Genomic DNA, 288,358 nt, shown 5'->3' with positions numbered 1-288,358 from the left:
TCACTGTTAGGTAAAATATGCCAGAAATAGTTCTAACTCAAGAGGTAGAAGGAAAAGACGAGCTTGGTGAAATTACAATCATTAGGAAAGTGGTACGAAGCAAAGCATAGGAGCCATAGGCTGACGGATCCTCAGGTTCCAATGGACTTCATTGTAGACTCTTAAAAGATGTGGCTAATGAGATAGGAATTGTGTTGTTGTTAGTTTTCTGAAGTTCTCTTGATTCTCATCAAGGGAAATAGTCAGGCCTAAAGGGCCAGCACAAACATTCAGGGGAATCATGTATTGTTAATTGGGGAGCTGCAAAGATAGTGGCCAGAAGGCTGGTCTATCATGTCACAGGCAGTTTGTTGAAATCAGTCAGAATGTGGATGACCACATTCCTGCCAGTATGTGGTCGAGTAAGGGGTGTGCTGCAATGGTAAAGGGAACTTATTGAACAAGGGGCTGGGAGTGGAAGAAATCAGAGGCATCTGCCAGGTTGTAGGCAATGATGGGGACAGGGGTAATGGTAAAACTATAAATGAGATATGCAGTACAGCATCAGAGGGTACGGAAGACTACAGGAGGGGGGGTTTATTGGCAGTGACCACCACTGCTAACAGGTTTGTACAGGATGGACATTGGTAAGGTGTAATATTAGGATTTGGGCGGCAATTAATTCATTCAATTTTGTTTGCAGTTTGCAATACATGCAGAATAAACATTTTTAGGCTCCAATATTGGTCAAAGGTGATTTGCAACAAGCCATCAATCCTTGCATACTAAACATTAGCTTCTCAACAATGCAGACATTAGCAGCAATGACTTAAAACGAGATGAATACTGATCAAAGAATAGCTATAGCACATGACATTTGCCAGGGTGCTGTGGGTGGTAAAGATGATCGCATCATCATCTGTCATATTAATATGATAATAGACTCTACTGAATGCAATGAGAAGTTTCATGGTTGATGTGGGTCTGAGACAAGTAGGGATTGGAGCACAGCAGGCACAGCCTTTTTGATTTAATGTATTGGTCACTTAGTTGATGCAGCATCTTCATCAAGTTGCTGCATATGAGCCAGAAAATGAATGAAAAGGTGGAGATATAGCCCTTGAGGTGTTGTATGTCTACATGTATGGAGATGTGTGTGCAACTCCCATCTGCAGGGTAAACCATGACTTACTAATTTCTCAGGATGAAGGACCCATTTTGCTCCTTATGTCCCATTGCCGGCAAGACTCATGCAACCAACCATGGGTGGGAGTTTGGTGACTACCTTCTCAAGAAGGAGTCGAAGGTAGACGCAGGAGGACCAGGGCTGACTGCAACCCAATACGGGACAAGAAGCTGCCACAGAGACTGAAGAGCACCCAACTCAGGCAGAAATCACACCCTGAGGAAATGTGCAATGTACAAGAGGCCCAGAGGTTTTTTGGCATTGGCTCCATTTCCTGGGGAAGTGAGAGGCACAATGTTGAAGCAAGGTCTGTACATCTGAGGGCACTGTGGCACAACTATACTGGCTGCTGGAAGGGGGACCTCAGGGCTGCAGGAGTAGGAAGTCATCTTCTGCTGGTGGCAGTGGAGGGGGCTAACTGTTATGTACTTCTGTATGACTAACTCCTTCTAGGGAGTAACTCAGTCTTCCACCCTCAAATGCATCAGCATAGTGGCTGATGCCATCTGCTCAAGGTCATAAAGTTCCATTTCATTCCCTCATGGCATGCTGAGTGCTGTAGCCTGGACAGTAAGATTCAGAAACAGCTGGCTTTTTCCCAGGTGAAGAGAGCCATCAGTTACACACTCATGAGACTGAGAAGGCTGTATCACAACACTGCAGAATTTATCAACAGGAAGTGGTTTCATTCCATTAATGTCTAGGTGACCTGTGGTTACTGGAGACCAAGGGATACCCAATGTAACCTTGGCTGATTACACCCAACTGATGTGGACCACAAACATATTGCTATCCATGCATTAACCAGGGCCATGCTTGAGCAGTTGATCAGACTGAGGATACAGATCTGCTGCTTGGACCAGTCAGGGAGTCACTCCAGAATAGTCTGTATAAAGTGTGCTGCATCATCCTGAGCTCTACAACTAATGGAATAGGCAATGTGTGAGGGACTCGTAAGTGATTCACTAACTAACAAGTGATACCTAAACTCTGCAGTCCTACCACAACAGCAGTTTTTAATAGTTGTGAAAGAATAAACAAATAAATAGTAAATAATAAATAAAGGCAGGGTTCACAAAAATTCCCACCCCAACAATGGCTGAGCCCAGCCTATCAGTGTGAAAGACATTGTAGTTGTGTTCAGCCAAATGTGCCAAGCGCATGATCCATCTCAGTTTCTCCCTGACGTCCCCAGTATCACAGACATGGATCTTCAGCCAATTCAGTTCATTCCAGTTCACATCAAGAAATAGCTGTAGGCCCTGACAATGTTGCTGCAGTGGTATTGAAGACTGGTGTTCCAGAAATAACCTAGTCAAGATGTTTCAATGCAAGTACAATACTGGTATCTTCCTGGTGAAGTGAAAAATTAACCAGTTATGTCCTTAAAAAATGGAGGACAAAACCAACTCAACTAATTATCGTCCATCAGTCCACTCATTTCTGGTAGAGCCACTCAGCTCCTGATATCAATACCACCTTTTCCAAAACTTGACAACTCACCTCAAGAAACAAAGTCAGAGTGAATTTCCTTGACATCAGGGTACCATCAGACAGAGTGGACATCAAAGTGACTGGGCAAAACAGGAATCACTGGGAATCGCGGGGAGCTGTCTCCTCTGTTTGGAGTCATACTCAGTGTAGGGGAATATGGTTGGAGCTGTTGAAGGTTATTCATCTCAACTACAGGACATTTCTGCAGGAGTTCCTAGTGACCCAGGCCCAACTATCCTCAGTTGTTTCATCAATGATCACCTCTCCATCAAAATGTCAGAATTGTGCATACACAGTAATACCTAGACAGATTCCAGACTTAAGCTGATAAGTGGCAAGTAGTATTTCAAGCTACACAAGTGTTAGGCAGTGACCATCCCCAACAAGCATATCTAACCCTTGATACTCAATGCCATTATCAGTCCCCACAGTGAACATACAGGGAATACCACTGACCAAAAACTGCACTGTATTCACCACTACAGCTACAACAGCAAGTCAGGGGCTAGAAATTCCACAGAAAGTAATTCTCCTTTTGTGTCCCCAATGTCAGTTGATCATCCATAAGGCAAAAGTCAGAAGTCTGATAGAATACTCAGCACATGTTTGGAAGAGTGCAGTTCCAACAACTTTCATAACCCATCACCATCTTTAAAGTACGTCAGGTGTGGTATACCTTCCATTTGCCTCAAATAAGTACAGCTCCAAAAACGGTTGAGAAGCTTGGTACCATGTAAAACAAAGCAGCGTACAAATTTAGCACCCTATCCATCACCTTCAACATTATCTTTCTTCATCACCGGCAATGCCATCTATAAGATTCACTATAGTAACTCACCAAGGCTCATTCCATCATGTCTTCCAAACTCAGGAAAGTACCAAAAGGACAAAGACAGCAGATGCCTAGGAAACTCACTATCCGCAAGTACCCCTCCAAGCCATATACCTTCCTGACTTGGAGATATGTACCATCCTTCATTGTCACTGCATCAAAATCCTGAAACTTCTTTCCTAACAACATTTTATGTGTTTCTACGCTGCAAGGACGGCAGTAGTTCAAGAAACAGCTCAATACCACCTTCTCATGGTTAATTAGGGACAGGCAATAAACCAGGCCCTATCCAGCAAAGCTGTTATGCTAAAGAATAAAAATAACCATTTCAAAGGACATTAATGTACTGGAGGAACATGGTATGAGTGATTAGTATCAATTTTGGTCTAACTTCATATTCATAGTCAAATACAGAAAATTACTGAAATATTTCGTCTTGCTCATAAGTTTTTATTGTTAGTATCCCCAAGCTGTCTATGAATGTGTTTGATGAATGCATGCCACACGTTCTGAAGCTGTGCAGTCTCCAGATTGTTTATATCCGAATTTTACAACAAGCAGTGCGTTACTGGTTAAAAGTGAAAACACGACACAATTCATGTGTGAAATACAAAAATTCCTTTCTGGCTACTTACCAAAATCATTAACCATTTTAAAAATATGAAGTGTAGTCTATTAAAACAACATCAAATAATTTTGAGCAAATCATCTTTTATTTAGACACTACAATTACCAAGGTTAAAATGATTACATCTTAATGTATAAGAGACATCTGCATCACTTCCAGTGCTCAAAAAAAAATTGATGGCCTTTATTTTGAATCTTCCAGACCTAATTGATCAATCCCCTATTGTTGTCTCCATTGAAAGTTTATGCAGCTTTGCAAGCCCACTTTTACCTGGCCTGAAATCTTTCTTATATTTTTCTCCAATGTTTTCTGTCAGAACTTCCTGTATAAACTGATTTTCTTTGAGTTAGGATCTTCTAAACCTTACAGCACCCGTTTTCTATAATCCAGAACTAGCTTCTTCACTGTTCTGAAGAAGGGTCGCTGGACTGAAAACATTAATGCTGCTTTTTCTCCACAGATTCTCCCAGGCCTGAGATTTTTCCAGCAATTTCTGTTTTTGTTTCTGATATTCAGCAAAGCCACAGTAACTTTCCTGCTCAGGCCATCAGTTGAAAATCGTACAATTTGGTGTTGATGATATCACAATCCAATACTAAAAATGTAAAGTAGGGTCTCACTTTTTAGATATTGGTTACCTGTTCAAATCTGTAATGGTGGATAAGATTAAAATTGTCACACTATATTCATTGTCAGTCAATAAATTACACAACATTATGACATTAAGAACGTAAGAACTTGATAAAATTGTAGCTCATTAGTCCCTCAAGCTTATTCCAATATTCATTAAGATCATTGTTGATCTGATTTTGATCTTAACTCCACTTTTCTGTCTGCCCCTTAACCTTTGGCTTCCTTGCAGAATTAAATATGCCTAAATCAACCTTGAATATATTCAATGATATAATGCTGGCAAACCGTTGGGAAATAATTGATATGCTTCTTCATCGATCGGGCATTTGTTGCACAGACCAAGAGAAAGTTAATGTGGTCAGTTTTGCTTTTGAATGCATTTTTTACCAGTGGATGTAAATTGTCTCGATAGTTCTCTCATCCACCATTTGAAGTCTCATTGAATTGTTGATCACAATAAGATGGAGTATAACATTCCTCGATAACAAGTTCCTGAGTTTAGCTAAAAGCTTGTTGCAGTAAAGGGTACTGTGATAGGCTTCCATCTTGTTTACTGTCAGTGCGGCCTTGTTAATCAGAAACACCTGTAAAATTGGACACGAGGGTTTTGATCGAAAGCAGTTCAATGACCCTGCATGAGTCATCCTTCACTCGTATAATATATATATATAGATAAGATAGCTGCCATTTATATCAATTTGGCCCCAGTTTGAGAATCAGCAGGAGACCTGGATATAAGAAGAGAGAGTTCAATTCCTTCATATTGCAAGGAAATCTATCAGTAATCTTAAGGTTTCAAAGCATGGGCAGTGATGCTTTGACCACTGTAATTTCATTTTTTTTAAATCTCTTAGCTGCTGTTCCTTAATCTAAATTTTTGTGCTGACAGTAGACTCATTTTTTGTTCTTCATACACTGATACTATTTTAAAGTTTAAAGTGGTAAGGTGACTGGGGAACTTTAGTTGGTTAACGTTAGGTAAATCTATATTTTCTCAAGATGTGGTATAAATTGGTCATAATTTGACATGCAAGATAACTCGACAATGTGCAAGGAGAGTTTATTAGAAGTAAATGTCTTTATTCCAACTAAGTGAACATGATCCATAAAAAAAGACTGTTATCGATTCTCAATGGCAGTGACAGTGAACAGCTTCTCAAAGCCATAAAATACTCATTAGTTTTACAAGTCTGTTGCCTTGGTAATAAAACCAGTAGTTGAAGAAACATGGTATTTCCACCAGCTGAGCTTTATATTCAATACACTACATATTAAACCATAATCGCCAACTTTCTCCATAAATTAGAAAAAATGTTACATTAAAATCCCTGTTAATCAGCTAAGAATTGCAACCAATATAAGAAAATTAAATAACTATATTACGCTGCAAGATACCGAAATTTAAGTAAATGCTTACAGAGCATCTCCAATGTGCAACATTGCTCAGTAATAGTTTATGTGTAGAGAAATAGGATCTCTACTGTCAACACTAATTTTGGTGTTTTTGCATTTGACATGACCATCAATATCTGGGCATTCTTCTTTTAAAGAAGCTGCCCAAGCTGTTGAACCAAATAATAACCCTAAATACAGCATGAATATTACAATTCAGAAACTGCTGGAACCTACTTTTCTTTGATTACATTACTATGACCTGGAGTGGTGCCTTCAGAGCACATTAATTGTGTCATTCTTCAATCCATTGTGTGTGACACAATATTCTAAAAACTTTGCCTAATGCCAAGCAGTACACAAATAGTTTTTCTCTATGTTATAGGGCCTCTTTCGATTGTTCAAAAGCTGACAGAATCGTCAGAGGAAAATGGATTTGTGGCAGGGATTAGAATCAAATTTGACATAATTTAAACCGTATCTGATTTCTTCGCAGTTTGGCTGATATTTTTAGACATTACTAATGTGAAGTGTGCTCAGCTAGCATATTTTGGCTTTGAACAAGACAAAGTAATAAAATGATGCATTTCTGGCAGCTGTGGGACAGGTAGGAATATGTGATTCATGTCATGATAATATCATGGCTGTTCAGTTTTACCATAGTTCAGTATTTTTGGATGATTGACTAAAATATCAATCATTAATTTCATAGACTTAAAGAAAAATGTGTCAAATAATAATAATTATTACTATGGCACGTACTAACAAAACATCTAGCAGAATGTTATATATTGAAGAATTACCAGATAATTCATGACGATTTAAGGGCATCTGTAGGGCTTGAGCATCTCATTCTCTTAAAAATGCAGCAAGATGATATTTATCTTTGTATAAGCCATTTTTTAAAAAAGCCATGAAGAATAAGCTTGCTTTAAATATACTTGTTAAGTTTCTGGATGCCGCAGCTGCATGTTACTTGTCAGATTAAGACATTTTCTCATTTGAGACTTCATGCCAATTTTGAACCTATTAAAATCACTTTTCCATATGGATGTGAAGAATAAAACATCAAGGGTAGAGTATGATAAAAAATACACATGCAGAATGAGATTTGTTTCTTTGCACATATGTGTCACCAGGTTTTGAAGATATTAAAACGAAGCTCACCACAATTCTGAATCTATATTGATTTTCCCCTGTCTTTAGTCAACACAATGCATTATATATTATCTTACACTCTCAACCTAATTCACATTATACAGGACTAAAAGAAATTGGCTGTAGATAAACTATCAGAGCTAGCTTTGAATAATGGATTGCTGTGCTTATCAGCATTTTATATTTCGCAGAAGAATTGTACCACTGTAGCATTTCTAAGCAATAATATAATGTTTACAGGACATTTAAAACCAAGAACTTTGGAGAGGTGATGGTCTGGTGGTATTATCACTGGACTGTTAGCGCAGAGACCCCCAGATAATGTTCTGGGGTCCTGTGCCCAAATCCCGCTACGGCAGATGATAGAATTTGAATTCAATAAAATATCTGGAATTAAGAATCTAATGATGACCACAATTCATTGCCGATTGTCAGGAAAAACCTGTCTGGTTCACTAATGTCTTTTCGGGAAGGAAACTGCTTTCCTTACCTTGTCCTGCCTGCATGTGACTCCAGACCCACAGCAAAGTACTTAATCTTAAACAAAAATCTTAACTGCCTTCTGGGCAATTAGCGATGGGCAATAAATGCTGTCTAGCCAGCAATGTCCTCACCACACGAATGAAGGGAAAAAAATGCCAAGGATCTGAAACAGGAAAAGTAATTGCTAGAGAAATTCAGCGGGTCTGGCAGCATCAATGGAGAGAAAAACAGTTAACATTTTTGAGTCCAAGGCATGAAATATTAACTCTGCTATCTCTTCAAGATGCTGCTGGACCTGCTGAGTTCCTACAGCAATTTGTTTCTATTCTCTGGTGCTTCTGCTTTATCGGCCTCATAGTAACATTCACTCCCTTCAGCACTGATGCAAAGTAGCAGAAGTGTGCAACATCTATAAAATGTACTGCAAAAATTCACTGTGGCTCCTAAAAAAAACACCTTCCAAAGTAACAATCTCTGCCCCCAGGAAGGACAAGGACGGCAGATACACCGAAGCACCATTACCTGCAAATTTCCTTCCAAGTCACTCACCATCCTGAATGGAAGGTATCGTTCCCTCACTGGTTCTGAGTCAAAATGCTAGAATTCCCTCCTTAACAGCATTGTGGATCTATCTGCACAAAATGGACTAGAATGGCTCAAGAAAACAGCTCACCATCATCTTCCCAAGGGCAACTAGGGATGTGCATTGAATGCTGGTCTAGCCAGCGACACTGATATCTCTTGAATGTATAAAACAATCCTCATGACAATGCCTTGACTAATCTGAGTCACCTTGCCCAATTTGAATTTAAATAAAGCTTAATAATTCATTGTGCTCCCTGGCAACACTTATTAATCAGAGACAACATCCCAACCAATCAACATTCCAAACAATCAGTATCTGAACTTTGATATTCTTGCAATTCAGTCCTGATGAAATGAACAAAAAGCTTTGACCACTTGTATCTTTTCTCAGCAATGCTCAAATTCTGTACTATCAAGTAACTAATTATCAGTACATTAACTTCAACTGAGTAATATGACCTCAAAATTTCCACTTATTCTTTAATAACTACAAAATAAAGGTACATAAAATGCTTACTGGTAGCCTAGTCATCAGATTTGTCAATTAACAACTTGGAAGTTTAAGCTCTGACATCTTTGGTTCTTCTAAAATGATAATACGTTGGCAAGCATCAAAAATTAACCATGAATCCTGCTGGGTTGTTGCAAATATCTAACTGGTTTTCCATCTGGAATATGCATGAATCCAGTTTCACACTGTTGAGTTGAATCTTAATCCCTTCAAGTTACATGGTGTTCAGCAATCAATATTAGTTTAGTGTGCACATCCCAGGAATATACATTTTCAAATATTTTTCATTGGAGATTAATTCTGAACACTCAGGCCAGGCTTGAATTCTATTCTTTAATATTTTCTACAGTATTTTTCGATATAGCATGACATAAACTTAGTTTTATGAATATTCAGACTTCTGGTCAAAACAATCATTTTTATAAACAATGGTAATCCCTAACCCACATAACAACAAATAACAAAACAGATTGGAGCAAATTAGCTTTCTTTGGAAGAAAAAGAAAAACATTTCTGAGAGTGAAAATTTGAAGTCTTCAGGTCTGCTCCCAGTCACATTTTAGTTCAGGTCACAGAAAGAAACAAAGAACGATCTTCTGGGCATGCAAAGATCATCTGTTCTTTTCCTGTGATTTTAGTGGGGATAGGATGCCACCAGAGCTAGAAACTTACCCTGTTGAGAGTTCACATTCTCTGAACTTCAGTGGAAGTCAGTTTAATCTAAGTGCAAGACTGTCTGGTTTCTGCATCAAGCTTTTACATGCTTCCTTCCTGCAAAATATTCAGCAATTGAAACTTGGGTTCCACAAAGAGGAATATTTTTCAGAGTGCATTTTTTAAAAATTCAGCTTTCTTACTAAGAGAGCCTTTAGTGTTAACGAAATAAATAGTATTAGTGGTCATTATCGAGGCCTTTGCTGAAGATAGGTTTCCTCACTCTTTTCCAAATGTTGGTCCTATGTCACACAGCCCAAATGTGTTGCTAGTAACATAGATGCTTGCTAATGGTAAGGAATGGGAGAGTTTCCCTTAAATTCCATATAGAGGAGGATGTCAGGACTTATGTATCAGCACTTACTTAAAGATGCTATGCTCATTTATTTTTGAGCTAACTTTAGAAGGAATTCTGAAGACAAAATGCTGTGAGGCTTCCACCAATCACAGGCCATGCCCCTCAGTGAGAAACACATGTCAGGAACTGTAAAGATTTACTGATTTTGGAACCATGCTGTGTGGGGGATTTCCTCTGGAAAATTTACTAAGTCCATCCTTTATAGGAAAGGGTAGTCTGGAGAGAATTGCAGCCAACAGAATGTCATTGTTCATGTTTAAATGTCACAAACACAAATATTTATCTATATTCATGATTTACACCCCATTTGGAATTAGGAGGACTGGGGAAAATCTAGCCATTATTTTGCCAGATTTCTTGCCCCAGTCCTTCAGTGGTGAATTTAGTCACTGGAGACTGCTGATGCATTTGTATAAAAATGTTTTTGCTACACTTAAGATTGTGAGGATTGTTTATTTTTCCTGCGCGTCCGCCCAATTAGAGGTCTCCTCAGGTGGCAATTCAGTTGCTCAGTGAGCTTAGCGACATAGCCATAATTCAGCGACCATGACTGAAACTTAAGATTGCAGGTAAATATTTTTCAACTGTTGTATTTTAACAACAACTTCTCTACTGGTTCCTAAATTGGTCACGATGTAGATGCAGTGCAATCTCCTTAGAGGCTGTCATTGCTGTCTCTTTTCCTATATGGAAGTTGACACATTTTCAATGCAAAAATGGCCCAAGTTTGTAGCCAGGATTTTTATTTGACACAGTTGGTCACTGCATGCTATTACCGCAGGATTCTGCAATGTCAATATCCTTTACCTGTACTTTATGAATGTCTGACATGGAATTGCGTCTTAAAGAGACTTCTATGACTCAGATGTACAGCCCATTTTCTCATAGATTAATTAGCTTGTGAGCAATGTTTGGAGCAAGGAGGGATATAGCTGACAGGGAGCATTAGGATGAAAAGCGATTTGGGACTCCACTCGTCTGTGTCTTGTGTAGCATAAGCTTCTGTATGTAATGCTGTTCCCTTTAAAAATCACAATGCTGCCCTCTCCCTCACAGGCTGTGTCATGTATCCTGTCTGTTCCAAAATTGTTCACAATCATTTTCTTTCTTGTTGGGTACTTTCAATTTACAGCATAATGGAAGGCAGCAGAGTGAGCTTTACAGACAGCGGATTCTAGTCTTTGCCTCTGTGACACAGAGACTCTAAACAGCCTTTTCTGTGACCCATATAGATTTTACGTCTCCCAGGTCCCACTCACATGAGTGTTCACCTGCTCACTTTGCCCTCAAGGCGCTGGCATATGAGGTGACCTTGCCTGTCATGGTCACATACTGCCACCACTTCAAGCCAGGGTTCTTCTGTCCATGGATGAAACCTCTTCTTCTATGATTCAGTACTTTAATGTATTCCCCTTTGCAGATACTCTTGCCCCCTTCACAATTTTCACCTTTCCAATTCCTCTGGCCTGCTGTTCTCAACGTCAAAGAATAGATTGCTGAATTCCTGCAACAGTGGTTTCCTCTTCCATCTCTATTGCTCCCTTCATTTTTGTGTTCAGACCCAATGGTACAATCTGTAAACTGCGTACTTCTCCCTGCTGCAGTCTTGCAACGTTAATTGCTAGTGTGCTCTGAATTGTAATACTGTGCTTCCAGAGCAGCCTGGAAATGGATTGGAGAGGTTCCAGGATGTTCATGAAGGCTTGGCAAATGCCAATGCCCATAGACAAGGGTTACATGAGGCTGGCGTCTGTGGATCGAGAGCTGAGGTCCCCAGGTACACACTTCGACTTCCATGTTGACATTTCTTGATGTCTAGGCTTGTTCAGAGCATTTGATAAGATAGGAGGTGAGATATTACATGAGCTGCAATATTAATAAGGCAATAATCCCAATTAATCAATGACTCAGCAATGCCTTGTGAGAACAAATATTCTGCTGCTTGGCAAAACCATAAATAATGTTTTGGGGCAGCATGGTAGCACAGTGGCTAGCACTGCTACCTCACAGCCCCAGGGGTGGGGTTTGATTCCATCCTTGGGTAACAGTCTGTATGGTGTTTACATGTTCTCCCTGTGTTTCCATGAGTTTGTGTGACTCTGATTTCCTTCCACAGTCCGAAGATGTGCAGGTTAAATGGATTGGTCAGGGTAAATTGCCCCAAAGCATCCAGCGATGTGCAAGTTGGGTGGAATAGCTATGGTTAATGCAGGATTATGGGGATTAAGGTCAGTACAGGCTCAATGGGTTGTATAGCCTCTACCTGTGCTGTAGGCATTCAATGACTTGATCATGATGTCGAGATGGGCCTCCTCATCTGATAATACCACAAATCTCACCATCATCCACGTTACTCAGGTTTCTATAAGGTTCTGTCCTACTTTAATTTTGTCATGGATTCTTCTCCGGCATTTGTCTAATGTTTTCTGTCCATCGGCCTATAATGTGTCAAATACATTACAGATTAAATGAACTCTTCTTCACTCTACAGTGAATACCTGTGGAATTCTATCGATATCCCAGCATAACTTCACTGGCAGAGCAGGAAAACTCTAGGTCAGAGATAAGTAATGGGTATGCCATTTCTCCAGAGTTTCGGTTTGTCTTGCGGTGAAATTATATCAAAGCAAATCCAGTGCCTATTTGTACCCAAAATCACTGTAGATATGACCAAATGCAAAGCTGAAACAACCAGAAATAACTTTCTGTTTAGATTTCAAATTAGAACGATCTTTAAGCTAGATTTAGGTTTCTGCAATGCACAAGTAGCATGTGTATCAAGACTAGCCTGAGAGCAGATAGAAAATCTACAAGCCTGATCAGAAGATTGTCTCAATGCTGTTAGTCACTTCAGAGTAAATGTTGATAAAGTTGCCCACATAGTTTTTCTTTTGTGCAAAGTTTTGAAAGCTGCTGAGGGTTAAATTCAATTTTGTTCTAAAACAGGGGTGGTGATCTCATTTAGATAAGGATGGAAAGCTCTGGAGAAACTCAACAGATCTGGCAGCAAGTGAAACAGAAGGAGATGGCCCCAGAGCAACAAGCAAGAAGAGTAGTAACGGTCACAGGGAGGGAATTAGATGAAGATCAGGCTTACTGGTAGGTGTGATTGGTAGAAAAAAGAATGGGACTATAGAGAACAAATTCACAAAACAAAAACAGTTGGGAAAAGTGGTATAATTAAGAGATTGGGTTATTGGGTTCAATGATGAGTTCTAAAGGCTGTAAAGTGCCTGCATGGAAAATGAGGTGCTGTACATTTGTATCATGTTGGGCTTTGCTGGAGCATTGCAGCAGAAAAGTTGGCATGGGTGGTGGAGTCAGAGAGTCATAGAGTCACACAAAGGATGCTTCAGCACATCATATCTGCCCTGGTTACCATGATAGCAAGATTGTATATTGAAATAGAAGGTCAGTTTCATTTTTATGGACACAGCAGACAAGCTCCACAAAGTACTCACTCAGCCTGGTCTTGCCAATTTAAAAAAGATTGCATTGTGAGCAGTGAATAGGGTAGATTCATTTGATAGAAGTATAATACCCTCCTGGATGGAATGTTCCCTCGATTTTAAAAACTGTAGGTTTGTAAGGTACGTTTTAGTGAGCTCTTGTAACACATCTTTTAGATGGTGGTACTGAAATCATGATGTGCCAACGGTGAAGGGAATGATTATTTAAAGGTGGAGACAGCAACATTCAAGAAAGCTGGTTTGTCCTGGCTGATATTGAGTTTCTTTAGTGTTTTAAGAATTGAATTCATCCAAAAACATAGACAGGATTCCTGTTATCTTTAGAAATCCAGGAAATTCTCTCAGAGCAAATTGCAGTGATGGTCAGTCCCCAGTGCAGTTACTGGCAGAACAAGCAAGCAACGTGGAAGAAGTAATAAACATTAAGGAAAGCCACATTTAACTTTACAGTTCTTAATTGTTTACTGTGCATTCCCATTCTCCATGAATAAACTATAATTACAAATGAAATTTTTGAACACAACTATCTTAAAAAAGCTCCACATAACTAATCTTTGGAAATACTTGCTGTCTGATTGCCCTGTTAAATTTTGAAAATGATTTGGTGTCGGAGTATGTGTGTCAGTTGATTACTCACTGTATGGCTATTGAGAGATGGGTGTTCTCACTTAAAGACAGAGACTGAACTGAGGCTAGTTGTTGTAACTTGGAAGCACACATTTTAAGACATTGAAAATAATACTCCTGAATCTGATATGTTATCTCTGCATACCTCTGAGCAATAAACAACATCGATACATGGTGCTACATAGGAAGACTAATTTTGTTTGGATATTTTATGTACTCCTTAAACCTCCAACTTTACAAGCCTACTTCTCTGCTTGCAGATGAAAATGGTACTTGAAAGTTGAAATCTAAAACTAACTTAAATACCAAGAAATAAGTTTCTCGGAGGAGCTTTTCAGGATATTGTAAGATTTGCGGAAAGAGAAATTATAGACTTTCCACAGTTAACTGTTAGTTCCACTCTGCCCCTGTAATTACTTTAAAATTTTCTATTCACCCACCCAAACAACCAACATCTCTTCCTCAGTTTTATCTTTAGGATAAGATATTGTGAGTTCAGAGGCTTGCTGGTGAGACCAGAATACTACTGCAGCAGCTATAGAATTGCAATTTGCCATTGCTGTTACAAAAACATATTTTAATTTGTTTTGGATAAAATTCTGCAAATATTAGAACAGACTGCACAGAAGCAAGGATGAAGGAAGAGTTCACCCTTGTTAAACAGAGTCCTGGGATTGTTTTTAAGCAAGGGAGTGAGGCTGTTACCTTTGATCGGCATCTCTCTCTTTGAAGCAGATATGTAGGTGTGTAGGATAAGTAGCGCATCATGTTAGAACAATTTTAATGGTTAGGGCACAAGACAATTAATGAAGTTCAAAAGAATGGTATCCATTTGAATTTATCTCTCTCCGTTAGGCCTCTGTTGCATGGCAACAGCATACACTTTTAACTCAATTGACTTTGCTTCACATAGGACCCAATTGCATCATTAGTGAGCTTTTAAAACATTTTGAAACCACCTCAGTGAAACTGTTAGCATTGTAACAATCTTGTATATTTGTAGAAAAAGGAAACTATAACCAAAGATGAAGACTACCAACTGGTGGCGGCACAAATCACAAGCATCTTGTGCACTTTAAGAGTATAATTTTGGAGATTGTGCATTGAGTGTAGAAATTAGGGTGTGATGCTGCAACTGTTCAGGACATTGGTTAGGCCACTTTTGGAATACTGCATTCAATTCTGCATACTGCATTCAATTTGCATACAGCTCATTTAAGAAGCTCATCAATTTTGCTTCCAAATTCCACCCTACTCTCCCCTTCACCTGGTCCATATCCAGCTTCTCCCTTCTCTTTCTCAACTTCTGTTTCCACTTCTGACCACCAGTATCTATTACAAACCAACTGACTCCCACAGTTACCTTCATGATATATCCTTACGCTCTGCTTCCTGTAATGACTCCATTCCATTCTCCAACGTTCTCCTTTTCTCTTTGCTTCTGTTCTGATGATGCCACTTTCCAGAGAGTGCCTCAGAAATGTCCATCTTTTTCCTCAACTGGGGATTCCTTGCTACTGCGGTGGACAGGGATGTGTCTGACCAATCTGCCCTCACCACTTCTCTGCCCTCCCACAACAATGATGCAGACCCCTGCTCTTCACCTACCACTCCACTGGCATCAACATCCAATGGATTGTAAGGTGCCTCTTCAGTAACTATCAGTGGGATGCCACCACCAGATGTATATTTCCCTCCCCTCCCTTGTCAAGCTTTGGTGGGGAGCCTTTCATCTGGGACACTGTGGTCCACTCCTCCACCATTCCCAACAGCTCCCCATAACCTTGCAGCACCTTCCAGGTGAATCAGCAATTTACCTGTATTTCATCCAATCTAATCTACTGCATTCACTGCTCTCAATGTGGTTTCCTCTGCACTGTGGAGATGAAATGCCAGCTGGGTCACTGTTTTACAGAACACCTATGTTCTGCCCATAACAATGACCCCAGTTGCCTGCCACTTCAACACACCACTGTATTCCCACACCAATATGTCTATTGCTGGCTGCTGCTGTGTTCCAGATAGACTCAGCGCAAACTTGAAGAACAGCATCTTATTTTCCACTTGGAGACCCTGCAGTCTCTAGGACTCAACATTAAGTTCAATAACTTTGGAGCCTGATTCCATGTTTTTTTTTAAATCTACCCCCACACCCAGTCCTGTTATGACATGGTAAGTTTTCAGCACAGTCACTCATTTTCCATCAACTTTCAAGCCAATAATCAAATCGCAGTCTGTGCTGAAAGCAAAATATTACCTAGTAAGCTTCTCTTTTGTCCTGGTCTGCCATCAATAATCCTCTCATTTACCTATCCCTTTAATATCTCTGAGTTCCATCTCTACCTATCCCATCATCTCTCCCTGTTCCTACTGCTCGCCACCCCACCAACTCCGGGTCAAACCTCATCTTCAGCATAAATCAGTTTTTAACCAAACTGCTAACAATTCTGATAAAGAGTCTCTAAACTTGAAATGTTAACTCTACTTTCTTCCCATAGATACTGCCACACCTGCTGAGTTTCACAAGCAAATTCAAGGTTTGGTTTGTTTAGCTGCCAACCAGGTCCTTTTTCTTTCCCCTGAATTTGTCATATATTCAAGCATTTTGTCAATAGGAAAATTGGCAGGCGTCTGAACACCATAGGATGTTCAGGATTGGCAAGTGGAAAATGTTACAAAAAATGTGTTGATGCTAGCAATAAATTATTTCTTCTGTTGAACTTATCATGATATTGCTGAAAAGCACTAACTTACAGGGCCAGAATGCAAAGAAGATTTCACTTTATAGCACTTAGGAACATTTTTCTTATTTTCAGAAAACATGAGGCCAGGAATATCAACAGAATATCAACAGGCATTGCACTGTTTTTCAGACCTGTGTTTTCATCACAGTGATACAGCCATAGAGATGTATAGCACAGAAACAGACCCTTCAGTCCAACTTGTCCATGCTGACCAGGTACCCTAACTTAATATGCTACCATTTGGCCCATACCCCCCCCTACATTTTTTTTTATTCACAAACCCATCCAGATGCCTTTTAAAAGTTGTACTTGTACCAGCTTCGACTACCTCCTCCTGGCAGCTCATTCCATACATGTACCACACTGTTTGAAGAATTTACCCCTCAGGTCCCTTTTAAATCCTTCCCCTCTCACCATAAACCTACACCCTTTAGTTTTGGACTCTCTACCCTGGGAAAAAGACCTTGGCTATTCACCCTATCCATACCCCACATGATATTGTAAGCTTTTATAAGATCACCCCTCAGCCTCCGATGATCCATGGTAAACAGCTCCAGCCTATTCAGCCTCTCCTTATAGCTCAAACCCTCCAACCCTGGCAACATCTTTGTAAATCTTTTCTGAACCCTTTCAAGCTTGACAAAATCTTCACTATAACAGGAAACCAGAATTGAATGCAGTATTCCAAAAGTGGCCTAACCAATGTCCTGAACAGTTGCAACATCACACCCTAATTTCTACACTCAATGTACTGACTAATAAAGGCAAGCATAGCAAACACCTTCTTGATTACCCTATCAAATTACATCTCCACTTTCAAGTAACTATGAACTATACCCCAAGGTCTTTTTGTTCAACAACAATCCCCAGGAACTTACCATTATAAAAGCTACAAAAGCTACAGTTGAGGATGAGACACCTATGTAGATATTGAGAAGACACTGAGCACTGGACCTGTGTATCCATGGCAGGATAACCTGTCCATGATGACAAACATGAATACCAGAGACAGATGGTATAGATGCTCTTGGATTCTTCCAATCTTCAATCCAGTTTACCAAGTGACTCTGATACAGCTGTCTATTGCTCTCCTGTTAGCTTATGCATTTTGATGAAATTATTTATTGCCAGGTCCTCTCCTGCCTGGGGATGAGGAGTCTCTGGCACTCCTTTAAGTGCCAATAACCTGAACTGTTTCTTCCTTGACCAGTTGCAGATATGTGGTAGTGATGTGCTCACCAGCAGGGGCCCTTGATTAGAATTTAGTAAATACCCACTGAGGTATCAGTACCTGAAACTAGTACAGGGTGCAAGGGACAGCTTTCTCAGTGCCATTCTTTAATGTTGTGCATCTTCTTTCCCAGTGGTGTGTTATAATCCCAGTTGATGCCATTACTGGACAAGTCAGATCTTGCATTGAAGTCTGGCTTAAAAGACCATTGTCAGAGTTTTTGGTTTTAGTACGGTAACTATTCACTGAACATAGCTAAGCAATGGTGCAAATTTGCTTTTAACAAATTAAAGCTTATTATGTAAATGAAAGTGATTAATTAGATAAAACCAAACTATTTATGTATAACACACATTTAAAGATTTAAAGATTCAAATCCCAATCATGAGGATCTGATTGTGTCTTGTTGGATTTGTCATATAACTGAACTTAACATTCCTCTGTTGCAACTTACCCCTCCAGGGTTTTAACTAAACACCTCTGTTCTGGAGTAATTGCTAAAGTCCTAACACTGAGGTAATCTATTTTTAGCAATTCTAAACTCTTTCAGGAGCAAATGCTGTATACATCCAACTTCAACCAAATATCCTGCAGAACTGCCCAAACCTGAAGCTTAAAAAAAATTTGAAGCATGTCCCCTAAATTTAAAAAAAAGGCATAAAATCTTCCAATATAACTAAAATACCATTAGTCTCCAGAAAGTTTCTCTCCTACGCTTGTTTTAAATAAATCACCATAGCCACAGATGTATATAATAACAAAGAACAAAGAAAATTACAGCACAGGAACAGGCCCTACGGCCCTCCAAGACTGCACCGATCGAGATCCTCTGTCTAAGCCTATCATCTATTTTCTAAGGGTCTGTATCCCTTTGCTCCCTGCCCATCCATGTACCTGTCCAGATACATCTTAAAAGACGTTAACGTGTCTGTGTCTACCACCTCCACTGACAACGTGTTCCAGGCACCCACCACCCTCTGCATAAAGAACTTTCCACGCATATCTCCCTTAAACTTTCTTCCTCTCACTTTGAACTCATGACCCCTAGTAATTGAGTCCCCCACTCTGGGGAAAAAGCTTTTTGCTATCCACCCTGTCCATGCCCCTTATAATTTTGTCGACCTCAATCAGGTCCCCCCTCAATCTCTGTCTTTCTAATGAAAATAATCCTAATCTACTCAACCTTTCTTCATAGCTAGCACCCTCCATACCAGACTACATGCTGGTGAACCGCCTCTGCACCCTCTCCAAAGCATCCACATCCTTTTTGGTAATGTGGCGACCAGAACTGTACACAGTACTCTAAATGTGGCCAAACCAACGTCTTATACAACAGTAACATGACCTGCCAACTCTTGTACTCAATACCCCATCCCATGTAGGAAAGCATGCCATATGCCTTCTTGACCACCCTATTGACCTGCGTTGCCACCTTCAGGGAACAATGGACCTGAACATCCAGATCTCTCTGAACATCAATTTTCCCCAGGACTTTGCCATTTACTGTATAGTTCGCCCTTGAATTAGATCTTCTAAGTTAATCAGTAAATCCCTTTTCAGACACAAATTCCAAATGGTAATAGTTCAAATTCAAAAATCCAAACTCATAAATAAATGATATTAAAATACAAAAATCATACATTATATCATATGTGGAAGAGGGTATGTTGACTGGACAGGATAGCCTGTTCAGAGAAAAGACCATATGGATGCTTCTACTGCCAAGTGGAAGACAAGAAAGACAATGAGTTATGAAATAGGGGAGAATATTGGGCATGTTAAGAATATCATCAGTGCTGGGATTGGAAATGCAGCACAGCAATTGGTAGTAGAGTTTACATGGTTACTTGGATACAGAGTCTTACAATCACCTTGTGAGTGACCGCTACCCTCTTGCATGAGCTCAAGGATTTTCTTTGTATGGAGAGCATTGAGCAGACCACCATCTGCCTTGTCCCTCTCTGCCTTATGATCAGCTGTTATCTCTTGGAATGAGTCAGTAAGGACTGCTGATACTGGAAGCTACAGCCAATAAATGTGGAGCTGGAAAATCACAGCAGGCCAGACAGCTTCCGAGGAGCAGGAAGGTCAATGTTTTAGCCTGAAACATTTTCTTGGGTTGAGCCAAGGACAGAAATTGTTAAAGAAGAGAGAGTTTGGCACAGATCTTAGAGTTGGTGCACACAGGGGAAGATTGCTGAGGTGCCGCATATGAGTGATTAAAAAATACAGAGAGAAGGAAGGAAGTGTAATTTGGGGAGAGATGAAGTTCATGAGAGCCATTGAGAGAAGCTACAGCATGCAACAGTGGATGTGGTAGATGCTGAGCTTTGATGGGAAGCGAGTGCATTAGCAGAACTTGTGTAAGTGTGATGTGTGAGAGAGAAGATAGCAGTACGTACTCTTGTAGATTGCATTAATATCCATGTTGCATTGCCATGGATACCACACTAGCTGGCAACTTTGGATCAATTGGTGATCCTGAGGAAAAAGGATGGTCACCCATCTTGTCACCTCCACGTCCATGCCAGCAAATCAGGGTTTCAACTTGCTTCTAACGGCTACCTCAGTGGCAATTTTTCCCAAGCTGGAACTATGAAAAGTCAGTTCCTGGCCTTAGCATTTTACCTCGGGCTGGGCTTTCAATATGGGGGTGGGAAATCAACAGCTCCCAGCAGCAGTGAGCACTTTAGCCACTGGTGAGTGCAAACTAGTGTGAGTGGCACCAAGGACGAATAGGTAATTGGGTGAACAGCTTAAAATTGCTTGGGAAAACTCACTGGGACTCACCGAGAGAAACCAAAGACCACAAGAAATTGGAAATAACAAAGTGTGAAGCTGGATGAACACAGCAGGCCAAGCAGCATCTTAGGAGCCCAAAAGCTGACGTTTCAGGCCTAGACAATTCATCAGAGAGCCTTATAAAGGATCTCTCTGATGAAGGGTCTAGGCCTGAAACGTCGGCTTGTGTGCTCCTAAGATGCTGCCTGGCCTGCTGTGTTCATTCAGCTTCACACTTTGTTTCTTGGATTCTCCAGCACCTGCAGTTCCCATTATCTCTGACCACAAGAAATTGGAACAGGAACAAGCCACAGCCCATCGAGGCTGCACCACCATTCAATAGGATCATGGCTGACCTGATATTCCTCATGGCTACTTTCTACTATTTAACTTGTAACCCTTGATCCCCTGACTGATCAAGAATCTATTTATCTCAGCCTTAAACATATAAAAGGGCTCTGCTCCTTCTGCTCTCTGTGGCAAGGAGTTCCAAAGACCATAACTCAGAACGAGTTTGTCCTTATCTCAATCTTAAATTGGCACCCCATTATTCTAAGACTATGCCCTCTAGTCCTAGGCCCTCCCATGTGGAGAAACATCCCTTCAACATTTACCCTGTCAAGCCCCTTAAGAATTGTACATGTTTCAATGAGATCAGCTATCATTCTTCTGAACTCCAGAAAGTAGTCTCAACCTGTTTAATGTTTACTCATAAGACAGTAAACCATCTCTGAACTGCCTCCAATGAAATGATATCTTTCCTAAACTAAAACTACTTGCAGTATTCTAGATGTGATCCTACCTGCACTTTATACAATTGCAGGTAGGACTTTCCTACACTTCTACTCCGACTACTTGCTAAATCAATGTTTCATGTACAAGCAGCCCCCAGTCCCTTTGTGGCCATTTCTTGCAAGGTTTTTCTTCCCATTTAAATATTGTTCTTTTGTTCACCCTTGCAAATTGAACATTTTCACATTTTTCTACATTATATTCCATTTACTAACTTCTTGCTCACTGAATCTCTCTTTAACTCTCCTTGAAATTGACAGCTAACATTTGAGAAAATTCAGCCCATCGTTTTTGATGGTCGCATACAATTTATCTGTAAATAAAGCTTCCCTGATCAACAAGAAGCCACCATTGACAGACCACCAAAAGTGAAATCAGTCATCTACATTTCTTTGAATGATTCACATTACAACTTTCCTTTTTTGCTTCCACTCACTTCTCACAAAAGCAGCTTGCCTAATTAGTCAGTGTACGCTGACAAGTCAAACTGAATAATTGGTATCATGTTAGTAAGAATAGCACAAACATATACTTGATTACAAAGCATTCCCCTCTCTAAAGAAAAGTATCTCTTTCACAGCTTGTTGCAGCCCAGATGACTGCTTAATTCTATAAGCTGTTAAAGCTGCTATTCAGAATTCAGGTCACAAATCTACAACATCAATCTGGTAGATCAGAATACTCTAAAGCATTTGTAGGTGCCACAGCTTTATGACAGTTTTCCTTCTATTCGTTTGCTTTTCAAAAAAAATGGTTTATTTACATTTATCTGCTTTCTTTTTAAGCAGTAAAATAATAAAAAAAGTCTTCAATCTTACTGTATTTTTCATGAAATTCATGAGGGAAAAAGTTGGAACACAAGACATTTCACATTTCAATGCTATTTATCCTCAACTCTATAAATGTTTATCCATCTTGACATGATGGTGGTAAAATATGACTATCAATTTTCAATATCAATCATCTAATTTTAATACCTGACACCTTCATGGACTAAAATGGATTTTAATAAGAAAGAAAACTGGCGAAAAAAAATTGCTGCAGATATCACCTGGCAAGAGATTAAGGAATGTTCCAGATAGCAATGCGAAATAAAATTCTCTGAACTACAATTACAAATTTATGTAAAGACATTGAAACCACTCAATTTAGTCAAACATCACGAAATTTTACATTACATTTTATATAAGGATTTGCAAATATTGGACATGAAAATATTGCTTAAAACTAACTTGAAAAAAAACAATAGAGCCAGACTCAGGTGATTTGTCAGTGAAATAGCTTCTTTGTAGAGATGCAAACAGAGAATGAAAATAGATTGGCAACATCAAAGACTGGAAGACTCCTGTTCCTTGCTTTGAAAGTCAGCATATTGATACAGCAAAGCAGAGGACTAACAGTTCACCAAGAACTCTAGATATTACAAATTTCACTGTGTTGAGAAAGCAAGGCATCAACTAAACAGCCATGGTTTCCCGTTCAACTAAAATTTCTTATGGGCTAATAACATTTTATAAAACATCCTTCCTTTTTAAAACTTTGTAGCTGTGTTTCTGTGAACCATTGATGTCATGTTTCATTATATTTTCGGGAATTGCAAGTTGTAACATTACTCTTTCTTCTATTGGGGAAACTTTGTAATTAGCTTCTTCATTTTAACTTTAATTTGAATGGAAGTATGATATTACTGCATGCCAAAAAGAAATTTAATCTTAGTTGCTGCCAAACAAGAGTTAAATAGCAAGAAGAGAACCATTTTTTTACCTCTCCTCACCTAGTCATAACAAATGTATGAATTAGATTGGTAAATTTCCACAGGTTAATAAAAGAAATTGTAATTAGAGAAATAAATTACCACCTTTAAAGCTTTTTATTTAAGCAAAACAAAAATGTTTTCACGGGGTCTGTAAGCTGAAGTACTAAACTGTCCATATAACATGTTACTACTTTATAGAGCAGCATGGAATGTTTTTGAAAAATTAAATGCTTATACTTACAAAATTAAAATGAGTAGCTAGGTATGCAGAGATGGCATTCTGCTTGAAAGCCAAAAACAAAAGATATTGCAAAACATGTAGCAAAATATCTAGTTCTGGAAGCAGATGTTAGTGAAATAAAGAAATTTCTATTGGAACAATTAAGAGCAGAAGTGGAATCCTGACCAAAAGCAAAAGGAAAGGGAATTGCAACAGTGAGAATGAGAAAGAGATAAGAATTGAAAGAAGATAAAGAATTTCAGGGAAGGGAGAAGAGAAAGGGAGACAGTTGAGAAAGGAGAATTCCAATGAAGACAGATCCAGTCAGGGAATGATAACCAACTCAGAATAAATGACTGATGTATTCAAGTTCATCCATTTAATGCTACATTTGAAAAGGCTTTGAAAGGCTCGCACAGCTGTTCCTATGATAACAAAGTGTGAGGCTGGATGAACACAGCAGGCCAAGCAGCATCTTAGGAGCACAAAAGCTGATGTTTCGGGCCTAGACCCTTCATCAGAAGTGGGGGAGGTGGAGAGGGTTGCTGAAATAAATAGGGAGAGACGGGGAGGCGGACCGAAGATGGAGAGAGGAGAAGATAGGTGGAGAGGAGACAGACAAGTTAAAGAGGTGGGGATGGAGCCAGTAGAGGTGAGTGTAGGTGGGGAGGTAGGGAGGGGATAGGTCAGTCCGGGGAGGATGGACAGTTCGAGGGGGCGGGATGAAGTCAGTAGGTAGGAAATGGAGGTGCGGCTTGAGGTGGGAGGAGGCGATAGGTGAGAGGAAGAACAGGTTAGGGAGGTGGGGACGAACTGGGCTGGTTATGGGATGCGGTGGGGGAAGGGGAGATTTTGAAGCTGGTGAAGTCCACATTGATACCATTGGGCTGCAGGGTTCCCAAGCGGAATATGAGTTGCTGTTCCTGCAACCTTCGGGTGGCATCGTAGGGGCACTGCAGGATGCCCAGGATGGACCTGTCCTCTAAGGAATGGGAGGGGGAGTTGATACGGTTTGCAACTGGGAGGTGCAGTCGTTTATTGCAAACCAAGAGTAGGTGTTCTGCAAAGTGGTCCCCAAGCCTCCGCTTGGTTTCCCCAATGTAGAGGAGGGCACAACAGGTACAGCAGATGCAGTGTACCACATTGGCGGATGTGCAGGTGAACATCTGCTTGATGTGGAAAGTCTTCTTGGGGCCTGGGATGGGGATGATGGAGGAGGTGTGAGGGCAGGTGTAGCACTTCCTACGGTTGCAGGGGAAAGTGCCGGATGTGGTGGGGTTGTAGTGGAGTGTGGAGCGGACAAGGGAGTCACAGAGATAGTGGTCCATCCAGAAAGTAGACAAGGGTGGGGAGGAAAAAATATCTTTGGAGGTGGGGTCGGATTGCAGATGGCAGAAGTGTCAGAGGATGCTACGTTGGATCCGAAGGTTGGTGGGGCGGTACATGAGGATCATTCCAACAATAGGCCTTTCCATTATTGAACACATTGACAGGGAAAGCTCATGAAGTTTATTCACACTTACCCAAGGAGAATGTCGCTGACAATGAGGCAGTAAAAAGGCTAATTTAAGTGCATTTCAGTTTGTGACAGGTGTATAGGATTAAATTCCATGCCCTCAAGAAAAGGCAGAATCAGATCTACCTGGAGTTTGTGTCGTTCATTTTTGACTGATGGATGAGAACACTTCAAACTGAGGAACCTATGAAAACATCCATGAGGTAATTCTTGTTGAAGAGCTCAAAACTGTTTCCAGTTTGGGCATATGTAGAGGAACAGAGGGAAGCAGTGTCCAGCTGGCCTATCATTGTAGCTGACTATTAAACATGTGGCCCATAATCTCAATGGGCTTAGATCTGAAACTGTCACAGAACAACTAGAATTAAGGGAGAGGTATGCATTATTTCCATAGGGCATAAGGAAAAGAGAAGCCAGACAGCAAAAATAGAACCAATCCCAAATATTAAATGGAAAGATATGAATGGGAGATCATAGAAGTCCTTCCACTACAGGTAGACAATACATGAAAATGAAATTTGTTTGCTTTAGCATTCTAAAATTTAAAGAATTTAAAGAAGCTGCCAAGCCAGTGTCTGTAGCACGGCAGGTGGTTGGTGTCCACTCAGGCATGACAGTTAAACACAATAGCCATCACAGTTTGTATCACAAGGAACTATGATAACTGAGTGTTTAAAACAACCAGAAAGCAAAAGATCAACATTCTCCAAGTCATCAAGTGTCATCTGTCTTCGTTGTTGGAAAATTTAAAGACGTTCTACCATGAAATAAATATTATGTCACCAAGTCACCATATTTTCTTTCAAGCTCATTCTATTTTAGCACCACCTCATTCAGAGCCAGGCACCAGAAACTCAGGCCAACCCCCTCTTTATTTGTTAGCCAGAGCTCCCTGATTGAACCACATTATCAGTCTCAGTTAGGGAACTCATATTCTCTGAAATCCACCCGGCTGACCTCATTACAAACATTACATACTTTGAAAAAAGGTTAAATTCCAGTAAAAAGAGCTCATTGGGAAACATATAGAGATATCTTAAAGTTTGCTTAGATACTGAATTTATTGCAGTTTGGAAACAGTGGATGTTATCCCACATTTATAAATGGCAGGGATAGATATTTTACTGACAGAAAATTTGTCACCTGTTGTGTGCAAGCTAGAGGGTTTAGCCATGGGAAATGCAGGGGATTTCAATGGGCTGAATGGCCTGCTTCCACACTGTAGGGATTTTAAGACAAGATAGACAGTGAAGGATTAAAACTCAGAAAGGCAACACCCCTAAGCAAATAAGTCCATTTTGAATCCAGGCTAAAATAAATAGATTAAATGCAGGTTGTGTGTTTTTGCATTAAATTTTGATATTGCCTGTTTGTATTGCTCCGATCATGGAAACTGTAAACGCAAAGGAACAAAATTAGGAGTTTGACATTATCTGATCCCAACAGATGTATTGTTGGCAGGGAGTGACTTTTCCCCCACTTTTGCATCCATCCCAAGTACAAATGCACAACAAGAAGGATTGGTAACCTTCAAAATTGGCAGATTGTCCACCATTTGCATATAACTCATCAATGCTATTCCAATCTTACCCTGCCCATGACAGAATAAAGTTCAGATACACAGACAGGAGTGGGTAGCTTGTTTTTGTTCTGCAGTTTTTACAAAGGGCTGAAGTAAAATGGGCATATCTTTGGAGACTACTATCATTTGACCATTGGGGACACCCCCTGATTAGAAAAGTCTCCAACTTTTCTCCTCCACCCCCTCCCCCTCCAACACACTATAAATTTCCACATAGTTTTTGCATCTGTTTCTCCTGTTTGGAAGTTGATAAAGTCTGATAAAATATTGAAAATAAATTTTCAAATTCCATCATTCGATTTTAAAACCTAAGACCTTAGTGGTCTAAAATTGGATTTAGAAAACAAGAATTATTAACCAGAAATGGCAGCAACGATCATCTAACTGCTGATAAAGGTAAGTTCAGGAAAACAATATAGGATAATCAAAACTGACTAGATTAAAATCACAATTTTATCAAATGACATTGAAACTTGCATTGCTATTTTGTTCATACTTGTACAAGAGGTTGCACATATATTGGATGTGAAATGGTCTTCAGCAATTATCCAGCTTTGTACAACAATGGAGCCAAACTCAGGAATAAACAAATGACCAATGTTTCATGACAGGAGAAAGAAAATGAATTAGTAACACAAAGGATGTGGAGTATTTTCTCTCTCTCTCTCTTTCTTCCCTCATTCCCTTCTCATCATTTGAAATGCCATCATCGATGATAAAACAAATCAGAGAAACATCATTCACAAAGAACTCAAGGATTCTAAAAATTATGCTGTCATTTGAGATACAAGACATGAATTAAATAGTCATTGTCTCAGGTTCAAGAAACACAATGTAAGGACACAGAGAAATTCTTAAACTGCACAGTTTGTATCTTCCTTTGGTACCAGATCACAGATTCCCAAAATTGGGGGGGAGTATCCAAATGGGGTCATGAGCTGAAATTTTGGGCTAAGCACTTTGAGGCAGGAAAAGTCAATGTGGATCTTTGTGTCTCCCTCACCCTGCACTTTCACGTATTGTAGCTTCCACTGTTCTCTCATTTATTCCAAAGGGGTTATGGAAATTTTCAAGAATTGGAATAAGGTTACGATAGCTAAAAGCTTGGGAAGAATTATATGGGAAGTTGTCCCTTTCTTAAACATTATAAGAAATATTTATACACATTTATGTTTAAGTAAGTTTGATTATGCTATAGTTCTCAGGATTAATAAGTTTAAAAAGAAATCTTTCACTCAAGGGAGCCTTGTAATTGACTCCCTTATTTTAATTCAGCTAATTACATTTGAATTGAAGTGCATTACAGCTGCATACTAAAAAGAATTGAAGTATTTAGTGGCCAACCAAGAGTTTTAAAAAGGGGGGAACTAATTTACCCCTCCTCACCTATTCTTCGAAATCTCTTTCCATAAACCGTGTAATAATATTTCCTACTCTAATATGTATGGTTTTATGAGAAACTGTCTATCCACTTCCAGTAATCCCATCTTGCCTTTCCACAAAATTAATTATTTATAAGCATCATCTAATGAAGGCACCCTGTCATCAATTTCTTAATGCAGCAGAATAGTTTTTAGAGATGTCCTAAACAGGATCAGCAAAGAGATCTATATTGTATATTCACTGTTTTGATTTTCTTATCAGACAGAAAGTTGACATAAACGAGATTAGGAAAATATCTTAGTGACCTCTGTCAATGCCAATCCATGATTGGATAAGAGCTGATGGGTTGCTAGTGAGAAGATCAATTTATGTTAGGAAAAAAAAGAAAATGAGCGTCCTTGTTAGTACCGGACCCCTTTTTGTTTTCTAAACACCAAAACTTTTAAATTAGGAGCCCAATTAAGATTTGGCGAAAGCTGTTCACTAGTGGATACGCACACGATAAATGACGAAATTTAATCCAACTATCAGCAGAATGGTTAATAGATTCATTAGCTTATGTCTTGCCACCTCACTAGTGGCCATTCATCCCCCATCTCTGTTTTAACTTTGTTAACAAACATTCAAACCAGGCTCTTATATTACAGTAATCCTTTCATTTTATTCATTCATAGATCTTGGGCATCACTGGTTAGTCCAGTATTTATTGCCTGTCCCTGGTTGCCCTTTTAAAGGTGGTGGTGAGCTGCCTTCCTGAAATATACATTGTCCCATAATGGTCCCAGCAAGGGAATTCTAGTATTTTGACCGAGTGACAGAAGGAACAGTGATATATTTCTAAGTCAGGATGGTAAGTGGCTTGCAGGAGAAATTGGAGCTGGTGTTATTCCCATGTATCTGCTGCCCTTGTCCTTCTAGATGGAAGTGGTTATGGGTTTGGAATGTGCTGCCTGAGGATCTTTGGTGAATTTCTGCAGTGCATCTTCTAGATAATACACACTGCTGCTGCAGAGTGTTGGTACTGGAGGGAGTGGATGCTTGCGGGCTGGATGGTATCAAGCTTCTTGAGTGTTATTGGAGCTACACTTATCAAGGCAAGTGGGGAGTATTCCATCACAATCCTGACTTGCATCTTGTAGATAGTGCACAGGCTTTGGGGAGTCAGAAAGTGAGTTATTTTCCCAAGTATTCCTAACCTCTGACCTGCTCTCGGAGCTACTGTGTTTATGTGGCAGGTCTAGATGAGTTTCTAGTTAACAGTAACACTAAGGATGTTGAGAGTCGTGGAATTTAGTATGGTAATTCTTGAATTTCAAGATGTAGAGGTCAGATTGTCTCTCATTGGAAATAATTGTTTCCTGGCAGTTGTGTAGCACAGATGTTGCCTGCCACCCGTCAGCCCAAACCTGGATACTGACCAGATCATGTTGCATTTGGGCATGGATTGCTTCAGTAAATGAGGAGTCAGGAATTCTGCTGAACATTGTGCAATCATCAGTGAACATCCCCACTTCTGACCTAATGATGGAAAGAAGGTCATTGGTGAAGCAGCTGAAGGTGGTTAGGCTAAAGAATTCCTACTGGGTTATCCTGGAGCTGAGATGACTGACCTCCAGCAATGATAGCCGTCTTCCTTTGTGCCAGGTACAACTTCAACCAGTGGAGAGTTTGCCCCCTGATATCCACTGATTCCATTTCTTCTAGGGTCCCACACTCAGTCAAATGCAGTCTTTATGTCAAGAGCTGTCACTCTCACTTCACCTCCGGAATTCAGCTCTTTTGTCCATATTGAACTGAGGCTATAATGGGGTCAGGAGCTGAGTGGCTCTGATGATAACTAAACTGGTGTCACTGAGCAGGTTATTGCTGAGCTGGTGCTGTTTGTTAGCACTGTTGAAAACACCTTCCATCACTTACTGATGATTGAGAGTAGACTCATGGTGGGTAATTGGCCAATTTGCATTTGCCCTGTTTTTTTATGTATTGGAGGTAGCTAGGCAATTTTCCACATTGTCAGGTAGATGCCAGGGTTGTAACTCTACTGGAACATCTTGGCTAGGGGAGTGGGAATTTCTGAAATGCAAGTCTTTAGTACTATTGTCAGATTGTTGTCAGAGCCCATAGTCTTTGCCTCCAACTGCTTGTTGATATGATGTGGAGTGAATCAAACTGGCTGAAGCTTGGGACCACTGGAGCAGGCCAAGGTGTATCATCCACTCAATACTCCAGCTGAAGATTGCTGCAAATGTTTCATCCTTATCTTTTACCCAATGTGTGGGCTCTTTCATCACTGACGACGGGGATATTTGTAGAGCCGCCTCTTCCAATGAGTTTTTTAATTGATCACTACCATCCATGACTGATTGCTGCAGGACTGCAGAGCTTCGATCTGATCTGTTGGTTGTGGGATGCTTATCCCTGTCTATCTCTTGCTGCTCTATGCTGTTTACCCTGTTTGGGATGCAAATAGTCCTGTTGGATCACTTCAGCAGATTGTTAACATTTCCAATATGCTTGGTGGTGCTCTTGGCATGTCCTTCTGTACTATCCATTGAATGGGGTTGATTCCCTGGCTTGATGGTAATGGTTCAGTGGGGGATATGCCTGGCCATAAGGTTACAGGTTGTGCTGCAGTGCAATTCTGCTGCTGTTGATGGCCCACAGCGCCTCATGGCTGTCCAGTCCTGAGTTGCTAGATCAGTTCAAAGTCTATCCCATTTACCATGTGCTACACAACACTATGTAGCAATCTCTTTTGTAGTACAATATGAATTTCTTATGAAATTTTATATAGCCAATATGTAGTCATTCTTCCTCATCTTCTTTATTAGTTTCATCCTCAGTAAGTTCTAATATGCTTGTCAAACATGATTTCCCTTTCACAGAGATGTGTCAACAAGGAGCAGGAGGAAGCCATTCAGCCCTTCAATTCCTCTCCATCATTCAATATGATCATGTCTAATATTCTGTCTCAATGCCATTTTCCCGTTTTATCCCCACGCCCTTGAACACCTTTAACCTGTAGTAATTTATCTCGGTCTTTCTCATAAAATCATTTTGATTCTGCTTTCTAAACATCATTATACCAATGTACCCAGAAATCCAGATGTTTATATTCACCCCATGTTACACATCATTTAACTAATCGCAGGAAAGATAGCAGAAGGCTAGCTTCACTTGAGGCTGAGAAACACTTCCCCTCTTAGGTATGTGTAATGGTGCTGCTGGAATTTATTCAGCCAATAATGGTTAAGCTTACTGGCAACATGCGTTGTTAAGGTTACCGCTTGTGAATTGGTTTCTATATTTGTTTAGAACGAAATGAGAAGAATTCCACTATTTGTGATAGGCTTTAGGTAGATAACTTCTGCGTTGCTTCGTGCAGGAAATTAAGAAACAAGAACAGGAGTAAGCCATTCAGCCCCTCAAGGCTGGCCTGCCATTCAGGACATGTTATTGAACACCTCTGGGGCAGATGAAACTTGCACCCAGGTCCAGAGATAGGTGCACTGCCACTGTTCCACATGAGCTGTAAATTGAGCTGACATTCAATAAGATCATGGGCTGATTTGCCCAGGGCCTCAACCCGTATTTCATGCCTGCATAATATAGCTTTCAATCCTCTATATTTCATAAAGCTATCTACCTCCTCCTCAAATACTTGCAATGATCAAGCCTCCACAACTCTCTGGGGGAACAGGATTCCAGACATTCACTACTCTCTGGGAGAAGACATTCCCTCACATTTTAAATAACAGTTATAAAATAAGGGGATAGTCTCCAAGTTCAAGACACTCCACTAATGGAAGCGTCTTCACAATATCTACACTGTCATGGCACATCAGAAACATACATGTTTCAATAAGATCATACCTCATTCTGCCAAACTTGAATGAATAAATGCCTAAGCTACCTGGCTGTTCTTGATAAGTCAACCCTTTCATCCCAGGAATTGGCCTAATGAATCTCTTTTGATCTCCAATGCCAGTGCATCCTCTCTTAAACACATGAATTAAAACTGCACACAACACTCCAGATACCACTTCACCAACACTCCATACAGTTGTAACAAAACTTCTCTACTGTTAAGCTCTACACCCTTAGCAATAAGGGCCAGCACTCAATTTACCTTCTTAATTACTCGCCAATTTAATTAAATTGCTAAATTACCTGCATGCTAACTTTTTGTTGTTCATGTAGAAGAATACTCAGATCCCTCTGCGTTGTACTTTTTGGAGTTCCTCTCCATTTCACTAATAGGCTACCTTTTGATTCTTCCTACTGAATTCATGACCTCACACTTCCCACTTGAAACTCTATCTGCCAATTTTTTTGCCCATTCACGCAATCTTGTTGGTTATATCCTTTGCCAGATTTCTTATGTTCTTATCACAACATAACTGCCCACCTCTTTCAGTATTGTCAGCAAATGTAGATACTCTGCACCCTCCTTAGAGTTATTAATGAAGACAGTAAACAATTGCTGATCAGTCTGTTACCAGAGTAATGTGTGCATATTGTTGGTGGATGATTAACAATAGCAACAATGTGAGGCTCTTTTGATTCTAATTCTGTAATGCTTGATTCCAAAAATATGGGAGTGTGTCCCCACCTCACTGTTCTGACTCGGATGGAAAAGGAAAACCTGGAACACAGTGGCCAGTATGTGGGTCACTGCATAGGAGATGTTGAGAAATTAAAGGAAACGACTGAGTGGGTGACCTAAGAATGGGTACAAGACAGCCTCTGCTGAATGTAAGCATTAATGCTCATGTGGAGTCCTCTGATGACATGGAATTCTTCACTAGGTGTAATTTGAAAGATGTGACAGAATGAACATTCTGGTACAGATCGGACTTTGGAGAAGGCAGCTTCAGAGACAGCTGAAGGAAAGTCGCCCACCTTTAAAGAAGAGGTAGGAGAGCCAGAACATGCAGGGACACATAATGCCCTATACCAGCACAAGTCATCTCACATTGGTGAACATTCACTCACAATCATATTCTGATGAGTGCCGTAAGGTTTTGGTCTGGCAGGCACAGATTACCCAAAACGGGATCAAAGCCAAAAGTGCTTTTCAAGATGCTTAGATTGATGCATTAGCCTTGTAACAGATGGGAATTATTTATTGGTCCGAGATTTGTGATTCTCTGTAACTGAGTGCCAGTCTCCTCAGAAACATTTGTGAACCTGACAAACAAACAAATGAAGTTAATCCATAAGGAGCTGTGCCTTTTGTATGTTTTGTTCTTGGTGAGCTAGCCAAAGCATTTGGCCAAAATTGGCAAGAATCGTTTGAATCGTTCTTTTCTGTCTATCTTGAGTTGTCCAAGGAATTTAGTCAGAGCCAACTTTAGCCCAATTTAAGAATTTTTTTTGTTTAATATCGATTTCTCCTCTTGGGAACATATTGAAATACTTTGTTTCAGGGTATTTTCTCCCAATAGCTTCTTCAATTATCCATTAGCAAGGGACAGATTTTCAAAGTAATCACTTCTATTTCTTAGATTTCCATCAGAACCTTGTAGTTCATTGCTTGCCAGGGCATTCTGCTTAATGTTTACAAAGGACAAGGGTGGCAGATTCATGGGAACGTCACCATCGGAAAGTTTCCTCCCAAGTTTCCCATCGTGGAACATGGAATCAGAACTGAGAAAGGGTCACTTGACCTGAAATGTAATTCTGATTTCTCTCCACAGATGCCGCAGGGCCTGCTGAGATTCTCCAGGAATTTCCGTTTTGTATTGGAACTATACGTGCATTCCCACATTTCCATTGGGTCAAAGGTCTTTGACCTTTCTTCTGAACAGTACTATGGCTTTACTTATGTGGTATAGCTGCAACAGTTCAAAAGGTAGCCGACTGCTACCTTCTCAAAAGCAGTGAATGTTGTGCAATAAATTATGGCCTTACCAGTAACATCCACATTTTGAGAATGCATAAATAAAAGAAAAAATGACCATCAAAGAAAGCTCTTTCGAGCAAACCACCTAGTGGGTACCAGAGATCCACACAGAAGGCTGAGAGAGAGATGAATAGAGCATCCATATTCAATGCTAGATCCTGTCATTCCTCAGGTTAACAAGGAAAGGAAGAAGTGGCTTCCTGATTCGCCTGTGGGTTTCTTGCCAAGCATTCCTGGTGGGGGAAATGTTTCCTTAGCCCTCCCTCAGCAATGACAATCAGTTAGATGAGATGACAGTAGAGACTTCTGTAATTTTGCAAATGACTTAGAAGAGGTATCAATATCATGAAGGAATAAGGTAAGAGCGGATAGAAACAGATTGCAATGATTGAGAAGTCTATAACTGGGGAACATGAATGGTGAAATGTTAGATATTTAGGGTAATGAGCAGACAAAACCTTTTTATGTAGAGTTATGAGAATTGGAATGCTTTGATAATTAGCTATTGAGGTACAGACTAACCTTTAATGAGTGAGCTAGATAGATACATACTGTGATAGTGTGGGCACGTGAGTCCCAGACTGGGGGTCAGTGTGGGGAGGCGAGTCCCAGACCGGAGGTAGGTGCAGGAAGGCATGTCCCAGACCGGAGATGGGTGCAGGAAGGCATGTCCCAGACCGGAGACTAGCGTGGGGAGGTGAGTACCGCCTGAGGTCGGTGTGGGGAGGCGAGTCCCAGACTAGAGGTTGGTGGGAGGAGGCGAGTCCCAGGCCCAAGGCCCAGACTGGAGGCTGTGGCAAGATGAGGCCTTTGTGGACTGGAGAAAAGGCATTGAGTTTTGAAGCTTACTGTGGTCTGGAGACTTAGCCCAGTGTGATCTGGAGGCTAGCTGCTGGCACGGACTTGATGATAAGGACTGTAATTCAAGTATATTTTTAACTCTTTATTCTTATGATGGACTTTCATTTATTAGTGGAATCAAGGGTTATGCGGATAAGGCAGGAACAGGATACTGATTGTGGATGATCAGCCATGATCATAATGAATGGTGGTGCTGGCTCGAAGGGCCGAATGGTCCACTCCAGCACCTATTGTCTATTATTCCTTCAATTCTGTACCAAATATTTAAGTATCTGTACCTAGGTATCTTGTACTCAAGATGACATCCCAAGTGGTAACATTGCAAACTTTTCACTGCAGTCATTCGAGGGGCACATGACAATACAGCTCACTCAATTCAATTCAATTCAATCATGGGGAAAGGGCTGGAACATGGAATTTGGACAATTGCTTGCGTGGAGGATTAGACTGGTTGATCCAAAAGGCCTGTAAATCATGTTGCAATTTTGACATTTTCCCATGTCATCTTTAAAATAAAGGGAAGATGTTTTCTGCTATACTGACTGAAACTATGGTATTTATAAATACTCTCACAATTCCATAACATTTAGCACATAGCAAGAGATTGATTTCTAGTCTTTTAGAATCCATTTCGCAGGTTGTATGCCTCTGCCGTCCTTGAACATGAACTAACAATTTTGCACTGATTAGCAGCAAATGAATAAAATGTCAGTTAGTTTCAAATCACTTAAATCCATTAAAGTTGCTAGAGTCAGCTTTAATTGGGTGTAAATGAGATCCCAAAAGCAAACAACAATAGTCCGATACACTGCATCATCTCACAACCATAATTTTTCCTTCATATAAATCAAATTAGTAGTTCTATAGATCCAGAAAAGCTACTCACTGCCTGCAGCTGTTATTAACAGAACAGGTCCTTTTTGGCCCTCGCACACAGACGAAAAGAAAATCTTTAACATTTTCAAAATTTAAATCACGAGTACGAGTCAGCTTCCGTAGAGGCTGTCTGTGTTATTGGGTTCAAGAGACTCGGTCCATGTATAGCAGAAATAATTTTATTCTGAAGATTTTGCAGCTTCATTCTTATTTGGGAGAGGTAAGAAAGCTGTGCAGAGTCTTTTTTTCAAGATAACAATTGAAGTGTGCTAAATACCCAGGGAAATCCAAAAAAAGCGGAATATTGTCTGTGAAATAATTTCCAAATTGCCTTGAATGGGCAATCTGTCACAGTTCTGAAAGGGCTTAATGCAAATCACATTAAACTTTTAAAAATTTAAATGAGTTGCAGCTGTAAGCTGTTAACACTAAGCTCTTCAAAACACCCTTACAGAAATTTCCAGAATCACATGTGAGCACAATAATTTGGTAACAAAGTGTGAAGCTGGATGAACACAGCAGGCCAAGCAGCGTCTCAGGAGAACAAAAGCTGATGTTTCGGGCCCAGACCATTCGTCAGAGAGGGGAATGGGGAGAGGGTTCTGAAATAAATAGGGAGAGAGGGGTAGGCAGACTGAAGATGGAGAGAAAAGAAGATAGGTGGAGAGGAGAGTATAGGTGGGGAGTTAGGGAGGGGATAGGCCAGTCCAGGGAAGACGGACAGGTCAAGGAGGTGGGATGAGGTTAGTAGGTAGGAAATGGAGGTGCGGCTTGAGGTGGGAGGAGGGGATAGGTGAGAGGAAGAACAGGTTAAGGAGGCGGGGACAAGATGGGCTGGTTATGGGATGCAGTGAGGGGAAGGGGTGAGCTGGGCTGGTTTTGGGATGCAGTGGGGGAAGGGGAGATTTTGAAGCTTCTGAAGTCAACATTCATGCCATTGGGCTGCAGGGTTCCCAAGCGGAATATGAGTTGCTATTCCTGCAACCTTCAGGTGGCATCATTGTGGCACTGCAGGAGGCCCATGATGGACATGTGGTCTAAGGAATGGGAGGGGGAGTTAAAATGGTTTGCGACTGAGAGGTGCAGTTGTTTATTGCAAACTGAGTGGAGGTGTTCTGCAAAGCAGTCCCCAAGCCTCCGCTTTGTTTCCCCAATGCAGAGGAAGCCACACTGGGTGCAGTGGATACAGTATATCACATTGGCAGATATGCAGGTGAAGATCTGCTTAATATGGAAAGTCAACTTGGGGCCTGGGATGGGGTGAGGGAAGAAGTGTGGGGGCAAGTGTAGCACTTCCTGCGGTTGCAGGGGAAGGTGCCGGGTGTGGTAGGGTTGGAGGGGAGTGTGAAGCGGACAAGGGAGTCATGGAGAGAGTGGTCTGTCCGGAAGGCAGACAAGGGTGGGGGTGCAAAAATGCCTTGGGTGGTTGGGTCGGATTGTAGGTGGCGGAAGTGTTGGATGATGATGCGTTGTATCTGGAGATTGGTGGGGTGGTATGTGAGGACGAGGGGGATTCTTGCGGGAAATGCGGGCGACGCGGCCAAGGGCATTCTCAACCACCATGGGGGGAAGTTGCAGTCCTTGAAGAACGTGGACATCTGGGACGTGCGGGAGTGGAATGCCTCATCCTGGGAGCAGATGCGGCGGAGGTGAAGGAATTGGGAATAGGGGATGGAATTTTTGCAGGACGTTGGGTGGGAGCAGGTGTATCCTAGGTAGCTGTGGGAGTCGGTGGGTTTGAAATGGACATTAGTTTCTAGCTGGTTACCTGAGATGGAGGCTGAGAGGTCCAGGAAGGTGAGGGATGAGTTGGAGATGGCTCAGGTGAATTTGAGGTTGGGGTGGAAGGTGTTGGTGAAGTGGATGAACTGTTCGAGCTCCTCTTGGGAGCAAGAGGTGGCGCCGATGCAGTCATCAATGTAATGGAGGAAGAGGTGGGGTTTGGGGCCTGTGTAGGTGCGAAAGAGGGACTGTTCCACATAACATACAAAGAGGCAGGCATAGCTTGGGCCCATGCGGGTACCCATGGCCACCCCCTTTGTCTGTAGGAAGTGGGAGGAAGCAAAAGAGAAGTTGTTGAGGGTGAGGACGAGTTTGGCTAGGCAGTTGAGGGTGTCAGTGGAGGGGAACTGGGCGGGACTGCGGGATAGGAAGAAGTGGAGGGCCTTAAGGCCATCTGCATGAGGAATACAGGTGTATAGGGACTGGACGTCCATGGTGAAAATGACGTGTTGCGGGCCAGGGAATTGGATGTTTTGGACGAGGTGGAGGGTGTGGGTGATGTCACGGATGTAGGTGGGGAGTTCCTGGACCAAAAGGGAGGAAATGGAGTCCAGATAGGCGGAGATGAGTTTGGTGGGGCAGGAGCAGGTGGAGACATTAGGTCGGCCAAGGGGGTCAAGCGGATTTGTGGAATTTGGGAAGGAGATAGAAACAGGCTGTGCGGGGTTATGTGGAACCTCTTCCGCACCTACACAGGCCCCAAACCCCACCTCTTCCTCCATTACATTGATGACTGCATTGGCGCCACCTCTTGCTCCCAAGAGGAGCTCGAACAGTTCATCCCCTTCACCAACACCTTCCACCCCAAACTCAAATTCACTGAGCCATGTCCAACTCATCCCTCACTGTCCTGGACCTCTCAGTCTCCATCTCAGGCAACCAGCTTGTAACTGATGTCCATTTCAAGCCCACCGACTCTCACAGCTACCTAGAATACACCCCCTCCCACCCACCCTCCTGCAAAAATTCCACCCCCTATTCCCAATTCCTTCGCCTCCGCCGCATCTGCTCCCAGGATGAGGCATTCCACTCCCGCACGTCCCAGATGTCCAAGTTCTTCAAGGGCCGCGACTTTCCCCCCACAGTGGTCGAGAACGCCCTTGACCACGTCATCCGCATTTCCTGCAGCACATCCCTCACACCCCGCCCCCGCAACAACCACCCTAAGAGGATCCCCCTCGTCCTCACATACCACCCCACCAGGGATACAACGCATCATCCTCCAACACTTCCGCCACCTACAATCCGACTCCACCACCCAAGATATTTTTCCATCCACACCCTTGTCTGCCTTCCAGAGAGACCACTCTCTCTGTGACTCCCTTGTCCGCTCCACACTCCCCTCCAACCCCACCACACCTGGCACCTTCCCCTGCAACCGCAGGAAGTGCTACACTTGCCCCCACACCTCTTCCCTCACCCCCATCCCAGGCCCCGAGATGACTTTCCATATTAAGCAGATGTTCACCTGCACATTCTTATCTGGAAGAGGTGTTCACCTGCACATCTGCCAATGTGGTATACTGTATCCACTCTAACCGGTGTGGCTTCCTCTACATTGGGGAAACAAAGCAGGTGGATTGGGGACTGCTTTGCAGAACACCTCCACTCAGTTTGCAATAAACAACTGCACCTCCCAGTCATGAACCATTTTAACTCCCCCTCCCATTCCTTAGACCACATGCCCATCATGGGCCTCCTGCAGTGCCACAATGATGCCACCTAAAGGTTGCAGGAATAGCAACTCATATTCCGCTTGGGAACCCTGCATCCCAATGGCATCAATGTTGACTTCACAAGCTTCAAAATCTCCCCTTCCCCCACTGCATCCCAAAACCAGCCCAGCTTGTCCCCTCCCCCCACTGCATCCCAAAACCAGCCCATCTTGTCCCCGCCTCCTTAACCTGTTCTTCCTCTCACCTATCCCCTCCTCCCACCTCAAGCCGCACCTCCATTTCCTACCTACTAATCTTATCCCACCTCCTTGACCTGCCTGTCTTCCCTGGACTGGCCTATCCCCTCTCTCCCTCCCCACCTATACTCTCCTCTCCACCTATCTTCTTTTCTCTCCATCTTCGGTCCGCCTCCCCCTCTCTCCCTATTTATTTCAAAATCCTCTCGCCATCCCCCTCTCTGATGAAGGGTCTAAGGCCGAAACGTCAGCTTTTGTGCTCCTGAGATGCTGCTTGGCCTGCTGTGTTCATCCAGCTTCGCACTTTGTTATCTTGGATTCTCCAGCACCTGCAGTTCCCATTATCTCTGACCACAATAATTTGGTACTTTATTTTTAATTCTTAAGGGTACTTTCTGATTTGTCAAAATGTATTTGCGGTTTGAAGGGGTTAGTTTTGGCAAACGTTTTGTTTTTTTTCCCTGCAAGTGTTTAAGACAAAACAAAGTATCACGTATTTTTCTATAAGTTGCTCTGTGGAGGGTCAGCTCAAGACACAATGGTTTAAATGGTCTCCTTCCATGCTGTTAGCATTCAGTTATATTACTGGTACATGTGTATCTATTGGCTGGTGTATTAGTGATATTTGTACAAACCTTTACATAAAACCAATGATATCTTTCCCTACTCCAGTTCAATTTTTTTTTACAAGTCAAATAATCTTCTGACACATCAAGTGCAGAGATCAATACATTATTGATTTACAGTTATAGTGTTTTATTAGCGCTAAAATATTTCAATCCAGGCCCACCAATGGTGTCAATTTTTGGTCTTTCCTTTCAAGAAAATAATGACAATCCATAATGCAAGACTTCAGAAGCGCTTAACGTGCAACAAATAAATAATGGAATAAAAGCATAATGTATTGTTATTATAGAGTAAAAAACAATACTTCTAATAGTTCAAAGCAGAGAAAGAATATGTTGCAATCTAATTGGTCTGATGGGACTAAATCATGAGCAATGACTTGATGCAAACGCTGATCCTGCTGCTTTAGCTGTGAGTGGGAGGCAAGTGACTGATGATGTTGTGGGGCAGTGGGGAATTACTCTCCAGTTTTCAAGCTTTGATTTTGGTTATTACAACCCGGAAATTTCAGTCATTATAGAAATATAATGCTTTGTTACATAAAAGAAAAAGTCAAGCAATGTTATTGAATTATGGGTACACATAATGGTTAGAATTGAAGTAGAAGCATTCATAACTGTACCCTCTTCACTAACTGCAGTTTTTCCCATGTGAGCACTGACTTACACCATAGATATAAGAGTATTTCTGAGCATGGATAAAGCTGCACACGTATGTCCAAAAGGGGAAAGAGATCGTGAGCAAGGAAATCTTTACAATTTGTACTTCCGTTGCTATAGTAACGACTAGGTTGATCCTGTTATGAAACTTGCATGAAGCTGTAATTATTCTTTGGTTTGTCTTAGTGTTTGTTTTGTGCATTACACTATATTAATTATAAAGCTATATTAATTATAAAGCAACTTGCTTTTGTGTCTAATGTGTGGCGTCAGGAGCTCTCACTGCCGAAAGAGCAGGTACACAGGCAATGTGCAGGAACAAAGGATTGCGACATCAGACCCTATGTTAAAGTCCTAAAATGTTGCAGTTCAGTGCTGTTACTGCATTTCAGAGTTGCAGCACCTTAGCATAATTGCATTTCAAACTTTGACTCAAAACTACCTACAATTCTATTGGATTTGAACCAAATTTGCACTTCTCTGTCTTGTACAATTGATTATTTGCAGTCGGAGAAGGAAATGATTTAACAGGGGAAGAAGGTGTTGCCTGTTCATGGGTGATGTTTTAGTCTTGACCATATTTAAGGTTGATTTTTATGCTGTTTCTTAACTAAAAGTGTAATGAGAATTTTCAGAATCTTTTTAAACAGTAGTTACTTACAGAAAAAGACTTGGTTATCAATTACAGATATAATAGGAACTGCAGATGCTGGAGAATCCGAGATAACAAGGTGTGGAGCTGGATGAATACAGCAGGCCAAGCAGCGTTTTAGGAGCAGGAAAGCTGACGTTTCGGGCCTAGAGAAGGGTCTAGGCTCGATACGTCAGCTTTCTTGCTCTTAAGATGCTGCTTGTCCTGCTGTGTTCATCCAGCTCCAAACCTTGTTTTCTTGGGTATCAGTTATACTCCTTAAGGTAATTTTATTGTCAACGTTCCAAAATAAAATATTTAATTGTTGAAATAAAATGATTAAAAAATGGTGAAGCAGCATGGTCAGCAGACATTAAATTAGATCTTCAGTAATTAATGTATGTGTCGGCCAATGACTAATGACAACTGGCTTAGTTTGCTTTGACCAGCAGAGCATAATTTTGCCATCTATAGCCAACTTGGTAAGTATAAATCGCAATGTCAGTCGTTGGAAGATTCACCATTTTCATCATCTATTACGCTTATGACTTATTCCTAGCCAGTGTCTGAAATTCAACTAATCTGTTGCCCATATTGATGCATATTTCAACCCAGGCAGTCCTTACATTCCAAATCCTGCTGAAATGCATGGCATCTCTGTACAATGTCATTGCAGTACTATATTTCACTGACGAATGCCACATACCCAAAATTGAAGCCCATAATGTGTGTTAGTTTGTTGCCTTCGGGTTTAAGTGCTTTAATGTGTAAAACAGAATGGATGTAGGACCTTACTTTGTGTTCTTTGTGCCCTGTGAAGTATGACTCTAAGAAGACTCTGTAACAAATAATAAAGATTGGCTAAAATAAATGCATTAAAAAAGAGTAAATGTGAAACTAAGTAACAGATATTGCATTGAGGCATTAAATTTTGTTCTCGTTATATGATGCATAATAGTTTAATATGTATCTTACCAGGTTCCTATATACACTCATTTTCATTTGTTTCCTGGTACTTTAAACATAGCAGACAACAGTGTCATCTCTTACAGGACATGGTGAACTTTTGTTCTCTTTGAAGGCTGTTGTGAAATTCCAAAGTAGAAAACTTCCCACACACTCACTTTATGCAGGAACATATTCACCTAACTCGCCCTCTTACGGGTGAATTGTAGGGATAAAAACCTGATGCTATTTACCCATAGGTTTTGTTTCCTGCCTCCATATAGACATTTTCATTCTTGATTCTCTCTGCCCCTTCAAGGCACTTACCTTTAACTGGCTGCACTTAATTCTGAATTACAGCGCTCTACACACTTAAAGTATTCAAATGCTTCAAAGAAGGCTCACCATTCTGCCAGCACAAAATTTCAGACTTGTGTAATGACCTTGTTGCTAGAGCTCAATTACTTATCCAACTCTTCACATTTTGATCATCTGATTTCACTTACTCACAACTCAAAGATACAAGGTAAAAGTGACAATCACTATTTTGAAAAGTTAGATTAAATTTTGACTTTATAGGTATGCAGATTAAGAGATCTTAAAACTTACTTTCTATTATTCTAAACGTAATAGAAGCAATGTTGACATAATCATGTGAGACTACAGATAGATTTGAGATACCCTAAAGTTAATCACCTTAGAAACGCAATGCCAATCTGTGCCCTTTTTTTTCACTCAGGCTGCTGGTGAGGCTGCTATGTAAGCAGCTAAGGATCAAGGTCCTCATTGGGCTGCAAGTGATATTTCAATGCATACCTTAGATTGAAAATCATAATGGTGTTCCTAACAAGCTGGGAGGATAAGTACTAAAGGAACATAGAGAGGCCACAATAAATAACTTCTCCAGTTTTGTTTGTGGAACTCAGGAGAACATGTGTCCTTTATTGGATCATGCAAGGAATTATAGGGCCTTCATTTTTCCAGATCCCACCTCACCTGCCTCAGATTAACACATGGTGACAGTACCCAGAACTAGGGTTCTAATGCATCTGTCATAAACTCCCAAAAATTGAACCTCTGATATTACATAGATAGCTCATCATTGAATTGTCTCAATGATTCTCTGGAACAAGATGCTTCTTCCTCAATGACCTTTTTCACTCATCTAGCTGGAGAACCTCAACACCATTTTCCATTCAGTCACCTTTGTGATGATTAAAAGACGATGCAATTGACCAGGTAGCCACCTCTCACTACTGTCTGATCTATTTTTGGGCAGTTTAATCTTATTGCCCCCATCCTAGATATTTGCTGTTCTGGTAAATTAAATCTGGAAAGATGGATTTAGATTAGATTAGATTACCTACAGTGTGGAAACAGGCCCTTTGGCCCAACAAGTCCACACCGCCATTTGAAGCATCCGATCCAGACCCATCCCCCTAAACGCTATGGGCAATTTAGCATGGCCAATCCACCTAGCCTGCACATCTTTGGACTGTGGGAGGAAACCGGAGCACCCAGAGGAAACCCACACAGACACGGGGAGAATGTGCAAACTCCGCACAGACAGTTGCCTGAGGCTGGAATCGAACCTGGGCCCCTGGTGCTGTGAGGCTGCAGTGCTAACCACTGAGCCACCGTGCCACCCTAGCTTATACTTCTTCTACCCCTAGAAGGACAAGAACAGCAGGCACATAACAGCACTCGCACCCACAAGTTCCCTTCCCAAATTACATCACAATTTGACTTCGAAGAAACCCAATTTTTGCAGAAATGGGGATTGCATTAAAAAGGATCGAAGTCACTTGAAATTGGAAGTCGTGCTTCTATATATAGCAGATCAATTTTTGCCAATGGGAGAAAGGATTCAGATCATGAAGCCCACTGATATGAATTGTGAATGAGCTGAGTTGTTTAAATTAAGTCACAGGACTTGTGGAGCCAACTTTCACCTTAGGAATAGCTTCAACCCACAGTTTGTGGTCAATTGCTCAATTGCAAAATGGTGAAATGTTGCCTCATACAAAAAAAAACATTTTTCTATGGAACTGGAAAATTGGATATTGGTCTAAAATGATCTGCACTGCTGTTTGTCATTTGAGACTAGGGTATGCTGATTTGGTAAAGTAAGTCGAAAAATATGAACTTGAACCATCAAATGGCAAAGGTTCTTGAAGGGCAAATAATGTATATATCAAACTGCCAAGTTATTTAAATCCCTGCCTTTAACGATGTAAAGAACGTGTTTGGAACTCATCAGCTCGCAGCTTCAACAATTTACTTTGTATCACTTCATCACCGATTGTAATTTCACCAAGTTCCTGTCTTCCTTCAACCTCCAAACTTACAGCTGTTACCGGAGTTCTTTCTATATCATCCTTTCTTTAGTGAAAACAGGAGCAAAACATTTGTCCAATTCATCCACTATTCCCATTGGTCTCAAATTAACTCCCTATTCTCCCTCTAAGGAGGACTGGCACAGTACTTACTCTTTCCCTTTTTAAACACCTGTAGAAAGCCATTTCCATTTTTATATTTTTATGGTATTATTTCTTTCTCTCTAGCTCCTCATATTATCAATGAAGACCATCTTTCCTTGTTCTTTTATCTTATGTTATCATGGTGAACCCAGCTCCATCCTGCATGCCATACTGGACCCCTGGTTCATTCATTGCACACTTACCCAAGGTGACTATGATAATCCAGGATGCATACCAACCTGAGCTACTGACTTTGACTTTGACCCTTTATCAAATACCGGAACTCCTTCCCAAACATTGTCGGTGTACCTTCACATGCAGTTCAAATAGGTAGCTTATCATCACCCACTCAATTTGAGTCAGAAATTCTTACAATATTTAAGCTGTTTTTAGATGTTCAGTTTCATTGCCATAGCCTCCGGGCATATAGGCCAAAAGCTAGAAAATGGGATTAGGGCAGTCAGATTATTTTTGACCAGCATGACCTGAAAGGCCAAATGGCCTCTTTCTTTAGTGTAAATATCCATGTATCAAGGGAAATTGGAGATAGGAAATTAATACTGTCCTTACAAAGGACATCAAAATTCAGTGAATAAACTATTAACAAAGGTAAAGGTGACATTTTAACGTAAACAACTGCCTTTTAAGGGTAAAGGATCTGAACGTTAGAAAGCTAAAAATGGCCTAAATATAGATATGGGTAATTTACTGACACTTGGTAACGTTGGCATTCTTCTTTTCAACATACTCAACATCAACTATAAAACAAGCATTTGGAATATTTTCCAAACCAATTCTCACTAGGAACTTTAGATGGCTAATTCCTTTGTTTTTGTTGCTTTCTTCTTAGTTTACCAGTATTCTAGAAATACATTGCACTTGATCAGCAATGAAACTTTGTCTTTTAAAAATAATGCCATGAGATGAACAGATTTCATTGTCGGAAACACACCTATTAATAACAAAATTTAAAATGCTGAAAAGATGCTAATGCAAGCTTCACCGTCACAATAAATTGAAAATATCATTTTGTATTTTACACTACATTGTAGAGCCTCCTACTTTTCAGAATTCAATATGATTTGGTCAAATGCATATTATTTTCTGTCCTTTCCAGTATTGGCTTGTAATTATGTATCTGCCATATTCGGCACAATGTTCTGTGCGAGGAAAACTAATTTTATTCTGCAAATATTGCAACAATGAAACAATAAAAGTTTGAAGAGATTCATTGCAAGATCCATCTTTTACGCACATTGAAAATTGACTGTTGATCAAAGTCTAAATCTTGTCTTTGTATGGTAGCGGAAAATGGATGATATTGAATCAGCAGCCTGCTTCTTATGTCCTCCAATTTTTATTCCACTTGCTTTCAATAAAAAGATATTCATAAGGGGGGATGTAAAACAGACTGTCGATTCAGTTAGAGATAATAGGAACCGCAGATGTTGGAGAATTCAAGACAACAAGGTGCAGAGCTGGATGAACGCAACAGGCCAAGCAGCATCTTAGGAGCAGGAAAACTGACCCTAGGGTCTAGGTCCAAAATGTCAGCTTTCCTGCTCCTAAAATGCTGCTTGGCCTGCTGCGTTCATCCAGCTCTGCACCTTGTTGTCGATTCACTGTCACCCATTTTACATTTTTACACTGCCAAAATCTAATTCAAAATCTCGCCTAAAACGTGAAAGTAAAAATATTGAAATTTTATTTTGAATGACAATTCCACAGGTAGCCTAACACATGTGGCCAGTTGGAAAATCAGATGAAATTTGTAAGAGTACAAACCTACTTTATGTGCGACCAATGTGACCCACCTGCGTGTATCTTTGCAATGGACAGTTATAAGGGGAGATTGTGGTGTGGCTGTAGTGTTACGAGGCTAGTAATCAAGAGGCCTATGTTAATGTCCTGGGGGCATGAGTTGAAATATCCCCCATGACAGATGATGGAGTTTGAATTAAATTATTAAATCTGGAACTTCTTCTCCCACCAGGACTCTGTCAGTGTCATGGTTCAAGCAGGCCACTTGCCAAAATCTTCTGAAGGGCAATTGGGGATCAGTAATAAGTTGCAGTCTAGCTAGTAACACCCATCTCTTTGAAACAATAATAAGAAGCAGTTGTATCAATATACCTTCTTTCAAGGATTTTATGATTCTGTTCTGCACATTTAATAATTTATGCTTTCTCTCATGACCATCCTTCATAAACATGACCTAGTGTCAACTACATCAGTCTTAAATTAGATTCAAATAGATTTTGAAATATTACTGAGATGTTTGCTTTTTGTACTAAATTAACATGGACAACCTGAAAAGTTAACTTAAAAAGATAGGAGTCTGCAGCAAGTCAGAATCACTATGAAGTGGGTAAAGAAAGCAGATCGGAGTGGGACTTGGGAAATAAAAAAAGGGTCAGATTTTTCCAGTCTATGGTTGACTTGGACTCAAAGAGGAGGACGACAGAGCAGCAGCAGAACGGAGTGGACCAGGAAATGAACTGTAGCAGCAGAACTTGCTGATAAAAACCTGAAACCGTTAACCCGGATTGAGCTCAATGTAAGCAGCAGCTAAACCCCAGCCAGAACCCTGCCAGACTTTCAAAAGATTTTTGGAGATGACATTAACATGAAGCAGTGATATGTTTAGTAAGTAGTGGGTAAGTTTTTCTCCAAGGTAAGAGTTCAAGTTTCTTTGTTTTAAGCTAAAATTAAATTTCTACTTGGCTTTAAACTTTGGGTAAAAGTTTTCAAACTAAAGTTAAGGCAGGGGAACTCAGTCCTGTGTGTTACATGGCCTGATTTATGTGGGAAATCTTAGATATTCCTGGCAGTCTGGCCACATCTGAAGGAAGTGTCATTGGTTGAACATTGGTTTGAATGCCAGGCTTTGGAGCTAATGTCAGCTGGAGACACACCAGTGAATCTTGGAGGCTGAGAGTTATGTGGATAACATATTTTTAGACATGGTCACACTGCAGCTTGTGGAAACGCAATCAGGGAAAAGATGGGTGAAAGTCAGAGGAAGGGAATCAGGTAGTGAATCAAGAAAACACAAGAGTGCAGCTCACTCAAGAATGGCTTTTCTGTGTTGGAAAATGGTGAGAGCTTAATTTTTGGCAAAGATCTGTAGGTCGGGTTGTGGCTGAAGTTGTTAACTTGCTCACCAAGCTGGCTTGTTCTCATTCAGACGTTTCGTCACCATGCTAGGTGACATCATCAGTGGATCCTCCAATGAAGCCATGTTATTCTACTCAACATAGTCTGGCCGTTAAGGTGAGTACTGGCATTTCCAGTTCTGATCTGTATGGGTTTGTATATGGGGTCCAATTCTGTATGTTTATTGATTGCATTACAGGTGGAGAGCCATGTCTCCAGGAATTCCAGTGTGTGTCGATGTTTGGCTTGGGCTACTAGAGTATGTTGGGAGTATGGAGTGCTTTGGGAAGTGCTGTCAGAGCCCAGCTGCAGAGGGAGGCGAGTAGAAAGAAAAGGCATAGTTGTAGGAGGCTTAATAGTGAGGAGTATAGGCAGGCATTTCTGTGACCACAGACGTGTCTCCAAGCTGATATGTTGCCTCTCTGAGTCCAGGATCACAGCTGGCATTGAAGGTTTGCAAAGCTTTCTGAAAGGGGCAGGTCAACACTGAGCTCATGGTTAGCATTATGACCAACAACATGGGCAGAAAAAGGGATGAGGTCATGCAACAAGAATTTAGAGAGTAGGTTGCAGATTGAATAGCAGGACAGCAAAGATTTTTATTTATTTATAGGATGTAGGCTTTGCTGGCTGGCCAGAATTTATTGCCTGTCCTTGGCTGCCCTTGAGCTGGGTGGTTCATTAGGCCATTGCAGAGGCAGTTCAGCGTCAACCACATTGCTGTGGGTCTGGAGTCACATGTAGGTCAGATCAGGTAAGGATGATGGCTGTAATCTCTGAATTGGTCCCAGTGTACTAATGAGTACAGAAATAGATAAAGAAACAGAAACTGAATGTATGACTGAAGGACTGATGTAGGAGAAAGGACATTAGACTATCTCAGCTCCAGAACATTTCTAAGGCATTTCTCAGAGTAGCGTCTGAGGCCCAAGCATCTTCAGATGATTCAGCAATGACGTTTCCTTCGGTTATAAGGTCAGAGGTGAGGAAATTTGATGATGATTGCACAATATTCAGGACCGTTCATGACTCCTTGTAGGGTGGCATGGTGGCTCAGTGTTTTCACTGCCTCCTCACAGCACCAAGGACCCAGGTTCGATTGTACCCTCAGGCGACCCTAGGACAGACATTCTACCCCCAGTGGTGTCAATGTGGATTTCACAAGCTTCAAAACCTCCCTTCCCTCCAACTGCATCCCAAAAACAGCCCAGCTCATCCCCACCTCCCTAACCTGTTCTTCCTCTCACCTATCCACTCAAGCTGCACCTCCATTTCCTACCTACTAACCTCATCCCACCCCCTTGACCTGTCCGTCCTCCCCGGACTCACCTATCCCTTCCCTACCTCCCCATCTATCCTCACGTCTACTGGCTCCATCCACCCCACCTTTAACTTGTCTGTCTCCCCTCCACCTATCTTCTCCTCTCTCCACCTTCGATCCGCCTCCCCCTCTCTCCCTATTTATTTCAGAACCCTCTCCCCCTCCCCCATTTCTGATGAAGGGTCTCGCCGGAAACGTCAGCTTTTGTGCTCCTAAGATGCTGCTTGGCCTGCTGTGTTCATCCAGCTCCACACTTTTTTATCTCCCTGTGTCTGCATGGGTTTCCTCTGGATGCTCTGGTTTCCTCCCACAGTCCAAAGATGTGCAGGTTAGTGTGGATTGGCCATGCAAAAATGCCCATCGTGTTCAGGGATGTGTATATTATGTAGGTTATAGGAGGATGGGTCAGGATGGGATGCTCTGAGGGTTGGTGTGGACTTGTGGCCTGTTTCCACACTGTGTTCAATTGCAACAAGAACTGGACAACATTCAGGCTTGGGCTGTCAACTGGCAAGTAACATTCATGCTACACAAATGCCAAGAAATGACTATCCCCAATGTGACAATCTAATCATTGCCCCTTGACATTCAGTCATATTACCTTCACTGAAATTCCCACTTTCAACATGCTTGGAGTCACCATTGGTCAGAAACTCAACTGGACTCATCACAAACACAGTGGCTAGGAATACTGCAGCAAGTAACTCATCTCCTAACTTCCCAAATCCTGTTCATCATCTACAAAGCACAAGTCAGGAGTGTGATAGAATACTTCTCTTGTTTGGATGAGTGCAATCCCAACAGCACGCAAAATGCTTGACACCATCTAGGACAAAGCAGCCTACTTGATTGACACCGAATCCCCAAGCATCCACTCTCGCCTCCACCAATGCTCATTTGCAGCATTGCGTTCTATCTATAAGAGGCACAGCAGAAATTCACTAAAGATCCTTAGACAGCATCTCCCAAACCCATGACCACTTCCATCTGGATGAACAAGGGCAGCAGACACAAAACAGAAACTGCAAGTTCCCCTCCAAGCCACTCACCATCTGATTTGGAAATATATCGTCATTTCTTCATTGCTGCTGGGCCAAAATCTTGGATTCCCTCCCTAAGGACATTGTGGATCAACCTACAACCAGCATGAAGGCTGCAGTGGTTCAAGAAGGCAGCTCACCACCCCTTCTCAAGGGCAACTCAGGATAGCCAATAAATGACCCAGCCAGTGATGCCCACATCCCACAAATGAATAAAATGAAAGGAGAAGATTCTGGGGAATGTGAGACCTGTACAGGTCCTACAGGTTGCAATTGATCTGCGGTAAAACCAACATCCTCACAAGAGATATTTTGCAAGGGCATTTTGTGAGGTTTTAATCTAATTTGGCTGGCAGAATGGCATACAGAGTGTGGGTACAATGGGGCATGATGCATAGAAAAATGTAGAAGAAAAGCCAAGTCAGTCTAACAGTGTATATAGTCAAGTTAAGACACGGAAGTGTAAAATCAATAGGTTAATAACAGTTGGGGATTTCAATTGCCCGAATATTAACTGGAATAAATAAAGTATCAAGGGCTTTGGGGGTGGAATTCTTAAAATGTATTTAGGACAGCGTTTTAATCCAACATGCAGAAAATCCTACAAGTGATTTGTAGTACAGTACTGGACTTAATTTTAGGAAACATAGTGAGGCAAGTCATAGAGGTTGTCAGTGAGTAAGCATTTCAGACAACCATAATTTGATAAGAGCCCATAACTCAGTAAGATTTATGTAGTCATGGATAAGAACAAACGGACTAGAAATAATGATGTTGAATTGAGAGAAAGTTGATTTTAATACGATTAGACAGGATCTGTTCCCTAATATACTTATTAATTCCCTTTGGACTTTCCTTTATTTCATCTCCATGTATTTCTTCATGCTCCCTTTTACGTCTTATTTTTAAGTAACCCTCTGCACTTTCACACACATCAAGGACTTCTGAGAGTCTAAGTCCATAATATTTACCATAAGCTTCCTTTGTTTTCCTTTTCAAACACCAGACTGTTGTGGGAGGCAAGGGAAGAATTTGCAGGGGACCTGACATTAATTTTTAAATCCTTTGTGAACACAGTAGAGGGAATGGAAGACTGAAGGACAGCTAATGTGATACTATTATTCATGAAGGGTGCGAGGAATGAATGAGTTTAACATCAGTAGTCAGTAAACTATTAGAAAAAATTCTAGGAGGCAGAATCAATCTCCATTTAGCAAGACAAGACAGGACAGTCAGCCTTGGCTTTGTAAGAGGAATATAGTATCTTACAGATTCTGATCAGGTTTTTAAGGAGGTGACGAGATGTGTGGATGGAGGTAGTGTGATGAATATAGTCTATATGGACTTTGGTTTGCATGGGAGACTGATTGAGAAGGTCAGGCTCCAATGGACCCAGTATGGTTTGGCAAATTGAATCCAAAATTGGTTTAGTGGCAAGAAGCAGATGGTGATGTTCAAAGATCATTTTTGTGGCTGTACAGTTCATGAAGCATGAGTATCATAGAAACATAGAATATAGGAGTAGGCCATTCAGCCTTTCAGCCTGCTTTGCCATTCAATATGACCGTGACTAAACCTCCAAATCAGTACTCTGTTCCAGCTTTATCCCCATATTCTTTAATCTCTTTAACCCTAAGGGCTACACCTGCATCTTTCCGGAAAATCTTCAAAGCATTGGCCTCAACAGTTTCTTGTGGTGGAAAATTCCTCAAGCTTACTATTCCCTGGATGAAGAAAGTTCTTCTCATCTCAGTTCTAAACAGACAACCTTAGACTATGATTCACCCCCCCACCCCACCCCTGGTTCTGGACATCAAGAACATCCTTCCTGCATCTACCCTGTCTAACGCTGTTAGAATTTTATAAGGTTTCTAAGAGATCCCCTCTCATTCTTCTAAATATAGTCCTAACCAGTCCATGTTTCCCCAACAAACATCAGTCCTGCCATCCCGGGAATCAGTCTAGTAAACCTTCTTTGAACTGCCTCAATAGACAGAACAACCGTCCCCAGATAAGGACACCAAAAATGCACATAATACTCCAGGGGTGGCCTTACCAATTCTGAAGTAATTGCAGCAAGCCATCCCTGCTCCTGTACTTGAATCCTATTGCTATGAAGACCAACATACCATTTTCACTGTCTGCTGCACCTGCATGTTTACTTTCAGAGATTTGCACTTTAAGTACAAGGATACCCAGTTACACCTCTCCCTTTCCCAATTGATTACATTTCAAATAATAATTTGCCTGCCTTTTATTTCTACCAATGTCGGTAGCCTCACATTTATTCACAACAAACCTGTCATACATTTGCCCACTTACTCAACTTGTCCAAATACCACTGAAGCTTCTCTGCATCCTCTTCGCAGTTCACTCTCCAATCCAGCTTTGTGTACCTACAGATTTGGAAATATCATAGAAAGCTTCATCATCTAAATCAACACATGTTGTGAATAACTTGTGCCCAAGCACTGATCCCTGCTGTACCTCATTAGTTAGACCTGCCACTTGAAAAAAGACCTATTTAATCTTACTTTTTGTTCCTGCCTGCCAACCAGCTCTCAGTTAATTTCAGCACATGGCCTCCAACCCCATACACTTTAATTTACATGCTGTTCTATTATGTGGGACTTTATTGAACACCTTCTAAAAATTTGAGTCAACAACATCCATTGACTCCCCCTTACCACTCCACTCCATCCTCATTGCATTAATAGGACACAGAGTATAAAAGCAAGAAAGTTTTGCTAGATTTGTACAGGGGACTGATTTGCCTTCAACTAGAACATTGTGTCCTGTTCTGAGTGTCTCATTTTAGGAGAGATTTGAAGACATTGGAGACAGTGCACTAAAGATTCATGAGCTGATCCCATATGAAGAATGGCAGTTATATAGATTGATTAGAAAGATTGGGACTGTTTTTGTTAAAGAGAAAGTTGAGACAGGGTTTGATAGAGGTACACAAAGTCAGGAGGGTTTTGGACAGATTAGATCAGGGAATAATATTCTCTCTGGCAGCCCAAACAAGAGCAAGTTGGCACAGATTTGAAGTAAATTATATAAAAAGCCATTGCAACACGAAGAGAAATCTTTTCACACAGCTAGCGATTAGGGTCTGGAATGCTCTCTCTGAGTGTGTTGGAGGCAGGTTCAGACTCATTGAAGGGGAAATTGCATTGTTTTCTGAAATGGAAGAATAGGCAGAGCCACAGAAAGAATACAGAGGGGTAGTATCAGACTAATTGCTCCCACACACAACTGACAGAAAGATTATAGGTTGAATCTCCTGCTCTATGTAACAATTCTGTGGGGCAAATTTTACATATGTGGGGAGGAGGACAGGGTTGTGTATAGATCACCACTCTCCCAGAACAAAACCAGGACTGACTGTGAAAAGGCTGCCCAGCAGGGTTATGGAAGCCTTGCTTTCAAGAGCTGTTGACCAACCTAATTGGCCAGCAACTGAGTCATGCCACACTGCAACAACTCAGTTGTAGTCATTGTTAGGACCACATACAAAACCAAGCAGAGAGCAGTCAATCTTCAAGCTAAGACCAGGATTCCTGGATGAAAAGGAATTGGATAGCATAAAGAGAGAGAAAGGAGAGACCAGGAGGGAGTTGCAATGGATTAGATAAATTATCTGCAGGGAGCGACCCCCATTGAGCAGAAGGCACCCGTCAAATGAGATACTCTTTCATCCCTTCTGACTTTTTGCTTGCGATCCCAATGGGAAGAAGCAGTAAGAGGAATAAGAGCAATATTTGGAAATGAAGTATGAAGAAAAATGACATACTGGAGCTCCAATTAGGTAGCATATAAGGCAAGTTGGATCAGCTTGTGTCATTCATCAGTGTTAGTGGAATTAACTTCCGAGGTGATGAAATATTGCATTGATCACCTTCATTTATTTTTCCTCAGCCTCACAGATTATTGCAGTGAGAGTGGAAACAGCCTCTTAAGCTGGGTGACAAATGTGGAAAGCCATGGGCTAGCCTTTTGCCCGGTTTAACGTGGCGCTCTCTTGCAAATGCATTGGCTTTGTTGGGGGCAGGGTTTCATCAATTCCTTCACAGAGGGTCTATGAAATCTCTGTGCACATTACAGTGCTGCCAGAGTTTTCTAATCCAATGCCTTTCTTGCTAGCTTTCCATTTCTCTCCCAGTTAAAACTGTGGCAGATCTGAACCTTTCTCAAGTAAACCATTCATATACAATCCTGTTCTCCCTGACCTTCATCTTGAATGTGATGATCAATTCATCCTCACCTACGAATATCTCCATGTTTCATTACATCTATACCTTTGGAATCTAAACATTTTCACTAAATGTTCCATTACTCTGCTACTATTCTTCCGTATCTTGTTGTTTGCTCATTAATGTTTTCAGAGTTGAAGATTTTCTTTACTGGAAGTGAGGAGAGTTGATACCAGATGTGACTCTTCAACTTGTTATACGTTGTAGATCAATATACCCTCTCATTGGTTTCAGTAGGTTAGAGATAGCCACAATTATCTACATTGACCTATTAAGTGGAATATGTTAAAGGGACATGCCAAAATGTTTTTTTTTAAATGGCAACAAACAGCAGAATATTAGTGAGCAATGACACAGGGGCACTTCTAGTATACATGTGCCTAAAAACTTTGCATCAAGAATGCACTGATCCCACTCCTGTGCCACACTTCAAAGCATAACATTGTTACAGATACAAAGCAATCTTAAAATCTGGTAAATTAATGTTATCCATAGACTTTCAGCCTGACATTGGCCCAGTTACTTTGTTCTCTGGTTAATCCTACCATCTTACAAGGAACTTTGATTACTGACATGTGCCAGTTTAAAATAGTGATAGTTTGAATTTCCAAGGGTGGATAATGATATCTGCCAATCGTCATGGAATTACCTCTGAACCCATCATAATATCCAGAATCCGTCTGTAACTGGATTATGTGGATCAGGTTGATGGAGTAGGGGGCTGAGGTGAGTGAAGAGACAGTGGCAACTTGGTCTCAAGTGGGCTGACCTGACAGATCAGCATCACCCAGAGTGGTTCATGAGCCCCATTCTTGTAAGGCAGCCTCTGCCACATTTACTATAGAGGAAGGCAGTGTGCTGAGAAGGTGCAGTCTTTGCTAGCATCTTTTTTGTTTCTGGGCCCGCTTCTTAAAATCTGTGTGTTTCATTTCTGCTCTCCTCTTCCCCTGCCCTTCCGAACAGCCTCCAGAGGTCATGACTTCAATGACTGGCACACAATTGGAAGACTATGTACACCATCTTAAAATGTCATTTGCAGGTGCCCTTGAAGTTAAAAAACGGACACCCAGCAGCTCATGACCCTGCGACCAATTTACCACGCAGAAGCTTTTTGCACCTTTGGCCATTGTCAATCCAATGAATGTTGCTGAGCTTAGTTTTCACTGGCTTTGCACTGTGTCTACTGATGGAATTAGCTCCAAGACACATATGCTAAGAAATGCCTATGCTACACCTGAGACAGTGAAGGTAAAATTTGTACAGTCATTCCTCCTGCCTGCCACATGTTGTCCAGGCCTCACTACTTTGAAGCAGTTAGCCTGGTAGAATTGCAGTGCAGAGTTCTCAGGTTGCTGTTATTTTGCACTGTTTTATTCAGCTGTAAATTTTGCAATGCTTGCATTGATTTCAGCCACAAATGAAAGATTGCAAGTGTTCATAGATACTAAATATCTGGAGTTTAAATTTTAATCATGTTCGGTACCTAAAAAAATACTGCATGTAGGGTGCAGATGAATCCTCTGCGTCGTGTTGCTAAGGGCATAGGTGCAGAAATTACATTGGTAGTCATAATTTCCATTGTGTGAATGGTAAATGAATTGCAGTGCTGTTGGAGAGTTTGAATATCTGTGAACAATTTCAAGGGGTATCTGATATCTTCAAAAATTGCAGTGACCTTTCAGATCTTAGTTAAAACATGTTTTTAGTATAACCCAAAATTCACGGAATTTTATTTTGTAATTTTATATTGATCTGATTTTCTAATTTAAGTTGATTAAAAAGTAAAATATTTGAAATGGAGGTGTGCTTTGGCTGGACTGATAACACAGTTCACCACATCTCATTTTAATTAATAATTAAAATATGGATATTGCCTATCTTACTGACTCATGTAGGCTACTTCTGAGAATGTTTTGAATAGTCGGGCTGCCTTGGAAAATGATGAACAGGCTAACTTGATTGCTGGAAAATTGCTTTCTGTTTCCATTCTGTCTAATTGCAAAGCATTGGTTACATTTTTATTCATATCCAACAGTGAACTTAATGGTACAAAGTTAAGTGCATCATGGATCTTAGTTTTAAGTGTTGAAATCTGACTTCCTTCTCAATTGTCCACAGTCAAAATTTTATTTTGTGAGGGAGCTTCATTAAAATTGGCAGATATAAATGATCTGCTTAATCATCACTATGTATCATGTAAACAGAGGAAATAGCGAGCCATAGCCCCAAGCAGAGCTTCCGGGAAATAAAAACCGAAAAAAAAACTGCAGCTGCCGTAAATCAGAAACAAAAACAGAAGTTGCTCAGAGTTAACATTAAGGTTGCAGTGACCCTTTCTCACAAGGGCCTGAAACATTAACTCTGATTTTTCTTCCTCGGTGTTGCCAGACCTGCTAAGCCTACCAGCAACTTCTGTTTTTGTTCCAGGAAATAAACTTTCTTCGGCACAATGTTCTTCATAGCCGTCTTTTATTCACAGTGCACCCCATTTGCTTTCTTCTCTTGTTTATGTGTTCCCTTTTTCCTTCTTTCTTCCCTATTTCCCTTGTTCTGTTGTTTCTCACAATTTGTTCATCTACATGGTTTCCCTTGATATACAATATCAACTTTTTGTCTCTCCTCAAAGTCCCTGCGTGTTTTCAGAAATCTCCGATTTGATGTTTTGCTATTTGCAACATTTTGTTTCTTTTTTCGGCAAATGGCTGATCCTAATGTAGACTTTTTTTTCTGCCCATTCCTTGTTACTTTGAACACACTTACTATATTAGGTAGGTCCAGAATCATGTACAGGCAAAAATGCAGGATCGTTTCTCCAACAGCTAGGCAGAGTAGATTCAAAATAATTATCTCAGCAAATGGTTGTGCAATTTGGATTCCACTTTTTGGGTGATTGATCCACTCAATTGGTTTATAACTTGAATAAGCTCTGTTTTCCTTTGAAAACTACTACTGTATTTGCAACTTTGTCTCTCCCTTCCTTGAAAGTGATATTGCCTCCAAATTTTGAGGATCCTCCAGGAGCCAAGTTAGGCTCTTAACCAGGTGAATATTTCTTATTTATCTCATTGTCACTGGGATTCGAGGATATTTCAAAATACTTAGAATAAATATTTTCCTGTCATAAAGAGAATTTCTAAAGGGAGGACCCACAATCTGTTTAACTAAGGAAGTTAGGGAATGCACAAAAGTCATGAAAAAAAAACCTATCTCTGAAATAATGAATTCAAGTGAATGGTCATTGTATTAAAAAATACCAGGAAATGAAAAAAAAATCAGCAGGAAGAAGTTAGAGAATGAGAAGAAGCTAGTTAGAAATGGGAAAATGGATAGCAAGAGTTTCTATAGGTATGTAAAAAGGGAAAGAGTAAGTAAAATGAGTGTTAATCATCTAGAGAGACTGGGAAGTTGATCAGAGATAGTAAGTGAATGGCAGATGAAATAGGCAAATATTTTCTTCATTCTTCACAACAAAGGATACAAAAAATCTTTTCAGACATTACTGTAAATCAGGAAGTCAAAGGAAGAGAAGGACAGAGCAAAACTAAAAGGATGAGGGAAATCTTGATGGAGCTACGAGCTGACTAGTCCAAATGTCCAGATGGATTTCATCCTAAAGTGTTAAAATAGGTTGCTATCGAGATAATAGGTGCTCTGATGTTAATATTCAAAAATTCCATTTTCTGGGAAGGTTCCATTGGATTTGAAATTGGCAAATGTAACCCCTCTGTTCAAGAAAGGAGGCAGAAAGCAGGAAACTATAGTCCAGTTAGCTTGATATATGACAAGGGGAATATTTAAAATTGATCATTAAAGAAATTGTGGCTGTGTGCTTAGCAAAAATCAAGGTAATTGGGAAGAGCCAGCATGGTTTGTGAAGGAGAAATAAGGTTTAACCCATTTATTAGAGTTATTTGAAGGAGGGGCATGTGCTTGGAATAAAAGGGACATTCAGATTTCCTGAAGGATTTTTTTTTATTAGTTGCCACGTCAAAGGTTATTGCAGAAAATAAAAACTGGTGAAAAAGAGAGATGATATGTTGGCCTTCATACCCAGGGGTTTCAAATGCAGGAGCAGGGATGTCTTGCTGCAGTTGTGCAGGCCTTGGTGAAGACCACCCTTGTAGTATTGTGCGTTGTTGTGATCTCCCTATCTGAAGAATGCTGCTATAGAAAGAGTGCAGCAAAGGTTTGTCAGACTGATTCCGGTGATGATGATGATCAGGAGGACTGACGCTTGAAAAGATACTGGACTGGTTCGGACCGTATTCACTAGAGTTTAGGAGAATAAAAGGGGAATCATTTCCACATCTATAAAATTCCAGCTCAACAGGATAGATGCAGAAAGATTGCAGCGCAGCATAGTGGCTCAGTGGTTAGCATTGCTGCTTCACAGCACCATGAATCTGGGCTTAATTCCAGCCTTGGGTACCTGTCCACATGGAGTTAGTAATTTCTCCCATGTTTGTGTAATTTTCCACGAGGTGTTCAGGTTTCCTCCCACTGTCCAAAGGTGTACAGGTGAAGTTGATTGGCCATGCTAAAATTCTCCATAGTCTCCAGGCATGACAAGGTGGATATGGAAATGTTGTTTCTTCTTGTGGGTGAATCCAGAATGTGGTGCTCTCCCTTTCTGGGCAAAGATGAAGAGGTTTTGTTTTCCTGAAGACTATATGGCAGAGTTCTTAATTTTTTTTAAAGTCAGAAGTGGGTAGATTCATGTTAGGTACAGGAATCAAGTGTTACTCATTACCCAAGAATATTGTGGAAGCCAGAACACTGAGAAGGAGATAGATAGACAGATCCTTAATTAGTAATGGGTTAACGGGGTGTGGGGAGCAGGCAGGAAAGTAGATTTAAAGCTGAGGTGAATTTAGCCATGATAGAATTAAATGATGGCACAGGCTTGAGTGGGCTGAATTACCTATTCCTGCTCCTGGCTTTTTAATGTTCTTACATTATTGGGGGTAGATAGTAATTTGAATACATAGTGACAGCAGGGCAGCCACCATTCTGCACCCTTTTCTCTCCAACATTATAGCTGAGGAGTAGCAACGTGCAGAATCCAATTTCATGCTTTTATTTATCCAATTAGATTTCTGATCTTTCGCTGGACTAAAACAGCTCTTAGCAAATTCATGAATGCCATTCTACCTTACTGTAACAAAGGCAAACTTTCCTTCCTCCTACCTCTTGACTTGCATGCAGCCTTTAACATGAGTGGCCACACTATCTTCCTCCAATGTCACTCCAGTCTCATCCTGTTGGGTTACTGCTTTCATCTCGTTCCAGTCAAACCTACTTAATCGGAGCCAAACAATTACTTACAATAGAAATGTTTGGCTTTCTTACTCAAATACCTCTGGTGTTCCTGAGGATCTATCCTTGGCCTCCTCTTATTTCTGTACTGCATGTTACCCCTCACCATCATCTGGAGAAGGTTTAATTATACACATGCATGCTGATGCTACCCACTTCTACTGTATCACCATCACTCTGGACACATTACCAAATCATGAGGCTGCTTATCTGACAACCAGAACTGGTAAGCAGAAATTCCCCAGATTAAGTACTATGAACAATTTAACAATTCCCTTCTGGCCCTGCTCAAACTCTATTCCCTAGCTGTTGATTTCATCTTTCTCCCTGGCAACAGTGTATGCCAAAGCCAGTCTTTTCACAAGCTTGATGTCATATTTGACCTGAAGATAAGCCTCTGGCCCTATATTTGTGTCATAACAATGTTCATCAATTTCCACATCATCAAACTTCACCCCGTGTTGGGTCATCTGCTACTGAAACCTTCATCCATTCCTAAGTTATCTCTAATTTTCAACTATGCAACTATTTCAGTATACATATAGCTGATCTCCCCCATTTTGCCTGCTCTGATCATAAGGTCTTTCATAACTCTGCTGCTCATATCTTAACTTGCACTAGACCCCTTTCACTGTTGTGTTTGCTGTCCTACACGCTCCCTCAGCCAAACAAAATCATGCTTTTAACCTTCTCAAAAAGTTTGCAAATCCCCCCATGACCTTGCTTCTCCCCATCTTCGTACCCTGCTCCAATCCTATAACTCTCTGAGATTCCGGTTCTTATCTCATTCTGCCGATGTGTACATTCCAAAGTTTAATTGCTCCAAAGTTGACGGCCTGTCCTTCAGTTGTGCAGATCCCAAACTCTGGAATTTCCTTTCTAGATCTTTTCACCTCTCCACTTCAGTTTCCTCCATATTTCCTTATATGGTTCAGTATCAGATTTAATTTTATAATGCTCCTGTGAATTGCTACGGGAGTTTTTTTATAAAGCACTAGAGAAATTCTCTGTGTCTTTCAAACACAAAACTGAGTTTTAAAAAAACGCCTGAGGCATTTTGAGCATTTTCTTAACCAATCTTACAAGTACTATTATGCAGGCGTTCATGAACACCATGCTTTGAATGTAATTCAGGCCTTGAGAATACTGTGTTTGGTTTTTTTAGCTATGCAAAGTGATAAAAGATAATAGTCAGAGTTCCACAAATGATTAACTTGAGTGCAGCTGCTGGTTAAAAGTTTCTTGGTATTGCCATGTGTAATATTTAATGTGAGCACAGCTTGTTCTAATGCTTCTAAAATTATAATTGCAATATCTTGAGGAAAAATAAGGCCACACATTAAACATAAACAACGGACAAGATCTCTAGGCAGGCAATCATTAATAATTACCTAATTGTTTAAAGCTAAGCACCAGATGAAAATATTTGCTGCAAACACCATATAACTGCCCATCAAATAATCCACAACCAAACTTAAATTAGCTACATTCAAAGACTGTGTCAAAATGACTCAGGTAAGTAACATTTTTCTAATCAGTGTTTAAAGTCAAACAATACTTGGACAATAATACACATACTTCCCACCTTGGAAAAAAACTGCAATATATGTCAAGAAAGTTAGCAAATAGAGCAGTATTTGAGCAGTGCGGAAAGAATTGTTATTGACTGTGAAAAACTAACAAACTCTTTGCATGCGCTAAAAAATGGCTAATTTCTGTTTTCTCAGCATCTGCATTGTCCTTTCTATTTAAAAATCCACATATAGCTTTTGATTTCTTTACCTATGTTCATAAAAGTGCAAGAACAAATTACAAGAAAGAAAATAACAAAAGCAAATCTTTCTTCAATATGTTAATATTAATAATTAAAGTAAAAGCCATTGCCTGACCAGAATATTTTAATATTTATGATTGCATTTCTCCTTGCTTCCATTTGATTTATATGCATGTGACAAAGTTAATCACACATATATATTAAGGAGGCAAAACCCACAAGAGAACTGCTGAACATAAATGCATTCAAAGATGCTGGATGGATATTCAAGGATACTAGAGAAAACAGTTTCTCAAGTATCTGCATGAACGTGCTTTTGCCATGGTCATACATGTCAAGAATTCGGACATGCTTTCTTATATTTGAATTAAAGAGCAGAGCATCCTATGATTTTTCCAATAATGTATTGCTTACAATGATTTTTTTACTTGTCACTGATTCTCCCTCAATACTGCCAACCATGCATCAGGCAACATGTAAAATTAACAATAACCCTTAAGGAGGTAAGGATGTAATCCCTATTCAACTCTTTCTCCCTTCCCCCGATTCCTACAGCAGTTATCATATCCTTAAAGTCAGTGTGGAAAATGTTGGTGGAAAAAGAGGCATGCTGTTGAATATTGACATCTTACACTCTGAAAGACACACGTATAATGGAGCAACAATTTATACTGCATAAGAAAACTGAGAGGCAGCTTCGGGCCAGTGATGCATTACCAATGATACAACTCAATCATCCAGGGTTGACTGGGCCTTTTTAAAATTTCAACAAATGTTTTGGGGGAGCTATTTCTTGGTTCCTTCTCCATAGCAATGCTTCGATTAATTGGGATCCACTCGTCAAAAATCACATTCTGGTTCAATGGGACAGTGCAGGCTAGAACTTAATTCAGACTTGGACATTTGCCATCTTACCCCTAGTAGCAGTATAAAATTTCCTCACTTTTTATTATTCCCTTCATCTTAATGAGTTACATCTACCCATACTTGGCTAGTTTAACAGCAAAATATCATAGATGTTCAGAATCTAAAATAAATGTAGAATATATTCAGCTGATCTGCACAGAGAAACTGAGTTATCATTCCTGATTGATGTCTTTTTGTCCTGTTGAATTAAACTGCCTAAATCATTTAACTTTGCTTCTCCCTGTGCTGCCTGATAACTTTCTTAAAAGTTTGTCGTAGTTGGTAGTGGAAGCTTACATGAGGAGGATGAACAAATAGGGAGGAATTTTTTTTCCTGAGAGTCTTTGATGTTTACAATTAAAATATGGCTGAATAGGAGCAGACCATGGAAGGACAATGGTTAGAAAGGGCCCTTCTTAGAAATGAAATTGCATGGATGGAAACATATTAAATTTTGGAAATTAGCATATGGCAACTTGGATTTAAAGTTTAGCCTGTACATTTTGTGAGCTCTCCCTGATAACAAGATGCCTAGACTTCATTGAGCACAGAATAGAAAATTATAGGCATGTTGTTGCCTTCTGTGTGCATGTTTCAGATCTCCAGCAACTGCAGTATTTTATTATTTTACACTGATAGGAAAACAATTTCTCCTCTCCAACAGTACAATTTTTCAAGCAATTGATTTTTTTTTCTCAGAAACTTGTATATTATTCTAATTGTGTTACAATCACGGTGCTGCCTACAGCAAGACTGATAACAAGGACTGAAATTTAGGATATCTCAACATGATACAGTATAACTAACATCATGTAATGCAATTAAGAAATAGAAGAGGCCATTGCCCCAAACAACGTCCATTCACCCCTGTTGCAGAAGGAGGGAAATTCTTTTGCATCAAGGTCAACTTTATCTTTCAAAATCAAAAATATGCTTGATAGTTCAGATTTTACAGTCAGTAGCAGAGGAAGAATGTTTACTCTTCATCTCATTGTTGCCTTTACAGTGGAAACTTCTCCCAATTTAACGTCTGATTCAGTTCAATGTCATCCAGCTTCTGTTAACAGGCTCAGTAATGGTATATTTTTTCAACCAGCACATATCTTCAGGGAGAGGCATACAAAAATTTCACATAAAAAAACACATGAGATTTCATTCAAATAGGGAGGCTGAAATCAGAACAATTCTGTACGTCAAAAAGCCAATTCCAACCCATTGATTTTCATATTTGACTGCAGTACATTGCACTGTGTGCATTCATTCCCATTAGGAAAGTTAATTGAGATCTCTTAATCACTCACTATTAATGTAGGCTTTGTAATTTAACCTTTGGAGCTTCCCTGAGGTTTCCTGGAACTCACCAGTAAATGAAAGGTGAGAAAACATTGACAATTGAATAATTTGCATCAATGACAGGGAAATATACCAGTAGGTATCAAGTATTCACAACTGCTTTCCTACCTACTTGCGATAAGAGGTTTCTTTACAGTATGGATGCTGGTCGTTTACTCAACTTTGAAAGTATCATCTAGATTGGGTGGTTGAGAGAATCTGACCTAGAGTTTTCAACTATCAAGCCACAACTGATGTCTCTTCTGATATTTTACCTTTCGATGTCAAATGGAAAAAAAGTGCCCTGAAGCAACATTCTGCTGATTATAGGAAAGAGGCTTCAGCAGAGAGTTGCAGTTCACAGCAGCCATCCCACAATACCAGATCTAAAACATATATGAAGCTTCTTCAACATGTTGGAAGACCAGTGTTTCAAAAGGCTCAGGGTGTCACATTAAACAATGACCATCAATTGTAACCATCTTAGAACAAGATCTGCTGCAAACTGCATCCTGTGGCCACATCTGACCAGTGTTTACCGGATATAGAAAATATTCCCTGATAAACACCATGTCCAGGTCCCAATCTCAATGGTACTTGATGGCTGCAGTGTGGCATCATCCCAAAAATGGAGGCCATGTCTACATTACAGTTAAGAATGCAGATGGGATGTGGCAGGTTGGGTTAGAGAGCTTACAGCGCGAAATGGCTGCCCTACTGGGAGGGTCAGGTGTGGATGCACATTAAATGGGGGTGCTTTCGAATTGCTGTGGAACAGTTCTGTTGGGGAGTAAGGAAGGGAAAGCCCCTCCACACAGGAATGATTGTGACCCTGGTTGTGACTATTTCAGCTTTGCAGCTTTTTCTTTGGTACTTTCAGGGGAGGCTCCAATGACCCTCTGATCTCCAGGGAGGAGGTCACCTCTGAGTAGTTGCTGCCCTCATGTCTCAGTTGTAGTGTCTGTCCAAGGTGGGAAAATTCCTTTAGTATGAGGTAATGATGCTTGATTGGGGTCTTATTTGAAGCAAGCGGCAGATGACTTTTGTGAAGGACTACCATGGCAACCACATACCCTCCCCAACACCAAGACTCTTTTCTGGAAGCACAACAGCATCAATGAGCTGTCCCAAAGCAAATTTTTGGTACATTCCTATTCCCTGACCCAACCTGAAGACTGCTTCAAACCAGTTGGGAGGACTCCGCCAATGTACCCACATCCCTACTTTTGCAAGATAATAAAATGTGAGGCTGGATGAACACAGCAGGCCAAGCAGCATCTCAGGAGCACATTGCTGCTTGGCCTGCTGTGTTCATCCAGCCTCACATTTTATTATCTTGGAATCTCCAGCATCTGCAGTTCCCATTATCTCTCTCTCTCTCCCTACTTTTGCATCTAGTTCGTCCTGGGCTCTGTTGGAAATATTTACAAGATTTCCTACTCAGATAACTGACTGACTGGCTCCTTTGTCAAGGATGGCAATTATTTTAACTTTACTATTGATGATGCAAGTCAAAATGACAAAGACCTCTAATTTGAGGCCCCGGTTGATTTCTCATAAGTGTTGAGCATTGCTAACCGGGACAATGAGGGTAACCTTTAGATCACCTGGAAATATTTGTGCACTGGGTTTCCACTACATCCTTGGGCAAAAGATGCTTACCTGAATGTGTGCATCATATTCCCAAGCAACTGACATGACATTTTTGACCTGCAGTAATCCATCCTTCCTGACGTCTTCCTCATTGAAACATTCTTAAGTTACACGTTGGCTGCACAGAGAGAGGGGAAGCTCACTTAAAAAGTGACTGATGATAATTGTCAGTGTTCTGATGAATATAATGTAGCAGTGACATGATGAATATTGCATGACTACCAGATATATGATGGAACAGACCAACATACGCAAAGGATGGTCCTTGGGTGCCCAGCTCGAAAAAGTCACAACAAATCATGTGGAGGGATTTTCCCTTTCTTACTCCTCAACTGCTAAATCTAGAATCGCCCTTCTGTACTCACCAGTCAGGGTCACTTCAGTGGCAGAATGTAATGCTCACAATGTAGCCCTAGTGACAAATGCAACTGCATGGGATGCACTTGCTATTCTATTGTCCACTAAAGGTCTACCACTGCAATTAACTAATAGCCATTCACAAAAGCCAGGTTCATTCCCAGCCAACAATGGGTCAAACAAAACGCAGTTCTGCAAACCCCTGTGGACAAAGCCTTCAGAACTTGGTCCGAGCCCTGTGTCCACACCTGAGATCAAACTAAAAATTGGCCACGACCTGCAGTTTTTCATGTGAACATTCAGGATGTGAGTATTCCCAGCTGAAGCAGTCAGGGTGAATTCACAGTTGATCTTCAAGGTGGCTGTGGAGAGGATTAGCACTGACTGATTTCCTTTTTAGCACTGTGGGTCATATTCTGTGTTTCAGAAGTCCTTAAACTACTTTACCAATTACTGAGAAATAGTAATATATCAGTTAAGTGAGCAGAGGGGATTTGCTGACTGGCAAATTGGTAGGATGGTGGGATGACAGAGGGGAGAGGGTGTAGGATGCTAAATGGGTTAGAGGAGAGAATGTCAGAGATGTGAGGAGTACAGTTGCCAGGTATGTGGTGGGGATGGGATAGTCTTCAAGTGGGTAATGTGAATGGTGCCAACATAGTGTGAGGTAGGAATTTAATAAGAGTAAAATTGCCACATGCCGGCTACATCAAGAACTAAGATGCCAGGTGAGTGATGGATATACATGTTAGCTGTTTGAGGAAGGAAGGTGCCAGGTGAGTGAGCTTAGGGTAAGTCGGAGATTGCATCAATGGGGGAGAGTTGGGGGCTTTCAGTGAGGGTACTTTGGTGGCTTAGTGGATATGGTCTATGTAAATGGAGGTCGATCGGTGGGGCGGGGTGCATCGAGACATCATATCTCAAGGAGTATTTCTCAAATTGACGTTTACAGTATCACCCAGGGATTGAGACTTGCGGAGTCCTAGGCCAGCAACTGTGAGGATGTAGGGTCAGAAGGGATTGATGTTCAGGTGATGGGGGGGTCTCTGTTGGAGGGAGAGTCCTAGTGGAATGGAAGATGGATGTCAATGTGGAAGCGTGACTAGTGAAGGGTGTGAAAGCCCTACGTTTGGAGATGTTGGTGTCTGGTCTAGGGTTGGAACAGGGGAGTGCTGTGTCAGGTCCATATTGCTTTGATGGGGTGGGGGACTGTGGTGTCAGATTGGGTTTATAGGTTGGGAGATGGGAAGGGGCTTTGTCAGTCAAGGGATGAGATGTCAAACCCCCTGTAGGGTCAGAATTGTAGGCAGGACATCGAGTGTCTATGGGGGATCAGGGACAGTGTTTATTGATGGGTGGAAGGGGTCAGTTTTACAATTAGAGAATTTATTTCCTCAAACATTTTTGGCTAGCTATTCAAGTGTGTCAGCCACAACTATGTGAAGTATGTGACTCTAATTCAGAGTAGAAGACTTTTTAAAAGGGTTTCAGACACTGCATTTTTCTGATAATAAGCTGAAGAACACATTGTTACTGGGTAAGCCTGGTTCTGGGGTCTCATTGAACCTTTTCAATGGAATATTTATTATGTGCAGATGACCGGAGATCATTCACATGGCCTCATCAAATTCCTACATTTGTTGTTCCAGGCAAACGGCCACTTGTCTGCAATAGCAAAGATAGCAGGAACTGCAGATGCTGGAGAAATTGAGATAACAAGGTGTAGAGCTGGATGAACGCAGCAGGCCAAGCAGCATCAGAGGACCAGGAAGGCTGATCTTTCGAGTCTAGACCCTTATTCAGAAATAGAAATTTTGAAGAAGGGTCTAGGCCTGAAATGTCAGCCTTCCTGCTCCTCTGATGCTGCTTGGCCTGCTGTGTACATCCAGCTCTCCACCTTGTTATCTCAGTCTGCCATACCACATCATTCATGTGTGAGATCCGAGTTCTCCTAACATCCCTGCAAACATCCAATGTACTGGCTGGAATATCTGCTGGTGTATCATACATTTTCTGCTGCTGTTCAAGATGGCCTTTTGTTGATGGGCCTAAATTTTGGCATCTGCATGCAACCGGGGAGAACTTGTCATCCAAGTCTCTGCACATGCTAACTTAGGAAGTCATAGTCATAGGTTTAGCCACTGAAATGTGAGTAGCTATTGTGATTGCAATGATGTCAGCGAACTGGACCTCATAGAATATGAGTTCCCTCACTGGGGCTGTTAAACTCACTCAATCAGGGGCTGACAGATATAAACAGGAATGTCAGAGGTCCTGTTCACTCTGAAGAGACAATACTAGAGTCAAGGACTTTTCACGTGGAAATACAGGATGAATTGGTGATGAGATACAGTCCCAGTGGAGTTGCTTCAGTGGTGACAAGTGTAACGCACATTCATGAAGAAACTCACCTATAATAGTTGCCTTTGAGTGGGGGTAAGCATTTCATGCACCATGGCTTTCTTTGAGATGCTTGATTCGTTTGATCCTGCCGTTGAAGACTGGGCCCAGTATATAGAAAGAATGTGTTACATTTCTGAACATATGACATTGCGGCAGACAAAAAGCAATGAGTAATTCTAACAAGGTATTTTACTTCGTTTTTTAGTTTCTGTTATTCAGTGCCTAGCTTTCGCTGAAGTACCGGACACTGAAATCTTTAAAGAATCAACATAGTTAAGGAATATTATGACCCCGTGCCTCCTTTAATTCTGAGATGTTATCTTCTTTACCTGGCGATTTGAGAACCGGGAAAATCAATATCAGGCTTTATGATGAGGTTGAGATGGCTAGCAGAAACTCATGACTTTGGTTTCAACCTTAATGAGATGCTCAGATCGTCTGGTATGTGGGATTAATGATGTAGCCATGCAAAAGCACCTGCTAGCTGAAGCTTCACACAGGCACTACAATTGGCTCCATCATTGGAAAATGTGGCAGATGGAACATATGAATTGCAGGGTATGCTGATGAAAGTGGACCCTCTCGCCAGTCGTTAGGGAATACGGCTTGAGTGAAGGCACTTACATAAACTCACTCATGGCATATCCTGATCAGAGAGACTCTAGGTTGTCCCCAGCAAAACCCCAAAACAAAGCTAAGCCTTGGCCAAATGATTACTTTTTTTTCAGGGTCCAGCGAGCCATTATAGTTACTGCTAGTATGTGGACTCAAGACAGTTAAGGAGTCCCACTAGATCTAAACTGAGTAAGCTGACTCACAGGTTGGTATCCAGGAGAGTTCATATCCTGGCAAGTTTCAACTACAGCTGGTTTGGAACAGTTAAATTGCTTAGCAACATCCAAAGCAGTACCAATCAAAACAAACATATGGAGAAATGGCTGATGCTGGTGTAGTGTATCAGTGATCACAGAACTGGTTTTTAACAAAATTTTCTGTAGACTTCAGCCCTTAAGTTTACACAAGGCTGAGAACCCATCCCAGGAAACCCTTAGGGATTAGGGGTACAACTTCAATTCCAGTCCCTAACAAAAATCAGTCGGTACTGCAGTGATTGTAGTAAAAAGCTCGAGTCCAAGATTGATGCAGCAAAATTGGTTGTGAGAGATTCACTAGATTGGCTCAACATTTGTCAATTATAAAATGGCTGTGTGATTGATATCCTAATTAAATACCCAGAAGTCTTCCAGGAGGGCCTAAGGATTATCAGAGGAGTCAAGAGCACCTGGCATGTCGATCAGGAAGCAATTCCACAATCCCACATGGCCTGCCCAGGGCCATTTGCCTTACGGGCAAAAGTAGAGGCAGAAATCAGAAGGTTTGGGAGGGAAGGAATAATCAAACTCGTCCAGTTTGAGGGTTGGGCAGCACTGGTCGTACAGATTGTGAAGCCCGATTGGTCGGTTCTTTTTTGTGGGGACCTTTAAAAAACTGCTTTTTGTGTCTGGATAAATACCCAATTCGTCACACAGAGGATTTATATGTCAAGCTATCCTTCATGAAGCTGGACATGAGCCATGCTCACATGCAATTGAGTTTTGATTGGGATTCCCAGAAGTATGCTACAATTAATACCCAGAGGGTTTGTGCCATTATAGGAGACTGCAATTTGGGGTATCATCAGCCTGAGCAATTTTTCAGTGGTCAATGGAAAAAAGTTTGCAAGGTCTACCTCAGGTCGTCATTTATCTAGACGACATTCTAATTACATGGAAAGAAAAATAAGAAACACTTGGAGAAATTTGGACATGGTCCTAAGGGATTTTTCAAAGATAGGTATATGCCTAAAAAAGGAAAACAGTGTGTTCCAGGCCCCTGCAAGTGACCTACTTGGGCTACAGAATTGACAAGACCAGGTTACACCCATTGAAAGATAAAATGTGGGTGGTCAAAGTTGCCCTGGCTCCCATATCAGTCCAACAGCTAAGGTCATTTCTCGGGCAATAAATTGTTACATAAAGTTCACATATAACTTGGCCTCCATCCTGGCACCATTGAATTAACTCTAAAAAAAGGGTTAGCTTTGGAAATGGTCACATTGACAAGCCCTAGCTTTCGGGGAAGTGAAGAAACAGCTAGCATCCTCCAAGTTGTTGGCACACTTTAATCCAAGGAAAGAGGTGGCACGGTGGCTCAGTGGTTAGCACTCCAGCTTTACAGCGCTAGGGAGCCGGGTTTGATTCCAGCCTCAGGCAACTGTCTGTGTGGAGTTTGCACATTCTCCCCGTGTCTGCGTGGGTTTTCTCCGGGTGCGCTGGTTTCCTCCCACAGTCCAAAGATGTGCAGGCTAGGTGGACTGGCCATGATAAATTGCCCGTAGCATTCAGGGGTGTGTGGTTTATAAGGAGATGGGGGCTGGGTGGGATGGTCCAAGAGACGGTGTGGACTTGTTGGGCCGAAGGGCCTATTTCCACACTGTAGGTTATCTAATCTAATCTAATCTAAAGATCTGGCATTGATATGCAATACTTCCTCATATGGCATTGGAGTGGTTTTAACTCATAAGTGGCCCAATGGAGAGGAACATGCGTCAAGGACTTTACTAATGCAAAGCGCAAACATGCTCAGATAGAGAAAGAAGATTTGGCAGTCATGTTTGGAATCAGGAAGTCCCACCAATGGCTTTATCAATGTAAAATTGTGATAAACCTCTACTTGATCAACTTAAAAAAGGACAAGGCAGTGTTGCCATTACATTCCGCCATAATTGGCAGTTAGCTTATAATTACAAGTTGGAACACCAGCCAGGAGGCTGACTAGTGAATGTGGGTACATTGAGTGGCCTCCTTTTGGCTTGTACACCACTGGCAGTGCCACCACAGGAAGAGTTTGCAGCATAGAAAACACTCTATCTAGGTGCCTGACACGGCAACTGCTCTGCCCAGGACTGTAACAAAATACAGAAAGTTGGCTACACAGCCCAGACCATCATGGAAGCCAACTTCCCATCCATGGACTCACTGCCCTGGAAAGGCTACAAACATCATCAAAGACCTCCCACCCTGGTAATTCTCTCTTCCACCTCTTTCGTCAAGCAGAAGATACGGAAGTGTGAACACACTCACCACAAGGTTCAAGAACAGCTTCTTTCCTGCAGTTATTAGACTTCTGAATGGACCTCTCTAATTTCAGATAGTGTTGATCTTGCTTGTGTTGCTCTTATTTTGTGCACCTCCTGTGCAGCCATAATCTGTACGCCTCACTCAGTGTAAGCACCATATGATCTATATATCTTCTTTGCTATGATCTGCCTATATTACTCACAAACAAAGCATTTCACTGTACTTGGGTACACGTGACCACAATAAATCAAAACAAATCAAATTGAGTCTTCCAAAATTTGCTGTCTTCCAATAACTGATTTCTCCCAGATTCTTATTTAACATTTCTCCAGGTCATCAAATCTTCACTATCTATGCAAGTGGTTTATTTTCCTTTTTGTTATTGTTGGAGAAATGTTGGTACAGTTTATGTCTTCAATGCATTGCAAGTCAACATCAGTGTGAAACCAATATATCTGTGCATTTCTGTTCGCATCGCAGAATTAGACAACAGCAAAAAAGTCTTGTCAAAGCAAAATCAAGCTGAGAAAAATGTGGAGCAGAGAAATGAGAAAAGCAAAGTAACAAAAAGATTGAAGGCAATAAGTAAGCGCAAAATATTGATACTGAATTACTTAGACCAATGTTAGATGATAGGGAAAGTTTCTTGAGTAGATTTGTGGCTCAGATTGTGGATGCTGTGGTTGGTTGGCTTACCGAGCTGGTTTGTTAGTTCACAGACGTTTCATTACCCTGCTGGGTAACATCATCAGTGCAGCCTCTGATGAAGCACCGTTGTGTTTTCCTGCTTTTAATATTTAAACTCTGGGGTCCATTGGATTTGATCACCTTATTTCTGGTTCCTTCTCAGTGGTGTATATATAGGGTCTAGCCCCATGTGTTTGCTGATGGCCTTCATAGTGGAGAACCAGGGCTCTAGGAATATGCCTACTTGTCTCTGCGTGTCCTGTCCTGGTGTTGTCCCAATTGAACTGGTGGTTTTCCTTATTCATGTGAACAGAGATGAGTGAGTATTGGTCATTTCTTGCTGTTGCTAGTTGGTCCCCATGTATTGTTGTGGCTAAATTTCTTCCTGTGTGCCCAATATAATGTTTGTCGCAGTCCTTGTCGTAGTCCAGGCTAATAGCAGAAGCTGTAATGCAGAAACTTGAAAGCATGGCCCTCCCGCAAATCCAACTCAAAACTATGGATCTGATATGTGGACGACCATTCCACCATCATCAAACGGACCAAAGTAGAGGAGACATACCAACTAAGAAACAAAAATCTCACTGGAAGAGGAAAAGAACGAACAGCTCCCATTCCTGGATGTCATGGTAGAACGCAGGGCCAGCAGTGAATTCCTGATGAAGATACACAGAAAAGCCACACACTGACCAAATACCAGATTTCAGCACTAACCACCCCAACATTCACAAACAAAGTTGCATGAAAATAATATTTAAACAAGCAACAGCACACTGTAGCAACACGAAACTACGCCAAAAAGAAGAAGAATATCTCCACCAAGTATTTAAGGACAACTGATACCCGAACAACTGCTTCAGAAGATGCCTATCACATGGACAACAACATGAAGATACTGCACGTCCAACACATTCATCATGCTACCTTACATCAAGAATGTATCTGAACTGACCACAAGACTCCTGGGACCACTGGGCATCAGGGTAGCATACAAACCCACGTCAACCCTGCGCCAACTGCTAACTCAAACCAAAGACACCCTGCCCACTATGGACAGATCCAACGTAACATACAAAATAGCCAAATCTATGAACAGATCAACAGGACTCCCATAGGATCACCTATCTCCAGATTAATAGCAGAAGCGGCGATGCAGAGAGTTGATGATGTTACCCAGGAAGGTAATGAAACATCTGCAAACTAACGAACCAGCTCGGTGAACCAACCAATCACAACATGATAGAAAAAGTAAAGACATGAGGTCAAAACATTTTCATGTAATAATTCAGGATTAAGATTCAAGAAAGGTAGCAAAAAGGAAAGAGAGGTAAGAGGAACAAAAATATAACAGGACTTTTAGGAGCTTTAACATACAGAGTGATCTTGGGGGTATAAGTCCATAGCTGCCTGAAAGTAGCTACACATGTGGATGAGGTGGTAAAGGAGGCATATAGCATGCTTACCTGCATTGGTAAGGGCATTGAATTAAAAAAGGTAGTAAGTCATGTTGTATCTGTGTAAGTGTCTGGTTACGCCACAACTGGAGTATTGTGTGCAGTTCTGCACGCTGCACGTTAGGAAGGATGTGGAGGAAAATGAAGATGTGCAAAAGAGGCTTACCATGATGTTGCCTGGATTGAATTGCATAGGAGTGAGAGGAAAAATTATTGCACTGAGGATGGTAGGTGCTTGGAATGCACTGCAAGGCGAGATGGTAGAAACGGAGATGATAGTAATGTTTAAAAGGCATTTAAACAGGCAGAGAATAGAGGGACTCAAATCTTGTGCAGGCAGATGATATTATTTTAGAACAGCATCATTGTCAGCACAAACATGATGCGTTGAAGGGTCTTTTCCTCTGTTGTACTTGAAATAATTGCACACAGGCCGGTATCCCATCACCAAGTCACCCATTATCGAAATGTGCACAGTACACTGGTTATGGCTAGCCAGCTTGGAGTCAGCCCTTGAACTGAGGAGATTCTGAATCCCCTGTTTCTATCAGTCAGCAAGGGCTCCCTGAGTGACCCAAGTTAACAACCCCAGTCAAATATGTCATTGTCAATTAGATTGATCTGGGTCCAATCGCTGTGGTGCTGCTTTCTATGTAGCTGAGTGAGTCTGAAGAAGGGCCCCGACCTGAAACATCAGCTTTCCTGCTCCTCTAATACTGCCTGGTCTGCTGTGTTTCCCCAGCTGCACACCGTGTTATCTGTGAATCCAGCATCGGCAGTTCTTATTGTCTCTGAATAAAAATGATCTGAATCTGGACGTTCTTGTCTTGATGTTGGGCTGTAGTGCTTTCAGGTAGGCTTGAGGCATGATGGGATTTACATTACAATGCGTGAATCCAATGTCTAATCAGGTACAGCAAGAGAAATAAAGATGAAAATGAATCAAATTTTAAAAATTCTTTAACGGTGAAAATCTGCAACCTGAATCAGGGCTACCTCACCCCTTCTCAATGTGGTGGTAATTTCTACCAGAACAGAAATGGCTCAGTAGACCACAGACACCTGGACTGAAGTTATTGGCAACATTGAAGAAGTGAGCATTTTAGAGCTTGCACAATTTTGACGGTGTCAGGACCATTTTAGAAATAAGTATAAATCATCTGAGCAGAGAGGTATTGTAACTCATGGAGAAACGATGGTTTGATGGCAAGAGCTTTTCAAAGTTATGTACAAAAATGTGTTGCCTATATCTCCCATCATGCCTCAAGCCTACCTGAAAGCACTTCAGCCCAACATCAAGACAAGAACATCCAGATTCAGATCATTTTTATTCAGAGACAATAAGAACTGCCGATGCTGGAGTCACAGATAACACGGTGTGCAGCTGGAGAAACACAGCAGACCAGGCAGCATTAGAGGAGCAGGAAAGCTGATGTTTCGGGTCGGGACCCTTCTTCAAACTCACTCAGTTACATAGAACATAGAGCAGCACCACAGCGATTAGAACCAGATCAATCTAATTGAAAATGACATACTTGACTGATGTTGTTAATTCTATGGAATAAAGTTTAAGTCTTTTCAGAACAGTGAATAACCATAGTGCTTTATGAAAATGTAAATGCAAATTAAATATTGCGGTCGCCAAGTTGATACTCCTGACGCTGGTAAGCTTTTAACAGAAAGCAGCATTGCAAAACAGGAAAAAAATCACAAGTATTATAGCACATTATCTGGGTAAAGAACTATGCTGAATTATGATTAAACTATTTCTTACACATGAAAAGTCTCAATTACCTTGATTGATTTTTCCCTTGAAGTTCATCCCATCCATCTATTTGGCTGTTTCAAATGTTGCTATATTTATGTTCATAGGTTTTAACAGATTTGGGATAACAGGGCTTGTTGACATATTTGTTCCGTGGAATCTCATTAAGAATGCTTAATTCACTTCTAACCCATTAATTCTTTCTGCTCAAGAGGTGTTTATGCAGATGTTCATGGGAATGGATTCTGCATGGAAGGTTTTATTGATGATTTGTCGTAGGAAAAATGGACTTGTTTATGCTGACAAATTTATGAACTTTCCAACTTTTTAACTGTCTATCTATGTCATGTTAATTTATTTTAGCAGTTACATAATCTTTTCAAAAACTTCAAAATTTGCTGTAGAGCTGTGAGAACTCTTTACAGTGGATATTAGATAAGAGGTCTAGGATTTGGGATGGTACAGAGTGGTACAGGGTCAAGGGATGGTGCAGAAATGAGTGTTTTAAGGTATGAGTAGATATGGGGAACTCAGGCACTGAAAGGGTTGAGGAGACTCAGGGTGCATGTATTAACTGGGGTCACTCCCATCACCAGAACAGGGCCAATGTCTCAGCGAATGCATATGAACTTGTCTGCCTTGTCACCAGCCAGCTTCTAGCTCTACATCAGACCTTCTGCCAAAGAAGACCCAATTTCAGGCCATTCATTTCAGCCCACATTTAAAATCACACTGTCAGTGCCAGGTAGGAGGGGGAGTCACTTGTTCAGAAAATTTCCCAACTCCTGATTCCCATCTCAAAGCTGTAGTGTGAATGTTTTCAAAATTAATTCCTTTGATTTTCTTGTGCTAACAGTTTAATATTCATGGATATAAAAACTCAAGTATAGTCTATATAGCTGAGACCAGCTTTCTAGCAGAGCTCGGTCACTTCTAGTGACATTTAGAAACAACTGCTTCATCCGTCACTTAATAGTTGTGCCCTAATTGCTGCGGCATACTATCTATGATAACTGCCATTTGTTCAGCTTTTCCTTGGATATTTTATATTGTTACAGTGTTTGTGTGGCCATTGCAGAAAGTGTGAGCTGATAGTGGCATTGACAGTAAAGCAGGGCATCTGGAACCTGGATGAGCAGGATAAGCAGGTATCAAAATCCTTAAACAATCAAATTGACGAGTTGAAAAATTTACAGCATGATTACTGAATTTGGGAACAAGTAAATTAAGTTGGGTGAATTTAATGCCAACTCAAGTACAGTAAGAAAAAGTAAAACCAACTAAGTTTCCAAATATTTTTAACGTAGAGCATTTTCACCTGAAGGAATGGAAGTCCAGTTTACAACAATTAGTTTTCAGTGCTAGGGAGAGTCACCGCTACTTACATTCACTTATCACATGATTAACATTAATCATTAAATGGCAATTAATGTGGGTTATTCTTAACGTTCTATGGCAAATATACTTGACATAGCATAGTACGTACTCATATCTCACACACAAATGTACCAACTTCAAGTCATTTTGTGCATTTCAATGATGAATTAGTTTTGCGAAAGCTAAGCAATAAAGTGACAATTCAAACAGTTACTTCTGGGTCTTTCAATTCAACCAAATCTGTCCTTCACCTGAATTTGTTATGTATCTTGCACTAAATAGCAGTGTTATTTTCACAGGATAATCTGGACTGTTGTTATAGGGAAAGACTATTCTTACATGTTATAATTATTGTAATGCCTCAATTAAAATTAATTTTATACACAATTGTGTTCATCTAATTTGATTAGAGGTTTTTACTATGCCAGTAATTCAATAGTTTCACCAAAGAAGCTCAGAGACAATCTAATGATAAATGAATAAAGGCTTGCTTGTGTATGACCACCACATGACCACAGGATTTCTCAAAGTGCTTTTCAACTAACAACATACTTTCCAAATTAAGTTTGCACTGTAATGCAGGAGACATGATAACCTTTTTTTTTAAACAGCAACCTCCCTCAGATAATTAATGCTCATGCTGTTCTTTAAAATAATTCCAGGGAATTTTTACATTCACCTAAAGTAGCACTTTCCCATCTCTCTGATTCCCAGACTGCCACTGATAGAAGCAAGTCTCTCTTGCTTTCTCCTTACCTCAATAGAGCTCACAAGAGACCCAAGCACTGAAATATAGCATTGCAATCTCCTCTGAGAAAACCTCCTTCACAAGACAGAAATGTTCCCGTGAAGACTGGATCTTCTTATTTTCTTTGTATATTTATTTGTGAATTGAAACGAGAAAAGAACAGTTTTAAAAACCACAGATTGCTGGAGTATTGTTGCATGTTTTGAAAGTGAATAACCTGACACTCATTGTAAACACAGTTTATATGGCTGCTGCTGGTTCCATCAGTAGTTAAAGTGTGATTACAAATGAGTTGGAGTTGGGAGTTGTATACAAGTGGGGCTTTAGTAGCTGATTAGTCTCTGGCCAATGACCAGTTATTGATAACAAAGGCCCTCTGCCTGCCAACAGCCATGTGATTGGTTCTCAGGAGCTGAACAACATGGCACAGTCAATAAAGTAGAGAGAGGCCTTCAAACGTCCACCCACTTAGGAGATCGCCCTGTTCTCTGAAGTAAACTCAATTTTAAACATGTAGGAAACCAGTTATTTTTGCTCTTTAGCAGTTGTTGTAGCTGTGACTTTTAACTTATAATTCAGAGACCTTTAAAAGCAGGAACTGGTCCCTTGTTCCTCCAACATATCAGTGAAAGCCTCTAGAGAAAGTAGACGAAGAATCAACAACCTGACTAGCACAAATAATCACAAGAATCATCTCAGCAACTCAAGGAACAGAAACCGTGGAGCTCTCTAGTCCAATTCATCTGTGATCACACTTTAACTATTAATGGAACCAGCAGCAGCTATATAAACTACCTTTCATCCTTTACACCCTCACCCCAACTTTAATAATCATTTTTTGCCCCTGTCTGTGTCTTCCTGTACATGAGGAGGATAGATTTTCCATTGACAGAGTTTACATGCAGATAGTTCATAACTCTGTCCCTATAGGGTCTATCTACTTTCAATCAGTAAGAATTTTTGTTAACTACAGAAACATGGTCTGTGATTTCTGTAAATCTCATCTGAAAGTCAGCTCAGTAGGGAATTTTTCTGTACTTTCTGTAATCTGTAGCTTTTGTGATGACTCCAGGAAAAATTGGGTCTTGATTTCTAACACACTATCCAAATGAGGCGCGGCAAAGTTAGGGGCTTCATTTAGAATATAGGTGTATGGTATTAGTAAATAAAAGAGGTAAAGGAAAACAACACAGAAAATGCTGGAGAAACTCAGCAGGTTTGGCTGCATCTGCGGAGAAGGAAACAGTTAACATTTTGACTCTGGTGTGACTCTTCCTTACTTATTAATCCACCCACATTATTTCTTGTCTGAAGAAGTCATTTGGACTTAAAATATTCTGGTTCGCTCGCCTCTGATGCTGGCATATGGTAGAGTTGCCCCGAGCAAACTTAAGGGAAATTTATTGATTGAATCGATGGGTAAACTGAAGGCATCATTGCCTAGCGGAGCTAGGGAAGCAGAGATAATTAAGGTAGTGGAGCTTAGAGGAAATATAGTGGGACTACTACAGCAGTCTGGGAAGTGAGACATAGAATCAAGTGATATTGAGTTAAAGTTAAAGCTTCTTCAGCATAAGGTGAAAAGGAAGCAACTGAAGATGGAAATGACGAGCAGGAAATGGAAACATGAAAACAGGAATTAGAATTGCAAAGACAAGTTAAAATGAAGGAACATGAATGCCAGCTTGAAATGATGCATGTGAAGCAGGAGATGTCAGATATTGATGCAGTATGGTGAAGGGAATCAGAGACAGAATAACGAAATGTTAAAGTTTGCACACATCCTAGCAACATTTGAGGAAGAGACATGGAGACAGCCTTCATATCATTTGGAAAAATAGCTAGACAAATGAATTGGGCAATAGAGGACTGGACATTGCTCATGTAGATTCAGTTGACAGGTAAAGAACAGAACATTTATGTTTCACTGTCAGAGGAGGTTTCTCAGGATTATGCTGTAAGGAAAACTAAATTAGCTGCATACTAGCTAGTACCTGACACTTATAGGCAAATGTTCTCGAAGTTAAGAAAACAGCTCGGGCAGGTCTACACTGAATTTGAAAGAGTTAAGAAAAATCATTTTGGATACAAGCGTGAGAAGCTGAAACCACAAATAAGAATTTGTGTTGAGAACCAGATAGTTAGACAGACAGCTGTATTCGCTGATTATTTTGATCTAATCCATAGAACAACCTATTTTCAATCACCCTCATAAATTCAAAAGGAGTTGAAAATGGAGAGCAAAAGTAAGGTGAGTTGTCAAGATAGTGAATGGATAGCTGGAAGTGCCCCAAAGTTGTCTCCTCAGATCAGAAAAAATACTCTTGGAGATGGAAATGCCATTTGTTTAGAATGTGCGACTTGAGAGGACAACCCATGGAACTTATTAGAGTTATAGAACATAGAACAGTACAGCACAGAACAGGCCCTTCAGCCCACAATGTTGTGCCGACCATTGATCCTCATGGATGCACCCTCAAATTTCTGTGACCATATGCATGTCCAGCAGTCTCTTAAATGACCCCAATGACCTTGCTTCCACAACTGCTGCTGGCAACGCATTCCATGCTCTCACAACTCTCTGCGTAAAGAACCTGCCTCTGACATCCCCTCTATACTTTCCACCAACCAGCTTAAAACTATGACCCCTCGTGCTAGCCATTTCTGCCCTGGGAAATAGTCTCTGGCTATCGACTCTATCTATGCCTCTCATTATCTTGTATACCTCAATTAGGTCCCCTCTCCTCCTCCTTTTCTCCAATGAAAAGAGACCGAGCTCAGTCAACCTCTCTTCATAAGATAAGCCCTCCAGTCCAGGCAGCATCCTGGTAAACCTCCTCTGAACCCTCTCCAAAGCATCCACATCTTTCCTATAATAGGGCGCCCAGAACTGGACGCAGTATTCCAAGTGCGGTCTAACCAAAGTTTTATAGAGCTGCAACAAGATCTCACGACTCTTAAACTCAATCCCCCTGTTAATGAAAGCCAAAACACCATATGCTTTCTTAACAACCCTGTCCACTTGGGTGGCCATTTTAAGGGATCTATGTATCTGCACACCAAGATCCCTCTGTTCCTCCACGCTGCCAAGAATCCTATCCTTAATCCTGTACTCAGTTTTCAAATTCGACCTTCCAAAATGCATCACCTCGCATTTATCCAGGTTGAACTCCATCTGCCACCTCTCAGCCCATCTCTGCATCCTGTCAATGTCCCGCTGCAGCCTACAACAGCCCTCTACACTGTCAACGACACCTCCGACCTTTGTGTCGTCTGCAAACTTGCTGACCCATCCTTCAATTCCCTCGTCCAAGTCATTAATAAAAATTACAAACAGTAGAGGCCCAAGGACAGAGCCCTGTGGAACCCCACTCACCACTGAATTCCAGGCAGAATATTTTCCTTCTACTACCACTCGCTGTCTTCTGTTGGCCAGCCAATTCTGTATCCAAGCAGCTAAGTTCCCCTGTATCCCATTCCTCCTGACCTTCTGAATGAGCCTTCCATGGGGAACCTTATCAAATGCCTTACTGAAGTCCATATACACCACATCCACAGCTTGACCCTCATCAACCTTACTAGTCACATCCTCAAAAAACTCGATAAGGTTTGTAAGGCATGACCTACCCCTCACAAAGCCGTGTTGACTGTATTTGATCAAGCCATGCTCTTCCAGATGGTCATAAATCTTATCCCTCAGAATCCTTTCTAACACCTTGCAGACGACAGACGTGAGACTTACCGGTCTATAATTGCCGGGGATTTCCCTATTTCCTTTCTTGAAGAGAGGAATTACATTTGCCTCTCTCCAGTCCTCAGGTACGACTCCAGTGGAGAGCGAGGATGCAAAGATCTTCGCAAGTGGCGAAGCAATTGCATTTCTCGCTTCCCAAAGCAGCCGAGGACAAATCTGATCCGGGCCTGGCGACTTGTCAATCTTAATGTTTGACAAAATTTTCAGTACATCAGCTTCCTCTATCTCTATCCATTCCAGCATGCACACCTGCTCTTCAAAGGTTTCATTCACTACACAGGTCGTTTCTTTCGTAAAGACAGAAGCAAAAAACTCATTTAGGGCTTCCCCTACCTCCTCAGGCTCCACACACAAGTTCCCTATGCTATCCCTGATCGGCCCTACTCTTTCTTTGACCATTCTCTTATTCCTCACGTAAGTGTAAAATGCCTTTGTGTTTTCCCGGATTCCTTCTGCCAAGCCTTTCTCGTGCCCCCTCCTGGCTCTCCTCAGACCATTTTTGAGCTCCTTCCTTGCCTGCATGTAATCCTCTCTAGCTGAACTTGACCCTAGCTTCCTCCACCTTATGTAAGCTACCTTCTTCCTTTTCACTAGAAGCTCCACCGCTCTCGTCATCCAAGGTTCCTTTATCTTACCCCGTCTTGCCTGTCTCAGAGGGACATATTTACTCATCACTCCCAACAACTGTTCCTTAAACCATCTCCACATGTCTATAGTTCCCTTACCATGGAACAACTGCTCCCAGTCCATGCTTCCTAACTCGTGTCTAATCGCATCATGAAACAATGAGTCTAAAAAGGGAACTGAGAACAAAAAGGCCACAGAGCAGATTGTAGGCTTAACTGCAACTAAGAGGCCAGAAGTTTGGTGGCTCAGTGGTTAGCACAGCAGACCCACAGCACCAGGGACCTGGGTTCAATTCTATAGTCAGGTGACTGTCACTGTCTGTGTGGAGTTTGTGCATTCCCCCATTTCTGCTTGGCTTTTGTCCCTCTGTCCAAAGACATGCAGGTTAGGTGGATTGACCATAGAAATTCAGGATTACAGGAGTAGGATGGGTCTGAGTAAGATGCTCTTTGGAGGATCTGTGTGGACATGATGGGCTGGACGGCCTGTCTCCACACTGTAAGGATTCTAATAGACATAGCAATGAGTGTACAGAATGTTACAGTTAAGGAAAGATAATCTCATCATCTTCAAGGAAGCTTCCAAGCCAAACTGGTAGCACTTGTATAAATCAGTATTACAATCTATCTACATCTGGCACATGCTCCAAGCCTTGCTGCTATTAACAATCCAAATCTCATTCTTCTACAAAACATTAGCCATAGCATAAAACTATAGGCATTATATGGACTATGTTGTATGACCAAAATTCAAATTTGGAAAGCTAAAGATCTGTTGGTTCCTTTTGCTTGAGACAGTTTCTCTAATGAGAAGATACATCTCTCCCATATTAATCATACAATATTTCTGGTAAATGGACATTTTCAAATGCAACTCAATATTGATTAATTTTGTCTAAACCTGAGTGACAAGAATAAACATAGTAAACAGAAAACATTGCTCACATTTCAAATCTTTTCTGTTTGTCCCATTTACTTGGGAATGATCAGAATTAAAATTGCATTGACAACAACTGCCTGAATATTGTTCGTCTAAAACGTTCTACAAATAGAATTGTTACTCTATTAAATAGTTTTGAGTCTTGGTTACTCAATTAAATTAAATGTAATTGTACCACTGAAAAGTCACCATTGGTTCAAGGTGAAAAACTCAGAAGAGCCAAACTAATAGATAAAAATTTTAGCATTAAAGTTAAAGCAAAGTGTAAATAGACATTGCTGAACAATGACTTCAAGTCTCCAGCAGCCCAAGCTATATTAGTATATAACTAATACTGAATCAACAATGCAGATACTAATGGTGTGAAATAGTTATGATGTTTGATCTGAGTACATGCTAGCATGCTGCTGAACATCATGAGATTTAAGACAATGCTTTTGAAATTTTAGAACAAATTGTTTAAATGGCTACTGCAAATTCTGTGACCTTTTGCAGAATCAAATATTTTGCAAATTTTCCTGTGCCGCAGGTAAATGCCTATTTAAATATGGACACTCATAGACGCCTGGGAAATTCACACATCCCCTTGTTTGAAGATGGATCATCAACAAAAAACTGCTGTAAAATTCCTATGAATCAAGTCTCGGGGGATCTGCACACAAAATCATGTTAAGCAGAGCTTCACAAGAGCTGAGGAGGCTAATTTCCACATGGATGCAGCTTGATGTGAAACAATATGTCTGCAAATACAGTCAACGTGAAAGAAAAGTTTCAAAAACCATATGAACACATAGTAAAAGAGTAACTGTGTGAGAACCTCTTTATTCAATTTGTTCCGGGTGCTAAATGATGGATTTCCCAACATTCTGTAATTTCATGCTGTTGTGTGGTTTAAGTCCACCTTGATAGAATAGCATGATCTGATGACAAACTTAGAAAGGCTTGGCCAATCCAGAGTTGCCAGTGTGTAATTTTGGTTTATCGTGGATAGCATTCCATGTAATTTGCAGCTTTTTTCAGCAGAAATGGCTGATGACTTTGACACAAACAGAATGTTGTATAATCCAATTTTAATTAATCATGATTTCACTGTATAACACACCAGCAACTTGTGTTTCTCTTCACTATGGACAAATGAGACCCAAAACTCAACAAGAATTAAGCAAATGTGAAATGGATCCCACCAAACTCCCAATGTTGTATGTTGCCCCTCATCTGAAGAGAAAGGCCTTGACTATTTCAAATTCTCAGGGAGTAAAAAGGCACCACATAGAATGGTTATTCATTCAACACACAGGGCTATTAGAAAAGTACTCAAATTGTTAACAAGATCACATAGACAAAACAGCAATGTTTGGCACCTCCTTTTACAACAGAAAGAAACAGCTCTGCAGACAGAGAAATTATCAAGATCATCAAAATTAAGTCAGTAGGCAAGGTAATAAATTACTATACTCTGTCAGTGAAAGAAGGACTTTCTCCAAACTGTACCCACTTCAAGTTCAGCTGTGAATTAGCTTTCTGGAAATTCAACTAAACAAAGCCTTACAGCTTACAAAGAAACCTTAACTTACAGAACCTTCATTTGAACTAAAAGCACTTGCTAATGAAGATGCTGTAAGTCTGTCACAAAGGAGAGATGCAATTATCTATGGTAATTAACAATTTCTTCATCAACATCTAACCTTTGTTAAGTTACATTGTGTGTGAATCATGTGAGTGAGATGTCACATTTTTAAACTCCATGGACAATGTGAGCTAATAAATAACTGTCTTCGTTTTAAAACTTACACAAAAACTTGCTAATGAAATTACTTAAATAGGGATCATCATTCTGAGGTTAAGGAAATACAAGGACGTCACACAAAAAAAACACTTCGATGACAGGGAGTGAGAAAAGATATAAAAATTCTGCCCATGACAACAGTTATACAGGAATAGTCCTCCAGGATAAGCAGGGATGGGCAATAAGAGCAGGCCCAGCTAATAATATCCAAATCCATGAACAGATATAAAAACAAGTTAAGAAATATTTGAGAAAATAACTACAATGAAGAAGCAGACAGTTTTTAAGAGAGTTTTAAGAAGTAATTATTATATACAGCTGTCAATCATTCAGGAAAATCGAGTAAAAATTGCAAATGAAAGATATATCTTGTGTACTGCATAATGGAAGTTCAGTAAAACCAGAACATTTTTAACCAGGTATCACTGTTTTTTTCCCACTATTTCTCTGTTTTTCTACTCACTTCCTTCTGTGTATTATGTTTAATATTTGAATTATGGTAGGTACCACAGAAAAACTCCAGTGTTATCCCTATATGGTATTCACTTCCTCAGTGGCATCACCGATGAATGATTAGATGCAACGACTGCAGATAATTTGAATGTTTCTAGCCTTTTTTACTGACATAGAACGATACATCACTCCTATAATCCTGTCTGAACCTGACAAATTCAACTGAGGCCTGAAGTTTACCTTTTAATATAATGCAATGTACTATCCATTCCAACTGAAACATTCCAACTGAAAAAGCTTTCTTTAACAGCTGTACTCCCCATGCTGTTACTGATCTATTTTAATGTATTTTATGATATTGTTGTGATATTAAGTAATAGTAATATGCAAATAATTTTACAATATTGTTGCATTTGTTTGTAATTTGGCATTGACAATGTTATTTAACCTCTTCTAGTCATTTCTTGGTCTTGCTGTGAAGAAAGATCAAATCAGACTCAAAATATTAACTTTGCTTCTCTCCACAAATGTTACCAGACCTGTTGAGTCTCTCCAGCATTCTCAATGCTTGTTTCAGATTTCCAACATCCATCATATTTTGTGTTTATTTCTTGGTTTAGCTTTGTATGCCTGAAGATATCTCAACATGTCAAATAGCGACATAAAATGATAAAACATTCAGTGGGTCTGATCAACTTCCTGAGACACTTTGTGTTGCTAATATTTTATCTTTTTATTTCACAATGCCAGTACATGGCCTTATTTTAACATTTTGCTTCCATTTAGTTAGTCCCAACTCATGCTATCACAAGGTATTTGTACAGCAATGACCTCTTAGTGAATTGCTCAGTTTGGGTTCAGTCAGGGCCACGCTGATTGGCCCCATTATAACTTTATCCAAACAAAGAGAAGAGTTGAACTGTAGAGGTGACATGATAATAACTGTCTTTGAAATAATGGGAGCACTTGACCCAGTAAAACCGAAATCAATGCAGATTGCCAGCATACTGCCTATTGGTTGGAGTCATTCTTAACACAAAGGAAGATGGTTGTTGTTGGAGGACCTGTTGGAGGCCGGCTCTGCATGGGTTCCTCAGGGCAGTTTCCTAGGCCCAACTATCTTAGCTATTTAATCAACAACCTTCCTTCCATTTTAAGGTCAGGGATGTTGATGTTTGCTGATGTCCATGCAACGTCCTGCACAGTTTGCAACTCTTCATGTCCAAATGCTGCAAGACATGAACAATATTCAGGTTCATGCTGATAGGTGACAGAGAATATTTCTGCCACATAATTACCTTTCAATGACCAACCTCAGCAGGAGAGAATCTAGTAATCTCCCCTTGCCATTTAATTACATTACTATTAGCATCTCTGAATATCCCACTATGAACAACCTAGGAGTCATCATTGACCATAAACTTAACTGTACCTGCCAAATAAATGCTGTGGTTACAAGTGCAGATCAGATGTTAGAAATTCTTCAGTGAGTAACATCAACTACAGTCAACTTTAGCCATCACTGTCCCCATGGAAGCTACAACACTTTTGGTGCCTGGTGAAGAGGAATGTTTCCCACATTTGCATCAAGACTTCTGAATGAGAAGACAAAGAATAAAAGGCAATCCAATGAATCAATTCCAATTGGTTTTATACCAGTTAATTCATATGGCCCAGCTGACCACACCAAAAAGCTTTTCTATGATATTGTCTGAGCAGACCTCTGCATCCTCCTTTCACCCTCTTTAGAATAAAGTGAAAGAACTACCATGGGAAATTGATTCCCCTTTAGAAATGGCTGCTGGAGCAAAATATTTATGCGGACAGTCCTTCAGGTAATTCTTCATTAGAGGTTTCAAATCTCATAACAGACAGGTTTCATTGAAAATATATGATAGAAAATGAATAAAACTTTACTACTATTTGTGATCAACCAATCTCCAAAGACATTTTCTAAGCAATGCTTTCTTTGAAGAGGTACTGTGGAAGTAATTTTGGGGAATAGGCTATTTCACAGCCTATCAAACAGAGGTTGTAATTGATTCTGATGGCTGCACACATCAAGGCGGGGAAGACAAGAAATTTAATTTTGTTTCATGCTTAGTTTCTCTGTCCAAACATCTACTCAGAATCTGTCACAAATAAGCATTGTAAATAAGAAGAAAACCTAGGACTATGACAGCTTTTTTTTTCAAGTAACCACTCTAATCAAATTAAAAATTGTTGCATAAGGTAATTACTCTGAAAGGGTAACAAGCATGTTGCTTTGATTCTCCCTATTCAACTGATGTCGCACACAAACTGTGCATGAATAATACCCACTTTCCATTATACTCCACCTTTCAGTGGGAACAGATGTACCAACTCCCTGAAGTCCTCGTGATCATGCCCATCCAAATAGCATTATTCTTATTGCTATCATGCAATAAACCTTTGGGCTATCTAAGAACAGTGCCCATTCTATAGATGCTGCTGTGGCATATTCTCTATCATCAATCATCATATAGGTCCAAAACAATGGTAAGACAAAGGAGGATTAGTAGCAATGAACTACCTGAAACCACCCTTGTTCAACACCACATACTGGTAGAGATGACAAATGACACAAAGTACCAACTGTGGTCATCAAGGAAGAGAGCACAATATGATTGCAATTACTGAACCAAATAACTAGGACATTTTAGTCTTTCATTTTGGTTTGTTCTTAAATCCAAACTGGCCTTTCTAACCACTTCAGAATGGTTGTGAAATCACTAAATATTATTCAAAATAATGAAGGAAAGAATCAAATTAAGATTTCTTAGTGAAACATTTAATGAGAGTTTTCATCATTTGGGTATGCACTAATCACTTGTGTTAGTACCCTAGTTAAAGATAACAAGAGTATGATTGGAAACAATAATATTCAAGTTAGCATTAAAAATTGAAATTGGTTCATATATCCCTTTACCATCCAAAATACAAATCCCATTTAATATGAATATTCTCACTTCTAAAGAATTTCCACTTGAAATAGTTTTCTGCAATAATATGAAGAATAAAATTTACAAACAAATGAGGAACTAATAAAAATGGAAATGAAGAGAACTCTGAAAGATTGCTTTCTTATTGCGTCTTTAGAAGTGGCAAAATAGAAAATCAAAGTCTGTATGATATAACTTGCATCGCATTGGATCATTGAAGGATTTATTAGACTCCCTACCTATCTTTACTGTTATGTCATGAACTGCTTCTCAATCAATATATTAAGACTGTTATGCTGCATAATCTGGAGACTTGACATAAATGAAATGTCACAGTAGACGACATAGGACCAGCACCACATTTTAATTAGAGTATGTCTGAGGGATAAATGGACAGCTTCACATTAGGCATACAGAACTTTCCACTTTGTACATACTGAGTTAGGATGTCTCATTTTATGAGCTTGTGGGTAAGTATTATGTGTAGAGAGGTCTGCTTTAGCTTCGCTGAAAATATTACTGGAATGAATCAAAGAGCAGTACGTCAACTTTCAACAAAGGTCCTTAGAGACAAGTCTGGTAGCTTTAGAGTGCACTGTTACCAGGGAAACCAAACTTGTCTTTTGACCAGTGTCATGAAGCTGGCCTTTAAGTATTCACCATGTGTAGTCACCGTGTCTCCATCTTCACTCAGAACATAAGATGAAATTTCCCTAGGGATAAATTCTCTCCTTTTTCACCTCCTTAATTTTTATTTATCTGTTGAGTGCACCTTCACAAAGAATACATTAAATTGAACAGATTTGTGCAATGCATCTAATGCCAGATTGATCAAAATGAGGGCACACACAATTTAGCAACAGCATTAAGCCTCTATTTATTACATCTGCCATGATGATTTTCCCCTTATCTGTTTGTCTGTCAGTAACATATCTCAAATATTAGTGGACAGATTTTAATGAAACTTGATACACAGATAGGGTATGATCCAAGGGAGAACTGATTAGTTGTCAAATAAATGAATCCGAACCCTGATACTATTTTTTTATAAAATATGTTAAGATTGGTAGATAGCATAAATTGACCTTTTTTTAGAATACTTTTGATTGTTTTAGAGTGTTGTAGCTTATCTCAGCTGTGTGGTGCAGCTATCACAATGTGAGCAGAATTTTCAGGGCAGGTTGTTGGACATAGATTGACCTGAAACTTTCATAAAAGTGGCTTTTCTTCCATCTTTGTAGTTATACAGCATTAAATGGGCAGACACAACCTTTGAGAAAGTGTAGCACAATTATAATAATGTTGAATTAAGGCAGCATAGTGAGGGCATGTAATGCACTGAGTGGCCTCTTTATCTGGCATTTTTCCATGCTTGTTATAGATTCTTATTAATATCAATTGGCTTTAAAACTAGGTAATTTGTATATAGCTTTTATCTAGAATGTTTTAAGTCTCTGCATATGTGTTGTGCTTTTTTCTCTGTGAGATTTAATCATTGGAAATTTTTCTGTCATAATTTGACCTCAGTGTGTGGGCTTTATTTGTTCTAGATTTATGATATGAGTCTGAACATAGAAGATCATTTTAGAGGTTATTAGTGCAGGTTTTGCATGATGTGGTGCCAAGATGATAAAAAAAATTGCCATGTTTGAAACTAATGAAATAAATCATTGCAAAGCAAAGTGAACAGGACACAAATGATTTTGAGTTAATTTAAGTTCACAGTAACAACTCACAATGAGAATGTCATTTAAGTCTATGGCCAGATGCATCTGGCACTGTTGACTTTTTTGGACTGCAGATAAAGAATATGATGAAGGCTCATGATACATTATTGTTTGGACATTTGAACTGTAAAGTAGACAAAATTATGTATAGCCCTTAAGTTTGATTTGTATTTCTATATTGTGTGTGATAAGGAGCACTTCAGTTTCATTTTTGAACTCTGAGAGTGGTCATGGCTTATCTGGAAAGTTGTTTCCAACTGAAAGTTTTGTTTTTAAATCTTGAGGTCAATAGTTAACTGTTTTGAAAAACATATAGTAGAAGAGTGAAGAACAGAAAGAAAAAAAAAATGTTTTAGAAAGACAGAACTATCCAGAAGGTCTGTAAGTGGACTTCATTCAGAGAGAAGAAGGTCTTTCAGATAGAAAAGGTTTGCAACTTCAGCAATGCAGCTTAGTGGTCTCCAAAAAAGATACAAGGTCCTGAGTGGCTCAGGAGTTAGTAAGATAAAGAAAGCTTCCAAAACAAAAGGCCTTAAAATGTCATACAGTCACCTATAACACTATTGAATGCAGGAATGAAAGAACCACATGCTAAGCAATAAGTGAGCCATGTTAGCAGCTTGTCAAAGGGTTTCATGAAGCGATATTAACTACAGGAGATAGCAGCAAGTTACTACAGAGGTGTAGGAGAAACAAACCAAATGAAGGCATGCTAATTGAGCAAAGAGCTTTAAAGTGGAAACTAATCAACCTTTCATACTGCAGTTTGAGTATCTGTAGGTTATTGAGGATAAACAGTTTGAATGTTTATTGCTGATATTTGTGATCAGATCATTTTTAAGTAGTTCTTACATTGTAACATAGTTAATCTTTTATTCCTTTTGCATGTAATAAACAAAATTTAACAAAAGTGCAATGGCAATCTTTTGTGAATGTGTCCATTGATTGACCACCACAGTAACCAAATCGCAAAGGTAAACTTAAGTTCCTGCTTTTATGATGCTGCTTGGCCTGCTGTGTTCATCCAGCTCTACAAATTCTTAAGATTTACCAAGTTTCGTTTCACTGTAGAATGACTACTAACTGGGATTGTAATATGGCTCATTAAACCTGCCTCAGAGTAGCTGAACGTCACCTTACCAGGGATTGAGGTTGCCAAAATAATTGGAATTCTAAACGGTAGTTGGTTTACTTGCTGTGAGGCAATTCTGTACAATTCTGGAATAGTTGTGTACAGTTCTAGAATCCACATTATAGGAGGGGTATGATTACACTGGAGAGATTGCAGAGGGATTTACCATAATGTTACCTGAACTTCAGAAATTTAGTATGAAGAGATATTGGACAGACTGGAGTTATTTTCCTCAGAGAAGTGGAGATTTAGAGGGGACACGATTAAGATGTATAAAATTATAAGGCACGTTGATAAGGTAATCAGGAAGAAACATTTCCCCCTCAGTGAAGGGATCACTGACCGAGGGACATAAGATAAGCAGCTGAAGGTTTAGAGGAGATGTGAGGAAAAACATTTTCACCAGGAAGAACCTTGAACTCACTGACGGTGATAGAGACAGAAATGATCTTAATATTAAAGTGGATATAGGTGTGTACTTGTGATGCCAAAACGGATATGGGCCAAGTGCTGGAGAATGAGATTAAAATATTCAGGTGGTTGTTTTCACCACCTCGGGTACAATGAGCTAATGGGCGTTTTTCTAAGCTGTAGATCTTAATGACTCTATGATTCAATATCTTCATTGAGGGTTCTTAACCATGTTGCAATCTTTGGACAAGGTTCCAATTAAGCACACAACACTTTGCTGAAGAGTAGGGAGAAGGTGATGTCCAAACAAGATACAAAAATTGATACCTATAATAATCAAATAGGCCAATGGCGCAAAGTTTTGAATCTTGGCAGATGATATTGTGTGCTGTGGTGGGGGAGAAATGTTCAATGCAAGGTGAAACTGGATGAGTCTCTCACTTCTGAACCTAACTTTGTGGTCTTTATGTCTACGTTTGCCATGAATTGACAATGATAGAAGAAAGACCAGAAATAGAAAAGCAATGGTGAATCAGACGGAGGAAAATCTTTGACTGCATAGCAGGAAAATTAGTAAAACATAGAGGTAATGGAAGAAAAGTTAAATGAGAAAAAATGGTAAGATGAAACAAAAAGCAGATATGCTCTGAAGGTTAGTCTCTGATCTTATTACAGGAGAAACTAATTGAAAAAAGACAGAGGAGAAAAGGACAAAGTGTGTTTTTTTATTCAGTTGACTTCATACAAGCCTCAGAATGAATATTAATGGCATCGCAACTTTGCTTGTGAAAAGCTGCTTTAAGCAATGTAATGTAGATTCCAAGACTTCACAGACCTGGCCCTACACTCATTCCTGGAACACTTGAATAGCGAGAACATCTTCATCAGACTCATATAAACTGACTTTAGCTCCACCTTCAACACCATAATTCCAACCAAACTCATCTCCAAATTCCAAGACCAAGGACTCTGCTCCCACTTTGCAACTGGATTCTTGACTTCCTGACCTGCAGATTACCATCAGTAAGGATAGGGAACAACACTTCCTCCACGATAATCCTCAACAACAGTGCTCCACAAGGGTGCGTGAATGGGCCCTTACTCTGCTCCTTATAGAGTCACGACTGTGTGATCCATTTCAGCTCTAACTCCGTTTACAAACTTGCTGATGATACCACCTTAGTCAGTCAGATCTCAAACTATGGTGAAACAGAGCACAGGAAAGACTTAGACAGTTTAGTGCAGGGCATAAAGACAACAATCTCTCCATCAATGTCAGCAAAATGAAAGGGATGGTCATTGCCTTCAGGAAGTGAAGTGGAGGGCATGCTCTATCTGGGTTGAAGTGGAAGTGCTCAAGAACTTCAAGCTCCTGGGAGTAAGTATCACCAACAATCTGTCCTGGTACAACTACAGTGACGCTGTAGTCGAGAAACAACACCAATGCTTTTACTTCCTCAGAAGGCTAAGGAAATTCAGCATGCCCACAATGACTCTTACCAATTTTTATAGGTGCACCATAGAAAGCATTCTATCTGGATGCATCATAGCATGGTATGGCAACAACTTTGTCCAAGACGACAAGAAATTACAGACAGTTGTAAGCACAGCCCAATCCTTCTCAAAAAATGGCCTTCCTTCCATTGAGTCCATCTATACTTGCCATTGCCTTAGGAAGGCATCCAAAATAATTAAAGACCCCTCCCACCCCAGTTATTCTCTCTTCCACCATATTCCATCAGGCAGAAAATCAAAAATTTGAAAACACATACAAACAGATTTAGAAACTGTTTGTTCCTCACTGTTATCAGACTTATGAATAGGCCTCTCATAGATTAGACTTGATCATATTCCTAATCATAAAGTTTCTTCTCTATTCTGAGAGACCTGCTTCAATATCAAGAACTTCAGAACCTTTTCTTTTATATTATTATTAAGAGTTTTATGTTAGAGTATAAGGGCAAAGAGATGAGGCTACCTTGTATAAGACACTAGTCAGGCCTCAGTATGAGCATTGTGTACAGTTTTGGGCTACATATTACAGGAGGGATGTGAACACATTGGAAAGAATGCAGAGTGATTTACAAGAATGGTTCCAGAAATGCAAACCTTCAGTTATGAAGATAGAATGCAGTAGCTGGGACTACTCTCAGTATCTGAGTACTCTGAGTATCTTGCCTGTCACAAGCCTTGACACAGGCACCTAGGACACCAGAAGCTGCTTGCCAATCAGAAACTGGCAACTCCTGGATCCTAAATTTCACTGTACAGGACATACTCCTCAGGGATCCTAGCAATGATCCCAAGATTGGTGGGTGTCAATTGTCTCAATTGCAGTTCATTGCTGCAGGAGTTCCTCAGGGCAATGGTCTGGTACAAACGTGTTGAACTGCTTCATCAATGACCTTCCTCCATTATAAGGTCAGAAATTGAGATATTCACTGATTATTGCATTCATGTCTCTTCAGATACGGAATCAGTCCGTGACCATATACAGTGAGACCTATGTAATATTCAGATTTGAACTAATAAGTGGCCAGTAATATTCATATTACTCAAGTGCCACAAATGACCAGGTCCAACAAGAGAGAATCTAGCCATTACACTTTGAGCTTTATTGACATAATGATGGCTGAACTTCCACTATCAATAATTTGGATTCTAACATTGACCAGTACCTGAACTGGACCAGCCATATAAATACATTGACTACAAAAGCAGATCAGAGATTGGGAATCTGAGGTGAGCAACTCGCCTACTGACTTCCCAAAGCCCGTCCACCATCTTTAAGGAACAAGTCAGGAGTGAAATGAAATACTCGCCTCTTGTCTGGGTGATTGTATCTCTAATAAATGTCAAGATGTTTGACACCATCCAGGCTGGACTTGTATCACACCACTACCTTCAAAATGCATCCCCTTCACCACTAATGCAGTGTGTACTGTTTACAAGATGAATCAAAGTAACTCAACATGCCTCCTCCAATAGCACCTTTCACACTTGCAAATTCTAGCTTGTTTGTCTAGCTTCCATTTAACACATACATACTGTTTACTTCAATCAAAATTTGAAATCCTAGGTATAAATGAATAGAATAAAGTCACAAGATGCTTCATGTTTTAAAAAAAAAGAAACAAAATGTACTTCACAAAACAAAATTAGTCAACCATATGGAATTAGCATCCAATAAATATACATTAACAAACTGGTTGAACACTCTGCAAAGCACACCAAACAGCAAATGCAGTTGAGACAAATGCTATAGATTTTTCAACAGTCTACCTTAACATTAGTGACAATTTGGATCACCAAGTTTATTCTTGAGGATTTAAATTCTTCACTATCAAATAGCTAGCCTTGCAAGCCTCTCTAACCAATTCCAAATTGAACTGCCTCAGCTCATATCTTCAAATGTCCATCTTATCTTCCGAGATGAAGTTGCTCAGGAGTCCTGTGACTGTTTCAAATTACTGATACAATTTCTCCGAATTTCTCTTTTCTCCGAACTTTCTTGACAGTATAGAACAAATATTGCTTGCTGGCTTCTTTGCCTCCACTCTCACCTACAGCTGAACTATCAATTATTCCCAGATCTTATTTTTATGCTGAATATTTTCCACAACATGTAGATAATTTTTCAGATTACCTACAACCAGAAACTAACTGATTGGCCCTGAACTGTAGTTCACAGATCCTTGAACTATTTGAGTTACCCATTAAAACACCCACAGAGAGTCTTGCACTTATTATTTGGTAGAATCCAATGCAACTAATAGTGGTGCATCAGCCTGTGCTTAAACAAGACAATATCTACAGGCTGATAGTTTTGACAGCACACATGGATAGAAATAAAATGGATTTTATCACAGACCTTGAAATTTAGTGAAGTTTCACCCCAGGTATTCTCTTCTTATTGTATTCTGCTCAGCAGATGCTCAACAGGAGCAGCTGAGTGGATTGCTGCTGTGGTTCCATAGCAACCAGAAGATTTAAGTAATTTACAGCCCTGACCTTAGTCAAACTCTGGGATTTTAACTAAGCCCAGAGTTCTAATTTACAAACAGAAAGTTAAAAGATGGGGAGGCAGCTGTTAAATTTAACTCATTGACTATGCAAAATGCCACCAAAGTCCAAGTTACATATTATCATTTTTAACTTCATTCTTATTATATTTCTACTAAATATGTCATTTCCACTCTAGTCTCTTCTTAAAAATAATTCTCTTTTTTTTCTTGTTTCTGTCTGAGCTTCCTTTGCCTATTTGGTCAATTTGAAGATGGCAGCAACATTGAAAAAGGTTATGTTCAGATTGGATGAAACTATAGCCAATAACATTATTCTTTTTCAAATTTACTTAGTTGTATGGTAATAAAAATCTGATCAATTGGACAGTTTTGAAATGTCAGGTCTAAAGCTCTTCTGTAGGTTGAGTTATCTGACCTTTTCATGCCAAGCATAGAAACAGGGTTGAAGGTTGGAAAGAATTGTATAACTCAAATTCTTCGGTTGTTTCCTTGTGACTAACCTATTGTGATAAGCAGATTTGATTCCATTTTTGTAAACAGGTAGCTTAACTGCATGCAGTTATCAATGGCTGAGTTGGATTGGAATAAAGTATAATTTGGTGCATACAAAATCCTTAAAACATATCTGCTGTCAGTGACACTTAAAAGTCTAAATTCAGTTAGGAAAACAGTGCCACTGAATACTTGGGAGACACATCGCTGGTTCAACTCAGCCACAGCTGAACAGCAGGGAATAGAAGCCCCCAGATGAAACTTAAAATATTTCAGCACAGCTTCCTCATTACAGGCTAAAGATTGATGAAAACTAGCAGCATTAAATTGAAGGGTAACCTCAAGAATATCATTTTAACAATCAATTTAATGCTATAATTAGATATATTAATACAAAAGATATCAGACAATGCTGTGCTTAGTTAAAGTCTTGGATAATACTATTTTCCAGAGGATTTACAGCCATTCTTTAATTCAATATACCAATAATGTCAAAGGCACAATATATTTCAAATGAACTGGGCACAAGCAATGAGGACAATTCAGTATTGGGACCAAAGGGATGTTGCAAATTAGAATAATAGCAAGGATGGTTTCTTTTAACTCCCAAAACTCATTTAAGTACTTCACAGTCATGTCTAATCTGAGCCTGTCAGAGTAACATTAAGAGCACATTTTGAACTGGGAGCCAAATGCAGCCAAGTCACAATCTTAAAATAAATGGCCATGGAGTTTTATTCCCAAATTTGTGCAAGTTTGAGAAGGGAAAGGGAAGGTCAAGGGAATTAAACAAACTGTTGTTGATTTAAATGATCCAGATTATGCAGTTAACAGTTAAGAGGAGGCAGTTTGCTATCAATGCATTAAGATCAAAGGACTTGGCCTTTCTAATGCCTGCAATGGGAATGTGTTCTCCTGTCTGCAGTATGGATCCATTGGTGAGGAAGTAAGATACAGTCATACTTCCTTTAACATCATGAGCTAGAAACACAGTGAAGACTGCCTTCAGTTCAATGCCGTGTAAGTATTTTTAATGATAGGTTAATAGAAAATTGGTAAGAGAGAGAGAGAGATAATAGGAACTGCAGATGCTGGAGAATCCGAGATAAGAAAGTGTGGAGCGGGATGAACACAACAGGCAAGCAGCATCTTAGGAGCACAAAAGCTGATGTTTCAGGCCTAGACCCTTCATCAGAAAATTGGTAAGTTTTAAATTGCAGCTTTCCCCCTGTTTCATAGAGTATTCACTTCTGAAAGGGTTACTGCCAAGGAGCGCCTTAAGCGTTACCCAAATACTATGATGTCATAAAGATTTGAAGGAAAACAGCTCTGGACCATAAAAGAGATAAACCTATCAACTGGATCTCCCTCACCATCTTAGTAACAACATTCAGCACACTAACATAACTTATATCTGATTTACTACTGTCATCTTGTTGAAGAAAAGAGATTTTTCTCTTTAAATAAGTTTATAGATGTTCTTTCTACACTAGACCAATTAGATCCTTGACATTTGAACCTAAAAGTGGGATGGAAGCACCAAATCTGCCAATAATATAGATAACTCACACAATATGATGAATTGCAGCGAGAATTCATCTTATATGCATTATGCACCAATTCCACTCCACGCAGCCCTCCAATACATTCCCACCAAATTCCCACACCACTCTGTGACCCCAAACAGACTCTACTCCACACTCACAAACTTAAATACATCAAGGCAAGTACTTTTTTTTTGTTCATGGGTTTTGGGTGCTGATGACTAGACCAGCTTTTCCTAATTGACATTGCAAGGGTGCCAGGAAGGGACATTCTTGATCCTGTAAGGATGCCCTCATAGGTGTTAGGAAGGAAGTTCCTGAATTTTGGTTCAGTGACAATGAAGGAATGTTGATTTTGTTCAAGGCTGGAATGGGGAAACTTGCAGATTACATATTTCTACGCATCTGCTGCCATTGTTCTCTAGGTGGTAGAGGTTGCAGGTTTGGATTGTGCTGTCAAAGGAGACTTGTTGAGACAGTTCAGTTCCCTTTGTAGATGGTACACACTGCTGTTACTGGTGGTAAAGGGATTGAATGTGGAACATAGTGGATGGGATACCAATCAAGCATCTTCGATGGTGCCAAGCTTCTTGATTTTCTTGAAGTTGCACCTATTTAGTAGATGACTTCCATCACATTTACAAATTGAACCTTGTAGTTAGTACAGAAGCAATAGGCAGCAACAAGGCAATTTACTTGTCACAGAATTCCCAACCTCTGAGTTTCTCTTGTAGTCATGGTATTTATATGGGTGATCCTGTTCAATCCAGTAAATGATAACCCCTAAATTGTTGATAGTGAGGAATTCAGTGATAGCAGAATTGTTTAACATCAAGGAGAGATAGCTAGATTCTCTCATTTTGAGTTTGGCACTTGTGTTGTGCAAATGTTACTTGTTACTTAACATCTCAAGCTTGGATGTTGTCCAGATCCTACTATATAAGGACATGAATGGTACTAAAGGAGATATGAATAATGCTGAATATTGTGTAATCACCTGATGATGGACACTTCTGAACTTTTGATGGCGAATACATCATTGATAGAACAGCTGAAGAATACCTCAGACTCTACCCTGAAGAAGTCCTGTAGAGATGCCCTGGAGCTGAGCTCATTAACCTCCAACAATTACAATCATCCTCCTATGAGCCAGATAAGACTCCAACCAGCAGAGAGATCACCCAAACCCTCCACCCTGCATTCCCATTGACTCTAATTTTTCTTGGGCACCTTGCTGTTATATTTGATTTAATGTCACCCTCACCTCACCTCACCTCTGGAATTCAACGTTTTTGAGCATTTTTTTTAAGCAAGGCTGCGATGATTTTAAGTGCTGAGTAGCTTTGGCAGAAACCAAACCAAGTCACATGGAGCAAGTTGTTGCCAATCAAATGCTGCTTGATAGCAATGCTCGTGACACCTTCTGTCACTTTACTTATGGGCAGGTTGAATTTATTCCACTTCTTGTATACGGGACGTACCTGGACAGTTTTCCACATTATCAGGTGGATGCCAATGTTGTAACTGTACTGGACATGTTTGGCTAGAGGTGTAGCTAGTTCTGGACAACATGTCAATCCTTTCTGTCATATTTTCAAAAAGCTCCAACAAGTAGTTAAATACCACTTTCTCTGAGGCCCATCTGACTCTTCTGAAGTAACCTACATTTTCCCCATGTGACTATTAATTCTAACCTGCCAGAAGACAGCTTAACCTAGTTTGCCCACAGCCCATGCAGTATTCCCTCTCATCTTTGTTCCAGCTACATAGACCTCTGAGTCCCATGTGTGACAGCAATTTCCAGAACAGGAAGGCTTTTGCACAACTGGCATACTGACACTGATCGCATTGCGTGGAAGCCTGGACTGGCTGTGTGCCCATGTAGCCCACACAGCTTACAGGGAACATTGGTGCCGTGGTTATTCTATTTTAGAAAGTGAATCTGAGGTTTGCAGCAATATGAATGTGAAAGTACAAGCATTAGCTATGATTACAAAGTGTGGGGCTGGATGAATACAGCAGGCAAAGCAGCATCTTAGGAGCACAAAAGCTGACATTTCATGCCTATGAAGAGTCTAGGTCCGAAACGTCAGCTTTTGTGCTCCTGAGATGCTCCTTGGCCTGCTGTGTTCATCCAGCTCCACACTTTGTTATCTTGGATTCTCCAGCATCTGCAGTTTCCATTATCTCTGATCAGCATCAGCTATGAGTTGTGATTGACAGGGATTTCTAATGGGTAAGTAATAAGTGGCATTGTGAATAAACAGTGAGTATGAGAAGCGGTTTAGAATTAAGAGTATGGCAGTTGAAGATGCATTCACATACGTTGGCCAGTTAGGTGAGATAATTAAATTACCTTAAACACAATATTCAGGTCCTTGGGACTAGACAGTTGGTATCACAGCAGTGACAATCTGAACTCATTTTTATTTCTGCGTTTACCTCCACACTTTGTAGTGTGCCCCATCTTCACCTCTGTCATAGGGTTATAGCATCATAGAGTCATACAGCATGGAAACAGAACCTTCAGTCCAACCAGTCCATGTCAACTATGTTACCAAACTAAACTAGTCCAACTTGCCTGCACTTGACCCATAACCGTCCAAACCTTTCATATTCATGAACTTATCCAAATATCTTTTAAATTTTGTAACTGTACCCGTATCCACCACTCCCTCTAATATTTCATTCCATGCATGAAGCACTCTTTGTGTAAAAAAGCTGCCCCCAAGTCCTTCCTAAATCTTTTACATCTCACCTAAAAAATATGCCCCCTAGTTTTGGACTCCCCCACCCTAAGGAAAATAAATCCCTCGTCATTCACCTTAACTAATCCCCTTACAATTTTATAAACCTCAATAAGGTCACACATCAACCTCTCATGCTCCAGTTGAAAAAGTCCCAATCTTTCCAGTCTATTTTCACATTGCAAACCCTCCATTCCTGGCAACATCCTGGTAAGTGTTTTCCGAACCTTCTCCAGTTTAATAATATCCTTCTTATGACAGGTTGACCAGAACTGCTTACAGTACTTCAGAAGAGGTCTCATCAATATCCTTTACAACCTCAACACGACGTCCCAACTCCTATACTTGAAGGTAAATTGGATTGTTACTCAGGCGTTAGACAATGTATTTAATAGTCTTACTATTTCCGTGTAACTATTTTGCTTCATTTCACCGGTACCATCCCAAAGCCTTTTGTGCTTGCTCAGAGAATGCCTTAGCATGCTCTCTGTCTTGTCATGCTATTAGTCTGTTCTTCCTTCTCAAGGTATTTTCCAGAATTGCAGCCAGAATGTACCTATTCTTTAAGCTTTAAGTAGCATACTTTAGCTTTAAATGGTGCTAGCCTTGCATGAAATGCATTGATTACATAAAGCCTCTTGTGCTCGTCTAAATGTAACTACCTCATAAATCAGCAGAAAGCACAAAACTTTAGAGGCAATGTATTTGGGTTAATTGTGAGTCACATTCCCCCAAACACACCCACCCTCTTGCTTCTGGTCAGGGGGTATCCGGTTTTACCTGGCCTGCTGTGTTCATCCAGCTGTACACCTTGTTACCTCTATTTTGATGTCTGAAGTTGTGCAGGCTGCAGTATGGAGTAGCTCAGAGCCAATTTTAAGCACTAGAGGGCACTGCAGCTAGATACTAATTCACCTTGAAGTGAGATTGTTTGCAATAATTGAGAACTCAGTGGCAGTGACAAAGCCCGAGCAATTCGAAATTTTCCTTCACTGATAGCTTGCTGCTGAGGGAGGTAAGCTGTATAGGTGGCAGGAGAATTTCTACCTAAGTTTATTAATGTTTGCTTTCCTTCACGATATCCACAGAGGTCCCAGCTCTCCATGAATTGCTGGCATCAGACCACTAAAGGTCAAATTTCAGCAAATTGTCTGGATTTTGGCCCAGGTTGAATTCAACTGCTGAAGAAACAAAAATATTTCGCTCAACAACTCATTTTGAATCTTGCCAGTGATGCGCACTGGAAAATATTCCACACACACATGTAATCTAAGTCTGAGTTGTGAGAAGTCTTTGTGTGTTGTAGCAGTTGAGTGATGTGTACTAGACCATGTAGAAATAAGAGCTGGAGTTGTCCATTACCCTCCCAACCAACGTCAACTTTGAAAGTTAATCCCCTCCTCAAACTTTGTTATTTTCCATTCCTAATGGTAAACAGCGAGCAAACTTCCAGTTTTCACATTTAATCATAATAGAGTCCTAGAGTCATAGAGTTGTACAGCATGGAAACAGAACCTTCAGTCCAACTCACCCATGCTGACCAGATATCCTAAATCAATCTAGTCCCATTGCTAGCATTTGGCCCATTTCCCTCTAAACCATTACCCATCCAGATGACTTTTAAATGTAATATTGCCAACTTCCACCACTTCCTCTGGCAGCTCATTCCATTCACGCACCACCCTCTGCATGAAAAAGTTGCCCCTTAGGTCCCTTTTAAATCTTCCCTCTCACATCTTGAACCTATGCCCTAGAGTTTTGGGCTCCCCTCCACTGTGGAAAAGACCCTGACTATTCACCCTATCCATGCTTTTCATGACTTTATAAACTTCTATAAGGTCACCCCTCATCCTCCAATGCTCCAGGTAAAACAGCTCCAGCCTATTCAGCCTCTCCCTGTAGCTCAACCCTCCAACCCTGGCAAAATCCTTGTAAATCTTTTCTGAACCCTTTCAAGTTTTGCAACATCTTTTCTATAGCAGAGAGATGAAGATTGAATGCAGTATTCCAAAAGTGGCCTAACCGGTGACCTGTGCAGCTGCAAATGACCTCGCAACTCCTATACACAATACACTGACTAATAAAGGCAAGCATACAAATGCCTTCTTCACTAGCCTGTACATGTGACTCCACTTTCAAGGAACTATGAACCTACGATCCAAAGTCTCTTTGTTCAACATCTCTCCCCAGGACCTTACCATTACGTGGATACATCCCCGCCCTGAATTACCTTTCCAAAATACAGCACCTCACATTTGTAATCAACACATTTTGTGTGAGAAGTTTGGCTAAGTAGCCATTTTTTGGGCACTAAGAATATTGTTGGCATTCCAAAATGGTACACACACACACACACACACACACACACACACACACATCTGATGAAAATCTGGGCATCATCTTGGTGAAAATATGCAGAACAGGTGAAACATTTTCTCCATCAGTCTGCACCATCCACTTGAGCTAGGCATGACCATTTATCAAGTCTATAATGCATCAAATGATATCTTTTAAACATACATGGCAGAACACGTTATATAGAAGGAAGGATCGCACCCTCTCCCAATGCTTTTAAAGAGGATCATCAACGTCTTCTGGGTTAGTTGCTGGTTGATTTATTCTGGTCATTGTTACAATTCTTCAAGTTTTTGTTTCAAGTTTCAATGTTCTGTAGAGAATTGTGGGCGAAGTGCCAAAGTACTCCTTGCTGACTTCAAAGTTACTGCACAAAACAGTAGCTCCCAGACAAGGGTGAACTAGTAGGTATTTCCCTACAGCAATATATGGCAATGCCTGGAACAGACAGCACACAGAGTGAGACAAGCTGTTAAGAGGAAGGAGGAGTAGAGAATATATTCAGCAAGAAGCTATATTTACCCAGGGATTGTAGGGATCAATTCTTCTACCTAAATCTCAGCACAAAAAAAGTGAAAATCCTGTGCTTAGTTAAGGATGTCTTCACTGAAATCTGACAGCTCTGCAATCATGCCTGCAAACTTAGAACAGGATACCAATCACACCACCAGTAGCTATGGAAATGCTAGCAGCAATAAACTTTTATACAACATTGCCTTCTTGGCTGGAGATACTTACAATACCTTACTGTTTGCTATCTCCTTTTGCATAGGAGAGGTCTCTATTGCTGTAAGCGCAGAGGACTAACTATTTCACTTCTTTTTAACAGCAACAACGAGGTAGAATAGTCACAACAGTATTCTCGGATTGCGTGGAGCAGGGTGCCATTGATGCCCAGCTGACCATACATCAAGAATCTTGTAGGATATTCTCCAGCATCCTGGCAGTAGTCATGATGCCTACACTCTGTGCCACCCACCTTTGAGACAGCATGACAAATCAAGAGGGCAGCTTGGGTGACAAGGTCGATGTACTGGTGACAAGGCTCATGAAACTGGTTTTCAATCCACGTGCATAGCTTATGTACAATTGGAGTCATCCTTCCTCATAAATGTGATACAATCAGCCAATAGAGTGCTGAAGCTTGAATACTATTAACGGGAGAACTGTACAAGAGATGCCAGAGATTGGTTGAGGCAGAAGGTGAGGCAACAATCTCGACAGCCTCATTCTGTCAAAGCTATGCATAATGGGCTTATTTGAGTGTGAATAGTTGTTTGGGCCTAACGCCTTATGCAATAACAATTGAACCACATAACCACCCATTCACTCAGATACTGTAGAAATGTGGACCTTCTCTGAAGCTGAAGCTGAGGTGACCTTCAGCAAGAGGATCTGCATTATGTGTGGTCTGTCTATACTCTAGGACTCACAGGGAGCCCCAACAAGCCCCCAGGACCAATGGACTCAACAGTCAAGCAGGCTTGTTCCAGCCCAGCTATGGAACAAGGGGATACACTGAGTAATACTTATGGGGGTGGTGGGGGAGGTGGGGTTTGGCGGACAGAATGAAGAAAATGTATTGAGGGAACTATGGTAGTGTAGGTGAGAAAGCTTGTGTGTGACTATCACTTCCTGTATTACTCTTCCTCATATTACCTGTCAGGTATTTGTTAGTTTCTCTGAGTAGGTGCTAACATCATCCAGCACCACTTTATGGTCATAGACAAGGCTCCATGGATAGAGGTGATGTGCTGAGAATCCACTACACCATTCAGACAAGGAGAGACACTGTGTACACATGGGTCACAGTGACACTTTTGTCCTTCTTCATCCAACATCTCTAAGACATGGCTCCCTCTATGCGTAGATATCAAAGAGTTACTCAGCTGTTACTCTGCAAGGGAGGCACAATATACAGAGAGGTATGGGCAGGGAGCAGGCAGCCTGGTGTTGTGAATTGCATAGATCCATAACAAATGTTGTTTCCCTTTAAATTCCCACATAAGTGTAGGTGCTGCAGCCCCACCCTCACAGGTCAAGTCGCTTAGCCTGCCCACTCTAAACATACCCATTGCTATTTCCTTCCCCATTGCATACTTTCTATTCCCAACATGATGGAAGGTGACAGTGAGCAGTTCTCAACATGTAGCTTCCAGACTCAGCCTGAACGTGCCAGCCATTGATAGATGAGGTGACCAATGCTTGGTGTGGGCATTCATTGCCCTTCTTCCCCCACTGAAACCAGGGCGCTCCTGATCACCTCCCACATGACAACTTTCCTGGACAAGTTTTACTGTATCTCCTTCTTGCTAATTCTGCTGTACCCCACTTTCACATCTGTACCAAACCCCTGCCCACACACACACACCACTCCACCGTAGTATCTGTAGATAGACCATTCATTTGCTTCTCATGACTGGGCAGCCTGAACAAGATGCATCCAGACCCCAAACTGACACCTATACAACTCCTCAATCGCACTAGTCCTCCCCACTGGGCTGGCAGCTACAGAACCAACAGACTGATCATGACTCACTCTCTGGCCCGCAATGGTACAGACCTTCTAACCAAGAACACTCCCACCAAACATTGGACCATGGCCAATTCTCTTGACTGGTACAACAGGGTGTCCTTGACTTACTGTAGCGAGACCCCCTGACTTGATGGTTGCCCCAGGAACTTCATCGAGAACAACTCCCCTGAGTGTTGGAAACATAGCTCCCATGTGGCCACTCCATGCTTGCACATGGTTAAAGTGTAGGATTAATGTAATGCATTGCCATAGATTAACTCGTGCACCTCCCAGACTGAGGATTGCTTAACAACAAAGCAAGCTCACTGGCATTGCAACTATACTAATTGGAACAGCAAGACCAAGGAATATTATGAGTAAGTATGCAGAAACTAAGTGAGTAAGCACTGTAAAAGCAAGCAATCATCCCAAAAGCCGAGCCCAGTCTGCAAGCTGTGCCTATGCATAAAATGGCCTTTCAAAGCTATTTATCGGTGCAACCGGCAGTGCAAGTCTGCGCTTCCAGAGCACTCTGTCACTGAATAATAAACATGTCAGGATGGTATTTGATGGGTTGGCAGATTTTAAATTCCAACATCAGTGAAGGAGGAGCCACATGCCTGTTACCTATTCATCATGCCCCAGGCTACATTTTGGTCGCAGATAATATTGAGACTTTCATGTTGATTCCACCATGCACATATCCTAGTTTCCTTGTCAAGTTTACCTGATGTCTAGCTTGGTTGGTGAGTTTATTAAAATGGGAGATTTAATTCAGCGAATTTGTTGATGACAGGGTGTTTATCAAACAATAGCCTACATCGATTGGTAGCTTACCACTTCCTAGTAAGAATCTCACTACTTGGCTGACAAAAGGCATAAAAGGTGGAGCAAGATGTTGGCAACATTGAGGTGGGCCTCAGCAGACTCCTCATCTGATTCTGCCACACATCCCACCATAACCCCCTTCGCTCAGAGCCCTATAAGATTGCACCTATGGTATCTTCAGTGACTTTAATTGGAAGGCAATTCCCACCCAATTTCAGGCAACATTCCTTGTATTGTTTCTAATTTAAACTCTGATTAGAGTTGGTCACACTGCGGTGAGCACAGAATATGTAAATTGGTGAATTTGCATATTTTCAAAGGTGACGCAAAATTATTGGACATTTAATTTTGCAGTGATAAAATATCAGGGGATTTTATCAGACCAACATTTGGCTCTTGCTCAGTGCAAATATAACAATTAGACCATTCATACATACCTTTCCATTCCTTATTGTCTAAATCACTCATCATTTCAGAAACGAAAGGGAATGAGACAGTTTCTTGCTTGGAAACTTAATGGGTTATGATGTGGATAGGGTGAAAATGCTATGAGTAGACTCTGTTGTGGTAATACGTGCCTGTGAATAAGTCTGGATTTAGTACACTTTTTGTGCGTGTGTGGTTAATTGATTAACATGATTTAATCACGCCCAGAGGTTCTACATTTAGACTTGGAGAAATGGCAACATGGCTTTGAAGATTTAATTAGGGTGAAAAAGAAACAGCTATCAAGCCTTACCTTGTGGAAGTAATGTTGGAGATTTGTGGAGATTCTAGCTACTGTAATGTTGTTCTGGGATCACACCTCATTCCTGCCAGCAGATGTTGGGCCCCAGTAAGATTATTTGCGTTTGAGAGGGCTCAGTTAATGAAAATCTGACTGCTGCATGGTTTAAGCAGGAATAGACATTAAACAGCAGTCTCCAGATCTGATCCCTTTGTAGAGCTGTACAGGCAGGACCAAATCCATTACTAAAACAAAGAAAAAACAAAAAAACTACAGTTTTGAGGAATGGTCACCGGACCCAAAACGTCAACTCTGTTTTTTACCTTCCCAGGTGCTGCCAGACCTGCTGACCTTTTCCAGCAACTTTGCTTCTGTTCCTGATCCACAGCATCCACAGTTCTTTTGGGTTTTAATTTAAAAACAGATGCTGGAAATCAGAAACAAAATTTTTCCGGCAAGTTCTATTTTTGTTGTAAATACGTTGCAGTTGCTGTCCTGTCTGAAGGTCAGAAGAAGGTTAAAATACAATAAACTGGGCTGGAAAGAATCCATCCTCTAAGAGAAAGGAGAAACACATAAAATCATGGCTCTTCTCACTATTTGCCTTCCCTTTGAAAGTTCTGCAGCCATTTTACCACCTAAAGTAACAGCATCACGGGCAGTATTTAGAACTGAAATGAAAGAGGAGAAAAAGATCACCACAATTGAAATCAAACAATGAGAGTAAACATTAAAGATACTGCAACTCAGTTCCAAGTTAACTGTCGAAGAGTTGGATGACAGACCCATTAAAAGCTGCAAACAATAAAATTGCAAAATGACTAAAAAATTTCCAGCACTCAGCTGTAAAGGAACCCATCACTCAATTGAATTTGCTTTGTTCCAATAATATCAGGTTGTTGTTTTCTGAACCCTAAATAATTCCAAATATGCACTGGAACATCTTGGCTAGGGATTCCGTAAGTTTTGGAGCACAAAACTTTTACCGGAATGTTGTCAGGGCCCATAGCCTTTGCAGCATCCGCTGCCTTCAGCAGTTTCTTGATTCCACATTGTTATTGACCAGACCAAACCCCTTCAAAGTGTATTATGAAGATAGACTAGACCCCTAACCCTTTCTTATTTTAAAAGTAATTGTAAGTCATTGCATTCCAGAAGCATTTCAATAGATCAAACTACTACTTTAAGAAAAATGTCCTTTATTTTCACACAACAGTTAACAGACGGGCAAAATAAAATTAATGAATTGGCTTAACTAACTCTATCAAAATGCTTAACAAAATAATATATACTAACTACTAATAATTAACTGTTTCAGTATAGTAACATCCCATAAACACACCCTTGGCAAAGGCTAATTCAATAAAACAGATCATCTCACAGACAATTCCTGTAGCAGGTAGAGAACCCCAGATTTTAGCTGCAACAGAGAGGAATAAAAGCTTCCACTCCCATTTCATGTCCTGAGCAACGGCAGAAAACTAAAATTAAAAATCTGTTTTCTGTTGGAGCTTGACCTCACCCATTTGGGCTGCTTCTATTGCTCCAACTTAAAAAGAAATGCCAAGGACTCACAAGTTGTTTAAATTTTTGGCTTTGAGCAGATGCTCACCACCTCTGAATCAACCTTTTTTCCTCAAAAAAGGACAAAATACACCTCTTAAAGCCATCATATCATCACACTTCGTCCCTTTTAAAAAAGAAAAACCATCAATACACAAAGATGGCTTCATTTTTAAAAGCCTTTAGCCTTACTGTATTTGTCCAATACAGTACATATACGTTACATTGACTCTAAGCATGCAAACATTCAGTACTACAGCCTATCTCAATCCATTTTCTGCTGTCAACGAATACCTCTCTCTTCGTTCATAAAAATTATGACGACACGTCAGTAGCTACGTTCTGTCATTCTGCAACGTGTATAATTTTCAAATTGAATGGTTGTAATTATAAGCTTTATCTAAAGAATCTGAAACATTTATCTTTAAATTTTCTCAAAAACCTGAAGGGGTTATTATCGGTGTATACAATTATCTCTGACATGTCACTGGCAATATATAAACATTGAAATGTTTCCATGCCAACACTAAACTCAAGGTCTCCTCAATTGTGGAATATTTCTGTTGATGATTATTCAATTTTCTGGAAAAATACCCAGTAGGTATTTCTATCTTTTCATCATCTTCTAGTAAAAGTACAACACTGACACCCACATCATTTGCATCAATATCCATTTTCAATAGTTTTGGGTAATTAGGTGTGGCTAACACTGGGACAATGGTTAATGCAGCTTTCAGGATGTCAAATGCCTTCTGACATTCCTCTGTCCACTGAAAGTTTTGTACGACTTCACCAAATCAGTCAGTAGAGCAACCACACTGCTAATATTTGGTATGAACCTTTTACCGGAATGTTGTCAGGGCCCATAGCCTTTGCAACATCCACTGCCTTCAGCAGTTTCTTGATGCCACATTGTTATTGGCCAGACCAAACCCCTTCAAAGTGTATTATGAAGATAGACTAGACCCCTAACCAATAAAAAACATTCAGCCCCAGGAATTGTAATGCTCCTCTCTTCATCCATGGTATGGGAAACTCCCCAGCTGCCTTTGTTTTCATATCCCATGGAGCCATTTGTCCATGACAAATGACATGACCCAGGGATCTGGCATGGGCTTTCGTGAGCCCATTGTTAACTACGTTTATCACCATGCCCGCATTCTGAAGTTGATTAAACAATTCCAATGGATACTCCAATTGTTCCTTCTGCTACTGACTAAAAATCACCAGATTGTCACGGTACACCTTTCGGTAATCCAGAAATGACTTTATTGATTCGTCTTTGAAATGTGGCTAGCACATTTTTCATACCAAATGACGACTTTAAACTGGCACTGTTCATTGAGCATGACAAAAGCTAAAATTTCCTTCACTCTTTTGGATAAAAGCATCTGTCTGTATCCTCTTAGCAAGTCCAACTTTGAAATATAAGTTGTGTGTCCCAGTTTTCAATACAATCTTCCAAACATGGAATAAGACGTGAATCAGATTTTGTAACTGCATTGAATTTGCTGTAGTCCACATATAATTGTTGGGTACCATCTGGTTTTGGCATTATTAATATAGGTGAGCTCCATTTGCTTCAACTCACTTTGATCATAGTGTCTTTGAGCATGTGTTCAGTTGTTTTATGAACCTGTGCCAATGTTAGAGGGTTAAGTCTATAAGAATGTTGCTTAATTGGAGCAGTATTTCTTTTATCTCCATCATGTGTAATTAGATTAGTACTTCACAGTTAATTCCCACAGATCTCCCTGTGTGATTGTAATAACGCTTTCAGGACATTTCAGTTTTTGTCTGGAAGGTAACTCAATAATTGATCCCAGTTTTTGAGAATTTTCTCATTGTCCAATTTGATGGCAGGAATGTCCAGCTCAGAATCATCTGAACTTTGCTCTTCACTCTGTGTTGTTACATTCTTATTTTGCTTCCCTTCCCTATCAAAATACTTCTTGAGCATATTTACGTGACAAATTCTGAGGCTTTTTTCTGGAATTCTCATTAAATAATTCACCTCACACAGTTCCCTTTCAATTTGATAAGGCCTATTAAATCTTGCCTTTAAAGATTCACCTACCACTTGGAGTAACACTAACACTGTATCTCCACTGGTAAAATTATGAATATATCTGCTTCCTGTTTCATCACGTGTTATGCTACTTTCAAATGCTGTATCGCTAACTCACCCACTCTATTTAATCTTTCCCTAAAATTTGACACATAGTCCAAATATGTCGTCTGTGAACTCTTACTTTCCAATTTCTCCTTAAATAATTTCAATGATCCTCTCACCTCATGTCCAAAAAGTAATTCAAATGTACTGAATTTAGTTGATTCATTAGATGCATCCCTAATTGGAATAAGTAAAAATAGAATTCCTTTATCCCAGATAATAAAATGTGAGGCTGGATGAACACAGCAGGCCCAGCAGCATCATCCAGCCTCATATTTTATTATCTTGGATTCTCCAGCATCTGCAGTTCCCATTATCACTGATACAATTCCTTTATCTCAATTGTCTGGATGGCCTTCACAGTAAGCCCTCAACATGATCTTTAAAGTTTGATAACACCATTCTAATAGACTCTGCGATTCTGGATGGTATGCAGTGGATTTGAATTGTTTTACTCCTAAGCTATCCACAACTTCCTAGTATAACCTTGATGTAAAATTTGATCTTTGATCCAATTGTATTTCTGTGAGTAGCCTGAATTTTGTAAAAAGATTGAATATAGTACTTTTAGCCATAATATTGCACAATGTGAAAGACTCTGGAAATCTAGTAGACACACTCTTTGTAGTCAACAAATACAGATTTCCACTTTTATTTTAGGCAGGGTTCCTACACAATCAATTAACACCCCTGTAAAATGTTCCTCAAATGTGGAGATGGGTATTAAGGGTACTGGTTTTGTCACTACCTGAGGTTTGCCAATTACCTGACACATGTGACATGACCTGCAAAAGTCCTCATGCAGTCCAGGCCAATGAAAATATTTTGTTTTTTTCGCCTGAGTTTTCCTTACTCCCAAATGACCTCCTACTGGTAATTCATGTGCTACCCACAACACCTCCTTTCTATAACTTGCCGGTATTTCAACTTGATGAACTTCTGCCCACTTCTCATTTGCCTGAATATGTGATGGTCTCCATTTTCTCATCAAGAGTTCATTTTTAAGATAGTAACATTCTTGGGTACATTCAGGTTCTTCTTTTGTGTATGTTTGATAAAAACTGCTCTAGTTTTTCATCTTTCTTTTGTAATTCAGCTAATTTCTCTGAACTAAAAGCATCCGCTTTGCCTTCCACCTGTTCTTGTTTTTTTTTCTCAACCATTTGATCAAACATTGTCTCTTATAATCGAACTTCAGTTTCTTTCGTCTTTACTCTTTGATTTCACCTCCTGCCTTGTGACTTTGTTACCACACAGTCAGGAAAAAGGTTCCCAGGATGTACTTCCTGTAACACCTCGGTTGCTTGATTTCCCACTGGTTTTTCAACCACAGTAGGCATTACTCCCACCTGTGGTCCAGCTATATAGTTACCAAGTATAAACAGTATTCCTGGAACTGAGGTTTTCCTTATTACTGGTATCACCATTTTATTGTCCAACCTCACTTTAAAGAATGAAACTCTGCTCTTCTCACCATGAGTCCCACATGTTACACCTTTATCCTGGCAATACTCCTTCTCAATTACATATCTCCTCATTTCTCACCATGAAAAATTGACTTGCTCCCATAACTCTTAAAACGTTAATTTCTTTACTATCTCCTCCTTGTATACATGAATAATCCTTACCCTCATAAATAAATTTTTTAAAGAGATCTGACACCTCATTCTCACCCAACGCCTAACCATGTTATACATTCTTTTGTAGTCTTTTAGCTTCCACTGTGCTTTCCTTTATCACTTCAACAAAATTCAATGGCTTCGAGAACGCCCTCGACCATGTCTCCCGCATTTCCTGCGCCTCATCCCTCACACCCCGCCCCCACAATAACCGTCAAAAGAGAATCCCCCAAGCCCTCACGTACCACCCCACCAACCTCCAGATACAATGCATCATCCTCCGACACTTCCGCCATCTACAATCCAATTCCACCACTAAAGACATTTTTCCAAACCCACCCTAGTCTGCCTTCCAGACAGACCACTCTCTCCGCGACTCCCTTGTCCGCTCCACACTCCTCTCCAATCCCACCACACCCAGGACCTTCCCCTGCAACCGCAGGAAGTGCTACACCTGTCCCCACACCTCCTCTCTCACCCCCATCCCAGGCCCCAAGATGACTTTCCGCATCAAGCACATGTTCACCTGCACATCTGCCAATGTGATATACTGCATCCGCGGTACCCGGTGTGGCTTCCTCTGCATTGGAGAAACCAAGCAGAGGCTCGAGGACCGCTTGCAGAACACCTGCGCTCGGTTTGCAATAAACAACTGCACGTCCCAGTCGTGAACCATTTCAACTCCCCCTCTCATTCCTTAGACGTCAGGTCCATCCTGGGCCTCCTGCAGTGCCATAATGATGCCATCCGTGGGTTGCAGGAACAGCAACTCATATTCCGCTTGGGAACCCTGCAGCCCAATGGTATCAATGTGGATTTCACCAGCTTCAAAATCTCCCCTTCCCCAACTGCATCCCACAACCAGCCCAGCTCGACCCGCCTGCCTAACCTGTTCTTCCTCTCACCTATCCCCTCCTCCCACTTCAAGCCGCACCTCCATTTCCTACCTACTAACCTCTTCCCACCTCCTTGAACTGTCTATCCTCCCTGGACTGACCTATCCCTTCCCTACCTCCCCACCTATACTCTCCTCTCCAACTATCTTCTCCTCTATCCATCTTCAGTCCGCCTCCCCCCTCTCCCTATTTATTTCAGAATCCTCTCCCCATCCTCCTTCCTGCTGTGTTCATCCAGCTCCACACTTTGTTATTTCGGGTTCTCCAGCATCTGCAGTTCCCATTATCAATGGCTTATCCTATTTTCCCACATCAGTCTTCTCAGTGCTTTTTCTGAATCACCAACACTGCGACTTCATGTGGCCTACTTTTTTACAGTGAAAACACCTTTTTATGCCTCTTTCCCCCTCATTTGTTTCCTTTTTATTCTGTGGTAAACGGTCTTTCCAATCTCTAACGAAATCTCCCTTTCCCTTTACCACCTGAGGATTTCCCTTTTCCCCAATTTCTACTCCTCACAGATTGAAATTGATGTTGGAAGCCAAACTTTGATTAATGAACCAATTCATAATCATCTGCTGTTAATCTTGCAGTCTCCAAAATAATCATTCCTCTAAGAGTGCCATATGTTTGATCTATTTTCAATGACCTTATCCACCTTTCAAAATTACTTTTTTTGATCCTTTCAAACTCTAACACCAAGCTCCCTCCTTAAATTCCTAAACTTTTGTCTGTAGGCTTCTCGTACTAGCTCATTTGCATTTAAGATGGCTTTTTTTACCCCCTCACACTCCCCAGGTACCTCTTCTGATAGAGATGAAATACTTCACTAGCTCCACCTTCCAACTTTTTTTAGATCAACAAAACCTACACAGTCACCATCCATTTCATTTGTTTGGCCCTTTTCTCAAATGAAATGAAGAAGGCTTCTACATCCTTCTCATTAAATTTAGGCAATGCTTGGGCATATTTAAACAGATTCCCAACAGGCCTTTGGCTATAAGACATTCCAGTCCATCACTGCCCTCACTCCTACCTTTCATTTCTACCTCCACCATTTAAAAGCGACTTTGAGTTCTCAGTTCCAACCTTCAAAGTTCAGAAATTCTCTCATTCTCCCTTTCTTCTGCTAGGGCCTTCCTTTTCCTTTCAGTTCTGTCAGGATATTCTTTTATTTCTTTTTCCTCTGATAGAGCTATTCTCTCTTTCTGCTTTTCTTCTGCTTTCAATCATAATTCAAACTGTTTCATTTTCTTTTCATGTTCAAGCTGTTTCATTTGCAATTAAATTTTAGCCATTTCCCCTGCAATGATTCTGATGGCATGTCTAGTAGTGAGTTATTGCTGCAGTTACCAGTGCTTTTCGCAGAGACAAAAGTAATCCCACCTCCAGCTTGTCTGCCAGTTCCTAGAGCTTTGCTTCGCTCACTTTCCGTAAAACTCCCAAAGCAACTTCCTCTACCCCTAGGAAACTCTTGTTAACTGTAAGAGCAATTACTACATCAGGCAGACCCAATTTAAACCAAATTCAATACCTGAAAAGAGAACCTCATCACTCACCACTCACCACTCACCACTCACCACCTTTAAGTCCAATAACCCTAAGCCTAAGCTGGAATTTGAGATTCCAATCCCAACAAGAATCCCCAATTTGTTATGGACCAGACCAAACCCATTTAAATATATTAAGAAGATAGCTTAGATCCTAACCTTTTCTTATTTTAAAGTTAAGTGGAAGGGATTGCATTTCAGATGCAATTCAATTGGTCAAATCACTCAACGTTAAGTAAAACACACTATTTTAGCATCATAGTTAAATTACAGACAAAATGAAAATAAAGGAAAATAATTGGCTTAACTGTAACTCTATCAAAATGCTTCAGAAAATTATACATTATATGTATAAACTACTACTAATTATTATGCTCCAATATAATAACATCCCATAAATACTTCTTTGGCAAAGGCAAATTCAGTAAAATGGATTGTCTCACATGCAATTCTAGCAACAGGAAGAGAACCCCATCTTTAGCTGTAACAGAGAGAGAAATAAGAGCCCCCACATTCAGCTACAAGGTCCAAGCAATTACTACTGAAGGCTAAAACCAGAAACAAAGCCTGGCTCTGTTGGAACTTGAAGTAACTCATCCAGGCTGCCTGTATTGTTCAAACTTAAAAAAAACCAAGGCCTTACAAGTTGTTTACTTCATTGCCTTTGAGCAGACTGCTTTGCCGCTCTGTCTCAACCTTTCTTCATTAGAAAGAGGACAAAATACACTTTTTAAAGCCATGGTATTGTCACAACATGGAATGAATCAGTTTGGCTAAAATTGCTTGGACCTTGTAGCTGAATGTGGGGGCTCTTATTTCTCTCTCTGTTACAGCTAAAGATGGGGTTCTCTTCCTGTTGCTAGAATTGCATGTGAGACAATCCATTTTACTGAATTTGCCTTTGCCAAAGAAGTATTTATGGGATGTTATTATATTGGAGCATAATAATTAGTAGTAGTTTATACATATAATGTATAATTTTCTGAAGCATTTTGATAGAGTTACAGTTAAGCATCGCAATGTTAGGGATCAAAGGAGAAGGCTCAGATAGATACTTAACTTCACATTTCTAGCTGAAAGTGGACGCAAATGCTTAAGCCTTGTCTTTTGCACTGATATGCCAGGCTCCACCATCATTGTGTATGTTATTTTAATTGTCCACAACATTCACCATTGGATGTGGTAGAACAACGGAGCTTGGACCTGATCTATTGGTTATAGGATCACATTGCCCTGTTTATTGCATGCGGCCTAAGCAGTTGGGCGCATTGTAGTCCTGTGTTATTACTTTATCAGGTTAACACTTTTTTGTTGGTATGTCTGGCATTGATGTTGGCCTGACGACCCAGCGTGGAGCCCAGTCGGTGCAGGAAACAAGTCGGAGACCATGCTAGGGAGGTGAGCCGCTGAGGTGAGTAGTGGGCTGCAACCAGAGCGGGAGCCAGTCCGAGCCCAGGCCTGGGAGACAAGTCCCAAAGGCGAGGCAAGGTGTGGCTCGGGGCATGGAGCAAGAGGCAGTCTGAGTCCTGGAAGTGAGACACGGGCTGGAGCCCAGTACATGGAGGCTGCAAGACCTTGTGTTCTGAAGCCTTACAAGCATGAACTGAGTGAAAAAGATTCAAATTTGAATACTTTTTAAAGATAAATTTTATTCTTCTTCTGGATTTGGAGTAATCTGAGTCCTTATTAAAACATTCTAGTCCTGTACTAGATTATTTTTTCACTCTTTCAATTCTGTAACAATCACTTAAGGTATGTGTACCCATGTACCTTTACCTAAGATGGTGCCAAAGCATCAGCATTACAAACTTTTCACTGCACTCATGTGAGAGCACATGACAATAAAGGCAATTCTTTAAAGGCTATTCTATTCGTACAATGTTCATTGAACCAGAATTGATCTTGCAGTTTGTTGGTAATGTTAGAGTGAAGGATATGCCAGGCCAGGAAGTTACAGGTTGTGTTGGAGTGCTGATGTGGATGGCCCTCAGCACCATATGGATGCCCTCTTTTTAAAGTCTATCTCGTTAAGCATGGTGGCAGTGACATACAACTCAATGGGAATATCCTCAATGTGAGACAGGAATTTGTCTCCCCAAGTTCTGTGCGATGTTCATATCCATGTTGGGCCAATTAGTGAGGATAAGGTCAAGTATATTTTTCCTTCTTGTTGCTTCCCTCACCACTTGCCACTGATTCAGGCTAGTAGTTATGTCTTACTTTTGCCAGTAGTTCTGCTGCTGACGCATTCTTAATGTAGACATCGAAATCTCCCACCCAGAGTACATGAGGTGGCCTGGCCACTTTCAGTGCTTCCTACAATGTGGTTTTCAACAGGGATGGGTACTGATTGATCATCCAAGGCCCAGGGAAGGGGTGTGGGGTTAGTGAATGAGTGATTGTTGGTAATATTGTCCTTATCCACATCTAACCTAATGCCATGAAATTTCAGTGATTCTGGAGTCAATTTTGAGGACTCTGAGGGCAACACCGTTCTGATAGTATATCTGTATTCTACTACTTCTGCTGGGTTTGTCTTGCTGCAGGAACAGGACATACCAGGGATGGTGATGGTGATGTCTGGGACATTATAAAGTATGATTTCATCAGTATGACTGCGTCGTGCTATGGTTTTGGCCATGAGACAGCTCTCCCAATTTCGGCACCAGCCCCAGATGTTGGTAAGGAGGATTTGGCAGAGTTGACAGGGCTGTATTCCATTGTCATTTCTGATGTCGAGATCAATGCTATCTGAGTTCATTCCTCACTTTAAATTGTAAAATTTGATGTAACCAAGTTGTTGTAGGGTTGTTTCAGAAGGAGGTGAAGAGTCAACTTAACTACCAGCAAGGGCTGCAGCAAGGAGAATATATCTTTCTAAGGTTTCAAACTCATTCCTTTTCATGGCATCAGTCATATGGGGTGTCATCGCTGCCAAAATGAAATCATCAAAAGCATTTCTCATTGCTGGGGAAATCTATATATAAACACAAACAGTCTCCACAACAGTCCAGTAGATTACAGATGATGAATGTACAGCAAGAAGAAAAAAAAGGAGCAGTTTTTTTTCCTGCAGTAGTAGCAAACAAATCAAATGTCAGCTGCCTCCGTTCTGCAATAACTTTATTTATAGAAATGCTTAATGGGCTCTGCACTACAGCTGTCATTGAACATTTCAAATCAAAGGCCCTACCTCTCAGTGTAGCTTTTTCTCAGTCCTGTAACCCCTTGGAACTCTGTTTTCCTTTGGCCCCTGCTTCCTTCCAGCAACAATTGGTAATCTTCCCCACAGGACCTACACTATGGAATTCCTTCCCTAAACCTCTCCACCTCCTCCCACCCTTTAAAATAAAGACTAATGTTTTAATGATATTTTGATTATCTGTTCTAATATCTCCTTATGTGGCTATGTCAACACTAATGGAAATTCTTGTTAAGGCGCTTTATTACATCAGAAGTTCTGTGCAAATGAAAGTTGTTGTGTTTGTGTACCAGTGTAGAACTGATTATGAAAATTGGAGCTCAGCGAGCGTATAATCATTTCTTCATTCTTGCAGCTAAATCTTTTCTGATAATCTTGGTGATGGCTTAAATCAAATCTCCAAATTTAAAACGTATTCTCCTAATTTGTCATGGTGCAGTCAGACAATGGTGCCTGCATTATTACTACGATAACTATAAAATGCAACTTCGAACAGCTTGAGTGCTTGGGACCAAGTCATTTCTGAAATCCCAAACTTTCTGATTCATAGAATGTCGTCTCATTACAAACAATTACTTTTGGACTTCTATGACTATATGGCATTAGAATAGTTAGGTGCTTGTTTTTGGCCAGCGTAGACCTGATAGGCCAAAGGGTCTTTTCTGTACAGTCAGACTAAAAGTCAGAACCAAAGCTCCTAACTATCATCAGTAATCGGAAGTTGCTCACCATCAATTGCCCCTTGATTTAAGAAGATGTCTAATCAGGATATCAAATTTCTACTACCTCCCCGCCAATGAATCTTCATGTAGGCATGGTGCCCCATGAGGTGGCTGAACCCAGAGTGCAGGGCTTGCTCTGCTACTACATTAATGCAACTTCAAGGCTTTTGCATTCAAAGCACAGTGCAGCTTGACGGAAAAGTTGATTAGTCTTACATGATTAGTAGTAAGGTACCCCCATAATTAGTATTAATGCTGCCGCACTTTAACAAGAGTGTTTTAACAGTGTTTTCTTTATCCTTCCCAGAGTGCTGGCCACATGGTATATGAACTGTTTCAGTGAAATGACCATCAAGAAAGAAATTATTACAACATAATATAAATTAGTTTCATAAGTCCACTGTTTCAAATGATTACCTAAATAACAAGAAATACACCCATTCATTTTTAAACACATGTTGCGGTCTTCTTAATAGCTCAAGTTGAAATAGGAATGTGACATCAAGCTAACTGAGCCACCAAGGATATCAGCCCAAGGCCCCCATATTGATCTTTCAGCCTGATAATGATCAGTGTACAACTCACATCACTTTTCAAACAACATGCTTCTACCTATTTCTTTTGCCAGAAAATCTAATGTATGCTCTTTGGAACAAAACAGTGTGGAGCTGGAAGAGCACAGCAGGCCAGGCAGCATCAGAGGAGCAGGAATGTTGATGTTTCGGGTTGGGATCCTTCTTCAGAAATGGGGAAGGGGAAGGGAGGTCAGAAATAAATAGAAAGAGGAGGGGTGGGCCTGGGGGAAGGTAGGTAGGATGGTAATAAGTGAGTGCAGTAGGGAGTGGTGGGGATTGGTCAGTGAGGTGGGAGGGGCAAATAGATGGAGAAGAAGGTGGACAGTTGTGTGAGGTCAAGGAGGCAGGGATGAGAGCGAGTGGTGGGCGTGGGGCGATATTAAAACTGGTGAATTCCATGTTTAGGCCATCGGGCTATAGGCTGCCAAGGCAGAATATGAGGTGCTGCTCCTCCAGTTTGCGGGTGGCGGCATTGTGACACTGGAGGAGGTCCAGGATGGACAAGTCACTCAGGGAGTGGGAGGGGGAGTTAAAATGATTCGCGACTGGAGGTGTTGTCGTTTGTCATGAACAGAGCGCAGATGCTCTACAAAGTGGTCTCCAAGCATCCGCTTGGTCTCACCAAAGTAGAGGAGGCCACATCAGGAGTAGCAGACCAAGTTGACAGAGTGAAGCTCTGGCTTATATGGAGGGTTTGTTTTGGGCCTTTAGTGGAGATGGTTGGTCTTGACCTGCTACGGGTGACTTCAAGGGAGAGCTGATTGGTGAGTATTAGGTGAGATTGGTAAGTCGTCATAATTTCTATTGCTTGTAATACTCTTTTGGCTTCTAATCTGTAAGGTAGCACATGAGCCAGGAAAGAAGGTCACAGATAACTGGGTTTGATTTAATCCAATGTAAAATAGTCTCCAAGGTTTAATTTAAAGAGGTAAACTATGGCAGGAGAGCTCAAAGCCTTGGTTTGTTCTTTTGCTCTATTTGGCAGGCCAGGGACAGTTCCAGCCCCACTCCTATCCAACCCCTCCGGCCAGGTCAGCATATGCACAGGAAGTAATCTGGCTACAGCTCCTGGAAGCTCGAGTTCCAGAGCTGAAGCGGAAGCTAGGGATAGTGTGGGGGATCCACAAGGCAGAGTGCATAAAGAGGTGGACACACTGCAGGCTCAGACTCTGCAGGCAGGAAGGGAATGCGTGACCACCAGGCACAGCAAGAGAGACAGGCAAGTTGTGAAGGAATTTCCTGTGGCCATTCCCCTCCATAACAGCATATCAGTTGAGGAGAATGACCTCTCAGGGGAAAGCAGCAGCAGCCAAACTCCTTACACCACGATTGGTTCTGCTTCAGAGGGGAGGGGTAAAAAGCAACAGTTGTAAGGGGAATACACAAGCGTTTCTGTGGCTGCAAACGAGACTCCAGGATAGTATGCTGTCTTCCTGGTGCTCAGGTCAAGGATGTCTCAGAGCAGTTGCAGGACATTCTGGAATTGGGAGGTTGAACAGCCTGTGGTCGGGGTACACTTCAGTATAAGCGACACAGGTTAGAGAAAAGGGATGAGTTCCTAATGGCAGAATACGGGGAGCTAGGAACAAAGTTATGAAATCAGACCTTGAGGGCATTGATGTAAAGATTACTACTGGTGTCACATGCTAGTCAGAGTAGAAATGGCAGGATATAATGGATGAATGTGTGGTTGAAAAGATGGTGTCAGGGGGAGAGTTACAGATTCCTGGGGAGTTTTGACCAGTTCTGGGGGAGGTGGGACCTGTTACACATTGGATGTGTTACACCTGGGCAGGACTAGGACTGATGCCCTGGGGGAGTGTTTGCTAGAGTGGTTGGAGAGGGTTTAAACTAATATGCTAGCAGGATGGGAACCAATGTAAGGAGTCAGAAAGAGGGCGCAAGGACAAAAGCAAAAGTTAGAAAAGGAATTAAGAAAAGTGATAGGCAGAGAAACCGAGGACAAAATTAAGACAGGGCTATTGAGAAAAATAAGAGAGAGACAAACAATGTTAAAAAGACAAGCTTAAATAATTTGTGCCTTAATGCATGGAGCATTTGCAATAAAGTGGATGAACCAATCGTGCAGATAGATGTAAATGGGTATGATATAAATGGGATTACAAAGACATGGCTAGAGGAATGGGAACTGAATGTCCCAGGGTATTGAGTATTTAGGAAGGACCAGCAAAAAGGAAATGATGGTGGAGCAGCATTGCTAGTTAAAGAGTAAATTGACACAATATAGAGAAAGGATAGTAGCTCTGACAATGTGGTGTCTGTATGGGTAAAGTTGAGAAATACGAAGGGGCAAAAAAAATTAGTGGGTATCATACATAGATGCCCAAACTGCAGTGGTGAATTTGGGAATGGCATTCAGCAGGCAATTAGAGATGCATGTGACAGGAGAATATTGGCGATCATGGGTGATTAAGTCTCCTTGACGAATATATGGAGGAACCAACTACAGAGCAGGCCATCTTATTTGGGGTACTGTCTAATGAGAAGGGAATCATTGACAATCTAGATGTGCGAGATCCCTTGGGGATGAGCGACCATAACTTGGTAGATTTTTTTTATCAGGATGGAGAGTGAAGTAGTTAATCTGGAGACTAGATTATTTGTTCTTAATAAAGGACACTATGAAGCTATGGGGTGTGAGTTGGCCCTGATAGACTGGGAAGTGTTACTTAAAGGGATGACAGTGGATAGGCAATGGCAGACTATCAAGAAATGCATGGGGGAACTGCAACAACTGTTTATCCCTGTCTGGTGCAAAAGCAAAATGAGTAAGTGGGCTGATCCATGGCTTACAAAGGAAACTAGAGATTGTATCTGATCCAAGGAAGAAACATACAGATAGACCAAGAAAAACGATATGTCTGAGAATTGGGAGCAGTTTAGAATTCAGCAAAGAAGGACCAAGGGATTGATTAAGAAGGGGGAAATACAGTCCTAAAGTAAGCTTGCAGGGAACATAAAAACTAACTTTAAAAGTTCCTGTAGGCACTTGAAGAGAAGAAGATTGGTGAAGACAAATGTAGGTTCCCTACAGACAGAAACAGGGGAATATACAGGGGACAAAAAAATGGCTGAGAAATTGAATACATGCTTTGGTTCTGTCCTCGCGAAAGAGGGCTCAAATCAGATACCAGAAATGTTGGAGAATGGAAAATTTAGCAAGTGGGAAGAATTGAGGGAGATCAATATTAGTAGAGAAGTTGGGTGGGATATCAAAAAATAACAAGGTGTAGAGCTCGATGAACACAGCAGGCCAAGCAGGATCAGAGGAGCAGGAAGGCTGACATTTCAGGCCTAGACTCTTCTTCAGAAATGGGGGAGGGGAAGGGGATTCTGAAACAAATAGGGAGAAAGGGGGAGGTGGATAGAAGATGGATAAAGGAGAAGATAGGTGGAGAGGAGACAGACAGGTAAAGGAGGTGGGATTGGAGCCAGTAAAGGTGAGTGTAGGTGGGGCATTAGGGAGGGGATAGGTCAGTCCAGGAATGACAGACAGGTCAAGGAGGGGGGATGAGGCTAGTAGGTAGGAGATTGGGGTGGGGCTTGAGGTGGGAGGAGTGGGTAGGTGGGGGGATAGGTTCGGGTGGCAGGTACGAGCTGGGCTGGTTTTCGGATGCGGGCGGGAGAGGGGAGATTTTGAAGCTTGTGAAGCCCACATTGTTACCATTGGGCTGCAGGGTTCCCAAGCGAAATATGAGGTGCTGTTCCTGCAACCTTTGGGTGGCACCATTTTGGTGCTGCAGGAGGCCCAGGATGGACATGTTGAACAAGAAGTGGGAAGGGGAGTTGAAATGGTTCGCAATTGGGAGGTGCAGTTGTTTGATGTGAACCGAGCGTGTGTAGCAAAGCAGTCCCCAAGCCTCCATTTGGCTTCCCCGATGTAGAGGAAGCCACAACAGGAACACCAAATGCAGTATATCACATTGGCAGATGTGCAGGTGAACATCTGCTTGATGTAGAAGGTCTTCTTAGGGCCTGGGATGGGGGTGAGGGGGGAGATATAGGGGCAGGTGTAGCACTTCCTGCAGTTGCAGGGAAAAGTGTCGGGGGTGGTGGGGCTGGTAGGGAATGTGAAGCGGACAAAGGAATCACGGAGAGAGTGGTCCCTCCAGAAAGCAAACAAGGATTGGGAGGGAATAACGTCTTTGGTGGTGGGGTCGGATTGCAGATGGCGAAAGTGTTGGAGGATGATGCGTTGGATCCGGAGGTTGGGTGGTGGTACATGAGGACTTGGGAGATTCTGTGTTGGTTGTTATTGCGGGGAGGGGGTGTGAGGGATGAGTTGCGGGAAATGCGGGAGATATGGTTGAGGGCGTTCTCGACCACTATGGGGGGAATGTTGCGGTCCTTGAAAAACAAGGACATCTGAGATGTACGGGAGTGGAATGTTTAATCTCGGGAGCAGATGCGACAGAGGCGAAGGAATTGGAAATAGAGGATGGCCTATTTGCAGGAAGGTGGGTGACAGATATCAAGTTGGGTGGGAGGTGAACTCTATTGAGGATGCACAGATCCTTCTGCATGATCTGGACAGATTGGGTGAGAGGGCTAATCAATGGCAGATGCAGTATAATTTGGATAAATGTGAGGTTATATACTTTGGAAGCAAAAACAAGAAGGCAGATTACTGTCTGAATGGCTGTAAATTGGGAGAGGGGAGTGTGCTGTCGGATCTGGGTGTCCTTGTGCACAAGTTGCTGAAGGTAAGCATTCAGACACAGCAGGTGGTAAAGAAGGCAAATAGTATGTTGGCCTTCATTATGTGAAGTTTCAAGTACAGGAACAGGAATGTGTTGCTGCAATTATACAAGGCCATGGTGAGGCCACACCTAGAATACTGTGTGCAGTTTTGCACACTTAGGAGGGATGTGCTTGCTCTCAAGGGAGTGCAACAAAGGTTTACCAGGTTGATTCCGGAGATGGTAGGTCTGATGTATGAGGAGAGATTGACTAGGTTGGGATTGCTTTCACTGAAATTCAGACAAATGAGGGGAAATCTCATAGAGACGTATGAAATTCTAACAGGACTAGACGGAGTAGATGCAGAGAGAATGTACCTGGCAGTGGGTGTGTCCAGGAGCAAGGGCCACAGACTGAGGATTCTGGGTAGACCATTTTGGATGGAGATGAGGATACATTTCTTCACCCAAAGAGTGGTGAGCCTGCAGAATTCATTACCACAGGAAGTAGTTGATGCCAAATTGTTGAATGTATTCAAGAGGTAGCTAGATATAGCACTTGGGGAAAATGGGATCAAAGGTTATGAGGAGAAAGCAGGATTAGGAAATGGGTTGGATGACCAACTATGATCGTGATGAATGGCAAAGCAGACTCAAAGGGCTGAATGACCTCCTCCTGCTCTTATCTTCTATGTTTCTGAATTGAAAAAAGAAAGAATGGGGTCTGGAGAAAGTGAAGGGGTGGTTTGAGGTTTGTACAGTCAAGTTTGGGCAGAGAATAGCAAGCCCTCTGGAGGGGACCAGGCAAAATTGGTTCAGTAAGTAAGTGATTTGCCATTTGTCTAAGTTGCTTCCAGTGCGGATAAGAGATATCAAACTATATCTTGTCTCTGAGTACAGCTTATGACAAAATACAAAGTTGGATGTCTGGTAAAAACAAGAGATTGGGCGAAGAAAGGTAGGAGGTGCTTTTTCTCATTGTCAGCCTCCAGGAGTACAGGAGTTGAACAGCTGCACGAGGGGGAAGGAAGAGACAGCTAGAGTTGGCACCAAGAAATTTGCAATGGCATTGTGAATAAACTATGAATTTCCATCACAGGAATGGGTAAATGGTTGTTTGGTGGGTATTTGGTAAGTTTTGGCAGGCCAGAATATGAATTAACTGTTCAGAGATTTTCTTAGTACTAGCAAAACAGTGTAGTAGGGATAAAGTTTGCTAGGAGTAGCAGAACTACTAAGTTGAAATTAATTAAAAATAAGTTAATTAAGATACAATAAAAATGGCAAGGCAGGTGATGCATTGTAACTTGCAGGATGTGGAAGCTCATAGAAGCCAGCGTGATCCAGATCAAACACATTTTCAGAAAGCGTCTGTAGCACAAGGAATCTCAGACCAGAATTTATGAGCTGGAGCCAAACTTCAAATACAGAATTGCATCACAGAGGGGAAACATTATCTGGACCTGAGATAATGGGAACTACAGATGCTGGAGAACCCGAGATAACAAGGTGTGGACCCGGATGAACACAGCAGGCCAAGCAGCATCTTAGGAGCCCAAAATCTGACGTTTTGGGCCTAGACACCTGAAGGTTGAAATGTCAGCTTTTGTGCCCTTAAGATGCTGCTTGGCCTGCTGTGTTCATCCAGTTCCACACTTTGTTATCTCACATTATCTGGACCCTTTATTCCAGAATGATCATAGGGATTAGCATAATCAATAGATAGATACAGTTCTCTGTAGCCAAGGGTAAAAGGCTAGATATCTGTATTGTTTGCCTTCTACCTTGGATCATCTGCTCTGGATTGGCGAGGGACTTGCAGTAGGAGGACAAGGATTCAGTGGTCCATTTACGTATCAATGACCTGTGTAGAATTACAAAAGAGGCTTCGCTTATGGTATGAGCAGCGAGGTTCAAATTAAAAAGTACAACCTAAAAGGTGAGATGAGTGCATGGCTGAATAATTAATGGAGGAGAAGTAGGTTTAGATGCCTGGGGCAATGTCACCAGTAATGGGGAAAGTGGGAGCTGTAACGTTCTGACTGTGCTCAGATTCACGAGTGAATCATACAAGTCAGGTGGTAAAAAGGGCTTTAAGCTCAGTAGAGACTAGAAGGGATCAAATGGGAGGAGATATCGTAAAGGGAAACAACACAGCAATAGAAACATAAGAGTGCTTCAGCAAATAAAGCTAGAGATTGTAAAAGCAGTTAAAAAAATCAGAGCTTAAGGTGCTATATTTGAATGACTGTTGTAAAAGGAATGACTTGCTTTTCACAGGTACAAATAGAGATGTATGGCCCATCAGACATTACAGAGACATGGGTGAAAGCTTTCAAGGTGTGGTTGGAAAGTCTGCAAAGAGATACAGACAGATTAAGTAGGGGAACAAGAATTTGGCAGATTGAGTAGAACATGGGTAAATGTGAATGTGCTCACTTTGACAGGTAGAATAGCAAAGCAGTATACCATTTAAAAGGAGACAGATGCAGAAATCAGTAGGCTAAAGTGATCTGACTGTCTTGACATATCATGTTAGTGTGCAGGTATGACATGTGATTGGAAAGAGACAAATAGAATATTGTTGGTTATCGCAAGAGAAATGGAATATAAAGTTGTGAAGTTTTACTACATAGATAACAAAGTGTGGAGCTAGATGAACACAGTAGGCCAAGCAGCATCTTAGGAGCACAAAAGCTGACGTTTCAGTCCTAGACCCTTCATTAGAGAGATATTTTTACTACAGTTGTACAGAGCTTTGGTGAGACCACACCTGGAATACTGGTTTGAGTTTTGGTCTCCATATTTGAAAACAAAAGTAATAGCATTAGATGCAGGTAAGAGAAGGTTTACTCAACTCATTTCAGGGATGAAGGGCAGATCTCATGAAGAAAGGTTAAATGCCAGTTAAGCTGATATCATTGGCTATATAGGTTGGAATCTTATAGGAGTCTGAAAAGCATGAACTATGGTGAGATGTGCAGCAGAAACAGCGACAAGTGCAGCAAGGCCTATTTCTGTGTCGGGAGCAATCCATGCCATAGTTTATGCTTTTCACAAGTGAATTGATGAGATTCTCATTAGGCAGCAGCAAATTGATGATGATTATTGCTCGATAAAAGCTTCATTAACAGTCCAAATCATCTCAGTAATATTCAGTTTTCCATCTTAGCAAACTGTCCAATCAAGCCAGATGTCAGCAAAATACAACATGGTAACTAGAATAGGTATCTGACATACTCAACTCACTGCTTGCTCCAAATCACCTCTATGTTGAAAATCAGCTACAGACAACCACGAGCACTCTCCAAAGGCAGCAGCCACATGTACCCAACATACATATTGACATTCGACATGTGCCAGATTCTAAGAAACCTTATGGTTTGTCTCTAATCCATTTACAAGATACTGTGGGCTGGAATAAGTGATAAAGAGGTATTCAGGGAGATGAAAAGTCTACATTTTAATAACCTTCCGAGAGAGAAAGCAAAACTCCTCATCTCTGTCTTAAAAAAGGTATCTCTTATCCTCAAACTTTTCTCCTAGTTTTAGATGCTTCCACAGGATGAATATTTATTGGCTATCCATCCTTTCCAGTACCTCAAGATATTACAGGCTGAATTTTATATGTTTTTTTTGGATAATTCTGAGTTCTGTTGAGTATCTTGGAGGGTTTCCTGCCATGAGGCCCAAAGTGTTTTCTCACTGTGTCTAGCCAAATTCTCCTCATTAATTACCTACCCCAACACTCTATGTAGAAGGAAAGAACAAAGAACAAAGAAAATTATAGCACAGGAACAGCCCCTTCGGCCCTCCAAGTCTGCGCTGATCCAGATCCTCTATCAAAGCCTGTCACCTATTTCCTAAGGACCTGTATCTTTCTGCTCCCTGCCCATCCATGTACCTGTCCAGATACATCTTAAATTATACCATCATGCCCGCCTCCACCACCTCCACTGGCAACACGTTCCAGGAACCCACCACCATCTGCGCGAAGAACTTTCCACGTATATCTCCCTTAAACGCTTCCACTCTCACCTTGAAATCCTGACCCCCTAATAATTGAATCCCCCACTCTGGGAAAATGTTTCTTGCTATCCACCCTGCCTATACATCTCATGATGTTGTAGATCTCATCAGGTTCCCCCTCAACCTTCGTCTTTCTAATGAAAATAATCCTCATCTACTCAACCTCCCTTCATAGCTAGCACCCTCCATACCAGGCAACATCCTGGTAAACCCCCTCTGCACCCTCTCCAAAGCATCCACATCCTTTTGGTAATGTGGCAACCAGAACTGTACGCGGCGTACCCATGCAGGGCAGCTCTAGATAGCATGCAGTGAGGGCTTTTAAATATGGTGTGCATGCAAGGCCTGCTGTACAATTCCCAGATATCTGGATAGTATGTTATTCTGGGAATGGCATGTGCTAAAACAATCCAACATGAGCAATTCCATAGAGGTGATGTAGGTAATTAAAGAGATAGGTTTGGTAAGATACAGTGAGAAAACGTTCTAGGTCTCATGGCAGGAAACCCTCCTAAACACTGAAAGCAACTCAAAATTATCCAGAAACATGTAAGATTCAACTATCTTGAGGTCCTGGAAAGGATGGGCACCCAGAAGATATTCCTCATCTAGAGGCAGGTAAAACTAGAGGACATAGTTTGATGATAAGCCATATCTGTTTTACGACAAAGATGAACAGTGTTTTCTCTGTCAGAGGATTATTATAATGTGGACTTTTCTTCCACAGAAGGTACAGGCTTTTGGGTATTTAGATTGATTCAAGGCTTGGTTTGATGGCTCTTTGATAGACAAAGAAGTCAAAGATGATGGAATGCAGACAGAAAAATGGAGCTGAGAAGACAAACAGATCAGCCTTGATCTTATTTATTACTGAATGTGGAGCAAGCTCAAACAACCAAATGACCTACTATTTCTCCTAAGTGCAACATTGCTGTTTCTCTTTGAATTGTTTGTATGATACAGGCACAGCAAGGTCCAAATTCTCTCTCTTGTTATTATACATAAGAGCAGGTGTAGCGCACAATGTTGTGATTAATTGTGCTTTTCTTGTTTCTGAAATCTTTCTTTGATCAGAAGGAAAGAAGATTGATGGAGAAAGGATGGACAAATTGGCCTCTTTAGGTACTGAAACTTTCTATGGGGATGTTATTCCAAGACAGTGCTAGGCTTGTGGCTGACTCAGGACTAATCACGCCAAAGACAATGGATTTTCTTTGATGTTCTTCAGCTAGTCCTCTGAAATGTCGAAGGAAGAGCAGCAGAAAATATAGAAAGGTAACACATAGGTTATAAACTCCAGCTGTTTGAAGTTTCCATCTGTCTTTCACAATGATTCTGGCAGGTAATCTGATGTCTCTCTTTTACCAAATGTGATAAAATTCCATTTTTTTGTATCCTTCTGCGTTGGGAAATCTGACAATGTAGACATTATTGCACTCTGGTACAGAATTTGTTACTTATGATTACATTTGATTCAATCCAATAAAATTGGCAGGCTGCTCCAAGAGTGTTTCAGAAGGTCACTCAAATCATTTCAATGGTCATTGAACAGCAGTTCAGGAGTTAGTTTTCATTGTGTCTTAGTCAGTCAGAGGCAGTCAGAGAAGATGGTTTTATGCAGCTTAAGAGATGCCATTAGCTGACTTTTCAACCCCAGGAGTCAACTGTTGGATCTATCTCATGGAAAGGTGAGTACAAAGCAGATGCCCTGGGAGCCATTGATAGGCCAATACAACTGGAAAGAAAAACAAGAAAGCTTTCAAGTAGCTTCTGCGCAGTGCAGCAGAAACATGCTGCTACTTAGAGAGATTCGGGGCAAAGGCCTAGCTGTCTGACTAAAAGTTGAAATTGTGCTGGTAATTGGATACTTGCAAGCAGTCTCTGGAATTCTCAGGTATGCCGAATCAAGGGACGAGATTGACTCTGGGTCTTTTTCCAGTACTATCAAGATAGGTATATTTAGCAGGGTTGTGAAGAACCAGGAGATAATATCAGAGAGGCGTACCACATTGCAAAATTACTGGAAAAGCTAGATAGTACTTACATAGATAATAGTAAGTTAATAGGTGTAGCTCGACTAAATTTGAAAAGAATAAAATCTAGTTCTGAGGAACAGTTGCTCGACTTGAAAATGTTAACTCTGATTTCTCTCCACAGATTCTGCCAGACCTGCTGAGCTTTCCCAGCAGCTTCTATTTTTGATTCAAAATCTAAAGCAGGGTCTTTTGCATGTATATGAATTTATAGGTTTGGTAAGTAAGATTGGTGAGTTACAGACACAATTTATCACATGGAAACTATGTATTGTGGCTATAAAAGAGATATGGCTTAAGTAGAGGAGGTAAAACGAAGTAGAAGACTGGTACCAGGAATGAGGAATTTCAGTTATAAAACTTGATTTGAGATTTTGAGACATTTTTCCTTGGGGAATAGAAGGCCAAGAGGAGATCTGATTGAAGTATTCAAAATTATGAGAGGTCTGAGCAAATTTATGTTACAATCCTGTTAAAAGTTAATAATTTCCTTTTCTTTAGCTTAAAGTAGTCCAAGTTTAAAGTCCCAAGTACTTATTAAGGCAATAAAACAAGATGCAATTCAAAAACCGGCTCAATGAAAAATTCCTACGCAAGTTTAGAATAAAGTAAAAATTGACGAAATAGAGCAAAAATATTGCCACTCATGAGAAAATCAAAAAGAACAGGGCACAGACACATAGTAATGACTAAAAGAAGCAGAAGTATTATGAGGCAATTTTTTAGCACAGGTAATTAGGGTTTGAAATGCACTGCCTGAGAACATGATGGAGGCGTAGATTCAAATGAGGCATTCCAAAGGAAATGAGACAGTTATTTGAAAAGTGACAATACACAGAATTAAGGGGAGAAGGCAGATGAATCACGTTGAAGAATATACTCATTTATTTAGAGAGCCAGCATACGCATGATGGGCCAAATTGCTTAATTCAATGCTATAACAATTTTGCGATTCTGTGAGCAACCATTGTGTGAGCAGTTAGTGAAGCAGTCCATGATGAAAAGACATTGAGGGACTTCTGAGGGTACATTCTTGAAAGTGAAAGATTGTAATCCATTTTTAAAATGTAGTTCAGTGATTCACAGTGTCACTAACATGCAGATTGCTGAGAAATCAATAGGATCTGCCATGACCATTTTGCTATTTCATATCTTCTGCAGAATATCCATCCAAAATTCAATTATTGATTGAATTACATAAATATGGCTGTTGCATACAGAATCATACAAAGAGACCTCACTGTCCCAAACTGGCAAAGGGAGGTGCACGTACACCTATGTTGAGACCCCTAGCAGGCTGGATGTATCCAGCCCTCGAAGTACCAGAGTCTGGCAGCCAAGATCATCATATTCAACAGGCCGTAGCAGTCAGCAAGCTGCCTCCATCTCAGCTGTGGATATTGGTGCTACACCTTGAAAGGAAAGAAACATTTTATAAGTTCTAAAGGCACAAAGGCAGTATTTTACCTCTGTATGTTTGAAACTTAGGTAATTTAGGCATAATTTCACATTAAACGCCTTGTTGCATTTTTGATTTGTTACGAGTGGCTGTAATGGTTATGTGCATTCAAAGGCAGTTCCGGATGATATGGACCAATGCTTAGAGTAGTTATGGCAAAAAGTCACCAGCAGTGGTGTACCTCATTCTCATGACAGGTACAGATGTACGGGCAGATACGGAATGGAATGGGTTACTGCAAGGAAGTGTACCAACTGCTGAACAACCAGAAACACTACAGACAACTACCTGCCAATCCAACCAAAGAACAAACCCATTAACTGAACAGACTGATCAAGACTTCTGATCCAGTCCTTCAGAGCACATTATGCACTATCGTCCCCTATACGTCCTGCATAGGGGGCTTCTATGGCCTTACAAAGATACACAAAGCTAACACACTTGGGCATCCCATTGTATCAGGCAATGGGACCCTGTGTGAAAACCTCTCTCTGGCTATGTCAAGGGCATCTTAAAACCCATTGTGTAGGGAACCTCCAGCTTCTGTCACGATACGACAGATTTCTTACAGAAACTCAGCACCCACGGACCAGTCAAACCAGGAACATTCCTCGTCATAATGGATATGTCGGTACTCTATGCCAGCATTCCCCATGATGATGGTATCGGCTCAACAGCCTCAGTACTCAATACCAACAACAGCCAATTTCCAAATGCCATCCTATGACTCATCAGCTTCTTCCTCAACTGCAACCTCTTCACCTTCGACAACCAGTTCTTCACCTAGATGGAACAGCCATGGGGATCAGATTTGCACCTCAATCTGCAATATTTTCATACACAGGTTCGAACAAGACTTCTTTGCTTCACAGAACCTCCAATCAAGGCTATAAACCAGGTACATTGATGATATTTTCTTCCTTCGGATTCATGGCAAGGAACCACTGAAACAACTACATGATGATATCAGCAAGTTTTATCTCACCATCAGACCTACCATGGACTAGTCTTCAGAATCAGCCTCATTCTTGGACACACGCATTATTATCTGGGATGGACACCTCTGTACCTCAATCTACTCCAAGCCTACAGATGACTTCATGTTGCTGCACTCCTCTAGCTTCCACCCTAAACGTAATAAGACAGCTATTCCCTATGGGCCAGCGTTACATATACGCAGGATCTGATTGGATCAGAGGAATGAGACGGACTCCTGAAGGTGTTGAAGGATGCCCTCATTGGAACAAGATACGATGCTCACCTCATTGATTGCCGGTTTCAATGTGCCTCAACGAAAAACTGGAATGACCTCCTCAGAAGACAGATATGGGATGCGTTCGATAGTACTTCCTGGGAGCGGCAAAACAACACAGCCTTCAACACATTATCGATGAGGATGAACACCTCACCAAGACCTTCCCCACATCTCTGCTTCATATCTTCAAACAACCACGAATACTTAAACAAACCGTTGTTCGCAGCAAACTACCCAGCCTTCAGGACAACATAGACCACAACATCACTCAACCCTGCCATGGCAACCTCTGCAACACGCCAGATCATCAACATGGACACTACCGTCACACATGGAAACATCACCCACCATTGACACGGCAGATACTCATATGACTCAGCCAGCGTTATCTATCTCATACACTGCAAGCAGGGATGCCCAGAGGCATGATACATTGGTGAGACCATGCAGACTCTGTGACAGAGAATGAATGGTCACCACACAACAATCACCTGGCAGCAATGTTCCCTCCCAGTCAGGGAACACTTCAGCGGTCAAGGACATTTGGCCTTGGATTTTCGGGTAAACGCTCCTTCAAGGCAGACTTTGGCATACACAACGATGCAGAGTCACCGAGCCCAGGCTGATACCACCCTCCACACACGCACACGCATGTGCACACGCACACGCACTCACGTGCAAACACACAGACACTCTCTTCTCCCACATGCACATACGTGCTCCGTCTCTCCCACTCATGCACATTCACTCTTTCTCTTACACACACAGTCTCCCTCTCTCTCCCCCGCTGACCGACCCCACAACACCCCCCCCCAACGCCACACACACATACACACGCACACGCACACACACACACACATATACACATGAATGCGTGGGGTGAATTTGCATCTGTAGATACATACCATTTTGTTCAAAAAATACAATTTATGGACAGTCAGTCAATTTGGCATTTTATAAATTCCTACTTTAGAAATAAAACCAGTCTGACTCCGAACCAAAACACAAATAGATTCTAAACAAGGCCTCACACCTAACATGCATTGTCTGACCAAAACGTCATGGCTTCTATGCACTGTTAAACCCTTTAGTCCTCTCAGGACAGTGACTTGAAAGGAATTCAGGGATTTGCGTTTAAATATTAATCAATTAAAACCTTCTAACTAATTAAAGATTTAACAGCATCTTACGTTTGTTTAATACACTCTCATCAATGGTGTGACCATTTGATCTTTCACTTATAAGTTCTGTGTCTGATACCACCTCTGTCACTAACACTCGAAGAAGGAGTGAGCTTCCAAGAGCTTGAGTTTTCAAATATACCTGTTGGACTCTAATCTGGTGTTGTGTGATTTATGACCTACAGCTGAATAGCTCAGAGTTTGTAACCCACCTGGCAATGCAATAGATAGTGTTCACCCAATTATCAGACCTTTGAGGCTGCTGTTTGTCTACATTGCTGAAATGACTCAGCCCTTCATCAGGGAAAGCTCCCATTTGGTGAATATGTCAGGGTGACATGAGTGGATCCTGCTAAATTACAAGGGCATGTGGCACCTAGCAAGGGCCTCCAGCAGCTCCTGATCTTGTTGGCACAGATGCAATGTTGTCTGTGCAACACATTTAGTACAAGTGGGGTGTCATTATTTCAGATGGACCCACACACAGGATAAGAAGAACAACAATAATAAAGTGAAAATGAAAAAATTCAATGCAGTCACCAGAGAAAGAGAGCAATACAATCAGACAAAGGTATCTCCACTCCTGGGGGCAACCCGGCCTCTCAGCTAACAGTGGATGATAACAGGTGAGAAATGTAGCAGATCATGACTTGGCCTGGAATTTGGTGACAATAAGGGTCTACCTTCTGTGAAGCACCATCACCAGGCATTATCTAGGCATCCAGGCTATGTACCTTTCCCTCCCACATCAGCGACATCACTTTCTCCTTCCTTCAGGTCAGAGGAGACATCTGGGTCCACCACCTGCCTCTCTCCACTGACTGAGATGGGTTGTGCAGAAGACAACAATAATCCTGGATACCTATTTTGGGAAATAATGAAGAGTTCCGCCTAGAAAGTCCAAGCAGTGAAACATCGCCGCCACTAGTCAACAGTCAGCTCTGTTGTTGACCTCCTTTTGGCCTAAGCAGTAATTCCCCTTTATTGCAGCTTTCAGGTTCTGCACTGGTGTCATCAGCCACGTCTCATGTGATATTCCCAGTCACGATAAAGCCAAGCTCGTTGGTTACTGACGATGGACAAGCTTTGAGAGCTCTCTTGGTGGTGCATGTGAACACGTGAAGAATTTGTTCCCATTGATTTTCTGTTTTTGTTACACTTTTGGAGCTATTTCATTATCAGGACCAGCTGCAAGAAATGGTAAGAGTCACTTTTGAAACTCCCTTTGCCATCTTCTAACTTAACACTGCCCCCCCATCCCCTGCAAAATTACCTCCCATCATTTTTCTAAAAATCACTGATGAGATGTGGGGATTTCTGGCTGGCCTGTATTTATTGCCCATCACTTGTTGCCCTTGAGGAGGCAGTAGTGAGCTGCCATCTTTGATCGCTGCAGTCCGTTTGAGGTAGGTTGACCCGCAATGCTATAAGACAGTGAGCTCCAGGATTGTGGCCCAGCGACAGTGAAGGAACGGTGACACATTTCGAAGTCTGGATGATGAGTCACTTGGAGAGGAGCTTTCAAATGGTGTGCTCCTACACATCTGTTGCTGTTGTCCTTCTCAATGATCGTGGTTACTGCTTTGGAAGGTGCTGCCTAAGGACATCCTACCATTACCTTTAAGCCTATAACCATCTCTCTCCACAGGCCTGCTTCCTTCCCATGCTCCACCCAGTGCCTACAGTTACTGCCATCACCATCCACACCCTTTCCTGATCCTTTTTTGTTATCCGTACTACCTATTCAATTCATGGGATCATCTAATACCTGCCCATAATCTTGGAACTCTCATCCCATCATTTTGCCCACTCACTCATATTGACTGCTCCTCCTGCTGCCCACTATTGTTAGTTAAACTTCCAGGACTCTACCCTGAACAGTACCATTCCTTAGTTCCATCTCCACCCAACACTTCCTGCCCTCCTTCACCCAATAAGATAATCACCACATCAAATGAAGAGAAACCCGTCCAGCCTTCAAAAGTCCCTGCATCCTTACATTTCCTGTCTGCCTGGGATATTCTCCTGCACTCCCTGCAACAGGCAGCCAATCTTTCACCTTCCTGTGATGTTTTTCGCTTGCCCCTAACCAATTTCAATCATGTTCTGTCCCAAATCTCCCAAGAGGGAAAAGCAGCATTTGTTCACTTCAGCTCTAACAAGTATATGAACCTCACATGTTGCACACGACTTACACACTGTTGGGAATTAATTACTTGTGTGTACTTAATTCTGGCATACAAAATGGTGTCCAGAAGCACAACACAGTTTTAAATGTCCAACAACTTAAAACTGCAGTTTTGTCCCACCATCGGTAATCTCCCACTTAAATAAGTTCCTTTCCATTCCCAGGAGCAGCACATTGGCTCGGTCCCAAAACCATCTACAGACCCTGCTTATCCTGTTGGTTACTACTGAATTTTCTGTTTATTTTTGTATTCCATATGTCTTTCTTCCATCCTTGTCTTCGAGGTTTTGGGCCATTGACTGCTATTAGGTTTGGTCCATGCTTATGGACAAAGAACTCCAGGGATTTATCTCTACTTTATGAAAGATGGTTGACCAGAGACTGCCCCACTCTTACTGCCTCCAATCAGTATTGTTGGAAGGGTTTACAGCCTGGTCACCAATCTCTTTATTTGCATTATGAATGGACCTTCCATGGCCAACAACTCCCAGTGTAAGACTTACATACAGGCATGGAGTCATAGAGGCATACAACACTGAAACAGACCCTTCGGTCCAACCACTCTATGTTGAACAAAGTCCTAAACTAAACTAGTCCCACCCGCCTGCCCCTGGCCAATATCCCGCCAAAGCTTTCCTATTCATATACTTATCCAAATGTCTTTTAACTATTGTAATTGTACCCACATCCACCACTTTCTCAGGGAATTTATTCCACACCATGTGTAAAAAATTGCCTCTCATGTCTTTTCTAAATTTCTCTTTCTTCTCTTTTAAAATTGTACCTCCTAGTCTTAAAATACCCCATCTTAGGGAAAAGACAACAACCATTAACTCTATCAATACCTCTCATTATTTTATAAACTTCTATAACGTCCACTCTCAACCTCCAACATCTGAAGCTTCTTGCTCAGATGTAAGGGCACTACTACTGCAGCACACAACCTTTACATTTTTGTAACCTAATAATGACAATTCAATCATTGTTGGGATTTACTAGCTTGTGACAAAAGTATTGAGAAACATAGAAAGATAAAAGATAGGAGCAGGAGGAGGCCATTCGGCCCTTCAAGCCTGCTCTGCCATTCATCCCAATCATAGCTGATCATCCAACTCAATAGCCTAACCCTGCTTTCTCCTCATAACCTTTGATCCCATTCGCCCTAAATGCTATATTTAGTCGCCTCTTGAATACATTCAATGTTTTGGCGTCAACTACTTCCTGTAGTAATGAATTCCACAGGCTCACCACTCTTTGGTTGATGAAATATATCATCTCCATCCGAAATGGCCTACCCCGAATCCTCACACAGTGACCCCTGGTTCTGGACACACCCACCATTGGGGCCATCTTTCCTAAATCTATCCTGCCCTGTCCTGTTAGAATTTTGTACGTCTCTATGAGATCGCCCCTCATTCATCTGAACCCTGAAGAAAGCAATACCAACCTAGTCAATCTCTCCTGATACGTCAGTCCGGCCATCCCCGAAATCAGCCTCGTAAACCACTACTGCACTCCCTTGACAGCAAAAGCATCCTTCCTCAGGAATGGAGACCAAAATTGCACACAACAAAAATGTGAAGTCATGCAAAATAAGATTTAGCTGCCTGGAACATCATTTTCAAATTGGCCAGCTGTTTCTCAAGAATAATTCAGTGAATTAACACCTCCTGAAGAAGGAAGGCAACATTCTTATTTGCAAATATTACTTCATTAATATTTCAGCAGTAGGGAAGTACTGACTGTCAAACTCAATACAGCATTTATTACCTCGAGCTTACGAGATGGCAGATTTAATTCATCTGTGTTAATTGAATTGATAAATATTAGAACATCAAAAATGTTGAGAAAGTTTTCAGCTCAGAAAATCTTAATATTTGAACATTGCTAAAATGATTTTAAAGTAAATTGAATTCTTCAAAGATTCCTACTCTGATGATAAAAAGATATTTTGTAACCTAATTGTCCCACCTTACATTATTGTGTTATTGGATCCAAAATGCTGGTTGAGGTCTGAGGGAACAAATAAAGTTTTAATCCTTCAATTGAACAAAGTAACTCTAATTTTTTAAAAACTCTTTCATTGATTTTTATTCAATTATTTATTCTTGTAAATGAACAGTACCTGAATTAGAAACTGAATCAGATAAGAAATTCATTACATACTTAAAAAAGGAAACATTTGGCTAAGACAAATGTGAGCCGTTAAAAGCAGAGTCAGGAGAGATGGTAAATGATTACTTTGCATCTGTGTTTACTGAGGAAGATGCAAGCGGTCTCCCAGAATTAGTAATCTCAGTGACTGAAGAGATGCGAAGTTGAAAGAAATTAATAACAGTAAGAAGGTTGTATTGAAGAAATTAATGAGGTTGAAAATTGATAAGTCCCACAGAAATGATCATTTACACCTCTGAGGGTTGAACGAGTGACTACAGAGGTAGTCTGCACATTGGCAATCATCTTCCAAAGTTCTATGGATTATTGAATTATTGCAAATTGGAAACTCACAAATGTCACCCCATTATTTAGGAAAGGAGCAAGGGAAAACAAAAGGACAGATAGTTCTAAAGAAGAGTCACTGGATTCGAAATGTTAACTCTGCTATCTCTCCACAGGTGCTGCCAGACCTGCTGAGGTTCTCCAGAAATTTCTGTTTTTGTTTCAGAATTTTGGCACTGCAGGCCTTTATTTTGTTTTAGAACTGCAGAATTGTCCACCTTATGTCAGAATTAGTGAAAATGCCGTACCATAAAGGATGGTATAAATGTACAGTTGGCTAAAAATGATATCATTAAGCATATTCAGTATGGATTTGCCATTAAAAAATCATGTTTGATAAACTTGTTAGAGTTTTTAAATGAGTAACTGATGGAAATGAGAAAGTGGAGTCTATGGATATAAGATATTTAGATTTTCAGAGGGCTTTTGATGTGCAAAATTAAAATGTTATAGAAGGCTTTGTATTGGCATAGATTAAGGATTTGGCTGACAGAAGAAAACAGAGAGTAGCAACAAATTCTCAGTTTGACAGTCTGTGACTAATGGTGTAACACAAGGGCCAGTCCCCATTTGCTCACAGTCACAGAATCACAGGATTATTGTGGTGCAGAGGGAGATAATTCCGGCTCTATTCACCAGTGCCAATCTCCTGATTTTTCTGCATATCCCTGCACACCATGACTATCCAAAAATATTCCAATGACCTCTTGAATGCCTCAATTGAACCTACCTCCATCACGTTTCCAGGCAGTGTATTCCACTCCCTAGCTATTGACTGTGTGAAAAAGATATTTTCGCTCACACTTGCTTCATTTGCACATCAGATTAAATCTACGCACTGTCATTCTTTGACAAGTGGAAACAGCTTCACCTTACTGACCCCGTCCAACCTGCTTATGACTTTGAATATGTCAGTAAGATCTCCTCTCTGCCTTCTTCTCTCTAAGGAGAACAGTCCCAACTGCTTCAATCTATCTTCATAGCTGAAGTTTCTCATCCCTGGAACCTTCTTGTGAACTGCTTCAGCAATCTCTCCAATACATTTGTATCTTTCACAATATGCATCAATATTTTGGCCATGGGAACCACATGTAATCTTTCAAATTTGCAGATGACACCAAGCTAAATAGGAATGTCTATTGTGAAGAAGATATAAAACATTATCTGCAGGATTTGTGCACACATAGTGCTTCGGTAAGAAATGGCAGATAGCTTATACTGTGGGAAAGTATGAGGTTACCTACAGAGCAAATGTGCAGAGTATTTCTTAAATGGTGAGAGTTTGAAAAGTTTATATTTACAAAGAAGATAAATGTCCTTGAAAATAAGTTATTCAAGGCTAAAATTCACGTGCAGCATGCTATTATGGAGGCTAATGGAATGTTAGCTTCTATTACAAGAGGAGTACAGGAGTCTTGCTTTAATAGTATAGAAGCTTTGTTAGATTGTGCCTGGAGTACTGTGTGCAGTTTGCTCTCCTGATCTCAAGAAATATATTTTGTCGCAGAGGGACTGCAAATAGTAAGTGCAGGTAAGATATTTCCCCTGCTTTGGGAGTCTAGAACCAAAGGATACACTTTAAAACTAGGAGGGATGCCATTTAGGATTGAGATGTGGAGCAATTTTTTTACTTAGTTGATGGTAAATCTTTGGAATTCTCTCCTCTTTGGAATTCTCTCCTCTTGATGTATGTGAAGGTCAGATTTGGGTATATTTAAAGCAGTGATTGATAGATTTTTTAAAAATTATCAATGATATATAGGGTAAATGGGGATAGTGTGGACAAAAGTCTCTGAAGTGTTTGATTAGCTGTGCAGGTATTAAATGAGAGCGTAGCCTTGATGGGCTGAACATTCAGCTCCTATTTCTATGTTCCTTGTAGGTTAAGAAGAATTAAGAATTAAAATGTGTTTCACCTGAGACTACAAAATGGAATAAAGAGATTACCAAACCATTTCTTAATCTCACAACAATATCATTCAGTACAAGCTGACAACAGTGAGTCATGTACTGACCCACTCACACTCACTGACCTATGAAAAGGGAAAGAAAGCTCTGTTCAGTATGTGTGAAAACAAAATCTGCTCACTGGGCTCCAAATGCTGAGTGATAATGTGAACTGCAGATGCTGGAGAATCCAAGATAATAAAATGTGAGGCTGGATGAACACAGCAGCCCCAGCAGCATCTCAGGAGCTGATGAAGGTTCTAGGCCCGAAACGTCAGCTTTTGTGCTCCTGAGATGCTGCTGGGCCTGCTGTGTTCATGCAGCCTCACATTTTATTATCTTGGCCTCCAAATGCTCATGAGTTTTCAGCTATTGTTCTACCGACAGACAGAAAGGTTTTCTCTCTCCTCCAACTGTTAAAAGTTTAAAATGAATTCAGCACTCTTGGTTATTGGTTAGATGTTTTTGGTGGAATGCAGTTATCTACAAAGATGTTAATTCGACCAGAACAGCCTTTATGTCACAAGCAGTGGGATGAGCGCAGCGAAAAGTTTGTAATGTTGCTGCTTCGGCACCATCTTAGGTACTGGGTACCTCGATACAGAATACTTTAAGTGTTTGTCATGAATTGAAAGAGTAAAAAAAAATGCTCAGCATAGGAATACAATTATTTTTAAATGTACTTGACTTTCTCAAATCTAACAATCAGAATAAAGCATCTTTAAAACACATTTAAATTATAGTTCTTTTTACTGAGTCCAAGCCTTCGAGGCTTCAGAACACAAGGCCTCTCTGCCCCCATGAGCTGACCTCTCGCCCAGACTTGCCTCTCAGACTGGACTCCAGGACTCACCTCCAGGACTTGCCTTCCAGGCCAGCCTGGGCTTGGACAGCTTCCACCATGCTGCAGCCTACAACTTACCTTTGGGACTGGCCTCCAGGACTCATCTATCAGGCCGGCCTGGGCTTGAACTGCCTCCCGCTCCAGGGTCTAGACCTCAACTTGCCTCCGGGTCCTGCACCCGCACAACATGGTCTCCGACTCATCTCCTGCGCTGGCCTGGACTCAAACAAGCCCTCATGCCCCATTCCCTCTGTGAAAGTTTATGAAGTTAAAAAGTTGGGAGGAAAAAAAACTGCAGAGAAGAAAAAAAAGAAAGTAAAAGGAAAAGGAACTGGTGAAGCTGAGGGGCACCAGCTGGAGTGTCCTACTGTGCTGCCATCTTGAGCTGATATTGTGTGTCCTTGACAGTTGTGCTTTAGATGGGGGTGGGTGGGTGGTGTATGTACTTCAGGGAAGGTGACTAGTCCTCTACCTTCTCACTCAGCCCTAACCTAATCCTCATTATTTAAGGACTGCCCACCTCTCCAGACCACCCACCTCCTCAAAATCCACTCTGATACAACCCCTAGAATTTTCTTTGGCTAGATTTCATGGCAGTCGTCGTGAATCTGCTCACAGAATCAATCAAATTGGCCAGCAGCTCCTAGGGGTGGGGTTTCATCTCCAGTAAGAGGAATGGAGGCCACCCCTGGTACCTCACAGTTGTGGGGTAGGCTTCAGTTGGGTGATTCAGCGTTTGGAGAAATGTCCCTTTTGGGAATGAGGTGAGCAGAATGTCCACTGTCCAAGAAATTTTCCAGCTTTTAGCTTAGCAGCAGCATTCAAGACATTGAGAATGGGTCAGACATAATAGATTACTTGTGCTTTCTGTGGCTCTGGTAAATTGGCATGTGCACATCCAGGCACTGGGGATGAATTGAGAGCAGATGGACTAAAATCTTCCAGTCTATCAACAGCTCAGTCAGATCCTGGCAGATGCCTGGCAGGATCCCTCAGCAATCCCAAAGCACTGACTGCTAGGTAATTCCTGGGAATTTTACACTTCTGTGAAATTGGCTGGTGTCTAGAATCTTCCTAAACTGTTTCCAACTCTGCAACAGAGTTGGAGACTTCAGAGGCTCCTCTGACTGTTTGACTTGAAACATTTGACATCCACCATAGCTTGATACGGCCTTGAAATTATTGCTTTTACCATTTCCTTCAATAACTTTGCTGAAAGTGCGATCAAGTGGAGAAGTGAGATGCAAATACATTCTGGTTGATGTTTGATGAAGAAGTCTTTAACATAAATAACAGAATAATAAATGACAAGAAGTTGAAGAGAACCTAAATTGGGAAAGCATATGTGTTAAAAGTGACCGGGAGGTGGCAGGAGTTTACAGGCAGACGAGGAAACTAGCTTACCTATATAAGGGATTTTTGTTTTCATCAGTTCTCCCCTACTGGTTAGTCTTCATGTAAGTTGACAAGCAACCTGCATGCAGTTGACTGATGTTAACTGACTCACTGCAATTAGGAAGTTTACTTCTGAGGAACTATTTTTATGATGCTGCTTGCTGTGCATGTGCATATTGCTTTCTGTGAGACCGCAGTCTTTCCTGCAAGTCTGTGTGAGTAGGTGTATGTAATTTTCAGAGAGGAGTCTAGCCTTGACAACTGAAGGCTTTTCCAGTTTCTCACAGAATATGCTAACTGTTCTAAACCAATCTTTCAAAGCCATGGAGGTATGAGCTATGGAAGTATATTTCACAATTATTTACAAAGTTTTACCATTTGTTTTCAAAAGGATATTGATATTACCTTACTTTAGCATGTTACTGTGTTTTTTCACCTTAACAGATTATTGATTTATTATTACCTTAAACATGTATTTTTACTCCTTGTCAGTAAATAAGTTTTCTGCTCGTAGGAGATGAAAAATTCTGAAAGAAAGCAAAAGATTGGTCTACGGATTGTGAACGAGATGGCCAACATAGCAGTTTCTCTTTCTCATTTTTATCTTCTTAATTCTGTAACAAAATTCCATCTTGAACCCAGAAGACAATTCAAAACTGTTAGTTTCCTTTCTTTTTTCTGGATTATTAAGAGCAAAAGCTCCCCAAAAACTATCTCTAAAAAGGAACCACACAATTATATGGTATTCCTCATCCCATCAGGATATCCCAAAGTGCTTTCAAGCAGACTAATTTTTTTTTGAAATGTGGTCACTATTCAAGAAAATGCTGCAGCCAATTTCTAAACAACAAGGCCCCAAAACAACAAGGAGATGAATAACTTTGGAAGTGTTGGTTGAGGGAGGAATGCCAGTCAGGAATCCAAGAGCTCAGTGAGCTTTCCAGCTGAAGCTAAACATGACAATTTCTGGCTATTCAGTTCTGTAATGCAGTCTTCTTCAAAAAGCTGCCATGAGCTCTGTTCTTTTCACTTGGTTTGGCAGATAGAATATCAGCTTATTGGCATTTTCCAAAGAAGAACATAAACAAGATTCGACCCAGACACAGTTTGTTTAAGTTTACAAAGATTGAATCTCTGGGCAGAAAATGCAATTTCTTTGGGCAACTGCACCGGTAAAGGTAAGCTTGTAGGTTTAAGCTTTTCTCTTGAGTCAAGAACCAAGCTAATATTTTTATTAATCATTCCGGGGTGTGACATAGCTGTTCATTCCCGAATTTCATAAGAGAAAGTGGTGGTGAGCTGCCTTCATGTTGGTGTAAATCTGTGAGGAATGCTGCCAGGAAGGGAGTTCCAGAATTTCCACCCAGTGACAGCGAAGGAACACTGATATATTTCCAAGTCAGCTTGGAGTGTGCTTTGGAGGGGCTTTAGAGCTCATAGTGTTCTCATGCATCTGCTGGCTTTGTCCTTTTAGGCAGTAAATAAGTGTGTTTGGAAGGTGATATGGAAGAAAGCATGGTGATTTACAGTCTATGCTCCTGGTGCTCCACAAAGTTGATGTTACAAATAGTGACCCAAAGAAAACACAATCAAATATAAATAATGATTTCTACCACTTTTTGTACTTAAGGAAAAATAAATACCAACATTCTGTCTCTACTTAATAATACATATCACAAGTTTTCTTCTTGGTCCTGATGACCCAAAGGCTATTCATTCAAAGCTCCTTTTTGTTAGAAACCTTTCGTCAATTAGACCTGCGTTAGTACAACTTAGAATAGGTTTTCTGAATTTAATGAAAATTAATTTTCTCTTATGGAACGAACAACAGCACAAAAACAGTACACCCGGCTTAAACCTCCACCTCAGAACTAGGAAGAGGAGCAGAGAAGACAGTGTGAACTGAGACCAGGAGGAAGTAAATTTATTTTAATGGCACAACAGACCAGGCTGGGTAGGACAAAAAATGAATTGAAGCACTTACTTCTTCTCATGGGCATTGCCACTATATCAAACATACTTCACATGGCATGAATTTGCTAACAGAGTCTAGTGCCATTAAATAAGTATATTACTGAGGTCACAAAGTCAGGGGTGTTGCATAATAGTTTAATAGAGAAATGGGCAAAAGATTTACAAGACACAGTCCGACAGAAGAAGGTAGAAGAAGTTGAAGTCTTTGATAAGATTTGTAGGTACATAAATTAAACTGCAGATTTGGTGGGAAGATTTATTAAGGCCACAGTAGCTTATTTGACAAATTGCGGAATGAGATGTGCATTGTGTTTAATGATATAAAAGGCAGGAAAATATTCACTTGGTTTGTGAAGAAGCAGAAAAGCTCCATTTAGGTTGTAGAAGATGTGGAGAGTTTCATTTTGCCTGCAGATGGTGGTAAACCACCATTTTGAAGATCAAAATGGCAGGAACCCACCTTGCAACCAGTACAAGGATGCAATAGTGCCATTTCGCAGCATTTAAAGCTTAGAAGAAAAATCTAACATCAAAGTGTTGCCCCAGTGTAGAATTAAAAACCTTTACAGAAGAAAATATACAGCATTGCTGTTAAGGTAAAGTCGTCATAGCCCAAGAGGACAGTTTGCTCATTAGAGAGAGATGCCTGGTGGTGGGTTTAACCTGAGGGGCACAAGATCGCTGGTGAGGAGCAAAGTTAAGAAAGCAGACGTTCATGGTGACCTCGCCACTACATGAGTGTTGAAATTAGAATTCGTAAGAGACAGATTGTTGTCTGAATCATGGACAAACCCTGAAGTGGACAAGATGGGGAGGCAAAGGCTTACTGGTATTACCACTGGACCGTTAATCCAGAGGCCCGGACAATGTTCTGGGGACTTACATTCGAATCCCGCCATGGCATATGATAGAATTTGAATTCAATAAATATTTGGAATTAAGAATATAATGATGGCCATAAATCCATTGCCGGGGAAAAAATTCATCTGCTTCTCTAATGCCTTTTAGGGAAGGAAACTGCCATCCTTACCTGGTCTTGCCTTTATGTAACTCCCACAGCACTGTGGTTGAATCTTAACTGCCCTCTGGGCAATTAGGGATGGGCAATCAATGTCGGCCTGGCCAGCGATGCCCTGACCATGTCAATGAATAGAAGAAATAAAAGAAGCCACACAACACCAGGTTATAGTCCAAAAGGCTTATTTGAAATCACAAAGTTTCCAAAATCCAAATCCTGAGAAGCGAGGGATAACCATACCAAAGGGGAGCATCAGAACTTTTCCACTTTAATAAGATAAAAACACTCTACGACCACATACGAAACATCAACACAAAGAGGAGAAGCAAATGTTCATTATCACTATCAATGCTATGAATCAAAAAGGCCTCAGAAGTGAAAGCACTGCCCTGATATAACAAAAGGATGTTGAATCTGTAAAGCTACAGATTACTAGCCGCAGATGTGCAGAAGTACAACAGAGCATCAATGCAGCAGAAAGCCAAATGCTTACTCATTCAAAAATTTCGGTGGAACCTCCACCACTGGAAAACATTGCGGAAACATTCTTATTAAATACTGGCAATCCAAATGAACTGAGTTTGACACAACTTGCTGTTTCAATGAACATCTCCTTAACTTTAAGCCTGATACAACAATGACTGTCACTACCTTATCAATTTGTACAGCAACATATCAGCTTATCTTATCTTTAGAATACCTGAACTTGTCAAGTCCAAATTTTAGGTGAAGATAAGGGCAGTGGTTAATGTAAAACTATTGATATATATGAATGTAGAAATGTTATTTGTGGGGATAAAAGTCTGGGAGGACATATTGTTTAAGGTAATGATCTTAAAAGAGTTCGTTTTGGAGACTATATTAGACTCCACCCAATTTGGTAAAGTCACACAGGCTGGGCTGGAGAATCCAATGAGTCCAGCTCAAGATTCCAAAGAGGTCAGATATGTCATCTTCAGCCTCTGTTAGTCTTAATGATTATACATAACTAGGCAACACCACCTGAAGCTGTAGCTATCACGGAATAAATCATAGCTTGGTGTTTAGACAAGTGTCTCTTTTTGATGGGATCCTGGTGATTTATCCTGTACCACTGCAAACAAAATAGGTCTTTAGATATAGTATAGAAAGGAGGATTGGGGGAGTTGGTTGGCTCAATTGGTTAGCCATCGAGTTTGCAATGCGGAGTAATACCAACAGCATGGGTTGCATTCTTACACTGCCCGAGGTCATCATGAGGGTGTTCTCAACCTCACATGATGTGTGATGATCCGTGGGTTGCATACACCACCAGCTGTCTCTCTGTCTAATGAGAGAGCAATACCTGGGACTATGATATTTAAAAGTATAGAATGCAGGATTGGTGGCAGCACTCTAGCCTAGTGTTGCAACAGATGACACTGTCACTAAATTGGTAAACTGCTTATCTGGCATCCAATATTAAATACGCAGCAATTTCCTCCAATTTGGAACTTTGGAAGTGAAGCCATTATCTTTGGCTGCTAATATACATAACAGGGGTGGTGGGGATCTGACTGAAACTTATAGGATACCGAGAGACCTAGATAACGTGGACCTGGAGATGTTTCCACTTGCATAAGAGACTCAGATCCAGGAGCACAGCCTCAGAGTGAAGGGATGACACCTTCGCATTGAGATGAGGATGAAGTTCTTCAGCCAGAGAGTGGTGAATCTGTGGAGCTTATTACTGCAGAAGGCTGTGGAGGTCAAGTCATTGAGTGTATTTAGGACAGTGGTAGATCAGTCTTGATAAGTCAAGAGTTATGGGAAGAAGTCTGAAGAGTGGGGTTAAGAAATATATCAGACATGAGCGAATGGTGAAGCAGACTTAATGGTCGGAATGGCCTAATTCTGCAGCTTAATATTTTGGTCTTAGGCCTAAGTCCTCCAAAGTCTTGAGCATTTCCAATTTTTATCATTGCATCACTGTTGATCATGCCTTCAGTTACCTAGGCTCCAAGCACTGGATTTCCTTGAGATTACCTCCCTGTCTCTCTGCTTACTTCTTTCCCCTATTGGAGAATCTGTAAAACCTTTCTTTTTGATAATATCTGACCTAAGTTCTCTATTTGTGGCTTGAGGTTAAATTTTGTTTTATACTGTTCCAGCGAAGTGTTCTAGACTGTTTAAAATGTTCATACTAGTTTCTGAATAGAAGTTGCTGTTGTAGATCACTGCTCTTTTTTAATTGGTGGTACAAGCCCATTTGCAGCAGGAGAAGGACTAAAGATTTAACTCAAGGTACCGAATATCCTAAGGTATCACAGTTAAGAAAATCCATCCAATGATTATTGTTGTGGTGACTGCTTTCATATGATTTTTCATTGTAGGAATTTTTAGCTTGAGGTCACATTGACACAATCAACGTCTGGGTCTCCTGAACGAAAACTTACTTGACAAATATCAGGCTCCAGAAAGAATGTTTTCTTCCAGCAATATCCCAAGAACATTTAGCAGGTCCAGGCAGAAAAGAAAAAAAAAATTTTGCACCCTTATAATGCTTAAGAACATTATTGTACTTTTAAGTATCTATCAATCCATCCAAGTCCTGAAATAACATTTCAATGCAAAATTTACCTATTAATTCAAAGCTAGTGCATGGCTCAAGCAATGAGGCCTAGTTTACTGCTGTTATTCTAGGGACATCACAGATTCTCTTGAAAGTACATGGCAGATTTCAAAGATGAAAATTTAATGTAATCTATTGTGTACCTTGTGACAACTATGTTGCTAATGAGGTTTGACTGACTAATGGTCCGGGCAGCTCATGAAGTAATCATGAAGATCATTATTGACAGTCTCTTCACTTAGCACTTTGCACACACCACCATCCGTATAATGTCATGTATTCATGAAATAGACGGCAACACTATTCATTTCCTAATTAATACTAAACTCAAATTGGTCTCTGTACTTTCTCTTCTGATATGGCTCTTTGTAAGTACCATAAAACAATGGACATCCATGCCAGCTTTTGAACATGTTAAATATGGGTTTAGCTTTCCATTCATTCTTCCTGGGCATAATATTTATCAAGTGTTTTCCCTCTAATTGCTGCTTCTCCCCATGCCAACCAGCTTTGTTCATCTTCCAAATGGCTCTGATTTTGTTTATTAAGAGGTTATATTTAAAACTAACTTGTGGGTCTTCTGATGATGGTTTGTGATATGAATTAGAACGGCATTCTTTGAGAAAAGGGGAGAAAGAAAAGCACAGAAGAGTATAAATGGAAGACAAGCAAATCAAAACTAATAGGAGCTTTTAGAAGCTTTCAGTTTTTAGAAATTAAACAGATGTCAGAAGAGAAATGGTAAAGAGATCACTAAAGAATTCACAGAGGCCACCAGATTGGACCATGTAGAGCATGGACACTGGTACTACAAGGTCTGTGAATAAAAAGGAAACAACAAGAAATGTGGATACTGGAAATCAAAAACAAAAACAGAAATTGCTGGAAAAACTCAGCAGGTCTAGCAGCATCTGCGGAGGGAACTTTCAGCTCTGAAGAAGGGTCACTGGTTAACTCTGATATATCTCCACAGATTTGGCCAGACTTGTTGAGCTTTTCCAACACAGATGATGATGATGATGATGTTGATGACGCTCAGCCTCTGCATTAACGACAGAGCAAACTCAAAATCTCCTCCTCCATCAAGTTGTCTTGACATTTTTTTCAAGGCCAGGTGTTAAATTTACTCTTATTTCATTATTAGATATGAATTAAACATTTATTCAAACTGTAGTATACTTAGGCTTTTGAGTGATTTTTGAACAATTTTGCATGATATTTTTTGGTGACCTGCTCCTAACCCTGCTTTTCTCTTAGGCCCTGTTGTTTGTATAGCGTGATTTTCTATAACACTATGTTGTGCAGGAATGCATCTATCATGTTATAGCAGAACCAATTGTAGAGGCCTAGCCAATGTCCTGTGCAGCCATAGCATGGCATCCTGACTCCTGTGCTCACTGCACTGGCCAGTGGGGGCAAGTGTACCAAACAAGTCTACCTGCGACTCCACTTTCGGGAGACTGTGGACTTACGCTCTGGGGTGTCTTTGTTACGTGGCGCATTATGTGTGACCAACCCTTCCTGGAGTCGGTGTATTGCAAACGACTGCCATCATCTCCGTGTTTGATAAATGAACTCTATGCAAGTCCAGCCACTTTGAGTCAAGTCTACAATGACTAAGAACATTGAACCTGTGAAAGGACCTGCGTAGTCAACATGTAACTGAGTACAGGATTTTCCTGGCCATTCCCATGAATGTGGGGAGCTGCTGGTGGCAATGTTTGTCCTTGTTGGCCCTCTGGGCACTGCTCCACCAATGCAGCTATGTGTGTATCCAGTCCTGGCCACGTGACATAACCTCTCACCAACCGCTTCATTTTGGAAACCCCTGGATAACCCTGGTGAAGTCCAGCCACTATCTACCAGCAACAGTTGCTTCGAACAATTATTCTTGTTCCCCATAATAATACGTCCCCTCCTACTGTGGTCTGGTCTCTCTGGGTCCAAAAGGTTTCAATTCTGGTTGTGCCGGCTCCTTGGTTTCCCCTTTCACCGCCAGCTCTTCCTGTTTTGCCAGAACCAGAACCCTTCTGCGTCCAAAGTTGGATATTGTCAGCTGAGACTGAAAGGGTGTCCAGAAAATGTAAAACCATTACAGACTTTTCCAATGGCAGTACCACCAGTGGTGTATCTGTCAGCGGGAGGCTGCTTGCATCTGCATTTGCTACTTGGCCTCCTGGACAGTGTTGCCATTTGTAATTATATGCACTTAGTATATGGGCAGCACTGCCTTCGCTTTACATAGGCCTAGCAGGGGGTCTGTCCTCCATTATTATTACAAATTTACATCCATAAAGGCATCAGTCAAACTTCCTCAATGCAGGTATGACAGCCTAACCTTCCTTCTTTATCCTGGTGTATTTACACTCTGTGTTAGTCAAAGTCCTGGATGCATATGTCATTCGGCATTCCTCTCCATTGGACCACGTATGAGCTAATACTACCTGGATGCCATATGGAAAGGCATCTCATTTCAATGCCAAACCTTGGGATCATAGTGTGCCAATGACTTAGAGGGTGAAAGCTGATTCTTCATCCCCCTGAAAGCTATGACTTGGCTGCACACCCATTTCCGAGGCTAACCCTTTTTAAAGAGTCGGTGCAAAGGTTGGAGGACAGTTTATGTATAACTCACCAGCCCAAGGAAAGAAATAAGCTTTGGGAACCAGAGTACCTTTGAGTGTCCTTACTTTATCTTTCAATGGGTGTAAGCTGGTCTTGTCAATTTTGTAGCCCAAGTATAGGTACTAATTGTAGCATTCTTTTGGGAACCCTTACCTAGTCACTATTGCAATTATACATGGCTCATGCCCAACTTCGAGAAGGACAAGCCCTCCTGCCAGCTTTGCATGTAAATGCTCAATGTGAGGGATTGTGTATTTAGCCAACTGCAAAAAGCAGTTAACCATTGTTTAAAAGCTCACAAAGGTGAACCGACATGTTGGGTTTCACAATTGGCAAGACCAATGGTGCCCATTCCTCAAACTGGAGTGTTTTGATGATTCCTTTATGTTCTGGCCTCCTAATTTCTGCCCCTTCTTTTGCTTGTAAGGCAAATAACACTGGGCAGGCCGTGGAGAATCATGGAATTGCTTCCTGGTCAGCATACAAGGTGGTCTTGTCTCCTTGGATACTCCCTCGGCCTTCCTGATAAATATCCAGGTGTTTAATTAGAACTTCAGTCAGGCAGTCATTTTCTAATCAAAAAATGTTGAACCAGTCTGGGTAGATCTTTCTCAACCAACTTTGCGCTAACAAGTTGGCCCTGAGCCTTTTACTAAAAACAACGGTAATTGAACCAGCTGCTTCCTGTAAGAGACTAGAATCAAAGTTGTACCCATAATCTGTAATGGTTCCTCAGGATAGGTTCTCAGCCTGGGCAAGGTCTTACACAAGCTTAAGGCTTGGCGCCCAGAGTGAATTTTGTTAAAGACTGGTTCTACAGCCAATAAAACGGCTACATCAATATCAACCTCCACTGGAACTGGGTGACCATTTCTACAGACGTTTATTATGATTGGTTCTGAGTTGGACGTTGCTAAGAAATTTAACTGTTACAAACCAGATACAGATGGACTTCCCAGAGTGTGCACTGTATTGGATACTAGCCTATGATTTCTTGTACTCAATTCAGACCTCGAGTCTGTATCTAGGCAACAACATCAATGGCTTGCTGACCCAGATCCTGAAGAAAATTTTAACCATTTGGCAGAGGGCTAGCTTTGTTTTGGGGTTTTGTTGTGGGCTGACCTAGAATCTGTTTATTCAGGATATGTCCTGAATGAGGCAATGCAATTCTCTTCACTCAGGTGGCATTCCCCAAGTTCTGTTGGATTGTTGAGGGTGTCCACTTCCATTGAAATACTCTGCAATTCATATGCTCCACTTGCCACATTTTCTAGTGATAAAGCCCTTTGAAGTGCCTGTTTGAAGTCTACTTGGGTTTCAGCTAGTAAGTGCTTTTGCGTGGTAGCAAAATCCCACATAGCAAACGTTTTTCAGCATTTCATTATGGGTTAAACTAAAGTCACATGCCTTGGTCATTTTGCTTAACCAGTCAAAAATACCGATATGGATTCCCATGTTTCTCAAATTGCTGGGCAAAACCAATAGCATCTCAGAATTTGAGGAGGCCTAGGGATCATAATATTCCTTGACTAAATCAGTTAACTCTTGAAAGGTTTTAACATCTGGTGTCTCAAGTTAAGCTCCTAATAACTAAAAAAGTGGCAGATCCACAAACTGTCAGGAGAATTAGTTGTGAATTTTCATCTGCCCCAATGTCATTTGCCTATTAAAAAAGATGCATTCTTTTTAGGTACTGAGCCCAGCCATCGATGGCAGGATCAAGTGGGTCAAGTTTCCCAAATAACGGCATGATGGCAGAAATGCTTACCGCAACTCAAAGACAATGTTGAGAGTGAATTTCTTCAGGAGTGTGTTTTTCTCTCATCGCCACTGAAATAACTCCACAGAAGCCAGTATTCCATCACTGAGTCACCCATTATTGAAATATGGAGAGTCCTAGACACTGATTCAGCTCCCTCAGAGCCAGCGCTCAGGATGTCTGGCATTCTTGTCCCTATCTGCTAGCCAGGGCTCCCTGATTGGATCAGATTAACAGCCCGAATCAAGGAACACATATTCTGTGAGGTCTACCTGGCCGACTTTGTAGCAATCTCTACACTATGACAAAGACTATGGAAGTATAGAAGATAATCCTTGGGGCTCTCAATCACTTACTTCGTCCACAGGGTACAGATTTGATCACCTATACATGCACATCAAGTCTGCAAGAAGCACGGGAGCTATACCTTGTCTATTTCTGCATATGCCATATGACAGATAAAAACTTTAATAGATATTACTTTCTGGAATGAGTATAGAATTCTTACAAAATTTGTATTCATAGCAAAAGATCATAGAATCCCTACAGAGTGGAAACAGGCCCTTTGGCCCAACATGTCCACACCAACCCTCAGAGCATCCCACCCGGAACCATCCCCCTTTAACCCACCTAATCTACACATCTCTGAACACTGTGGGCAATTTAGCATGGCCAGTCCACCTAGCCTTCGGACAGTGGGAGAAACACAAATAGACAAGGGGAAAATATGTAAAATTTACACAGACAGTCACCTGAGGGTGGAATTGAACCTGGGATCCTGGCACTGTGAGGTAGCAATTCTAGCTACTGAGCTGCCACCTAGTAAAACCACCTCAGCAGTGAACTACTTTCCTTCTCTCTCTGAAAATAAAACACATAATCAGTCTCTAGAAATGTGGAGGCCTCTTGATTCATGCTTACATGCCTTAAACGTGCTGCCTGTAAGTGTCTGGTGGGACATTAGCAAGAAGCCTTCAGAATGAGATAAACTAAAATGTGACCTTGAATAAAAGGGATTGATGACCATCTGATATTTGGGGATTTGCAAGAAATGCAGAGTTTAGGCCAGCAAAAATCCTGACTGATGCAAATTGAGTTTTGTGCATACCACACAGCTAACCATCAGAATTTTGTGAGCTGGCTGCAATATTTCCCCAAGTTATCTTGGTGGCACCACTATCTGGTGGATCACCATTTACTTCTCATGTGCAGTTCAGTGAAGAGGAGCCTCTGTTTCCTTATCAGGACCTCATTTTTAATATAGAAGTCACAGTGAGAGCAGTCTGAGAGATAATGGGAACTGCAGATGCTGGAGATTCCAAGATAATAAAATGTGAGGCTGGATGAACACAGCAGGCCAAGCAGCATCTCAGGAGCACAAAAGCTGATGTTTCGGGCCTAGACCCTTCATCAGAGAGGGGGATGGGGGGAGGGAACTGGAATAAATAGGGAGAGGCGGACCGAAGATGGAGAGTAAAGAAGATAGGTGGAGAAGGTGTGGGTGGGGAGGTAGGGAGGGGATAGGTCAGTCCAGGGAAGACGGACAGGTCAAGGAGGTGGGATGAGGTTAGTAGGTAGCTGGGGGTGCGGCTTGGGGTGGGAGGAAGGGATGGGTGAGAGGAAGAACCGGTTAGGGAGGCAGAGACGGGTTGGACTGGTTGTGGACTTCACCAGTTTCAAAATCTCCCCTTCCCCCACTGCATCCCTAAACCAGCCCAGTTCATCCCCTCCCCCCACTGCACCACACAACCAGCCCAGCTCTTCCCCCCCACCCACTGCATCCCAAAACCAGTCCAACCCGTCTCTGCCTCCCTAACCGGTTCTTCCTCTCACCCATCCCTTCCTCCCACCCCAAGCCGCACCCCCAGCTACCTACTAACCTCATCCCACCTCCTTGACCTGTCCGTCTTCCCTGGACTGACCTATCCCCTCCCTACCTCCCCACCCACACCTTCTCCACCTATCTTCTTTACTCTCCATCTTCGGTCCGCCTCTCCCTATTTATTCCAGTTCCCTCCCCCCATCCCCCTCTCTGATGAAGGGTCTAGGCCCGAAACGTCAGCTTTTGTGCTCCTGAGATGCTGCTTGGCCTGCTGTGTTCATCCAGCCTCACATTTTATTATCGTGAGAGCAGTCTGAGCCAGTTTTGTTTTAACAATGGGACTGTTTGTTGCCTGCTATTAAGGAAGTTCTGTTGATTTAGTTTGACTTATTCTTGTCACATCTACTGGGAAACAGTGAAAAATATGCACCTCCATCAATATTCATGAAACGTGATACCATACGGTCTGAAGCGGGAATGTTTGCTGATGATTGCATGGTGTAATGTGCATGTCTCCTCAGTTCTTGAAGGTGTTTGTGTCTATATGTAGCAAGATCTGAACAGCATTCAGGTTTGGACTGAAGAGTGGAAAGTAACATTCACGCTAAATAAGTGTTAGACAAGGACCGTCTTAACTCACCTCCTGAGTCCCCAAAGACTGTTCATCATCTGCAAGGCACAAATCAGGAGTGTGCTGTAATTCACCCACTTGATGGGATTGGTGCAGATCCGGCAAAACAATCAACGCAGTTGAAAAAATCCAAGACAAAGCAGCCTGCTTGGTTCGCATCACAACCACAGCCATTAAATCCCTCCACTACCAATGCTCTGGAGTAGCAGTGTGTATTAGCGACAAGATGCACTGCAGAAATTCACCATGTCTCCGTTTACACACATTCCAAACCCATGAAAAGGCAATTGCTGGAGATACACAGAATGCCCCCACCTGCAAGTTCCCCTCCAAGATATTTACTATCCTGACTTGGAAAAATGTTGCCATTCCTTCAGTGTTATTAGGTCAAAATCCTGGAACTCTCCTGGCTTTGTGGTATTGTTAGTCCACATACAGCACATACACTGCAATAGTTCAAAAAAGCAGCTCACTGCGACTTTCTCAAGAGCAATGAGGGACAAGCAATAAACGTTGGCCTAGCCAACAATGCCCATAACCCATGAATAAATAAAAACATCCTCAACAAGAGAGAGAATCTATTACCTGTTCACATTTAATTGCCTCACCATCATTAAATCCCTCCCAATCACCATTCACTATGGGCCTGAAATGATGCTAGACCAGCTACATAATTACTATGGTTACAATAGTAGATGGCCTAGATCAGAGGCTGGAAATTCTGCAGCAAGTAACTCACCCTCTGACTCACAAAGTTCTGTCAATCATGAACACAGCACAAGATGGGAAGGTAATGGAGTGCACTCCATTTGTCTGAATAGATCCACTTAAGAAGCAATGTGCCTGACTGATTTCCAATCCACCATCATAAACATTCATTTCTTTTACCACTAGTGAATGTATTGTGGCATCAGTGGCAACTATCTGCAAGATACTCTTCCGTTACTCATTAAGGCTCCTTCAACAAGGATCCAAACCCATGATCTTTACCACCTTGATGGACAAGAGTAGCAGACACATAAGAAAACCACCACCAGTCACAGAATGTCCACCTTCTAAATTGCTGTCGCAGCCAAGGTTTTTATATAATTGATCCACATTACTTTCTGGTCAATGACAATCCATCAGGCCTTTGATAGCTGCAGTTTCAAGGATGGTAATGCAATCAAAAGGTGATTTTGCATTTCAATTTTAAGTAGAATACTACATTAATTGAACTAAGAACCTTGGTATTCTTTCAATTTTTAGTAAAACTGGAAGATGTTTGCGACTGCATGGTAATTATGAACAGTGATGAGCATAAATGGCTTCTAATTGAACAAGGAGGCTCAAAATTAATTTATAAATTGAAGTCAGTAGAGTTGTAAATAGTACCATAAAGTGAAAAAAGAAAAGGGAACATTACAAGATTTTTTCTGAAGAAGGATCTCGGCCCAAAACATCAACCCTCCTCCTCGTCTGATGCAGCTTGGCCTGCTGTGTTCACCCAGCTCTACATCTTGTTATCGAAGGTAAGATAAAAGCATGATTGAATAAAAACAATCTCTGAAAACTGTACAAGCCCATACTGGGTGAATAAAAGAAAGGTGGTCTTTAACTCATAATTCAAACAACAAAAAAAAACTTGATGCTTCATTGTATATTTCACACAATGAAAAAAAATTATTGTACAGTGTGTTTCTATCTGTATGATATCCTGCTTAATAGCAAGCAATAATATGAAAGAGTGGTTATTAAAGGAACCTCACTATGGCAACCAGAGGGAAGAGTAACAGAGTGAGTCATTTAAGACACTACAGTCAACATAAGGTGACCAATACCTACAATTGTACTTGTAATTTTTATGTTACATTTCAGTGCCAAGTAGGTCATTGTAGAGAAGAAGATTGTTGTGATTTTGAGATTTGGAATCTGCTAACTTAATAAATCTTAATATCTAACACAGATATTTGAGCATGTTCCTGTTTTTTTTAATTCTCAGGTTTCAGAAAATGTGAATAAATTCAAGCCTTACAATTAATCACTTAACATGAATAAAGGATGAAAGTGTATTCAGTCAACAGCAGAACACACATTGCTTCTCTGGGTTAGCAGATACTTCTGTATTTTGTGTGCTAACTCAAACCTGTTGCCTGTGAGTAGATAACCAAGTACACTTATAAAGTAATGGAATCTCTGTTTCATGTTAGGTGGGATATAATGAGTTGAAGTACTCTTCATACCTAAGTGTCTGTTTCATTTTGCTCCTCCACTGATTTTGAATAACTCACTCTCCAAAGATGAGACATGTGACCTGAGCAAAGTTGCATTAGATTGAATGAATACATTTACTCCAATTATTTAGAGCATTAGTCAAATTAATCATGCTAATTTTACATTTTCAAAGCAGCATAAATTCAGTGATGCCACCACCCACTCAACCCTTCCACTTGTGTATGACTTCTCTCATGTTAAATTGGCAAATAGAACATTAAATACCCCTTCTCTCACATTGAATATGCTACAGTATATTCTGAGATGAAAACACTTATCTTGGGATTCAATTGTTTTTAACATTGATTAAATAGGTTTCAGGACTACCGATGAGGAAGATTTTAACTTGGAGGACTGGCATGTGGAATGATGATTTTTTAATATTAATAAGAGTGACATGGTGGCTCAATAGTTAGCAATGCTGCCTCACAGCACTTGGGATCCAAGTTCAACTCCACCCTCAGGCGACTGTCTGTGTGGAGTTTGCATATTCTTACTGTGTCAGTGCAGGTTTCCTCTGGGTCTCTGGTTCCCTCCCACAGTCAAAGATGTGTGGGTTAGGTGGATTGGCCATGCTGAATTGTCCACAATATCCAGGAATGTGCAGGCTAGGTGGGTTAGTCATGGGAATGGGATGAAAGTGTGGGTGAGTCTGGGTGGAATGCTCTTTGTAGGGTTGGTGAGGATGCAATAGATTGAATGGCCCGTGGGGATTCTATAATTCAAGGGATGAAGGCATCACTGGCTATGGCAGCATTTATTGCCCATCCCTAATTGAAATAATTGCGATCAGTCAAGAGTTACATATAGGCCAGACCAGGCAAGGACATTAGTGACCTAGATGGGTTTTTCTAACAACCAATTCATTATCACAATTAGGCTGTTAATTCCAGATTTTTATTGAATTCAAATTCCACCATCTGCCGTGGTGAGAATCAAACCCAGGTGCCCAGAAAGTTACCTGGGTCTCTGATGAGCAGTCTAGTGGTAATACCACTTGGTCACTGCCTCCCAGTGAGACGTTGACTCCAAATTGGGGGCAGATCTTAACACAGCACGCTCTGAATGAAATTGTAACAGGGAAGCATGATCATGAAAGGAAGAAGCCCGATATGACAGCACCCTATGAATTAGAATATCCTTTATTGTCATCTGTATTCAATACAAAATACCATGAAAAGTGTGCACCATCATTGTACGTAGGCGCCATTTTCATTAATAAAATTTCATTAAAAATTTAAAGAGACTCCAACTTTTCCCTCTCCACTGCTACAGCATGCCACCACAGAGTGTTTCCGATTCCAAACTTCCTAGCTCACGACGACATGCTGCTGAAAGTGCCCCACTGATTACAGAGTCAGCTCACTGGACTATTATCATTGGGCTGTTCATCAGAGAGCCAGGCAATGCTCTGGGCACCTGGATTTGATTCACACTATGGCAGATGGTGGAACTTGAATTCAATAATCATAACATGCTAGTTCTTGAACAGCATGTTATGATTTTCTAAGCAATCGGAATATCCAACAGCAAATCCAAGTTTGCCTGAAAATAGTGATTTTTTTTAAAGCATCAAAGGAACTTCTGAATAGATATAAGTAAAAAACCATTCTTTCAGCTTCCGATTCGGCACATTTTCATGGAAATGGGTACGTACAAAACAACAAAGTCTCATGCATAGCTTTATAATGAAGAAACGTGAACACATTTTTGGGGACTTTTGAATTATTGGAAAGTATTATTATTAACGGTAGAAATATCCAGGACTTTTTCACAAGATTTATACTAGATATGTGGAAATTGTATACACGATAGCTGTTTGTAAGATTTGTAAACTGATAACATGGAGCTATTTGTGGCACCTGGTCAATTGTTGTTAGAAAATCACGAGTTGAATGTATTTCCAAATCATCTGAATCACAGTTTGCCAAAGTTACTTTTGAAATAATCAAGGTAATGAGCTCATCACTTTCTTGTCACGTAACTTTCAATGTCCCAGCATGAACTGAAAGAGATATTCCTTTTAACAACATAAATGCTCCTCCATCTACATGATTTCCTTTCCATTGCAGATTTTCTGAGTCAAGCCTTCTAGCACTCAAACAATTCTTTAGCATGTCTCATTGTTGTCTTCTTTCTGTAGAAAGTTGTTTGCAATATACAACTGATATTGCACCCAAATATAGCAGTGCAGCTTGCTCATGCACACAAATAATCTACATTGCAAGTAAGTTTGGATTTTCCTCATTTGTGCATACAAAAACTAGAGCAATGTGGCGGGCCTCAGCAATCATAGCACAAGTTCAGGGAAGGCACTTTTCAGAACCTGACTCTTTAAGGTCTGCTCTTTTTTTTATTAATTGTGCTTCTTTTGTGGCTGGTCCTGCGGTATTATCACTTGGAAGATCAATTCTGTTCACGCTGTTGAAGTAACACTCAAAGAAATGAGGCACTTTGGGAACTTTTCTCAAAAGCAATTACCATTCTTTCTTGGCAACTGTTTATTGTGGCTGTTCCCGATTATAAATGGTACGGGGTAGTTATCAGGACAATGGTCAGGATTCCCCCTTTCATCATTTAGCCAGACTGGGCAATGCCCCACTGAATCCAGTCACATCTGTTTATCTAGCTTCTGTATTGTTCGATTCAACTAACCCTTACGCTAACAAATTCCATATTTGACTAATTTGTAAAGAAGCTTCCAATGGATTAATTGGACTTATTACCAATTTTATGTTTACATGACACTACAGTTTCTGCAGAGGTGGAAATATAACTGCGTTCCAGTCCAAACCACTTTGTAATTTTAAAGGTTTCTGTCAGGTCACCTCTCAGTATTTTGAGAATCTCAGTCTGCTCATACTTCCTTGGCAGTCAGAATCTCTCAGTCATATCGGGCAAGATACTTGTAAATCTTGTTTGCACCTTTTTAAGTGCCTCTACAATCATTTTATAATATGTAGGTTGGCACTGTGCACAGCACGTTATCTATTGTCAACAAATACTGAAGGTACAAAGAGATCATTATGAATCAGCAGTCCTTTAGGTTAGAAACAGCTCTAAGGGCTCCTCAAGGACTTTTTCTGATACAAATAGACATTGAAGATTTCAATCTCAGCAGTGATAATTTTCAGGTTCTATGCAATGTGAAGATAGAATTTACCCTGTAGATTAGTTTTTCAACACAGCTCGTCAGCAATAAGTTAAAAATGAGAATGGAATTAATGTGGAGCTGTGGTCTTGAAGTGATTTCAAAACCTGAAGCTAGTCATTCATGTCAGATGGACCATTTTTAGATTTTCTTTAGATCTTTCAAGAGTATTACTCTGAAGGTCAAAGAATTAGCAAATCCTTTCTGTAAAGACACAATGTGAAAACCTAAGAACAGATTGACCACCTTTAATAAAGTCAAGCATATGGAAATGAATGGATTTATTAGGGATAATCATCATGGCTTTGTGTCGGTGAGGTCTTGTTTACTAAATTTCATTCATTTTTTTTGAGGAAATGACAAAAATAATCGATGAGGGTCAAGCAGTGGATATTGTTACATGGGCTTTACTGAGGCATTTGCCAAGGTCCCTCATGGTAGGCTGATCCAGAAGATTAGGTCACATGGGATCCATGGTGAGTTGATAAGTTGGATTCAAAATTGACTTGGTCTTAGAAGACAGTATATTTTCGGAGAGGATTTTTTTTCTGACTGAAGGTATATGATGAGTGGTATTCTGTGAGAAACAGTACTGTGATCTCCATTGTTTGTAATATGTACAAATGATTTGGATAAAAATGTTTGTGGTTTGGTTCATAAGTTTGCAGATTGCATGAAAGTTGGTGGATTTGTGGATAGTGAAGAAGGTTGTCAAGGGATATAGCACAATATAGATCAGTTGGAAAGTTTGGTAGAGAAATGGAGTTCCATTTGGACAAGTGTAAGTTGATGCATTTTTGGAGGTGAAATGCAAAAGGAAAGTATACACTAAATGGTAGGACCCTAAGGAGTGTTGATATAGAGAGGTATCTTGGGGTGCAAGATAGTAGTACCCTGAAAGTGAGAACACATAAGGTGGTAAAGAAAGCAAACGGCATGTTTGCCTTAGTCGGTTGGGACATTGAGTATAAAGGTCGGCAAGTCAAGTTGCAGCTGTATGAGACTTTATTTAGGCCTCATTTGGGATACTGTGTGCAGGTTCAAGACTATAGGAAGGATGTGGAGGCTTTGGAAGTGGTTAAACAGAAGAGGTTTACAGGATGATGCCTGGTTTGGCGCATATTAGCTATAAGGAGAGGTTGAACAAACTTGAATTGTTATTGTTAGATTATTGGAGGCTGAGGGTGACCTGATAGAAGTACATAAAATAATGAGAGACATGGATAGGGTGGATAGTCAGAACCTTTTTCACAGCTGGAAATCTCAAATACTAGGGGCATAAGTTTAAGGTCAGAGGGCGAAAGTTTAAAGATGTGCAAGGAAAGTTTTTAATACAAAGAATGTGCCCGGAACATACTGCCAGAAGGGGTATTCAAAGCAGATATGAAAGCAAAATTTAAGAGGCATTTAAGCAGAAACATGAACAGCCAGGGAATAGAGGATATGGACATTTAGAGGCAAATGGGATTAGTTTGGAATGAAATAATGGGCAGAATAGACACTAAGGGTCTGTTCCTGTGCTGTACTGCTCTATGTTCTAATATATGTAAACAATTATCACAGATGACTTGTATGTTGATGGACTTGAATTCATTTATATCAATGAAATCTGCTACATTATGATACAGCCCCCTCAATATTATGTGTGAGGGATGTCAAGGGTTTAGGGGAAGCCAGTTTTGTTGTCAAAGGCTACAGTCAGGGCTGCAGCACTGACCCTAGGAAATGAGGTGAAGTGCTGTGATCAGGTACAAATTGCATCAGTAACAACCTTGATACATGCATGAGATGAGCATTGAAATTTCCCATACAGATTCCCAGTGGATCCTTGGAAGTAGCTAGTTACATGAAAATGTAATCACTGGTATTGGATGGCTTCCCACTTTTTTGTGGCAGAAGTCCTGCTCCAGTTCCGTGATGGTGACCCGGGGCACCAGCAGTCTGCAGCAGCAATGCCCCTCACCTTACTCATTTGGAGGACATGGTATTGAGGAGAATAGAGTCTGGGCCTCCTGTAACAGCTCCATAGCTTGAGATGACCTTCTGCAGTGACTCAAACAAAGAGAGTGCTGAAGTAACTCATCCGGCAGTGTCTATGGAGAGAGGAACCAGTTAATATTTTGACCCTGGCCTGACTTCTTCAGAAGTGAAGCATTGCCCATTTCTCCAGAAATACAACTTAAGAACACAGCCACACAACTTACCCACTCGTATCCTCATCCCATCTTAGAACCCTGTTTAAGGGAGTGTTATTCTTTTCTCAATGCCTGGTCTGGACTTACATTGTCCCATTGTTTAATGTGGGACCATCACATGCTGCAAAGTCTGAAGCAACTCAAAACACTCACATTTAGTCAGCAACAGCAAAAGAGAACTAAACACAAACACTCAGAATAACACAGCAGGCCAAGCAGCATCTTAGGAGCACAAAAGCTGACGTTTCGGGCCTAGACCCTTCATCAGAGAGGCTCTCTGAAGAAGGGTCTAGGCCCGAAACATCAGCTTTTGTGCTCCTGAGATGCTGCTTGGCCTGTTGTGTTCATCCAGCTTCACACTTTGTTATCTTGGATTCTCCAGCATCTGCAGTTCGTATCATCTCTGACTACAAACACTCAGAAGCATTATTTACCTCTCAGAACAGTGTTTCAACTAACAGCGAATTTGCAGTCAATAACTGATCACTCTCCCCAGTTCTCATTTACTGGAACCAATAAGTCCTGTCTGGCTTGTTGTATTTGACCGGGCAATGCTTCATCATGCAGAAGGTGATATTCAGTCCTCTCAATGATCCCATGTTCTCCTCAGAAGACTGCAGCCCTTCTCCCAACTCTTCAGCATCCATCACATCCCCTTTTAACCTACTCCTGTGTGTGCTAAGTTGATGCTGCAGTCTATCTGAACATGCACATTTGTGCGAACACACACACACACACACACACACACACACAAAGTTGTATTGTATCTATGCTTGACCTCAGTAGGGGCTTGCATAATGGTGATGCTGGCCAGGATTGCAGAGGGTAACCCCTGTCCCCAGTAGCCATCTTTATAAGATTTGGGACTTTCAAAATGAAGCAGGGGAATTGAGTTTAAGAGCCGTGAGGTTATGCTGCAGCTCTATAAAACTCTGGTTAGACCACACTTGGAATATTGTGCTCAGTTCTGGTCACCTCATTATAGGAAGGATGTAGAAGCTTTAAAGAGGGTGCAGAGGAGATTTACCAGGATGCTGCCTGGACTGGAGGGCAGGTCTTATGAGAAAAGTTTGAGAGGGCTAGGACTTTTTTCATTGGAGCAAAGAAGGATGAGAGGTGACTTGAGAGAGGTGTACAAGATGATGAGAGGCATAGATAGAGTGGATAGCCAGAGACATTTTCCCAGGGCAGAAATGGCTAACACGAGGGGGCATAATTTTAAGGTGATTGGAGGAAGATATAGGGGAGATGTCAGCAGTAGGTTCTTCACACAGAGAGTGGTGGATGTGTGGAATGTATTGCTGGCAGTGGTAGTGGAGTCAGATACTTTGGGGACTTTTAAGCGATGCTTTGATAGGTACATAGAGGACAGTAGAATGTAGTGTATGCAGGATATATTGATCTTTGCAGGATAATAGGTCTGCACAACATCATGGGCCAAAGGGCCTGTACTGTTCTATGTTCTATGTTCTATAAAGAGTTTGCAAGAATATGGGCTTCACAGCAGCTCCCCAAGTACCTGGTGAAGACTCCAATGATGTGATACCAATAATTACAGAAGATTGACCAGGTTTCCAGCCACAAATTTAATGTTGCCATGTGTTGATTGGTTATCACAGATGACTTATTACATTGATGGAATGGAATCCCTTTCATTTCTATGGATGAAGCTAATTGCAGACTGAAATGGCCTTCTCAATGTGGTATGTGTACAAAGTATCACATTTTACAGCTGGGGCAACTCAGCTTTGTTGGCAAAGTCTGCAGGCCAGGGCTGCAGCACCAACCTCATCACAGGAAATGAGATGAAGTGCTGTGTTTGTGCTCAGATAACAATCTTTATGCACTCCATTGCTGTAACCATAGGGGTATAGCATCAAAAGAAAGATGAAGGCAGACATGCCCACAATGCCCAAAAACCTTTCCTAAGACATCCTAGGCTCCTCCTTCACTTCCAGCTGTGATCACTTCAAGTTAAGAGGCTCCATCTGTATCTGATAAGAAGACTCTCAGCAGGTCTGGGCCATCTAAACCTGAAGACACCCAGGGACAAATGTCCAATGTCAATTAGGCCAATCACAGAGCAGGTTCTCTCCAGCCCAACTGCAGATGTCAGTACTGCACTTACACACAGTGGGTGGCAGAGGAAGAAGAAAACTTACTGAGGGAACAGAGGTGGCATGGATGAAACATCCTTGTAAATGACTGTTCATTCACTCACAATATAAGCATTTTGGAGAAGGTTCACTGGTAAGATCCCTGGTATGGATTGCCTTATGAGCAAAAGTTAAATAGGTTGGGACTCTACTCACTAGAATTTACAAGAATGAGAGGTGATCTCATTGAAATATATAGAATTCTTAAGGGACTTGAAAGGGTAAATGCTGAGAGAATGTTTCCTGTTGTGGGAGAGTCTGGGATCAGAACGCATTAACTCAAAATAAAAGGACGTCAATTTAAGACTGAGATAAAGAGGAATTTCTTCTCTCGGATGGCTGTGAGTCTTTGGAACTCCTTGCCACAGAGAGCTGTGGAGGCAGTGTCCTTGTGTATATTTATGGCTGAAATAGATTCTTGATCAGTAGGAAATCAAAGGCTATGGAGAAAAGGCATAAAGCTGGATATGATAAATGTCAGATCACTCATGATCCTATTCCAGTTCCTACTTCTACTAGTCCAATAGCATTATGGTAACATGTCTAGTGTAGTATAAATATCATTCACTGGTTAAGTCATACCCCATGAGAGGTGAGAAGGCTGTTCAGACATCACGAGGATGAAATATGTTGCAATTGCCAAGAATTGCTCATTCCTCCCTAGCAACTGTGTCATAGACTGCAGATAGCCTCATTGAAACGACTTCAATCACAGATTGATCGAAGAGGTAGAAGTATCAGAATGGTAAATGACCAGTACAATTGAACAATATAACTGCAAAGAAAAATATATTACATTAATACATTACATAATTACATCAACATGTTTGTAAAATATCCAGATCATTGGAGTTTATGGGTAAAATTTCCTTTCTATGATCAGAGGTTAAATCTCATACGCAAGAATGGGTGGATAGGGGATAAATGGGAAAACAATGAATGTTAAATTTGAAATGAGTCCATTTTCATTTTTAACAGAGATGCATCAGGATTAGGTCCTAATTCACTCATCTTTGGTGGGTCAGTCTTTGAAATTTTTTCTGCTCCTATTTTCACATGATTTCCTTTATAAGCTAATGCTGATAGGTTTTCCTTGGGTGCAAGAAACTCTCTGCGGCAGTGAAAAGAGATGAAACAGATTGAATGCACAAAGTATATACGTTTACAGCAATGTTTGTGGGTCAGGAGGAATAGGAGTAATTCTTCCAGAATGGACCAGTAAATGTTTTCACAGAACTCAAAATCTGTTAACTATCCAACATTCGTTCTCCACTTTCATACTTACAATGCAACTTATGGAATTTCCCCTCCAACAACACCTATTCCTTCCTGATGTCTACAGTCCACATCCAATTTGCAGAATAATCTTTTAAATTATTAATCCACAGGATGTGAGTGTTGTTAGCACAGTCAGTATTTATTGCCCATGTTGTTATTTATTGGAATGGAAAGCAAGTAGGAAGCTTGTTTCGTGTGTAAATAAGGAGAAAATCTGCTGGGTCTGACCGGCAATGGCACCTTTTTACAGTTGACCATTCTAGAGGGACTGAGTAAAAAGGAATAAGATAGTGATATCACACAACACAGTCAGGAGGACAGACACTGTTCTCTGCAGCCTTGTTCAGGAGTTGTCCATCCTGCCCCAGGATTCAGGCCATTTCATGGTTGGAGGTAGGATGAGGAGGATTTGATTGTCCTGGTCTATGTGGGACTAATGTCATTGAGAAATCTACATAAAAGCCCTAGTTTAGAGAATACCATGGACAAGGAACTAAATTAAAGAATATGGCCTCAAAGGATATAATCGCTGGATTATTAACCAAAACAAAGTGATGCAGAAATACACAGATTAGAAAACTTAAGGCTAAGGGCATTGTGTGGGTTCCTCACAAAATATTGGGAAAGGAAAGAGCTGTACTGTTGGAACAAGTTTCTCTTGAACCAAGAGGAAATGATAAATAAATAAGACACAAGGACTTTAACCAAGTGTATTGAGGAAGGACTCACGTGAAAAGAGTGGTGTTTTTTTTTAATATAATGAGAAAGGAAAGAGAGTCGAGTAGTAGATAGATATTGCACTTGAAGTACTTTTGGTAACTACAATATCATAAAAAATGTGTTAATGAACTAATGCTGAGAAGGATGTGTTAGATTTATTTATATAGATGCTTAGAGCATAAGGAAATTCTTCAATGATTTGAATATGCAAATTTAACTTAGAGATTTTGTAGCTGTTATTAAGACTTGGCTAAAAAATGGTGAGAACTGAGTATACTGGAAGATAAGTTCTATAGAAAAATAAAGAAAGAAAATGATAGAAGGGGATGACAAACCTTAGAGATTAAAGGATGAAAGAATTTTGTTGATTAGACATGTAATTAAAAGTAAAATGCAATGTAGACTATAAATAAAATTGGTAAATAGAAAAATCATTCAAAACTGCCTTGGGGCCAATGTTGCATTACAGACGTGAAAGTGCAGATTTTGTAAATGCGGAGATTAAACGAAAATTTAGCACTGGCAAAATGCTGATCTTTTTTGTACGAATTGAGGCAAAGTGGCTAGTGCATGTCAAAAAATGAATTTATCGTGTGTTTCTGTTGTTTCTTGTTGCAGCACACCTCAGAAACAATAAGGAGTCACGCAAAATTGGAGCTGAGATTTGATGGTGCCTGATGGATCAGGATTGGAATTCAATGAGGGAACTGAAAAGTCATGTGGGCGAGGCTGGCGTGTCTATTGCCTTTTTGCTGTCAGGTAATTTTCCAGTGGTGGAAGATGGTGAAGTGCCTTACCAACCAGAGTTCAATGGAGTCACTAGTGTGGCTAATGAAAGGCTTCTTCTCACCACCTCTGGTACTATACCAGTGAGAGGACTGAGAGGTCAATCTAGCCATGTGGGCATTGTGGCCTTCCATATGTCATATGTGTGTTTGATTAGGAGGGCCCTCCAGCTCCTATGACAACCTCCTGTCCTTACCAACCATTTACAGTCCTCAACAACATTTGACCTTGGTGACCCTATATTGTAAGAGCAGTGTCTTCGCTGCTTCTCCCATTAGGTAAATTACAGCAGTGGCTGTCCCTCCAGTGGTGCAAGGGCAGGGCCTGACACAACAGAAATGAATGGTATTAGGTGAGAACATTACAATGTTTTCATTACGATGCTTTAATTAGAATCTTCGCAATCTCCCTTGACTCAGAGCCATTCTTTTATGTTGAAAAATTGTGTTGATGACATATAATTGTGTCAAAAGATAAGCTGTGGAGAGTACACCAGGAGGTTGCAAAGAGACATAGCTGGGTGATGGAGTGGACAAGGCGGCAGTTGAATACGATGTGAAATTCCAATATTTTAGCCTGCTCTCCTCTCGATAAAAAATGTTTCTTTAAAAAGATAAATTGTTTTCTGATTCAAAATTATACAAGGCCAAATTGAAAATCAAATAAATAATGTAATAAATATGTACACTTGTAATGATCCCAACTGTTTCCATTTTTAAACTGCATTGAGTTGAGAACAAATGAGATTTGCTATCTATTTTAGAAGTTAAAAGCTTAGCCGTTTCAGCAACAGCCTAATGACTGATACTCAGTTTAGGCTAAGCCAAGTTTATTTACCCCATTACAGCTTTGGTTCAAACATGAGGTGAAGCGATAGATGTTCATTAAGAAAGCATTTGACTGAGTCTCACACTGAGAAACTCCAGTAAAACTGAAGCAGGGGAAATCCCTCTGCCGTTTGGAGTCATATCTAGCAAAAAAGATGATGGTTGTGATTGTTGGGAGAGTAATTATGTCAGCTCCAGGACATCTCTGCAGTAGTTCCTCAGGGTAACAACCTAGGCTCAACCATCTTAGCTCTTTCATCTATGACCTTCCCTCCAATATAATATGAAAAGCAGGAATGTTCACTGTTCACTGCACTGCATCAATCTGGCCCCCTCAGATACTGCAACAATCTGTGTCTAAATGCAGCAAAACCTGTTTAACATTTAGGCTAGGCTTCTATATTACAGGTTACATTCATGCCATATTAAGTGCTAGGCAATGACCATGTCCTAAATTCCAACCATCACTCTTTGACATTCAATTGAACTATTACTGAAGGTTCCAGTGTCAATATCCTAAGGGGTTATCATTGATCAGGAAATGAACTGGAGCAGGCAAATGAAACTGAAGCCACAACAGCAGATCTGCGGCTGGGAATTCTGTGACAAGTAATTCCTTTCCTCACTTAGCTAACCTGTGCACCCATCCACAAGCACAAGTCAGGAGTGTGGAGATACTCTTCACTTGCCTCAGTGAGTTCCGCTCCAAAAAGTCTTAGGAAATCTAACATTACTCAGGACAAAGCAGTGGGTTGATTGACATCCAATCTATGACTGTCAATGTTCACTTCCTCTGCCACAACAACAGTTTGTACCACCTACAAAATGCATTTACCAAAAGCTCCTTTGAAACTATATTTTAAATTCACAAACTCTACCAACCTGAAGGACAAGATCAGAAAATGCAAGTGAAGAACACCAATTGCAAATTTGTCTTGAGCTACACACCATTTTGACTTGCATCTAGATGACTGTTCTTCCCCTATCACTGTTTCAAAATCCTAGAACATCCTCCAAACAAGACTATGGTGGACTTACAGCACATCAACTAAAATGGTTCGAGAAAGTGGTTCAAAACACTTTATCAAGGACAATTATAGATGGATAATAAATGTTGGCTTAGCCAATGATTCTGCCATTCTGTGATCAGATAAAAAAAAACGTTTCCGAAGCTTTCCTAATTTATTTACACCGTTCGGTGAACTGTCTAGTCTTGCATTATTTGGTTTCAGTTCAAGACTGAAGGAATATTAGGTTTCTTTTTTCCACAAACCTGCTGCATTCTCCTCAATTTATACATTTGTATTTTTTGCTGTTCACAATATCACCACAATTAATAACAAAAAAAAGATAAAGATGCTTATCAGATTACCGGCATATCAAGCTGCATCTGTGGAAATGGAACCATTACTTGGCCACTTAAGGGCATCATATAAGCCCAAAGGCAGGCATTCATCCATTTAATTGCAGTCAGGAGAGGGGTAGGTAGGCAAATGCTGGCACAGCACCCACTGGATTTTATATACTTCCCAGATTTTGGAATGGTCCTTCTCAAACAGCAATTGATGTTATATCAATACTCACTTTTAAATGTATGTATTTATGTTATCTAAAGATGTTTGGGGATATGGAACAAAGACATGAATCAACCACAATCCTAATAAAGGAGAACTCAGGCTTGTAGGTTCTAGCGAGTTTTGAGAAGATTTGTAGCTCAGGTAGAGGTTCTGGATGTGAGTTTGCTCACTGAGCTGGAAGGTTCGTTTTCAGACGTTTTGTCACCATTCTAGTATCATCATCAGTGAGCCTCCAGTGAAGCCTTTTTTCATTTTCTGTGTTTGCCATTGTCTAATGTCTATGGCTCGTTGTACTGTGTCTGTCCATTCATGGTATTCGCGTTAGTGAGTAAAGATTTTTGGCGCAAAATTTCCCGGTTGTATTTACGGAGTCTGTTGTGGGCATCGTTGATCATTTCTCTAAGCATTCTGCAGCCATTTTGTTCTGCTATTCTTTTGGCTAGTGGGGTGTTAAGGGGAGATTTGCACTGGAGACATTTAGGTAGTACCTGTTTTCTTAGGCATTCATGTAGGAAGTACAGCTGTTCGCGGATGGCCCTCTGTCGGATGGCATTGGTTTCCCATCTTCGGGTCAGTTTTAGCGTACTGCGCCCATAGGTGCTAGCGAGTTTTGAGAAGATTTGTAGCTCAGGTTGAAGTTCTGGATGTGAGTTTGCTCGCTGAGCTGGAAGGTTCATTTTCAGACATTTCGTCACCATTCTAGGTAATATCATCAGTGAGCCTCCGGTGGTTCTATGATAGAGTTATAGAGTCATAAAGTCATACAGCACAGAAACACATCCCTCAATTCAACCATAATCCCAAACTAAACGAGACTCACCTGCCTGTGCTTGGCACATATCCCTCCAAACATGTCTTATTCATGTACTTATCCAAATGTTTTGTAAACAATGTAACTGCACCTGTATCCAACACTTCCTCTGGAAGTGCATTCCACGCATGAACCTCTCTCTGCGTGGAAAAAAGATGTCCTTCATGTCTTTTTTAAATCTTACCCCTCCCACCTTAAAAATATGCCCTCTAGTTTTGAAATCCCCCATCCAAGGGAAAAGGTACCTGCCGTTCACCTTATCTACACTCCTCGTGACTTCATAAATCTATATAAGGTCATGGTTTGAAATGCTACGCTCCAGTGATGAAAGTCTCAGCCTATCCAGTGTCTCCCCATAACTCAAACCCTCCATTCCTGGCAATATCCTGGTAAATTTCTTCCGTACCCTCTCCGGCTTAACAATATGCTTCCTCTTAAATGGAGACTGGAACGGGATACAGTACCTCAGAAGAGGCCGCACCAACATCCTGTGCAGCCTTGAGGTAACATCCCAACTCCTATATTCAAGTGTCTGAGCAATGAAAGAAAGCGTGCTAAGCGCCTTATTAGCCACCTTGTCTATGTGATGCAAACATTGAAGAAGTATGTACCTGAATCCTTACATCTCTATTCATTTTTACAAATTCCTAACCGAAATTGAGCATCACAAAGCAGGTTATTTGTCATTACTACTCGATAACACTGGAAATGGCACCTTTTCATCGTTTATTGATGATTGGAGATAAATTGATGAGGTGCAGTTAGCCAGATTGGATTAATTTTTTTTTAAAGGACATACTACTGAAATTATTTATTTTGTCAGCTGATGCCTGTATTGTAGTTGTTACTGGAATATTGAGTCCCAACTGGGTCTGAACCGCAACTCTACAGCACTACAACTGGAATTTTGCTGACACTCATAATCCTTTCTGTCTCTTCCTCAGCTGTTCCTTAATGTCAGGTGGATTGAATTCAATTGGTTTGGACACAGTTTTTCAGCTGCTCTGGGAGGTCAGTATCAGATTCCTCTCTCTGTAGGGTATGTGATCCCAAATGTTGGGAACTCTGTAACCCATGACTTTTTCTGCCCTACTGTGAACTGTTATTTCCTGAACTGAGAGAAAAGGAAGGAATGTTCTTAGGTACAGGGAGAAAAGTGATGAGGTATCCCAAGTAAATGAGTAAGTGGCACAGCAGCCATACACAGCTCATTGTGTGGGAGGATTGGGTAGATATGAGTAGATGGAGGAAGATGCTGCATATAATAGTGAGAGTGGCAGACAATGTGCCTTGATGAAGAATGGATGTAGTAGCAAACCTAGTGTGAGATAGCAAACTTTAAAAAGAACACTTAGAATTAGAATTAGAGTCTCTACAGTATGGAAACGGGCCCTTCAGCCCACCAAGTTCACACCGAACCTCAGAGCATCCCACCAAGACCCATCCCCCTAATCTACACCTCCCTGAACACTATGGGCAATTTAGCATGGCCAATCCACTTACCCTGCTCATCTTTGGGCTGTGGGAGGAAGCTGGAGCACCCGGAGGAAACTCACGCAGACACGGAGAGAATGTGCAACGTCCGCACAGACAGTCGCCTGAGGCTGGAATTGAACCCAGGTCCCTGCGCTGAGAGGCAACTGTGCTAACCACTGTGCCACCATACCATCCCAATTCATGGGATGTGGGAATTTCTGGCTGGGCTAGCATTTGTTGTCCATCCCTAGGTGGTGGGAAGTATTTTCTTAAACGACCATAGGTCATGTGCTGAATCTAGACCCACAATGCCATTAGGGAGACTGTCAGGATTTTGACACAGACAACAGAAGAAATATACATATAAGCATGTACCCTGGCAGAGTGGAGGAGGTCATTGGCCTTCTTCCTACACTGTTAGGCATTCTTCTAGGTAATTGAGACCATGCTGATCTCAGGGCGGCAACTTCAGTCCAAATTGGCAGGGTCTGGTGATGTGACATCCTCCCATGATCCCAGAGAAAGAGGATATTCTTAATCTGCACGATTCCAGCAATCAGGATGTTCAGCTCCCTGTCCACAGCCCTGCATCCATTTCCTCTGGTCTGTCATGTCAGGGTAAATGTCGTAAACTGTGCAGGGTATCTTCCAACTGTCAGTGCTTAATTGGGCACATAAAGGCCTTTTCAAGATTGCAGCAGTGCCAGGGATCCTGGAGTATCCCAAGACTTGCTGATTAAAGCAAGTGGAGAATCAGACAAGGATCAAACGGGTCTGGTGCTCTCGAATTATGGTAGCTAATTAAGGGGGAATGTTCATGCTAGTAGCATGAGGAAACCTGTTAGGATTTGAGGAGAGAAGTACTCCATGAAATGAAAAAATCTCATAACGTTTAAATTGGTGTTACGTTTGGGGACATTGAGTCGAGGCAAAATGGCACTTCCCGTGTGTGCTCAGGACAATTTTGTCCAAAGGCAGTCTTTTGATTGACTTTTTAATTACCACCAGCTGTTGTAGGTTCAGGAGAGCTCAGCATAGCAACAAGCCTTGATTTGTCAGATTTTAGTTTCACATGGATTCTCTGAAGGGAGCAACAGAAGGAAGCAAGGAGATTTCCTTGAGTTAACTGCATATTTTGTCTCTCCCCCTTCTCTAAAGCTGCTATCTCCAATTTTCTGTTGAGAGATCCAGAAAGAATACACTCAGAGGCACTGGGAGAAATAACTCTAAAACCCAAAGACAACCCAAAAGACTCTGGGTCCAACCAAGCAACCAGTGAGCTACAGACTGATCATTGCTGTATGGATAATCTTGAGTCATCACCATGGAATTGAGAATTGTATAACCAACCAATCTAGTAATTTTAGTTTTGGACCAGTTCTACAGCACTATGTTCCTCTGACTATTTCTTTCCCCTTCAGTCATAATATTTTTGTTTGCTTCTTTTTTGTGTGCACACAGGCATATTTGCATGTGTGTGTGTGTGTGTGTGTGTGTGTGTGTGTGTGTGTGTGTGTATAGAGAAATTTTAAAATGGGTACATTTAAAGTTACATAAATTATGTTATGGTTATTCTTTTGTTAAAATTAAGGGTCTTAAGTAAAGTTTTTTTTTCATTGTTACTGAGGAAAACCTGGCATTTTTTTAAATTCTATAGAGCAATGAATTAGAGGCTAAATGGCACTTGTGGTACTTTCATTAAATCCTCAGATTTGCCACAATTCAGGGGATAGTGGGGCTAGATTTCCAGCGCACTACCCCAATGGAATGTGACACATTGGAATGCTAGAAGAGGAGGGATGTGAAGGTGTATTTCATGGTGACATTATGCTGGTTGTGGTGAAAATGGTAAAGGAAGGGATGAAAACAGAAATGTAAGAAATGGGATAGATATAGTCGAGAGACCTATCAACCAGGGTGATAGGAAACCCTCTTGTCAAATTCTCTTTTAAATGCATTGGTATTGAATGTGGAAAGTTGCACTAGAAATAGAGAAATTGACAAGACCCCCACAGGAACCAGGATGGAAGAACGTGCAATCAAGATACCGATATGAGTTAGTAGGAATAGTCAATATTAGTTGATAGTCTTTCCTCAGAAATGCAGACAGGAAAGTCAAGGAAGAGAAGATGAAGAGATAGACCAAATAAAGATAGAGAAAAGGTAGAAATTGAAAGCAAGAGTGATGAAATTATTCAGTTAATGTGGAAATAGATAGTGTCACTGATACAATCATAATGTTTGAGAAAAAGAAGTGAGACTGCACCAAAGTCAAACTCAAGCACAAGTTGATCTATATATCCCATGAAAAGTCAGGCATGGCTAGTACCTATATGGTTTCTATAGCAACACCTTTTATGTTTGTATTTATTAAGGCATTGCACTTAAAAGTTATCTGTTGCCACGTGCGAAGAATCTCTAACCTATGAAATCTGTCAGCCTCCATTAGCAAGACAATTAACAAAACTGAATGGTCAATTTTTAACTGCACTGGAGCACTGCAGGCCAGCCAAGGACTTTATTCTGATCCTGCATCATTAGATGTCACCTTCAACTTCTCCTGATTCCAGCATGTTTCTGTTTAATTTAGCCAAGAATTAACTCAAGAATGGCTGAAGTAAATTTAACTTTGCATAGATCCAATTCACTTCGGCATTGAGGCAAGATGGATATGAAATGTTTTATCAGGAAATGTATTGAAAACTGGTTCTGATTGAAAGCAACAGCTGCTACATACATTGATGCAGTTATTAGCAATTTAAATCAATGAAGCAAATTGATCGAGATTCAAAAGATGCCATCTGTCTTCGGCCTAATTCCAAACATATGTTAGCATTGGAACCTCATCAGTTGCCACAGGTAGTGTCCCAGGAAAAAAGAAGTTCTACCAGAATGGCATCAGCTAGCAGGGCACCAAAAGGAAAGTGTTTGTAAAAGTTGTGGATTACCAGGGAGGCCGTGCTGATTATTAAAGTGAATAAAATGTTGAATAAACATGTGGAATTTACCGGCAGTGGCATTGAGGTTCACCCCAATCCCTCAACTGTTTTTGAACAGGATCTTTTCAGATGCCTATATATAGCCTGCCATTTTCCAATGCAATGATCCTTTAATTCACAGAATGTCCAGAGCACAATTAGAGGCCAATTATCCCATCGAGTCCTCACTGACCCTTTGAAGAATCTATGCCCATAACCTCATATTTGCCTTGGTGAACCCACATAGCCTGCACATCCCTGAACACTATGGGCAACTTAGCATGGCCAATCTACCTAACCTGCACTTGACTCTGGGAGGAAAACGGAGCACCCAGGAGAAGCTCCACACAGAACATTGCTTCTCAATCACTCTTCTCCAGTTACTTTCATTTGTTTGCAGGGTATACATGGTGGCTACTTCGTACTTGTAATGGACTGTAGCTTGTGAATGAAAGTAACAATTTACAGCAACTAGAAGGGCGTAAAGAACTGACTATCTTCAGCTTGCAACATTTTCTTACTGCAGAGCAAAATGAACTCCTTCTTCACCAGGGGTCCAATGGTTTCTGCCAACAGATTAACATCCCCAAGTTGTTCAGCTATCAAGGAGCCAATCACAGAGGTATTGGCAGGTATAAGCCCTTTGTCTTTGATAACTGGTCACTGGTCCAAAGACCAATCAGCTACTTGTTGCCAGCCAAACCTCCATTTTCCTTTAGCTCCAGTTAATCGGCAAAGTAGGCTTCAAGAATTGCTTGAAAAAACAGCTGTGTAAGTAGTACTTACAATGAGTGTCAGGTTACTTGCTTTAAAAATCCTTGATTTTTAAAACAATCATTTTCTGACATTGGCTTACAATCAGAAATATAGAAGAAAAAATTAAATACACCATTACGCCAGAATCTGTTGGCAATGTCGCACAAATCTGCTTCTGCTCGCTATATGCTTGAGCATACAAACTGCTGTTAAGTAAATACCAGGAGCAATGAAATGAGACCCTTGATCTCAGACTAATTATCCTCTTTAGAGACTCATTTATTGGTGGATTAGAAAGGCCATCCACAAGTAATCTCCAAATGAATTGGGGTGAACGTGGGAAGTTGACACCGTCCAGCCTGACTAAATGCCCAAAATTCACCAGAGGAATGGATGTTAAAATTTGTCTGACATTGGAGGTATTTTCACTCTGACGCTTCATTTGAATCACCCTGACCAACCTCCTACCTAAGTTAGCAGAAGCTATGAAATTTGTGATTTAGCAGACAGTGACATCTCAGATTTTTTTTACCAGCAGTTCCTGAGTGTCCCACAGTTAACTAAAGGGACAAATCCAAGAGAGTCTTTTTCTCCCAGTGAATTCAAAGGGAGTCATCTTTTGGCCCCATAAAGAAATTAAAGCTGAATTTGAAAATTTGCTTTTTCAGAATTTCTTTGGTCCCAATTTTCCATGTCATTGACCAGCCTGCCAAGAAACAGTTTCATTTCCCACTCAGGCTACATAGTTAAAATTGCAGTGAAGCCTTGAATATATCGTAGAACCTGACACACACGTGTTAAAAATGAAACATTTTTTTCAAGGGTGCTCTTGTCAACCAGATCAGTTGGTTAAATTTTCACATGCTCAATTCCTGCATGATTGAGTAAACTAGTTGATCCTAATTGCCCACCTATCTGTTCATTACTTTGTGGGCAAAGTTCAAATGATCTCCAACATGTTTCGGGCTTTTCCTACAAAACAACTAATCAGCGAATCATTATGAACTTACCAGAGTTGCCACCTTTTGCACAGAACTTCAACAAAGAGCGGTGTGGTATCTCAAAAATGTGTACTTGAACAAAACAAGACCAATTTAAAGCATACAAAATCAATCTTTTGACTAACCTTGTACTGGGGAAATGTTGGTATTTTAGTAATGTCGCTAGTCAATTAATCCAGAGGCACAGGTTAACGCTGTAAAGGCTGTGTTTCAAATGCCACAACAGCTAGTGAAATTTAAATTCATGTTCAAAGCTGCAGAAAATGTAAACCCAAACCTGTTTAAATGTGCATTTGTGTAACTAAAATTTACTTCGCATATGATCTGCAATGTCTTGTATATGTTCACTGTGGAGCACACAACAACAGTTCAGTTTACCTTTAGAGTGTAATTGTCACCTGGTTCTCTGCACCATTCCCAGATACAATTGCTTGTGGTTTGTAGAATGTGTCTGAGTATGGAGCTACAAAATGTAAAATGTGTGCATTCTATGTGCAACTGGAACAACTGGTCCACCCAATTTTGACGTCCAATTTGCAATCAGTAATTTGCCAAAATGCAGCTTTCCAGTTCCTAAAGGGACAGTGCAAATCTAGATGCAGTTCAATATATTCCTCTCTTTCGGATAATTTTTTAAAAATAATTCTTAACCACTGAGTGCTATTGTTATCCTGATATAAAGAGATTTGTAACACCCTGACTGTGTATCTATTGACAATAAATCAGCTCTTTCTCACTGTCAGCGAATTTAGCAACACACCTGTCAAAATGAAACACATCACCTTTCTTGATGATGTAAGTGACAGTTAGCTTCTCTGGATAGCTGTCTCCTGAGGCATTCTCTTCATGAAGCCTGTCCAATTTCAATCAATATCAAAGTGGTAAATGCTTATATTTACTGCATGAGTGGCAATTTGGTGAGTAAGTTACCAAGCAAACATACAACACATCCAATTTTCATGAAGAGGCATTCTTCAAACCAGACAAAAACATAAAAATGTAAGTAAATTTCACGTGATGTATATGTTTAATGGCGTGCACCATAATATAAGGCAATATCAAATAATAATTTAAAAAATAACAAATATTTTTCAAGTTCACATCACAAGCCTAGAAAATGGATGGCTGTAACCCTGGCTGGTAAGGAAATGCAAGGCAATAAGGCAAATATGGGCAAGAAAACCAACAGCTACTGCCTCCATCCCAGTTAATGAATCTGCACTTCTCCATGTTGAACACCATTTGGAAAAGCACAAGGGTGTGCCAGGACGCAGAATGTACTCTGGGTGGTGGGGGGCGGATTTCAACGTTCATCACCAGAACTGGTTCAGTAGCATCACTGCTGACTGAGACGGCCAAGTCCTAAAAGACATAGCTGCAAGACTGCGTCTTAGAATGTCGCGAGGGAACCACCAAGAAGGATAAATCTACTTGATCCAGTCCACGCCAATATTCCAGCCACAAATGTGTCTGATTGTAATAGTATTGGTAGGGGAGATCACTGCACAGTCCTTGTACAAATGAATTCCTATCTTCACATTGATGGTAACCTTCATCAAGTTGTCTGGTATTTTTACTGTGCATTATGGGGCAGAATCTAATTGATCTAGCAACTTGGCACTGGGCATCCGTAAGGCCCTGTTCGCCATCTGCAACAGGAGAATTGTATTCAACCTCAACCCACAACCATATGCCTCAGAATATCTCACACTCTACCCTTGCCACTATAATCAATCCTAGTTCAATGAAGAGTGCAGGACTGCCTATCAGATGTAGTATCAGCCATAGCAAAAATGAGGTGTCAACATGGTAAACCTGTAGGACTACTTGCATGCCAAACGGACGAAGCAATGTGCATTAGACAGGGTTCAGGGATTTCAAATGTGATTGATCAGGTTGAAGGTCTGCAGTCTTGGCCACATCCAACCGCAAATGATGATCAACAATTAAACAACTAACAAGAGGTTGAGGCTCCATAAATAATGTTATCCTTGAAAATGGGGAATGCAGCAAATCAGTGCAAAAAGACAAGTCTAAAGCTCTTGCATCCTTCTACGGCCAGAGGTTCTGAGTGAATTAACCAAGTAATGGGTGCAGATACTGGATGCTGCAAAGGCTATGGGCTCTGGCTCCATTCTAGCAGCAGTACTGGAGGCTTATGCTCCAGGATTAGCTGCTGTGTTCCCGGATCAAACACACTCCCTTTGCCAAGCCATTCAAATATGCTGCAATACTGGCATCTACCCACTAATGTGGGAAATTGCCCCATACACAAAAACAAGGGAAATCAGACCAGGTCAACTGACAACCCATCAGTCTACTCTTGGTTATTAGCAAAGTGAAAAGTTTATCAATTGTGCCATCAGTTGATACTTGCAAAGGAATAACCTGCTTCCTGATAACAAAGTGTGGGGCTGGATGAACACAGCAGGCCAAGCAGCATCTTAGGAACACAAAAGCTGACGTTTCGGGCCTATGAAGAGTCTAGGCCTGAAACGTCAGCTTTTGTGCTCCGAAGATACTGCTTGGCCTGCTGTGTTCATCCAGCCCCACACTTTGTAATCTTGGATTCTCCAGTATCTGCAGTTCCCATTATGTCTGCTTCCTGATGTTCAGTTTAGATTCTGTCAGAGCGACTCATTATAACTGACCTCATTATAACTATGATTTAAATATAGACAAAAGAGTTGACCCCCAGAGGCGAGGTGAGCTGAGATTGACCACACTCAGCATCAAGGCCACATTACCAAGTGAGACAACAAGGAGTGCTGGCAAAAACTGGACTCAGTGGGGAATCAGAATGAAATGGTTACATTGATTCAAATCTTGTCCCTAGCTCAAAGGATGATGACTGTGACTATTGGAAGCTAATCATCTCAGCTCCAGGACATCTTCTCAAAAGTTTCTCAGAGTAGTGCCCCATGTCTAATCCATCTTCAGCTGCTTTATCTCCATCATTGGGTTTTTCTCTATTTTAAGGTGAGAGATGAGAGTATTCACTGATGATTGTCTGATAATTAGTACCATGGTGACACTATAGATACTGAAACATTCTGTGTCCAAATGCAGAAAGACCTGGACAAAAGTACACTTGTTTTACTCAGTGGCTAATAACATTCATGTCATACAGACTCCAGACAATATCAACTCCAAAAAAATTTAACCATAGCCCCTTGATGCTCAATGTTATTAAAATGGCTAATTCCTCCACTATCAACATCTGGGGGTTAATCATTAACCAGAAACTGAACTAGACTAGCCATTTAAATATTGTCTCTACAAAAGCAATCAGAAGCTAGTAATTCTGTCACAAGTAGCCCACACCCACATTTCCCAAAAACCTGTCAACCATCCATAAGATATAAGTGAGGAATGTGTTGGAATACTTTCCATTTGCCTGGTTAAGTGCAGACCCAACAACATTCAATAAGCTTGATACCATCTAGGATAAGGTTTCCAACTTGATTGGCACAACATCTAACAACTTCAACATTCACTCCCATCACCATCAATGCACAGTCGCAGAAGTATGACCCACTACAAGATGTACTACTGTAACACATCAAAGAGCCTCTGGCAGGACATTCCCCAAACGTAGCCTCCACCACCTACATGGGCAAGAGCAGCAGACATGTAGGAACACCACTACATGCAAGTTCCCCTCCAAGGAACATACTGTTCTGACTGTTGCTGTTCCTTAACTATCACTGGGTCAAAATCCTGGAACTGCCTTCCGAATAGCACTGTACCTACACCCCAAGGACTGCCCCGGGTGAAGACGTCAGCTCACCACCACCGCAAGGGTAATTATTGATGGGAATTAAATGCTACCCTTCCAGCAATGCACATATCCCATGAATAAATAATTTTTAAAGAAAGCCAAATTTGGTTTGCAGTGGGTTACACATGAATTAATTTCATTGATGATTGCGCAAGAACATTGTGTAAGTTTTATCCTGTATTTCACGCCATAACAATAATAATTCAAAAGCATTTCACTTACTGCAAGCATCTCAGGATCTTTGAAGAAAATTTGCGAACAATGCGGAAGTGATTTTCTTTACCCTTTTATGTACCTTCTTAACACTTTCCATTCAGCTGCTGTTAACTAGATTTCATTAAAAAGGACTCTTTCTATGATTGTACAGGACTTTGATGAGATCACCCTGGACTACTGTATAACTTCTAGTCTCTATGTTTAAGGAGGGATATGTATGCAATGGAGGTAGTTCCAAAAATGCTGACTACATTGACCCTTGGGTTAACCTCTGTTGAGAGCTGGTTAGATTGTAGCTATATTCCCTGGAGGTGAGAAGAATGAATGGTGATTGCAGCGAAGGTTCAAAATTATGAAGAGGCTTCACCAGGTAGATGTTGAGATATTGGCTTTGGCTTTAATGTGGAGGCTCTGTGAACCTTCCATAATGGTCAGACCTGGGTCCAAAAGATTTAGATCCATTCCCCACCCCTTATTTGCGAGAGGTGCCATTTCCATCATTAGGTGGAAATGTTTTGAGTTGTGAGGAAAATCCAAGGCTAGCTGGGCTATTTGAAATGAATGCTGACTTCAACCAAACCGCTCGTTCATTGTAGCAGGGACTTTAACCTGCAGTATTGTATTTAGCAATTTTTACAGTGAAAGTAAATGCCTTTGAAGGGTGGGTAAGGTCTGCAGAACTTAAGGTATGAAGTTGTCTAAATCCCCAGCTTTATAAACTAAATATAGTCTGCATTGGACAGCATGAAGTAGCAACTATATTAACCATGTATTGATATTATCCGAACAACAATCATTAAATGATTGCTCATGGCTCGGTGCTTTCCGCAATGTTTAATTATCCCAGCATAAGATCCTAATTTAAAGATTTTTATTGATGGGTTTAAGATATTAGCTATATTTACATGCATTCGTAGGATAACACAAGACAGTTGCAGAAATAGACCACTTAGCCCCTCAATCCTACTTTGCCATTCAAAAAGATTTAGCAGATGCGATTTTAACCTCAACTCTACATTCTCAAATACCACCGATAACCCTTTTATCACCTTGTTACCAAGAACCTATCTACCCCTATTTAAAAATATTCAAAGATTTTCTGCCCGATTTTTGCAGAACGGTGAGTGTTGCTGCCATAGCAAAAATGCCAGGAAAAGTCTGGTATTGCAAGTCCTGCCATCAAACCTCACATCTCTTAATTCTGTGAGAGGAGGATTGGAGTGGCAGGAGTTCACAGATGTTATTTGTGGAACCAACTGGCCATTAAATGACCATCTCCATATCTTCAGTCTCTTCATCTATGCCATTGATATCAATTGTAAAGGCTGAGGCCTCAGCAAGCTTGATATGGGTTTTTTTTATTTTATAAGGGAATAAGTATTTGATGGGATGTAAAAATGTTGAATGGAAGTGTATCTTTTTCTAACAGGGTCAAATCTGTAATAGATATTTGGAACTTTAATTTCAACCGAATGTGAAGTATGCCCGTGGTGGATACCGGGTGATTAAATGGAGAGAGTGTAGCCTCAAAAGCTGAAGGTGGGTGGGCATAAGTTGTCATGACATGGCATCAAGTTGAAATGGAGTGTTTGATGCCAATAAGCAGAGGGCACAGTTTGGCATTGAATGTACGAGGGCCAAGGTGATTAGATCGAAGTCATGAGCTGTGGATTAATAGATGGCATGATGACCCAGCATGTTGGTTGATGAGGCATGTTGTGGAATGTAAAGTATGAAGGGCCATTGAGAGCAGGTTGTGATTATAAATTAGCATGGTTTGAACACAGGAAATGGATCGGGAGGGTAATTAAATATAAGAGGCGAAATCTAGACAAGATGAAATACGAGTAAACAACTGAAACAATTCCCAGTGAACCAATGTGGGCCCTTTCAGTCACTCTGGCTGTCTCCAATCTGTGTTTGGGATTGGTCCTCCCACATTGACCCTACACCCCAGTTCCAGGACAAAGAAGGGGAACAGAAGTCCCCCGTTTCCACTGATGGGTGGGGGACTGGACTGCACATTTTCAGGATAAAGGAGCTGATCGATAAGGTTTAGCCAAGGACATTCTTCAGTGAAAAGATTGTGACTGCTTAGAATTCTCTACAACAGACAATTATGGATGAAATACATCATTAAATATATTTAAGGCTGAGAGAGATTTTAGGTCTGTGAGGGCAGTTGGGATAAAGTGAAGGTGAAGACTCTGATCATATTGAATAATGGGCCATAGGGTCCACATGTGCTTCTAATCTTTATGTTTAAACTCTCAGCTCAAAGGCCTTTGTTTCTCAAGTATGTTTCAAAGCTGATACTAAAACTGAACTTCGCTGCTGGGCAAATATGGAACTTCAGCATCAAGAACTGCAAATATGCTGTACATACAAAATGAGGACTTGCTATACATTTCACTTTATGAATCTGATGCATGGTTAGTATTGTGAAACAACATGTGTATTTAAAAGTGTGGATATAGTAAGAACGCGGAGCTGGAGTGGGCAATTCTGCCCCTTAAGCCTGCTCTGCCTTTTAACGTGATCATGGCTGATCTCATTTCAGCCGCAACTCCACTTCCCTGCCTGCTCCCATAACCCTTTAATCCATTGGTAATTATAAATCTGTCTATCTCCTCCCTGAATTTATTCATTCTCCCATCATCTGCTGAACTCTGGAGTCACGAATTCTGCAGATTCACAACCTTTTGAGAGAAGTAATTCCTCCTTGTCTCTGCGTTTAATCTACCACCCTTAGCTTAAAACTATGGCCTCTCATTTTGGATTGCTGCATGTGCAGAAGGGAAAATGTCCAGACCTGTTGTAGGTTTAACATATTGAGCAGTTGGACATTTAACGTTGTGTGACGAAAATGGTTTGCACTGTCAACAACATGGGATTCTAAATTGTTCACTATTATGTTTTCTTTCTTTAAAATGTTCAATGGTCATTGACATTTCTTCTGAGAGATCGTGAACATTCAGAACATATCAGAACATTCACAAAAATGATTGGGAAACCTATAGCAGTGTTTTTGCTTTGTCTGTCCTGATGTTGCAATTCTTCTTTCCAATTCTTTGTGATTATTAATGAACGAGCAATGTACCTGCATTGAACACCTGAATGGACAGTTAGATCTGAATTGGATTGAACTGGTAGTAATCCAAACAGCAGCCTTGAAGGTCTAGGCCCAAAATGTCAGCTTTTGTGCTCCTGAGATGCTGCTTGGCCTGCTGTGTTCATCTAGCTCCACACTTTGTTATCTAGCAGCCTTGATTATTAAATCTCACCCATGGAGGTGGCATGATTAATGACATTACAGTTATGCTGACTCTTAAGCACAAAATGGCTCTCCTGGTGGCTGCTTCAAGCTGTCTGTATCTCTACTAACATTGAAAAGCTTGTAAGCAAGAAGGGAACTCAATAATATAACTAATTTACCCTAATTAGTGCATTCTACCCAGCAGTGCTAATCAGTAATTACTTGATGCTGTTTTACATAGCAATGACCATTGTTGTTTCAAAGTAATGAATTAAATCTGAGAAAAGGCTTCAGAGCTCAATTATGAAGCAAGTGGACACATATTGTTGCTTGACACATTCTTTATATTTAGCAACATGAAGGTTGATAATCATTCATTGATTTTGCTATGTTTAGGGCAGCCAGCACCTGCCAAGTCCATCATGAAGCAGAGTGCTTAACAGATTGGATCGTGTTTTGCATTCTGAGATTTGCAACTGATGAAAATTGAATTAAAATTCTAACTTCACCATGCAGTTCTGGAATTCACAACGTAACAGGGATGTGATTGTATTTGAGAGTTTGTGGAGCAGATTTCACAAGATGGTGCCAGGGCTGGAGAATTATAGCTATGAAGAGAGATTGGATAGACTAGAGTTGTTTTCCTTGGAGCGGAGGACTCTGGGTGGGGTGTGGGGTGTGACATGACAGAGAGGCATAAAATTATGACGATCATTGGGTAAGCAGGATGATACTTTTTATCCTTGGTGGGGGCCTCAGGGCCAGGAGACCTAAATCTAAGGTAAGGGGCAAGAGACTTAAAGGGGATGTGGTGAAAAATAGTTTCACCCAGAGGGTGGTGGGTATCTGGAATTCGCTGGAGTTAGATACAGAAACCCTCATAACATTTAACAAATATTTCCAAGGCATTTCCATGGGCCAAGTGCTATAAAATGGGATGAGAATGGTCAGGTGGTTGTTTTTGACTGGGCCAAAGGGCCACTTTCTGTGCTGTAAAGCTCTGTGACAATTTTGACTTCAAATCATGTGAACCACAGGTAAGTGAAATTTAGTTGACATGGGGTCACTAGACCCGTGTGTAAGCAACTTGCCAGAAATTTGTCTGATACAGGAGTGACTTATACCACTTCCCAACCTTTCTTTTCAGACTAGTTCCAAGTTAACTGCTTGCACTTCTCTTTTCAGCCATTGCCATAGAAAACAAGGGAGTGAAACACACAATAGGTTTTAGAACATGCAATTTAAAATAACCTATTTCATGGCTCAGATCAAAAGTATAAAGGCTTATATGAAAACAGAAGAAGATTTCATTCATTGAAAGCACCTGCTTCACATCTTTGTAATCCAATGGACATTGCAACAAAAAAAGGTATCATTGTGCCTGAAACATGTCATAACTTTTGAATGAGCAAAAACTTGGCAAATGGAATAACGTGAATCGATGCAGTTTGGCAGGAAGAATAGAAGGGCTGAATATTAGTCAGATGGGGAAAGACTACAGAAAACTTCAGCACAGAGAACTTATTAGGGTCTTATTGCATGAATTATAAAAGGCTGGCATCTATGTTCAGCAGACAATAGGGAAGGTAAAAGGAAAGTTGGCCTTTATTTCATGAGGAATGAGTTATATAAAGAAAAAGGACATGTTGCTTAACCTTAAAGTACAAGTTACTACTCAGGCTGCATCTGGAATATTGTGAACAGTTCGGTCACTTTATCTTGGAAGCAGACCAGTTCACTGGATTCATTCTAATTAAGGAAAGATTTTCTTATGAGGGGAGATTAAGTAGTTTGGGCTTGTGTTGAGTGGAGTTTAGAAGAATGAGAGGTGACGTTATTGAAACATATGCAATTCTTGGAAGATAACAAGGTGTGGAGCTGGATGAACACAGCAGGCCAAACAGCACCTTAGGAGCAGGAAAGCTGACGTTTCGGGCCTGGACCCTTCATCAGAAAAAATTCAGGGGGGACTTGAGAGCTGCAGGAAAGAATGTCCAGGAGCAAAGCAGAGTCTCACAAATGGAGTCACCCATTTAAGACAGAGATGTGGGAGAATTTCTTCCATCAGTGTGGGGTGAATCTATACTACAGCAAACGGTCAAGGCTGGGTCATTAAGCATATTTGAGGCTGAGATAGACTGATTTTTAATTAGTAAGTGTATCAAGGATTATGGGAATAAAGCAGAAAAGTGGAGTTGAGGATTATCAGATCAGTCGTGATCTCATTGAACGGCATAGTAGACTGAATGGACCGAATTGGGTACATTTTATGGTCTTATGGTGTATTTTTCTGCCAAATGGCTCAGTTGCTCAAATAGCTTCTCAAATCAGCACATTCTTGCTGAGAATAGCAATGTTTCTGAAATGCGTCAGAGAAGTGCAGTGCAGCTAATGCTACCTATCCTTCTATTTACAGATTCACCATCTTTCCCCACCCTGACTACATGCTGATTTATAACAAAAAAAAACTGAATATTTAGCAGCTGTAAAACAAAAATAAATTACGTACACTTCAGTTGCCTAAAATCGGTGTTAACCCTGAAATTAGGCTATGTGGAAATGCTATGAATCCGGACCACAATAAATCGTTAGAAAATATACTGAATATGATCTTCATTTAATTTTCATTGTCTGTCCTCCCGTCTGATCAAATTTTATTTGCATTGCTGGCTTCATATAAACCCCAACATATGACTGTGTGTTTACCATGAAAGATTAGAGGATTGCAATTATAGTTTAATGAAATTTCCTAACACTTTTAATTTATAGCAGCTGCCAAAGAACTCTATACACCCACGCTCAGTCAACTCTGCAGAATTAACACCTGTTTTAGTGTGAGGAGATAACATGCGTGACAGTAATATAAAAACAGTTAAGAAAACTGCCATTCACTGCAAATGAAAGTTAATACAAAAACATTTCAATGAGCTGAAAATAGGGTGTGTTCTATAAAGAATAGGTTAGCTAGCTAACTAAATTAACCCCTGAGTTGCCAAGATGGGAATTTACGCCCAGTACCCTTCTTCACAGAGCAAATAAGGGGAACTTTCCTTATTTTGCTGCATTTTGAGATCAATATCAAATGTGGGCAGTCTTTGCCTTAGTCCCACTTTAAGCAAAGGCACAGAACACTTCATTGTTCCATGAATTGACAATTTCTGTATTGGCCAGGTCACAGGGAATGTAAGTATAAGAAATCAAAAAGTTCAAACCTCTTAGAAGTGATGTTAATGTTGAACAAGATGACTTTTTTTGTAATTTGGCTCTTAAGTACCATTTAACAGTGGTCATAATTGTAAAAGTCCTTTTAAATGGTTAACATAGTTGTGAAATATAAACAAAAACAAAACAAATTTAAAACCACTGTTATCACTTTCAATCTCTTCATATTCTCTCTTCTCCAACATTTGGATGTACATCCCAGTTTGCATTCAATGTACTGTCAGCTCTGGGCTACTGCACATTTCCAGACCCCATAGCTCCTTGTCTGGCATGAGATTTTTAACCATTTTGTTCCCATCTACTGAATTTTTTTCAATCATTCTTGGTGCTTGCATCTTCACTTTACAAACATCCTCAAACTCTACTTTGTTGAATATGTTTCTAACCAGCACTCTTTAAGTGTTAAATATTTTGATCTGGCTCTCTCCTGTGTGAAGCACTTTGAGGGGTTTATGATATGAATAATACAAATTTAAGTTACAAAACAAAATCTGTCACCTTCATTAATCCTGAAAGTAAATTATCTCATTGATTGAGATAACAAGATGTAGAGCTGGATGAACACAGCAGGCCAAGCAACATTTAAGGATCAGGAAAGCTGACTTTCGGACCCGAAATACCAGCTTTCCTGCTCCTCTGATGCTGCTTGGCCTGCTGTGTTCATCCAGCTCTACAGCTTGTTATCTCAGATTCTCCAGCATCGGCAATTCCTACCTTCTCTCATTAATAGTAATTGATAGATGTTGTTCTTTTTTTCCATCACTGGAATGCTAGTCAATGGACTGTTGTATTCCAGTCTGTAACAAGCGGTGCTGTTCATTAAACTTTTGAGTTGGTTGCATTTGAAACCATCAGCAGAAAAATCACTTCATTTTATTGAAGCATCAGGCAAGTAACTTCAAATAAGTCCGAGACCCTTGACAAGTGACCAAGCTTTTACAAAAAGAAATTCCAATGATTTACAACATTGTAAAGGTGAGCCAATGTACCCAAATAAACAGTTAAGCCCCTAATTTTTGTTTCCACATGGTTGCATGGAATTCCTGGCTCTATGAACCCAACCTTTATAATGGCTACTGCAATACCACACACTAACATACATGATAGATTACCATATGGTATGGCTTGTTAATCTACTTAATAAAATGTGAGCCCATGGTTTTGGAAGTAAAGTATTAGCTGAATAAAGGTTTGGCCAATTAGTCAAAGACAGAGTTGGCATAAGAGGGGCATTTTCAGAATGGCATCTTAAAACTAGTGGTGTGTTGCAGGGAGCAGTGCTGGGGCCACAATTATTTACTATGCAGACAGACAGATAGATACATGGATGGCTCAGATGACGAAAGTGAATTTACTATAGCCAAGTTGCAGATGACTCCAAAACTAGTTGGGATTGCAAGTGATGAGGAAGATACAAATAGAATGCAGAGGGATATAGACAGGGTAAGCAAGTAGGCAAAAGTTTGGCAGATGAAATATAAAGCGGGAAAATTTGAGCATATGCACTTTGACAGGTCGAATAGATGAACTGAATGTTATTTAAATGGGAAAAGACTGCAGAAAGCTGTGGCTCAGAGGGAATTTCAAGTCCTTGTTCTTTTGGCCCTTATTTCAAAGAGAATATAAAAATAGGGAAATCTTGCTAAAACTATTGAAGGCACTAATCAGACCACACCTGAAATACGATGAACCGTTTCAGTCCCGTTATATAAGAAATGATACATTGGCATTAGACGTTGCCCAGCAAATATCCTCTAGTTGATCCTACGAATAGATGGATTATCTTATGAGGAGAGGTAGAGTAGTTTGGGCTGTACTGATTGGAGATAAGAATGAGAGGCAACCTTATCGGGAACATGCAAGATTGTTGGGGGGGCATATCAGGATAGATACTGAAGGGAAACCTCCCTTTTTGGGAGAATCTCGGACTACAGGATGTAATCGGACCACCCAGTTAGGGCAGAGGTGAGGAAGAATTTCTTCTATCAGAGAGTCATGATTATCAGGAATTCTTTATCAAAGAGGATTGTACAGGCTGAATCATTATATTCAATACTGAGATGGACAGACCTTGGTGTGGGGTAAAGGCAAGAAAGTGAAGCTGAGGATTATCAGATCAGTTGGATGTAATTGAATGGAGGAGCAAACCTGATAGGCTGAATGGCCTATTTCTGCTCCAATGTTTTACAGCATAATTCCCAGCTCCCGGCCGAAGAGGCAGGCTAGATAGAAAGCCCAGGCAACCAAAGAAAAGCTAAAGAGGGCATCAGCTCCTCAGGTGGGCTGGATAGAAAGCCTGCCTTGTGTTCCAGAATTATAACAGAGGCTCAAAGTAAAGCTCAGGGAACATGGGTTAAATTAATCACACCATAACAGAGATGCATCAAATGCTGACTTATATTCCCTGAATGATTAAAAATAGGCATTTAGCAGTTTCAATTAATGATACACTTTTTAATATAGAGGTGCCTTTTTACAAACCCCGTCGGTGCCTTTCCTACACTAAATGTTGTTTTATCTCTATAAAATGTGCCACGTGATCTGATCCAAAGGGTTACCTTCCCTCTCTGAAAGATGAGAAGTGCTTTAATTTGATTTGATTTATAATTGTTACATCTACCTAATTACAGTAAAAAGTTTTGTTTTGCGTGCAGTGCAGGCTGATTATACCATATAAAGTACATTAAGGTAATATAACAGAGCAAAGAATGCAATGTTAAGGCTATAACAAAGCTGTTCATAGAACGAGAACAACATTAAATTTAACACTTTTATATCTCCTGCCCAATGGAAGAGGTTGGAAGAGATTATAACTGAGCTGCCTGAGGCAGTGAGAAGTATAGATGGAGTCAATGGATGGAAGGTTGGCTTGGGTAATGGACTTGGCTGTGTTCTCAACTCCCTGTAGTTTCTTATGGCGCTGGCAGAGCAGTTGCTATACCAAGCCATGATGTATTCTGATAGAATGCTTTCTATAGATGCACCATAAAAAAATGTTGGAGTCTTTATGGACATACCAAATGTCCTTTCCCTCCTGAGGAATTGCATTCCTCCAGGAACCCCTCCACATGCCCTCACACATCTTAATTTCACACAATCCCTACATCAACCAAATCCCCCCTCTATGCCATGCTTTGCCCATCTACTAATCCCATTAGCCCTTCATACCCTTATGCAAGTTTGGTGCCCAATACTACCCTCAATCTGTTGCCCTTTTTTCGGCCATACCATCTTATTGAGTATCCACAAGCACCCATGCACATGGGAAAACGTAGTTAATTTTTACATTCTATATTGCACATTATGTTCCAATGAGAAAAGCATTTTAATTCATAAAACACACACACACACACACACACACACACACACACACACACACACACACACACACACACACACACACACACACACACACACACTTTGACACATCTTGATAGCTCTTGACAGGTTGGTATTGCTGGTATTCCTGAATGCTCACGTTGAACAGTTCCAAGATGTTTACACACTTTTTTGCATACATGTTAGGGGGAAGGTGATAACCAGGGAAAGGGTCAGGCCGTTAGTGGCAAAAAGATAGTCTGTGTTTGGAGATGGAAGACATTGCTGAATGCTAAAATGAGTACTTCATTTCTGCCTATGTTCAGGAGAAAGGTTATGTAGCTACAAAATTTGTGAGGCACTTGAGCAGATTGACATAATGAGTCAATCTGCTGTGGGAGGCTCCAACAGAGGAAATTACAGGGAGTCTGACCACAATTTCTCTCTGAGCGCAGGGGAGCTGTCAAAGGACAGGAGGACAGCTAATGTGGGTTCACTTTTCATGAGGGGTGGTAGAGATAAATTGTCATATCAGCGGTAGGGAAACTATTGGAGAAAATTCTGAAATGGATAATTAATTACAACTTGCAGAGGCAACGTTTGATCAGGGATAGCTTACCAAATGTAATTGAATTATTTGAGGATGTGATCTGGTATATGGATGACCCTTGATCCTTTTATATGGATTTCAGCAAAGCCCTTGACAAGATCCCACTTGAGCGAATAATCAGAAAGGCAAAAGTACATGGGATTCAGGGTAAATTGGCAAGCTGAAGCCAAAATTTATTTTGTGGGAGGAGATAGAGGTTGGTGGTAGAGGCTGTTTGTCTATCTGGAAGCCAGTATCCAGTATTGTACCATAAGGATTAGTGCTAGATGTCTTATTAGTCGTGATATACATAAATGATGTAGATGAGCATGTGAGGAGCTTGATAATTAAGTTTGTGGACGCAGTAAGATTGGATGAGGGTTAATAGTGAGCAAGGTTTGATGTTGTAGCAATATATAGATGGGTTGGACAAATGGGCAGATAGAATTTATCCCTGAAAAGTGTCAGGTATTTAACTTTGGAATTTGTACCAAGACAAAAGAGTACTTGATGAATGGCAGAACACTAAGAAGCTCTAGGACCTTGGGATTTTGTCCACATGTCATTGAAGCCAGTATGATTGGTTAATAGGATTGATAAGGGGGCATTTGGGATACTTGCCTTTGTCTGTCATGGAATTGACTGTGAGGGCAGGGAGGTTATGTTCGAACTGTACAAAAGTTTGATTAGGCTAAAGCTGAAGCATTGTGTGCAGTTCTGGTCACTGCACTACAGGAAAGATGTAATTGAACTGGAGAGGGTGCAGAGGACTTTCACCAGGACTTGTGTGGATTGGAGCATTTTGACTACAAATAAAGGCTGATAGGCTGGGGCTGTTTTCTTTAGAGCAGAGAAGACTGAGAGACAACATTATTGAGGTATATAAGATTATAAGGGGCACAGACAAACTTAGAAGGAAGCAGCTGTTCCCCTTAGTTGAATGGTCAATAATGAGTGGACATAATTTTTAGGTGAAAGGCAAAATGTTTTAGAAAATACATTCTCCCCCAAAGGGCAGTGTGAATCTGGAATGCTCTGCCTTGAAGGGCAGTAGTAGTGGGATACTTCACAACCTTTACAAAGTATGTGGATGAAAACTAAAAATGTCATCACATTCAAGGTTATGAGTGAAGTGCTGGAAAGTGGGATTATTACCGATAGGTTGATAAAGTATTGATGGGCTGAAATGCCTTTACTGTATGTCTTTATGGCACCTGACTTGCCCTCAAAAAAATACTTGACCCACCCCGAAAGAACACATCTTGCCTCTTTCTTCCACAAAACGATCCCTAGCTCCCCACCTCCAATATATGTTATAGCAAAATCTGCAGTTACCATACCATTGTAAAGTGATACCAAGTTGAATAGCCATAATCCAAGAGGACAATAGGGCTGCTCTCTCATAGAAAGAGAGAGAGAGGGTTGGAACTAAGTTTAACCAGAGGGTTGCCACACCTCAGGTGAAGGGCATGGTTGGGAAGACAGGGCCTTCACAGTCCACTCAGTCAATGTCAGAATTGAACCCATACCATTGGCATCACTCTGCACTGCAAACTGTTGTCCAGCCAACTAAACTAATTAACCTCACTGCTCATAGACTCTCAAATGAGAATATAATCCTATGGTCCTCCAAAGGGATAATCTGAAGAAATGGCCTGAGAATAGATCTGTTCAAATGTGGTCTATATTCCACATTGCAGGTTCAAGGCATCAGGGCTCAAAAGCCCATTTCAGCAGTGGCTACTGGTCATCATAATGGCCTATTGTGTCTGGAAACCACAAAGTCGTGAACTACATTTCACACTGAAAATGAGAAATGCTGAGTTCGAGTTGATTCTTTGGAATCTCCACGTTTGGCAGCATTTTCATCATGGCAGTGAGGGTCACCATCATAGCAAAATCTAGACGTGAATGGTTGCATTCTTCCTGTCATGAAATAACTGATTCCATTTAAAGGACATTGGAGTGGGAGCAGGCAATTCAGCGCTTTGAGCCCATTCTGCCATTTAACGTAATCAGGCCTTTCTCATGCTGTTCATCACAAACAAAGGCTGAAGGGTTATGGAGAGCAGGCAGGAAGGGGAGTTGAAGCCAAGATTAGATCAGCCATGATCATATAAACTGGCAGAGCAGGCTCAAAGGGTTGAATTGGTTGCTTCTGCACCAAGGTTATAAGTTGTTACGTTGTATTGCCCATCTCTGTGAGCCAACAGTATGTATGTAGATGAAGATACAGTGGAGACACTTAGAACTCTACAAAACCAGATTAATTTATTAAGTACTTAAATGAATAAAGCATACTTTTAACTACTAGAGATAACTCAATCACTGTCTTTCACTACACTGTAACTAAAACCAAACATTATTATTCTGGAAAGTTGCCATTTGGTGGACTGAAACTCTGTTTGATGTCTTCACCATGCCTCCTCTGGTAGGGTACCTTCTTACAATGTGATTCTTTGAAGTTGTGCTGAACTATGTGGTTTCTTCAGCCTATTTATACACAAGCCTCTGTGCCAATTGTATGCCATATTTGGAATTATCCAAGCACATAAGTAACCCTAAATGTTTTGCCCAAATGCATGCAATGTTTGGTAGAGACAGCAGTTACTGATGTCCAAGATAATGGGAACTGTAGATGCTGGAGAATCCAAGATAACGAAGTGTGAAGCTGGATGAACACAGCAGGCCAAGCAGCGTCTCAGGAGCACAAAAGTTGACGTTTCGGGCCTAGACCCTTCATCAGAGAGGGGGATGGGGAGACGGTTCTGGAATAAATAGGGAGAGAGGGGGAGGTGGACCGAAGATGGAGAGAAAAGAAGATAGGTGGAGAGGAGAGTATAGGTGGGGAGGTAGGGAGGGGATAGGTCAGTCCAGGGAGGATGGACAGGTCAAGGAGGTGGGATGAGGTTAGTAGGTAGGAAATGGAGGTGCGGCTTGAGGTGGGAGGAAGGGATGGGTGAGAGGAAGAACAGGTTAGGGAGGCAGAGACAGGCTGGGCTGGTTTTGGGATGCAGAGTGGGGAGGGGACAAACTGGGCTGGTTTTGGGATGCAGTGGGGGAAGGGGAGATTTTGAAGCTGGTGAAGTCCACATTGATACCATTGGGCAGCAGGGTTCCAAGCGGAATATGAGTTGCTGTTCCTGCAACCTTCGGGTGGCATCCTTGTGGCACTGCAGGAGGCCCATGATGGACATGTCATCTAAAGAATGGGAGGGGGAGTTAAAATGGTTAGCGACTGGGAGGTGCAGTTGTTTATTGCGAACCGAGTGGAGGTGTTCTGCAAAGCGGTCCCCAAGACTCTCCTGCAGTTTCAGCTCTTAGCAGACCTAAATGACTCAACATAATTCCATTTGCATAACAATCCATTGTGAAGTCTTTATCGGTTGCTGTTACCTTCAGTTTTAGCCAACAGGTTTTATGCAGGGGCCGCCCGGACACAAAGCCAATCAAAAGAACATCCAGAGCCAATGCCTCCACTACTGAACAGCTTCTTCCTATCCATCTGGGGGACCTGGCACAACGTGGAAACATAGTGGGCAGAGAAAGAACAATAAGAAAACACATTGAGGGCATATTGGTGGCATTTCACTGCATACAATTCATCACATTTGCATGAATTTGATTGTTTTTGACATACATGTGCTACTAAGCTTCTCTGTCTAGCCTAAATGTGAGAGTGGCAGCCTGATGACCAACTTCATGTCTGTACAGTATGCACCATGAAACGATGTCTGTGTTGAGAGCCTGCTGTGGCATATAGATGAACAAGGCGTGTATAGGACAGTGTCTCCTGTTGATCCCATTGCCCTTTGTAGAGAAACATTCCTGTGTTCTCTCTGGTTTCTGTAACAATAAGTACTAATGTGAATAAGGTGATCAGTGATTCCAGGGGCAGGGAGGTACATAGCATGCAGAGAATCAGTGCCTTAAGCTCAGCAGGGATTAGGGGCACCCCAACTCTGTGTCATGGGTCCCCCTTTAGAGGAACACCTCGGTGGGCCTGGTAGCTCCCAGGACACTTGCCCGTCTCACTCTATGTGTAGTTGCAGCCATTCTCTTCGCCATTTATATTTTTGATTTCCAACAAATGATCACTGTGATCACTCTTCAGCTAGTGACTGGAAGGCTCTACCAATATCCCCTCCCATTGTGAACCATGACATCCTCTGACCCAAACTTAAAACCAACAAACATCAGCCTGAATCTGTCCCAGGACTAAGATACCCTCAGACCCAAACCACTCCTCTTGTCTTCCTAATCCCTCCTTTGTAGCCCCTACCTCCATGGACACAACCTCCCCTGGAACCATCTCCAATTCCCCACCAACCCATTGCAATCCCAAGACCTTTCCCATTCCAGAATCCGACCCCTAAGGACAAATTGCCCTACTTCTCCCACACACGATCCTTCCCCTAGATCTGACACAGTCAACCCCAGATCACCTCTCACATATCAAACCTGACACACACCACCTCACTGCCATGTGACCTCTTTGAATATCTACCTCCCAGCCAAAGTCCAGTGTCTAAATCTACCTGTATTCTGTGTTAGCAAAAGGATCATGTCCTGTGTCCATTCCCAGGTGTTCAGCTACCCAGTGCAATTTAGCAGGATTTGTATAAACAGTATTTATAATTCATGAACAAGGCAACTGTGACGTAATTTTTCTGGCATGCGATTTGATTTTTGTCATGCACTGCATGTGTGTGCCTTTGGTAAGACCCATTGCACATTCCTTGCTGTGATCGAGCACGATATGATGAGCCATCTTCTTGAACCACTGCAGACTAAGTAACAAACCCTGGCTGATTCCAAAGGTCTCGATGTAATTAATGCCCATGCTTCTGACTGATTTCAGCTAATGCAGCTGTTAATGTGTTCACATTGGCTTCAGTGCCCTTAAATTAACAAGGGGTCAATCGTGAACAGATCGCACTCCTGACCAGGTAATTTCTCAGGGCTGCTCTCAATCCATCATAAGTATTTCATGTCAACTGGACTTCTGCTGCAGAATCTATCCAGTAGGACAATAGGAAAAATGGGAGCTTTTCCCAGCCTTAAGCTCTGTTCAGCCACCCAGGTTATGTGTGAAATTTGGGTTGTTGCAAGGTAGAGCTTGGATTGGGTCTGCTCCCACAAATGAACAGATTGCTGATCCAGCAGGGGACTCCGGTAGTTTATGGGGAACCTGAACATATCAGCAGCATGTTTGCTGGTGGCTCATTAACCCAGCAAGCACATTGGCGTCTGAATCATGGAGTTCCCCATTAATTAGCCTGGACAGGCATGACAACAATCTGCATGAGTCTGTTTCAACTAAAGTATTTGTAAGTACCCTGGCTGAGATGATATTTGAAGGATTGTCCAAGCAGTGAAGAGATGGCAGAAAAGGATTCCCAGTTTTGCACGGCAGCTCATTCCCTTCACAGATCTTGCTGCAGATCTAACACTTTCAGGGTTCGAAGGTTCCACAGAAAGATTCTCTTTCATGTCAAATGGGAGGAAGAAGTTTGCCACAGAGAACAAAAAGATACAACTGGAAGTTGCTGTAGAAGTTAGTGTAAAACTGTACTGGCATGCACATGGATACAGAAGCAGTGTCAACATTATCTAATGATCAGGAAGTGTAAATGGAATGGCACATTCAAAATGTCCTACTTATAAATCCAGTACCTCCCTTTCTCTGCCTTCCCAGGCTTAGCTTCTGCACACCATCCACGTATCCATCATTCAATATCAAACCACTGCCTCTTATCCCCATCACATCAGCAACCACTGACGTTCACTTTCATCTTAATACACTTTCACGCCATTTCTTATAAACTTAGTTCACCAAATAAAAACTGAAAGAAAGGTTTTCTTGAATGAAAGACTTTTGAGTTTTAGTTATTACCTATTAAACACAAAAAGAATAAGAAAATATAATATCTTACGACATGTACAAAACAGATAAAAAGCTTAAAAAGCTGGGTAGGTGAGTAGGGCATATATGCAGATAGGAAGTTATGGGGAGTTGCTGTTTAAAGTTTGTTAGGGCCCTTGACTTGTGAGAGCGAACCTGAGTCCAGTTGGTTTAGAACTTGTCCTATTTCCCCAGAATTGGTGACGTTTCAGTTACCTTTGATTTCTTGGTGAATCTTAGTTGTTTTTCCAAGTTGTTTATCACCAGGCACTGACTTTTGAGGTTGAGGGGGAGAGAAAGGCAGAGAATGCGTTTTCCAGATTCTTGCCTGAGAATGATTTTTTTCCTGTCTTTGTTTTGCTGTCCAGAAGTTTTGGAAATTGAAGTTCCTTTAAAACTGAATTTCCCTGGCTTTTGACGAGAGATCTTATTTAAATGCAGTTACAGCAGTAAATGGCTTTTCAAATTTCTAGCAAATAAAGACAAATTGAATGTAAAAAAAATCACTAGAACCACCTGAAGTCATGATGTGCCGTTGAACTGACAATGATTTATCTGTGTCATTGACAGCCCATTGTTAATGCAATGATATTTTTGTTCACACATTGGATGTGGGTATCTCTGACTGGACCAGCATTTGTCACTCATCCCTAATTGCCTTAGAGAGGTAACGTTGAGTTCCGTTCTTCAACTGCTGCAATATTTTGGTGTTGGTAGACACAAAGTGCAGTTAGGGAGGGAATTCTAGAATTTAGAGGAGAGTAGAATAGAATCCCTACAGTGAGGAAAAAGGCCATTTGGCCCAACAGGCCCACATTAACTCTCCAGAGCGTATCCCGCCCAGACTTACCCCTTTACCCTATGCCTTTAATCCTGCATTTCCTATGACCAATTGACATAACCTAAATATCCATAGACGCTATGGACAAGTTAGCATTGTCAATCTACCTAAACTGCACATCTTTGGACTATGGGAGAAACCAGAGTACCCAAAGAAACCCCACCCAAACACAGGGAGAGTGTGCAAACTCCACGCAGATGGTTGCTCACGGCTGGAATCAAATCTAGGTCCCTGGCGCTGTGACACAGCAGTGCTAACCACAGAGCCATCATACTCAGGATGTAGACGTCACTAGCTAGGCCAGAATTTATTGCTCCTCCCTACTTGCCCAGAAGGCATTTAAGAATCAATCCCATTACTATGAACGTGGATTCACAACTACGCCGGATGAGGTGGCGATAGCAGATTTCCTTTTCTAACAGATATCAGTGAAGCAGGTTGGTTTTTCTCAACAATTGGCAATGGTTTCATGGTCATTGTTACAATCTTAATTCCAAGTGAATTCCTGCCATGGCAGGATTTGAACCAGGGTCCCCAGAACTTTGACTGGGTCAGTGGATTAATAATCTGGTGATAATATCACTTGACCATTACCTCAGCAATTCTAAAGAAATGGTGATATATCTCCAAGTGAGGATGGTGAGGAATCTACAGGCAGCAATATTCCATGTATTTGTTGCCCTTGACCTTATGGATTTCAGTGATTGTGAATTTGGAAAGTCCTGCCAAAAGATATTTGGTGAATTTCTACATCATGTCTTATAAGTAATATGTACTGCTGCTGCTAAGCATCAGTGGTGGAGCGAGTAAATGCTTATAGATGTAGTACCAATCAAGCCGCTGGCTTGTCCTGGATGGTGCCAAGCTTCTTGAGTATTGCTGGAGCTGCATCCATACATGCAAGTGAGAAATATTCCATCACACTCCCATCTTTTGGCTTTGTAGATGCAGATAGGCTCTGGGGAGACAAGGTGTGAGTTGGGAATATAGGAGGTTTCGGTCTTACAAAGAAAGAATGTCAACTAACCTTCGAATGTAGGTGACATCATGTATAACTACACGTTGGCCAAAATGATTCAGACAACTGGTTTACACAACGAAGAAAAGCAGACCCTAGAAATTGGAGATAACAACAAGTGGTCAGAGTCAGATGGTAGTCTTCATCAGGAAGCTTTGCATGTAGCTGTCCTCATCAAAGGGCTTTGTTCTTCAAATGAAAGATGAGTTAAAGGAGTTTGAGGAAAGATCCAGGCGAGAGTCCCCTGACATTTTGGCTAAACAGCAAGATGCTGTTTTCACAATTTAAAATGAGATTTTTTTGTCCAATTAGCTATATATCATATCTTTACTGATGCTTCTGGACAAATATAATAAACTGTCTGAAAATTTCTTATGAATGGTTGACTACGCATATTTGGATCAATGTAGTTACGTACCTGCAAAATCAAACAGAAACAGCATTGAGAAAGATTCACTTGTATCTTTCTCAATCTGCATCTTATTTTTTTTCCAAATTGAACACACTGCATTCAACCTATCATCTCAGTATGCAGCACTTGGAAAGGTGGAAACTAACCAGAAGATCTAGATCTGAGTTTCACAAACTTTCAAAATGATGATAATTTTGCCTCAGACTGATTCATTATGCCATCAATAAAGTGTGTGTCTCAACATAGTCAGATGATAACAGTAGCTATTTTAAGTCAATGCTTATCTGGCATCTGGATCTCTCCCATTTACAGTCAGTGGCAGTTCGGGTTTCCCACCTGGCTTCCCTTTTCTATCCAACTTATCTCAGGGGTACCTCACACATACCCTAAGTTCCCTGAATTTATGGACATATGTATTAAGTCGTAGTCATAGCTCCTTCCTGCCCTGGACCTTCCACTCTATGTTCCTCATCATTTGTCCAAAATGGAAAGGATATGGAAATTTTCAAAGTTCAAGGAGAATTATCTCAAAGATTTTTGATGGAGGCTTCAGCTTTAAGTGCCTATATTCACTGGTCAAAAGCAAGCCCATAAGCAGTTTAAATTTTGAGTATATCTGACCAGGTTATTATCTGAGGAGATGGAATTTTTTGCCTGTAAGCCTCTGTCACTAACTGATCTGTACTAAAAATAGCCCGTTTGGCTGCCACACAGTCAGCAACACGCTCCTCAGCTAAGATGGAGTGACCTTTGTGAACATTCCCTGTCAGCTCTGCTCTGTAAGAATGTCTAACAATGGACTGGCCATATTAACTATTGTGGCAATCTTTCAAAAGAGATACAGAAGGCTTCCTCTTCCTCATCAAATTTAGAATTTAAATAGGCAAATTTGAATACTTTAGCTCTTAAATTTGTAATTGATACGATTCCCTCACCTGAATTGCTTTCAGTCTCCCTTCTCAGTTTGAGATATTTCATGTCAAATACCCTTTCTCTTCCTTTCTTTGAATTCTCTCTCTACTCTCTTTTCCAGTTCCTGTCTCTTTCTCTCTTTTCTTTCATTCCTGAAATTCTAATTCTAGTCTGTAATGCTCCAGTTTTAATTTGTCTGTTTCAATGTCCTCAAATTCTAGCTCTGACTATTTTGTATTCCACTTTTCAATTTAAGTTTCCCTTTGGATGCAACTCCACCTCTAAGTGCTTTGTTATTATTTTTAATTCCTGTCATTTATGCTAAGTTACTTTGCCCCCCTCAATGAAACTAGTAGCATCAAAAATCAGCACTTTTAATCTTAGAGACTGAAGAAAATCTTTTCTTAATTGCTTCTTTTAACACAGCTTTTGAAGAAACAAGTTGTTTCTGAGGAAGGATCACTGGAACAGAAACATTGGCTCTGCTTTCTCTCCACAGATGCTGCCAGATGTGTTGAGTTTTTCCAGTAATTTCTATTTCTGTTTCAGATTTCCATTATCTGTAGTTCTTTGTTTTATTACACAAAATTAAAGAAAATATTTGGGCAGGTGGGTGCCTATATGGACAGAAAGATACAATCAGTTACAGTGTAAAGTTTTTGGAGTCCTTGAGTTGCAAGGGTCCAACCTGAATCTTAATGAGTAGCTATTCAACCTCTCCAATCTGTTAAAACATTCAATGAGATCATGGCTGATCTGTGGCCTAACTCAGTACACCTGCCTTTGGCCTATATCCCTTATTGCTTATGCCTAACAAACATCTAGCTATCTTTAAATCTATCAGATTTAAAATTGACAACTGATCTAGTATCAACTGTTTCGTCGGCGGTCAGTGGGCTTGAAATGGACATCAGTTTCTAGCTGGTTGCCTGAGATAGACCTCTCTGTCTCCATCTCAGTCAACCAGCTAGAAACTGATGTCCATTTCAAGCCAACCGACTCCCACAGCTACCTAGAATACACCTCCTCCCACCAAACCCCTGCAAAAATTCCATCCCCTATTCCCAATTCCTTCGCCTCTGTCGCATCTGCTCCCAGGATGAGGCATTTCGCTCCTGTATATCGCAGATGGCCACATTCTTCAAGGACCGCAACATCCCCCCCGCAGTGGTCGAGAACACCCTTGACCGTGTTTCCCGCATTTCCTGCAACACATCCCTCACACCCCGCTCCCGCCACAACAGCTCCAAGAGGATGCACCTTGTTCTCACATACCACCCCACCAACCTCCGGATACAATGCATCATCCCCCGACACTTCCGCCATCTACAATCCGACCTCACCACCCAAGGTATTTTTCCATCTCCACCTTTGCCTGTCTTCTGGACCGACTACTCACTCCATGACTCCCTTGTCCGCTCCACACTCCCCTCCAACCCCACCACACCCGGCACCTTCCCCTGCAACCGCAGGAAGTGCTACACTTGCCCCCAAACCTCTTCCCTCAACCCCATCCCAGGCCCCAAGATGGCTTTCCAAATTCAGCAAATGTTCACCTGCACATCTGCCAATGTGGTATACTGCATCCACTATACCCGGTGTGGCTTCCTCTACATTGGGGAAACCAAGCGGAGGCTTGGAGACCGCTCTGCAGAACACCTCCACTCGGTTCGCAATAAACAACTGCACCTCCCAGCCACGAACCATTTTAACTCCCCCTCCCATTCCTTAGATCACATGTCCATCATGAGCCTCCTGCAGTGCCACAATGATGCCACCCGTAGGTTGCAGGAATAGCAACTCATATTCCACTTGGGAACCCTGCACCTAATGGTATCAATGTGGACTTCACAAGCTTCAAAATCTCCCCCTCCCCCACTGCATCCCAAAACCAGCCCAGCTTGTCCTCTCCCCCCACTGCATCCCAAAACCAGCCCAGCTTGTCCCTGCCTCCCTAACCTGTTCTTCCTCTCACCTATCCCCTCCTCCCACATCAAGCCACATCTCCATTTCCTACCTACTAACCTCATCCCGCCTCCTTGACCTGTCCGTCCTCCCTGGGCTGACCTATCCCCTCCCCACCTATACACTCCTCTCTACCTACCTTCTCCTCTATCCATCTTCGGTCCGCCTCCTCCCTCTCCCTATTTATTTCAGAACCCTCTCCCCATCCCCCTCTCTGATGAAGGGTCTAGGCCTGAAACGTCAGCTTTTGTGCTCCTGAGATGCTGCTTGGCCTGCTGTGTTCATCCAGCTTCACACCTTGTTATCTTAGTATCAACTGTCATTAGTGGAAGACAGTTCCAATCTTCTACCACTCTTTGTGCGTAGAAGTGTAATAGTTTAGCTGTTGCCCTGTTTCTTCAGGCAAAGTTTGTGGATACTCTTAATTTCTTGGAGAATGGTGGTTTATCCAGTGGCTTTTATACTGGCTACTGACATTTGAGGGAGAGGTAGTGAGATTATCTTCCAGTTCTTGCTTAAAAGTCCATTTTCCTTGTCTTGTTACAGCTTTGCTAAGCATCTATTTATATATTCCTGAAAATGTTCATTTTTTTTTCCAAACCAAAACCAGCCCAGCTTGTCGCTGCCAACCTTTCATTGCTATGTGTAGCTTGCAGGGAGATATGAATCAACTGGGCAATACAGTTCGCTGAGCTTCTGTGCCCTTTTGTAATGATGTTATAATGATGAATGAGGTTCTTTGTTTACTGATAGTTTTCTGTTAATGTCAGAAGTCACACGACACCAGGTTACAGTTGGACTGTTTCAGAGATACTAGGGACTGCAGATGCTGGAGAATCTGAGATAACAAGGTGGAGAGATAGTAGGAACTGCCGATGCTGGAGATAACACGGTGTGAGGCTGGATGAACACGGCAGGCCAAGCAGCATCAGAGGAGCAGGAAAGCTTGAAGTTTTGGTTGAGACCCTTCTTCAGAAAGCAGGTAGGCAGGTAGGCAGGTACTAAGAAAGGTGATGTGGCTGTAGTACCTGCCTACGGAACCAAATCCATCTTCTTTCCGACTTCCCCTCTGTCCCTACTTGTTTCAGAATCGCCTTCCCCTCCCCCATTTCTGAAGAAGGATCTAGGCCTGAAACGTCAGCCTTCCTGCTCCTCTGATGCCGCTTGGCCTGCTGTGTTCATCCAGCTCCCTCGTTATTACAAATGGGCTGTAACTTGACATTGTGTGATTTCTGAACTTGTCCACCCAGTCCAAAACTGGTACCTCCACATTATGTTTTCTGGTAGTGAGCTTGACTCATTCTAATCAATATTTTAAGGCAGCTTGTGTCCTTTTTAAAACTAGTTTCAGGACATTGATGTTCCCAGACATGAAAATCTAATCAAGAAAGCCCAACGTCAACAGTTCAATTCTACCATTAACGTAACAAAGGGAAGACAGTTTAGTACCTTTCTGGGGTAAGAGTTCAACATGAGACCGAGATTGATTACATGATTTCTGGAACTGTTTGCAAAATAGATATCCACTGAAAAAAGGACAACATTGTACATTCAGCATCTTCAAGTTTTCTGTACACCAGATAAGCCGTGGCATTCCTGCATTACACATTACAAGCAATTCATGGCACATTGGCACAATGCCATGCTGCTCAATGCCCATAGCTGGCATGGCTAACACTCCCTTGTATGTACAACCCTATTGCCTTGCCCTAGCCATTGCTAAACTGCCAGGCCACACATTTCACATGTCCTTAGCTAAATCCAATCTAAGCAACCTCTCTAAGTCACCTCTCCTCTGTCCCCAAAGCCCATTGGACACCTGCATCTTGTCATTGTCCAGTGAGGAACATGACGTACAAGCTAGCAGTTGGGCAATTCCAAAGATGAACTTTTACTTACAATCAGCTAAAGCAAATACACCAAAGCTAATAGAAACTGCAATTCACCACCACAATGAAATCTAAAATGTTGGTATCATAACCAATTATCGTTCTATAGTCCATGAGGCTCTGCTGCACCCAGCTCCTATTGACTGGAACTGAGTGTCAGTCAGCTCCTCACAGGCTTGTAGCACCCAATACAGCTGAGTTCTGTCTTCTTCCTCCCCAATCTCCTCCACAAATGACTGCTTCCATTCTCCCAGCTCCTCAGCATTCAGGACATTGTGTCATTGTCCTCTTCAATTGTGCAGAGTGTAACACACCAGGATAGTGTAGCACATTGTCTGGATCATGCTTGAGGACAGCCTGTACTACTCTAAGAGAGGGAAACCACATCATCATCAGGCCCTATTTTCTGCTTCACCACAGACGTGGTTGCTGAATGCGTACCAACTTGGCAAAGTTGCCACATGGTCTGAGTGGCCAACGCATTCCATTCAAAAATGCAGTGCTTGCTACATTCCAAACTCTTCCAATTCCAGACCCACATCAAACATTCCATTTTTCACTTTTCACTGCATTCTATCGTGATACATGCATGACATCTGAAGAAGCAAAGTTTTCCAGCTCCCACGTATCCTTGGATATTTCACAAGTAGTGGGTCACTTTTAGCCAGCATTCACCTCCTTTCAAGTCATTGTTACTGACTGCTGTGCTGCAATTGTTCAGCTTTCATGCAAATTGCGAGCTCTTGAACTCTAAGCCAATTCACTCTGCTGCAATTGTAACTGGAGTTTGCAAATGCATGCTCCACTGCTATACTGTCCAGCAGACATGGATCCCATACTTCATGCTTTACTCCAACCCCCATCAAAGCGACACTGACTCCACACACTCTGGGTGTTGTCCTAAATATTGTCCAGCTGTAATTAGAAACTAGAGCCTAAGTGGTGCAGGAACATAGCTTGTTATAGGCACCATTAGCACTCGGCTTCCAATATGGAGAACCACTGCATCATACTTTGCCTCCTGTTGTCCTCCCTGCCCCTGAGCCCTGACATTATATCTTAGTGATGCCCCACCCTGGTTTTCCATGCTCTCCTTGTGGAAGCAACAGTGGTGGTCACTGCCAACAAAGTCCATCTCATAGACAACCATGACCTCCAATCCAGTTCCACAACTCCCCTTGTACATCGAAATCCTCCCATCATAGTCTTTGTCCAAAACTTTAAATCATAGAATCTCTACAGTGTGAAAGCAGGCCATTCAGCTCATTGAGTCCACACTGATCACACTAGACACTACGGGAAATTTAGCATGGCCCATCCACCTAGCCTGCACATTTTTGGATTGTAGGAGGAAACCGGAGTACTCAAAGGAAACCCACAGAGGCAGTCGCTGGAGGGTGGAATCAAGCCTGCACCCTGGTCCTGTGAGGCAGTAGTGTTAACCACTGTGTCACCGTGCCGCCAATACTTGCCTCCTATAATATTATTCTAGAACCCCCAAAGACGCTGTTCTTGATAGATCATCACTGACAGTATGACAAGCAGCCTGTCTGTGCATCTGCACAAAAGGGCGTGCCAGTATGTCAGTGCTGATAACGTTTAGGCTCTGCCTGAAATGCCAATAGGCTAATAGGTTGACACAGCATATCAAGGAAAGGCATCAACGTTGCCAACATGTACATAGGTGATAAGTGTGAAAACACTTAGAGAGTAAGTAAGCAACTTACACTGATCCAGTCTGGTCCAATATGGGTGCCTGTCCCGGAGTTGAAATTGGCCTTGCAACAGCAATTCAACACTGGTTGCTGGCCTGCACTGGTGTGCAGGCCTGTGTTTCAAAGTGTCCTGCAAATAGATTATAGAGGTGTCATGAGGACCTTGATGGTAGGCAGTTATTGATTGTCAATGCTCACGGACAGGTTGCAAGGACCCCTAGATAGTGCCCTGAAATTCTGTTTGGTGCTGAACAGCATGAAGCCTCATGTCGGCCAGCAGCAAGCAGAACCCGCTTAGATTTCTATGTCGACAATTCTGAGGATCTAGTCTGCTCAGTGGGATTGCTAATTCAGAAAGCAGCATATTAATAAGCTGAGATGTGAAGCCAATAAGGCTGTTAACAAGAAATAATCCCATTTATGGACTACAGACTGCTTCCCAGCTAGGATCTCCTATTGAAGCCTAGAAGTAGCCTAAAGTGATTTGTTTCTGACATTGAGATAAGCCACACAAATCTCACAAACAGCCCTGCCTTTCAGGCCCCTACAAGATTCTGTCCATTGTCTTTGGACGGAATGTTAATTTTTGCTTGGCAGCCATTGGTAGTTCAGGGTAACTGAAGCTGCGAGAGGGTAAAAGGATCCCACAAGCATTTAATGCAGTTAACTATTTGAAAAAAAAATCTGATACCCTGCCAGTAATTAGATGCAAAGAGCAGTCTCAGAATTCATGGGAGACTTGGTCTTGGAGGAAGAAAAAGAACTACCAAGAGGTGAGCAGTCATTGAGACAATCAAAGTCTTTAACATTTTAAGGTTTCCAAAATTAAATGTTTGGAAAAATTGGAATCCATTGCAAAGGAAACAGATGTTGAATAAGTTTTCATGACCTGCAAATTCATGGTCATCTAGGCGGAATATTGACCACATCAGGTATTTAAACTGTATTCTGGGGTTGTTCAACCACAGTATAACTTATTTATATCTCATGTTAATCCTGAAAGTAGTCAAATCGCATAAATAATGTTTGTTTTATAAAATCATATAATAAAGGCATCTCTTATATCTCAATTCAGCCATGAAATTGAGCTGCTTATTTTCTTAAAGATAATTCTTCCAAGCATTCTGTTATATAAATGATTAAGGTCTACTCATCCAGATCATAACTGAGATCCAGCTTGTCTACTTTTCTCATAACTAGAATTATAATAATCTACCCTAAGATCTCCCTCCATGAATCACTGTTATACATTGCTTTATAGTGCTTGTGTGAAGTGTTGTGGGAAGTTTGATTAAAGAAACTGGAAAAATACAGATAGCAATTTTCCTTGTTGGGTTCCTGATGAGTGTCATCAACTCATCTTCAACTTGCAATGTTTGTGTCCAAAGACCCAGCTGTTAATTGTTTTTGCGGTGCGAAGAGCCGAGAGAGGCTTGACTCGTGCAAGAAGGAAACATTATGACACCTCCCTGGGAATCTTACATAAAGTCTCATGGTGTTCGTTCTGTGCTAGTATACAAGCTGCATGTTGACAGAATGGATGCAGTTGATGTCCACCTTTATTCACCAACATCTTCTGGCACAGCCAATGCTCAGCAATCACTTCTACCCCTCATCCGCGGAAGTTGAAATCGGCAACAATGCCAATATCAGCCACACCATAATGATCGAGCCTGGATTAATTTCAGCGTTTCTCTACCACGTTTTGCAAATCACTCACATCTTGCATTACAATGGTCCTACCAAAATGCTCTGCACATGGGGACAGAGCCATCTCTTGCATCTGTTTAGGATCAAATCAAGGCACTTGAACTGCTTTCTTAGGACTCATACAATTTGTGCTTAGTCAGACACTGATGGTGCCTCTGTCTTGCCTTATTTCTTAGCACAGACAGAAAGCCAGGTAGATTGTCATGATTGCCAACACTGAACAGTTTGAAAGTGGACATGTTGCTGTTTGGCACTATGCTGCATCAGTGCAACAAGTATGGCATACGTCAGCAGTGGATGGGATAATACAATGTATATTCTTCAACCAGATGGCCATATTTGAAAGTCTAAGAGGAGTAGGCCTCAGTCAAGTGAAGGAGGGAGGTGGAGAGCTACCGCACTCCATACTCAGTCAAGTCTCTTGTCTGATTTCAGGGAGCGTGGGCGGTAAATGTCGAGTAAGTACTATCAGTGATCAGCCAATGCTCTGCTGGGAAAAGTGAGAAATCAAGCGGGGGGTTTGGAAACATTATGCTGGGCATAGATGATCTAATGACTGTGAAGGAGAGCCCCTCCAAATAGAAGGACAGAATTCGATGTAGCAGGTGAAATCATATACTCTGTTTGAAAGTTTTCACCCCTCTGCCAGGAGCAGGAACTAAATAAACTGGAAGTGGCTGGATGAGCTGTTAGTGACGGTGCATAAGCACAAAAAGTGTTGAAGTCTGCAAGTGAGTTAGTAGGAAGTGCAGAGGCAGGTAGACTTAGGAATTTGAGCAAATGAGGCAGATGCAATAGTGCGAGTGGAACAACATTAGCTTCAGTGGGAGGTGTATGCAATTGCAGAGTTACACTAAGCGTGAGATTTTAGAGAGAAATTGATGGCACTTACACTTGCAGGGCACAGAAGATCAGTGAGCTTTTATCTACATTGCTAGGCATTTCTGCACATTGAGGACACTGCACTGACCTGTGTAGGTATTTCAGTCAGGCTGGCAGCATCTGATGCCAGGGCCTCGATTGGCAATCTGGAGGAATAAAGAACAATCTCCACACCACCCTGTCCCCCAGGACCTCCCTATCAGTGAACCAAGGCACCAAATGCTTAGTCAAACAGGGGAAGCTGAATGGAATTTCTCAGTTTTCAGAGTTTGAACGGGTGCGCAGTTGGAGCACCCATGCCAACAACACTGATTGTCACAGCAACAGCAAGTAATTCCACCTCTGCAAATGTACACTCCAACGAGAAAGTTACCACGAGGCCTGGATGCATAATAAGGCCAGCAGTGGACGATCACATGAGAATGAGTTCCCATGGCCGATAGTGGTAAGCCATTCATTCCCTCGATGCCATTCATAAAATCAAGTGAAGCAACAGGAGCATTAGTCAGAAATAAACATTTGTTAAAACAACAAAGTTTAATAGTATACGTTCACAATCCTGCAAACACATCTTTGTTTCTACAGCATAATAAAATGTGAGGCTGGATGAACACAGCAGGCCAAGCAGCATCTCAGGAGCACAAAAGCTGACGTAGGCCCGAAACGTCAGCTTTTGTGCTCCTGAGATGCTGCTTGGCCTGATGTGTTCATCCAGCCTCACATTTTATTATCTTGGAATTCTCCAGCATCTGCAGTTCCCATTATCTTTGTTTCTACAGCACATGTATTTTGGCACTATTTTCTTAGACAGACAATTTTGCAGGCATTTACGTTGAGATTTTCTTGTTTGTTGTGAATTTCTTTCCATGCATCACTTCTATAACTGTGCCATTTAATGTTCATTTCAGCCTGAAGAGATTGGTTTTCTGTTTGAGATTCATTTTCCAAGCATTGGGCTTGATCAGTATTTTACTTAATTGCCTATTATTTATATTCTGCAGCTTGTTGAGGAGAAGGTGTCATTCCTGCAGTTGGTACTATAAATGCTTCCATTCTCTGCTACTTATCTGTGTCCTCATCTGAGATCCTAGGCAATGCTGCACAAATGTCATCAATTCTATACTGATCTCTGACACATGGGAAATATGCATACTCAAGTTAGTACAAAATATTGGAAATCACCCCATAACAGTGAAAGGGCATTGCCTGATGAAATCTTGTGAACAATATCCTCTCAGTTAAGCAAGGAAACAGAAGTGAATTCTGAGTATTTCTCAGATATTTTGTCTGCCACTTCACCTCCCTCAATTCCCACATTAATTTCACTGGCAGATTCCAGGAATCCTCCAAAACACAAGCGACTGAGAGTTAACAAAATGTGGAGCTGGATGAACACAACAGGCCAAGCAGCATCTTAGGGGCACAAAAGCAACCTCAGAAGATCACTTTCAAGCAGTTGTTCCCATTATAATTACATATTATAATTGAAAACCTGCCCCATTCCAAGGGGCTCCCTGCACAAAGCCAAAAGTGTTAAAAATTAAATCCTTAAATCATCAGATTGCTCTCAGCCTCAAGGACAACATCAGTTCCTGCCCTTTTAACTAGCAACCTGCTCACAACGCGTTCAAATTTAAAGTTTAACATGCCCCCACCCCACATTTTCCCTTCCATCCCTCCAGGTGAATGCACTTAATAAATAATAGGCAATGAAGTGAAATACTGATTGTGCCCAAGATTGTAAAACAGATCTCAAACAAGGAATTAGCGCTTTCAGGTTTAAATGAACACCAAATGACACAGTTACAGAAGTGAAGTATGGAAAGACATTTACGATGAAGAAGAAGCCTCAATGTAATGAAAAGATTTCTGTGCAAGAAAATAGTGCTAAAATACACGTGCTGTAGGCATGTTTGAAGGATTGTGAACTTGCAGTATTAAACATTGTCATTTTAACAAATGCTTAATTCTGATTATTGCTCCTGTTGTTTTGCCTGAATTCATGAATGATTTAAAACTCTGTCTTTGGTGCCGTACTCCGTACATAGGCTCTGCACTGGCCAGTGCATAGTATTAAGGCTGTAAAAGACATTATTCATGATAGCACGGTATAACAAAGCCATCTTTAGATATGAACAGTAACATTTCTGCTCCCAGGCTTCAAACTATTCCCTTTTTTAAAAAAGAGAGTGCTTATATATTGCAATTTCAAGATATGAACAAGATAGATATCATCTAGTCTAAAAGAACAGAAGAAAATCCTGGATGTGTTTTGGGACAACTGCTAATCATTTCAATCCAGTTAAATTAAACTTTACTTCCTAGATTGGGTGGAAAATAAACAAGGGGCTAAAAGTTGTCCACAAATATTAACAATGTGAACATTAGTTACAAATGTGACCTTTGAAAGGCACACATCTTTTATGCAACTTCTATTCTTCTGAAAGTTTGACTGCCTCACAAATTATTTGATGCGATTTGCCAAACATTTATTGTCAAAAAATGACCCATTATCACTGATACAATTTTAACCTCACTGCGAAGCCTCTTCCAGGGATGCCTAACCTGAAGAAGTTACCCTCCTCCCTCCGAACCAACCTCAGGGAATCACTCTCCTACTGCAACTCTCTTGTAATCTCTTCAGACTTGAAACTACTCAACAATGTCCTGAAGCAAACCAGGTACCACAGCCTCATCACCTTCCTCAGCACCGGATCATCCCCATTGGACTCCAGCCTGTCTCTGCCTCCCTAACCTGTTCTTCCTCTCATCCATCCCTTCCTCCCACCCCAAGCCGCACCTCCATCTCCTACCTACTAACCTCATCCCACCTCCTTGACCTGTCCGTCTTCCCTGGACTGACCTATCCCCTCCCCACCTCCCCACCTATACTGTCCTCTCCACCTATCTTCTTTTCTCTCCATCTTCGGTCCGCCTCCCCCTCTCTCCCTATTTATTCCAGAACCCTCACCCCATCCCCCTCTCTGATGAAGGGTCTAGGCCCGAAACGTCAGCTTTTGTGCTCCTGAGATGCTGCTTGGCCTACTGTGTTCATCCAGCTTCACACTTTATTATCTTGGATTCTCCAGCATCTGCAGTTCCCATTATCACTGATACAAATTATTGCTGTTCATTTTGTGGTTAAGTTGTGTCATAACGTGTCATCTGTTGAACATTGCCTTTGTTGAAAAAAATACTTCATGCTGACTAGTATGTAAAGGTGTAAGTGTCTGAAAAAGGTCAAAAAGAAAGCACCAGCCACCTATTGTTATGATAGGTGCTAAGGTGCTAAGTGAATGAGAATTAAGGCAACAAGCAAGCGTCAGTGGGATTCTACCTAGTCCAGTCTGAGAGCTGGGTGTCTGTCCCTGTATGCAAAGTGAGCCCACTGCAGTCTATTGCTGTTAGTTTCCAGTGCATCCTACAAACACATTTCTGTGTTTCCAGAACATTATGCCAGTGTAATAGACATGTGCTACGCTAGTTGTAAGAGATTGGCAGATGCTAATGTCCACGGGTAAGAGGTATATGTGGCCGATACCCAACTATTATGTCCTGGGCTGTGGTTTGGTCATTATGAACATCATTTGGAGAAAAGGACAACCTGAATCTGCCGGATACATTCTCTGGTTCACTTTCTGAGTTTTCCCAACAATGATCTTGTTTGGTGAAATTGGCAAGATGAGACGCTGAATAACACTGAGGCAAGTTGTACCACTAACAAGGCATTTACAAATGTTAACCCTGATCAATTGGCATCTTGCTGCACTGCTTTTGAAAAGATGGAGGAAGTTTTGAGATATGCCTCACTGCACTTGTTACCCAATTCTGCCACACACCTTACCCTAGCATACATTACTCAAACCCCTATTAGATTCCACTGCCCCCCAACCCACTTAATTGACAAAAACCTTTTCTCAATAGATTTGAGTCATGGAATTAAAGAATTAAAGAGTCATACAGCACAGAAACAGACCCTTCTGTCCAATTCATCCATGCCAACAAGTTTTCCAAACTAAACCACAGGTGTTTCTGCTATAATGCATGTTTTAGAACATAGAACATAGAACATGTTAAGGTAAATTGGCTATAACGTGATTGATGAATAGTAGACACTGTTTGGATAATGCAAACTTTCTCCTGTACAGGTATAACGATTTTCTGTAGTGATTTCTCTGTAATGCGATTTTCTAAAGCACAAGGCCACAAGAGAACGCTGTGTTGGATTTTTAGAAATACCTGTAGTCCCACTTACTTGTGTTAGCCCTTATCCCTCTAAACCTTTCCTATTCATGTACCTATCCAAATGTCTTTTAAATGTTGTAACTGCACCTGCATCTACCACATTCTCCAAACAATAACGACCCTCTGTGTACAAAGGTTGCCCTTCAGATGCCATTTAATCTTTCTCCTTTCACTTTAAAAATGTGCCCTTTAGTTTGAACTCACTCACCCTGGGGAAAATACCTTTGCCATTAACCTCATGATTTTATAAGCCTCCATAAGGTCACCCCTCAGTCTCTTACTCTCCAGTGAAAAACGTTCCCCATGCAGCCTTTCTTTGTGGCTCAAACCCAACAACCCCGGCAACATCCTGGTAATTTTTTCTGAACCCTCTCCAATTTAGTAACGGCCAGAACTGTACGCAGTACTGCAAAAGTGGCCTCATAAATATCCTGCACAACCTCAACTTGACGTCCCAACTTCTTTACACAAAGGTCTGAACAATGAAGGCAAGTATGCCAAACACCTTCTTAACCACCAGGTTTACCTGTGATGCAACTTTTAAAGAACTATGTACCTGAACCCTTAGGTCTCTGCTCGACAATACTAGTCAGGGCACTACCATTAATTGTAGAAGTCTTGCCCTTGAATGTTTTATCAAAATGTACACCTTATATTTATCCAAATTAAACTCCGTTTGCCACTCCTCATCCCATTGGCTGGATTGATCAAGATCACTTTGTAATCTTACATAAATCTTCTTTACAGTTGACCACACCACCAATTTTGTTGTCATTTGCAAAATTACTAACCACGCGTCTTCAATTCTCATCCACATCGTTTATATAAATTACAAATAGAAGTGGATCAAGCACTGAACCCTGTGGAACACCACTCATCACAGGTCTCCAGTCCAAAAAACAACCCTCCATCAAGACTCTGTCTCCTACCGTCAAGCCAATATTGTATCCAATTAGCAAGTTCTCCCTGAATCCCATGTGATCTCACTTTACCAATTCATCTCCATGTGAAACCTTGTCAAGGGCTCTACTAAAGTCCATGTAGATAATGTCTATCTCTTTGCCCTCATCAATCATTTCAGCCAAGTCCTCAAAAAATTCAATCAAGTTTGTGAGACATGATTTCCCATGCACAAAACCATGCTGACTATCCCTAATCAGTTCTTGTTTCTCCAAATGCATGTAAATCCTATTTTTCAGAATGCCCTCCAATAACTCACTCACCAGTGATGTCAAACTCACAATTTTATAGATCCCAAGCTTCTCCTCAGAGCATGTCTTTAATAAATGTGCAACATTAACCATCTCCAGTTCTCAACAACCTACCCGCAGCTGTAAGTGATATCAATATCTCTGCTAGGGATCCCATGATTTCTTCTCTAACTTCTCACAGTGTTCTGGGATACACTTGATCGTGTCCCAGAGATTTATCCACCTTTATGATTTTTTGTAAAACTTCCAGCACTTTGTCTTCTGTAATGTGCGCTGTTTTCAACACATTAAATATTTGTTTCCCCAAATCCACTAGCTTCAATTTCTTTCTCCACAGTAAAAACTGACAGGAAATATTTGTTTGGTATCTCTCCCATCTCCTGTGGTTCCGTACAAAGACAACCTCATTGATTTTTAAGGAAGCCTATTCTCTCCCTAGCTGTTATTTTAAAACTCTTATTGTACATGTAGAATCTCTTTGGATTATCCTTAATCTTATCTACCAGGCTATCTCATATCCTTTTTTGCCCTCCTAATTTCCCACTTAAGAAAGACCCAACATCCCTTATATTCTTCATTGGAATCACTTGATCCCAATTGCCCCTGCCTAGTATGTGACTCCTTCTTATTCTTGATCGGAATCTCAATTACTCACCCATTGTTCCTGATTCTCACTAGTTTTACCTTTCACTCTCACAAGAACACAATGCCTCTTAACTCTCAATATCTCTTTTTAAAAGCCTCCCACTTGCCAGTCGTCCCTTTACCTGTAACCAGTTGACTCCAATCAAATCTGTCTCAAACCATCAAAATTTGTATTACACCAGTTAAGAAATTTAACTTTTATGCAAAGCCTATTCTTTTCTATGACTATTTTAAAACTAATAGAATTATGATCACTGATACCAAAGTGCTCCCCTACTAACACTTCAATCTCTAGCCCTGCCTTATTCCCAAGAGGTCAAATTTTGCTTCTTCTTTAGTAGGTACATCTACATATTGATTACGAAAAGTTTCTTGAATAAATCTAACAAATTCATCACTTTCCAAGGCCTTAACATTATGACAGTCACAGGCTATGCTTAGAAAGGTAAATTCCCCTACTATTATAAATCTATTATATCTGAGATCTCTGTACGTATTTGTTCCTCAATTTCCTGCTGACTCTTGGGGGTCTATAATACAATCCCTTCAAAGTGATCATCCCCTACCTATTTCTGAGTTCTATCCATACAGCTTTACTGGACGATCGAAAATGCCATCTCTTCTTCTCTCATGCCTCTCTTTGTATCTTTCCTATTGGATCTAAACCCCGGTACATAAGCTGCCAGTCCTGTTCCTGCCTCAGCCATGTTTCTGTAATAGTTATGATATCCCAGCCCTATGTTCCCATACATACCCTGAGTTCACCTGCCTTACCTGTAAGAGCCCTGGCATTGAAATAAATGCAGTTTAATTCAAAAGAGTTACACATTCTCTGACTTGCTCTTAGCTGCCTTTTCTAATTAAGTTGCTCTTTTTAAGTTCTGAACATCCTCATCTGTTATTCTGTTCTCACTACTACCCAGGACTCCGTGCCCCCATCTCCTCCTCCCTACTAGTTTAAAGGCTCCCGAATAGCACTAGCAAATCCTCCTGCCAGGTCATTGGTTCCCTTCGAGTTCAGGTGTAACCCACCCCTTTTGCCCCAGAAGAGATCCCAATGGGCCAAAAATCTGAATGCATGCCCACTGCACTGTCTCCTCAGCCATTGATTTATCGGTCTTATTTTCTTTTTCCTACTCTCACCAGCACATGGCACTGGGATTAAGCAGAGAATACTACCTTTGAGATTCTGTTGTATCACTTTCTGCCTAACTTCCTAAATTCCCTCTACAAAGCCTCAATCCTTTCCCTAATTATGGTATTCCTATCAAACTACACAATTGTTTCCGGCTTCTCACTCTCCTTGTGGACAGTATGTTACAACTGTTCTGTTGCATCATTGATTCTGGCACCAGGGAGGCAACATACTATCCTGAATTCACACTCACAGCTTTGGAATCTCCTGTCTGTGCCCCTGGTCTATCATTCTTGGTGCCCAAGCTCTGGCTGCCACTCCTCTTATCGTCTGAGAGACTATTCTCCTCAACAGCACCCAGATTGGTTTAACTGTTTGAGAGATGAACAGCTACATGAGACTCCTGAACTACTTTTCCACCTCTCCTGGCAGTCATCCATCTATCTGACTGAGCTTGCAGTGTAAATCTACTAACTAACATACGCTGAGTCCCCGTATGTTCCTCAGTGACTCTCATTGCCTCTCCAGCTGACCCAAAAGATCTGATGTGAGGCACCTCCTGCAGACATAGTCTCCAGCAACAATCAACTGTTCCCTAATCTCCCGCATCCAACAGGAGGCTGGACCACACCATTGACTGCTATAATTTCCTCTTAAAATTTCACATTTTTCTCAAGCCCAGTATTTATAGACTGATTACTGCCACACACTATGCTGGAAGAACTTAAAAAAAAACTAAATGCCATATTATAAGGCCTAAAAGAAAAGGTGCTAAAAAGAATCTTTACCGAGTAGTTTTTCTCTACCTTACTGGATCAAACAGGATTTAAAAGTTCCCATGAAAGAGGATGATGACATCAAATCTAATCGAATGTTGGCACAATGTAGTGTGTAGTGGTGAGGATACATGCTCCAACACTGACATTAGCCAACAATGTGATACATTTACTTTTAGTAACTGCATCTCTCAGTCAAGCAGCACGTCAACATTTACATTCATTGTCTAGGTTTCAAATTAAAGAAGAAGCATTTGAGTGAGTCATGACAGATTAGTGACAAACATAAAACTACAGAAGCCAGTTCTTTCATGAGAGATAATGTTCAGTTAATCATTAATTCCCTGCATGATTTGTCTGTTAACTTAAATTTACAGAATGAAGATGGTATTTCTGAGCAGATTTCCATCTCTCTTTCAGTCATTGAACAGTTTCTGGTTCCAATGAGGATTGCAAATGTTTCAATTTTTAATCACGCCATCAAATAGCCACAAATAGCATCATCTGTGCTTGAACTGTCATTAGTTAGGAATGTAGCAATTTTTTTTAGGATTGATAGGATTGTTCTCGAACAAAAAGGATGCTTGCCTGAATTCTGATTTGTTTTTAATGTAAAGTGGGGATTTTAAAATCAAATTGCTATTCTTCAAAACACAGCAGTTGTGTGGCTTGAATTTTCCTTGATTAATATTCTTCTCACCAAAGTCAAAGGTCTGAACACATTGTTTTTTAAACTTACTTGTGCATTAAGAGTTCAAATTTAACCCTGTTAATCTGTTGACAATCTTTGTAAAAGAAACTAAAGGTTTAGTTTAATTTCATACAGTTGGCAACACAAACTTAGAGAACATATCCCTGAATTGTTTCTACAATATTTCATATTAAAAGTTAAAAGTATATGATAAAATTTCATCACTCAGTTGGCCAAGTGAATTGTCAGACTGAATCTTATGTTATTTTGGCTAAATGCAACTTGTATTGAGGATTTTGGTACATTTTTTGATGTGAGGCCTGCTGAATATTTCTCACCATATCTTACCAAGCACGTCGCATTAATTATCTACCCCATCCCCGTGGTGCCCTTCGCATCCAATTCCAGCCCTATTTTACCACATGCCATTCCAAGACAACTTGTTACTCACAGTATATCCACCAAAAATATCACGTCACCAGAGAAAGGGCATAAGGCAGCACAGGGATTCTCAGTGGCCATTGACCACCAACCAAACCACAGGAAGACTGAACAACAAGCAGTCCCTGGAGAGAAGCATCTGGAAGGATATTATGGAAGAAAAATGTTGGTGGCACAGCGGTTAGCTCTGCTGCCTCACAGCACCAGGCACCTGGATCCTGCATTCAATTCTCGCCTTGGCAACTGTCAGTGTGGAGTTAGTATGCTTTCCCTCTGTCAAGCGCTTTGGTTTCCTTCTACAGTCCAAGGATATGCAGGTTGGGTGGACTGGACGTGATAAATTGCTCCATTGTGTCCAGGAATGTGCAGGCTAGATGTGTTGACTATGGTAAATGTGGGATTATGCACATAGGTTGTGTGGCGTGTTCTCTGGAAGATTAGTGCTGACTCAATGGGCTGAAAGATCGCTGTCTGCCCTATAGGGATCCTATAGCTAGTGGACACTGGGTCTATGGAGGTTGTAACTTGTCTTTGGTTTCTTGTGTATCCTCAACAGTAAGTTTCTCATGTAGCCCAGAATTAAAGTTTCTGTTGCCAACCTTTCATCACCTTTTCCAAAAGCTGTGATGGACCTCCCAGTCACAAACATTTTGATGTCAAAAGAAACAAATTTTAAAAAAACTTTTGGAAATGCTTAGCTTTGAACAATAACTGAAATCTAATTAAAGTATGAATTCAGTGCAAGAAATATGTTATCTGAACTCTTAATTGTCTTGAATTTAATTTTATACATTCACTTTTTATTAATAATTTGGGGATTCCTTGTTGTATTATTCGGAGAACACTCTATTTAATAAAGATGGTTTGCAATCCCATTTCATGTGAAACAAACAATTATTTTGTGAATAAGTAAGCAAGTACTACAGATGGTAGAGACCTGAATGGCGCTGGGAAATACTGAGGAAGTGAACAGTATCTGTCATAAGCAAAACATAGGGTTGAATCCCTCTGAATCACTTTTTGGATAAATCCGAGCTGTATCAAGTTTTATGGAGGGATTCTCATTGCAAGGTGTCTCACCATAACGTATCAAACTTGCCTCATTAACTACCCAATTCACCCCATAGTACCCCTCATGTTTGATTCCTTCTCTATCTTACCATGCGCCATTCCCAGAACAACTCACTGCACACCATGTATCTGATGAAAGACCAGCTTGCTTGTGACTGTGCCATTTTTTAAAGGCCGCATCTGGCCAAACATTGGCAATCCAGCATTGTTCCTCACCAGCAATGTTACAGTAGGGCAACAAAAAAAAAATGCTGCCCATAACACATAACTAAAGTGACTGATACCCCCATGCACATTCAACCCCATTGTCTCACCTGAGTTGCTGTTGGGTAGATCACTGGGCTGAAATGAAGATCTAGTCATGTCCTAGGAGATGCAAAAACAAACCTCAGCTATAGTCTTGAATGAGACACCATCAAGCCAGTTGATCAATTATGGAAGCATAAAGATTATGGTAGAGGATAACAGAGTTGCATGAGGTGCATCAACAAATTTAATGGTACATAACAAAGTTACTTTAGATCCGTAAATTAAAAGTATTTGCATTTACAAAGCACTTTACATGAACTCAAATGTGTCATCATCTCTACTGATGTACTTTTGAAGCATAGTCACTCTTGTAATATAGGGAACGAGTCAACCAATCATGCAAAAACACTCCACTGGTAGAAGTTTCATCTTGCAAAAAAGGAAAATGGTTGTGATTTTTAAGATGTCAAATACCCCAGTCCTATTGCATTGGCATAAGATTTGCTCAGGTTGGTGTTCTAGGCCCAACCACGTTCAATTATTTCATCAGTAACTTACTCTCCATAAGAACGTCAGAAGTAAGGAAATTTGCTGGTGATTACATAACGTTCATGTATTCAGGATTCATCAGATGCTGCAGCAGTCTGTGTCCACTTGCAGTAGGGCTAGGACAACATTCTGGCAATGATCGTCTCCAACAGGACGAAATCTAACCGTCTCCCTCTAAAATCTAACCTGCCACAGGAATTGCTTTTTGACTATGTGCACTTGTTGACATGTTTATAATGGGGATATAATCTGAGCTGTATCATCACTTGTCTGAATCCTTTTAGCCCATGGCCATTGAGACAACTACTGACATTATCACAATAACAATTGTCCATTTGCTCACTTTCATCTGAGGGTTAGTTTTCGTTCTTTTTGGGAACAAATCTTGTGTTTTCTTTTTCTGTACACTGCACTGCTAATAGGATACGTATTGTACCGGATAATTATTTGATGTCAGCTTATGGAACATACTCGCCTCATTATAACCTTCCTCTTATCTTGTTTATTAAACAAATGTTCATGTTTGGGGTAAAGAATTAGCTACAGTAACAACAGATCTCATGATGCATGGGAAGAACTAGAAAAGTTCAGTTTTAAACTGCCCCATTTTCCAACAGTCCCCCGTTTAGAACATAGAACATAGAACAGCGCAGCACGGTACAGGCCCTTCAGCCCACAATGTTGTGCCGAAATTTTACCCAAAACCTGAGGTCTATCTAACCTCCACTGCAACATTATACTATCATCCATATTCCTATCTAATAGCAGCTTAAATGCCCCTAATGAGGCTGACTCCACTAACCGCTCTGGCAATGCATTCCACGCCCCTATCACTCTCTGAGTAAAGAACCTATCTCTGACATCTCCCTGATATCTACCTCCTTTCACTTTAAAACTGTGTCCCTTTGTAAAAGCTACCTCCACCCTAAGAAAAAGTCTCTGGCTGTCTACTATACCTCTGATTGTTTTGTACATCTCTATCAAGTCACCTCTTATCCTTCGTCGTTCTAAAGAGAAAAACCCCAGATCTCTCAACCTTTCCTCGTAAGACCTTCCCTCCAGTCCAGGCAACATCCTGGTAAATCTTCTCTGCACCTTTCCTAACTCTTTCACATCTTTCCTGTAATGAAGGGACCAGAACTGGACACAATACTCCAGGTGTGGCCGAACCAGGCTTTTGTATTGCTGAAGCGTAACTTCATGGCTCTTGAACTTAAATCCCTCTATTAATGAAAGCTAACACACCGTATGCCTTCTTAACAACTCTATCCACCTGGGTGGCAGTTTTCAGGGAACTGTGAACGTGAAACCAAAGATCCCTCTGCTCCTCTACACTGCCACGAATCTTTCCGTTAGCCTTGTATCCCTGTTTATGGAGGAACTATTCTTATTCACTTCTCTCAGACTAATTTTTAACTATTGATCTATCTCTAAAATATAGGCTGGGGTGTGATGTAATCTAATTTCTGGACAATATATGCAAGTAACAAACTAAAGTACTGATAATATCTGTGACTGCTGAACATACAGTTAACATAATTAACCAAGAGGTTTGACTGACATTATATACAATGTTATAACTAGCAAGGGTCTTCTAGCTTCTCAATTTCTTGTACTAGTTCTTTGTTCCATGCACAGTTTTAATCAGATGTTTATCTGAGCTACAACTCCTATTTAGGATTGATTTGAGATTTATAGACAATGAAATAATTAGCCTCATTCTGCATGAAATTATTTATTCTTAATTCTACGACAGTAAAAATGGGCACATTAACCAAAAAGTGACCTCCCATCATAGTTGTGTCAGGGGCTTGAAAGAAAAAGGTAAGCTTCCAAATGGACCAAATATCCCCCTTCAGGATTTGTTGCCCAATTGTTAGATGAGACACAATTGGTAGCTGTCTCTCGGATTATTCATCCATTCAACTTCTGATTTTTGCTTCCAGTTTGTTTTTTCAATCAAATTATTGAATTTATTCGTCTTTTCTCCTTGGTTCCACATTTAAACTACTCTACCATCCAGTGTGGACTTTAGCTCATCCTTTGTTGATTATGATGTATGTAATTCCAGCTATAGAATGTGCATGGATTTAATAGATAACTAGCCCTCCATTCGTTCGCATCTTGTAAATACTTCTTAGATATTTTCCTCCCTTCCAACCCAAAGGTCCTTTTATTTCAACTTTTAGCTCCTCCAAACAATGCCACTTTGACTGTTTTACAAGCAAAATTTTAAGTGAGACTATGCGATGGGGAGATTTGAGAGAGAATCAGATGAGAAACAAAGTGAGGTCCATCTTGACATCATTGATGGCCTAACTTGCCTCATTAATATTCAGCTTCGATTTGATCAAACGGGCTAAATGTGAGAAAACTCAACAGGGAAAGCAGAGAGGGTATCTAGCTACTTTAGTTCATACTTGCTCCAAAGGATCTCCTCATGTTAGTCACTGGACACCAACATCTCAGTGTACACTCCATGGGCACTAGTCGTGTGCACCCTACATCCATGGACATTGGTATCTGACATGTGTGAGCCTTATAGAACCCTTGTGGCACATCTCTGACCCTTTAAAGAACATTTCCGTATTTCAATGTTGCACCTCAAGGCACAATGGCAACTAAAGTTGTAATGGTGTTTGAAGAACACACACTCAGGGATACACACTTGTCTTATAGGCTGGACCAGATAGCATCTCCATGTTCTTCACTGTTATAGCCAGCACTCACTCTGAACCTACCTTGATTTTCACAGCATGCCTGCCTTATATAGCAATACTTTGTCATTTTATGTTTTGCTCCCTCAGAATAAGATATCATGCTCATATTACTTCTGTCATGCCTTGCCATTCAATGCTAACACAAAGGAAGGATGTTTGTTATTGTTATCAGCAGGCATTAGTCAAACCAACAGTGGTTGACTTCAAGAGGCATCTCCCAGCACTCTAATTCAAGGGCAGATACTGATATCAGTCAAGGGGCTTATGAATGCTCCAAGGCAAACAGCAGCCTAAAGTTGAACTATAAATTTCTGAAGAAGGGTCTAGGCCTGAAACATCAGCCTTCCTGCTCCTCTGATGCTGCTTGGTCTGCTGTGTTCATCCAGCTCTACACCTTGTCATCTCACTATAAATTGTTGTTCTTTAACTGTAACTGAGTCAAAATCCTCCAAATAGAATTTGGGGGATATTTGTTTTTAGAAAGTTTTATTATTTCTTGGGATGTGATCATTACTAGCAAAGTCAGTAATTTTAAATCATTCCCAAAATGAGTGAGTTACTTTGCCATTTTTGAAGGCAGCTAAGTGTAAACACATTACTGCAGAGTTATACATGGGCCTGACCAGGTAAGGATGGTGGATTTCCTTTTCAAAAAGGCCAGATGGGCTTTTACATCAGCCAATAATTATTTTCTGTCATCATTACTAAGACTTGCATTATATTTCAAATGTATTAGTTGAATCCCAATTCCACTAGCTGCCATTGATGCAATTTTAACAAATGTCCCAGAATCATCACCATATGTCATCTACTTTACAAGTCAAATGACATTATCAATACACCAGCAACTCCATCCCGACAATTAATGGATGTCATTGGTTCAAGAAGGCAACTCACTATGGGCTTCTTTAAGTGCAACAAGGGTATTGGCAAAGGATGGCCTATTTAGAAGTGCCAAACTACAATGAATACATTTTTTAAAAATACACTCAAACACCTCCCACAGATAGTAATACAACAATGATCAGACAATCTGTTTATTGAAAGATAAATAATGGAGAGGAAAATTGGATAGCTCCTCTCCTGTTGTTCACAATTATGCCCAAGGAACTTTTGCACGCATCCAAGTGGATTCTCAGTTTAACGTCTCATCTAAATTACAACAAATCTGGGAGTGAGCACTTTCTCACATTGGAGCATCAGGCTTGATTTTTATGCTTAAATGAGGCTTGAACTCAATTTTTTTCTGACTCAGAGGCAAGGGAGCCGTCAACTGAGCTCCAACTGCATCTATGGTGGATAATAGAACCTTACACTCAATAGGAGATCCTTTAGCCTGTAACATCAGTGTTAGTTTAGAAAGAGCTGAAATTTAGTCACGCACCATGTCTTTATCCCACAAACTTGCTAAGTGAATACCTACTCACATAAATGTAGCTTCCACACATGCATAGACATAGACTGGAGAGTTGGGCAGATAAATGGCAGATGGAGTTCAATCTGGGCAAATGTGAGGTGATGCATTTTGGAAGATCAAATTCAAGGGTGAACTATACAGTAAATGGAAAAGTCCTAGGGAAAATTGATGAACAGAGAGATCTGGGTGTCCAGGCCCATTGTTCCCTGAAGGTGACAACGCAGGTCAATAGGGTGGTCAAGAAGGCATATGGCATGCTTTCCTTCATTGGGCAGGGAATTGAGTACAAGAGTTGGCAGGTCATGTTGCAGTTGTATGGGACTTTGGTTCGGCCACATTTGGAGTACTGTGTACAGTTCTGGTCACCACATTACCAAAAGGATGTGGACGCTTTGGAGAGGGTGCAGAGGACGTTCACCAGGATGTTGCCTGGTATGGAGGGTGCTAGCTATGAAGAGAGGTTGAGTAGATTAGGATTATTTTCATTAGAAAGATAGAGATTGAGGAGGGATCTGATTGAGGTCTACAAAATCATGAGGAGTATAGACAGGGTGGATAGCAAAAAGCTTTTTCCCAGAGTGGGGGACTCAATTACTAGGAGTCATGAGTTCAAAGTGAGAGGAGGAAAGTTTAAGGGAGATATGCGTGGAAAGTTCTTTACACAGAGGGTGGTGGGTGCCTGGAACGCGTTGCCAGCAGAGGTGGTAGACGCAGACACGTTAGCGTCTTAAGATATATTTGGACAGGTACATGGATGGGCAGGGAGCAAATGGACGCAGACTGTTAGAAAATAGATGACAGGTTAGACAGAGGATCTTGATCGGCGCAGGCTTGGAGAGCCAAAGGGACTGTTCCTGTGCTGTAATTTTCTTTGTTGTTTGTTCTTTGTTCTTTGCTCTCAATGACTTATTGGCTAGTGAGTCCTTACTAGCTTCCTGCTGTATTAGCAGCTCTAAAATTTAGAGACAATAGAGCACTTGGACTTGTTAGTTTCTATTTCCAGTTACAGGGCTGCTGCTGCCTTATAGTTATAACCTTGACTTTTGCCCTTACATTCAGAAAAAAAGATTTATATTCCTTCCACAAAGGAAGGAAAAGCTTTGCAGAAGTAAACAACCCGCTAATTAGCATGTAAAGTATTTTACTTTGCCAGCTAAAGATCACAGTAATTAATAACAGTTTCACAAAGCTAATGACATTTCCACACTGTGCATTTCACCATATCACCATTCTCACATGATTTACACCTTGTTCAGTCATCATGTATCATATAATCACAGGAACACTGTAATCACTGTTGCCTGTTTGTTTGCAAAATATTAATTGGATCAAATTACACATACAAGGTGTGTGTTGTGTCATCCAAGGTGACCAGTCAGAAATCTGCACCAGCAAATTACACATAAATATGACCAGCAGTTATCTCCCATTACAGATAGCTTCTAAGACCACTTCAAAGATATACCGTGGTTTTGGAATTACATGTAGAACAGAATGAGCAACAACTTATAGATTCCATTCCCTAAAGAACATTAGAGTAGATGATTTTTTAATGACAACCTGGTAGCTTTCTATTAGGTTTTTCTTGTGGATTTTATATTAATTGAATTTAAATACCCTGGCTGCTGTAAGGGAATTTGAAATTCACCAGATCATTAGTCCAGGTGTCTGAATTACTGAAACCAGCAGCATCATCACAATGCTACAATTCCCTTATTGACCACAAACTTTGTAAAGTATGTCATTACAGCAATTTGTTTATTTCCTTCACTTACATAAGGTAGCACATCTCAGGGCAACTTTTCTATTTACTACAAGAGCAATCAAAAAACGAAAATATTTGATGTGAGTTTTTTGGTCAGTCACCCATTTTTGAAAAGTAACACAGTTCAGAAATGCTGGGGAGATTTTTAACTTGGTCTCTGACAGGTATAAATTCCACAGTGCTGTCCTAAAACTTTTCTCAAGAAGCCCTAACTACTTGCAGATTTAGGCTTAGTCTGAATTTAGCTGGCAAGCTACAAGAAGTCAAAGGTCTTAAAATAAACTGGCCTTGATGAACATAGGTTCAAGTGGTGGTTGGGTCCAAATGGAGATTGTGCAATAAACCCGTGGTGGAGGTATGAGAATGAGTTAATAACAAGGTATGAGTTTTTATTTTTGAAGTGAGGGTGATGGTTTGGACTTCCTGACCCTGGCTTTGTGTACTGCAGACTCATGCACACTGTGTAGGCTCAAGAGGGTTCAGATGTTAGCTTTGACTGTAAGGGGAGCACACATGGCTGGCAAAAGGATTGGCAACTTTTCATGTAGAGCATGGATGGTGAATTAAAAGCAACATGGAAGAAAAGGAGATAAGTTGTGCCTTTGCTTGTATGATATTTCCTTAAGTATTACCAACTGCTGTGGCCATGATTCTGCTCTAGCTGGCGATGACAATAAGGTTTCTTGACAATAAGAGGTTTGATAGGCAGGCCTACAAACATCACTTACAGAATGAAGCAATCTTTTGGCACAGAACAAGGTCATTCAACCATTCATGCTTGCGACGGTTATTGAAAGAATTATGGAATTAGTTTCATGCCCTTGTTCTTTCCTCATAGACCTGCAGATACTCACTTTTAAACTATCCACTCACTAACCCTACATCCATCATGGGCAGATGGTAGAAGGCCTGATCAGCTAAAGAAAGACAAAGCTCTAAATGCCTGTTGGAAATTTTTGGTTTTACAGAAGTTATTCTTAAAAATTAATTCAATCCCTGTAAATTTGTTCAACCACTTTATGCTTATAAAATCAAACATCTCATTCAAGTTCTTAATCCTAATGAAAAAGCAGCTTAGTATTTATGGACTCCGAGCAAAGGCTTTATAACTTATTGGCATTTGCAACCAAAATGTGAACAGTAGAATCCCTTCCACCCAATTGTTATAATGATATGTTGTGGACCAAGTCCTGCAGCATTTCTATTGTCATGATAATCCTCAGGTTTATACCAACAGGCGCAGAGTAGTGTACTCACTAACCATTTTAAGTAAAGGCTTCTTTTAATTTAAATGTTTGAAAGTTTAAATGCCTTAAAAGCTTGATAATGTTATAGAGCTTATTCACTTTTTATGCACATTCTCGTCTACTCTTAATATTCCTGAATGGCTCATAATTCTTCTTAAACAAGTAACTGGACCTATCCAAAAGAGTACCTTACCTTGTTAAAAGCTCTGGAAACTTTAGACCTTTTCCATAAAGCTCTAAAATCCATGAATCATATTTTTGACTTCTCACTAATGAAAATTGCATTTGTTTGGAGGCAGTCGCTGTTTTTCATGCGCAGTAGTCTGTGTGAAGCCTGGATGTGCAAACAATAACATGCCTCTATCCCTCACTGTCAAAAATGGTGGGTGCCAAATTTGATGGACAGAATTATAAAATCGGATGTCCAGTTACCATTCTTAATTAGCTTTAGCTTTGTTATCACATGAATTCACATGAACAGAGTGTAAAGTTTACATGTCCCAACTTGTGGTGTTATCTTAAGTACAGAGGTAGCCATGTGCAGATTTTTGAGTTCAAATTCCCAGGAGAAAAAGAATCAAAACATTAAGGAAATTAAAAAGTCCAGCATTTCAGACATTCAAAAGTACAAAATCATAGCAATAAATTAGAAAAATAAAGAAATAAAATGTTCAGCATTTCAGCCATTCCATGACAATATACTAAAGAAAAATAAAGGAATTTATAGAAAGAGAATTTGAAACAAAGTCCACTTAATCCATTTCACAGCTCTGGACTCAAGCACTTGGCCCTCATTAGAACCTAGGGCCAGACACACCATGATGCTGAAGAAAACATCACATGGAATCACAGACCAACAGAAGCTACCACAACAGGGTCTAGACCAACGGCAATAAAAACAGCCAAAGAAATTGCCAAAAGCAGTCCCACACCACTGCTGAAGCTGCTGAAAGAAGTCCCAGGAAGGCTCTAGGCCAGATTTGTAGCATCTCTAGGGTGAGAAAGTATAGCCCCAAAGGCCTGAATGGCCTTCAGCCCCAGTGTTTTATGACACTGCACGCTGTACCATTCACTGTGAATAATTATCGCTAAGCCCTTGTAGCTCCGTGTAAATTCAGGCTAAAGAGATCAGTCTTCTTATCTTGACAGCATTGTTGAGCTATTTACATCTTTTGTGGTATACTCTTGAAATTGTATGTTGACCTCCTTGGCTATCCCTTCCCCTTGGCAATGGAGTGTGATCTCCAACGTATTTTGCTTGCTGGGGGTAATACATATCTCCCTCCTCTGTCCACATCAAAGGCGTCCATCGCAGGATTAGGAAACTGGGGGTTGGGAAGATTTTGAATGCCCTCTCATTGCTCACAGCAGCTCTTTTCCTTTACAGAAAAGCTCCCTTTTTGCTGAAACTAGACTGTACCTGTCCCCAAGACAATGATCACTCCTTAACCAGCTACACAAACTATAGACAGAACTGTTTCTCTTCGAAGTTCGAAGAAGTGCCACTGCGGCAACTTTGGTAGCAAATCTAAAGAGGACAGAAATGAGGCCATACAGAAGGTAAAGAACCAAAATCATTCATACACACCAATGTTCCTCAAAAACAATATTTTTAAACGTGATATCTCACTCACAGATATTAAGAAGTTGTAGGAACTGCAGATGCTGTAGAATCTGAGATAACAAGGTGTAGAGCTGGATGAACACAACAGGCCAAGCAGCATGAGCAGGAAACCTGATGTTTTGGGTCTGGACCCTTTTTCAGAAAATGGGGGAGGGGGTGGGGAGCTGAGAAATAAATAGAGAGAGGAGGGGTGAGGCTGCGTAAGGTAGGTAGGATGGTGATAGGTAAATGAATATAGGCAATAGTGAGGATTGGTCAGTGAGGTTGGAGGACCAGATAGATGGGAGGGAAGATGGACAGGTTGTGTCAGTTCAAGGAGGTAGGGTTGAGAGGGAGAGTTGGTCGGGGATAAGACCGGGGTTTGGGGAGATTTTGAAATTAGTAAAATCCACATTTAGGCCATTGGGCTGTAGGTAGCCAAGGCAAAATATGATGTGCTCCTCCACCAGTTTCTGGGTGGCGTCATTGTGGCACTGGAAGAGGCCCAGGATGGACATGTCACCCAGGGAGTGGGAGGGTAAGTTAAAATGGTTCACAGCCAGAATGTGTTGTCATTTGTCACAAACAGAGTGGAGGTGCTGTACAAAATTAACTGACTAATCCCCACCACTGTCTACCTGCACTCATCTGCCGCCATCCCACCTACCTTCCCCAGCCCCATCCCTCCTCTCTCTATTTCCTAGCTTCCTTCCCCCTCCCCCATTTCTGAAGAAGGGCCCTGACCAAAAACATCAACTTTCCTGCTCAGATAATAAAATGTGAGGCTGGATGAACACAGCAGGCCCAGCAGCATCTCAGGAGCACAAAAGCTGACATTTCGGGCCTAGACCCTTCATCAGAGAGGAGGATGGGGTGAGGGTTCTGGAATAAATAGGGAGAGAGGGGGAGGCGGACCGAAGATGGAGAGAAAAGAAGATAGGTGGAGAGGAGAGTATAGGTGGGGAGGTAGGGAGGGGATAGGTCAGTCCAGGGAAGACGGACAGGTGAAGGAGGTGGGATGAGGTGGGATAACCTCCACAGCCAGCAACCCCAGAGAAGATAGCCACACTGAAACCTGCCGCATCTTCACCATCCCCCCAGACCTCCCACTGACTGAGGACGAACGGTCAGTCCTCACTAAGGGGCTCATCTTTGTCCCCCTACAACCACACATCAACGAATACCAGTCACGGTTGGACATAGAACAGTTTTTCCGCCTCCACGCCTACTTCTTCAACCGGGAACCTAACCCTCCCTCCACTGACCCCTTCTCCTGCTTCAAACATAAGTCCTCCTCCTGGACACCACCCCCAGGCCTCCTACCTTCCCTCGAACTCTTCATCTCCAACTGCCGTCGAGACATTAACCGCCTCAACCTCTCCACCCCTCTCACCCACTCCAACCTCTCCCCCGCAGAACGGGCATCCCTCCGCTCCGTCCGCTCCAACCCCAACCTCACCATCAAACCCGCAGACAAGGGTGGCGCAGTGGTAGTATGGCGCACTGACCTCTACATCGCTGAGGCCGAACACCAACTCTCCGACACCACCTCCTACCGCCCCCTCGATCATGACCCCACACCCGAGCACCAAACCATCATCTCCAAAGCCATTCATGACCTCATCACCTCAGGGGACCTCCCACCCACAGCCTCCAACCTCATTGTTCCCCAACCCCGCATGGCCCATTTCTATCTCCTTCCCAAAATCCACAAACCTCCTGCCCTGGTCGACCCATTGTCTCAGCCTGTTCCTGCCCCACCGAACTCATCTCCACCTATCTGGACTCCATTTTCTCCCCTTTGGTCCAGGAACTCCCTACCTACATCCGTGACACCACCCACGCCCTCCACCTCCTCCAGGACTTCCGATTCCCTAGCCCCCACCACCTCATTTTCACCATGGACGTCCAGTCCCTATACACCTGTATTCTGCATGCAGATGGCCTCAAGGCCCTCTGCTTCTTCCTGTCCCACAGGCCCGACCAGTTCCCCTCCACCGACACCCTCATCCGCCTAGCCGAACTGTCCTCACCCTCAACAACTTCTCTTTCGATTTCTCCCACTTCCTACAGACAAAGGGGGTGGCCATGGGCACCTGCATGGGCCCCAGCTATGCCTGCCTCTTTGTAGGTTACGTGGAACAGTCCCTCTTCCGCACCTACACACGCCCCAAACTCCACCTCTTCCTCCATTACATTGATGACTGTATCGGCGCTGCCTCTTGCTCCCCAGAGGAGCTCGAACAGTTCATCCACTTCACCAACACCTTCCACCCCAACCTTCAGTTCACCTGGGCCATCTCCAGCACATCCCTCACCTTCCTGGGCCTCTCAGTCTCTATCTCAGGCAACCAGCTTGTAACTGATGTCCATTTCAAGCCCACCGACTCCCACAGCTACCTAGAATACACCTCCTCCCACCCACCCTCCTGCAAAAATTCCATCCCCTATTCCCAATACCTCCGCCTCCGCCGCATCTGCTCCCACAATGAGGCATTCCACTCCCGCACATCCCGGATGTCCAAGTTCTTCAAGGACCGCAACACTCCCCCCACAGTGGTCGAGAACGCCCTTGACTGCGTCTCCTGCATTTCCCGCAACACATCCCTCACACTCCGCCCCCGCCACAACCGCCCAAAGAGGATCCCTCTCGTTCTCACACATCGCCCCACCAACCTCCGGATACAATGCATCATCCTCCGACACATCCGCCATCTACAATCCGACCACCCCACCCAAGACATTTTTCCATCCCCACCCTTGTCTGCTTTCCGGAGAGACAACTCTCTCCGTGACTCCCTTGTTTGCTCCACACTGCCCTCCAACCCCACCACACCCGGCACCTTCCCCTGCAACCGCAGGAAATGTTACACTTGCCCCCACACCTCCTCCCTCACCCCTATCCCAGACCCCAAGATGACTTTCCATATTAAGCAGAGGTTCACCTGCACATCTGCCAATGTGGTATACTGCATCCATTGTACCCGGTGTGGCTTCCTCTACATTGGGAATACCAAGCGGAGGCTTGGGGACCACTTTGCAGAACTCCTCCACTTGGTTCGCAATAAGCAACTGCACCTCCCAGTCGCAAACCATTTCCACTCCCTCTCCCATTCTTCAGATGACACGTCCATCATGGGCCTCCTGCAATGCCACAATGATGCCACCCGAAGGTTGCAGGAACAGCAACTCATATTCCGCTTGGGAACCCTGCAGCCCATTGGCATCAATGTAGGCTTCACCAGCTTCAAAATCTCCCCTTCCCCCACCGCATCCCAAAACCATCCCAGTTCATCCCCTCCCCCCACTGCACCACACAACCAGCCCAGCTCTTCCCCTCCACCCACTGCATCCCAAAACCAGTCCAACCCGTCTCTGTCTCCCCAACCTGTTCTTCCTCTCACCCATCCCTTCCTCCCACGCCAAGCTGCACCTCCATCTCCTACTCGCCTCCCCCTCTCTCCCTATTTATTCCAGAACCCTCACCCCATCCCCCTCTCTGATGAAGGGTCTAGGCCCGAAACGTCAGCTTTTGTGCTCCTGAGATGCTGCTGGGCCTGCTGTGTTCATCCAGCCTCACATTTTATTATCTTGGATTCTCCAGCATCTGCGGTTCCCATTATCATTGATCCAACTTTCCTGCTCCTCTGATGTTGCTGGCCTGCTGTGTTCCTCCAACCCCACACTGTGTTATTTCTTAAAAGTGATATATATAGCTTCATGAAAATTATCTTAAAGATACAAAGTGCCAAAGGAAAGCTGACAGAAAATGTTGACCATTTTACAACAGTTTATTGCCCAGGCCTTAAAATAGATTTCTCTATATGAATGCAGCAGTTTTCAAATGCCACTCAGAGTAATTAGATTCATTTCGTCTTGTTTATTTCCTTAACAAATTCTGGCACTAGACGAAGCTGAAGCTCCTAAATTAAGTAGTAATCAATATAATAGATCACCTTGTTCATGCCTGGATTGTGATTGGTCCTCAGAGATACAATTATAAAAATTAGTCATCAAAATAAATTCTAAGATAATGATGCTAAGAGTACCCAACACATACTTTTTATACATCCAGGTGTGATTCTGTTTTTAATGAATATTCTGTAAGAAAAGTCCATACAGAATTTATATCGATGTGAACTGTTACTTTACAAATTTAAATATGTTTTGGATCTTCAAGTGATATCTGAATATTTTTAAAGTAATTGAAAAGATCTTGTGGTGGTTGATTGCAGTGTTTCTGATCACGGTAGCAATTGAGGAATTGATTGTTGGTAAATAAGTAGTGTTACCATGCCTTTTTCTTTGTAAATGACATCTCTTACATAATGAACTACCACTATGCCACATAATCACTTGTGAATCGTCTGTTAAATGCAGTTTATCTGTATTCCAAATTATTTCAGTGTTATCACCTTCTTTGTTGATGAACTGTGTGATGAGCATACACTTCAAGCAGATTTCGAGAATCTGTGAGAATGTATCGTCACACTACCTCATATGAGTAAGCACTCATGAATTTTAATGAAGCATATGACTTTGAAAATGAGAACTATGGCATGATTTTCCAGTGCATGAATAATTTATTTGATAAAGTTATTTAAAAGGCTAGGGCCACATCCTAAACTCTCACACATCTTAGGCTGGAAACAACATTTGGGATATTCTTACAACATATTATTCTTACATATGTAAGGCTAAATGAACTAAGATATTGGCTTTAGACCTAACATCGATATTTATATTAAAGCAATATTTGAGTTTATTTTATCTTTTTGACTCGCCCATCAGATGTTCTAATTTTTCAGGACAAACTCATTAAGTGGTGGAAGAATCTAAAAGGAGATTATAAGAGATTTTTTAAAATGCAGATCCTTTAGACAGATCCCTGCCTAAAAGGATTGTCAAAGCAGATTCAATAAGTAACTTTCTAAAGGTAATTGGACACATACTTGTAAAGAAAGATTTGTCAGGAAAAAGTGGTTGAGTGGGAGTAATTGAGTATTTCCTTCAAAGAATGAGCACAGCCACAATGGGTCAAATGGCTTTCATCTAAACTGATAGATATTATGAAATAGATGCAAGGAATCTTAACCACAGCATCAAAAAAACTGTTTCTCCGCCATCTCAATGAACACTTCTAGACCTAAGTCTTACTTCTTTGATTAACTGTCAGTTTCATTGCGTATTGTGAAGGATTTCGCCCCCACGAGGTCTGGTAAGTTCTCTCACTGCATCTTACCAAATTCACTTTATTAACAACCCTCCCACCTCTCTCTGGCCCCGTCTCACACAGCTCTAGTCACATCCTACCATCCATGAATCCCAGAACCACTCATAACTGACAGATATCCCGGAATGCACCAACATCCTTGGCACCGGCACCATATTTATAAGTTGTGTAACCAGACAGGCATTCAAGATAACCATTTAGTGCGTAGCAGCCTTTCTCAGTTCCTGCCATTTCCCCCAAGTGTAGCAGGGAAGGGAATTTTGGTGCCTCAATTTTTGGACTGGGACCTTGAGGACATGCTGGGGTCAGAGGTTACCTGTGACTTATTGTGTGGGATCTCCTGAGCAAAGGCGTCCTCTTGACTTAACTCAAGCCTACCATGGCATACCTCTTGGCTTTGTGTACACATTAAATGGCAAGGCAACACAGCAGTACCGTGATGTGTGCTTGTGCGTGGGTGCTGGTGCGTGGGTGCTGGTGCGTGGGGCTGGGGATGGTGCAAAAACACAAGGAAGTCAAGGCAGAGATGCTGTGGTTACATAGGCTGAAAATGAGTCAGGACTAAGAAAGAAAGCAAACAGACCAGAGATGCCTGATTCAATCCATGAGCTGGGTGCAATTCACTATGTGCAAATAATTCTTATTCCAGCATTACAACAACACTAGTTGTTGCATCCTAAGATCCAGCATTGAGGTGCAGAAGCATTTTATAAGTCGATCAGAGGCGTGCCAAGAGGATTCTAAGAGCTGACACATGTCTGATGCCAATGCCCATCAATACAGGTGCCACTCACCATGGTCTGAGCTGTTGGTTCCTGCTGTCCAACATGGGGGCCCTTTGGAGCAAGTGGTGAGCTGAAGTCACAAGCGATCTCCTCTGATTTCCATGTTGAGATTTCTCAGCGTCTCGTTTGCTTATTGGGGATGGAAAGATAGAAAGCTATATATTAATGAGATGAATTCGTAGAATCCCTACAGTGTGGAAATAGCCCCTTCCACCCATCAAGTCCATGCCGATACTCAGGGCATCCCACCCAGACCCATCCCCCTATAACCCACCTAATCTACACATCACTGAACAGTATGAGAAATTTAGCATGGCCAATCCACCTAACCTGCATATCTTTGGGCTGTGGGAGGAAACCAGAGCACCTAGGGGAAACCCACGCAGACATGGGGAGAATGTTCAAACTCTGCACAGATAGTTGCCCGGGCGTGGAATCAAACCTAGGTCCCTGCTGCTGTGAGGCAACTGTTCTAGCCACTAACCCACTGTGCCACCCTTTATGCAGTCAATAAAGTTGTCAACAAGAAATAATCCACCTTAACGGGGAAGTCGCTGCTATTTGCTGAGGATCTTGTCATAATGCAAGGGTCTTGCATAAAAGATGCAGTGAGTTGCTCTTAGTGTTGAGATGGCTTCACTGAATATCCTGCCTCATTTTCTGGTATAACCATTCAGGACTTTATAAGTTTCTACCCTTAAGGCTTCAGAGTCTAAGTAAGTCAAGAAATGGGGTGACTTTATTCAATTAAACCAAACAAATTTTAACCCATTTAATATAGGACTATGTGTAATATCAATAATTCTGTTATAAGCACCTGGAAAATGTATTCATTCTCCAATGGATGATTAGCAGAACCCCGTTGCAAATGGGACAAAAACAGCTTCATGTACCCTTCTCAGATATCCACGAATCTCCCACCTACATCATAGTAGTAAATGGGGGAAGCTCATTTAATCGGCCCATCTTAATTTGCATAACATTATCCTGCCTTGGCTCATTTGCTGCTGAAACCCATATTGATATCTTTATTACCTCAGTAGCTATTGGCTATCCCAATCAGTCTCTTTACTGGCCTCCTAAATTCTGTCTTCCACAAACCAGAGGTAATGTAGAACTCTGCTGCCTGTCTGCTAACACATAGCAAATCCTATTAGTGATTACACATGTGCTTGCTAAATTGTCTTTCAATTAAACAGCATTTCAAATTTAAAATTCTCATCATTATTTCCAAATCCCACCATAGCATTGCCTCTCCCTACCTTTGTAATCTCCTGTATTCTCTCAATCTTCTAAAATATCTGTGCAGATCTAATTGCAGCCTCTTGAGCATCCTTGATTTTAATCACTTGCAGCATGGGCAGCTGTGCCTTCAGATGCAAGCCCTAAGCTCAGGAATTCTTTCCCTAAACTTTACTCCTTTGCTTTCCTCATTTAAACTGGCAGCATAACTAAGTGAAGCATTCAGAATAAAAGTTTAGGATGGATTATTTTGCATTTAGTCCCTCCCAGACTAATGGAATGGACTAAATGCTAAGGTTCTTTCAAAATCAACAATAAAAAGCCTACAGCCTAGTATTTAGACAATTAATAATAACTCACAAATTACTTTATAATGCTAGGGTGAACTCATTTTTAATAGGGTTAACAAATCCGATTTACTACAAAAGAGTAAGAAATCGTATACTGTATTACTATTTATATGTCAATGTTTGTTAAGTGAACTGTTTTTTAAATTTTCTTTTGTTAACAAACTTGTCAATGCAATGTTGAAGACAATTTATCATTGTTTACAAAAATAAAGAATGAATCCAACTTTCTATTGTAATTTTATTAAGAAACTGCATCATTGATGTTCTTTTTTAATGGAGAGAAATTCAATATTGAACAATTAGAATAGGTTGTCTGTATTTCAGAGGCACAAATAGATGCAAACTTCAGAATCATTTTAGTTAATAGTCATCTGTATCTGGAGATTATTCTGTTCTATATATATTAGTAAGTTGTATATAAATCCACCGGAGATTTAAATAAACTGAATCCATGTGTCTCATGCATATTTAGATAACGCAAGAATATTATTATACCCTCTACTACCACTGTGATAATCATATTGTTTGGTATACTATTTAGAGTAGACTTGAGGTCACAATCTAATGAGCACATCATTGACATAGGTCTGGAGCCTTAGAGGAAGCAAGTGTCTGACATTCCTGCTGGAGATCAGACAGCATAGCAAAAGGGGAACCAGTGGATATACGGTACTTAGATTCCCAGAAATTATTTGGAAACATGCCACATTAAAGGTTACTGTGCAAAATAAGAGATCATAGTGAGGTGTGATATTAACACGGATAAAGGATTGTTTAATTAATTGTAAGCAGAGAGTGGCCAGAAATGTATTATTTTTGGTTTGACAGGATGTAACAATTTGTGTGCCACTTGGAGCAGTGTTTGGGCCTCAATTAGTCTCAATTTATATGAAGGACTTCGATGAAGGGACTGAAGGCATGGTTGCTAAATTTGTTGACACAGAACTAGATAGGAAAATAAGTTACGTTGAGGACGTAGGGGATCTGCAAATGGAAATACATATGTTAAGGGAGCGGGTAAAAGTTTAGCAGATGGAATAGAGTGTAGAAAAAGTAAACTTTTCCACTTTGGCAGGCAGAATGGGGAAACAACATATTATTTAAATGGAACAAAACTGCGGAACTCTGAGGTAGAGATTGATCTGGTGCCCAGTGCATAATGCCCAAAAGGTTAGTACACAGGAACAGCAAGCTATTGGGAAGGAAAATAAAATGCTTTCAATTACAATGGGAGTAGAATATAAAAGCGGGAGAGATTAGGACTCTATAGAGTGTTTTAAAATGAGGGCTTTTCTAATTTAAGACTGTGATAAGAAGAATTTTATTCTCTGAATGTCATAGTCTTGGGAACTCTTTCCCAGAGAACACTGGCATCACCTCGCCAAAGTGAAAAATTGCCAGGTGCACCCTGTTTACAATATTCATGAAAAATCAAACCCAAGTCAATTACTGCGCCATCTGTTGTGAAGAAGAGTTATGTTGAAATGTTATCTCTGTTTCTCTCACAACAGATGCTGTTAGACCCTCTGAGTTTCTGCAGTATTCTCTGACTTTACTTCCACCCCATTTGTGTACTCTGCTCAGAAATAACATGCTCAATGCTGCTCAATTCAAGTTCTGCAAAACCACTAAGCTCCTCACCTTAATTTAGCCTTCGTTCAACCATGGACAAATCAGCAGGTCTCCAGAGGTGATATGAAAGTGACTGCCCTTGACATCAAAGCAGTAATTGACCAAGAGGTGTTACTGCAAAATCACAGCCAATGGAAATCAGGAAAACTTGGTTGCAGTCTTACAAAGGAAGATGGTAGTATCTATTAAAAGTAATTTATCTTAGTCCAATGACATGTCTGCAAGAGTTCTTCAGGGTAGAATTCCAGATCCAACAATCTTCAGTTGCTTTTTCAAAGGCTTTCTCTCCAGCATAAGATCAGAACTGGGAATGTTCACTGATGACTGTGCAATGTTCAGCACCACTCACGACTCCTCAGGCTCTGAATATACAGCCCATGTACAAAGGCACCAAAACCTCAACAATATCAAATGGCAACAGCTTGTCCTTTATCACTGTCAATAAAACAGGCTCTTATATTCAGCAAAGCAATGTAGATTGGGTCTTATGGTGCAGTGGTACTGTCCCTATCTCTGGACCAGAAGATTGGAGCTCACATCTCACCCACCCTGGATGTGATCACAGCTTGTTTGAATGGTTTGATTAAAATAATTAGAGAGGAGGATTGCTGGTAGTTTTTTACGCTAACCATCAGCCATCATTGGTATAGTGACTTACGACAGCATTCACTGTTGTCTCATACTGACCCACATGCCCCCAATTACCCTCAATTACCTTCCATCATAGTCCTTTTTCCCAACTCCACAAAGGTGTATGTATTCCTCCCATTCCTTGTCTCATCCTCATCTTGGCAGTGACTACCTCACATTTCCTCCTACTCCTCCTTGCACCATCTTTAAAGAATTACAGACGTGTCCCCAAGACCTCTGACCTACTTTGACGAGCAGCACTGAGAGATGACTGACTAGACTGCTGATTGATGTCCTTGCAGCTTTCAAATGGCAAGATGTAATTCCCCTGACTACTGCTGCTGCTCGCTCCAAAGGACAAACCATGGCCTGCTCTCTGGACTGCAGATGGGAATCCTCATGTCAATGAGCGTACCAATCAGAGAAGATCCTAAGACAAAGCCCCGGGACTGATTGTAGACTGTCCCCCGACTGACTGTACGGGATGTTGGGCTCATAAAGGCCCCCCCAGCCTTTGACTGAACTCAGATCTAGGCCCCACTAAGCTGCCAAAAGGACAATTTGTTGAACAAATGTTCAGTGTGTTTGCCGTGCAGGCAGCTGACATCTCGGTCAATCAAGATGTTTCCTTGACCCACACAGGTCTTTACTGTAAAGCTTGACTAATAATCTGTCTGCGTGTCTGCACAGAACAACACGTACAATCCAGCAGTACAGCTAGTGTTTGTCTGTAGCGAGGTGCCAAGGCACTAACAGGCATGGCACAGTAAGGCAAGTCAAGCAAGTTGCATGAGGATTCAGCCTGGTTCAATTCATGAGCTGACTGCCTATCCCTGTGCACAAAATCTATTTGCCAATTTTCTAACATGTCCTGTGATGTTACTGTGAGCCTCCTAGATGGCCCTGAAAGTGTTTTGGAGAGGTGACCTGATTGTCATGAAAAATTGACAAATGTTAGGTGTCAATACCTGTGGATGAGGGATACGTTTGGCGAAATGCATAAAATATAGGATGAAATGCTTGTGACATTGAGATGGGCCTTGTCAGACTTCCTATCTGATTCTGCCACAAATCTCACCAATGTCTACATCACTTGGCCCTTATACAATTCCACCTATTGTTATTGAGACTATAAGGGAAACGTAGACGGTAGGTTTATCACGTTTGAGATCCAAAGCTGTTCTTCCAATAATGTTCATCTGTTAATATCATAGTCAGTGGTACTTAAAGTTTTCCTCAGCATTAATTCTTTCAGATCCTAAGACCTATGTGACATCACAAAATGCGCCGGTGAGACTACATCTAGAGTCCTGCTACAGGTTTGATCTCCTTTTTTGAGAAAGGATATAAGTGTATTACAAGCATGTCAGAGAAGGATCACTTGACTTATCATGGAATGGTAATGCTATTTTATGAGGAAAGGTTAGACAAACTGGGCCTATATTCATTGGAGTGTAGAAGAATGAGGACCTTATTGCTAATATAAGATCCTGAAATGACATGACAGGTTGAGTGTAAAAAAGGGTGCTCCCCCTTGTGAGACAGAATTGATTAGTGTACACAGTTTAAAAATATGAGGTCTTCCATGTAGGAGAGAGATAAGGAGCATTGTTTTGTTCTGTCAGTGGATTATGATCCTTTGTAGCTATCATTCCCTCAAAGCAGTGAAAGCAGAGTGATTCAATATTTCTAAGGCAGAGAGAAATAGATTTTTAACTAATAAGGAGTGAAAGTCTTTTTGGAAGAAGGCAGGAATGTAAAGTTGAGGACATTATCCGATTCTTAATGATATCATTGAACTGAGCAGTAGGTTCAAGAGGCTGAAAGCCTTTCTCCTGGTCCTAACTTGTACATTTGTCTGTTCAATGCCAGGTGGTCCATTTGGTAATTTGTATCCTGTTTCTTCTTGAAATGACTGAATGTATGCTAGGCCTTTTCATAGATCAGTTGAGTCAGTCACATGGCTGTTTGGTTTATATGAACTTTCATATAAGCAAGACTAATTAAGGACAGTGGATTTACTATCCTGAAGGATATCACGTGAAGACACTTTGCCAAGCTGTTTTGTTCTCCAAACTGCCACGCACCAAAAACATGGCAGCATTGAAATGTAATTAAATGCTGTGATAAGTTTTCAGGATCACCAGCGGCCACCTCATCCTAGCAGTCATTCTTTGTGTAATCTCCCAGACATTGAACGCTAGGACATGGTAGACTAGCTTTTAGCCTGGAAGCAAAACTTGTACAAGACTGAGGGTGTGTTGTCACCTCTTGTCTCATTCTTGTTAAACTGGAGCGGACAGTTTGACATGCATTCAGTTTCTGTTCCAGACCTTTTGCATTTTAGTTCTAAAGTGACCCCAACTCACTCATTTTTGGGAGTGAAAATTTAGACCAATGGCAGCACCAGAGCTTATTCATCTACATGTATGCAAAGATTTCGAACTGAATACTATTTTTATAGCCTAAAGAAAATAATAAACTCCACTATTTCTTCTCCAGCTGAAACTGGGATCCAAACAGAGATTAGGAATCATTCTGACTCGTACAGGGGTTCGTGATGGATTTATTCACTGATCCATCTGGGGATATACAAACTCTTAAACTGCAGCAAAAACCCTGTTATGGTGCACTAGATGTGTATCTTATGCTTCACTTCAATCTCTGGTACAGCTATATTGATTTTACTAATTAACATCTGTAGTTCAAATGCTGAAACAGTGCTGGGATTGCAGTCTCATTAATGGGCATCGAAACCTCAGCAGCAACAGGAAAAAATAGAGGAAAACAAGCAGACAGAGAAATACAGAGATAATGGGAACTGCAGATGCTGGAGATTCCAAGATAATAAAATGTGAGGCTGGATGAACACAGCAGGCCAAGCAGCATCTCAGGAGCACAAAAGCTGACGTTTCGGGCCTAGACCCTTCATCAGCTCTGATGAAGGGTCTAGGCCCGAAACGTCAGCTTTTGTGCTCCTGAGATGCTGCTTGGCCTGCTGTGTTCATCCAGCCTCACATTTTATTATCTTAGACAGAGAAATACATCATAGTTTGGTTATTTCCTAATTAAAACTGCAGTATCTCATCTATGACAATTTCACATCAAATTAATAAATTGTAAATCAATCTCTAATTTTCATGGATGCGAAGTTTTCCAGAATGTTAAGTCAGAGACAACATGATTTTTTTAAAAATTATATACACTTCATATTTTGGTTTTACATTTTCTAGCAATCATTTGAAGATTTTGCAAGTAATTTTGACCCTTGCTCTCTGGCAAGTAATCACTTGGAGAGGATCATACACACATCACCACCTTCATTGCCTCCCCAATTCTACATTTCAGTATCTACAGACGTGTTATATATTGAAAACAATGGAACAAAGATTGGACATTGGACAGTAAAAGGCAGGTGATCAGCTCTAGCATTTTTACTACCCAGATATAAGTTGAAATCTGCCACTGTTCGTCCACTATGGAGTAGAGATTCGGGAGTGGAGTGCACGAGTCAGGCATGGAATGACATCTGACGCTGATACTGTTCTTACTCAACATTCACTATGTGTCTAATGACTGATCAGACCAAGAATTTGCAAGATTTTAGACCTCCCTCACCCAAGAACCTGAGTCCACTTGTACAAACTTCATTTGAGATCGGCTAACTCATAGCAGCCTGGAAATGAAATCTAAGGTAAACAAGGTGTAGAGTTGGATGAACACAGCAGGCCAACTAGAGGAGCAGGAAGGCTGACGTTTCAGGCCTAGACCCTTCTTCAGAAATGGGGGAGGGGAAAGGGATTCTGAGCTAAATAAAGAGGTGGATAGAAGGTGGATAAAGGAGAGGAGAGGTGGAGAGGGGACAGACAGGTCAAAGAGGTGGGGGCGGAGCCAGTAAAGGTGAGTGTAGGTAGGGAGTTAAGGAGGAGACCCACTTCAAGCCCCACCCTCATGTCCCACCTCATCCCACCCCCTTGACCTGTCCATCCACCCTGGACTGACCTATCCCCTCCGTAACTCTCTACCTACACTCACCTTTACTGCCTCCACCCCCGCCTCTTTGAACTGTCTGTCTCCTCTCCACCTATCTCTCCTCTATCCATCTTCTATCCGCCTCTGCCCCTCTCTCCCTATTTATTTCAGAACCCCCTTCTCCTCCCCCATTTCTGAAGAAGTGCCTCAGCCCGAAACGTCACCTTCCTGCTCCTATGATGCTGCTTGGCCTGTTGTGTTCATCCAGCTCTACACCTTGTTATCTCAGATTCTCCAGCATCTGCAGTTCTTACTATCTCTGAAAATGAAGTCTGATGCCTGTCAAAGTTGTATAGCAAAGTACCAGACTAGGATATCATTTACCAATCAGATCATTGTTGATTGATAGTTGTGGTAGGCATGTAGACAATTGACGTGGTGCACTTTTTTTTGAAAGAGAAAATCTGTTTCAATTTTGCATTAACTGGAATCATTTTTTTCACCTTCTAGTATTGGTAAGGAGTAGATCAATAGAGATGCAAAGGACTTTGTGCTTCAAAGATAATAAGAACTGACAATGCTGGCATCTGAGATGACACAGTGTGGAGACGGAGGAACACAGCAGGCCAGCCAGTATCAAAGGAGCAGGAAAGTTCTCGTTTAGGGTGAGGACACTTCTTCAGCTTGCTGTGTTCCTCCAGCTCAACATTGTGTTATCTCTTAACTTTGTGTTTCAAGCTGTGCTGTAAACCATTTTGTGTTAATGCAGAATTGGTAAAAAAATTTATGGCTGATTTAAAACAATACCTTTCACACAATATGAGAATTGTTGGCAAGACTTACAAGGTTGGAAAACTTACCAGTGATGGGGTTCCTATAGATCTGCAACCCTTCTCCTTCAAAGAAATAGAGGTGTGTGGAAGGGAACTGCTGTCACAAGAGGCCTGGTAAACTATTGCGAAGCATCTTGCACATACTACTGGCCAATGTGAAACAGTGCAGAAGAGATTTAATGTTCAAGATGGTAGATGGGATGCCAATCAGCAGGCTACTTTTACCTGACGGTGTCAAACTTCTTGAGCGTTTTTGAAGCTGTGTTCATCCAGGCAAGTAGGGACTATTCCAACACATCCCTGACTTGTGGCTTATAGAATAAGGACAGGCTTCAGGGAGATAGGAGATCAGTAATTCTCTGCAGAATTCCCAGCCTTTGAACTGCTATTGTAGTGCAATATTTGTCTGATTGGTTGAATCCTCAGTGCATTTATATTGGGGGATTCGGTGATGGGAATAAGGTTGAATGTCAATCAAGGTAAGAAGATTAGGGTTCCTCATGTTGGAGATGGGCTTTGCATGATGCATGTGTGAGATGAATGCTAACATGAGCAATCAAGATAAACATAAACATTATTTGGATCTTGCTGCACATTACCATAGATATTTTTGGTACATGAGGTGTCATGGATGGTGTTGAACATTGCAAATATCAATGACCATTCCTGCCTCCTTACGATGGAAGGTAGGTTATTGATAAATCAGCTGAAGATGATTGGGTCCAAGACATTAAACTGTTGATATCATGCAGCAATGTCCTGGGTCTAGGATAACTGCCTCCAATGAACACAATCATCTTCCTTTGCGCTGGTGTGATTCCAATTCCAGTGTAGAGTTTCCTTCCTGATATCATTGATTTCAACCTTGCATGAGCTTGTGATACCATATTCAGTTAAATGTTGCCTTGATGTCAAAGATGATCACTATTTATACCAAATCTGTGTTAAAATCAGGAGCTAAGTAGCTTGGTGGGACCCAAACTGAACATTGGTGGCTGAAGATTGTCATGATCGTTCTGCCTTTTCTTCTGTACAGAGTTGCTGGGCTCCTGCATCATCAAGAACAGAATAGTTACATCTTCTACGGTTACTCGTTTAATGGTCCTCCAGCATTCATGACTGGAAATGACAGAACTGCAGAGCTTTGATCTAAACTATTGGTTGTGGGATCACGTGTATTGCATGTTCTTTAGCGTGCATATAATCCTATGTTATCGCCTTACCATATTCGTATTTGCTGGCATGTTTGGACTGGCCAAACGAGAGGAAAGCTGAATAATTTTTGGCAAATAAAAGCAAATGCAAGAGTACTACCAGAGTCAAAAAGTTAACATTGTTTCTCTTTCCACAGAAGCTGCCAGATCTGCTGAGTTTCTCCAGAATTTTCTGTGCTTATTCAAGAATAACTGGTGTCAGATTTAAGTCAAGTGCAAGTTTTGTTCTATATTTATCGTCATATACACAATAATTTTGCCATAAGGTTCACATTTCATGCACATCCATTGGATATTGCACCTTAAAAGTATCATTAGAAAAAGTAATTACCGTTGCTCACACAATATACCACATATCTGATTGGCTTAATATTAACCAATTAAAATGGTTTACCAGAGATGTAGAGAAGGGAACTACTGCAAGGTCACTTTGTCAAATGTTTAATTATTTACTACCTTTCAGCAGCCACAGTGAACTTTACTGATGACTAGAGTCTAAAAATTCATTTGTTTAATATAAATGCAGGAAGAAATCATTCAAAGCAAGGCATTATGTGTCACAATAGCATTAACAATTATAGCTTAGACTGAGGAATTATAGCTTAAACTATAGCTTAGGCCGTTCTGAGGAACGGTCACCAGACCCAAAACATTAACTCTGTTTTCTCCTCCACAGATGCTGCCAGACCAGCTGAGCTTTTCCAGCAACTTTGTCCTTGTTCCTGATTTACAGCATCCATAGTCCTTTTGGTTTTTAATTAAAGCTAGGAAATGCTTTCAAGAACTTTCACCACTAAATCGTGTTACTTTGTCTGTGACCTGTGTTCTGCTGCAACCACAGAATTGGAAAATCTTCCTGTCTATTGTGGAAGTTCAACTGGAGAGCTGTCTGAAGCAATGTCACTCTGTGAGGAGACACTGTGCACTACACAGTTTAGAATGTATCTTAAAGCTGCCACTTCAGCCAAGGTGCACGGGAGACATTGTGAACCAACAGAAACCATACTTTGCATTATGCTCATTTAGTCCTTTAGCTAACCATTATCAGAAAACAATATCCTGGTATGAATATCCTAAAACCTTTTTCAGTTATGCAAGCCATTTAGCAAGGAAGCTTTAGATCGCGAAAAGTTGCCCACAGGTCAGCCTACTTTCAAGTCGGCCATTACTTCTTGTTTGTAAATTTCCAACCTTTTAAGCATTTCAGTAAAACAAAAAGGGGTTGTTGGTGGAAAGAAGTGGAAGGGAAGCGAGTTCCATCCATTTGAGATGATGAGGTGGGTCAATTAGGAAAAAAAAATGAAGTATAAAAGTCAATAGGCTTTGCTAAAATCATACACAGTACTTGCCAGATCACAGCTGGAATATTGTGACCTGTTTCAGTCCCCTTATCTATGGAAAGATTTACTGGCATTGGATGCAGCCTCTAGAAGGTGCACTTGGCTGATACAAGGTACATGGGGGCTGTCCTATGAGGAGAAGTTGAGTAGATTGTACATGCATACGATGAAAATGTACATGTAGGAATGTACAAGAATGAGAGGCAACCTGATTGAAATGTACAAGATTCTTAGAGACAAAAACAGAAGCATTTTGTGTCTAGTGACCCTTCTTCAGAACACACAGTGGCACGATTTTACACAACTATCCAACTGAGCTTTCACAATAGGCAGGAACATTTGTCTGAAGAAGGGTCACTAGACCCGAAACATTGACTGTGCTCTCTCTCCACAGATGCTGCCAGAGTTGCTGAGTTTCTCCAGCAATTCCTGTTTTTTTGTTTCATATTTCCATCATCTGCAGGTCTTTGCTTTTCGTTAAGGTTCACAGAGGACTTGACAAGCTGGATCCAGAAAGGGTGTTTCCTCTCGTGAAGGAGTCTAGGACCAGAGGGCAGATCTCAGAACAGAGACACACATTTAAGACAGAGGTGAGGAGCAAGTTCTTCTCTCAGAGGTTTTGAATCTGTAGAATTTTTGCTGCAGAAAACTGCTGTGATTAATTATTAAGTATACTCAAGGCTGAGATAGACATGATTTTAAGCCAGTAAGGGAGTCAAGGGTTATAGGAAAAGGCAGGAAGTGGAGGATTATCAGATTAATCTTGTTTTCATTGAATGGCAAAGTGAACTCAATGGGCTGAAGTCTACTTCTGATCCTATGTCGAAAGAGTGAAGGGCAGGTGTTAATAAAGGGATGAGGGGTGCCATGGGGAATCTGATCCCACGTAAAAGGAGATGGATCAATCAGTGTGGAGAAGTAAGGTCAATTCCAGTGGATGGGGAAGGAGGGTTGATCCCACAAGCTGCAGGAGGTTTGGAGGCCTTCTAAGGTGATCAAAGGCCAAGGGATCAGAAGTGTGTCATAAGTCTGCCTGGTGCTGGGAAGACAATCTGAGTTAGGAAAGCTGTTCCTTTGTCTTGTTTGGAAAATTGAGAATGGCTGTACCAGATTGAGAGGTTTATTCAGGCAAAAGTAAATGCACTGGGTCCAGTGGTAGTTCAACTCCTGGCTTTGGGCAGTCTTCAGCTGGGTTATGTTCAGGAAACATTTGACATTGATAAGCTGGATAACAATTCCAGTCGCAGACTTTTGGTCATTTTTGAAATGACAAATGACCTTTTCAGAATGTATAGGCCAACCATCTAATTTTACTTGAGAGCAACAGCAGTAATCCAGAAAAACCTGCTAATGCTGTGGAGGGGCATGGGTTTAAATGCCACCACAGAATGTGGTGTGCTCCAAATTGAATGACCAAATCTGGAATATGAAGCGAACCTCAATGATTGCCTTTGAACAACCACGAATTGCCATAAAAGAATCTGTCTGGTTCATTAATGTCCCGAGGGAAGGAAATCTGCCAGCCTTACCAAGCCTGATGTACATATGACTCCAGAAAAGCAAAGCAATTGACTCCTAATCCCCCACCCCAACACCTCCCCCCCCCCCCGAAAGGACAGAGCCACTCAGTTCAAGGGTGGACAACAAATGCTGATCTTACCAGTGAAAACCACAACCATTAAAGAAGACATTTTAAAAATGATGGAAGTGGATGTGTTGGTGCAAAATTTAAACTGGAATTCTGAGTTTTCAAATTTTCCCGCACCCGACCCAATCTTACCCGTTTAGGTTGGTTGAAAATTCGGCCCTCCAACACCCACAAACCGCCTTTCTCACTCCCTGCCGCTACCTGAGTTACAGGAGAATAAAAACACGATTTGTGTCTGATGTCAACAAATAACATCAAGTAACAATGACTGCTTTGGTGTCAAATTCAAGGTAAGTATCAATAATTTATCTCATAACATTCTTGCAGTTACACAAAATTCAAGACAAAATTACAATTAAACAATCAAAGGTATTCCATGCATAAGCTGTGATCCAGAAGCTTGTTCAAATACTTGGCAGCCTGCTTCAACAGTGGTGATATTGTGGGATGAACAGCTTTTCCTAAACTTTAGTGAGTAGATCGTGACAGATAGCTCAACATGAAAGGCACATTGCATGTTTTCATTACATCTGTAACAATGATATTTCACTGTTCCTTTTCAAGTATTTTGTACCCACGTCAGAAGCAAGAATGACTCATTCGAGCTCTGTAGCAAGGACAAGCACATCATAGCGGTATGTCAGAATGTGCTGACATCACCACAAGTGAAGGGTCAGTAAATCATTCACAAGATTCTTGTTGACGATGGCCTTGCAATGTGAACTGTTTCTAACTATAGACCTAGTTGACCATATCATAACACATAAATTCTAGCAGTTCAAGATACTGGCTCATAAGAGACATTAGGGGTGGGCAATGAATGTTGACCTTGTTAGGAATGCCTACAAACCATGAATGAATGAATGACAAATAAAAAGTAACTTTTAAAAATTAAGATGGCACTTACAGACAATGCTACTAGACAAAAGAAATTGCCATTTCACATCGCATACTTGACTGACAAGGTAATGTAATGGCTTCACATCACCTCTAAATTTCTGGAACGAATGAGTCACTCATTTTTATTTAAACAATCAATAATTTAATAAAATTGAGAAAAAAGATTCAAGGATTTAAATACAGAGACAAAATGAATAATTAAACTTAACAAAAATGACTCCACACTGCATGCAATGGCAAACTAGGAAATAAATAATACAGTTCGGAAGCTAAATTTGTCTAACTTGATTACAAATAAGCCACAGACACACCTTAAATATTTTCACTTAAATTGGCCATTTAATTCCTGCCAGTTATATTCTCACTCTAGATGTTACTATGTGGAAAGAAACCTACGTATTATAGTTTTTAAAATCCCAAATTTAGTCGTGCTGTCATCGACATCCTGACAATTCCCATTGAATGGAAACTTAACCAGACCAGCCACAGAAAAACTGTTGCTACAACAGCAAATCAGATGCTGGGATGCAGTGAGTAATTCTTGTCTGGTCTCCCCATTTCCTGCCTGGAATTCATAGACATAATTCAGGAGTGTGATGAAATTCTCTCCAATTGCCTGGATCAATGCAGCTCCAACAGCACTCAAGTGGCTTGACACAATCCAGGACAAAGCAGTCTACTTGATTGGCACTTTATCCATCACCTTAAACATTCACTCCCTCCACTACTAATGCACAGTGGCAGCAATGCATACCATCTACATGTTGCACTGTGTTAACTCACCAAGTCTCCTTGGAGAGCACTTTCCAACGATATGACCTCTACTACCAAAAAGGGCAAAAGCAGCAGATACAGGGAACACCACTACCTTCAACTTCCCTTCCAAGTAACTTTAACTTTAAAGTATATTGCTGTTCCTTCACTGCCGCGAGGTCATTTTACAGGAGTTTCTTCCAAACAGCACTGTGGGTGTTCTTAATGTCAAGGACAGCAATGGTTTAAGATAATAGCTCACCAGAACCTTTTCCAGGACAATTAGTAATGTGCAATAAGTCCACATTCCAGAACAAGTTAAAAATATCTTAAAACAATCAATTTTTAGCATTTTTTATCTTAAAATATTTTGGAAATTTTGCTTCCCAAGTGAGAAAATGATCTATTGTGTGGTAAGCCTGTGAGAAAGTGCAACAGGAGGTTAAGCGTTATAATCATGTGGTGGGAAGCAATAGATTGACTAACACTCACTGCAGTTCTCTAACTGGATCTAAGGTAATGATGGGGCATAGAGGAAGACAGGTGATCTGTAATGAAGGGCGGGAACTTTGGCACAGGAATTCTATATTTTCCATGTGGAACCTGCAGGAGCTCCTACCCTTCTTGGGGCTGCATAGCAGAATATCAAACTCAACTAGAAAGGCACGCATTGCCTCATTCCAGCAAGTCCTACGTAGCTTCATGTTAAAGTAATATCCTGGATCTCAATTTACTTGAAGCTATGAGGCTATCATGTGATTCTTCTGCAGGCAGCTTCATCAGCCAAAAATATGATGTATGCTAAGTTGCTCTCGCTACTCTTTTCTCTGTTCACTAATCAGCCGATATCTCAGGAGAGGTTGTGTGCCGAAAAGGAAGACAGTAGCAGTGAGAGAGCCTGCCAGAAGAGAACAGGCAGCACCTCAGAGAACCAGACACCTCAAAGCACATGAACAATAATTAAAAAGCAAAAGTAAAACATAAGGGGAATCGTGCAATTGATCTAGGTTCTCAGACTCTCAAACATTCTTCACCTAACATTTTGAACCCAACAAATATCCAGCATGTGCATCAGACTGTTTGGACTCACTGATTTATAGCTTTAAAATTGCCTGCATGCTCATTAACAGGAAACTTAATAGGCTTCCCAACTCATTTAGCTTTATTTTGAAATGTTGCATTCTGAAGACGCCTTCCAAAAACACAGTCTTCACATAAAACCTTCCTGAAGTGTCAACGATCATGTCAACCAGCTGGAGAGCTTACAAGAAACTTGCCTTATTCCATCAAGCCCTTCTGTACCTCACACCAACTAGGCAGTAGCATGGACGCCAGTGATGCTGGTCCCCTGGTTGAGCCATCCCACCTAGTGAACACTGTCAGCAAATCAGGGGCCATCAGGCCTTGTACTTAGCAAGGATGGTCATGGCTGTTGCCAGATGAAAGCCCCAGGATCACAGAGGACCTAAGGCAAAGGTATTTGATGTTGTGAGGCACGTTTCTCAGGTTGGGGATTGCTGGCAGAGGGTACGGTGGGTTCAGTTTAAAAAAGGTGATACTTTATGCTGGCCGATGCCCTCATGCCAGAAGCTCAGTTCTTTGCTCCAGCACTGAATGCTTTTGACCAAGGGACACCACGTTCAAACTCAATAATGAGCAACAAACTGACCTCGGTGTAGCAGCTATCTGGTTACAGGCTCGCCCGCAGCTGGGTTTACCCAAGTGGTGGTGGGCTAATGCCTGTACGTGAACCTTAAATGATGTTTAAGGACACCCATAGATGTTGGGGAGAGAAGCTTACCTGCAGCTTTCCTGGCCTGGGCCTAATTCTATTGGAGGTGCGAAGATGGGGAATTTGACTGCGCTACAGCTTACTTGCTTCAAGGATGCTCTCACCTCCAGGCTTATCCAGGGGGTGATGATCTATCCTTCAATCCATGTAATCACCATCAAAGAGTTTGAAAGACCAGCCAGAAAAATGTGCGTATTTCACTAATCAGTTTCAGTCGTGCTTATATTAGTTTGATATGCTTACTCATGGTATTGTTAGTATTTGGATTAGTTTGGCACCTATATGAGCAGGATTTTATGGAGTCCTCCATCCCTACAAATCCCTCTTCCCTGTTAAATTTAACCCCATGACTCCAATAGCTTACACACAGCAAATTAATACCAGAGCAGTCAACTACTCTGAAGAGCACGTAGTACCCCTTTCTCAGGAAGACACCCTGTCTTCAAGAGCTGCCAGCTATCTAGGTCCAGGAGTGGCAATATAGGGCAGTTTCACCAATCCAAAGGTCTCAGTTAATTCCCATGTCAGGGTTCTCAGAAGAGGGGCCAGCAGGACTGAGTTACAGGAGATGGGGTGGTTCCAATGTACCCAGCTTCTCCCCTTTGCCTACACCAGCTTATGCTGTCAAAACTGGATGGCATCCTCAAATGGCATCAACCATGTTCCCCATGGTGGATTGCAGTAGCGATGGGAACAAAGGAGACCAGGTTTTTGGACAACTCCCCTGGTCCTATAACATTTCAGACAGGTCAGGGCAGACTGTTCTCAACATACCTTCTGATCTGCCTGTGGGGAGTGCAAAATCCAACTCTTAATGAAGAGTAGAATAGAAAATAATTTGCAATTCTGTAACTGTCCTTCTGTGGAGACACATCCTCAAGTGTTTTACATTAACATTGCAAAGCACTAGATGCCAAGCAGGTGGTAAAGTTTGAAAATAAAAAATAGACTAGAAAATCCAAGCCAAAATAGAAAGAAAAGTGTTTATCTCATCTTTTCAAGCAGAGTGAGTGAAGACAGCTCAATAGGGAGAGCAGAACTGTAGTGGTGAAGTGAGGGGCCATCAACAGTGAAGGCATTAAAAACAATAGGAGATTTGATGTTAAAAGAAAGGGAACATGCAAGAACTTGAAAATTTGACCAAAAATATAAGTGGAATCATTCTGGGTTTTATAGCTAAGCTGAGAAAGAGAGAGGGAGACTGAAAGACAGCGTTGGCATTTCAGTCTCACATTTTAACACTCGTCTCTCTCCTGCTGAAACAGAGCTGTTCCTGGTAACTGAGTCAGCAATCAGCTGACAGTGGGTCAACAATTCAAACAAGGCTCTATTGGAAAATTAAAGGCAGTGCACATGCAATTTTCCAATCTGCACTCACAGTCGGTGAGCTATTTCACACTGACAAAGATTCTGACTTGTGAGGCATTCAAGTCAGATGACCCTGGCCCAGGAAATCCAGATACCACCTCTAACAGGCCATTAGAGACACCAAGAGGCAGTACTGGACTAAGCTAGAGATCCAGACTAACCACACAGACTCCTGCCATTTGTGGCAAAGCCTACACAACATAATCAGCAACAGAGTGAAGCAGAACAGAACAGGAGACAAAAATACATCCCTCCCTGATGCGCTCAATGCATTTTACACTCGTTTCGAACAGAAGGTCAATGAAACAGTGTCATCATCATCGACAGCCTCGGATGCACCTGCTCCCTCAGTCTCTGCTGCAGACATCGGATTGGCCTTTTGGAGAGTGAACCCATAGAAAGCAACTTGCCCAGATGCAGTCCAGGCCGTGCACTCAGGTCCTGCATGTACCAGCTGGTGGAGTACTCGCTGACATCTTTAACCTCTTATTAGTGTGATCTGAAGTCCCCACCTGCTTCAAGAAGATCACCGTCATCCTGGTACCAAAAAGAACTCATGCAGCCTGCCTCAGTGACTACTGCCCAGTAGCTCTGACTTCCATAATTATGAAGTGCTTATTGAGGTTAGTCATAGCCCACATCAACTCTAGCCTCTCAGCCTGCCCTGACCACTTACAATTTGCTGACTGTCGCAATAGACTCACAGCCGCTGCCATCTCCCTGGCCCTATCCTAGGAACATTAAGGATAACAAGGATACCTACATTAGTCTCCTACTTATTGACTACAGCTCTGTCTTCAACACCATAATTCCAGCAAAACTAATCTCCAAACTCTGAAACCTCGGTCTCTGTTCCACCCTTTGAAGTTGAATTCTCGACTTCCTGATCCAAAGACTGCAATCAGTGAGAATACGCAACAACAGCTCCACTACGACAATCCTCAACATGGTGACCTGCAATGCTGTGTACTCAGCCCCTTACTATACTCCCTATGCACTCATGACAGTGTGGCTACATTGTATCATAACTCCATCTACAAGTTCGCTGATGACACCACTGTTGTAGGCTGAATCTCAAACAATGACAAGACAGAATACAGGAAGCTGATAGAGTACTTGTTGGCATGGTGTAAAGACAACAATGTCTCCTTCAATGTCAGTAAAATGAAAGATTTGCTCATTGGTTTCAGGAACAAAGTGGAGGGCACACCCCTGTCAATGGTACTGAGGTAGAGATGATTGAAAGCATCAAGTTCCTAGAAGTGATGATCACCAGCGATCTGTCATGGTTCACTCATGTTAACGTTATAGTCGAGAAAACACTATAACACCTCTACCTCCTCTGGAGGCGAAGGAAATTCAGCATATTCATGAAAACTTATACCAAGTTTTAAACATGCATGATAGAAAGCATTCTATCTGGAGGCAACACAACTTGGTACGGCAACTACTCTGCCCAGGACTGTGAGAAACCACAAGAATTGTGAACACAGCTCAGTCTAGCACACAGGCCAACCTTCCATTCATAGGCTCTATCTGTACTCACTGCTGCCTCCCACCCTGATGATAATCTCTTCCAACCTCTTCCATGAGGCAGGAGATACACAAACTTAAATACACTTGCAAACAGATTCAAGGGCAGCTTCTTCCCTGCTGTTGTTAAACTTCTGAATAGACCTTTCATAATTTAAGTTTAATGTTGATGTTGCTGTTTGTGCACCTTTATCTGCAGCCAAAATTTTGTATTCCTCTCTTTGTTCTATTTCCCTAATGCATTTTGTATGGTATGATCTGCCTGCACTGCATGCAAAACAAAACTTTTCACTGTACCTTAGTACATGTAGCAATAATAAATCAAATCAATTCAAGATTCAAATATTGGAATAGTAGAGGAACATTTGAGATTGAATTGCAGATCAGTTAGTGGGTGGAACAATAAAATAAAATTGGAAGAAATATAACTTGAAATCTGACTAATTTGTTTTGTTTCTGCATTTACTAAAAGTGGCCTGAATTTGGAGAAGTGCATTCGTAAACTATGACTTGCTATAGTCATGTGACTTCTGAGGTAGTTCTCTGATGTTTCGAGACAAGCCGCCTTTAAAGCAAACACATCAAACATGGTTTCAGAGCATCTCGCTGAAATTGTGAGGTTTTCGTAGTGCTATGAATCAGCCAGCTACTGTAAGAAGCTGCAAGCAATAATGCAAACTTCAATCTGTGTCTTTCTACTATAGTGCTTCAATACGCTCCTGGGGAGATGAAAGGCAATTTGAGAAGGAATAGTGACCTCTTCAAAATATTTAGTATACAAAAGGGTTAAATTATGTCATCATATAAGCTCCACACACCAGGATATTAAGGACTGCCCCTGGAAGAAACTAAACAGTTGTCCAGTCATCTGTCAGCCTTATAACGAAAATTTTCAGGAGAAATAATGTGCATTTACTCTTAACTATGACCTTTGGTGTTACAAAGGACTTTTATGAATCTCAGATACAATGTAACTGATTATTAAGTAATGTTAGAAGTCTGTTCTGCAAAAGACCTTGTAGAAACATCCTTCTCCATTTGATATCAGTCACTTAAGCCAAAAGCAATACAAGGATTTTTGGCAATCTGGTAGACATGATTTAGCATCTTTCAATTTTAATGGTAGATTTATGAGATATTTACAGAGTTAGACAAAAAATGTGAACAACTATGAATGGCAACACTTTTGGAAAAGAGTCCTGCAAGCCGTATTATTCCAGATCTCAATGAGGAGCAGAAAAGCGAGAAATTTTGAAGGCCTTGAAGATCCATTTTGAAACTTCTACTGATATTAATTACAATTATGTTGTGTTTAACATCAGAGTTCAGGATGAAATGCAACATATAAATTCAATACCAGAGGAACGGGTGGAGGCATAGGCTTTGAGCTTCAAGAGGCACTTGACTCTGTATTCCCAAAATGTTGAAATCGTTTGACGACAGAGGCTTCTCCACTTGTGGTAAGAATATGTCAGAGAAACTCACAAGGTCTGGCAGCATCTGTGGAGAGAGAAACAAAATGAACTTTTTGACTCTGATGTGACTTTTTTTCAGACCTCCAATTGGATCTCTGAGGTGTCTTTATCCCTTCATCTATTGGGATCCAGCTGGCAAGCCCTAAGTTTTTCTTTAGATTGTCTTTATATCTCAGTTTAGGCAATCTAGCTTTGAAGTTTTTCATTTTCAGCTGGATGTGGGATACTTTGGTATGTGGGAATTCTCCACATGAGCCACATGACCAACCCAGCAAAACTGAGCAGGGAGATTATCCCCAGTGAACAGATCTCTCCCAGTGAAGATGGGATGCTTCGAGTTGCTTTATATGTCACCAATTGAATGTCTAATTCTTTCATCCCCCACAAAGAAGTGACAGAAGAACCATTGTTTGGTAGACTTTGATCTTTGTTTTGAGGCAAACTCAATAACCTTTCCATAGACTGGGAGGACTTGCTTTTGCTAGCACTGACTGATTTTTTTCTTTCATCCAACATTGTGTTATTGTTAAAGATACTCCCAAAATAGCAAAATCTTCTACTCGCTTTATTGAGTATACATAACCAAAATCACAGCTTAGCTGCTCTACAGGTCTAAGAACTGTAGACAGGGTCTTTGCAGCATGTCAAACTCAATAAAAAATCCCACACATGGGATAAGCTCTCGATAAGATTCTCTTTGACCTGACCAAGGCCTTGACACTGTAATCCAGGTGGCTGCGCAGAAGATTCTGGATAAAAATGGCTACCTTGATGAGCTAATTAGTGTCATTTGCTCATTTCATGATGGTTTCAGGGTCCACGCAATGCAAAGTGGTATATCATCAGATTCCTTTCTGTAACCAAAGGCACTGAGTATTGTATTGACTCCAGTTCCGACTCTCAGTTGGTCAAGCTCCAAAATGAACTCAAAAAGCTCAACACAGGAGTAAACATTCAATACAAGACAGAGGGAAATGTCTTCAGCTTGAGCAATTGTATGATCTACATGAGAGAACAGGTAAGTTGAATAATTAAGGGCTTATCATTACACTATGCCAACTATCTGCACTGTGGAACTCCATGTATCCCCTAGTGGACAGTTATGCCCGCCTTATGTATGCCAGAATTACCCTGGGTCATCTATTAATTCCCTCTTGTGTAGATGCCCCAACTTCCCTGAATTGTCTGTTTCTCTGGCTGTCACTGCTCATCTCTGACTTTCTATACCTTTCTACCCATTCTTTGCCTTTTGATTTCTCTTTCAATCTCAACTTCATATATGTTTAGCTGATGTCACATGCAGTGAGTCCAAAATTGTAGTACAAGGTTTGCATGAGTCTGATAGTTTATGAAGCCACCTGACACTTTGACAGAAGGCAAGACACTGGGGTCATGCTGCAAATAACCAGCAGACCATCAAGGTCCATGCTCAGAGGGAATGGGTTAGGTGGCCGGGCAGGTCAACTCCTAGCATCTGGACTCAAGAACCAACTTGTTAAAACCTGCAAACATCACCCACCATTCCCTGTGAAGAGACAGAGGCAAAGAAAAACATTCGGGGTTGTGATGATACTCACTTGGTTCATCGGGAAGGGGTTGTTGCAGCATGCTTCAAATTCAGGACTGACCTGTTAAGAAAGTGTAACTCTCATGATGCATTGGGGTTCAGATACATCAAGCAAGATGATTGTCAGCCTGTGTGCTGGAGGTATTGCTTCCTTTAAGCTGGAGCTTGTGTTCATTTGGCACGGCCTGATTAAAAACTTGGTGAGGAGAAAGCAGCTGTCACTCATGCTGCTGGTTCAGCTCCATGCGGCTGTTCATTCTCTTGTCCTCACCAATAGGAAGAAAATTAAGGACAGCTTGAATTTATATCATGCTTTTCACAGTCGCTAGTGATCTCCACATGCTGTACTGTCAATGAAGTGCTTTTCTGAAGTTTAGCTGCTGTTGTAATGTTGGAAACAAACCTAGGGCAGACTTTAAAAGTGAGGGCTGAAAGCTGGGAAGTGTAGTTTAAGGTGATTAAAGTCCAAGGTAGCTGAAATTTCTTCCAAAAAGATGAAACTCGTCTCTGAAGCAGTGAACGTACATTCGTAGGAGTAGTCTGTGAACAAACGTTTTGTTTGTGGACAGAGCTACACAGTTTTAGTTCTAATTTTAGATTTTCCAGTGTCCATTTCACAGAGCAATGAAATCCTGTTGCACACTCATCTTTTTAATTCTGGCAAGTCTCACATAACTTGTAAAACCATGTCCTTATGTTGTAGCCAGAATGTCGTGTTAAAGTCAGAATTGATTATACTCAATATCTCCACTAAGATTTCGCAAATTACTTGAAAGCACACCTGTAAAAGTTAATAAAATGCAGGATCATTTGTTTCCAATGTGCTGATATGTATTGATGCGATAAACTCAGTCAGAATCTAAACGATCTCCTTGAAAGTTAAAATTCTACCCGTTGTCTTGTACATTAAGATGATTGGCCTGTAGCAGACTTGTTTATCCTTCTAAAAGTTTTTTTTAAATAGAGTTATAACATTTCCAATCTTTGAGCCCTCTAACACCATATTGGCTTCCCTGTACATAGACTGGAAGACGATGGCCATCGCTTCCACAATCTGCACCTGTGTTTCTTTCAATGATTTATATAATCCAGATTAATGGACACTTTTACAATGACTACTACCAATATTTTAAATAATTCATCTTTATCAATTATCAGATATGTTTGGCAAAATAGAAGAGGTGAAGTGCAATACTCATCCTTGAAATTCTTATTAATACCATTCAACCTCTTCATATATCACACCAGTGATCGTTCCTGTTAGCCATTTCTGTCCAGGTTTAAGACCAGGCATGCTCTTGTACTGCTCATCTCCTGTGAGTGACCATTGGCATCTCTCTCTGTAAAGGACAGGGAGACGGGTGATCATATAGCTCGAGGGGCTGTATATCTTGAAAGGCCCTACTCTCCAAGGTGAAGAGGCAGGCCTCCATCAACAGCCAGTTTAGGAATTGAACTAATAGCATGGCATTACTCTGCGTTAGGCTATAGTTATGTAGATAAGTGTGCTAACCAACTCCCAGGGAAGATTTTACAGATGTTCAACTCCACTAGCAGGACATGTAGAGACTGAAGAGTAAATCGGCTTAGGTGGTAAGGTAACCCTGTCATGGTAACTGAGATAACTGCACAAAAAGCCGGTATCCCATCACCAAGTCACCCTCTGTTTACTTGTGCACAGTACACTGGCTATGACCAGCCAGCTCGGAGTCAGTCGCCTGAACTGAAGAGATCTAATCTTCTGGTTATATCAGTTAGTCAGGGCATTCCTAATTGGTCCAGGTTAACAATCCCATTCAGGGACCTCAGAGTCAATGAGGTCCCCTGCTTCTAATCACTACAGTAACTCTTTTGATTTTCCTGCTAAAAATCAACTTTAGGAATGGAACTTGACTTTGAGAGATGCAACTCAGCTTGATAGGCCTAGCAAAGCCAGCTGGATTACATGGGCCAATTGCCAGAATATGACTCTATGAGGATCCGGTCAGTCACATTTAAATGAAGCCCAGGGGTTAAAATAGTTTGAGCCTTATGCTCACAACATCACAGCTTTTCATTTGCTGTGCAACTATCTGATTCATAACCCCAGATTTAAATTGGACTTTGTTCAGCACTGTAGTCCCTTAACCAATAAATTCCGCAGAGTTTTGATAGCATTATCAACAAAGCCCCAGCTTTACATTGTGCATTGTAAAATACCAAGGTTAATTAAAGACCATACATAGCACTAGGGAACAGATTAAACCATCAAAACAATCATAAGTTCTATATGTTTACTACAGGTTGGCAAATAATAGAATAAACATCTGCCAATATTTGTGACTGATCAAAGAAAATAAATATTCAAATGATATGGTACATACTAGACAACAGAAAGACACCCATACAGGAGCAATGAACTTTTTTCAAATCTTAGGGGATGCACTTGAGCAGAGATAACGACCTTTCTCTCAGTAAAAGGTAAATGAGCTAACTGTGCTGATTTTGTTTTTGTTTCCAGGGCACAGGGAACATGGACAGCTGTACTCACACAGTACTGCTCTCCTGGAGAATTTTATGAATCTTGGATCATCAGTAGGATGATTTATAACAAGTGGGGTGCTTCTCATTTCAACATATGCCTGCCAGACCTCTCGTCTGATTTTGTCCAGCCCCTATCCCTCAGATCATATAAGATTACAGCCAGAAAAATGGATTTTTAACTGATAAAACAAAGATTTTAGCCAAACAGATCTAGCAGCAATTTCAACTTCTCCTCCAGGAAAAAAAACAGATGGGTGCCTCTGTCCCAAGCTGTTTGTCTCATTCTACAGCTTTCTGTTTTCAGTCAATATTACAGACTGAGAATGAGGCTATCCACTTAAAACTAGTGGGGTCTCTAAACTGCAACTACAATTTTGCCTCCAACCTGGGTAGGGAAACTACTATTGTTTTCCCAACATATACTGGCCATCAATGTCCACCGGGGGAAGAAAGAGACCATGCAAGATAAGTGCGGAACTTGAGTATGACTGAAGCAATTGCGCAAAATGAAGTGCGTTGTGTTTTGAACCAAAAAGGTGCAAGATCATGATATTTCTCTTGCGAAGCAGGAAACCTCCGTCTTGTTTATTGTTATGGACCAGACCAAACCCATTCAAAATATGTCGAGGAGATAGTCTAGACCTTAACTTTTTATTTTAGTTCAAGACAAGTGTACTGCACTGTGTTCCAGCTGTGATTTGATTGATCCACCATTAGGCTCAAAGCAAAATACACTTTAGCCTTGCATCACAGATAAAATATAAGATATAATGTTAATTCTGTTGAAATAATTAATAAATAATATATTATTTAACCACTAATCATAACTGTTCCAATATAGCAGCACCCTATAAACACACCATTGGCAAAGCCAAATTCAACCAAACAGATTTTCATCCCATGCTGTTTACCTTCCGTTCAGGAGAAAGAAACACTGAAAGAAGCATTCTTGTACTAGAGAGTAAACTCAGATTATTTGCTGCAGCGGAGACTGAGCTATATCTATCAACTTCAAAAACCAACTCCAAATCTTAATTGAGAGCAAAACTAAAGCCCTGGTTCTATGTGAGCCTGATTCCACTACTCAGGCTTCTTTCGTCTAATGAAAAAAACACTCAGCGAGTTCAAAGCTATTTACTTACAACTTCTGAAACAAACATTCTGGTACCACTATGGCCACACCTTTCTGCAAGAGAAACAGCACAAAACAAATCTCTCTTGAGAGCACAGTACTGTCACACTGCAGAAGGAAGTAAAACCCTGAAAAAGGTGAGAAGTCAGAACTTTGATTGTGGAAAGAAAAGGAATGGAAACCATGGTGAGCAGTGCAGAAAGTATTGCAGTGAAAGAAAATTTAAAATCTTGAAAGCAGTAAAAACATTATGGACCAGGCATATACAACCATAAGACTAGAAGAGAACTAGGTTATTCAGTCCATTGAGTTTGCCCCACTATCCAATGAGATCATGAATGATCTGATAAACCTCGTCCTACCTTTTCTTCATAATCCTTGATTCACTTCATGCTTAGAAATCTTAATGGCCCAGTCTCGATCGTATTAGGTGGTAAAGAATTCCACAGATTCACTACCCTGAGAGAAGAAATTCCTCTTCATTTTTTTTCCAAACTGGATAACCCCCTTGCTTTGAGATTATACCCTCTGGTCCTAGACTCTCTCAAAAGAAGAAGTAACCTTTTTTCATCTATCCTGTCAAGCACTCAAAGAATTTTGAATGTTTGAATAAGTTTGTCACTGATTCTTCAAAACTCCAGTGGGGCCTGAACCTTTCAACTCTATACCTGACGCTAACTTAGTGAAGCTTCGCTACATTGTTTCCAATGCAAGTACATCTTTCCTTAGATAAGTGGATGCAAACAGTTCACAGTATTCCAGCTGGGATCTAACTAGGGTCTTGAATAGCTTTAGCAAGAATTCCCTACTTTTATATTCCATTCCCTTTGAAATGAAGGCTAACATTCCAATTGCTTTCTCTTTTACTTATTGAACTTGAATCCCAATTCATTGTAATTAATGCATTAGGACTCTCAAATCCCTCTTATACTATAATGTTCAGCAGTCATTGTCCATTTAAATGAAATTCACCTCCTCTGTTCATCCTGCCAAAATTCATAACCTCATATTTCTCACTATATTCCATCTGCCATAGTTTTGGCCACTTACCTAAACTGTTTTTATCCCTCTGCAGATTCTTTGTATCATCCTTTCTACTAGCCTAGCCACCTACTTTTGTGGCAACTTCAAACTTGTGTTACAGTACCTTCATTTTCCTCATCTAAATCATTATTTTATATATATAGTAAGTAATTGTGGCCCTCGCGCCAGTCCCTGTGATGCTGCATTAATTATAGTTTGCCATCCTGAAAACAACTCCTCTTTGCCCCACTCACATTTAATATCACCTCTCTGTTGTCTATTAGCCAGCCAAATCTCTATACATGCCTCTAAACTACTTCTGTTACTATGGGTTCTTTCTAATGATGTAGTCTGGTGTGTAGTACCTTATTAAATGCCTTCTGAAAATCCAAATAGTTTATATCCACTGCTTCTCCTTTGTTCATCCTATTTGTTATATTTAAAGCTTAAATTTATTACTGTATTACATCATATTGTGTTTAAAAATACTAGTAGATAAATAAAATACCGTAACATTGCGGTAATAAAATCCAGAAAATCTTGATGAATACTGAATACAATCTTATGAACAGTAGAATTCAAACACTAGAATGATACAAATTTAAAATAGATTTACTACAGTAAGAATCAGTAATAATGAGAGAAATGAGCCAGTATCAGCAGTGTGGAACAGCAAAGATGCAGATTTACTGCCAATGCCCAGCAATGACGAAAGGAAGTTATATCTTCTAAGAGGAGGTATTCACTTAGTTGTGGCCCTCGTTGGACTGATAATCCAGAAATCCACATTAACAGCCCTATGTGAATCCAGACCCATACCAATGTTGTTAACCCTTAAATGCCCTTTGAAATGACATAATATAGCAAGCCAATCCATGACATGTAGCTATTACAAAGTCTGAAGAAGGAATGGGGCTGGACAGGCCATCAGGCATAGATAATAGCATCAAAAATAACAGTGCCACTGACACACTACCAACTCTGCGAAATCCTCCTTACGAATATTTAGGATTGTGTGACAAAATTGGGAGATACTTTCCACAGAGTAATCAAGCAACATCCAGACATACTCATCTTCATTGCCTGCAACATATGATTCAATGTCTGAGACAAAAGCATTACCTTCGCTGAGGTGGTGACACAGTGCTATATCGTTGGGATGGAGTTGACCTGGGAATTCTCAACAGTAAATCTGGACTCTATGATGCCTCATGGCATCACATCAAACATTAGCAAGGAAACTTCCTGTTGAATATCACCTACAGCCTTTCCCACTGCTGCCTGAGGCCCAACCTAGCCCAGTCTTCAACTTCTTCATCCATGATCTTCCCTCTATCATAAGGCTCAAAGTGCACATGTATGCCGATGATTGTGGATTGTTCAGCACCATTTGCAGCTCCTCAGCTACTGAAGCAGCCCATATCCAAATTTAGCAAGACCTGGACAATATGCAGGCTTAGGCTGATTAGTGGTAACTAGCTTGTTCATCACACAAATGCCAAGCAATGACTATCTCCAATAAGAGTCAGTCCAAACACCACACCTTGACGTTCAATACATTTCCATCTCTGAGCCCCCCATTACCAACATCCCAGGGATTACCACTGACCAGAAACTGAACTAGACTTGCCATTTAAATACAGCAGTTACAGGAGCAGATCAGAGGCTAGGAATACTGTAGTGTGTTACTCATCTCTTGACTTCCCAAAACCTGTCCACCATCTACAAGTATTTAGAAGTGCATTTGTGATGCCAAGGCATACAAGACAATATCCCAAGTGCAAGAAAAATAGGATTAGAATATTCAGGTGGTTGGTTTTGACTGGCACAGACTCGATGGGCCGAACGGCCTTTTTCTGCAATGTAGACCTCATGGCTCTATACAGGATTCTTTGGTCTGGAAAACATTCTTGTCATTGCTGAGGATGAATCAGAAAATAAAATTCAGCAGAGTATGCACAAAGAAGCAAACACCGAGAACAAGATCCCAGTTGAACTCATTCAGAAATCCTTAACAAGTCCTGGAATTAAGAACCAGCAGTTCCATCAGCAATGTCATACTGATAAAAGAGCAAGCTTCCAGCAATTCAAGTGAGGATGTGAAAAATTTTAGTTTACCAATCAAGCAACCTCAGATGACAATTAAATATGTCTAAGTTGATTAACAAATAGAAAATGAGAGCTTTACATACTTCAACAAAGTTGTATCAACTGGTCATGAGGAATAATTTGTCATTTGGTTGTACAGAACTTGAACATTGATCAAAGCTTTTCATCTTGGACTTATCAGGACAATTCGCAAGGATTTCTATTCAAAGGAAAAACCAGCCTTTTTAAAATTCACTCTTGGGAAGTGCGTGTAATAGATAAGACTGCAGTTGTTGCCCAACTCTAATTATCCTCAAATTAAATGGCTTATTGGGCCAGTTCAGAGTGTGGGTTAAGAGTCAACCACATTACTGTGTGTCTGGAGTTGCATTTAGATCCGACCAGGTAGGGGCAGCACATTTCCTTAACTAAACAACATGGTGAACCTAATGGTTTTTCTTTATCATAATTAGAAATAGTTGAATGGTCCTCATTATTTGCCAGACTTTGATTGACTTCAATGTTCACTATATGCCACAGTGGGATTCAAACTATGTCCTCAGAACATTAGCCTGGAGTTCCAGTTTACTAATCCAGTGACATTATCGCTATGAATCATATCACATGAGAGGAGGCTATCAATTGTTGGTAAATAGACTCAGATTGCCATGAAGAGTGCACCAATTGATGATGTTTGACATTTAAACCAAGCAGGCTGACTTTGATTGGTCAGAGCCCTGCCCAAGAAATGTAACAATGAATGGCTGTTATTTGTTTTGTTGAGTTCAAACAGTATGACATCGGAGGAGAAGTATACCGTTCAGCTCATTCAGACTGCCCTGCCATTCGATGGCATAATGGCTCATCTGATAATTCTCTCAACTTCACTTTCCTGCCTCTTTGCCCATAATTCTCAATTCCCTTGCTAATTAAAAGCCTGCCTATTTCATTACCCAGCCTCTACAGCCCTCTGCAGTGAAGAATTCCACAGGGGCGAGGGAGTCTGTTTAGTCAGAAGCAATAGCCTAGTAGTATTATCAGTAGACTATTAATTCAGAGACGCAGGTAATGTTCTACGGGCCCGGGTTTGAATCCTATCATGGCAGATAGTTGAATTTGAATTTAATCAATATCTGGAATTAAGAATCTAATGATGACCATAAAACCATTGATTGTCCGGAGATACCCATCAGGTTCATTAATGTCAGAGATAGTAAGAACTGCTGATGCTGGAGTTTGAGATAACACAGTGTGGAGCTGGAGGAGCACAGCAGGCCAGGCAACATCAGAGGAGCAGGAAAGCTGACGTTTCTGATCGGGACCGTTCTTTAGAAATCTGAAGAAGGGCCCCGACCTGAAACATCAGCTTTCCTGCTCCACTGATGTTGCCTGGCCTGCTGTGCTCCTCCAGCTCCACACTGTGTTATCTCAAACTCCAGCATCAGCACCTCCCCACCTATACTCTCCTCTCCACCTATCTTCTTTTCTCTCCATCTTCGGTCCGCCTCCCCCTCTCTCCCTATTTATTCCAGAACCCTCACCTCATCCCCCTCTCTGATGAAGGATCTAGGCCCAAAACGTCAGCTTTTGTGCTCCTGAGATGCTGCTTGGCCTGCTGTGTTCATCCAGCTTCACACTTTATTATCTATGGTCTGACAAGTACTTAGAAAAGTTTGAACTAGCCTTTGCTAATCTGATATTCAGTTCCCTTTGAAATACAATCCAGCCTTAATTTATCTTCAATTGTTTCCAGGTTAAAGCTTTGTTATTTTTTGTCTGCATTATGTGTACTTCTCCATCTCTCTTTCACTAAACTGTTCTTAATAATCATTTGGATTCCTGAACTCTTGTTGTTGATCTAATGAACTCATTTGGCTTTCTATCCATTCAGCTAATTTTAAAGATTTTCTGCCACACTCATATTTCAAAATAACAAGGTGTAGAGCTGAACACAGTAGGCCAAGCAGCCTCACGGGAGCAGGAAAGCTGACGTTTCAGGCCTAGACCCTTCTTCAGAAATGGGGGAGGGGAAAGGGGTTCTGAAATAAATAGGGAGAGGTGGGGAGGCGAATAGAAGATGGATAAAGGAGAAGACAGGTGAAGAGGAGATAGACCGTCATAGGGGTGGGAACGGAGCCAGTAAAGGTGATTGTAGGTGGGGAGGTAGGGAGGAGGTAGTCAGTCCAGGGAGGATGAACAGGTCAAGGGGGCAGGATGAGGTTAGTAAGTAGGAGATGAGGGTGAGGCTTGAGTTGGGAGGAGGGGATAGGTGGGATGCAGGACAGGTTAGGGAGGCAGGGGCGAGCTGGGCTGGTTTTGGGATGCGGTAGGGGGAGGGGGGATTTTGAAGCTTGTGACGTTGAGGTGGGAGGAGGGGATGGGTGGGAGGAAGGACAGGTTAGGGAGGCAGGGATGAGCTGGGCTGGTTTTGGGATGCGGTAGGGGGAGGAGGCATTTCGAAGCTTGTGAAGTCCACATTGATAACATTGGGCTGCAGAGTTCCCAAGCGGAATATGAGTTGCTGTTCCTGCAACCTTCGGGTGGCATCATTGTGGCACTGCAGGAGGCCCAAGATGGATAAGTCATCTGCAGAATGGGAGGGGGAGTTAAAATGGTTCGTGGCTGGGAGATGCAGTTGTTTATTGAAAACCGAGCGTAGGTGTCCTGCAAAGCGATCCCCAATGTAGAGGAGGCCACAACGAGAACAGCAGATGCAGTATACCACATTAGCAGATGTGCAGGTGAACATCTGCTTGATGTGGAAAGTCTTCTTGGGACCTGGGATAAGGGTGAGGTGGGGAGGTGTAGGGGCAGGTGTAGCAGCTCCTGCGGTTGCAGGGAAAAGTGCTGGGTGTAGTGGGGCTGGAGGGGAGTGTGGAGCGGACAAGGGAGTCACGGAGAGAGTGTCCCTCTGGAAAGCAGATAAGGGTGGGGAGGGAAAAATGTCTTTAGTGATGGGTTTGGATTGCAAATGGCGGAAGTGTCGGAGGATGATGCATTGGATCCGGAGATTGGTGGGGTGGTGCGTGAGGACGAGGGGAGTTCTGTTTTGGTTTTTATTGCGGGGAGGGGGTATGAGGGATGAGTTGCGGGAAATGTGGGAGACTCGGGTCGAGGGCATTCTCAACCACTGAGCCGGGGGGCGGGGGGGGAGGGGGTTGCAACCCTTGAAAAATGAGGACCACTGAGATGTGTGGGAGTGAAATGCCTCATCCTGGGAACAGATGCGGCAGAGGCGAAATAATTGGGAATAAGGGATGGCATTTTAATTGGGAATAGGGGATGGCATATTTCAAAATCTGTTTTCATTCTCCCATATTCTTTGATTGGGTGCTCAATTCTTGTCTCCATAGGGTTCATCATTCTATGCTAGCAGCCGAACAAAATTTTTTGTCTGCTTCATTCTGATGTTTTAAAATGTCTAATTAGTATTCAAGACAATGGACATGACTTGCCCTTGTTTATTTAACTTGGATTCCATTACTGGATATAACTTTGATCTTTGAACTAAGGTTTTTGAAACTGTCCATTGACCATTGCAGAGTTTCTAATCTGAAATTTTCCATTGTCATTTAGAGCCATAACATTGGACTTTGCCTCATTTATTTTGAGTCCAAAAGACTCATTGTGTCTTTGACTAGGCCTGTCATTGTCTCTATCATTTCCTTTGCTCTGTTAAGAGTATGGGATCACCTATATATGCATCATTCTTAATGCTACAACCTTCTAAGCTGCAGCCACTTCTCCCTCATAGCTGTTCCTGGACCATCCTCATTGCTATCTCTCTCTCAACATTAAGCAGAATGGGTGACAGGAGACACCCTTGTCTAACTTCATCCTCAAACTAGAATTGGCTTCTATTCCTATCACTAACTCTCACAACTGCTGAAGCATTTCTGTATAGTTCTGATATTAGTCAGTCAAGATGTTTTGGTGCACTATTGTCTGTAAGAGAGTATGTGAGAGAGAAGTAAAAGAGCGGAAGTCAAGGATGAAGTTTTAAGCGACTTTAGATTAATATAGGGCCAGATAAAGGAGGTGCTGCTAAGATCTTCTGGCCAAGATCAAAGAGTTAAGAATGGACAAGTTGAAAATTATGGAGAAGCATTTGAAGAGGCGTGTGTTTTATGAGCTTCAGATGTGAAGGTGGATGAGGAGCAATTCTGAACCATGTCGACAGTCACAGAAAATGATTTTGGGGCCCTAGTGGTGCAACAGGCACATAGAATAAACCAGAATTATTGTTGTACATATAGTCAGTTTTGAAAGGGCAGCATGAATACAGTGCAAAAAGACCAAATTCATTTTGCTTTGTTCCATATTATGCATTTGCTTTTAGTTTGGAATTTAGGATGTTACAATAATTTTATAACATCTGTCCTTACTTTTAGTAATATTATTTGGAGGAGTGTAATCATATTTAATTATTTCAGCTGTGTACATGGAGAAAGTGAGTCTGCATAAACATTTACTTTCATTTGCTTATAAATACCTGTATTTTCCCTGACTTACGCAAAAGATTCACACTAACACTAATGCTTCAAAAAACATCTTTGTTCTATCACTGAGCCAATGTTAAAAACTGCATTAAACCAATGATCCATATGTTTAAAAGAAGTGCCTTGACTAAAGGGATGGTATTGAAATAAAATACAAGAAAGGATTTCCTCTTGTGTAATGGGCTGCTAATTAACAGCCTGAAAATGTCAACTATCATATTTAATCTTTCAGTTTAGCTTTTATATTGTCACAAATCCACAGGAGAGACATAAACAATTGTTTACAAGGGAATTTATTCTGTTCTTAGTCTATGTAAGCCTTCAAATATAATGTTCTTTGTCAAAAACACAAAGGTCGCTCGGCCATGAATCTAGAGGGACAAACAGGTCAATATGGAATGCCTATAGTGTCAACCCGAAATTCCAGTTGACATGAGAACATGATCTTAATAGCTCCTTTAATTGAAAATAATTGTTCTAAGTTGGCTGGTCAGTATTCCCTTGTGGGCAATTGATCTGGCTCTGAGTCACTCTATTCAAAATGGTTCAGAAATGGGAGAGTGATGAGATATAGGCCTGTAATAGTATGTGGCATGTCAGCACACCTTTGACTCAAGGCTCAATCTTTTTTTGGAAAGTTGCCCCATGAGGTCGAATACTTGCTTGCTGCCCAACAAGCAAAATTGACTTGCCCTTATATAGCCAGCATGTCCAGCTCAGGTCACAAAACATGTTTTTTTGCAGCTGAACGAATAATCTTTAAAGCTTTTAGAGAAAACCAATGCAACTGCAGAATATATTGTTCCTTCTTCACAATATTAAGTCCTTCCATTTTGGGGAGTAAGAATTAGCCATGTCCCGATCTTTACATCAGTGGGTTCCTGCAATTTCAGATGAAGTTGGCTATGTTCCGTTTTACATTACACTAGAGACGTTTCCAAAATCATACATTCAGTTGCCACTCAGTTACAAACCTTGATCCCAAAGCCTCAAGAAGATAACAATAAAACCCATTACAATAGAGGTAAAGTTTCAAGGTTCTGCTGGCAACTAAGCAATACACCAAAAGAGACCCAAACTGTAAAATTATCTAACCAGAGTGCAGAGTGAAGGATCAGCGATTGTGTTCCTGGGAAGAACCACATTGGGCTTGAAATAATAACATTGTTTCTCTGTACACATATGCTATCAGATTGCCTGAGTTTCGTGAGCACTTTTTTAAAATTTCAGATCTCCATCATCCTCAGCATTTTGCTTTCATTAGGATCAATGGAATTTGGGGAAAATCTCTTTGCTGGTTGGTGTCACATTTAGTATAAAGAAAGATGCTGTTGTTGGAGGTCAGTCATTTCAGTTTGAGGATATTTCTGCAGGAATGCCACAAGGTCATGTCCTTGCCCAACCACCTTAAACAATTTCATCATTGACTATCTTAATGTCATAAGTAGATATATTCACTGATGATTACTCAATATTCAGCATCATTAGCGACTACTCAGATACTGAACAGTCCACATCTAAATTTAGCAAGATCTGGACAATGTTCAAGCCTAAAATGACGAAGCCAGGAACATTCATGCAACACAATCGCTAGATAATGACCGTCTCCAGCAAGAGAAAATCTATACACCATGCCTTGACATTGAATGGAATTATCATTGCTGAAATCCCACTATCAACATCCTGGGGGTTATTATTGAACAAGAACTGAATAGGACCAGCCATAAACATATTGTGATTACAAGAGTGGGAGAGTGGGCCAGACACTAGGAATGCTACAGTGAGTGGCTTCCCAAAGTCTGACGACCATCTTCATGTCAAAAGTCAGCAATACGATGGAATACTTTCAAGTTGTCTGGTTGATTATAGCTCCAACAACACTCAAGAAGCTCGACACCATCCAGGCTCATTTGGTACCACATCCACAAACATTCCCTCCTTCCATCAGCAAAGCACAGTAGCAGCAGTGTACACCATCTATGAGATGCATTACAATAATTTGTCAAGGATCCTTATACAATATCTTCCAAATCCATGACAACTTATATCTAGGTCAAGGTTTTACCACTTACAAGTTTCCCTCCAAGCCATTCACCATCCTGACTTGGAAATATATCATTTCTTCCGTGTCACTGTGTCAATTCCTTGAATGCCCAACCGAACAAGATTGAGGGTATACCTACTCTAAATGGATTGCAGCAATTCAAAAAGACAGATCACCACCACCTTCTCAAGGCAACAGAAGATGAGTTGCAAATACTAGCCCAGTCAGCGATGCCAAATTTCAGGATTTTTTAAAATTACCAATAATTACTATTTCCCCCAAAAAATGCCAGATCACATTGGAAGTGAAGTCTGGTCAATTAAATTCCAGAAGATATCTTCTTTTAACATTCCTTGGTATATTTTAAAGTGTAATAAAGCCTATTATTATGGAGACTTCATTTTAGTACACTATCTGACAACGAACTCAATGAACTAAATATTTTCCTATTACTCACCAATTTCCCAGCCTATTGTTGCAATAGTCAAATAAGATTGATGATCTAAAGGCTCCATTCTTTATCTTCTTTATCTTTAAACACACCAGTGCCATCCTAATGTTCCATATCATGGATTTTCATGAGAATACCAACAGTTGATAATTAAATGAACTGACTGTAGATTTGAGGCAGACTCTACGCAGAGTATTTGCAGTCACAGGCACTGTCTCATAGATATCAACCTCAAATTTCCAGACCCCCAAGTTACTTGGTGGAGAGGGAAAAATGGAAGAGAGCATTCATTTGATATCATGAGTAAAATGTCGCTTCCCACTGTGAGACCTACAATGATTTATTTGTTTTTGTCACCACAGTATCTAAGGGGAACAAAGTTAAATTCTGACTCACTATGAAAGACAGTGACAGATCTTCGCGCAGTATTATTAAAGCTAACTGATGAGAATTTTATGAATACGATGAGTGTTGCTAATTTTCTTTTCATAATGAGCTCCTTAGCCTATGGGAACTGTGTCTCCCCGTTTTCATTACACATCACTTAATCTTCCCACTGGAGAAACACCAAGCCGGAACTCCACGATAAATTGAAGAGAACTGGCTGCATAGGAAGAATTTTAACTTATGGGCATGAAGCCAGCTGGGCAAGCAGGTGGCCTGCCAGTGTGGAACAGCGGGAGGCTGTGCCAATTTTAATCAGCAAGCCTCATTTGCATTCAGCCAACCAGCTGCTTGCCTGAAATGGGCAGATAGAGGTGCCAGCAGGGGGGAAGTTAGATACCCAGGAGGCTGCCTGGACACACTCCAATAGTTCAGATGTGGAAAGTGTCAGACTGGAACTGAAAATACCAAACTTTCCTCATTGTATCCAGAGGAATATTCCTACTTAACCTGGCACAGAGAACAATCCTTGCATGAGATTACATTTTGTCTTTACAAACCTCTTCTTCCTGCAGAGCAAGAGCAGAACCTTCTGGTGGCAATCTTGGAGATGATTTGATTTGATTTATTATTGTCACATGTACCTAAGTACAGTGAACAGTTGTGTTTTACATGCAGTACAGTCAGATCATAATATGCAAAGAACATAGAGTAATTGAATAGAGTGAGGAATACAAAGTTATGGCTGCAAAGTAGGTGCACAATAGCAAGATCAACATTAGATTTGAAATTTGAAATGTCCATTCAGAAATCTAGTAATATCAGGGAAGAAGTTTGGAACAATATATTCATGATATGGTTAGAGGATCGGCTGGCAGGCTGGCCAAAAACAGAGAGTAGGCTTAAACGAGTCTTTCCTTGATTGGTAGAATTTGATGAGAGCGAGTCCTGTAGGCATCTGTATTAGTGCCTCAAAGTTTTATAATTTACATCAATTACTCAGGGAAGCCTGAAGGCATGGTGGTTAAATTCATAGAGAATAAGAAGTTAGGAGGAAAGTATGCATTGAAAAGGACACAGAAATTACAGATGGATGTGAACAGGTTGAGTGAGTGGACAAATGTGGTGGATAAAGTATAATGTAGGAGCCTAAGGATTCCTGGAAGATTACAACCGGGTATCTATTATCTCTATAGCTACCTCCTTTAATATCCTAGGATGCAACTCATCAGATCCAAGGGTTTTTATCGGATTTAGCGCTATTAGTTTCCTAGCACATTTTTCTCCAGTGGCAGTTATTATATTTATTACCTGTCCTTTTGCCCCTTGAGTATTGGTAATTTTGAGATACTAGTAATGTCTTCTCCTGTGAAGACTGATGCAAAGTTGGATTCAGCTCTGCTGCCATTTCTCAGTTCCTAACCATTATTTCATTGGCTTCATTCTCTCAGGGATCTATGTTCACTTTGGCTTCTCTCTTTTTTTTTATGTTTATTTCAAGAAGCTGTTGCTATCTGTCTTGATATTATTTACAAGTTTACCCTCAAAGATTATTTCCTCCCTTTTATTTGGTTGTCTTTTGTTGGTTTTAAAATCTTTCCCAGTTATAGAGTTGTACAGGATGGAAACAGACCCTTCGATCCAACTGGTCTATATGGATCAGATATCCTAAATTGATCTAGCCCCATTTGCCAGCATTTGGCCCATATCCCTATAAATCTTCCTTATTCATGTTCCCATCCAGATACCTTTCAAATGTTGTAATTTTACCAGCCTCCACCACTTCCTCTGGCAGTTCATTCCATACATGTACCAGCCTCTGTGTGAAAAAGTTGGCCCTGAAGTCCCTTTTATATCTTTTCCCTCTCACTTTAAACCTATGCCTTCTAATTTTAGACTCCCCCACTGTAGGAAAATGACTTTAGATTTTCAGCCCATCCATGCCCCTCAGACTTTTATAAACCTTTATAAGGTCACCCCTCAGCCTCAGCTCCAGAGTCTATTCAGCCTCTCTCTGTAGCTCAAACCCTCTACCCCCAGCAACATCCTTGTAAATCTTTTCTGCACCCTTTCAAGTTTAACACCTTTCCTATGGCAGGGAGACCAGAATTGAATGCAATATTCCAAAAGTGCCCGAACCAATATCCTGTATAGCCGTAACATGCCATACCGACTCTTATACTCAATGCACTGACCAATAAAGGCAAGCATGCTTATTGCCTTCTTCACTACCCTGTCTACCAGTGATTCCACCTTCAATGAACTATGAACCTGCATCCCAGGGTCTCATTTTTTGGTAGCTCTCCCCAGGATTCTACCATTTATTGTGTAAATCCTGCCCTGACTTGTCCCACCAAAATGCAACACCTCACATTTACCGAAATTAAACTCCATCTGCCACTCCTCGGCCCATCGGCCCATCTGATCGAGTTCTCTGTTCTACCACTAATCATTGTCTCATTTTATGTCTCTTTGTTCCTTTAATCTGGTGTTATCTTTAACTTTCTTGGTTAATTTGGTTGGCCACACCCCTTCCTCGGATGTTTCTTCCTCACTAGAATATTGCTTTGTGGTGAGCCCTAAACTATTCTTAAGCATCTGTCACTAATCTTCGACTGCTTTCGGTGCTAAACTCTTTTTCCAGTCTACTCCAGATAGTTCTGTCTTCATTCCTTTTTATTCACCCTTATTTAAGCTTAGCACAGCTGTTCCCAACCCAAGTCCTTCGCTCTCAAATCGAATGCTAAATTCTATCATATTATGATTACCGGCCTGAGGGAATCTTTTACTCTGACATCATTTATTTAACCTGTCTCATTACATAGTACCTGATCCAAATTAGCCTGATCCCTGATTGGATCCACAACATATTGTTCTAGGAAACTGTCCCAAATACACTCTATGAATTCTTCCTCATGGTTTCTTCTACTAATCTAACTATAACAATTTAACGAAGGTTAAAATCACCCATGATTAATGTATTGCCTTTGTTACATGCCCTCATTATCTTCTAACTTTTATTTCAATCCCACCATAACTAGCGTTTTCTTGTCCTTTGTGTTCATTACCTCCACCCATTTTAATTCTACACCTTCCAACGCAAGATCATTTCTTGTTATCATATTTATTCCATCCTGTACCAACAATGGCAATCCCCCACCCTTTCCTCCCTCCTGTACTCTACAAAATTCACATATTGCTGAATATTTAGTTCCCAGCTTAGATCTCCTTGCAACCATGCCTCTGTAATGGCTATAAGATCATACCCATTAATCTGTATTCATTTATTTTGTTTAGAATTTCACATGCATTCAAGACTCCTTCATTTTGCCTTTGTTATTACTTCTCTTTTTGGCCCTCTTTTCTACATTTGTAACCTTTATCCCTTCCTAACCCATTTTGTGTATCATTTTCCAAATAGCTGACCTATATTTTTGCCATATCCTCAGGCTTTAGAAGCCAATTTTTCTCCTTTCCTAAATAGCACATTCCCTATGTCATTTGGTTTAAAAGCCCTACCTGCAGCCCTCATTATGCAATTCATCAGTGCCAGCACAAGTTCAAGTGAAGCCCATCTGACCAGAACCTGAATACTACTGCCAGTACCCCACAAACTGAAACCTATTCTACCCACATCAACCTTTGAACCACGCATTTAACTCCTGAATTTATTTATCCTACATCTGTTTTTCTGTGGCAAGATAGTCATCTCTATCTTTTGATTTAGCTCCTAAATGTTCAAAGTCCTTTAGCAAAACCTCCTTTCTTGTCCCACACTGATGTCACACCAATGTCACCAACAACGACTGGATCTCTCCCCTCCCTCTGCAAGATCTTTTTCAGCCCCAAGGAGATGTCCTTAACCCTGGTAATTAAGGTTCTCACTCTCATCTACTCAGCTTGTAAGGACCTTGTAACTATTAGACAATCGCAGGGCCAAGATTCCTCAATTTTAACCTTCAGATACTCAAACCTGCCTCACCTATAATCACACCATCCTGTCCTTGATCACGGACCAATTCTAAATGGTGTGGCTACCCTCTGAGGCAAACTGTCCAGGTAACTTTCCCTTTCTCTGCTGTGGTGCAATGTCTACTGCTCAGACTCCAGCTCCTCAACTCGGATCTGAAGTTTCTCAAGCTGAAGACATTTACTACAGACATTTTGTGAATTTCTTCACATCGGCAACCAGCTGCTTCCACATGTTGCAGCAACAAAACATCAGCCACCCTCCCATCATTATCATGTTTGATTCAACTTACAAATTAATTACTCAAGATTCCTGCACTGTATACCTCACTGTACTGATACATTTCTTTTATAAAACAAAATGAAGAGAAAAACTTCAGCAGCGTTAATCTAATATGCAAGTAGAAAGGAAAGAAGAAAACATAGGGATATTAACAAAATAAAGACTTGATTTATACTTTAATGACTAGAAATATTTCCCATTTAGGTTCTTTCCCTGAACTCACATCACACTGTGGTTTGTAATGTCCCTCTGCTGCTGATCTCACTGCAGGTCAGCATCTCAATCCACACCTTTATCCTTTCCCAGCCACCGCTCATTCTGGACTGTTTTACTTCTTGCAGTAAACTCTAGCTAAAGCACCTCTTCCCCACTTAGCACCAAATTTTCACTGTGTATCAATTTCTCATAGTAATGAGTCAGAACTCACCCAGCTAAGACCCCACACCAACCAGGTAAGGAAGGCTGACTTGCCGACATAAAGGATATTTGTGAATCAGAAAGATTTCTACTACAATTAATGATAGATTCATAATCAACATTATGAAAAAAACCTGCTAATTCCAGGTTTTATTAAATGAATTTCAATATGTTGTGGTGGCACATTGAATCTCGATCACAGCATGTTAGCCTGAGACTGCAGGATAACTAATCCAAGCACAAAACCACTGTACCATCATGCCCCTGAACTGGAAATGAATGTTCTCAAACCGAGGCTTGAGCTCTTGGCCTTCTCATTCATATTTGCAATCATTTGAAAATGGAGAGAGGATAAAGCGAGGGATTCATAAAGAATGACAAGGCACCAGGCGAGGCAATCAAGAAACCTTCGTGATCAAAACTGTTAAGTAATATAACCTGGCATTCTGGAAACTTCACCACTATATATCACATACATTTTGCTAAATATAGCTAACTTGACATCATTTAACTTCTGTTCTAAATGTGCAATTCCTAAATCTTATTTTGAAAGTTACAATAGTTGTAATATTTATAAATCATGTTATATTTTTAAAAATGCAGGAATAATTTTCAATACCATTATCGTACTAATGTAACTGCACCTCCCAGTCGCAAACCATTTCCACTCCCTCTCCCATTCTCTTGATGACATGTCCATCATGGGCCTCCTGCACTGCCACAATGATGCCACCCGAAGGTTGCAGGAACAGCAACTCATATTCCGCCTGGGAACCCTGCAGCCATATGGTATCAATGTGGACTTCACCAGTTTCAAAATCTCCCCTTCCCCCACTGCATCCCTAAACCAGCCCAGTTCATCCCCTCCCCCCACTGCACCACACAACCAGCCCAGCTCTTCCCCCCCACCCACTGCATCCCAAAACCAGTCCAACCTGTCTCTGCCTCCCTAACCGGTTCTTCCTCTCACCCATCCCTTCCTCCCACCCCAAGCCGCACCCCCAGCTACCTACTAACCTCATCCCACCTCCTTGACCTGTCCGTCTTCCCTGGACTGACCTATCCCCTCCCTACCTCCCCACCTACACCCTCTCCACCTATCTTCTTTACTCTCCATCTTCGGTCCGCCTCCCCCTCTCTCCCTATTTATTCCAGTTCCCTCCCCCCATCCCCCTCTCTGATGAAGGGTCTAGGCCCGAAACGTCAGCTTTTGTGCTCCTGAGATGCTGCTTGGCCTGCTGTGTTCATCCAGCCTCACATTTTATTATCGTACTAAGTGGCCTGCTTTTCCTTACTGGGCATTGGTTTCTTTTATTAAAAATGAGAGTCTGTGTTTCCTTGTTAAAAAGAAGCTTATATTAATATAACGTTGATAAAGTTTTGTTTACATTGTAAACCTACACAACTGGCAGAACGTAGTTAAGTCTGCCACAGCACAATCCATGGGGGCGAGGCCCAATTCATCAAAGAACAGGCACTGTGTTAGACATCCACTGATAGTAAACCACACAACTGCACACCCCCACACACCCCCCACCTCCACTGGGTCAGTGAGGAGAGGGGCTGATGCAGGATTCTCAGCCACAATAGAGAAATGTCAATTTGGTCATTAACGCCCATTATACCTGAGGCCACTATGCCTCAATGATCACTCAGGAATTAACTAGGAGCCATACAGCCTCTTGGAGGCAGCCTCTGAGGTAACCTTCATGGTCAAGTTGGAGGACAACACTGAAAGCTACCTCCAATGCCCTTGCCCCTTTCCTACACTCCATAATCCATGGACTCAACTACACTGATCCTGGATCTCTTGGTGGTACATTACTTGCAGCTTGCAATGGCACTCTTAGTAATGAGGAACTGCCAACCTCTTATTGTTTGGCAACTCATTGAGATCCTGAATACGAGGGAAGGTTCAATGGTGACCTCTTAGCTAGCCACTTAATACCATTGGTCTTCACCCATGGAACTGCTGTGAGTAGCCTACCAGTTCTGAGAATGGACTATTCAGCTACACAGTGTGGGGATTATGCTTTATGGGTCCCACAGAAAGATCTTGCAGAAAAGGGCAGTTGTATTCAAGGACAGGATTGATATGTAATCAAAAAAAATTCTCAGAATATCACAAATAAGATAGAGCAATATTTTAGCTTCATCTCAAGATGCCCTGAAACTTGGAAGTGAGGGAAAAATTCCTAGCTGTGGAAGATTGCCAACATAAGTTTGCTGATAAATGGTTTGATTGTACTATTATGTGTAACAATTTATCTTACCTGCAATTACAAGTTGGAATTTTATCTAACACCACAGAAATATTGGCAAATATGGCTGAATATTGGCAACTGTTGACGTACACCCTGCATGATGCTCATGTCAAATCTGGATACTGTTTGATATGCTTCCCAAGTGAACCATTAAACATGGCAAGCATCATTCACCAGATACACCATCAGCAGAAGATGTCTGAATGTTACATGGTCTCAAATCTTCATCATAAGAAGAATGTTTTCACCATGTAGATGACCTCAAAATTGTATTAAACTAAAATAAGAAGAGACAGCCTCAATGATATCAATTACAACTCTTTTGTACATCATTTATGTGTCAGTACCTTTTTGACACACACATTCTAAGATGGCTGAAAAGGTTTGGATAAGATCAAAAAACAGATGAACCTGTTAAGGACAGGGACTTGGGAGTCTAACAGAATTAATGCTGTTATGTCCTATTAGGTTATGTTCTGCTTCCCTGCTGGCAACCAAATATTGACTGAAAACAAACAGCAACAAGAGACCACATTAATGAGTGGTTGGAGATGCTCGCTAAAAATCAGGCAGGAGAAGGATTGGAAATCAGGTCTTCAGCAGGGGGAGAGAAAGGCCATTAGATCTGATCAAAGGCAGAGGCCATTGTAAGATAAGAGAGCGCTATTGATGCTAGAACGAGAGAGGGAGAAACCACTAAGGGTGGAAAAAGAGTGGACATTCAGTCTGGTAAGTGAAAGAAGCCATTGGGCCTGGAGAGAATGGAAGAAATCATTGGATTGGAGAAACAGGTGCTGAGGACAAGAGAGTCCACCAAAGATGGAGGGAGGACATCAAGGACAAATGAATTGCAGCTACAAGAAAGAATCATAATCAACAAGGGAAAGCCGAAAACTCCTTTGAGGGGATTAGGGAAACATTCGACTCTTCCTGATTCATAAGTAGAGCTGGAAATTAACCTGAAGCAGCGACAATGCTCATCTCATCAAGTTCTGGATTTCCTGGCCCTTGAGAAAACCCATAGAGCAGCAATTAGCATTAACGTGGGGTCCCTTCAATTTGCAAATGCGGCACTTAGATACCATTCTATAGCCACTGCAATAACATGATGGTAGCCCCGTATGCAGCTTATTGAGAAGAGGTTTCCCATACTTAACTCTTTAGCCCCTTACTTCACTCCTCGTCCGCTGGTCACAGGGATTTTATTTTGATATCACGCTCATCTGACCAACCAAGTCATGGCCAAAAATGCATGACAAGTGCGAGCAGAAGGACCAAACACACCTCAACTTCTTCTGCTGGCGTGCATAGGTAAACTGTCATGAAAAATCAGTTCTCTCATCAGCCGTGGAATTTCATACAGCCCTGGTGAGATTTCCATTGAACGATGCCATCAGCCAGTTAGTTTTGACTATGTTTTGTTATAAAGTAGCTCCTTTGAAATGAATATTTTATTGTAAATTGTAGAAATTTGAAAAAAAAAGCTTGCTTATATTTTTCTTACATTCTTCCTGTAGGTACTTGACTGTAAGCCCCCAGGAAAAACAGGTCCAGGTGTTAAAGACACAGGAGTGACGTAAATGTGAAACCATGTAACATGCAGACATTTTTTGATTGCTCATGTTTTGGATTCTTTGGGATTGACAATTATTAACATTAGAAATGAGATCTCAGCCCAGGTTGGTAGATAGCCATGTAGATGGGAGTTTGCCAAACATTGACTAAGGGTATCGTGCATCTTGAGCCTTAATTGCCTACAATTTTAGTTATCAAAGCAAGTGGGCTCATGCTGTGCTGGATGTTAAAATCTGAAATAACATCTCAAGCAGCTTACTTCCTGTTTTGAAACAGTAGGAGAAGGAATGGGCAGCCCATCAGCTCCTAGGCAGTGAGTTTGCCATTTCAAAATTACAATAGGCTATGTGCCTCACTGAAGAGCTATTCTATTTTTATCCACAGCTGACCCAGTTTGCTGGACTCTCAAAAACTTTGCATAAGCAGTGAGAAGGGTTGAATCAGAGGATGTAGACACGATGGCTCAGTTATTGCTCACCCTTAATCGCCCTGGAGAAGGTGATATGGTCTTCAAGAGCCATTGCAGGTTATTAGGATGTAAGGACACCCACCATGTAGGAAGGGATTTTCAAGATGTTGACCAAACAAAACTGAAGGAACAGAATATATTTCGAAGACGGGATGGAGAGGATCTGGCAGATAGTGGTGTTGCATGTATGTACTGCACTTGCCCTTCTATATGGTAGAGATCATGGATGTGGAAGGTGCTGTTGGGGGAAAAGTGATGAAATCTGCTGCGCAACTCATACATGGTAGACATAGTGTCGCTAACTTTCAGTGTGGATATGAGGAATGTTGAAGTTGGTTGATATGGCACCAATCAAGCCGGCTGCTTTGTCCAGGATGGTGTTCCGCTTCTTGATGGTTATCTGAGCTGCACTTATCTAGTCAAGTGCAGAGTATTCCATTGCACTCCAGACTTGTGACTTTTAGATGGTATACAGACATTGGGAACTCGGGGGTGCGTACCTGCTACAGGATTGGCAGCTTCAATCTTGCAGCCACCATATTAATATGGCAGCTCCAGTTCACCATCTGGTCAATGGTAAGCCCCATGATGACAGCATGGCATGTGGGCCTAGGAAAAATAGGGGTCCTTCATTGGTGTCCTATGGGCTTCCAGTAAACTGGTTACTGATCTTTCCCCCCGTACTGTAGTGAGATCCTCACTTGCCACAAGATAAAACTTCCCGCCTCTGTAATGTAGATATTATTATCCACAATATGAAAGTCTCTCAATCAGCATGTGACAGTCATCTCCAAATTCACAAACAAGGCAACCAGCACCTCCTCCACAAATTCTTCCATTCCTCAACTTCAGCTCTGTGATAGGCTGTTGACTTAAAAAATGTCCAGTCTGGGCTTCCTGGGGCAGAAACCCCAATTAGAGAGCCCTGTACTTACCATTTGTGGGTCATTTGGCAAATCAGTTTTTCCAATGCTTTCCCACACAGAGTACATGTTCAGGTCAAAATCCAGGCCCATGTTTCGAATATACTCACCAATTACCTTTGAAATTCAAAGCTCCAGAAAATTTTATTGTCTGTGTGAAAATTTTATTTGTTGCACGTCCTTTACATTTTGTCTCCTTTTCAAAGCTTGTTTTATTTTGCTCATTATCTAAGTGGTCCTGTTGTAGTCAAAGTTTCAGAAATTATTCAGAATTAGGAATAAAAGTTTCCATGATTCAGGGTTCCCACCCCTTCCCACCTGCTCCAATTTATTTTGCAGTGAATTTGTAAAGCAACTTTGGCAACATCATTGCACACCTTTAATTGCTCACAGAACTTCATACTATATTGTTTCAACAATATCAATTTTCTTTGTTTAAAATAAGCCTCAAGCAGAAAGGAAACAAAAGGGAATGGTACATTTTTAGGAAAACAAATAACTTCAGAAGTTTCTGTAAAACTGAAATTTAAAAAACAACCTAGAATCTTATTCGCCTATCAAGAGAATTAGCTCTTGTGTGGCTTCACTTAAGCCCACCTTGCATGGACATATAACATATCCAATATGATCCAAACATAGCAGAAGAGAAATCACACTGTGCTTAATTTAAATCAATTTAACATTTGATTTGAGGTAGAACACAGTCTGTTTGAATCTGGCAGGAATCCCACAAAATGATGCCCTGCCAAATTTCCAAGTCTCAACTTGCCTCTTCCATTTTATTTCACAGAGACTTTGAAAAGCATATTGAGGCAAAGCTATTTGAAAATACTTCAGTCATCTATACCCATTGACAATTTGACCATTAAAGGGTTAGCAATAAGTACAGCAATATTGAACAAGGAATTGCTTCTCACAGATTTCTGCTTTACAGTTACATTTTCTTGAAGTTGATTGTTGTAAAGATACTTAGCAGCTCAATTAAATATTTGAATACGCATCATTTTCTGTCACATGCACAATATTGCAAATCACATACATTCAAATTATACACAATGTTTATAAATAGTACAATGGGGCATACATCAGCACTGATCCTCAAAAGCACTGAAAACATCACAGCAGCATACAATATACCACGGTACCACTTTAAAGGGTGCATAATAATGCATTAGATAAATATTGATGAGGAAGATGCTGATTAGCTGACCAGTTTTAATAATTAATAAAGGAAGTGGAAGTCATACAATTTGCTAATCATATGAATGATTAATGTTTACAGGACTAATTTTCAAAATGAATTAACTAACCAAAACTGCTCTGGTGTGCAAAGGAAATTACGTTGAAATTGTATAGCAGTTGTCGCTTAAACATTACATTCTGCAGTTAATTATTTTTACGAGTGTGCTTCTCGTTCTCTGAATAAAACTTCAAATCATGGTCAAAATCCATCTGTGAGCTTGATAAAATATATGCATTTGTATTTTGCTCAAAAACTTATATTAAGCATTGTCTTAGAGATAATGGGAACTGCAGATGCTGGAGATTCCAAGATAATAAAATGTGAGGCTGGATGAACACAGCAGGCCAAGCAGCATCTCAGGAGCACAAAAGCTGACGTTTCGGGCCTAGACCCTTCATCAGAGAGGGGGATGGGGGGAGGGAACTGGAATAAATAGGGAGAGAGGGGGAGGCGGACCGAAGATGGAGAGTAAAGAAGATAGGTGGAGAGGGTGTAGGTGGGGAGGTAGGGAGGGGATAGGTCAGTCCAGGGAAGACGGACAGGTCAAGGAGGTGGGATGAGGTTAGTAGGTAGCTGGGGGTGCGGCTTGGGGTGGGAGGAAGGGATGGGTGAGAGGAAGAACCGGTTAGGGAGGCAGAGACAGGTTGGACTGGTTTTGGGATGCAGTGGGTGGGCGGGAAGAGCTGGGCTGGTTGTGTGGTGCAGTGGGGGGAGGGGATGAACTGGGCTGGTTTAGGGATGCAGTGGGGGAAGGGGAGATTTTGAAACTGGTGAAGTCCACATTGATACCATATGGCTGCAGGGTTCCCAGGCGGAATATGAGTTGCTGTTCCTGCAACCTTCGGGTGGCATCATTGTGGCAGTGCAGGAGGCCCATGATGGACATGTCATCAAGAGAATGGGAGGGGGAGTGGAAATGGTTTGCGACTGGGAGGTGCAGTTGTTTGTTGCGAACTGAGCGGAGGTGTTCTGCAAAGCGGTCCCCAAGCCTCCGCTTGGTTTCCCCAATGTAGAGGAAGCCGCACCGGGTACAGTGGATGCAGTATACCACATTGGCAGATGTGCAGGTGAACCTCTGCTTAATGTGGAATGTCATCTTGGGGCCTGGGATGGGGGTGAGGGAGGAGGTGTGGGGACAAGTGTAGCATTTCCTGCGGTTGCAGGGGAAGGTGCCGGGTGTGGTGGGGTCGGACATAGAGCAGTTTTTCCGCCGTCTTCGCCTGCATGCCTACTTCTTCAACCGGGAACCCAACCCTCCTTCCACTGACCCCTTCACCCGCTTCCAACACAAGTCCTCCTCCTGGACACCACCCCCAGGCCTCCTACCCTCCCTCGACCTCTTCATCTCCAACTGCCGTCGAGACATCAACCGCCTCAACCTCTCCACCCCTCTCACCCACTCCAACCTCTCCCCCGCAGAACGGGCAGCCCTCCGCTCCCTCCGCTCCAACCCCAACCTCACCATCAAACCCGCAGACAAGGGTGGCGCAGTGGTAGTATGGCGTACTGACCTCTACATCGCCGAGGCCAGACGCCAACTCTCCGACACCACCTCCTACCGCCTCCTCGATCATGACCCCACACCCGAGCACCAAACCATCATCTCCAACACCATTCATGACCTCATCACCTCAGGGGACCTCCCACCCACAGCCTCCAACCTCATTGTTCCCCAACCCCGCACGGCCCGGTTCTATCTCCTTCCCAAAATCCACAAACCTGCCTGCCCTGGTCGACCCATCGTCTCAGCCTGCTCCTGCCCCACCGAACTCATCTCCACCTATCTGGACTCCATTTTCTCCCCTTTGGTCCAGGAACTCCCCACCTATGTCCGTGACACCACCCACGCCCTCCACCTCCTCCAGGACTTCCAATTCCCTGGCCCCCAACACCTCATTTTCACCATGGACGTCCAGTCCCTGTACACCTGCATTCCGCATGGAGATGGCCTCAAGGCCCTCCGCTTCTTCCTGTCCCGCAGGCCCGACCAGGCCCCCTCCACCGACACTCTCATCCGCCTAGCGGAACTCGTCCTCACACTCAACAACTTCTCTTTTGACTCCTCCCACTTCCTACAGACTAAGGGGGTGGCCATGGGCACCCGCATGAGCCCCAGCTATGCCTGCCTCTTTGTAGGTTACGTGGAACAGTCCATCTTCCGCACCTACACAGGCCCCAAACCCCACCTCTTCCTCCGGTACATTGATGACTGTATCGGCGCCGCCTCTTGCTCCCCAGAGGAGCTCGAACAGTTCATCCACTTCACCAACACCTTCCACCCCAACCTTCAGTTCACCTGGGCCATCTCCAGCACATCCCTCACCATCCTGGACCTCTCAGTCTCCATCTCAGGCAACCAGCTTGTAACGGATGTCCATTTCAAGCCCACCGACTCCCACAGCTACCTAGAATACACCTCCTCCCACCCACCCTCCTGCAAAAATTCCATCCCCTATTCCCAATTCCTCCGCCTCCGCCGCATCTGCTCCCACGATAAGACATTCCACTCCCGCACATCCCAGATGTCCAAGTTCTTTAAGGACCGCAACTTTCCCCCCACGGTGATTGAGAACGCCCTTGACCGCGTCTCCCGCATTTCCCGCGACACATCCCTCACACCCCGCCCCCGCCACAACCGCACCAAGAGGATCCCCCTCGTTCTCACACACCACCCTACCAACCTCCGGATACAACGCATTATCCTCCGACACTTCCGCCATTTACAATCCGACCCCACCACCCAAGACATTTTTCCATCCCCTCCCCTGTCTGCTTTCCGGAGAGACCACTCTCTCCGTGACTCCCTTGTTCGCTCCACACTGCCCTCCAACCCCACCACACCCGGCACCTTCCCCTGCAACCGCAGGAAATGCTACACTTGTCCCCACACCTCCTCCCTCACCCCCATCCCAGGCCCCAAGATGACATTCCACATTAAGCAGAGGTTCACCTGCACATCTGCCAATGTGGTATACTGCTTCCACTGTACCCGGTGCGGCTTCCTCTACATTGGGGAAACCAAGCGGAGGCTTGGGGACCGCTTTGCAGAACACCTCCGCTCAGTTCGCAACAAACAACTGCACCTCCCAGTCGCAAACCATTTCCACTCCCCCTCCCATTCTCTTGATGACATGTCCATCATGGGCCTCCTGCACTGCCACAATGATGCCACCCGAAGGTTGCAGGAACAGCAACTCATATTCCGCCTGGGAACCCTGCAGCCATATGGTATCAATGTGGACTTCACCAGTTTCAAAATCTCCCCTTCCCCCACTGCATCCCTAAACCAGCCCAGTTCATCCCCTCCCCCCACTGCACCACACAACCAGCCCAGCTCTTCCCCGCCACCCACTGCATCCCAAAACCAGTCCAACCTGTTTCTGCCTCCCTAACCGGTTCTTCCTCTCACCCATCCCTTCCTCCCACCCCAAGCCGCACCCCCAGCTACCTACTAACCTCATCCCACCTCCTTGACCTGTCCGTCTTCCCTGGACTGACCTATCCCCTCCCTACCTCCCCACCTACACCCTCTCCACCTATCTTCTTTACTCTCCATCTTCGGTCCGCCTCCCCCTCTCTCCCTATTTATTCCAGTTCCCTCCCCCCATCCCCCTCTCTGATGAAGGGTCTAGGCCCGAAACGTCAGCTTTTGTGCTCCTGAGATGCTGCTTGGCCTGCTGTGTTCATCCAGCCTCACATTTTATTAAGCATTGTCTTGACTGGTCCTGAAATCCATGCACATTATGATAGGACATGCTTTCATATATAACTGAATACCAAGATTTTCCATTTTTTCTCGCAATTTAAGGCTCTGATAGTTCAATAGTCAATTTCTGACACTTGTCTGCATAAAGCAAGTATCAATGGAATAATCATTAGAAAATAATTTGACAGAAAGAGGAGAATAGACATTTTATTGTGACATTTGTTGAACCAACACTAGCCTACATAGATAATAAAATGTGAGGTTGGATGAACACAACAGGCCAAGCAGCATCCCAGGAGCACAAAAGCTGATGTTTCGGGCCTAGACCCTTCATCAGAGAGGGGGATGGGGTGAGGGTTCTGGAATAAATAGGGTGAGAGGGGGAGGTGGAGCGAAGATGTAGAGAAAAGAAGATAGGTGGAGAGGAGCGTATATGTGGGGAGGTAGGGAGGGGATAGGTCAGTCCAGGGAAGACGGACAGGTCAAGGAAGTGGGATGAGGTTAGTAGGTAGGAGAAAGGGAGAAAGTTCTTCCTCTCACCCATCCCTTCCTCCCACCCCAAGCCGCACCTCCATCTCCAGCTTTTGTGCTCCTGGGATGCTGCTTGGCCTGCTGTCTTCATCCAGCCTCACATTTTATTATCTTGGATTCTCCAGCATCTGCAATGCCCATTATCACTAGCCTACATAGATGTCAATTTAACACTCGAGTTATGTTTGTTTGGTGGCATTGTAACAGATGGCTCATGTGAAAAGCAAACCATAATTTTAATTTTAATTTAAACTGCAACGTTGGAATGTTGTCTTCAGCAATTATAAATCATTTTTCTAGGCAAATCATCCAAACTTGCATTAATAGTGTTATTATTTTCCAGTTAAATAAGCATTTGGGAAGAAATCTTACTGACCAAGAATATCTCAAAGCAGCAAGTTTTAGGCTCACTGTTTTACCAGATACTACCTCCACTACCCCCATTGTTCCAGCCTCAGTACGCAATACAAGTCTTGGCTAGTTCGTGTATGTTAATCTCTTCAGTGCCGGCTTCTCTGATTTAAAATTATAGATTCATATACCCTTTGGCCCAACTCATCCATGCTGACCAGGCTTCCTAAACTGAACTGGTCCCATTCGCGCTCATTTCACCCATATTCCTCTAAGCCTTTCCTATTCATGTATCTATCCAAATGTCTTTTAAATGTTGTAACTGTACGTGAGTGTACCATTGTGAAACAGTTACCCCCCAGGTCCCTTTTAATTTTTTTCCATCTCGTCTTAAATCTATGCCCCTTAGTTTTGGACTCCACTAACCTGGCAAAAAGGCTTTGGTTATTCACCTATCTATTTCCCACTTGATTTTATAAACCAATATAAGGTCATCCCTCAAACTCCTCCATTCCAGGGGGGAAGTATCCCTTAGTGTGAGGTATGCATAAAGTTAATGAAATAACAGATGTAATGTTAATAACAAGTTGTTTTATTTGTTGACAGCAGATTACCTGGAATTCATTGAATAGGACATTCTATGCTTCTTGTTAAGATGTCCATGACGATATTACCATGAAGATCAGAAGATTTAAAAGAACATTTTGTCAACAATATTTTCAAGAAAATAAATATACAGTTTTGACATATCAATTTTCATCTCAAATGGTTATGCAAAAGACCTGCACCAGTCGAATTTGAAATCAGTACAATTGGGCTGAAAAATCTTTGGTGTTTCAATAAACCTCACTTAGTACTTTCTTGGTCAATGCTTACCTTTCTGTCTGTGCTTATCTTTTTGTATAAATTGATGTAAGCAGAGCAAAAGCACAATCATAGTATTTATTTTGTCCTTTTATGTGTATTATTTATTGCATTAAGTGACTTAATAACAAAGAATGGAAACAAATTGACGTCACTCAACAAAAATCAGAACTGGAATACCTGTAGAGAGTAATGATTTGTAACATTTTGCTTTAGAAAAATTGTTTTCATGCACTATAAAGCAAAGTTGTAGCAGAGGTTTTCTGCTGAGACGGAAATGGAAAACTATATTAGTGCACTGAAAGCTAATTATTTGCTTTGTTCTGATATATCCCTCTGGCTCTTTGTTGTGAGTCATCCTCAGAATATAATTTGGTTCATGGTGGGAAACATATGGATACACAAGATATCAAGTTTGGGGTCTGACAGCAGATGGAAGAAACAATTTGCAGGAACCTCACCAAATACACCAAGGTCACCTACCTATCATTTCAACAAACCACAAAAAAAACTTGGTAACCTAATTCCGTTAACTTGGTCAGCTGAGAACAAATCCCTTCAGATATCTGGGCAATCAGGAATTAAATCAAAACAGATACTAAATAACTCTATTTCTGTTTCCATGTAAATAGCAAGTTTCTCAAGCCAAGGATTAAAATTGTCACACATAGAGGAGAGAGATAAATATAGTTATTTTTTACATCTTCCTGTCCTGTCCATAACAGAGATGATTTTATTTGTTTTGTCCTTTATGAAAATAAGCCATGGTGAAGTTCCCAAACCCTCTTTTGTGAATTCTAATTTTAACATGATCCACAGCCAATCATTTTATTGAATTAAAAACCTGGGGAATGGTTTGTAATGTACATTCAATCAAAAAAGAGAGAGGAAAGCAAAAAGAATTACAATTTATTAATTCCTTCAAATCAAAGATATTGACAATAGTCATATGAATTAGAGTCCAGAAAATCAATGTCCAGTGGAGGTCTGTGAAGTTGGCTGTACACAGAAGTCTATTTCACAGGAGCTCAGATGTCATCAAATTGAGTTGAAGGTGCAGCAGTTATGGAGCAGAAATTGGTTCACTTGTTCAGAGAAATATATGATTCTTCCATGAAATCAGACTATTGACCAAGAAGAGATAATAGGAACTGCAGAGGCTGGACAATCCAAGATAACAAGGTGTGGAGCTGGATGAACACAGCAGGCCAAGCAGCATTAAAGGACCAGGAAAGCTGATGTTTCAGGCATAGACCCTTCATAACCCTAACCCTATCGCATTTCTGATGAAGGGTCGAGGCCTGAAATGTCAGCTTT

This window comes from Stegostoma tigrinum, chromosome 5, assembly GCF_030684315.1.
Source record: "Stegostoma tigrinum isolate sSteTig4 chromosome 5, sSteTig4.hap1, whole genome shotgun sequence".
Classification (NCBI taxonomy): Eukaryota; Metazoa; Chordata; class Chondrichthyes; order Orectolobiformes; family Stegostomatidae; genus Stegostoma; species Stegostoma tigrinum.
Note: the sequence above shows the minus strand (reverse complement) of the source record.